The 249,756-nt window shown below is 42.7% G+C and overlaps 9 protein-coding genes across 19 annotated transcripts; 7 read left to right on the top strand and 2 right to left on the bottom strand.

The window, feature by feature from the left end:
* Positions 1 to 3,649: 3,649 nt before the first annotated feature.
* EIF2B5 (eukaryotic translation initiation factor 2B subunit epsilon) lies at positions 3,650 to 23,394 on the bottom strand. Its single transcript, XM_076341222.1, has 16 exons — positions 23,242 to 23,394; positions 21,845 to 21,969; positions 20,933 to 21,118; positions 20,659 to 20,836; positions 19,499 to 19,579; positions 18,667 to 18,744; positions 18,274 to 18,586; positions 17,499 to 17,644; positions 17,053 to 17,191; positions 16,313 to 16,414; positions 15,566 to 15,673; positions 14,591 to 14,681; positions 13,711 to 13,834; positions 8,180 to 8,305; positions 6,540 to 6,650; positions 3,650 to 5,450 (listed from the first exon to the last, which is right to left on the bottom strand). The coding sequence occupies exons 1-16, from the start codon at positions 23,392 to 23,394 to the stop codon at positions 5,385 to 5,387; spliced, it is 2,127 nt and encodes a 708-aa protein (XP_076197337.1). The 3' UTR covers positions 3,650 to 5,384.
* An 18,672-nt stretch (positions 23,395 to 42,066) lies between these two features.
* On the top strand, positions 42,067 to 94,762 carry ABCC5 (ATP binding cassette subfamily C member 5). 5 transcript variants are annotated; one of them, XM_076341218.1, is made up of 31 exons: positions 42,067 to 42,139; positions 43,583 to 43,757; positions 58,711 to 58,868; positions 59,108 to 59,263; positions 60,015 to 60,162; positions 64,826 to 65,059; positions 65,172 to 65,345; positions 66,687 to 66,834; positions 67,343 to 67,491; positions 68,138 to 68,245; positions 70,053 to 70,403; positions 71,927 to 71,998; positions 72,130 to 72,254; positions 72,880 to 72,952; positions 73,524 to 73,727; positions 74,409 to 74,552; positions 76,338 to 76,440; positions 77,137 to 77,321; positions 78,412 to 78,558; positions 78,913 to 79,042; positions 79,597 to 79,750; positions 79,897 to 80,025; positions 81,421 to 81,607; positions 82,942 to 83,031; positions 85,339 to 85,528; positions 86,270 to 86,429; positions 86,861 to 86,939; positions 87,850 to 87,963; positions 89,027 to 89,191; positions 89,922 to 90,005; positions 92,597 to 94,762. In XM_076341218.1, the coding sequence occupies exons 2-31, from the start codon at positions 43,629 to 43,631 to the stop codon at positions 92,654 to 92,656; spliced, it is 4,350 nt and encodes a 1,449-aa protein (XP_076197333.1). In that variant the 5' UTR covers positions 42,067 to 42,139; positions 43,583 to 43,628; the 3' UTR covers positions 92,657 to 94,762. The 5 variants fall into 5 exon arrangements, with proteins under 5 accessions (XP_076197333.1, XP_076197331.1, XP_076197335.1 ...); XM_076341216.1 differs by having other exon boundaries at positions 58,708 to 58,868; XM_076341217.1 differs by lacking the exon at positions 42,067 to 42,139 and adding an exon at positions 42,974 to 43,061 and having other exon boundaries at positions 58,708 to 58,868.
* A 1,293-nt stretch (positions 94,763 to 96,055) lies between these two features.
* On the top strand, positions 96,056 to 117,319 carry RNPEPL1 (arginyl aminopeptidase like 1). The gene is made up of 11 exons (XM_076341221.1): positions 96,056 to 96,769; positions 103,465 to 103,605; positions 104,282 to 104,433; positions 104,877 to 104,993; positions 106,184 to 106,419; positions 108,790 to 108,903; positions 109,962 to 110,074; positions 111,646 to 111,754; positions 113,203 to 113,430; positions 113,736 to 113,878; positions 114,558 to 117,319. Exons 1-11 carry the CDS (start codon positions 96,056 to 96,058, stop codon positions 114,828 to 114,830), a joined length of 2,340 nt encoding a protein of 779 aa, XP_076197336.1. The 3' UTR covers positions 114,831 to 117,319.
* Positions 117,320 to 122,036: 4,717 nt separating this feature from the next.
* Positions 122,037 to 137,336, top strand: CAPN10 (calpain 10). 7 transcript variants are annotated; one of them, XM_076341213.1, is made up of 17 exons: positions 122,068 to 122,124; positions 122,454 to 122,530; positions 122,618 to 122,825; positions 124,173 to 124,304; positions 124,550 to 124,746; positions 126,045 to 126,262; positions 126,824 to 126,965; positions 128,503 to 128,669; positions 129,234 to 129,517; positions 130,013 to 130,215; positions 132,331 to 132,383; positions 132,501 to 132,586; positions 133,671 to 133,870; positions 134,470 to 134,515; positions 136,350 to 136,375; positions 136,595 to 136,649; positions 136,752 to 137,336. In XM_076341213.1, exons 3-17 carry the CDS (start codon positions 122,682 to 122,684, stop codon positions 136,923 to 136,925), a joined length of 2,127 nt encoding a protein of 708 aa, XP_076197328.1. In that variant the 5' UTR covers positions 122,068 to 122,124; positions 122,454 to 122,530; positions 122,618 to 122,681; the 3' UTR covers positions 136,926 to 137,336. The 7 variants fall into 7 exon arrangements, with proteins under 7 accessions (XP_076197326.1, XP_076197328.1, XP_076197327.1 ...); XM_076341211.1 differs by lacking the exon at positions 122,068 to 122,124 and adding an exon at positions 122,037 to 122,057 and having other exon boundaries at positions 122,451 to 122,530; positions 132,331 to 132,586; XM_076341212.1 differs by having other exon boundaries at positions 122,454 to 122,514; positions 132,331 to 132,586.
* A 1,079-nt stretch (positions 137,337 to 138,415) lies between these two features.
* LOC143161846 (cytochrome P450 2J2-like) lies at positions 138,416 to 147,824 on the bottom strand. Its single transcript, XM_076341215.1, has 9 exons — positions 147,654 to 147,824; positions 146,428 to 146,590; positions 145,746 to 145,895; positions 144,144 to 144,304; positions 142,425 to 142,598; positions 142,053 to 142,194; positions 141,210 to 141,397; positions 140,227 to 140,368; positions 138,416 to 138,594 (listed from the first exon to the last, which is right to left on the bottom strand). The coding sequence occupies exons 1-9, from the start codon at positions 147,822 to 147,824 to the stop codon at positions 138,416 to 138,418; spliced, it is 1,470 nt and encodes a 489-aa protein (XP_076197330.1).
* Positions 147,825 to 159,740: 11,916 nt separating this feature from the next.
* Positions 159,741 to 171,355, top strand: LOC143161565 (cytochrome P450 2J6-like). The gene is made up of 10 exons (XM_076340651.1): positions 159,741 to 159,750; positions 160,684 to 160,865; positions 162,259 to 162,421; positions 164,581 to 164,730; positions 165,183 to 165,343; positions 166,062 to 166,238; positions 167,042 to 167,183; positions 168,484 to 168,671; positions 169,831 to 169,972; positions 171,177 to 171,355. The coding sequence occupies exons 1-10, from the start codon at positions 159,741 to 159,743 to the stop codon at positions 171,353 to 171,355; spliced, it is 1,494 nt and encodes a 497-aa protein (XP_076196766.1).
* An 8,267-nt stretch (positions 171,356 to 179,622) lies between these two features.
* LOC143161564 (cytochrome P450 2J2-like) lies at positions 179,623 to 190,178 on the top strand. The gene is made up of 9 exons (XM_076340650.1): positions 179,623 to 179,918; positions 181,556 to 181,718; positions 182,089 to 182,238; positions 183,193 to 183,353; positions 185,553 to 185,729; positions 186,267 to 186,408; positions 187,873 to 188,060; positions 189,158 to 189,299; positions 189,830 to 190,178. Exons 1-9 carry the CDS (start codon positions 179,748 to 179,750, stop codon positions 190,006 to 190,008), a joined length of 1,473 nt encoding a protein of 490 aa, XP_076196765.1. The 5' UTR covers positions 179,623 to 179,747; the 3' UTR covers positions 190,009 to 190,178.
* Positions 190,179 to 195,129: 4,951 nt separating this feature from the next.
* LOC143161563 (cytochrome P450 2J4-like) lies at positions 195,130 to 210,432 on the top strand. Its single transcript, XM_076340648.1, has 9 exons — positions 195,130 to 195,386; positions 196,652 to 196,814; positions 197,939 to 198,088; positions 199,933 to 200,093; positions 202,596 to 202,772; positions 205,519 to 205,660; positions 208,060 to 208,247; positions 208,940 to 209,081; positions 209,771 to 210,432. Exons 1-9 carry the CDS (start codon positions 195,216 to 195,218, stop codon positions 209,947 to 209,949), a joined length of 1,473 nt encoding a protein of 490 aa, XP_076196763.1. The 5' UTR covers positions 195,130 to 195,215; the 3' UTR covers positions 209,950 to 210,432.
* Positions 210,433 to 227,615: 17,183 nt separating this feature from the next.
* LOC143161843 (cytochrome P450 2J6-like) lies at positions 227,616 to 241,401 on the top strand. Its single transcript, XM_076341207.1, has 9 exons — positions 227,616 to 227,851; positions 229,200 to 229,362; positions 230,512 to 230,661; positions 231,790 to 231,950; positions 233,909 to 234,085; positions 235,931 to 236,072; positions 237,801 to 237,988; positions 239,179 to 239,320; positions 240,437 to 241,401. Exons 1-9 carry the CDS (start codon positions 227,681 to 227,683, stop codon positions 240,613 to 240,615), a joined length of 1,473 nt encoding a protein of 490 aa, XP_076197322.1. The 5' UTR covers positions 227,616 to 227,680; the 3' UTR covers positions 240,616 to 241,401.
* The last annotated feature ends 8,355 nt before the right edge of the window (positions 241,402 to 249,756 follow it).

Genomic DNA, 249,756 nt, shown 5'->3' with positions numbered 1-249,756 from the left:
CGCTGCGGACCGAGACCAAGCCCGCGCCCGCGCCCGGACCCCAGCCGGCAGCCCGGGGCGGGCTTGCACCCGGAGCCATTATCCCGGGGTGGACCGGGACCGGGGCTCAACGGGCACCCCGTGACGGGCACGGTCCGGCACATCCTCGACCCAGACCCCTGCCACTATCCAGGCCCGCACCCTGCCCCCAAGCTAGATCACGCACTGATATGAGACCCCCCCCCAGCTGGAACTGACCCCCATCAGCCCCTGAGCCCCACCCGCTCCCATCCAGCCCTCTCCCCAGGGCCATACATCCACCGCTGCTCCTGCTGCACCCCATCTGGGTTCATGGCCCCTGGGGACTGCATCCCTCATCACCTCCCTGGCCATGCACAGCCCCACCGCCTGTGACTGTGTTTGGATTTTTACTTTACATCCACATCCCCTTATATACAGCCTAGTACTCCCCCATGCCCCCACATTCCCAGTGCGAGCTGGCATGCGCCCATATACCCCTCCCAGGCTCCCCACCCCCATTCAGCTTTCATCCCCTCTTACACTCACTGATGCTGCTTCACACACATGGTCATTCCTGTGCCACATGTGCTCCTGCATCCCGCAACCTCCATTGCTTCTCATGTACACACCCCAGGCCTCCCCTTCCATCTCTGCAGCCCTGGTCCTTTTTCACACACCTCCCAGCCTTCCTGATGCTCCTCATACAACTACACGCCCCTCGAGTACAGCTTACAGAAGATGAGGCATATCCTGCTCTACCCTGTCCTCCCATGTCCAGATCCCTTTGAACTCCCCATACTCTGTCTCTGATGGCCACCCCACACAGGGACTCAGCTGCACAAGAGGAGCACAGTACCTCCCACTCCAGTTCCTCTCCAGCTGTGGCTTCCCTCCAAACCCCTTGTCACCATCCAACAACCATCCCTGATACTCAGGCACTGGACACCGCAGCGTCCCTTCAAGTTCCCCAGCCTCATTTCCTCACCACACAGACTCCCTCCTCTGCTCTCCATGAGCACCCTCCTTTCTACATACCGCGGCCTCTTCAACTGTGCACACATCAGCTCCAACAGCCCCTTGGCTCTGTGGTTTCTTCCCCATCCTCTCTCTCCCCGGACCCTATCACTTTCTTACCTACAGTCATCAGCACTGTGACCCCAGCCCCTAGGACTTGCCTCTGTGCCGCAGCAGTCTTGGGCTGGCTGGCTTCCCGTCTGGACACCTCGCCAGCACCCAAGGGGCGCTGAGGAACCATCTCCATCAGCAGTTTCCTGGAGCTGTGGCCAAGAGCAAAGCTGGGGTGGACGGAGCTTGGGGAACACCCACCACCAGGAAGCGCAAGAACCGCCTTGCACCATCCTGGATTAGAAGGAACGAATGCAGAGGAAGAACCACACCGTGGGCCTGCATTGGGCGTGAGACTAGATCACCAGCCCTCAGCGCCAGACTCACCTGCCGTAGGAAAAGGAGCCTAAGAGATGTTATAGGGAACAGAGCCAAGCTCCTCAGGCTGGCAGGCAGGTGTGAGCTAAATAGCCTCCTCATGCATGAAAGAGTCCTGCAGGCATCGCTAGCAATTATCTGGGCAGCACTACTAGACTGGGTGAAGAATCTGACATTAAATTAAAAAAAAAAAAAAAAAATCAAGGGAAGACCTCAGGTAAGCAGAAGTTGTAAGAGACATGAGGCTCTCCCATGTTTCCACATCAGCTCTTGGAAGATTGTCACTTCCTCATGCTCAGAGCTCTGTGGTAAAAGCCAGCATACCTGGAAAGAAGAATCCAGGTCAGGAATGGAAAAGTTTAGTTTAAGCTGCTTCTTACTGTGTCAACCCTGACAGAGCTAATCTTAAAGTCCTTTTGCAACACCTCCCTGCCCCAAAAGCTGGGCCCATGTGAGAGAGTTATAGTCTTCCCCTGACAGGGCCACTCTCTTGCCCACCTCCCAGCACAGCTGCGGATGCACCTTGGAGTCTGTATCGTACGCGTTAGACACCTTTGTTACAAAAGGGGCAATTTTCTGAAGTGCTGAGCTCCCAAGGGAGCGCGTGCAGCCCAGAGGAGGGGTGCCACACACCCCCAGGGTGGTAGGAGATGAAATCTCATTGTTACAGCTGCCTTTTCTTTTAAAACAGGCCAAGTGATTGAATAGACTCAATCGATAGATTGATTTAACTGCTCACAGAGGTCTTGTGAAGTATGACTCACTCTTAACGAATGGAGGTTAAGAACACAGAGCCAAAGAAATTAGCAGTCGGGGATTGTGCTGAGCACTCTAGGTCCACAAGGAAGAGTTTCTGAACAGCCCGTTGGCTTATGTCTACATTTAAAAATTGCAGCATTGATAGCATTGCTTCTCCTTACAGAGTAAACAGGCCCCAGGCATTTTAGTGCATCTCGGAACAGCCCAAAGCAGAGGTGGATGTACTTGAGTTCCATCGCTTACACCTTTGAACAACACAAAAATACTACCTTTTTCTAAAAGGTGCACTATCGCTAACTGAAGATACAGGAACACCAGGTGACGTTCATCCATCCATCCATCCATCCATGTCAGATGGGAAGTCAGACAAGTTGACTACTGTGGCCTTAGAAAAAAGAAAAATACTGCTTACATTGCTCAAAAAGATGGATAGCGACGATTGCGCAATCAAGGTTGCTCTCAAAGGCATTTCTGGTCTTCCAACAAAATATAAATCTTGACTGAAAGCAATAGAAACCATCAAGCCCACCCTATACTTAAGCAACGTGATTAATGCTCCTTTAAAAAGTATACACTTACCTGCCCATAAGGATGCTGCACCATGCCAGAACTCCACCTCGGATAATATCAAGTGTCCTACTTTGTCTCCTTTTTGCTACTCTGTTCTTGGCACCTGTAAAACCACCCCACCACACACACCACCGAGGCCTGAAGGATAAGGATATTTGGCCATAGAGCAACGTTCTCCCCTTGGATCTTAACCCCTGCGTAAGAAGGCAGCTCACACCATGAAGAAGTTGGCTACTATGGAGCAAAGGAGGAAGGAATGTGGAAAAAACAAAAGTGGAATTGTTACTTGGCACAAAGAATCAAGAGCCTCTGGCAAAACCGAGCCATTTACAGAACTACAAGTTAAACCTATTCTTAAAGCCATCTTTACATTGTAAAAGGAAAGATGTCCAAGGAGATTTTAAAATTACCAAGTCTTGCAGCTGGTTTGTAAATGGTTTTACTTAAGAGCTCTGTAGCTGTCCTTCCCCCTCTCCGCCAGTTCTTAGTCCTCAACATCAGGAGGGCACGGATGCAGTACCTAACAGCCAACATTCCCACTAACTCTCTTCATGGCAAAGGATAACAGGTTTCATAGGATTTAAGGTTCATCTTTGCAACATAATCCTGCACAAAACCAAGCCTCACCCATTTCAGGATTCTAAGTTCAGAAGTTTTAGTAAACTGTTCTCTACTTGTAAATAGTGAAGTCATGAGTTATCACTGAACATTTATACCAATTCAATGGTGTGCTGATTTCTTACCTGCCTCTTATGTGCTTAAAATCTCTTGAAGAAAAAGTAGCGATGAGTTACTGAGCTTACCCGTTACGCCCTGCTCAGGCACGTGCCACAATTGGAGGCATACAGTTCAAAGTCAAACAAAGCAAACAAGCTGGTAACACCAGGATAGTTTTTATTTGCTCCCTGAATTAAATATTGGCAGATACAGAAAATTCAGATACCAACTATTTCCCCAACATTTACAAGACTGAGTTTGCAATGTCAGAAAACAAGCACATTTATGCACAATCCTGGCAACTGATAGTGTTGAGTGCACAAGATCGCCCTGCCTCAACATCAGTTTTTAAGAGGCAGTATCCCTGGTCTCCGGCATCCAACGCTGTCCCCTCACTGACAATTGTGGCACCACGGAACGGCCAAGTAAATATCCCGAGTGGGCAGCTCCAGTGCATTTCCCCCCCGCAAAGGATTTATTCCATGCTCCTCCTGAAGGGGCAGAGGCAAGGTCAGCACATCCAACAAATAACCCACCTATGAACACAAGCTGATTCTCACCGTGCCTTTTTTGCTCTGTTCTTTGAGAGCAGGGAAGAACACAGCACAGTGACACTTCCAGGAAAGCTCTTCTTAAAGGCCTTATTGCTGCCACACATTGTCCGTGCTGGCAACAAAGTGCCAGAGGCACACTGGCTCCCTGCTGCATGCCGAGTTGCTCTGCGGCTGCTGAACTTTACAGTGGGTTTGCAGCACTTTTCCTGCTGTCTGAGGGAAGGGAAGTTTTCAAATAAATAAAAGGACATGAAGTAAGCAAGCTTTTATAACTGAAATCATGTGGAAACACAAAGCATGTGCTGTTGAAGGAAATACCATTTGCTCCTTTTCACACTGGAGCAAAACTTAGGAACTTGCATCCTCCTTAAAGCAGCTGGTGCGGCCAGTGCCCCCAGAGCAAAACTCAGGTGTAGTTGGTGCAGCAGGAGAAGCCAGGCACCTCTGCTCCCTCTTCATAAAAAAATAAAGAAACAGACACTTTTCTAAGACATGTCTGCTAAGCTGGGGACGCACAGAAGACAGATCACATCTAAGATGCGGTGATCCATACAGCATTTCACTGGCTAGTGCACATCCACTATTAGCCAACCCCCGCAGGGGGAACTGAACACGTATTATCCCCCGTTCTACAGAAGGGGGAAACACATGGTTTTACCAACTCTACTGTGCAACCTTGTGTTAGATCCTAGCACGGCAGATGGCAAGAGATTTTCCCTTTTGGAAAGATCACAGAAGTGCCTTCTAGGCTGCAAAATGCCTTGGGCATCCTCAGACAACTGCGTCTTCTCCAGGCACAGGAACTCCCGAATCCCAGTCCTGCACTCCAGATCGTAATCCACGTGCTCCTACGCACCAACCTTGCCAGTGTCTCTTCAGCAGGAGTTCTCTTAGCTCCACAAGCAACAATGACTCCAAATAACTTAGCTGTATGACCACTCTTCCACAACCCCGATGGTTAGATTTATAAGGGCGTTGTATGAATTTGCATCTAGTTCCTCCCTTTGTATTAGTAACAAGGACCTCCCAAAAGATAGCTTATAGTATAGTATAGTATATCATATCCAGGCTCCAGAGGGATTCTAGGTATCACCACCTCCTGTTTTTCCCTTATGGTTTTTTACACTGGGCTACAACCATCCAATGTAAGGTGCCACTGGGCAAGTGAGGGAGGGAGGGAAGTGGCAAGGTTGGGAACACACAACTTAATTAATGATGGGATTGTCAGTCACTTCGATGTCAGGCCCCACATCTACACACCATGCACTGGCATTGATCTTGCCCTGCCCACTCGGCCCAGAAAGGCAGTGAGAGTGCCCCTTCTCATGCCGAGCCACCATGTCAGTCTTGGTCGCCGTCAGACGACTCTTCCTCTGCCTCCTCCAGCCACTGGATAAACTTCTGGAGCTGCAGGGAGAATGAAATGTAATTGGGTAACAAGTGACACCAAACAGACGCTGGGAATGCTCAACAACTACACCGTGTCAGTGAGCACCACTATCATGCACAAGAAAGAGAAAGAGTATTTCTAGGAGACACGGAAACAGAGGCAGATTGAGGGAGAGAGAGAGACAAAAGTTTAGACGAAAACCAACTGGGATGCCATGGACAAACCCAGACTGATTAGACTCCTGAGGGAGATTCCTCCAGTTAGACAATCCCCACAACACTCAGCAAAAAGACAGAAGTTCAAGAGTTTTTCAGAGCTTGAGGGAGAAGAGATGACAGCTGCACCTTAGCTGAGACATGTTAGGAAAACTGCTGGGAAAAACCTACTCCCTGAGAAATTGCTATAAAGAAGGCAGCTCATTTTACCTTTTAACTGGGCTCGAATAAGCAGCTGAAAGCACTGCTGACCTATACTAAGAGCTGACTTTGCAAAGGTTTTAAACAAAGTTGGAGTTCTTCAGAGATGGCTTTTTTCCCCTGCTCCTCTTCCAGATCCAGGGAGGAGGACTGGAACGGGGCTCAGCCAAACTGCAGCACAAAGTTCTGCCTGATGGAGGGTGGAAGTTTTTATGCTCCTTGCAACACAAGCCAAATGAAACCACTCAGTACAGCAAACGCTTAGAAATATATGCGAAGGGACTGGTGAGCCAGGAATGAAAGCTTCAAAGGAATTGCATGGGGCCAGCGCACAGGGCATTGGCCTAAAGCCCATTTCAAATGGGTGTTGGCTTAGAGAAGCTGTGCTGCTACTCCAGAAAGTGCTGGCCTCGTGCTACAGAGAGCCCGCTAAAAACAATCTCCCTCTCCTACTACCTCCATTCCTCATCCAAACAGGATGATTATGGCAGAACGCGCAGAAATGTCTGTTCTGGAGAACAAAGTTGTGTTGCTTCGTGTTCAATGCACTGGTGCGTTACTGGCCTACCGTGTAATGGCAGCTGCTCCACAGAAGGCGACAGTAGCACTGAACTCCACTCAAAGTTTCTTTTAGCAGCTGTTGTCTCTCTCTCTCCCCCCGCCCCTCCTTTAAACACCTTTGGGACTTACCCGCTGATTTTTACGAAGCTGCTTTCCCTTGTCAGACGTGTCCCGCAAAGAGAACCAATTGAGAATTACATCTTCTTCCAGAATTTCCAGCTGGTAAAATGTCATCAACACCTGCGTCGATTAGAAAAAGAGGGCTCTCTATAAACTCTTTTGGGGCTAGCTCATGTCCAAGCACAAAGTTTGCACATAATCTGTGTCTCCCAGCTCCATCTTCAACAGAAGGCACTCAGTCTGCTTCATTTTGCTTTTATTGTTAAAAATAACTGAGCTTCTCCTACCAAGCCTTATGTTCCTGACAGTTAGATGCTATGACACATAATGAGTCAAAGTTCAAGCCCCATCAGCTTCAGCTCTGTGGATGCAGGGTATGACTGAGAGCTGTGGGCAACAAAGGGCCACAAAGGATGCAAGTTCAAGTTCTCTTTTTAAAGCAAAGCATCCCAAAACCCATCCCTAAAGCAGATCTAACAAGCAACTCTTATGCAGGCCCACTTACACACAACAGTGACATGTGCAGAGAAGAGCATGAATCTACCCAACTCTGCCCCGGGCTCCCTCCTCCTGCCAGTTCTCTCTTGAAAGTGCCTTATGGCAGGCGTCAAAGCAATTGGTCATTCATCAGCTCAAACTCCTGCCCAGTGCAGCAAGGGTAAGATGCAATCATGCTTTCTCAGGGTGCCTTTGTGCTCAAGCAGAGCAGGCACTTTGCGGTCGGTCTCCTTGCGGCACAGCACTGACAAAGCTGGCTGCCAACTCCAAATATAAAGTGTCACTTCAATTCCCAGCCTCCAGGGAAACCCAGGCCCCTAGAACAATGGACACATGCCAAACAATTGCTGTAATTCAAGGACATTTTGGCTCACCAAACTGAAGTCTTTTGGCTCCAGTCCTAAGTGGTTTGCCATTAGCCAGAAGCACTGATAGCAGAAGTTAGGATTATTCTTTCTTGAGGAACCAAGAGTTAAGCAGGCTCTAGGAGAGCTCTTCCAAGAGAGACAGGGGCTTCCTGAGACACCGCTAAAGGAAAGACTCGCGATCCAAGTCAAATGCTCTCAGTGTGATAGGGCAGAGAGAACGCAGGGACAAAATATTTGTGAAGGAGGGTGAGGAGGAATATACTGAAAACTCTCAGAAGTGGGGAGATAGGTAATAAGCCACAAGTCAGCTCCCCTTTATTCTCAGTTTCGTAACTAGCTCAGCCTGAATAAGAAATCCCACCCTTATTCCCAGCTTTACTTGTTTTGCACTCTAAAATAGGGTAAACCATTTGGCAATTAAATCCCAGGGACCATGGAGAGGCAAATGAAATAAAGCTCTTCCTAAAACAAGCCTCTGGCCTCGCCTCTTCCAGCATCACACAACAAGGGCATCTAGGTTAGAAGCTGCAAAATAATAGCTCCCTTCAGGCTGCATGCTGGTAATTAATACTCACCCTCAGCTGTGCTCCCTCAGAGGCACAGGCAGGCATAGATTTTTTTTTTTTTTTAAAGCAATTGTTACAGACGGATTTTCTATACACCCTCTCCACTGAGGCCCCAAAATTCTCTCCTCTAATGCAGACAAGGCAATGATGCAAATAGGATGCACTTCACCATGAATCTAGCAAAAACAGGTCCTCAGAGTTGGGAGCGGATACTCACTTTAGCTATTGACGTGCAGAGACTGTCATGTTCCAGGAAGAATTCCTCAATGGCAAATAAGGCATTCAAGTGATCTGACGCCCGTTTTATGTAGTTCTTAAACAACGGGGTCCAGTTCTTCAACAGCTGCAGGGGAAAAACACAGAAGAGTTCCTGAGCTATGAGATGGATGTGTGCACTCAGCCCTGTTTCTCAGCTGTGTTGCACTAAGAAACTGACCCAGAGAAGCATTTTAAGAAACCATTCAGCTGACCACTTAATGTATTTGCCCCACTCTGTCCATGAAACAGATGCTATTAAGTCTCACATGTGCAGACAGAACCTGGTTTTACTAAGCAGCTTTGAGGATATCCGTTAGCTTTCTTGGTTTTGCCTCTCTGGATGGAATACTAGATTATCACAATAAACGTGTTTAATGGAGTCTGGTACTCAAAGAAAATCACTTCACAGCAGACCGATAAGGAGAGGTGCATACATGCTACTCAAACCTTCCTCCCCCAGAGCAGCTGACATTTCAGTGGAACTTTCCTTCAAAGCAGCAGAGCAAATAAGAAAAAAGAGAAAAAGATAGTGCTGGGATAATTACCAGCTGAGTAGAAGTGGACAGTGCAAAATAGCCACCCCCAAAACAGGAACGCAGTGGAGCAGCCCCTAAGTGCAAGTCACATATTTGCTGTGTGCCTACAGGCTTGTCTGGATCCTGGAGCCTGCTGCAGGGAATAGGTGGGAAGGATGAAGGGCAAGAAGTTGTTACACTATTAGCTGATCTCAGTTCTCTCCTCCAAGGTTTATTTTTTTATGAAGTCTTTAGTTTAATGATTTTGGTGCTGCCTCTTCAAAGAGTATTTCTGTCCGAGTCCCCCACAGCTCTTTCACTTGTTGTACATATGTGGAAAGCAAGCAGCAGGGAAAGCTCTGTAAAAAAGCACAGACTGACCTGAATCTGGGATAGGAGGTAATAAAGATACTTAGACCCCTGTCCATAACAATTTTAAAAGGTATCAGAACTAGGGTAAGATACAAAAATTCCTCATTGGCCATATCATGACCAGACCATCCTACAAAAACATTGTAGGAAATTTAAATCAGAGTTCCACATCTTTTTAAATGGATTAATTCAACAGCAGGCATTCCTGCAACTACATCCCTGGCATGCCCGTACAGATATACTGTTTTGCTGTGCCTTCAACAGCGTCTCCTTAGAGAACGCATCTGGTCTGTTTTGAAGGGAAATAGGTAATTCACAGGGGCTTGGGGTGTGATGAGGAAGCTCTGAGTCACCATTCAGGGTTAATCAGCATTATTCTGTCCGGGACAGTTGTTAACAGGCAGTAGCCCTGCCAGAGGGAGAGCTCCAGGACACATAGCGGAGCAAGAACCCAGGCCAGCGTGGACTACCAAAGGTAGCCTGTACTAGGAAATAGCGCTCAACTACTCCATAGTACTATACTCCATCACCTCTTCAGACATACTTGCTATGCAACCATGCTGGAATTTGCATGGCTCAAGCAGAAACAAAGAAGGGGATTAGTACAAACAAACTGATCTGTATAGTAGTACATCGACTGGCTCAAGGAACAACAGTAACAGCACAGAATGATCCTAATCATCATGGTATCACAACAAAAAACTGAGGGTTGCATGGCATATTTCCAGAAAGTATTTTAGCCTTTAGCAAAATGCTTAATCCTAAACACTCTTCCCTCCTCTACAACCATCTCCTGCATTTTTATTATCCTTTGGAATTCTTCACCTCAAATGTAGTAAAGCTACTAGCAAGTTCCTTCCGGGCTAAGAAATATTTTGTAATACCTTTCTGTTAATGCCTTTAAATCATAAGCGGGCACAATTCTAACCAGAAGCTGTTGAGTTTCTGAAAGCAAGTTATTTATAAAGAAAGCAGAGCTATAAACACTCACAACCCCAGGACTCAATCCAGTATGCCTATTGCTGGGAAAGGGAAAGAAGAAAAAATATACCATCTCAGGTCGAGAACGTGCACCGTACTGTAACTGGTGCTAATGGTGAAAGTAGGGCTCAGCCCCACAGAGCCCCTAAGCAAAAACATGCCTATAAGCCTGTATGACCAGAGAGGCTGTTTTGGGAGTTTCATGAAAATCTGAAATGGGGAATTAGAAGCTTGCAATTATTTTAGATTGAATAAAAGACTGAAAAATGTGAAAAGGTACCTGACAAAGAGCCCTATAGACAATATCATAACTTTCCAGGCTTTGACTCTACCCGGGTAACTCCTCAAAACAATCTACAGTCTGGAGAAAGCAATCAAATTCCTCTGACAGGTCGATTCCTTTTTCATCAGATCTGGTCAGTGATGCTGTATCAACTTCAACTTCAAAGAGGTTTGTGATCCACTTTTCTTTTGTCAGAAGGACAGTCTTGACACCAGGCCTATTTTACCCCTACCTCCAGCACAGAACACCATCATGAAGGCACAAGGGACAAAGCTATACTTCCGACCTCTTACACCATAACAGCATCTGTGCTGATCACCATAAATTGCTTCAGTGAAAGCAGAGATCCTTTTGGTCCCTGAATAAGCGATCCCATATTGTGTTTGCTTGCATGACATGACAAAAGAGTAAGGCTCCCTGACAGAAACCTGAAGAGGTGCATCACACATACTAGCTGCCAGGCGCCAGTGCAGACACTGGCCAGCTCAGCAAACTGAACTGCTATATTGCCTCCCCCGGCTCCCTTTAGACATCCTCACCTACATAACCTTGTTTGATGCTGCTTCAGTGACAACAGAAGCACAGCCTTCAGTTTATCAGCAGCTTCAGCCACGTTTGCTCAAATCATGTCTACAGTTCTAGGAAAGGTCTGGTTTTCTGTACCATCTCTGCTTTACAACTTGTTCAAGAGCCGAACAAGATGCCTGACATACGTTGATCTGCATAACTCTTTCTCAAACCTCCATGTTCCATCTGAAAAATACCCACGGGCATATCCTTTACCGGATGCTTGTTTCCTAAAATTGCTGCAACACTTAAGAGCTTCATGCTCAGGGGCCAGCACTTCAGAGCACATACTGTGGTTTCAAGTCAAACCATACATCATAACTATGGCATTTCCACAATTTCCCCTCCTGAGCTGTCTGGGACTGCTCTACCATCACTCTTACACAAGCAACCCATCTTCCTTCAGCATCTCTTAGTCAGAGTCGAGCTACAAAGAGAGCGAGAAACATAAAACAGTTGTGTAAAGTTCAGTGGGCTTCTGATATTCACCACTCTCAGAATGCAAGTATCCCCATCTCATACAAAATAACACTTTGCCGTATGTAAACCATCATAAGCAGATCTCAGCCTAATACCGCTATTGACTGAGGCAGTTTTAGCTGCATAGCTACACACTGCAGCTACATGCTTTCGTTATGTACTAACCTATACCGAGCTAGTGCTTGGGATTCTCAGGGTGTAAGTAAGTATTAGTAAATTAATGGAGTGTACTTTTTACTAGCTAGGGAACCACAAGTTGCAGAAAAGCCACTGCTTCAGATGCTGTACAAACATGCATGTTCCGCCCGAAGAACTGGTCTCCTCTCTTCAGAGCACTGCTGGTAAATACACACAAAGCTGCTGCCCAGGAAGACCATCGATGTCTGTTTAATAAGCCTTTGAATATTGGGTTATTGTAACGGTGACTTAACATCATGCGTGCAATTGAACATTAACAGTGTACCTCACCAGGATACTGCCTTCCTGCTGATTTCAGCACAGAAAGCCAGCGCAACAATTCTGCACACAGTAAAGACACCGAGGCACAAAACTGTCCCAGAGAAGGATTCTCTAAGAAACGTCCTGGTTGTTCTTTACAAAGGATCATCTGGAGAAACTGGCTGCCATGATGGTCAACTGGTTTGACACTTGGCTCTCTTTGATAAATCTAAGGATAATTTGTGTTTCATAAATGCACATGCCACACAATTCCCTGTCTAGAGAAATTCCACTTGTCCACGACATAGGGCATGGCCACCCTGAATGTTACATTTAGATTATTATCGCTTCTCACTAAAGGTGAGTTGATTTGCTGTCTCTGCTGTTAAACACGAGCATCAGCTTTCCTATGATGAAATATATATGGACAAAGTTACCCAAAGGTAAGCCCTTCATGTACTTCCATTGTCTTTAGCTTCTAAGGGGTTTGGGGCAATTACGCAAAACATTATGCATTTATATCTCCTTTATCTCAGACTAGAACCTCTTCTGACTGGGTGCTGCAGTGAAGTTCTCCTGTCCTACTCATGCTAGATTAGGAGCCCAATCTGGGAGACAGGAAGAGATGCCATATCCTAGCTGGAAAAAAAACAAACCATCCTACACAGCTACCAACTCCACATAACCTGTTGTCTAGATGTACTGCTTTCCACTTAGAGTCTAACACCTGCTCTAATGTTCTCTTCAGTCCTCCTCCTTCAATTCTCTTTTTCCAGGACAGGACATGCTATTCAAGAAAACAGTCTGGAAAAATGAACAAAAGCAAGCAGAATTTAAACAGAGTGAACAGCAAAATCTCACTAAGCCATCTGATGAACAGATCAGTTCACATGGACATTTCCTACAGAAGGCATCTCCACACGTCCAGGAGATTAATTAAGTGCCACACTTACACCTACATAAAGAAGAATTAGTTTTCCACCCCTCCCCATCAATTGAAAGCACATACTTCCTCAGAGAAAGGATTATGAGGGTGTCTGGTGTTCCTCTTTAGCTCCATCTCCTAAAACAATTAAACTAGTCCTTCCCAAACATGTGTCAGACCCATTCATTCTGAAAGAGCGCCTTCGTAACCTGTGGAGTTTGCAAACTCAAATACATAAATGGGCTATAGCAAAGAGACAAAAATACTACAATGGTTTCAGCTTGGATCAACAAAACCATTAAGATAAGACTGCCTGCTTTTTAAAGCAGATCCTACCCTATTTTGTCTCCCTTAAGTCAGGAAATAGAAATTGCTCTCACCCAATTATACAACCCGTCTCTTTAGAGACATAACAGAACTCTGTATCTTCGCTCAAAGACAACAATATTGTGCCTTTGCATTTGGCTGGAAAAAAATTGGCACCAGTTACAGCATGCAGACAAGTAAGACCTTGGAAAGGATCCCACTGGGAGAGAACCGCTCCCTGGTGCCCCAGGGACAGGGCTTACGATGGATTGGAACCGGGTTCCTGGAATGCAAGCCTGTAAAGACATCTCTAACAGTCCTCTCTTTTCTCTTCTACAAGTGATGCACTTCTACTATCACACACGGGAAACAGAAACAACCATAGGTAGTGAAGTAGAGCTCCCCACACCTACAGTCTCAGCTGAGTTCTGTCAAGCAGGTATAATAGTTTCAGTTCACTTTTTCTTCTATAGAAGACAGAGAGGCTCATGAACTCAAGGAGTTCAAGTGGCTTCAGGCTTAACCAAAAAGACTTCTCAGCCAGGAACTACCTGGGGCATCCAGACAGACTCTTACACACTAGTAGACAAGCCCAAAGAAGAGGCAAATGGAGCAGGACTCACGGGAAGTAACGCTGAGAAATAGTTCTGGGAGTCCAGGTTTGCATCCAGCTGCTGCAGTGGGAACTCCAGGATCACTTTACTGAGCACCTGCATCATCTCCTTCAGGCCAATGTTATATGCATACCTGTGAGGAAAAAGGCAAAAAACCCCAACATTTCACACTATCTGATCTCTGCAGGCTGTGGCTTTTCACAGAGATACAGCAGAAAATTTGATTTTCATCTTCCAGACTTGTTTTTTATTTGTTTGGTTGGTTTTCCAAATATTCAGGCAATAAAACCACCTTGCATTGCATCAGGCCCTGCATAAGGCCACAAGTCCTGAAAATCTGCTATCACAATGGAACAGCACCCTCACATTTACTAGAGTGCTGTAGGCATATTGTTGCACAAAAGAAGGGAAACAGGTTTGTATTTGAGAAATACTAGGTAAAAGGCACTGTGTTATGTGTTCTAGACTTGCTGCTGTAAAACAGAGTGGACAAACCACACCACAGCACAGCCCCAGCTGCAGGCAGCTGGTTGAATGCCGGAATGCAGAGAGCAGCAGCCCCTGCATGAACTTACAGGCAGTCTGCGCCAAGAACTGGCTTGCTCTCTTCAGTCCACAGTTACTTAATAGCAATTCAATCTCTTGTTACAGAACTGGGGCAGGAAAAGCCTAACCACTGAGGATGCTATAGATGCAGCTGGCGCTCTCCATCAACTCCTGTCATCATTCAGTCATGATCTCTAATCTGCATTTCTCATGCTCTATACTGATAAAATTAATGTTTAACAATCAAACATGGGTATCCACATGGTTTCTCCTCTTCTTTCTAAATCTGCTGTCAAACCCAACTGTTCAGCATAAGGGACAGCATCCCTAAGGGAACACTCACTTGAGGGAGTTGATTTCCAGGACCAGGTTGTCACAGGAAATGTTTTCTTCTTCGCCCCTCTGTAACGTACCCAGAACCTCATTCTGGAAAACTAATGAAAGAAAGGACAGGTAGTTAGACATGAGAGGTAAAAGCACGGATTCTTCAAACTGTTCATTACGGAAGAAACTATGCCCTTAACAAAGGAAGCATTCTGACACAGATGTCTGTCTGTTCTCCATAAGCTGGCACAAACCCACATCAACTATACCTATAAATAGTGGAATATAATTCAAATAAAGGAGACGACCTACTAGATATCATTGATCTATCCACGCAAACCAGTACAAAGCTATTTACCTCTGCAACCTTTTAGAGCAGTTTCTATCATACTTTCACAATCTAGCTTTTCCTATTCAGACAAACCTCATCTTCCCCTAACCAAAGATTTGAATTCAAACCTAAAATTTATTGGTTTAATTTCCTTTGGGGAGACATTTTAATGTGAAAAAGGCTTTTTTTTTTTTCTTCAATTTAGCTTGAACACCTTTCAAATCCAGGTAAGCTTAACACAACAAAAGAGAAAACCAAAACATCTGCCAAAAGAGGCAGCTCCTACAAGGACATTTAATTCTCCAGCATGGTTACAGCAGTAAGCTGTCCACATAGGGAAACTCTGCTGGACCTTCACACAATGGCAATGGCACTGCCATTTAAACAGACAACTCAGGGAGGTCACTTTCATGAAGGCCCGGTGATGAGGAGTGAGAAAGATGAAGGATCTTTGTCTAGCTTCTTATCCTTGGCTGCCTTGGGTTAACACAACAGCAATACAAGGGATATTAAAGAACTCTGTAGAAAATACAGGAAGTGAGGTCAGGAAACAAACTTATTAGACATCCACAAATTTTCCAATATACCTAGAGAAAGCAGCACAAATCTCACTCACTGCATCATCTGCAGACTCACCATACTTCTTAACAGCCTCTCTCTCACCTTTGATGTCATCTAGCTGAGGGGATGCTGCCCGACTGTCTGGCTCCTCAGAGCCCATGCTCATGTCGCTGTCTGACTCGCTCTCTTCCTCTGAATGCATAGCTGGGCCTGATGAAGAAGAGAAGATGCAGCATTCAACACTCAAAAGCTGCAGCTGTCATATGCATGAGGAATCAGGTGTCCCAGGGACTTCCCAACGAAGTTAGCAACTATCTGTCCTTGCAAGGAAGCTTCTACTTACAGGTCCAGATGATTAGATTTGCTGCAGAGGGAATGCTACAGCTGGCACTAGGATAATGGGACTTTTTAAGAGTCTGCAGGCAGACAATGAAGGACGGGGACAGAAGCAAATGCATTTTGCGCAGACTGCTGACTCATGAGGGAGCAATGTCAGCAGACACTGTCACTAGCAGGAAAGGAGCCAGCAGTACCCGGAATAGCCAAAGCATATTCCCTCTAAGGGAGGGCCTGGTATCCCATAGTGCGCCATTCGCAGCACAGACAGCTGTGTGTGTTAGCGTAAGTCAAAGATGTAACAAACATCTTCCACAGAGCACAGGAAGACAGAGAATCTGGTCCACCACCTGCCTTCACCTCTCGCCGATACACATATCTTATCTGGAGCCAGTCTGCCTCACAAAGCCCAGGTCTTACTCTAGACACAATTATCAGTGTCCCACTCAGCCAGTTTCCCCGACACAGGTCTGTCTGTCCATCCCCAGGTGACGACACTAAACTTTTCCTCACCCCATAGGCTTTGTCTCTGCTCTTCTTCATCCTCTTCATTCTTGTCATCTGCTTTCCAGAGATAGCCTCTGCCCTCTAAGCCTACATCCTCTTTATTGTAACCTGAAAAAGAAACATCGATTAGGAGGTAGATGTACTGGATCTGCTTACAGGCAAACCTGAAATAGACTGGTATAACTTGTGTATTACTGCCCCTAAATATCCTTCATCGAGTGGGAGCTGGGATTCCTGCAGATGCATATGGATTTCAGCTTTTATCTTCTCACTTGCCTTGACAAGTGACTGACTTACTCCTCCCATTCAGCTGCAGCAACATTCAGCTGACCATGTTTAGATCCCTCAACAAACCCAGACTGGTAGAAACAGTATTTCACAAGGACAAAGTCCTTGGACACAGTCCAGGTACGAGAACATAGGTCTTGCAACCCACCTTGAACTGAACATTTCTTCCAACTTCAGCTTATTGTCTCCTACAAGGCTCCTACTCTAAGAAAAATGGAAAATGGCTGAGTCTCCAAAGACTTTAATACTGGGGTACTGAGGTACACCTCACTGTCCAACTTGAGCCGAATGTCCTTGCTTGCCCTACTGAAAACACACACATTCCAAGCTGAATGCAGCACTAAGCTCCAGCCTGGCACTGCAGAGTCCAGAATGGGGGGAGGGGAAAGCCCCCAAAAGATCATGGAAGGCAAAGCCCTCTGCATAGCCTGAGTGCACGGAGCCAGGGACTTTCATACCTTTCAGTTTCACTTTGCTTTCCTCTTTGTTCACGCCAGAATCATCACTGAACTGGTCATCCTCCTCTTCCTCCTCATCTGGTGGGTGCAGAGAGATCACTGTGCCCTCAGAAAGAGTGATGCCAGGACCTACGACTACCTGCAAATATGTGCAACATATCTTAATGAAGAAATACCCTGATTGCCCCCTTGTACCTCCACCAGCAGGGACAACAGCTGCTCCAGACAAGCTTTATACTAACAAGTATAACTGAAGACATCAGCAGTGCTAGACCACATACCATACTACCCTAGCCAAACAAAAGGAAGAAAAAGGTGGGAGCAGTAGCATACGCCCCACCTCTGCAAAAAGGCTTGGAGCAGCCCTGTATTCTGGTATGGTCTAGTGTAAGTCTAGTAACCTGCCAAGAAAGGCAGAAAGCAGAACAGACACAAATACAGCTCACCTGAGAAGACAGGACACAGTGGGGCTTTAGCTTTACTTTCTCCTTCACTTCAGCTTCATCGCAGATAACAGAATGGCAGATCTCCACGTTATCTGCTATGTGTACTCTGTCCCAGAGAAAAGCTCCGTCCAAAATGACTTTATCACCTGTTATACATCACCAAGCACAAATATGTTGAGCAAGGCAGTTTGCTGCTTTCCCACACTGCTGAGTCCGCTAGAAAGCATCTTACTGAATCCCAATGCCCTTGATGCATGATGGATGTTAGATGAAAGGTAAAAATTGGCCTTAGAGGCCTACGGCCACTTCTTACCCAAAGCTAAAAGACAAGTTTGTTCTCTACAGACTTAACAAGTTGACAGTAACAACTAACGTCTTGGTTTTGCACAGATACAGCCAAATCACAAAAAAATTCCAGCCAAGAGTAGGAAGAAGGAGTACCAGGCAGCTCACAAAAAAACAGGGACAGATGTCCCTCATTTGCAGGATGTTGGTGGGTGATAACTCTAGATCAGTAAAGGTCATGCATTCTCTACTGCGGAAACAACTTATTTGGATGAAGTGCCTTCCACCTTTCAGCATCATTATGGTACCCTGAAAACTTTAATCTATTTCCTCTGCTGGAAAACCAAGCTTTTCTCCTTTCTTCCCATTAGAAGTCAATCAGTACCCACCCATCATCCTCTCTCGGAGCCAAATGCACTCTAAAAACTAAATCCCAACAACCTGTGCCCTTGCCTGGTAAGGCCTGCATGTCCCCCATTCTTATACTCACCTATCCTACAGTTCTGCCCAATAACGCTGTTTGTTATGGAGCAGTTGCTGCCGATGACCGTTCCCTGCCCAATGAGTACATTCTCTTCCAGCACGCTGCCGTGGCCGAGGCTAACATCCACCCCTCGGTAAATGTTGTGTTTAGAATGGCTGTAACTCTGATTCTTGTCATCGGTGAAGTTCATCTCTGGAGTCAAAGGGTAAACCCAGCGCCGGATGATGTCAGAGCACACAGCTTCGTACATTAGCAGGTTGCATATATGGGCACCGTACTCTTCTGTTGTTACATGCATATGGATCTGGTTCCCCAGGACCTGGGAGACAGGCAGGAGCGTGTCAGAAGATTCTCTAATGCAAGGTAATAGGATCTCCCTTGTAACAACCCTCTCCCTACCTCCTCATTCACCAACAGACCACGCACAAAGTCATCCCGTGTCTGGTAGTCAAAATTGTCTGTGAACAGCTCAGCCACCTGCCAGGAATAAAATATAAGGAAATAATATAGTCAGCAGAAAATGTTGCCAGGGAAGCCAGAAAATTAATGGCTGTTCAGTTGTTCTCAGAGTGCCGAGTAATGCAGCATAGGAAAGCGATGCTCTTGCCTTGAATAAAGCTTTGATTCCTTCTGCTAGGAGTGTTGACCTTCCCATCTCCTCCTCCTAACGGAGACTATGAACAGATTCTGGTTTTCAGAAGGGGCAAAACATTGCTTTAGCATTTTCAAGCAATCTGCCCAGCCTCACTTTGTAGTTTCACTCCCAAAGGAAGGCTGTAGACCAGCTTTATCAGATGTGGAAGAGATGCCAGCAAGCCTAGGCTGGAATAACCCTGAATGTTACCCTAACATGGTACCAGCTTGCAAGTACTGACACTTTTCCATAGCATAGCCATCACCTCTGCTCCACAGATGTTACTACACTCAAAGTGAAATCACTTATTTTCCAGAATAGTTTCATCCTGTGCCAAATCAGCCAGTCTACCGATGCATCCACTGTCTAGTTCTGCCTGGGCTCAAGCAGTGGATGCCAGATACAGACTGAGCACCCATACAGTCCGCAGAGCAGCGCCACGTGATTGCTCAGGCTCTCGGCTCAAGTCACTGAGCACAACTGCGAGCTCTGGTTTCCAAACCTAGTATGCTCAGGCCACATGCATCCCCTGCACACCAGCAGGACAAAGGGAGCAATGCACATTGAATTTTGGACCCTCAGAAGGGCAGAGCTCACCTGTGGAGAGCAGATGCTGATATGACAATCCAGCAAGTCATGACGCACTTCAACGTTCTCAATAGAGTTCTGGAACAGATTCTGAAAGAGGAAAAAATTCAGATGATTTGAATGCCTCACGCAGTACCGAACCCCAAAAGCCTTCTAATAAGCCAGGGGCAGTATTGACTGAACTATTAAACTAGCTGAAGTTCTGAAGATCAGAGAAATCTACAATCTGCACTGAGACACAAGCTTAGCAGGCACAGCCTGGTCACACACAGAGCTGCATGTCAGTCAGCAGAGACTGCCCTCGTCCTTACACAGTGCAGCTCTCCAAGAAACAGCTTGTACTTCAAACAATCACTTTTCCTCCAGGAGGCTCCTTACCTTAGTCGTTGGGAGCTACAAATGTACAAAGAACATTAATAAATCAAAATGCAACATTCATAGCTTCCGTACCCCCTAGTGGATTTTTACAGCTGTGGGTTGATTTTTTGATGTTGTTGGTTTTTGTTTGTTTTGGTTTTTCCTTTTTGGCTTCCTACTGTGATTTGTGCTTTCATTTGAGGGTAAAAAATAATCTACTGACGTGGGGATGAAAATGTCATATAATCACAGGCTTAGTTCTGAGTTAAAAAAAGAAAAAGGTCCTTCTATCTCACTGGAGAAAGTGCCTCCACAGACATTTACAGAGCATTTACTACCTTATTAGGTGAACAGTACAGGCAGAGGTAATAAGAGGTACTACTCCTTGCACCTGCTGTTATTCCACCTCCTGTGCCAGGCTCAGTGCCACTTCAAAATGGTTTGTGTACAACAGTGGAATATGCATCCCAATTTGGGAACCCCTGAGACAGCACAAATCATCCACCTCCCCTGTTTCACATGGAGAAAAGGAATCAAACAAATGCAAAAACTGAATTGTGAGAAATATGTCTGCCCCATCTTCAAACTCTGAAATGAGTCCCAAACATGTGTGTCCCAGCACAATTTCACCAAGCCTCAAATAAAGGTTAAAGGAAAAAAAGCCAGTTTACCCAGAGTTACTTCCTATCATCTGCTCCTCCAAAAGAAGCAGCAAGCACAGTTCCCCAGCCCTCAGTCAAGGAGGACCTCCTCCTTGGGGTGGGCTGCTTCACTACTGCAGCCCTTTTCCACCCGTCAGGTTCCAGACGCACCATAGGAAAGCGGAAGCGTTTCAGCCCCTGGGTTCTCTGGTAGTGAAGGACACGGTTTGTGGCACTGTCCATAGCAATAACAATGTCATCCTCTTTGCACCTGGCATGGTGGCCAGGTGAGGACTCCTTGAATATCATTGTCATCACAGAAACATTCTTTTCCATCTTACGACGCAACCTGAAAAAGAAGGGCAGAACTTTAAAATCACTCTTCAGAGAGTTACAGCCCAGCGTCTCAGCACACCAGGCAAGCGTACACTCTTTCAACACCTACTTGTGCTCTTCCAGGGCTTTGGATATATTGAAATTGGACACCACATCTCCAGTGACGAGAATGAAGTCGGAACGAACAAGGGACTTGGCATCAACGTCTCGCAGCACGTCACCAAGGGAGCGATACAGGTCAGAAGTCACAAAGCGCACCATGTTCGGAGAGGTGTGGCGGCACCACTTGGATTTTCTGGAAGGAGAAAAGTATGTCAGGAAGGCATAAAGAGGATATTCCTATAGAGAACACAGTAGGACACAGTGCCCCAGTGCACGCCACATCTGTCAGGGAACGCAAGGAGAATCCTATTACAACGAGCCCACTATCAATAGGCTTAGGTACGCTCATTTGCACACAGCAGATGAACTGAAGAGGGTTAGACTTTGAGACCGTAGCTTATGGAAACTTAGGAAACCCGACTCCACCTTGAGCCAAGTTTTGACAAAGGAGAAGGAAAAGCTACACACAACCCAAACTTTTTTTCCTCGGAAAGCAGTACCTCAAGGCAGGGAAAAGACTGCATGCTTCTCTTTAGCTTGCAAACCTGCAGCATGCAGAGGCAAAGGTGCTGTCTGAGCGAGCTGTTTCCAGATGCTGCACGACATACCGAGACAGGGCATAATGCAAAGGATGGTTTCTAATTTACACGGCTACCCAGGAAACCCCTGCTTTTAGACAAGAAAAGTTAAATGCCAATACAAATGCAGTCCGAAAACACTCAACCCTTTTAATACACTGTACAACCACACTCCTTCACAGGAGGAATGGTCTTTTTTTGAGATGTGTTAGAAGACTTCTCTTGAAAGTGAGTCTCTAGCACGTGGTTTTCATCAGAAGGATCAGTGAGACCTTTGAGGCTTGCTGGAGGATAGAAGAATCCTTTCCATGATAACGCTAAAAAGAAGAAGAGATTCTTACTGTAAATGCTCTTTTATCTCAGCTGACTTCCAACAGCAGAAAACAAAGGTTTCTTCCACTCCAGTTGCTGTTAGGAACTCTAAGGTATAGTCAATCATGGCCACATTTGCCATAGGTAAAAGAGCCTAAAAATAAAAAAAGACACACAGATAGCTGAACAAACACTCTGTACCTCAACATCAGCAACAGTCCCTTCCAGCTTGAGGACGTATCATCAGTGGCGCCAGAAAGATAACACAAATAACTGCTCTACCTCCTTTTATCAAGAATTTCCAAAGTTGATCTAAACAGTAAGAGCTAGTTTTTGATCTTCTATAGGGGCAGATCCTCACTTCATAGAAGAAAGCATGAAAGAAGTGAAATTATCACACAAAAAACTCTTCAAGATGACTCAAATAAGTGAGAGAGACTTAAAAAAAAAGAACATCCCAGAGTGCCGATTCCCTGACTCAGGCTTTAACTGCTACAAGAAAAACCTGACAGACATGAATGATGAAGCCACAGGAATATGAGTGTCCAGAATTAAAGAAGGGGAGGAAAAAAAAAACCAAACCAATCTAAAGTAAAGTGAGCATTCTCTTGAGATTCAAGCCACACTTTTAAACCAAGTTACTGATTCACAACTGAGTGATCTCATACTATTCTTTAATTCATTTTTGGTGATGTTTTGTGTCAGGCCTGAGCTCGCGTGTGTAATTATGACCACCACAAACGCTTAATCAGCAAACAAGGTAAGATAATTGTTCAGACCTAAATTCTCCAGAAGCGCTCTTTCCTTTAACATACAACCTTCTGATCCGGATAATTAAAGTGCTTTCCCCATCCATTTCTCTGGCCATATTCTTTTAGCCATTACTGCTGGCAAGGACAAAGATTTTGCTTCTTTCCTCTATCAGAAATAAGCCTGCCAAACCCGCTGCCGCTCCTGCATCAGCGACAGATGAAAAGCAAGCAGCGCAGTTTGCCTTGCCGTATGGAAAAGCAAACGGCACCAATGCAGCAATTAGATCCTCGCTGCCTCTCCAGCGGGGGATATAAATTCTTACAAGCGAGGACAACCGGTCAGAGGCTTCCACAGCGTGGGGGAAAGCGGGAAAAGCCGCGGCGGCGGGGACTGCCCGAGCCCTGGGCGGACGCTGGGGCCCAGCCGCACCCCAGGACCTGCCGGGAGCGGCTGGGGGGGGGGGGGGGGGGGGCGTCGCCTTCTCCCGACCCAGGCCGGGGCTCCCACGGCGGGCACGCCGCGACCGCCGGCCCGACCGTCGCTGCCGGCGAGCACTCCGCCCTTCGTCGGAGGCCTGCCCGCTCCGGCCCCCCAGGGACGGGGGAGACCGGGACCGGCGGCCCCGCAGGAACCGGCCCGGGGGAGGCGGCAATAGGCAGGGGGGATTTCTCACCCGCGGCCGGTCTTTGGAGATAGGGAAGAAGCGGCGGTTGAAGCTGTCGGCGACCAGCACGGCCTGGAGCGGCGGCGGCGGCTCCTCCTGCGGGTCGGGCCCGCGGGCCGCCCCCGCGCCAGCCCCCCGCCTCGCGGTGCCGCGGGCCGCCATCTCCTCACGCTGCCTCAGCTCCCCCCTTCCGCTTCCGGGTCCGCGCCGGAAGCGGCGACGGGAGCTCGGCGGGGACAGAACAGCGCGGGGCGGCGGCGCGCGTTCGCGGGCTTGGCAGCGACCCCGGTCCCCGCCCCTGCGGCTGCGGCCGGGCGGTTCAGCGGAGCCCCGGAGGGCGGGGCAGGCCCGGCCGGGGCCCCGCTCCCTGTGCGTGCGCCAGCCTAGCAGAACGCCGGGCCCGGGGTGCGCGTAGGCTGTCAGGGCAGCTTCAGGAGGGGTTCGGAAACTCTCCGCCGCCTCCCCAGCCTTTCGCCCCGTCCGCCAGCACCTGCGCGGAGAAGGTCCGCCATTGCCGGGTGGGCCTTCCTCGGGCAAAGCTGCGGGAGCGAGTCGCTGGCACGGGCTGCGGCAGCGCTGCCGGCCCCCACGCCGGGGGGGGGGGCAGGGGAGAGGCGTGTTTATCAGCATCCCCCAAGGAGGGAGAGGGGGGAGGGCAGGGCAGCGCTCCCCGCCGTCGCAGGGCACTGCCGGGACCGCAGCGGAGGCGAGGGGAAGGCCTGAATTTCCCACGCTGTCGTGGTTTAACCTCAGTCGGCGACTGAGCACCACGCAGCCGCTCGCTCGCTCCCCCCCCCCGGTGGGATGGGGGAGAGAATTGGAAGAGCACAAGTGAGAAAAACTCGTGGGTTGAGATAAAAACAGTTTAATAATTGAAATAAAATGATAATAATAATATGATGATAATAATAATAATACACAAAGCAAGTGATGCACAGTACAATTGCTCACCACCCGCCGACCGATGCCCAGCCAGTCCCCGAGCAGCGGCCCCCCCGGCCAGCTTTCCCCAGTTTATGTACTGAGCATGACGTCACATGGTATGGAATGTCCCTTTGGCCAGTTTGGCTGTGCCCCCTCCCAGCTCCTTGTGCACCTCCAGCCTTCTCCGTCGGTAGAGCATGGGAGGCTGAAAAGTCCTTGGCTAGTGTAAGCACTACCTAGCGACAACTAAAACATCGGTGTGTTATCAACTTTGTTCTCACCCTAAATCCAAAGCACAGCACTGCACCAGCTACTAGGAAGAAAATTAACTCTATCCCTGCTGAAACCAGGACACACACACAGACATTTCCCAGGTGACCTCGGGGCACGTGTAGTACTTTGATGCAACCCTGGGGGTTTCCAGTTTAGGGAAGAAGTTTTATTTTCTTGATACGCTTCCTAGCTGTGCTGTGCTTGTGCTGCGTTTCCAGATGGCCAACCGCCGTTCCTGCAAAGGCCAGCCTTGCTGTGAACCATCCCTTCAGCACTCACACCTTCTGTCAAGGAGTGACCCCCAAAACCCACAGTCCCTGAGGGACCTCTCGGAGCCCACCCAGAGACAATTGAGGAGAGGAGAGGAGAGGAGAGGATGTGGTTTCTGGGGGTGGGGGTGGCATTTGTCTTCCCCCCAGCTTGGCGAAGCAGCCCTGGTTTGGGTGCTGCAGGTGATGGTGCCTGGCTGTGCCCTCTGCTCAGACACTGTCAGTTTTGTGGATCCTGGTTCCCCCCCCAGCCACCCCTGCCCCAGCCTGGGCTCTGTCCTCAGGGAGGTCTGGTTGTCCCTCCTAACGTGTTTCAGTATTGGCCTGGCCCTCGGAAGAGGATCGGCCACGTACAGTCCTTGTCACAGAAAGCGTGCCCTCGGCTGAATCCCTCCTCCGCCGCCTCTCTCTGCTGCCAGTCAGTGCTGTGATCCCTCTTGCCTGGCACATCTCACGCAGCACTGCTGCCTGCTCATTTTTCAGTTAGAGAAAGCTGTGTGATAACCCCTGCATTCAAAACCAGGAGAACAGGCTGAGAGACGTCTCCAGGGAGCTCCTAATGGGCTGGCAGCAGGAGGGCTGCGGAGAGCCCCGAGCCTGGTGGCAGGAAGGCCCTTACCAGCGCTGGGTGCTGCAGGACCTAGTGCTCGCTGCTCTGCCCCGTTGTCATGCTTCTGCTCCTCTCCACGTGCGACAGGCGTTCACAGCCCCTGCTCTGTCTCCCCACCAGCCTCTCTTGGGTTCTTGTTGTCCCTCACTCCCCATAAACTGCCCCGCTGTGACACCCTGCTCTGGTCCTCGCTGCTCTCATCTGTTAGCAACTCTGCACCTACCCACTGACTGACCAGCCAGAGACTCAAGGAGCTGATACACAGTTCAGCTGCGATCTGAGAAAGAAACGCAGGGCACTTGCACCTCCGTCTCCGAGACAGGGCCCTTCCCTAGGGTAGAACATGGCATGCGCTTATCAGCCCAAGGCACACAGTATGGCCTTTCCATCCTGGTGACGGGTAATTAAGGGAGGCACCACTCAATCGTAGACCTACAGTACAGTCCTAGTGTCACAGGCAGCCTGTACAGCCCCCGTGGCAGTGCTGAGGGGCCTTTGCTGGGTTGTGAGTGGGAGAAGAGTATAATATGCAACATGCAGCATCCCTTTTCATTGGTTGAATTGCAGGTTCAGGACTGAGTTAGTAGAAGACAATTCTCCTCTGTCTCCCGAAGGACTCTGCAGTAGTCCCTGAAATTTCCCTATCTGTTAAAATGTTCAGGCATCACTTATGTGGTGCCATCTGCGCCCAGTGACTTGTGACTGAGCCCTTGCTGTGCCGCACCTTGTGGCTGAGTTGCTTGACCTTAGCTAGTGGTTTGGAATAAAGCATCAAGGATGGACACAGTGAGAAAATAGAAATGAGCTGCCCTAGGGAAATAAATCATCCTCATCCTTTTCAAAAATAGGTATCCGCATACCCTTGGGAATCCTGTTGCCACGGCAAAGAAGCTAACCCCGGAACAAAAGCTCCCAGATGGTTTCAGCCCAGGGGTTACAGCTTGAGAAATGATCCAAGAGGTGAATTTGTCATTGCCTGAGGGCAGGACAGCATCTTCCTTCCTGCCTACGTAGCACTAAGTGCATAAACAGCACCAGAAATCAGGTCTGATCCAGCCTGCACAGCCACTGCCCGTGTCGAGACTGGGCACACAGAGCTCGACAGAAGAATCAGCAGATTATCTGGCTAATTACATCCTGCTCTCTCCAAATGAGGCGACTTTCCAAGACGTTGCCCTGGTAAATTGGCAAGAGCAGGGGAAGACAAATCAAGGTAGTTGCTAATGAACTGAACTCAAAATCAGCCTGATAAATATTCCTCAGGCTTTGCACACACATTTCCTTTTGGTTTCACTGGGGACTTGCAGGCCGATAGCACCCAGGTCAAACATTTTCTGAAAGCAATATAATTCCAGGGGAGCTTTTAAAATTAAAATTAGCTCATGAAAATTGAAATGAGGCTGGACTGGGTTAGACTGGAGGTCCACCAAACCCCGTATCCCACAGTGGCTGGGCAGGGGGGTGTGAAGACACATAGACTGTGGGGCTTTTTCTTACTCCCCCATCCTTGGGTACCTCTGGACAGAGCCTCATGGGGCAGCATCCACCAGCTCTGGGAATGATGAGCGTGATGGGGATGCTCTGCTTTCTGGGGCATCCTCCCAGTCTCTGTTCCTACATTTTTAACCCTTCTCTCTTTTCCATTTGTTGTCTTCTCTGAGCATTTGGTTGATCTCTGGCTTTTCTCTCTGTGTAGACAATGGCCCATGAGGCATTGCTAAGCCTTGGCAGGCAGCTCCAGATTTGGTCCTATGTTAGATGGCTTTGGGGCTCCACATTCATCAGGGCCGAGTGGGACCTGTGTCAGGGTGTCCCCAGGGTGGTGAGACTTGCAGTGAGGAGGATCACAGGAGGTCTGCATGGAGGAACCATGTACCTAGCACGAGCCTGATTTCCCCTCACATGTCCTGCCTGGTGGCCAGCAGCTCTGATGCCATTGGAGCATCCTTGGGTGCCTCAGCAGAGCTATGGGACATGTGTCATCTTGACTGCAGGTCAAGAATGCAGTTACTGCCTAAACTCAGCTCTTCCTGGCCCATACCATGCTGGCAGGGAGCCCGGTTTGGCTGGGGCTTTCCCCACACAGTGTCAGAGGTGACGTGGGGCAGGCCCCACACCCTGGCACAGGGTGTCTGGGCTCAGGGGGCCGTCCTGAGCTTACCTAGGATGGCTGATGCTCACTTGCCAGGCGTAGAGAGGGGTCTGCCTGCCCCAAGCACCCTTGGAGGAGCTCCTGCCCCTGGGAGAAGGGGTGGGTAACAGCCAGGACGTGCTTACGTTGTCCAGCCCTCCTGCACACCTGAACAGCTCTGTGCCTGACACAAGATTTACCTGAGCACCGAACCAAGTCCTGCAGGTAAAAAGAAAACTGCAGACCACAAGTAAGTCAGCAAATGTGAAAGGCAGACGGACTCTGCATCCCGACCCTTCTGCCTCACTCCTTCCCTCCCACGCCCTGGGCTCTGGCCAAGCTGACAGCAGGGACACTGACTCACAGGTTATTCCTCTGCTCTTTGCTCATTTGGGCCTCTCCTGCACTTCTTAGCAGTGGGTTTCTGCCGGATGAACTGCTGGGCCTCCTCCACTCTCAGCATCCTGCTGCTCCTTGCTTGGCAGCCTTGAGGAGGGGAGCCAAAGACACGAGGCCACCCTGTCTGCATCGCCCTGGGTTTCTACCCGCCCTGGGGTGCTGCTCACAGAATTCCCTGGTGGCCTTTTCCACCAGTGAGATGCTGGGCATGGCATCATTCACCTCCTAAAAGGGAGGATGCATTACTGCTGCCCAAGCTCTGGGCTGCCACAGCTCTCCGTAGCTTGGCTGCCCCGTGTTTCGTGTTGCCCCCGTGCTGGATGGGATGTGCAATGAGATAGGTGGCTGCTGCACCAGCACCTCCCCAGCTGCCAGAATATGCAGACAGGGCTGGGGGGGTCCCGTTGCAAGAAGCAGAGTGTTCGCGGTGAGCAGAGTGCAGCAGTGGGGTGCTGCTGGTAGATACTCATCCCATGTGCTGGGTACCACGCAGGTGTGCTGGGCTGAGCAAGTTCCCTATGGGTGGCACAGGTCTCCTGGGAGGGGCAGGGGACAGCAGAAGTGCCCCAGTGCCTGGAGAAGGGACATCCATGTGACAGCCTGTCTGCCACTGACCAGCCCTGCCTGGAGCTCAGGAACCTGAAATGAGAGGAGAGGTGGGGAAAGCACTGCTGAGTCCCAGAGTAAACTTCTCTCTAATTTACTTCTTCCCTGGGGCTTTTCCTGGTCCCAGGCTCTCCCCTCACAGACACAGACTGGGCTGTACGCTATATTGCCCTGGATATTTTAGCTGATTTTCCGGCCTTTTACGAGCCTTGCTCCAGTTTCTCCCTCTTGCAATGGTTTTGCTCTCTCCCCATGGCCTCAGCAAGCAACAGCTACTTCCAGACTCCTTATGTAGCTCTTGGATGAAGTCTGTGTAATGGGATGCCCTGCCCCATCTTCCAGCACACTGCTTCCATCATCCCTCACCAGCTGCTCTCTCGAGGAGAAGGACGCTTCCCAGAGCAATGGTGCTCACATCCAGCTAACAGACACGGTCTTGCGCGGGTAACCACGGCGTGGGTGCAGGGGCATGGGTGTGCTGCTCTTCTGCTACTGCTGCTCACGCTCTGGCTCCATCCTTTGCTGATTCACCTCTGGTCACTCTTAGAGACTGATGAGGCTTTAGACATGGCAGGCGCAGGCTCCTCAGTCAGCTCAGCGAGGACACCCTGCCCAGGGGTGGGAAATGAGTCAGCGGCCATCTGGGCTTGGCATGTGCTCCAGCCCTGGGGACGGCAACCCCTGGAGGCAGCCACCCTGCATGACCCCAGAAGCCGCTCAAGTCTGAAGAGCGAAACACATTTCCCATCGGGGACAGTGCTGGAGCGGTCACGGGAACCAGCACTCCCGATCACGCAGGGGACTGCCTGAGCGTAAACACCCAGGAGATCACTTTCTCCCTGAGTAAGGCTCATGAGTCTGCAGACTAATACTTCCCCTGCCCCTTCTATGTTCCTTATTCACATACAACTTTCTGCACCAGTGCTACACTGGTAACACCTCCTTCCCTAGGGTCCCTGGCCTTCAAAGCCTAGCTTAGTCCAGGGTTTACCCCAGCTTAGAGGTCCCGTTTGGCTCTGCACTGAGCCATGCAAAATGACGCAGCAGCCCCACGAGCAGGTCTTTTTTCCCAATTCAGTGGTGCACAAGGTGGAAGGTAGCAGAGCTGCCTCCTGTTTTCTCAGCTAACCCTTTTCCAGCTCTGATCTGTGTGGATTCCCGTAGCGGGAGAAGTTGGGAACAGCCCTTCCCAAGCAGGTATGTAAGGGTAGCCCAGAGAGGCTCGCACTTCAGTAATAAACAGTGTCTGGTAGGAAGGGATCCATGGGCTGAGCCAGAAAGTAAAAGACATCTCCTTTGGAAAGACAAAGGGCAGAGCAAGATGTGGGGCTGGGTAACCGCAGCCTTGGGACTGTGGGGATGAGCAGGGAAATGCCGTGCTGCAGAGGGTTACGGGGACGGGACCTGGTGTCACCTGCATCATGAGAAGGGAACGTGTGGGGCCAAGCCAGGGCTGCCAGGGGCAAGGAGGGAATTCCCTGGCTGTTTAGAGCCAGGAGAAGGATGGCTGGCAACCCTCTGACTCAGGGCCTCATTTCAAGAGCTCCCAAGCTGGCTCCAGCGCATCCCTCTGCTCCCTCCCACCCGGGGGCCTTATGCCACTGACACGGAGCAGCCACCAGCAGGAATTGTTGCTCTGTTCCTGCTCCCGTGCTCCGAGATGGGGCTGCTCCCCTTTCCTGTGTGAGGGCAGAAGGCAGGGTTATTCCTCATCCCTCATCTTGTCCACGGGAGGAAAAGGGCTCCTGCAGCATCCCATCTCCCGGAGCAGTTCCAGCCCTGCCTGGAGGAGATGCTGGAGGAGTTGTCCATCCCTTTGCCTTCTCCCTGCTGCCAGCACCAGATGGATCATTTCAGGAAGGAGGCAGCCCTGCTTCCCACCGCCTGATCTGCCAGAAGCAAGGGGGAGCTTTGATCAAGGCACAGCTATCTGTACTCTGATCACCGCCTTTCCTGCAAGGGCCCCGTTCAGAGGAGAGGGCACATTTCCTTTAACCCTTCCTTCCCTGCGAGCCCAGCGCTCCACAGGAAAGGCACATTCATCAGAGCTCTCAGCCCAAGGGGCTTCACATTTCCAGTGAAGGCTGGGAACTGAGTGATATTTTGGTAGCTGTGTGATTTCGAGGATCCATTCAGTTGCTCGTGCACCCGAAGTTTTGTTTTAGAAAAGCTTTGTGTTGGGGCTGCCTTAAGATTAATTAATAGAGAGAGAGAAGGGGAACTTTCTCAGGGGAACTCAGCAGCCCCCTTCCATCACATCAAAGCTGGTGAGAGATCACATTATCTTGACAGATGTACACTACAGATCTGGTTACTGAACTTATGTTTCCCATGGACTCATTCCAACACTTCTTTTAATTTGTCAGGGATATATTTCAAACTGTAATATGCACATGGTTGCAGAAAAGCAGAAGGAAGTAGCTGATTAATGACCTTTTTCCTGGTAGTGTAGGAGTGCTGGTTCAAGCTGTAGTAGATACCAAAGAAAAGGTAATATACTGGAAACCAGAAAAAATGAAGTCTCTTGGATTAGAGGTTCCTCTTCTGTTTCTTCCAAGTCAAAGCAATTAATAATGCTATGATGCAATGTGCTAAGCTGTGTGATGAGGGTCTATACCTGAGACATGCTGAGGAATTCATCACTGCTCCCACCAATTTTCTGTCACATCAGTGGGAGTACTAGGCACAGGCAGTTGAGATACCTTGTCTCTGGGAGCAGGTTCCCAGTCTCCACTTGTCTGCAGCACTCTCCTTCGAGTGCTGGCTTGGGTGCCCTGAATAATACCCAAGTATTATTTCTACTTCTTTTCATCCTTTTGCAATCAACCACAGTCTGAAGCACTGGTGACACCACCGATCACAAGGTTTGATACCTGCCACCTTGTAGTTATCAAACTTGTTTCTTGCTTGATGCAGTCACCTGAGATGAAATGAAATTATTAATTAGCTCCATGAGGCAGGAATACGCCCCCCCTCCTCGGCACTCAGACAGCTCCTGACCCAGCCAGGCTTGATGCACGCTGTCAGAGCTGGGCTGGAGTGCCTCTGGGGCTGTCTGTCACCATCACAGGGCCACTACTTCCAAAGAGGGACTCCAGGCATGGCTGCAGTGCCAATACTATGTACAGGAATAAACACTCTTAGCAGGATTGTAACACTCAGCTTTGATCCTTGGCCCTTAGAGATAACGTGACAGCTCTGATCCCTGCACAGTGCAGATACACAACCTCCCTCTTGGGTAGAGGCATGTGTAAAGACCTGGCTTGGACTTTGCGGGGATGTCTGTGATGACGTGAAGTGCAAAACAGGGCAAAGGTAAGCCCAAAGACACCATGGCTGTAGTAACTCGGCGCTGATGCAAGAAGAGAGTCCAGAGCATGCAGCTCTAAATGCACAGGCAGGGCTCAACTCTCCCCCCCATGGCTGGATGGCGAAGGGAACATCCCTGTGCAGAGACATCACCCAGACCTACTCTTACCTATAGGTGACGCAGGTGTTCAGGTAGAAACTTGATCTAAATTGTATCTCTGCCTGCAATCACAGGATATCAGAGTGTGATCTGATAAGTGCCTGTACTAAAATGTGTTTTAAACCATCTCCGTGCATTCCTCTGTGCAAACCACTGCAAACTCACTGAGGAAATAGAAAAGCGACAAACCAACATTGAAAGTTGGACTTAATTCATACCAGACTGTAGCCATATTAAGCGCACTGCAGAGAGCAGGCCCTGGCTTTTTTAAAGACGGAGGAAGCAGCAATAGGATTCACAAAGGCCGTGCAATGCTTGAGCTCTTTTTTCCCACCCACATGAAGAGCTGCTGTATTTTCAAAGCAGGAGCTTTGAAAAGGTGATTGATGCTACATGTGCCTCACTCTGACAAGGAGCTGGGTCTGAACAGGGCATTTTCCATTAGTTCAAACTGGTTCGATCTTCTGTCTTTAAAAGGAAGCCAGATGCTGCTCACTGATGAGGAGGATCTTTTGCACAGCAGTGGTTTGAGACCTTGCTCTGCTTTTCATACAGCGACTCTCCTTTGCCTCTGTCACATGGTTTCCAGCAGTCATGCATTTTTTAGGAAGAGGAACCGAGCCATGAGTTGGAGATGTGATACAGTTGTGGTCACAGAACAAGCTGGTGACCACCCCAGGAATTGAGCACCATCACCATGCTCCCATCCTGTAGCCGTATGCTGGAGGAGGTGGTCCTGATCCTTCTAGTCTTTACATCCTCCAGCTTCCACGTGCTGCATTCCCAGTCCTGGGGAGAGGGCATGGGGGGTCTGGAGGTTGGGCCATTCTTTGGTTATCAGTATTAAGCATTGTGGGGCTGTGATTTGTGTTAACCAGGCTGCAGGCCCTAGAGCTGCTTGCCATTCCTTGAGCACCGGCCTCATCTCTGCAGCCACAGCTGGGAAGGTTCCTGTCCTCCCACGTCGCGATGGAGAGCAGCACGCACCAGCCGGAGTGCTTTGTTTCCAGTTGACCTAACTAAGCCATGATTACACACGGAGCTTTTCCTATTAGTGGCTCAGAAACAGCTGGGGGACTTCCCCCCGTCTGCAGAGCATGGGACAGGCACGTGACATGGCTCTGTTTGGCAAAGCAAACCTGCTCCAGACGTATGCCTTCCTGTTCGGGGATTTCTGTAGCCTTAACAAACAGCCTCAATGTTTCAGACTGATCAGTATTTCCTTTTGGGAACATCTTCACTGCAAGCTTTGCCTTGGCTAACCCAGGCTGTTGCCTAGGCTTTGTCCCAAACATTTGGTGTCCCACAATGGTGGTTCCCATGGTCCCACAGGTTGATGCAATGAGAGAAGGTATGAGCAAGTGCCGTGGCCACCCAGACTGAGACCCATCCTCCTTGCACAGTGGCTCTAATCCATCACTCGGGGGCCAAGAGTCCCGCAGGACACCTGTGCTCACCCGCCATTAACTGTGCCAGTCCCACCCCTGGGTGGGGTGGAGGGGTAGCAATGCACGGAGGGGAGTGTGGGGCTCCCGAGGGCATGGGCACCTGGGTGTTGTAGTGGCATTACAGCATTGGCTGCTGGTGCTCAGGCAGAGCTTCCCGAGGAAGCAAAAGCAATTAGCTCAGCAAAACAAGATGCACGCAGGGGGGTTGTCTCAGGAGTCCCCAGGAAACCAGTCCTGATCTTCCTGGGGGGAGAAAGCAGGAGACAACTGTCTCTGCTGCTTTCTCCCCCAGCAACAGAGCAGAGCAAGTCTCCCCAAGCCCTGCTAATTACTCACTGCTGCCTTGAGTTCCCATCCCCTTGCTGTCTGGACACAGAGCTGCTTGCCGCTTGCCTTCCCCTGCAACCCCAGGCAGGAGTCTCCAAAAAACAGTTCCTTGCCCCCATCACCCTTGCATGCAGCAGGGCCGGCCCCTGGGACCCAGCCACCTCGGGACCTGGGAGAGCCCCAGCACCAGCTGCAGCGGCAAGGACAGAGCTGTGTTTGACTTGCAGCTTCCCCTTTTTCCCAGTTTTCAGCTGCACAGCAGCAGTCCCAGAGGCCCAACGCTCTCTGACCTTGGCTGTCCTCGTTTACTTCTAAAACTGACTGATCACACTGGCGAGCTCCAAAATTGGCATCCCAGCTGGCCTCTTCTCCGCCACATGGGATTCCAGGCACCACCAGGGGCTCCCAGTGTTTTTAATTATATTTCTCCTTTTTTTGAAGCCTTTTTCATTCATGCTGCTTGTGGTGTTTCCAACGGGACGGAAAGCTCCTCTCCATGCAGGCTGCCTGCTGTGTGCTTGCTGAGGCTGGCTCATCCTTCCCATGCACCTCGAGGGACGCTCGGGAGCACGGGGGCAAACGCAGGCTGGCAGTTCCCTGGTAGCATGCGCTAGGCCGGAGAGCAGAGGATGCACTATGGAAAAGCCCAAGGGCTTGAGAACCTTGGGAAATAGAGACCTTGACTCCAGCAGTAGTGGCAGTCCCTGCAGCGTTGCCTTACTTACGGACCTGCTGCCAGGCACCAGGGAAACATTCCACCTTCCCAGCAGCGCGTCTGGTGCGGATGTGAAGTACGTAATGACCAGCTGAGCTATTGTCAACAAGCATCTCCACAGAGGATGACAGCAGGTGGTGAGAGAGCCAATGGCACCCATGAACCATGTCCTGGGGGAAGAGAGTGCAGCAGAGGAAGGTATTGGATGTCACTGCTACGCAGCATCACCGAGACCTTGGATGGATGCTGATAGGGTCACTTCACAACAGATGTAGGAAACAGGGAGGGTTTGGGGGAATCAGAAGGAAGACACGGCTACTGGTAAGTTCATCATCTGCTGGAAGATCAAAGAGGTGGTGTTTGTCCATGCCTGATGTGCGCGTCATGCACCAGGAGCTGCTCAGAGGAGCTGCAGCGTTGTGGGTGCTGGCAGGGAGAGCAGCAGGAGGGAGCACTTTTGCGCGCTGACCTGTGGCTCCCACAGCTGCATCCACGCATCATTTTTCCACGGTACGTCCTGATGGTGCCCGTCAAGCAGGCTTTACACAGCCACATAAACAGCTGGGTAAGAAAACCACATCTCAATACAGGTCAGCCGAGGGACCTTGTCGCCGAGTCCAGCTCTGCTGTTTCCACACAGCTGGAAGCAGTGACAGCTTCACCTTGGCTAGCCCACAGCTCTGTTTTCGCAGAGGCAGAAGAGGAGTGGACAGAGCGTGCCCTGCCCTGGCAGCAGGCTGTGACCGTGTCCCTGGGAGCCGATGGGGAGGTCATACTGCGTCATGCCTCTGGGTTTTGTAAGGTTTAAACCCATTCCCCCACCACAGCCTGCATCCAGCACGGCGCCATCTCTGACACACCACTCTGACGTGGCCGTTGTCCTCTCCTTATGCTCTAGCTTGGGGACAATCCTGGACTGCTCTCAGAAAGGGGGTAGAGGAGTTTCTCCCCACATGCTTAGTGCTGCAGACTAACCAAAGCCACTACTGCACATCTGCAGACCACGGCTAATAGACAGTTGAAAGAAGGTAACTCCCAAAGCCAGAGTGGTATAGCTGGGATGCATCCCAGCCTGTTAATGTTCATCCAGACACATCTCCTGGTTTTTTTTTTTTATTTTTAGCATTGTTTGGCCTTTCCACTAACTTCATCAAATAACCAGCTGTACAACACAGCCAAGGCTGCTGTGCCTGTGAGAACAGGCAGGCTCCGGCTTGACCCATGCTGCAGATTGCTATCCATTACTCATTAACCATGGGCGTGGTTGAACCACACAACTTGCTACTGTGCCTAAGTCTGCACCAGCTTCTGGTCTCTGGACAGTGCTTTGCCCTTGAATTGATCTTGTCCTCTGAATAATCAGGTTTATAGAAGAAAGATCGAACAATCAGTTTAGAGATGAACTGCCTTGAACTGGTTTTCTGCGCTGGATTACACTTTAAACATTGCAACAGCTTTGAGAGCTTCTGGCTTTTCCCTGTAAGAAAAAAACAGTTTTGAATTAGTTGCTGCTAATCGTGTTGGGAGGGTGTTATTTGTATCCCATTCTCCCAAAGCCCAAAGAAAGTAGCATATGAAATAAGATGGCGCGCTTTCTCCATGCTCTCTCCTCCTGACCTGAATGATGAATTAAAGACCAAATTTAATTTGTGTGATACAGAGCAGTATTGCATCTTTTACTTCTGCGCTCTGACAAGCATAAATGCTGCAGAAATAGGGCAGGATGATCAAAACCTAAAAAAAATAAAATAACACTGAAAGGCATTTGTTGCAAAAGCATGGCTATTTGTAAAAGCTTTTGAGAAAGAGTAAAACACCGTTAGCTTGGCTAGGAAGGTTCATCCTCACACATGAACTGGAGGGAAGGTGATGGGTGGTACTGCTGTATTCTGGACCAGTATCTCTGCCTGGATCAGCTGAGGAGCCTTATCCTCTGAAACACAATCACTGTGAACATCCACACTGCTAACAGTTTTGCACAAACATCAAGCAAGTACAGTTCGTTTCCAGGAAAGCTGAATGCACAGGTGTATTAAGATATTAATGAACTCCTTCTGCCTAAAACAGGTCAGGAGGAAAGGGAAAGATTCATCTTTTCTCTACGTCCAAACGCATCACATCCCTCTTCTGTATTTTCCCAGGGGATGGGTTGGGAAATGATCGCTCCCCGCTGCGCTGTATGAGCTCTCCTCCACTCTCCCCAGTTTCTGATCTGCAACACAGATTGTTCAGCACTGAAGCAACATAAAGCACATGGACTTGAATGTTTGAATGAGTCATTTGCAGAGCTGCAAGCACGAGACTGCAGTAATTAAAAGGTGGGAGCTTGGAGAGGGTCCGTGCTGCAAAGTGAGGGGTCCCTGTGGTGTTGCTTAGGTCTTGAGCATCCCACAAGGTCCTGTGCCCCACATGCCCTGAAAATCAGAGCAGCTGCATGGAGAGTGCTGAGTTCCAGGAAACGGTTGGCTCATGGCACTGGGCCTTTCATGCTCCGACCCTGCTAACCCCTTTCTGTGCAGCTACAACTGGGATGGGGGAGAGAGTTTTGGTACCAGGTCCATATGGGGAGGTTATCTCCATGCTGCGGGTTTGGATGGAGCCAGGTAGGCATGAAGCATGTATGGTGGTGTGTGCATAGTCTTGTGGACAAGCACCTGTGGTCCAGCAGGCAGAGAGACGCCTGGCACGGCATGGACAGGCGTGTCTAACCAGGTATTGCTGCGGGCAGTTTGGAGGGCAGCAGTCACGAGCCTCCCCAGACCCTGCGCACAGCAGTGGGATTTTTAGGAAGACTTGGACACTAGCAGCACTAAATATGTGCAGGGAATATTTGTGATTCTTCTTGTTCTTCAGTGCAAAGCAGGACCAAATCCATTAGATACCGTAACTTCTCTTAAATTAAAGAGAACCATACCCATTTCTTGCTGTAACAAGTAATGACCTATTATGCAATAACATTATTGCTGATTATTAACATCTTTGCAGGAAACTGGATGGTGGTTTTCATGTGACAAACCCAGCCCACTGATGTCCTGAAATAGTTTCCATGCTAGTGAAATTTAAGAGGAGAATAGTTGACCAAGTCACAGCAGTTTCTGACAGCTCTGCTACAAGTACCACATTGGCTCCTGCCCCCCCTCCGTCTTCTCATCGGGATGTTAACGCTGGAGCCTAAGGATGATGGACTAAGAATTACTATTCTCAGTGATCTTCTTGTTAATGCTTTAGCCATAAATATTTTCCTCTTCCTCTTAAACTGTGAAGGTGGATGTAAGATACAAAGGAAAATGAGTAGCGATGTCTCTCCACTCTCCAGTTGTAGGCAGTGCACAGGTATTTCAGCAGCACTAGACCTCTGAGGCTTGTTTCAATCTGCCAAGCTGCCCACATGGGTTGGTGGCTCCTAGGAAAGAGAAATATGGCCCAGCTGAGGCTAAATTACTGCTTTCCAGAAGAGTGACCTGCAGTAGCTGCAGTGCAACGGGAAATCTTTCAGTCTGCTCTGAGAGCTCAGAGTCCTGAACTAAGAGGCTGTGTGTGGGAGGGAGACCTGGAAATGATGGACAATAAAAGATCGGGCACTGCACAGGGATAGAGAATCAGGAACAAGCTGATGAATGCAGTCTCTCCAGACCTCCCCATTTCTAGACTTGTTATGGTTTGCAGTGCTGCAGGCTAAATTTGAGGACATGGGACTTTTCTTTGAGCTGTCCAATTAATTAATTTCTGAGTTCTGCACTTCATGGCTGAGAGCTCTGATCAGAGAGTAAAGAAGCATCAGCAAGCATAACAACTGTCAGCATGCTCATCAGGAGGGGCTGAACCCAGAAAACTCGTGCCGAAAATGCAAGCCTCAGCAGCTGGGACCAAGCATCCCAGCAGGGAAGGGTAAGAAGGTGTCCTCTGTGTATGAGGTACGTAGGAAAGGAGATCTGGGGAGAAAGGGAAGAACAGCTCTCCACAGGGGTGTCCAGATTTGTGTCAAAGGAAGACGCCTCCTCAAGCACCATCCACTCTGACTGAAGCATGTCGCTCTCCCCAGCCAGCCTCGCAGAGCCCACAGGTCTGGAAGGAGGCGCTGGGCGGGTGGCAAGCCTGACGTGACAGCTCTCCACTCCTGTTAGCCCAAGGCATGTCCTGGTATTCCACGTATCTCCATGGACATCAGTCCAATCACATCTTACTGCTGCTTTGGGGGCTATCTTTTCCTTCAGGGCAAAGAGAAAAGCTGGGGTTTTTTTTGCCTCATTGCAATTTTTTGCTAGTAGTAAAACAGTGACTGCACCACCCCATTGCTCCCCCCACCCGACCTGTGCAGCCAGCATCTTCTGGGCTTGCCAGGTGTTTGGATCCCATTGGTGCACAAGTAACTCTCTGCTTTGCAGTCGTGTGTGTAACAGGGTTTTGTGTGGCCGAGATTCTGGTCTTAATTGCAGTGCTGTGAACCCAAACTAGCGCTGCAATGCTCCTCAAGCTCAGAAGATCTCCTGGAAGGACATTTCTGTCCAAGATTCAGCTCAGTTACGATGCCCGGGCAGCACGTGTTCCATATTCCCCAGGAGGCGGAAGCAGGTCCTCAGATCCTCTGGGGAAAGATGTGGTAGTCGAGTTGGATAAATAAAGACCATCACTCCCACAAACTGAGCCTTGGTTTTCCTGGTCAACCCGTTGATGCCCTATTATCAGCTCCAATGGCTCAAGTCAGTTTGTTTCAAGCGTTGCTTTAAATTTGTTGCTGATGTTTGTTTTGGGGTGGGGTGGTGTAGATTCTGTACACCTCTAAGAAAACTAATTGTCAGGTGTTGCTTCCTAGCCCACATGGTCTGCAGGCCTTGGCTTTGAAGCTGCCGCTGCCTCTTCAGTCTGGCTGTGCTTTTCTTGCTGCAGTCAGGGCTGATTATGGCAAATCCCAGATCTTGAATCAGGGCAAATTTTAATACTGCACAGGCCTTATTTATGTAACAGCTGCCATCCCGCAGGGATGAATCCAGGACTTGCAGCACTAAAAGCATTAGCTGCTGCCACTGGAGCTAAAGATGTAACTCCTTTGGTTGGTAGCACCAGTACATTTATATCCTTTAGAACAAACACTGGAGGAGACTCGTGACACACTTAAAAGTGGGTTATGCCTACATAAGCGTTTTCCTCCCACCATCATACTAAGGGAGCACGTACACTTGCAGGACCACAGGTGTGAAAACGCAGTTGATGCTGCCACCGGCCCATCGCTAGTCTGAGTGGAGTGTACACATCATTATTTACCAGCACAGTTTTCTGCTAGCACTCACGCACGCCCTTTAACTCTCAGATCTGCTCCAGCACTGGGGAAATAGAGGACAGAACAAGTGTAGGCAGGGCCCTGGCTCCCTTGGCTTAAACAACACTCTGCTCATCTTTCCCAATACATTTTGCATCACTTTGGCATAATGGAGGTTCATGTTCTTCTTTCCCTCTAGGCACATGATGCAGAGCCTCTGGGCTTCAACATGTCATCAGCTCAAAAACAGCCGGCCACTTCTGAAAAGCAGCTCTGGTTTCCTCCACTGCCCAGGGGCCAAAGACATGCTCACGCTCAGAACGATTTCAGGTCAACACCCTAAAATACAATACAAGTGATTCACCTTGAAGCTTTAACACAGTTTAATTCTCGCCATCATTCATACTTTGTCCTTTCTGTTTATGCTGTTTAATTATATAGCTCAGTAACTGCACAGCTATTTACCCCTACACTCCAGCGTGTTTGATGCAAACAAAGGTCTGTTTAATGGCTGGCTTCTGTCTTAAAATCCACCCTTTGCTGGGACAGAGCATTTATAAAGCATGAAGTGCACCTTGCAGCTTCTTCCCCAATAAAATCTCAGCCAAACCAATCTGAAATTGCGTGAGTTCTGGGGAACAGACTGTGGGAAAATGCAGCAGCCACGTGTGCTCTCAGCTTCTTTGTCATGGGAAGGGCTCTGCCTCTGTGTGTCTGTCAATTCTTCTGTCCCAAAATATTAGGGCACCTGCAATGGAGCCGATTCTCATTTTTGTCAGAAATGGAGTCGGAGCTCCGCAGGACATGTTACCATGTGTCAGGGAGCTCTGAAGGGATCCTCTGGTGCCTTAAGGGTGTCCTTGAATCGTTGCTTTGCATGGTGATGCCTTTTACTCGTACTGCTGGCCTGTGGACTTGGAAGGAATATTCAGGGTCCAGTTTTACTTCCAGATTCCCATCTCTATGCTTTACCTGAGTTTATTTCAGCTTTTCTATCAAATTGACTCTCACAAACATTCCTGACAGGAGAGCAAGGACTGTGGTGCAAACAGGCACTTGTTATATAAACCACTTAAATGAGACATCGGCCAAATTTGGCTAGTGGAAAGAAGATGTCAGATGAGGACAGGATATTTAAACACAGCAGGGGAGAAGCTACAGCTCAGGGTTTGTTAAGGATATTCACAGCCCTTTGTGAAGGGAAATGCATCTGTGTCCATCTCCTCCTTCACCCACTTCCCGGAGGCGGGGGCTGGATACCCTGTGTCACACTTTACTGGGGGAGCAGGGCCGTTGCTGCCCCTCGGCCACCGCCACACATGGATGCGCAGCTGTAGTTTTCCTCCCCCCTGCTCCATCCCTTTCAGTGGGCAAAGCTTGACCTGGGAAAGCCCTGGGACAAGTTCACAGTCCCTTTAGCTGGTCTGAATCCGTTCAGAGGGGCACAGCAGGGGCTTTCCTTGCCTCCCCCATGTCCTGTTCCAAGCCTGGCTTGCTGTAACAGCATCACAGGCCTGCGGCCGTGGCCGAGGGGTGACACAGCTGCTGCACGCACAAGCCAACACTCCAGCCCCAGCTGTGGTAAAGGTTAAGCCCCAGATAAGGACACAGCCGCACTTTCCCCTGCAGAAAGGCTGTAAATAACCGGCACTAAGTGACAGGCTGGCACAAACCACCAACCGGCAGAGCAGGCGGGTGCAACCGCAGCTGAAGCCGGAGACGCCGCTTCTCCTGCTCTGGCCGCCAGCTCCTACCGCTCCGGCCGCCGCCGCTCCGCCTCTGCAAACCAGGCAGCGCCCTGCCGCAGCTCCCGCTGCCGGGAGCCGCGCCGCGGCAGCGCCTGCGACGGGACGGGGCGGGGACCGAGATCACCCTCGTCCTCCCCACAGCTCGGCTGTGGTCCCTCGGCTTTGTGCGCTGCTGCCCGAGCAGAGAGCGGGGTCCTTCTTCCCGCCCCACGTTCGCTCGGGGCAGGCGGCTCGCCCCGTCCTCCCCGCACTGCACGGGGTGCGCGGTACTGCGCTGCGCTGCATTGCACCGCGTTGCACCGCATTAGCATTAGCATTGGCATTGCAGCGCGCTGCATCGCACTGCTGCCGCGCCGCGCGCGCTGCCCCGGGACGCGCGCCCCACCCCGGCGGCTCGCGCCGGCCGGCGGCGAACGTTCCAGACCCCCCACGCTGCGGCATGAGCGGCGGGAAGGAAGTAGGCGGGGCACGGCTGGGAGGGGTGGCCAAACGGAGGTGGCCGGCGCGGGGCCTTCTGGGAAACGTAGTTCTCAGGCCTGCAGCCATTGGGCGGCCGGCGCGGAGGCGAGGACTACATTTCCCGTGGGGCGCCACGAAGGGACGGCCACGGCAGCCCCCGCCCCCCTCCCCGCGCAGGCGCAAGGGGGACGCCGGAACCGCTATAAGGGATGTTGTTTGGCTTCGCGGCCGCTGAGTGGAGAAGCCGCAGCGGGGGTAGTCGCCGGGCGGAGGTGAGCGGGACCGCCCCGCCCGTTACCGGGGGCGGGTGCTGGGGTGGGGGTGGAAAGCGACCCTTTGTGTGGGTGAGGGGGCCGCCGCCCGGCTGAGGAGGCGGCTTTGCCGCCCCCGCCCCCTTTCGTGTGAGGAGGCCGGTCGAGCAGCCTCAGCCCCCCCTCCCCCCCCCCCCCCCCCCGGTGGAGAGGGCTGCGCTGTGCCCTCTCCCGCCGACAGCTCGGGGCCATCGCTGTCCGTCCCACCCCGGCTGGAGTGGGGGGAATCTGTCCCTGAACGGGGAGGGCCCCTCCTGTTTACGCCGGTGCGGCGGAGACGCGGGGGGGCATGGGGGGGGGCTACCCCCCCACCCCCGGGTTGCCTGGGGGGTGGCAGGTCGGGGGAGGCTGGCTCGCATCCTTCTTGCAGGAGGGATGGAGAGCCAGCAGGGTGCAGCAGCCCCGGGACCTGCTGCTCTGCAGCATCCTCGCCCGGCGCTGACACATACGGCCCCGGGGGTGTGGGAGCAGCGCCGAGCTGTGCAGGGTGGGGGGCGGCCGGTGAGCTGGGGCTGGCTGCTGGAGAGCAGCTGGAGGGCTGCGTTGGAGGGGACTTGTCAGCGGATGGGGGAAGGAGGCTGTTTCTGCAGGTGGCGGAGAGGTGGTAGCCCAGTGCACCAAGCCAAACCCGCTGATGCAGATTATGACTAATGTAACTTCATCAGGCTTCTTCCATCGTGTTAGTTTAAGGCAAGTGACAGAACGCAATAAAGCAGACTTATAAAACAAAGTCTTGCAGTGGGAGGTGATTTTCTTTTCGGGACTCTGATTCTCCTTCTGACCTTACAGTGCAATTTGATAGGTTGAGGGGAAAACCTGCAGCACTGAAGATGTGACTCCTTCCTGTGCATGTTCATGCTTAATGATAGCGCAAGCCTATGGAGTAAGTGAATAATGCTATAGAGAATGAATATATTTTTCTCTAGAGTGTGTGTGGAATGACTAATTTTATCATGTGATATCTCTAGAGAGATCAGTTTTACAAAACTTTGTACTGGTAAGTTGTTGGGTATGTGCAACTTTAGACGCTGACAGAAGATTTCAGGGGTTTGATCTTCCAAGTCAAGTTTCTCAAGGTTTCAACTAAATACTGTAGTTATTACTTTAATCTGTCAGATTGCATAATTGTATTTCAGAGTTCTAAGGGAGGAAGTATGACAGTACTCTAGTGCATTGAGAGTCATTGTACTATTTGGTTACCTCAGGGTATGTTTGAACTAGTTCAGGAGAAGTTAGTCTTGTGTGGGTTTCCAAAGTCACATTATTACAGTCCTGTTGTAATAAACCTCTCCTACAATTGCTTTCTGATTTTTATTTCAAAAATAAACTTTAAAACTAGGTGACTAAAAGGAACTGGTATGTTGGGCATAGCATATAATGAAGTGGAATTTAATTATTTTTCAGATATTTGAGGTGAAAATACACGTGTAAACCCTGGCGTTTACAGAAGATGAAAGACATCGACATAGGAAAAGAGTACATTATACCCAGTCCTGGGTATAGAAGTGTGACAGAGCGAGCGAACTCGGTGCAGCATGAAGAGCAGGAAGGGTCAAAATTTCAGCATGCTAAACATAAGGTCAGTTTATTTTTTCATTGTTTGTGTTGCCATCTATGCTTATTAAATTACATGCAGCAGCAGCCTTTTTGCTGTGCCAGCTTTCTGTAGATTCACTGCATTGAAGGTCAATAATGAATATTCCCTTTTGTTTGGAAGAGGTCATTCCAAGGGGTACTGTAGCTATCTTAGTAACAAGTCTGAGCACTTATTAAGCATTTTTCACTTTTAAATGTGGCTTTTTAGTAACATTTGAACAAAACAGACTTTTTCCTAGTATTCAGATCTTGATGTGAATCCAGGAAATGTTTTAAGCTTTTGTACTTACGAGAATCTTTACAACCAAGTAAGAACAGTGAAGAGCTCAGCACAAATCATGCAGCATTCAGTGTTGGCAGCTGAAAAAACTCTTAATCATGCCATGTTTTTCTCAAGGATTAATTTTCTAAAGCAGATGTCTAGCTTGCTCTAGTAGCAAGACTTTTACTTTTTTCCCTCAGATGGAAGTAATCTGTATTGAATACTGTTTCTTGTGCATCTGTATATTTAACATGGTGAGGTGCAGTCATAATTACTTCTAGTTTAATTTGAGAGCTGGGTCTTGAAATAACCACTGGCTTAGAGCTTTGCATGTCATTGTTCTGAGCTTCTTATTTTTAGAGCTTGTTTGCACTGAAATGAGTGCATATACCAAGTGCTATAGGGCAAAAAAAATGCTCAGATATGTGGAAACACCCACGCTGGTGAAATGTATGGTCTGAAACCAATAACCTGTGCAAGCTGAAGATGGTTAAAAATATTAGCTGCTCTGAATGCTAGCACTGAAATATTTTCTTGTATGTCCTGTGCTTAACCTTTTCTAAAATACTAATGTAGAACTTTGTGGAGCCAAACAAATAAAGTTAATACTGCCTATGTCTCATTTTTTTCAATGACAAGGTGCTTGCAAATGTGTTGCTGGGCATTCCATATAGATGCCTGTGACAGCCCTGGTGTGAGAGGGTTGGAAACAGGGGAACTCCCCTTACTTGTATGGAGAAATTGTGGAGGTTTTTTTAAAAGGCTTAAGTTTTACTGCATTATATTAGACACTGAGAGACTATGTACTTCAGATAAGGCTTACCTTGTTTCACTGGGGTTTAAAGGGTTTTGCCGGGTGTTTTTTATGTGGGCTAACAGTGCTGCACTGCTGTTCTTTGAAACTGGAGTGATCTGCTCTGCAGCAGGCTGAGTGCAGCTTGCACTTGCAGGCCCTGCAGCTCCTCGTGTCCCTACAGGCTCTATGACTCAGCAGACTATTGCTGACAGTGTTCAGAGGAAGGTAGAGTGTCTGCTTGCATTAGAACAGGCACTGATGCAGAACTAAGAGCCCTCTGGAGTCACAGTGCAGGTTCTTAATGGCATTTATGTTGATGTCATGGGCTTGCCATCCACTGTACACCATCCAGTAAAAAATCTGCTCTGTCAAATTACTGGTGACAACAGTGATGCCATTGGTGGACAGCTTTGTTTCCTGACCAGTGGCAGTGGAGTTAAGCAGTAATCATAGTATGTTATCTCTGCCTGTTGGTCTGCATCATCTAGTCATGTTGATGCCTGGTTTAACTCCTCAGGAAGAAATCCTAATTTTACCTTAAACTTTTAAATGAATGAAATCAATCAAACCGGTGTGTTTGGTTTTTTCTGAAGGCTGAAAGTAAGCTAAGTCCTGCACATCTGTACAGTGTGGCATTAAAATCTCTAACTTTGAGGCAGCTTCAGGTCAGCTTAACTCTGTTGCTGTAGTCTTGTTTACCCTTCTACCTCTACTACTTGATTTGCTGCCTATGACTGCAGGGTAGTAGATCCAGATAGCTGATTGCAAAACAGGGATTCTGTAAAATTTGTGATTACTGATGCTAGAAAATGCTCACCCTAGTTCTTACCTGGAACTTTATCTGTTTTGGTTTCTTTGAATAGAGGAATGAACTTACTTTTCTTGCTAATAGAATCAGCTAGCTCTGACAGGTTAACTAGCAAGTAAAATGGGTATCTTGTTCAATATGCCAGGGTTGAGTTAACTTTTAGCTCAAACATGGTACCCTTTTTGTTTTGCTAGCCTTATAGCTTGGATATATGCAATCCATAAATGCAAACAGCTCTGAATTTGTTGCTGTGTGTCAGTGAGATTAAATCCTGCTTACTTGCAAAATACTGAGGGTTAAGTAAAAGGAGCTGTATTCATAACACCTTATCTAAGTTACATGTTCATGTGTACCAAGCTTCTTCCTTTCTAGTTGAAACAAGCTCTGGTTTCAGCAGCATTCTTGGCCTTATCACTTGGGATGCTTTATACTTTTGGTAACGGGGATAAGCAAAGACTTCCCTTTCATAAGGCTGAGCTTTGCCTGTTTGGTCAAGCACTTCCTCTCTGCCTGTAACAAAAGGGTAGAAGCTGTAGCTCAGCTGTTAAGAAAATGGTGTTTCAAGGGGAGAGAAGGGGCTGTGATGTTCACTACTTTATCCTTTATGAAACCTGGGATTGGGTCAGATGCCTAAGCTGGCTTATTGGGCACATGTTGGCACAGCTGGTGACAGAACGCAATGGAGGGCTGATGTGATGAGGAAGGGTAGGACCACAGCAGTTCAGATAGAGGGGTCAAGCTGTAATGGAACTGTAATGTCATTTGGACAACAGTCCAGTGTGCCATCAATAGAGACTTTGGGACTCTCAAATTTCTTGTAGAAAACCTAGTTCAGGATTTGAACTGGCTTGACCAGAAAATGACAAACCTGTAAGCATGATCTCAGTATCTCAAGTAACAAGCTGCAAGCAGATTAAGGATGTTATTTCACCACTAACTTCAGATCTTTGTGGAATGCCAGTTTGGGACTGTTTTGCAGCAAACTTATACTGCATGAGGTAGACTTCTTGCTAACATGTTGCATAGGTACCTCATACCTTGTAGAGCAAGGTAGAACTGTGTAGTTCCCTCTGAGGAGGATACAGGAACATGCTGTGTCTCGTAGTTAAGGACCACTGGTTAATAGCCAGTGGTGGTGACCACTTCTGGCAGGGCTACAGGTACATTTGGCTGATCAATAACATGACTCACTGGTTTTCCTGTTGCCTGTATTGCTGTGTTTTTATACATCCTTCTTAACTTGAAGTGGACAAGACTAGTTGATTGCCTGATGAAGATCTTTATAAGTGTAAGACCTTTTTTACTACTGAGCCAAGGTCCCAGAACCTTTTTGTATGTCTCTCTTCTTTGCCTTGCATAAAGGTTGTATTCAACTTTGCTCTTTCTGTCCTGAAACCTCCATACTGGTGTTCAGGTTTCCTGCTGAAAGGATACTGTAATGGGTGTTCATGACAATAATGAAAAAATTTGCAATTCTTTCCTTAGAAGCTTAAACACTGTTTGGTCGCAGCCTGAAAGATCACTTCTTTGAAAGACAGGAGCTTTTCAAATAGGCTTCCTGGAATCATAATTGAAATCATGCTGCAATATAAGTAGGTATAATCCAACATTTCCTGGTGCTTAATGGGAATGTTGCTATAGAAATTTGGACTTCTGAAATAGGCACTCTGGGACTGAAATTCAAGAAACAATTTTTATTCAGCTTGTGAATGCATATATTCACTTCATGAATAAGTTTCTGCAGTGTGTTCTTATAACAATTGATTTTTAAGTCTTTGTTGGAGACTTTAATGTAGCTTACAAAATAGGTTGTTAACTATGTGTTCCCAATGCATAATACCATACTAATTGGGCTTATTGTATGTGGGGGCATGGCTCTTCTGAATGAAGATAACTTCCAGGTGTACTTGCTGCCTAGCACTATAGTCATTCTTCATCTGTAAGAAGCTGTTAAATTACCAGTGAATAAAAATTAAGGGATGTTTTGAAATATTGATTTATACTTACACCTTTAGAACTCTTTGTTCTTGGAATGCTTGTGTGCCCTTCAAGTTGTATCTGAAGTAATTTATTTAGTGTTTCTCATGGAAGCAGTGTGTCCTGAGGAGGAGGGTAGATCCCATTGTGTCCATGAAATATACTGTAAAATGACAGACGAGGAAGAGAAATAATTTGTTCTCAAAGTGGTTTTGGAATAGGCTCTTCTCAAATGTAGACTTCATGTTTATTTGATGGAACAGCAAGTGAGTGAGTATTTTGCTCCCCTACCCCATTATGTTTGCAACAACAGAAGAGGATGTAGAAGCAGCTTGTTCTCATGATACACGATGCTTGTGAACTCAATTCTTGACATTCTAGTCTCTAAGTTAACAATGCTAGGGCACTAATTTACAAATTGTGCTCCAAGCTGTAATTGGTTCTGACTGGAATGTAGTGTTCAGGATTAGGTTCTTGCTGCTGAAGCATAATGACTGCATCTACAGCATCTGTGGTAAGCCTCAAGTGCAAACTGCTGCATTTGAAGACACTGTGCAGTGTGGAACTGTAGAGATTGCTTTAAACATGCAGGAAAAATGTGTTGCTAACTTTAGCTGTCAGAAGCTCTACTAATACTCCTGTCCTCACCTTGATCTCTTATTTTTCAGGTTTGTCTCTGACAGCTTTTGCCAAAGACAGCAGAGAGGGTGATCAGAACTTGCTGGAGTTGATGTAAATCCTTCAAGCACTGATAGCTTTGAAGTGATTTATCACTGACTGTCCAATAGTCAGATCAACTCTGCCTCTCAACTTCTCTGGAGCATCTGAAGTGTCTGAACCAACTGTGCTGCACCACATGTTCAAAAATAGGAATGTGAACATAGCCTGGGTAGTAGTGCCTTGGCACTCCATGCTCAGAGCAGGCCTTCTAGACAGCTACAGCTTTTAGTTGTAGTTGAAGCTACTGGATGTCTCTGCATTTTTCCAGAAGACTTCGTATTTTCATAACTAAGTAAACACAGAACTTCAGGAATCACAGCCTGGGTAGGCTCTTATGGGCTGTAGGTGTTCTGAATCAGTCTACGCAGAAAAATACTGCTATGTGGCTGGCTCAGATTACAGCTAGAAGCTGCAGTAGTTTGAGCTGATGAGAGCTTGCTGCATGAGAAGGTGAAACTGCAGTTGACTACTTGATCAAGATGACTGGCAAAGTGCTAGACTCACTTTAATTGCCACCCAGATGAGCATCTCATTGGTGTTTGGCTGTGCTAGGAGATGTGAGCAAGAATAGAGCAATTCTGGATGTGTGTGTTTATGTATTTCTGAAACTTGTAACTGCTGCCATCATACTCTGTCTATGGCTACACTTAGCAGCTTGAGGATCTCGTCTGTTAATAACAGACTACACACAAGTGCAGTCTTAGATACCACATTTTCTCAGATTATAGCTGCATAGAAGGTGGAGGAGGACTCAGTTTAGATCATGTTGCCATAAAATGTAAAATTGACACAGGTGCAGGTATTATAAAGAATTCAAATTTGTTGTTATATAATTTAAACCTAGAATTAGAATTTCTGCTTTTGCAGTGTAGTAGATTTGTGTACTCTGCTGCAGTCTGCCTGCAAGGAGATACTTATTTCCTGGGGCTGTTATGATAAAATTGGAAACTAATGCTATTAAATTTAATTGTTTGTATTGTCACTTGACTCTTCTACAAAGTAGGAAAGAAAACAGTGTTTGTCCAGTGATCTCTGGAAGCCTTATATAAAAGGCTATGTTAGGTGAGGCATGCTCCCCTATGGATCCTGCTTTGGTGTGTTCTTCCCCTGCTGTGAACAAACTGCTGCAGTGTAAGGCCACTGATGCAGGGAGTAGGTATGATATATTCTAAAATGAACCAATTCCTACTGACTGACAGACAGTGGATCAGATCTGTTACAGTCTTTGTAACATCAGCTCTGAAGGCTAAAAATCTAATGCTGTAGTTGAGCAGCTGAAGTAGCGGGGAATTTAGGTGAGTTGATGACTAGACCAGTTCTGCAGACAGTGCCTATAAGAGGTGCTGCATAACCTTACACTCCTCGTTGATAAAGCTTTAACTGAACACTATATGGTATGTACTGCTGTAAGAACAAAGCATGATGCAGAGTCTACAACTCTGATACAACTTGTGTGGTGTCTGAACACATGCAGTATGGTAGATAGAAACATTGTGCTAATAAACCTCTAAAATTGTGGGGGTGGGGAATTTCTGTTTCAGAGCAATGGTTTTCCTCTACAGTTCATTATTCTAGAACAAGTGTCTGTAGGCTAGGACACTTGGACAAAGAGAAGCTGCTGCTGGTACAGGCCACTGCAGGAGACTTCTGGGGGAAAAAGCAGCCACCATAATGTCTCATGCTGAGAGGATGGAGATGGCAGGAAGGAGAGGGTAAATGGAGCCAAGGTCTTAGATATAAAGGAAAGTTAGAAATTAGGAACACATAAGCTGCCATGCTGAGGGAGGCTAAGGTGAACAGTACATGAAACTGAAGGATAGCATCCCTCAAACCCAGTTTCAGTGACTTAACTGCCCTGATGGTGCCTAGAATATCTGTGAGTGTACCCTTGTTAAAAGCTGTAGAGAATTTTCCTGTTGTAAATTTGATACTTGACCTTTCTAAGCAGTGCACAGGAAGGGAAGGAAGATGGAAACTTTTGCCTTCCTTAGCATTTCTACTTTGGTTTACTATTATGCCATCTACAAGTGTTTAAGGGATGAGCAGACAGTGCAGCTGTATCAGGAGCATGTAAAATGCTTTCAAGTTCAATCTTGAACTATTTTTCTGGTGATTCTTTCAGAGACTTGTCTGAAGATTCTCAGTGTGATCAGCAGAGTGGAAGCTCAGGGATAAGTTCACATAATGAGCTCAAGAAGGCAAATCTAGACAAGTGAAGTGCCTACATACTGAAGGCATGTTTTTCTCTAAATGTTAACTATCTTTACTTTTTCAAGTCAAATGAAAGCAGAACTTAAATCTGTCTTGTCAGTATTTCTGTATCTTTGAAAACTTTGAACACAATTAGACTATGTATAGAAGCAAAGACTCATGTTGCTTTCTAAAGATGCATTAGTTCCATGATATGCCCAAAGAACTGAATGTATCTTGGTTAGAATCACGTTCTGTCAAGTTGTTTTACCATTGAACTTCTGCTGCTAAAGTACTCACTAACTTGACACAAGATCCTTGACTTGGTTGTTGGTGAATGTTTTATGATGGTTCTCTAACCACTCTGAAGAAGTGATATCGCTGCCTTGTCTTCTGTATATATGTACATATTACCAGCTGAGAAAGGCGCATATCCATCAGCCAGTCATGTATCAAAAGTTTACCTGAAACTTGGAGGGAGGTTAACTGTATCTGAGAATACTTACAAAAAGGCAAAATCCTTCACTGGGCAGAGACATTCTCTAGAGGAACATGGTGTTCTGGCTAATTCATGGCTTCCATTTAAAGTCAGCTGTCTTTAGTGCACTAACCATCTTTTTATCATGTGGCTAAGACTTATACAAACCTCAGATCTGGCCACTTGCCAGTATTGTCTTTGACTACTGTTGGTTGCTGTTCCTTTGCCCAAAGCAGATTTGTAAATCAGCCTGCTCATGACCAAAAGTGTGTAAGGAGCAGATAAACTGTCAGTGAAGGAAAGCTTGTAGTATCTTTTCCATTGTAGTGTTCCATATTAGTGCTGGAGACATTTTGCCCTATGGCTGTCTCAGAAACTCAGTGTACAGTTATAAGAGTTGCCAGAAGGATTTAATGGATCTATCCAAACTACTGGAGAACTTAACTTGAAATGAGTCAAAACTCACTTATATGCAGGGAGTTCTGATGTGTTAAGACAGAGATGGTTATTAGTTTTTGAACATTCATATACTAGTGCTAAGGAATAGTCAGTAGTTGAACTGCATACTGTGAACAGGCTGTCCCACAAACAAAATCTGTATTTCAGTCCTTTTTGAGGACTAAGGTTAAAGAATTTAGAACACATGTTTGGAGCCCTGAGGTGTTTACTTTGAGTTTACTAGTTCATTTGCCACTTGAGTGGGGTGCCCCTTGCTTTTCGAAGTATGTTTTGGTACAGGAAGGTGAGCTGAATAAACAGCTGTTGTATTAGGCTTGGTAAATCCTGTGGTGTCAAGGCTTCTGCTGTCATTCACTGGCAGCTCCACTCCACAGAAGTTTGAGTTTAAAGACTCCCTGGATACTCCTGGTGGTGTACTAAATTGACCTGTGTAGCTTCTGTTGTGACCTAGCTTAGGCATGGCCTGAGTAAAGGATATTACTGGAAGAACACCTCCAGCATATGGCAGGCTGTCTGCATGTGGTTCAGGATAGTAGAGCTTACCTCAGCAAGCCAGGAGCCAAATCCTCAGCCTGTGCTGTGCTAGTTTGATCTGCTTAGTGAGGAGTTAGTTTCCCAGCTTTGTGGTCAGAGCACATGTAGGTGCTAATTCTGTAGGGGAACTTACAGTTAAGGCTGATCATTATTTCCAATTCCACAGGAGTCTGCTGTTACTGTACCGTTAGTGTGCATGAACTATGTAGCTCCAGTGCTGGATGATCAGTATATAACCTCAGCTCTGAATGAATCCTATGTCCTTTGATTATAAGATCATGAATACTAGTTTTAATGCAAAACAAAAGATGTGGATTCATGTATACCAGAAGCCTAAGCAGGTGCACAGCTGCTAATCAGATGCATACACAGCAGCTGCTGTTGCAAAACTGTAAAGTGAACACTACATGCCGAACTCTGCATTTCTTGGATTGCAGGAATAAGTGGATTTGCCAGGGAGGAGTTTAGAACATCTCACCTCAATGCTAATACTTGCCAGAATTCAAGGGCAAGGTCACATAAGCAATGTTCCTGGAAGAAACTGATATACTTGTCCTCAGCAAGGACTCTATGTGCATCAAGTAAAAGTGCTCAATATATGTGACTAAAATATTCAAGCTCATCAAACATACATACCCTGATCTTGTTTGGCTACAGAGCCCCAATATTGGTGCCAAGCACTACTGGGAGACTTCTGCTCTAATGTGAGGATGCATAAACTCAGGCTAGCTTTGAAACCAGACTCGATGCTAATTCAACTTCTGCTAATCCTAGCCCAGAAGAGCAACTGCAGAGAGGTCTTGTGTAAAGAAGTCACATGTAACAGTGTGTTAGAGTGAATGGCTGGACTTCAAGCTGTTGAATCTCTGAACTCTTGTGGCAAGTCAGAGCACACTTCTGAACAGCTAATTCTCTTTTCACTTAAGAGGAATATGGCACAGCTGCAGTTATTCCTGCATTTGGATATATGGTTGGTGCTGTAAAGAGCTGTTCTTCCCTGTAGCAGAAGCTGAGAAGGCAGTGGAGACATGAGCTTTCATTTATACTCCACTTTTCAGGAGATGAAAGAAAATGGAGGCCTTAACTTCTTGACTTGGTTCCTTGCAGCAGTCCTGGAAGCTGTAACCATAATTTCTAGACATCTAAAGCTATCTGGTGGTCTCATCGTGGTGCTGTGTGAATTCAGCTGTGCTGTCTGTACTTTGCAATCAATGTATGCAGGTGTCTAAAGGATCAATGCCTCCTTCATCACACCCATTGTGATCTAGCCCAGTGCCTGCTCCTTGCTGCCTCTCCTTCAGGGAGATGGCTGGTATGGGTGGGTGATACACCCAAATTAGTCTTAAATAGGCTCATGTTCTAATGAGGCAGGGTATTATAAAGCATTGTAGCTACAGAGTAGGCTGGGAGTCTAATGCTGCAAATCCCCCTATTAATACTTTTGTAGCTTATGTACTGCATCAAATCCAGTGAAAGAAGAGGAAAATTGCCTTAGTGGAATACAAAGTTCACAGAGCAGTTGCTGCTTCACTAAGCAATGGCAGATTTGGCAATGTTTGGACCTGCAAACCTACTTAATTTTTAGATGCCTCTGGGTTTGGAGACTTCCAGAAGTCTGGACAACAGTGCTTTAGGGGTTGCCTGTGCTATCTGCAAAAGCAGTGTATAAATGCCCTAACTACTTTCAAGTGGGGTTATGCTTGGAAAGACTCAGAGGAATTTCTGGGAAGAAGGATGTAATTACAACTTCAGAGTATCTCTTCCTAGACTCTTGTTTTATTTTGGCTTAGTTACTCTTAAGCTACCTGGAACAGTTGATCCTATTCTTCCCCAGCCCATACAAACTAATAACTAACCTTGTTTTGCAATACCAGTCCTTTAATGAAGTCTCAAATATTTTAAAATTGCTCTTCATCCTGGAGTTGTAATATGGAGAATGCTTTAAGTGCTGAGCAGAACTGGTGATAATATAATTCTCCTTCTCACTATATGCCTGCCTAGTTCTGAGCTCTGTTGTGCTGGTCTGTTAGTTTCCCATTTGCCTCTCCTTACTGCAGACTTGAAGAAAGGAGTGAGGAGGCCTGCTGAGCTCTGCCTTCTAAATGCAAGAGGTGGGAGTTCCTGTTCTGCAGCATTGCCAAGTCAGAGATCTTTACTACTTAAATAAAACAATTTTAACTTTATATAATAGTAAATCAACCACAGTAACTCTTGTATTCTATATCAGCTGCAAGGATTAATAAAAGAAGCCTTTATGTGTCTGCTCTAGTTTCCTGTCAGGTAGCAGTAGGACCAGAAGAGATGCAGCTTCTTCCCTGCAGTGATCTGAGCCCTGGAAGATTTCTGCCTTATGGAAGTGGAGACAATAGTTGTTTGGTGGGTGGGGTTTGGGTCAAATGTCGACTGCATACACCTCAAATTCTTTCTCTGCAAGATGAGTAAGGGAAAGAAAAATCTGTTTTGCTTGGCCTCCAAGCTTGTCTGGTTTTGGTATTATCTGATGTTACAGTTGTCAAACCAATAAATTGCTACCTTCTCTGTTAAATATGAGATTGCCTGTGTGAAAGACTAGGATATCTTTTTTTTTTTTCCCTTCCCATATACAACACAGCTGCCTCCTTTCTCTTCACCTGCTCCCCATCCTCAGAGATAAATGCCCATGTTGACTGCTTAGCAGGCTTTCCGAAGTGTCCTGTTTCACATATTTGAGTTTGCCTTTCTGCATAATGTTCCTGATGCCCCTCTTGCTTTGTACAGAACTTCTGTCTTGCTTACCTCTGACATCATGTATATTTGACAGCTTTGTAGCTTGGCTCCTAAACTTTCTGTATTTTCATGGCCTTCTCAATGGCCTTGGTATGTGGATTGTGAATTTGGTACTGCTGTCTCTAATTTAATGATGAAATCTTTTTCCTTGCCCTTAAACAACTTATTTTCCTCACCTCGCCCAGATTTTCTGTCATGGCATGTCTTTAACCAACCATGTTGTCTTTCTGGCTTTCCCATTACCTTATGTGCTTACCATTGCTATGACCAATTTGTTGGACAAGGAGATAATGATAACAGGTGCTGGTAGGGTTTTGTTGCTCTCAAGTTGCAGAAAGTCAGTGGGGCACGTGTGCTCTGTGGTAGCAGTACCAGCCATGCTTCTCTTTTTCTCTGCCTGTCTGAGCTAGCCATGGAGGTAAAAGAACAAGACAAGATCATACATGTAGTGATACTTCTTCAGTACTCTCCATACTCTCAGGGATTGCCCTCAGGATTAAAAGTTTAACTTTTCTTCATCTGTTAATTTTCCCACTCATCTGTTGAATCATATCAGCCTGCACCCAGGTGTGCCACAGCTTCATGAAATGTGGAGTGCAGAACCATTGCCCTCTCTTAGGAGCTGCCCATGGCTTCAGAAACTTTTTTTGGAATCCACCAGCTGTTAATAAGATGCTGGGTAAATGATTGCTATTGCCCTCTGTCATGCATTTAATAAGCCATGATATGCTTATCCTATGTGAGTTTCATTCTCCCATTTTTAGTCCATTTATGCATTTAAACTTTACAGCATCCTATAACAGAGAATTCTAAATTTAAGTATGCCTTGTGTGAAAAACATTAATTTCACTGAGTGCCCCCTGTTCTTTTGTTGTAAGAACAGTTGGTGATCATTCCCTAGTTCTCCTCTTCATGCCATTCATGACTTTATGGACCTCTCAAATACCTGTACCTTATCTTTATTCCTCTCTTTTATCCAGCTGAAAAGTCTTAAATTCATGCTTGTCCCAACTGTTTTCATTGGTCGCAGAAAATAATTTTAAGTATAATACCCTTTTTGAACTGAAGTGACAGGGGACTGACTGGTGTTCAAAAAGGAGGCGAACCCTACATTTTTTAAGTGGTACGGTAATGTTTCCTACTTTATTCTTTGTGTCTTTTGTAACAATTCTTAATTTTTTTTTTTTTGGCCTTTTTGATGATGCTGAGTAGTGAGCTGCTGTTTTTCAAGAAATGTCTGAATGATTCCCCCCCTCTCTGGTTAGTGATATCTGATTTAGGCTTGTTTTGTTTCTGTGAGCATTTCTTTAGTTATCAACACTGTTGTATCACCTGGTTCATTGCTTGTATTGGTATATTAATAAGTTGCTGAATTAGAAAAGGTGCTGTTTGATTTCTGTTTGATAGTGCAGCCATGATTTATTAGACATTTCTTTCAAGAGCAGTGCTGGAGCATGTTATATGACATTGCTAATGACTTCTTCAAGGGTTTAGTTTCCAAGAAAACTGTACATGAGTGCAGGCAATCAGGATATTGCCAGCTGATGAACACCTGAAAAAAATAATAGGGGTTCAGAAACCTAAATTAACAGTGTTGGGGTTGTTGCTAGTTTTCGTACTTCAGTCTTTTGCTCTAGAAATGCATTGTAGAACTGCTTAGGAGTCTCATTTCTTCTTGATAATCTCTATGCTTTGAAGATTTTCTAATGTGACACAGAACTGTATGGTCTTTCTTAGAATCTTAATTGTACAGTAGTGTGATGCATTTGCTTCTTGATAGTTGTACATGTGGGATTTTGACAACCTTGCCAAGATGGAGATGAGCCATGTTCTCGACTAGGGGTTTGCACTTATACTTGCCTATATGGCAAGATGTTATAAAGGCCTTTCAAAGGCAGTGCCCTAGTCTTTTATCAATGCATCTTCTCCACCTTTGCTGAGAGAATTCTGTTGAGCAGCTCTGGAGAGTTCAATTATTTTTTGCAGTGCGTGTTTGAAGAACATTATCTTTGGACTGCCTAAAAATACAGTATCTTGCAATTGTGCTTTCTTATGAAAAAGCTATTCTTGTTTGTAAGTGGTGAAAAACTTCTTTTATGCTGACAAATACAATATTTTTTTGTTTTGGAAGACTTTTTTTTTTTTAAACTTACAGGCACTTTTTGTGTGCTCTGAAAAACAATGATTCTGCATATAGCCTGTGGCATCACTTACAGACAAGCATGTTATCAGCAGTAGGGTGTTTGGACAGATCTGCCTAGGGCTCTTGCAAAGGGTAACATAGCAAACTAGCTATGAATTTCTCTGCTGTAACCAAAAAAGTAGTGGTGCAGAACTTCACCCCACTACTGAGTCCTTTGAGACATCTTTGGCAGTTCTCTTATTAATGCTGATTTGGGTAGATTTAGTAAGGCGGTAGTGAGTCAGTAATTTAATATAAATTGAGTGAGAAGTCTTTTAATTCAGATTTCAAGTGTTGCATATTTTTGACTCACTGTATGTGTCATAATGTTGTAATGTTCTTTTGTTTTTCTTTTTACTTTGCTGTCTTCTTTTGTCATCATAGCTTTAGGTTTAGTGAATAAGTTTTTTGAGATCAGGACCATGGATTGTTGACAACATGCTTAGGCACTATTTAAGTACTTTGGTTAAATAAGTAGAGGACAGATTTATGCTATTATCAATTTCCTGTTCTTGTCCTTCACATGAGTGGAAGCTAGGTGTGTTAATGTGCTACATGCTTACATGTTAATGTAGTACAGATGAAGTCTCTGATAAATGGTGGCATTTCTGACAAAAATTACGTGAGCAAAGTTAGGAACCAAGTGCCTGCTACTGATATGCATTTAGTGCTTTGCAGATCCTGTGTTTTTAGGAGGCTACAAGGCACTTACAGTTGCTGTTTTCAAAGAAATAAAATAACTTTGCTCTGGGAAGGCAACTAATAAGGGTAAACGTAGTATCTCTGTTTGTGAGACAGCCAGGAAGATTTTTACCTCAGAACTGAGTTTTTTTCCACAAAGTAGCTCCATTTCAAAAAATTAGAATACAAACAGGTAACAAGGCACTGCAATAAACGGTCCGTTAAGTTGGCAGAACTAGTAGTGAGCCCTCTGTGAGTATAGATAGCAAGCTAATCTTCTCAGTTTTACCACATCTAGCTTCTGATCTAAAGGCTTGTTTGAACTCTGCAACATTTTGACTACTCCATATCATTGCTGTTTCCTTTCTCCTCTTAGATTAGCATTTAGGTCTGCCTTTCACTAGGGCTGTGGAAAAAGTCCCCTGAGATAAGGCTTGCCTTTTAAGTGGTTGTTAATAAAGTTGCTGAGCCATTGAGAAGTGTGGCTAGGAGCAGACAAAATTGTCATCTTTGTTCCCTTTAGGGAAAAAGAGAAAAAGCAGGAAACATGATAAAAGAAAGTACAATTCTGCTTAATGCATATTTGTTTTTTGATCTAATCCAAGGTATTTTTGAAGAAGGGACTTTAGTAGTATTCTGAAAATAATTTGAGTTTTCTGTGGATAAAAATATCTAGATTACACTAAGAGGGTGTAAATTCATCAAGAGTGTACGTCTTAATTTCACCGCATAAGCCAGTCATTGATTTCCTGAACTGATGTCAAAGGTACTTGATTTTGTAATTTTTCTCTATCGTATTTCCTGTGGCAGGATGCAAGATTAGTCTGGTCTATCCATTTATCCTTTGAATGCACAGGCACAATACTGGTGTTAATCTGTTTTACAAATGCAGTGATCTAATGCAGATCTAGAATGGCTGCCTTCCATGTCTTTGCTGCCAGGCTGAAGCCTGTCCTATAAGACATTTAAATGATGGTGATTGCTGTTGCACAATAATTTACAGAAGAAAGAGGGGCAAAGTTGCTGGAGTCAGGAGTCATGGACGTTTGAACTCTGACTCTGCTGTCTGTCTCGTAAAAGCAGATTGAATGCCAGGATGCCTTGGAAGCAGCTGCTCGGGCAGAGGGCCTGCCACTGGACACCTCCGTGCATTCCCAGCTGAGAATGCTGGACGAAGAGCATCACAAGGGCAAATACCACCATGGCCTGAATGTGCTGAAACCCATACGGACTACTTCCAAGTAAGTCTTTAGGCTACAAAAGAACTGATACAGCATTTGCTTTTCAAACCAGTCACAAAGCAGGATTGCAGCTGTAGGTCTGCTGACTGAAACTGAAAACATCAGAATTTGTTTAGCAAGTATGACTGGCATGGGCCGTTTGGTACTCTGAGTACTTTCAATGAGACACGGCTTTGTTTTTCTCAGGGATTTACAGTTCTGTTTCCTTTTTCATTTGTTTGTGATTATTCTTCTTTTAGACACCAGCACCCTGTTGATAATGCTGGGCTTTTCTCCTGCATGACCTTCTCCTGGCTCACTCCTTTGGCCCACAGAGCGTACAAGAAAGGGGAATTGTTTATGGATGATGTATGGTCTTTATCAAGGCATGAGTCTTCAGATGTCAATTGTAGAAGGTAGAGACATCTTGTTCCTTATTATTTCCTTGATCCTTTTTTCTTATACCTTAGTTCACAGGCAACGATACAGTATTGCCCTAGAAAAGCAGCACTGATATTTTGCTCTGCCTTTCTCAGAATAGTGGAATTTAGTTTTATCCTTCATAGACCGCTTCCTCCTGCTGCACGGTTTCTATACTCTTGCTGATTTCAGTGAACTTGGAGGATTCTGTCTCCAGGAGTGTTTTGCAATTGTTTTTCTCATTTTGCATGTCTTTAAACTTTTTTTATTAAAACAAAGATCTTTCTCAAGGCTACACTGCAAAAAATCTTGTTCTAAAATAATGAAAAATAATACTGACAGTAGCAAGGTGATTTGAATATGGGTCAAATCTTGCGATCAGGCTAACATTTTATGGCTAATGAGAATTTTTCTCAGGTTTTGACTCTACAACTCTTCTGTCAGATAAGCAAGGAAAGACTGTGACAAGTCAGTATATTAAGATTGCCAAGGAGACTCTGGGCAAAGCAAAAGGCATTGTGTTTTTCGTCCCTCTCTTCTGTTGAAGTAACACAACATAGATATTTCAAGATGCAGATATTCCTCTTTACCTCACAGAATGTACCATGTATTTATTTCTCTTGATATTTATTAATTTTTGTTGCTCTGAGCTAGGAAGTGCTTGGAATTTTCAGAAAGTACCACCTATGAGATTGTACCTTCTCTCATGGTGAAAAATTTATAATGTGAGGCTTCTGTTTTTATTAGACTGGAGAGATTGTGGCAGGAAGAACTTAAAGAAAGTGGGCCAGATGATGCTTCTCTCCGGAGGGTTGTGTGGATTTTCTGCCGCACCAGGCTCATCATTTCCATAGTGTGTCTGATGATCACGCAGCTCGCGGGTTTTAGTGGACCAGTAAGTAATATCCATCCTTTTTTTAACAACCCCAGAGGGCTCCATCTCATGGCCAACTGTAAAATCTTAAGGTTTCATTGAAGAATCACTTAAATGTTTTGACTAGCTAGAAATTTTGGGGCAAAATTCCAGAGTGATTCAATAATCCAAGATAGGTTTCCTACAGCTGGTGGATCAGTTGCTGAATACCGAGGCAAGTTCTTGGAGAAGGGAGGGGAGTTTAGGTATCTTGGAGGAAATGCACACTTGGTTTTTCTCTTTGGTTTTGAGTATAGTTTAAAGTTTTCCTTAACTGGTATGTGGTCTTTTTGCATAAAATTCTTATGTGCAGATCTTTTAATTGTTTTCTTTTTCTTTTTGCAATTCTGTAAATTTATCTTGGAATAAAATTCAGTCTGATAAAACACTGATCTTAGATTATTGGCATTAATAGCACAGTCTTCAAGAAGTGGAACGAAACAATTTTATTAGAGCGCTACTTAAAAACTAATGTGAGCAGGTCTCAAAAGTCTGTGGGTATAGTCTTTACTGATCCTACAGAGAATGGTCAGACAGGTTTCATGTAGAAGTGTTAGAGTACGTTATTGCCTCTAGGAACTGCTGCTGTTTGTTGCTATGGGTCGTAATGAAGATAACAACATATGGGACTTGACATTCACACCATTTTTTGTCACCTGTTTGTTGCACGTGCTGTGCAGATTTACAGTTGAAATTTTGACTAAATTTATTCTCTACACATTTCCCTTGAGGAGTAGGAGCAGTATTACTGCTAGTAGTACACGTTTCAGTGTGCTGGTAAGCTGAAGGTTCATTTCTTGGGTAAGTACTCTTGGGTGCACTGTTAGGTGAAATGTCTTTTTAAAACGTTTTCCTGCTTTTAAATGTCTTATCAAAATGATGTTCTGCTTTTTAAGCCTTTTTAAAGTTTGCCTTGTTTCATGTAATATGAATAACAATAAATGTTTCTGTGGTATTGTTTTCTTGGTAATAATTTATAGTAGCTTGTATTATAAAATATATGAACATACTTTGGTAATTAACAATAAATCATGATTAAGGTTTTAAGAGCACTAGCTTTCCCCAAGAAGAGCTTCTGTCATTGTTTCACTACAGGGCTTTAGTAGCTGCTTTTATCTTTAGAAAAGAACTTGCAGCAGGGTTGCCCCTAATTTCTGTAGTGTAATTTTTCTCAATTTGTCTCAGCCAAACCGCTGAATGAGAGAGCGGGAGGGGAAGGAGAAAAACAAACCAACTTGACTAGCCTGGGGGCTACCGCTGCAATTGATGCTCGATTTGGGTAACTTAAAATTATCTACAGACATTTGCCCATTTACAGGCAACCTTATTCATGTCTCTGAATAAGGAACAATCCCCTTTTGGTTCCATCATTTGGCATGAAAAACAAGTCTTTACCATCCCTCCTCCCTGTTTTTAAAAATGGCATGCCTCATAGATATGCCTATGCTGTCTCCTCAGAAGTATCAGTGCTTTCTTGTGGTGTTACACACTTTCAGTCACCTGAAGGTGAAAAGGGAGACCAGGAAAAGCACTTGACTTGACCTCATGTATTGGTGAAAATTATAAAAATGGAGTTAAACACTATATTAAACTTCAAAAATTTTAATTGAATGTCTGTGACCCTGAAATGCCAGCCAACAGCTGTGGCTTTGCTAATGAGCATTGTGATGGTTATAACTGGAAAGGAGTTGTTGCAGACTTCCTGTGTGGGGTTTTTTTTTATATCAGATAGATCCTTCAAGGGTCTTCCTTTTTTTTAATTTTGATAAATTCTGCATCTGGCACAGTATTCAAACCCGTAACCTGGTGAGACAGCTGCATGTGTCAGACTGCCTTGTAATAACCATCAGAATGTACTAGTATAGGTAAGATACTATTTATCTCCAGTGAATATTTGCTGCCATTTGATCAGCTACCAAAACTTTCAAGTTCAGGTTGAGGAGTAAGGAAGTCTTCTGATTACTAAACACAATCAGTTTAACTCCAGGTCTGAACAATGTACCTGTTTGCAACTGTTCAGAGCTATTCTTCCTGTTTGGGAGATGGGGAAACTTGCTATCTTAGTGGAGTACAGCTTGACAGTTTGGTCAGTTATTGGAGGGGGGAGTGGTAAGCTATTGGAGGTAAGTTTCCCGATTTCCCAGTTGGCTCCAGCTGCAGCCTCTCCGTGCTGTCGCACGCTGGCTGCAGCAGGGACGCCGGCACTGCAGTGGGACCAGTGACAGAAGCTGTTCTTTAGAATTTTCAGGATGGCTGTTTTCTGCGTCAGAATGAGACAGTCCTGCTGGGCAGAGCCAACGCCAAGAGCAAAGGTAAGGTAATGTTTATTCAATGGGAATGCTTAAGACAGCCAAGCAGCTAGTACCAACTACTACGGTAATAGTCACAGGAGTTCCTTTTTCCCTCGTTAGCTTGAGTTTTAGTTTTTGTACTGTAACTTTCTTGTTTTGTAAATAACTTTATGCTGGATTCTTGTCATTAAACTAGTTTGAATTCAAATAGTATGTGTTCAGATGTAAATGTTAATTCTGTATGACTTTTTTCCCCTGCCTTTTCAAAATTCTTTAATCTGCTGTTTCCTCTTTTCTTTCTTCCGGAAAAAAAAAATGGGGGTATAATGTAAGCTGGTCTCTATTTCATCATGGGAGATGCTGAATCTATAAAATAGTGCTGAAAAATTGCACTAAAGTTTTGGGAGGAATGAGACCCCAGGAAACATCTGCTATCTTTATACATCCTCTCTTGGAGACTTTCAGCAATGCTGTGGTGTGCGAGAAAATGCTTGCAGTCTGCGACCATGCTGAGTTACAGCTCATGAGGAAAAAGGGGGATTTTCACCCCAATTGCTCAGGGACTCGGTTGCATATGTTGGATTGAATACTGGAAAAAGAAGTCAGTAATATCCTTAGTAACTGCAAACCAACTGTATGCAGTTGTGGTCCAAACAGTCAATGTAAAACTAAATCCAAGTAAGGAGAAAGTTGGAATGCAATAGATCTGTGAATGTGAGCTCCTCACATTTGTTCAGGGATTGGTATGTAAATTTTCTCAGTGGCCATTCTAGAACCTGATGGACATCTGGCTTTAATTCACACCTGTGAAAAAGAAAGAGCAAAATTATTTACAGCATGTTTCCTTGGTTCTGACATGCAGAATTATTTTCCTCAGAACAGATGAATTTGATCTCCATTTTTTTCTGTTGTTTGGTGCTGGGCTATAGCTATCAATACCTTTGCTGAAGTAGCGAGGTTTTGTTTTTTTGCTCTCTCTTCAAACTATACAGAACTCTTATTTGCAAAACCTGATTTAGCCAAGAGGACTTCAACGGACTATGATGTGAAAGGCTTCTCAAATATTTTCTTTGGTCTCAGATTTTTTTTTTGTTGCTTTTTATTGTGGGCAAAGGTAATTCTCTGCTCTGTACTAGCATATCAAAAGCACCAGTATCTTAAAGCATCATTTGTTGAAAAGTTCTCTAGGAAGTTTTTTGCTGTCTGTGAAGCCTTACTGTAGGATACTTTTTAAACCAGATTGCAGAATTTGTGCAGCCTCAGAAGCCTCCTCTGTTGGCACCTGCAAGTTTGACTTCTTTTGGACTTCATGAACAAACACTGTTCTGTTTTTGTATCTTTATAATTTTGTGTGTAGTTTCAAATCTAGTTTATGTTAGAGGCTAAGACTGACTGTTAGATGTTAGCCCTTTATAATTATCCTGTATGTGCAGATTGTATGTTTATACAATGCTCTACCTGTTGTACAGTGTTTTTGAGATGTTACCATTTAAGATGGCACTTTATTTCAAATAAAAGCCTATTGTTTTGCAGTCAATAGTATTTAATATTGCTGGTGATTGTGAGTTGTATGATGTTATATTGTGCCGTTGGACCACAAAGAGCTGGAGGTGGGAATCGGTGGTTCTGGGGGCTGTCCTCTTTCTGCAGGTGATGTTTGAAATGTGATTCCTGAGGTAAAGTGTTTATGTTTTTGAGGGGAGAGGGTATGGGGAGGGATTGAATGGTTAATTTTTTGTCTTTTTTTTTTTCTCCCCTGTCCCCAATGATTTGTGGTATTGCGTACCTTGTGCTTTCTGCTTGTTTTTTTCTTTACTATTAAACTGCTGATGTTTATTTCCAGGAATGTTTTGCAAATGTCCTTCTCACTCTTCCCCTCTACAACTGTAGGTACATTGTTCCTTTTTATCAAATAAGCACGTTTGAAGCAAACCAAAGATAAAATAAAAAAGGTCTTAATGTCACGTAAAGGAATGTTTCTTAATGTGTGCAGATGTATAAGTAGTGACTATATTTTAAAACTCTTCTATATGATAATGCATTGCTTTCAGCTAACTGACAGATTTATGTTAAGTTAGAAGACACGGAGGATTAGAAGCGTGCTGCGAGGAATATGGTTCCAAATTGAACTCTCTTTACTTACTAAATTTGACTCAGTGCTTGGCTCTCAGCAGGGCTTTGTGTTACAGTACTTCTTGTATTGACACCTTTTACTTCTAGAAAGAAGATGCTTTCTATTTCAAACGGCTCTTTTAAAAGCAAAGTAGCCTACTTATTTCTAACTTAACATAAAGTTGTTGCATGGTCTTCTGGGATGATGGGGTGTTCATGCAAGTTTGCATTTCTTCCTGTAGGCGTTCGTTGTGAAACATCTTTTGGAGTATACCCAACAGAGTGAGTCCAACCTGCAGTACAGCTTGTTTTTAGTTTTTGGCATCTTTATGACGGAAATAGTGCGATCTTGGTCCCTTGCGCTAACCTGGGCTTTGAATTACCGCACGGGGGTTAGACTGCGTGGAGCTATCTTGACAATGGCATTTAAGAAAATTCTTAAGCTGAAGAACATCAAGGAGAAGTCTCTTGGAGAGGTAAGCTGCAGCATCATTTTGGAAATTGCAGTGTGAAAAGGGATATGCAATATATTCCTTTGAGAATGAGCTGTGCCTTAAATCTAAATAATCTGTTATGTGTATTTTTCAGCTCATAAATGTATGTTCCAATGATGGTCAAAGGATGTTTGAAGCTGCAGCAGTTGGCAGTTTGTTGGCTGGGGGCCCTATTGTGGCCATCTTAGGAATGGTTTATAATGTGATTATTCTGGGTCCAACAGGCTTCTTGGGCTCTGCTGTCTTCATCCTTTTCTACCCAGCAATGGTGAGTTGGAAAGAGTTAAGACTTGCTTCACTTTTATTAGGTCAGACATATGTATAGTTCTGAATAGAAGGTGTTGAAATGTGCTAGATTTAGCCCGTTTATGGCGCTGCATGTTATTAAAGGTGTTCCTAAAGGTGGTTTATGAAGCAGAAATTTGGAAACGGGAAGCTCAAAATGATAAAGAAAATTAGAAAATGGAAAGAGGAAAGCAGATAGATTTGACTGAGATAAATATGCATAGCTAAATTAAACTGCTCAGGTGCTTGTGGTTGAGGTTGGAAAGACACAAGGCCTCCAGTTTGTGTACAGGAGCTCAGTGTTGCATGAGCACATCACTCTTGATTTCAACAAAAGGTGTTGAAAAGCACCGCATCTGGGAAGAGGGTGTTTGTGATTAGTTACTCCTGCCTCTACTTCTGCTGAGCTGTGAAATAGGATAGTTCAAGCCAAAATTGTCTTGCCTCCAAAATGCCTTGTAAGGCTGCTGAAGATTTGTGACTGTGTTCATGATACAAATTTTAAAAAACCACGGAGGCTGAATACTGTGAGGTCCACTTTGGTCCAATTTATCGGGCCAACAGTAAAGATTAAAATAATGGGGATTGTATTTTAAAGAGGGGAACGAGGAGTGGAGTTTGATCATCTTTTCTAGTTCTTTTCAGCAGCCCTTCTCTATTCATGGGGACTCCAAAAGAGACTGCAGGAGTATGAAGAAGGGCAAGGAGCTGAAAACTTCCTAAAGTAGTGTGTTGGTTTTGAATTTCAGACCAGGAATGGGATGAATGTAAGAGTAGCAGATTCTTAGAAATATGTGAACAACTAATTATTTTTAGATTGGTTTAGTAAAAATGTTAAAACTGTTTTACCACCTTCATAGCACTGGCATATGGCAGAAATTGATCTGGCTGTGCAAAGTCCAGCTTGCTCTTTTGCCTTATGGGACCAGGTTAAAAGGTTGGCTAAAATGGGTTCGACTGTTCATTTGCCACGAGGGTCAACTTGGTGTGTCTTTAGGTTAATGTGTTTGTAGTCTTTGTGCTTCAGAAACTTTAACAAATCTGGTAGTATTCAATGTTGGTAGAAGCGCACACCTTTATTTTCACAAATTTTATTTTTGTTGAAACTTGCTATGGTGAGTCAAGTGCTTGGTGGAGATGGGGCAGGAGGCTATGAATAGTGTTTCCAGCCTGACTTTTATGTTCGAACAACAGTTGCCTTGTCCCATCCCTGAATCCCTTTTTCAGATTCAAAATTGACTTTCTTTGGTAATTAGGAGGAGTTGAATGTACTTGTTCTTTCTGAGTTGCCATTAATGTTGCATGGTGTTGCCTTCTGTTTCAGATGTTTGTATCGCGCCTCACAGCTTATTTCAGAAGAAAATGTGTATCGACAACAGATGAGCGTGTGCAAAAGATGAATGAAGTTCTTAATTACATTAAGTTCATTAAAATGTATGCCTGGGTCAAACCATTTTCTCAGAATGTTCAAAGTGAGTTCACACAATCTGTAAATGTTTTTCTTTTGTGCAGATGCCCCATTGGTTAGTACCCTGGTGTGTCCTCCTAGCTTAGTACCATAGATGTTGATGTACGTGCAGTGTAATAACACTTTCAGCCTTCAGGCTTCCTATTTGTTATGTGTGATGGGTTGGACAAACAGACCTGCTTCTAAAGTTTCACCTTCTAGCATAATGAAGTTTGTGGCTTGGCACTAATTTTAAATTTTTAAATTTTGTTCCATTTTTTTATCATTTAATAAATGCACTGGCTGCTCCATTTTTAAATAAAGTAAAAAGACCTCTATTCTTACGGAGATTTACAGACCATTATAGTTCCTCTGTAACTGCGGTCTTTATAAGAAGGTATATAATGTGATAAATGCTAAAGCGTAGAGTTAGGCCTCTCTTACTCAATGTTTACAGTGCTATGGTAGTGTCTGTTGTATATGTACCCCCCCGAATCATACTTCAAATGTGGTGCTCCTATTTATATTTCTAGAAATTCGTGAGGAAGAACGTAAAATCTTAGAGCGTGCGGGCTACTTCCAGAGCATCACTGTGGGTGTGGCTCCCATAGTTGTAGTCATTGCCAGCGTGGTGACCTTTTCTGTCCATATGATCCTTGGCTACGATCTTACAGCAGCTCAGGTAACTTACTGCAGCGTTGAAAATCTTTACAATGTTGCTACAGTAGCTTTTCTGCTAAGCCCTTTCTCTTCATCATATTCTTTGCTTTGTGGCTGTGCCTGTGTGGCCAGGCTGTAGCCTTGCTCACAGAAGTGAACATCTGATGGGTGTGACAGCAGCAGATGTAGTCTTACATTTTGCACAAAAAGCTCTCCGTGCTGTTTTAGTCCTGACCTTCCCCAGAACAGGTTTTGAGCTGAATGTAAACGAGCACTCCTGTTTGCTATTCAGATAGGGCACTGGGATTACTGGATGTTTTTGTTTTACAGTGTGCTTGGATGCAAACAGCACAAATGTCTTACAACGGGATTTGAACTTTGGTCTTCACAAGTAATAGGCTAATGCAGAATTTGCTAGCTGCTGCTTTCGGTAGACCTACAAACACTGAAGATGTCTGTCTTGGTCTGTTACAAAGCACTGGAGAAAGAGTTGGGTAGATCTGCTGTTTTCTGCTGTTTGAGAATATGTTGAATATTTAAATGGTTATTCTTGGACTGTGGGCCTTTTCTGTGGCTTTGAATTGCTGCTGTGACATTTCAGCTTTTAGAAGGTTGGAGTTGTTAGTATATTGCATCCAAATGTGATTCTCTTTCTTGTCTCATTTTAGGCATTCACAGTGGTCACTGTCTTTAATTCAATGACTTTTGCTCTGAAAGTAACACCTTTCTCAGTGAAGTCTCTATCTGAGGCATCTGTTTCTGTTGACAGATTTAAGGTAAGCAGTCATTTGGCCTTGCAGTTTTAACTGTAAGCGTGGAGTGTTGTTGTATGTGTATAATAGATGCTAAGGGAACACTGGAAGGTAATGTTGTCTTGATGACTGAGGAGTTCTTTTTCTTTACGCTTAGCACTCCAGATTATTGGATTCTGCAAAAGAGATACAAATCTAGTGAAGGAATATTAGAAGCTTAAGATAATACCAGTGTGGGAAGCAAAATATTCTTATTTAATGATTTTAGGATTTTGATGTTGGCCACTGTAAGAGATAGAATACAGGACTAGATGGCTCACAGTATAATAATTCTTAAACTCCCTTTTAAGACCATCTGCATGAAAAGACAGTGAGACATGTCTGCAATGAAATTTCATGTTTTGCTAATGAAACTCTTTTTGGAAATGTCATGTATTATATAGGCAGCTTTGCAGAAACCAGTAGAGTTTTATCTGTAGTCATGAAAAACTTAGGTTTTGTATTTCCAGACCAGATTAAGTGACTGAAACTCCACTATATGAATAAAATGCAGTTGTGATCTGACAAAACAGAATCTATGGCAGAAAATTAAAACCCTTATAACAATCCTATCTCATCCTTCAATCTCTGTGAAGTGAACACACTGTGTATATTTTAGTATGAACTCAGAGGACAGGCCTTTATTTTGTCTTCTTTCTTGAAGACAATAGTGCATTGCACATTGCAGAAATTTCCAGATAGGATTCCACAGTATATGTATCCACTATATATAATCTCCACAGATACATGGATTCTGTGTAATGCATTCATGAAACAAATCTGGGTGTGAGAAGAATGGGATCTGCAGAATGGTTTTGAGATCCCATTGCTTTTGAGCGTTTTTGTTTCATCTTCTGAGTCACCCTAAATCAGGCTTTCTTAAATCCAAATGCACTGAAGGGAGTTTTGAGGGGGAAAATAAGGAGAGGAGAAATTGTCATATCTCCCAGTTTGTCTGTAAACAGTGTAATCTGTGTAGGGTTTTTAACATAAGGTCGGGAAACTAACATCACAGTAAAAATGTAACTGACTTTTTGGCTCTGTAAATGAGTATGAGCTTTCTTATGAATGTATGATTCGGGCATAGCAATTGCAAGAGTAAATAAGGCTGAGAATTGAGAAGTCTTTAATCGCAAAAGGCTTCTTAGTTCAAAACATAAATAATGTAAGTGGAAAACATTTTATGTTGTAATTAAACTGTGTGAAAAATCTCTTCCTAATCTGTGTTGATTGTAAATACTGATGGATGTGGTGGAAAACATGATACAATGGACTTAATGGCTTACTTCTTATAGTCAAGCAGACCAAGATAGGTCAGCTAAATTTGTGTGAGATGACTTTTTCCCAGCAGAGAAGTTGAAGGGTAAAGGCTGAAGTTAAAAGTCATTCTGTCTCCTTCCATAATGTGTTGGTGTGCAGGACAAGTCAGTCACTTTCCCTCAAAGTGACCTCTCCTCTCCAACCCACGTATTCTACTCATGTGTTTTTAATCTGGAAATTAAAGAGCTGCAGTTGCAAACAGTGTTAAAAGAATAAGTCCCTCTCATATCGCATCCCAGAGTATTGCAGTTCTGTAAAAGTCTTAGTGTATCTAAGTGCTTCCACCACATCCAGGAATGCCCCGGCCACTTAGAAGGCCTGGAGTTAGTTTACACTAATGAGCTAACTTTTGCTCTTCAGCTTCCTCCTACTATATAGCCTGATGTGTTTTGCTGCGTGAGTGTGCCATAGGCTTGTCTCCCAGTCTTGATCAGGTGTCTCATCTTTACACCTCTCTCACAACTCCTATCAGAGTTTATTTCTAATGGAAGAGGTTCATATGATAAAGAAAAAACCAGCCAATCCTCACACCGCGATAGAGGTGAAAAATGCTACCTTGGCTTGGGACTTCTCCCACGCCAGCGTCCAGAGCTCACCAAAGTTGACCCCCAAAGTGAAAAAAGACAAGAAAGTCACCAAGGGCAAGAAAGAGAAAATGAAGCTGCAGAATGAGGGACAGCAAGCTGTGCTGGCAGAGCAGAAGGGCCATCTTCTAGTGGACAATGATGACCATCCTAGCCCCGAAGAGGAGAACAAAATCATCCACCTGGTTAACCTTCGGCTTCAGAGGACTCTCTACAACATTGACTTGGAGATAGAAAAGGTAGGAGAAGAAAGGAGGAAATCTGAGCTTTCAAAAGGCCTCATTTTTACCTGTCTCTTAGAATAGAGAGCTGTGTATTTTTGCATGAAATGGAGCATATTGCTTTTGTGCACTCCTGTAATATCCATGGCAACTGCAGTATCCAGGATGCAGTGTCTGATCTTGATGTAAACAACTGTGCCATTTTAGCAAACTAGATCTTTGCAAACAGCCTATGAAACAACTGCAGGTTGTATAGCTTTCACATCTAACTGATGGTTTTGCTGTTTGTAGCTCTCAGTACAGTATATGAGCCATTAAGCGTAAAGAATCAGCAGGGCAAAAGGGGTATCAGTGCGGTGTTGGTGGGTGGTGTATTCCTGCAGCCGTTGGATAATTTTGCAGGGTTTCAGCTATATTCTGGGTGAACATTTTAGGTGATTAGGTGTTCTAATGGATCATAACAGTGTTTTTCATTGAAGAATGTGCAATTTCCTTCCCTGAGAATTTTTGTGCAGTAGGACACACAAATTTTCAAGAATTTGGAAGCAGTTGGAGTTCTCATTCCAAGATAGGTAAAAACATGTAAAATGTCAAAGAAAAAGCATTGAACTTAGTACATGACATCTGCTACAAATACAAAAGTTTTGCAGTCTGGCAGTTGGAAGTTGTAGTAATGGGATCCATGCATTTATCGAGATATTTATGGTTAAATTGTCTCCTATAGTCATATGAATAGAGGGATAGTTTAAACTCTTTAAAATATAGGTCTTTTTTATAGTTTAGAACTTTTGAGAAGGATGCATATAGTTTAAAAAAACAGCCTTGAAAAAGGAGTACACAGTTACTTGAAAATGTAAAGGCTAGTTTTCTATCAGAAGCTTGTAAACGAGAGGAGGCCAGCAATGTGTTCCACAAGTGGCTATATACCCTTTTTGTCTACTTTACCTTTTTTTTTTTTTTTTTTTTTTTTTTACAAAAGGAACAAAAATGGTTTTGATGAATTCATTGTGTAATGTGGGTATCAACCCACCCATTTTATTGCAGAGAAATGCTTCAAAGTGACTAGATTCTAGCCTTTCTTGGTACATGTTCCTTAGCAAACTGCATCTCATAGGCAAGGAGTTTTACTGGACCCATGTATCCTAAATTCTACTTTTCTTTCAGTCTTTCCTTCTTTATATCTTTCCTTACCACTCTCAAAAGCATCTTGGTGTGTTATGTTCAGGCAGGCCTTGGTGCTTTTGGCTGAGTGCAGCATTCTCTGGGCCTGTATCAGGCCTAGTCAAAGGGAAGCTAATCTTAAAATACATTCATTTTTACCTGTAGAGTTGATTTAGTTTTAGTCCACTGTGAGATAGTATTCACTCTTTATTATTTGAGAGTTAAAATACTGACTGTCTTGCTTTTTTTGTCTGTTATGTCCCTTTTCAGCTGTCATTAATGTCCAACTGTCCCCTCGGAGGTACTAAAGGTAGTCCAAATTCTGAAAGGGATGGAGAATGTAAGAAATGAGTACCATAATTTTTTTTTTTTCTGTCTAGGGAAAACTTGTTGGAATTTGTGGCAGTGTGGGGAGTGGAAAAACTTCACTTATCTCAGCAATTTTAGGACAGGTGAGAAATTCTGTTTTGACTACTTCTGCTCTTCTCTTTCCTATCTCCTATTTCACTTATTTGTACTCTGTAGAAGAAAGTCTATTCTAAACATGGAATAGCATAATTTCACAGTTTATCTTTAATTTCAGATGACCCTGTTGGAGGGTAGCATTGCAGTAAGTGGAACATTTGCATATGTAGCCCAGCAGGCCTGGATTCTCAATGCTACACTTCGGGACAACATTCTTTTTGGCAAGGAATATGATGAAGAAAGGTTTGTCAGAACTGTTTGCTGATTTTCATGAAAGCTTAGTAATTCTTGGCCCAAGTGTGGGAAAATTTAATGCAGAGTACACTGCAGTTAAAGCCTATGTATCCTTTTAGAGTCTGTCTTTAAGACTCCTTTAAGTCTCATTTAAGAGCCTGCCTCTCCTGCACGTTCACTGTGGCTGATGGCTGTCAGTGCGTCTGTCATTGCTCATTTGCAGTGAGGGCTGTACCTCATGCTGGGGTACTGTCTGATCGCTGTTTTTAGCAGCTGCTGTGGAGCAGCAATGAAGTGGCATTTGCTCTTGCTGTCCTGGCCTTGCCCTATTTAAAAACAACAACTGCTGTTCGCAATGTACTGGCACCTTCCATGGCCCTCCCCAGTGGGGGCCTTCCCTGTGGCCTGTGCTAGCTATCCCTGGAAAGAAATTGCCTCCTTACCTTCACTGTACTTCAGAAGAAGGTGATTAATTATTATCCTCAGTTTCCTCCTGAGAATCCAAGGCAGGTCATTTGTTTTAGGCTGCTGGAATGTCTGCTACTAGTGTAGAAAGTGGGATAATGCTGTACTAGCTAGATACTTGGGGGGGGAAAAAAACAGTGTTCTTACTACATATCTAATTGTTCTTTAGATACAACACGGTGTTGAATGGTTGCTGTCTAAGGCCTGACCTAGCCATCCTTCCAAATGGGGACCTGACAGAGGTATAAATTTTGCTTATAGTAGACTAATTATTAGATGGAGAAAAGTAGAGTTTTGGTTTGGTAGACTAGACTGGAGTGAAGGGAACATGAGTCTGGTATGCATATAAGCCAAGCTGTTGAATGCACCTTCTTGAGCTGAGCTTATCGATGCAGGCCCTGGGCTATTGAGAGTTGTGCCATGTTTTTGACTCAGATGTTGACAATTTGGGAGTTTATTGTGTTGTAAATTTAGCTGCCTTAACAGGACCTATTTGAACTTGATTTAAAATAGCTAAGAAAAAAGCATGGCTATGTTAATACAAAAAAAGTAAAATAAGCAAAAAAGTACTGCCACATTTCAAGCACATTAACCTTGAGTTTGAATGTATAACACATTTCGCGAAGAAGTGGACACCTAAGCTAGAATATATATATGTATTAAAACAATATATAATATTATAGTGGGTGTGTGTGTGTATATATATAAAAATAAAAATATTATGGTCTGCTTCATTCCGGTCACCTCTTGAGCTCTGAATAGCTGTGTTGCTTGGTGCTGTAGAAATAAAGTAACGGGTGTGTGTCTGTACAGATTGGTGAACGAGGGGCTAACCTGAGTGGAGGGCAGCGTCAGAGAATCAGTCTGGCTCGAGCACTGTACAGTGACAGGAGCATTTACATCCTTGATGATCCCCTTAGTGCCTTAGATGCTCATGTTGGAAATCACATTTTTAACAGTGCAATAAGGAAGCACCTGAAGTCAAAGACTGTCCTTTTCATCACTCATCAGCTTCAGGTAATACATCTCTCATGCTTTCTTTCTTGGACTTCCTTGAAATACTGTTTAATCAGTTGCCTTCATACTGGAAATTTCTATGCCCTGCCCTGTTACAGCACAACCCTGTCTGTCTATAGGATGCATGATTTATGTTCACAAACTAGGTTTGCAAATACACACCGAGCACAGTCCACAGTCTAATTCTTTGATACCAGTGCTGCTTGGTATCTGATCTGGACTGGTAACACTGGGCTAAAGAAAATTTACCAGAGAAGTAAATACCTTGTTCAAAACCACTTTTGCTAACTTGGTATAAAGCTAGTTCATCGCATCAGGAAAACTTAGATTTGGTGTCAGTAAATAAGAATGGATGTATTCTGAGGGTTTTTTTTTTTTTGCTATCTTCTGTGCATAGAAATGTTAATACTTAGTATATCAGTATTTGCAGTGTTTAAGTATCCTGAATTGTCTTCCATAACAGATTGGTTTTGATAGAACATAAAAACTTTTTATTTGTGTACAGTGAGACTAATCATGGTGCTCTAGTCAATACAGGATCTTTAAAAATCAGATGTCTGTTACTTTGGAAGAGGTGTGTTCTGTGCAAATGTTTATAAATTACTGAAAAAAATTGTGTGGGAGTGTGTCTGATTATCAGACATAATGATAAAGACTTGTTCTTACTGCCATTTTCTCCAGTATCTCGTTGACTGTGATGAAGTGATCTTCATGAAAGAAGGCTGCATTACTGAGCGAGGAAGTCATGAGGAACTGATGAACTTAAATGGGGACTATGCAACTATTTTTAATAACCTGCAGCTGGGAGAAACACCACATATTGAGGTATTTGTTTATTTTAAAGTGCTCTGAATGATGACTGTTCTGATGAGATGAACCAAATGACATAGTCGGAAGACTGGAAAATGGCTTCACATGTTCATGTGTTGTTCTGACCAATAGATTTCCTGTAGAATAATCTGTGCTTCGTTAGTACTTCCTATTTGCAGTTACAGTTGGTATTTAGGGAACATGTAGTAGAGAGAACTCTGCCAATGAGCTCATGAGTTGAACATAAAAGTAATGTATCGTCTCCTCTGGTAATGCTCAGAGCAGGAAGCTTGTTGTCTCCTTTATTGTATACCTCACTTCTTAATTTACCTCCAAATTAGCACAGACCTGGACCAACATTTGTCTGAGAAAATTCTTACTGGTTTGTTACTACTTTTTCACATAGGGTGTGACTGAGGCACAGGAAAAGTGATACAACTTTAGATGTGACAGTTTTTTGGAAATGTAACTGAAAATGCTTTGTTTTGGGCAGTTTTGAGAAAAAGAATTGTTGCTTGACACTGCTTCTGTTATGAAACAATGGCTGTAAATGCAAACTTGGATTTGTGCTCTATTGTTTTAGTCGGTGGAAAAAATGTAAATGTAGAAAATAACAAGAACCGTTCAGTAGGACGTGCATTTAAATTTTCAGCAATTTAATTTTTCCCACCTTTCTCTTGTTTGTTTCCTGAAGTTATTCTTTGGAGTAAGCAACTTTGCTTTTTATTTGATGATGATTTACTTCTCTAAGTGTTGTGTGTGTTTTCTCGTAGTAAGAAGAGATTAAAAAAGCACATCAGCAGTTTATTTTTTAAGAGATGAGAGGCTCCTTATTCACAAGTTGCAGACATTTAAAAAAAAAAAAATTCTGAAAAGGTAGCATTATGACAAATACACAGATATAGAGGTGCTTGGTGAAATTTTCTTCTGGGAGATGTTAGTGAAAGAAGCAAAAGAATATAATGCATTACTCTGCATATCCTTTCTGAGGCATGAAGATTATAGTTCTGCCATTTTAAGATTAATGTAATGACAGTTAACATGACATTCTCCAGTCTGCATGCTTGGCTGACCTTCACTGTCTCTCTGTAAACACTAGCTCATGGAAGGAGCATTAATTTGCATTGCCAATGGCATTAGAAGAAATGAATGGTAAAGTTAGATTCTCTGTGGTTTGACATGTGTGAGATGTCTCTTCTCACTTAAAGTGTGGGAAGAGGACCCCGAAGATGCTGTGTAGGGGGTTTCAATTAATGTAGGCTGTCTCTGAACAGGTAGTAACTTCCATTTGTGGGAAGATGGCTGGGTTTAGAACAGTAGCTGTGTGTGCAGTTTAGTGTTTGGACGTTTGATTTCTTGAAGACCAAGTTAACCTGACTTCATCCTTAGAGGCATTTCATGAGAGCTTTCCTGAGTGAAGTACTAGGGCGTTTTGAGGGAAAAAAAGCCTCTTAATAAAATGGAGTTATTTTTGCAAGGGACAGGGGGATTGTATCTTTTTCTCAGCAGTACGGGTGTTGTTCCTCTACCATGTATGCACATAGTGTCACTGATTCTGGAAATCAATCTTGCACACTACCAGTACAGATTGGTAGCAGTTCAGATTAATAGAGGAGAATTTAATCCACCAGAGTTGGCAGTCATCCATAATAACAGCAAAGTTAATATCCTCCTTGATATGAATGCTAAGCTGTTGAAAGCCTTTGTTCTTAGGAGGCAGCTTATAAAAAGTTTGGGTTCAGATATGAAAATGTCAAAGCAAATTACTCCGGTATGTTTAGTGTCATTGTTTTCCTGCAGATTAATATAAAGAAGAACACAAACAGTTCACTGAAAAGACCCCAGGATAAAAGTACCAAAACAGGGTCTGTGAAGAAGGAGAAAGTTGTAAAGAAGGAAGAGGGTAACTATGTAATCAGATTTCTGGCTGTAATTATCTTAAACACCAACAAGCTCAAAACATTTGCTTTCAAAGTGTATTATGAATATACCTCTCAGGTTTTGAAAGCTGTCTCAAGTCCTGGTCACTCAGTGTGGTTGATAGGACACAGGCAGTGGGCAAAGAACATTCATTAATTCATTAAATATGGATTCTGGCACAGTTCAATCAGGCTGCCACTGGTCAAATGCCATCGGCACAAAGGAACTTGTAGTATCTTTTCTCCCACACCACCTCTCCCTCCTATCCTAAGAGGGCAATGTGTATAGCTTAGTACTTGCAGAGTCCTAGGCAGGACATGGCATTTATGTATGAAGAATTGGAAGATCTGACCTCTGTTTTGTGGTTCGCTCTGTTTAATGTTAACTCTGAACTTCAGCAGGGTTTAAAAAGCAATAGTGAGGCTGATACCAGCCTAGTATTTAAGTCTGTGCTGATTATGCTTTTTCAGACATACCATGATGTGAATGATTCTGCAGAGGAAATGTGACTTTTTGAAAAACTGCTTGAACCATTGAGTTCTGCGTATTAAGCAATGTCTCTGTTTCTGAAAGTATTCTGTACAGTTTGAAAATGACTGTAGTTTCGTGTGTGTTCAAACTTACAGAAGTTTCATGGAACAGCTTTCTCTTCCTCACTCCCTCCTCTTTTGTTTCACAGGCCAGTTGGTCCAGTTGGAAGAGAAAGGCAAAGGCTCTGTCCCCTGGTCTGTTTATGGTATCTACATTCAGGCAGCTGGAGGCCCCTTTGCATTCCTCATCATCATGGCACTGTTTGTGCTGAATGTGGGCAGTACAGCTTTTAGCAACTGGTGGCTGAGTTTCTGGATCAAGCAAGGCAGTGGAGTAAGATAAATAGCTTTTCTACTCTCTTGTGTCTAACGGGCAGGGGGATTGCTCTCCTAGACTAATCCCAAGCAGTCCTATGACTCCTATGAGACCAAATGGTGCTTCCTAATTTAAGCAAGTTGTAAGGCTCCCCAGGAGATGATCTCACTAGAGAGTTCATCTCCAAGAATGAGAGAGCTCCACTAATAAGAAACATATAATAGCTCATCTGGTTTTATACTGCCCTCTTGTTCCTTATCTTGGTTAGTCTAAGAAAAAGAAGTGAAAATGTGAAAGGGGCCAACAAGCTGCAGGAGGACTTACTAATTTTAGTTCTGTTTTTTGTTTGAATGTGACCTTACATCTAACAGGATAATCTTGTTAAAGTATATGGCTTTAAGTCAAATGACTTTTGGGAGTTGCTTTGAAGACTGTGATGACCTAGGATGGTTTGGGACTTTTCCCATGCTAGGGGCTTTGATTGCAAGTCTTATTCCATTTAAAGATTCAAATATAACAGCAAGATTTTTTTTTTGGCTGGGGGAGCAAACTACTAATCTCAGAGAGGAAATAATGAAGTGCAGATGGCCAACAATATTAAAATAAGCAATGAGGTCCTTAAACATACTTAAAGATTTAAAAAAAAAAAAAGAGAGAATGAGAATGTACAACAGTGTGACAGTAAAGAATTTACTGCATACTGACAGAAAATAACAACCATGTTTGATAGGTTGTACATTGTCTTCTTATCCAAGGTGAATAGTGCTGTGTAATAGGAGTGGTGGTATGCAAGTATCTGGCATTGTTCAGAAGAACACAAGAAATGATAAACATGAAATGAGAGATTAGGAATCAAATGAAGTAGGTATTGTGGTAGTATTTTCAAAGATATCGTAGGAAAAAGGCCAAGGGCTACAAATCTGCATGTCAAGTATCTCTGCTAGGGAAAACTTTCTGAAGTATTCAAAGATCATTGAAGTACTTTATTTGAAGAAATATCAAAGATGGTGGGAGGGGACAGAGGACAGTTAAATTCTACCATGTGTAACGTGTACATGCTTAATGCTTGTCTTACTAACGATTCACTGAAACCTTGAATTTTCTGCAGAACACCACTGTGACTTTGGGAAATGATACTGTCATAAGCAACAGTATGAAAGATAACCCTCACATGCATTACTATGCTGGCATCTATGCACTGTCTATGGCAGTTATGTTGATCCTGAAAGCTGTTCGTGGCGTTGTCTTTGTAAAGGTATGTGCCAATCCTGCTGTTTTTCTTATCCCCCCCACCCCCTACTTCTGCATATTGATTGCTGTCACCATGGTTCTTTTGGTCACCTCCCAAGAGAGACTTTTGAACCAGAGGAAGTCTGATCACGGATCGTGACGTTTCCATAAGTCACCTCTTGGGGCTGCACCATGCTTTCTGTTAAACTTCTTCCCAAATTAATAGCTTCCTTCCACTGGTTGGAAGCACAGAATGTAAGAAAAAAACCCTTATGGTTGGAGAGAGAAAATAAGCAGAATGTTTTGGTGCCCAGGCAATGAGCAGTGACAGGAAGGCAAACATCCTTTCATAACGCTGCAACGTTTTCTGCATTGTCAGGGAACTCTCAGAGCATCCTCGAGGCTCCATGATGAACTCTTCCGACGGATTCTTCGTAGCCCCATGAAGTTCTTTGACACTACACCCACTGGGCGGATTCTCAACAGGTTTTCCAAAGACATGGATGAAGGTATCTCTCACTGTATGCGCTGCAGATCCCACATTCAGACCTCTCAGTTAACTCCTTAATACTCTCCAGTCTCTTGCTGTTGGGATGATTGTACCCTATATCCATTGCCAAATGTGTACTTGTAATAGGCAAAGCAAGAATTGGGACGTACCTGGGTTATGATTCTGGAAGGCAGCTGATACCTTGAGTCTGTCCGTTCACTTAGAAAGAAGAAAATGTGCAGCTGCTTTTGTACCTACAAACTGCACATGGACTTTTAGCAGTTAATGCAGGGGGAACCTAGAGTATCAGGGTGAAGCTGATGTGCAGCAAAGGTGGTAATTAGGTCAGAGTTGCATTAGTGCTATTTCTGTAAATGGGAATAATTGGAAAGACTAGTAGCATCTCAAAAGATAAAAGCACCCTTAATGAAAATGTACATTTTTAATTTGAGTAAGCCATGAGAAATCACTGTCCTTGTCAATGATGATGTACAGCTAGACTGAATTGCTTTGTATAGGTTATTTTAGCTTTCTGTGCTCAAGATCTTCCTCTTTTCCTTCCATCTTTTCCAGTTGATGTTCGTTTGCCATTTCAAGCAGAAATGTTCATCCAGAATGTCATCCTTGTGTTCTTCTGTGTGGGAGTGATTTCTGGGGTTTTCCCCTGGTTCCTGGTGGCAGTGGGGCCCCTCATTGTCCTGTTCACCGTTCTGCATGTTGTGTCTAGGTAAGTGCATCAGCTGCTTTGACTAAAAGTAGAGATACTTTGACCGCTTATTAAGGACATAGGGTTCTTCAAGTATATATGCATCAATGTAGTGGTTGGCATATGGTGGTTGTACATGTTGCTTAAAAGTGCTTCTTTCCTTCCAGAGTCTTTATTCGAGAGCTCAAGCGTCTGGACAACATCACACAGTCTCCATTCCTGTCTCACATTACGTCTAGCATACAGGGTCTTTCCACAATCCATGCCTACCACAAGGGACAGGAATTTCTGCACAGGTCAGTCTAGATACCCATCTGAGAGTGGTGGAGCACAAAGCAGGGTGCAACAGGTTTACATTCAGAAGGATTTATTAATGGGATCTATAGCTGATGGCATACATTGGCTCTAAGAGTGAAAGGTACTTTTCGGGGGGAAAAAATGAGGGAGAACAAGAAGGAGAAAGGAAAGGGAAAACTCCCCAGTAGCCAATGGGGAAGAACAGTGATAGAGTCCCAGCTGAATGCCCTCCTCTGGAGTTCTCTGCAGTGCAGCAGGTGGCAATGATAATGGTGAGGGCAACTTTTCGGCCATACTTTTTCCCTAGTAGTATATACTTTTCATCAGGTCCTGATCATACTTTCTATTGGTTGTTTCTCCTTGTGATGGTATTAGCGTTGGTTAGAGCATGCTAACAAAACCTCAGTGTGCATATTGATGAGCTTGTTAGTCTCTGTGCACATGTATAATTGGATAGCATTTATCAAGTATTTAAGTGACTGTTAGCCACCTTGTTGTGCACTATGCTTAGTTTTCTCTAGTATAAACTAAAATCTGCAAAACAAATGTTACTGAGGGAAAGTGAAACATTACTCATGTGAGTGGTAGTTGCTTCCCATGAGAACCTGCCATAACAATATCGGGGTTTTGCAGGTGCAAGGTCATAAGACCAACAGCGTGGGAGCACAGGGAAAATTGCCACAGAAGCTCTGGAAAGACACTGCTACACCAGCTTAGATGAAAAGTTGCAGAGGTGCTAATAGCAGTCCCTTAGCATTGCTGCTGCTAGAGCACTAAGGCACTGTCCACGCTGTGCAACAGCGATTGGTGTAGAACTTGAGTTGCACAATCAGAAAATCTAGTTACTGGCTTTGTGAATCTCTCAAGTGTCTCCCCCCAAATAACTTTCTCAGCTCCGCAGTGTCAGGATTGTAAATTAAATGGTTATAGATGAGTTTTAATTAGTGTCACCAGTCCTGTCAAAACTTAGTGTAGCTTTGCTATTTTATACACAAGTGTAAAAGTATATATTCTGTACATATTCTGAAGCACTGCTGCTGTTACCCATGGAGTAATTTGTAGCCATTGAGCATCCTCTGGGAGGTCTTGCATAGGTGCAGTTGTGGTGAAAGTGTGTGTAATGTCCCTGAATTTTGATTCACTCCCAGTATAATTTGCTGTTGTACACAGAAACTCAGTAATTTGACTTCTGAGAGTTTGAGCTAAGTAGGTATCTGACATTATTCAGGAAAGTTTGTAAACCTTGCTTTCATGGCCTAGTTTGAGACTTCCACAGTGATGGACTAGTCTTCCCACCCTGAATTCTGATACTGGAACAGGGATTTAAGTAGCTCTGCTATTTGTAGAATGTCAGGCTCATGGAGGTCTACTAACCTTTCCTGTATTTGTTTCAGGTATCAGGAGCTCCTAGATGACAATCAGGCACCGTTTTACCTGTTCAGCTGTGCAATGCGCTGGCTAGCTGTACGGCTGGACGTTATCAGCATTGCTCTTATCACAACCACTGGCCTTATGATTGTCTTAATGCATGGTCAGATTCCTCCTGCATATGCTGGGCTGGCTATCTCATATGCTGTGCAAGTGAGTATGTCCACATACTGTAATATTTAATTTCTCATTTAATGCAGTTATTGCTAGTAAGTAAAAGTTACACACCATTGAAAACTTTCCTTAATGCACTACAATGGAAGAAGATACTCTTAGCCTTTTTGCTAATGGAGGGGAAAGCAATTCACAGTCAGGACCTTTTGCTAGCAGCCAGATTGCAAATTAGGAGGAGCTAGGTGCTTAAGGCTATTGTTTTGGGGACCTGCCTCTTTTTAAATTATGAAGTAGAAACTGTTTCAGGCTCTTCATATGCTGCATATTGCAATTTTCCTGGATATTCCAGAAATTGGATTGATGGTACATCAGACATCTGCCAAACTGATGTCTTAATGTATTGCCTGCAGTATGTTTCCACAGCGTACAGCATCCTGTGTTGCAGCTGTGCGGGTTAGATAGACTTCAGGGCTTGGAATACTTGCTATTAGAGCTGTTGTTTGGCCTTTTCTGCCTCCTGGTGGTCGTAAGGTGAAATTACAAAACTTAAATGGCTAATGTTTAAAGCTGTTGCTTGTGGGAAACCTTTCTAACCTTCTGGCTTTTCAAGTGATTAATAAATTATGGTTATTTTAAAATTAACTTAACTAAAATTAACTTGCCTTGGGCACCTTAGCTATGTGATGCCCAATGCCAAGAGTACTTATGTCAAATATCATAGAATCATAGAATCATTTAGGTTGGAAAAGACCTTAAGATCATTGAGTCCAACCGTTAACCTAACGCTGCCAAGTCCTCCACTAAACCATGTCCCTAAGTACCACATCTACATGTCTTTTAAATACCTTCAGGGATGGTGACTCCACCACTTCCCTGGGCAGCCTGGTCCAATGCTTGACAACCCTTTTGGTGAAGAAATGTTTCCTAATATCCAATCTAAACCTCCCCTGGCGCAGCTTGAGGCCATTTCCTCTCGTCCTATCACTTGTTACTTGGGAGAAGAGACCGACACCCACCTCGCTACAACCTCCTTTCAGGTAGTTGTAGAGAGCGATGAGGTCTCCCCTCAGCCTCCTTTTCTCCAGGCTAAACAGTCCCAGTTCCCTCAGCCGCTCCTCATAAGACTTGTGCTCTAGACCCTTCACCAGCTTCATTGCCCTTCTCTGGACGCACTCCAGCACCTCAATGTCTTTCATGTAGTGAGGGGCCCAAAGCTGAACACAGTATTTGAGGTGTGGTCTCACCAGTGCCAAGTACAGGGGGATGATCACTTCCCTAGTCCTGCTGGCCACACTATCCATTAGGTTCATCTCTTAATTCAGTAGTAAATCACAGCTCTCTAAATCTGTCTTCGTTTTCTTCCATCACTCCAGTTAACAGGGTTATTCCAGTTTACAGTCAGACTTGCTTCAGAGACAGAAGCTCGCTTCACCTCAGTGGAGAGGATTGATCACTATATCAAGGTAGGACAATAATATATTCAACTGCCTGTTTTAAAATTTCTTGTTGCTTGCTATGTTGCTGGCATAAGAGAAGAGAAAGTCAGCCATAGTCTGCCTTAGTACAGAATGTATGTTTCCACTCTTGTAAACACATTAATGCATGTACTGTAATACTGCAGAATGAATTTGTGAATCTATGTGTATATATAGGCATTGGCAGGATGAATGGCACGAGCTGGTAGGTAACTAAGCTTACAGGCATCACTTGCCTGGCATCACTGAAAGTTTGCTGACATTCTCAGTAAAGGGTGGAGTGTGTGAAAGGGGTAACTGGGAATTCAATATTTTACAGTAAAAGGATGGTGTTCTGGCATCCTTCGTTCCAAACCTAATAGAACTCCTTCATTTAAACACAGATAACTCTTTGTTATTTTATCTACATGTAATTCTGCTTCATCCTAATAAGTCTACTTCTTTTTCCACAGCTATCTTATATAACATATTTCTATATGCTTAAAAAGTCAAGACATTGCTCTCATTGCAAACATGAGAAATGTGCTAGGCTAAACGTGAGAAATGTGCCAGGCTAAATACTTAGCAAGCTGCTCTGATTATCTGTAACGCTTTCCTCATAACTAGGATTTGTGTATGCAGAACTGCGTGTAGGTCAGTGGGGAAGGTGTAGCCGGGAGAAAGCCTTTTACTGGGTCTGGTCTTTGAGGTGAAAGGCTTTTTTACTTAATACATAATACACATTCCCTCTAACTTCAGGGGGAGATATATATCTATTTGGTAAATCTGGGCTATGTAGTAGTTGATATTTGTAGAACTTTTTTTAGCCTGTGGATTTAATACTGAAGAGAAAAAAAAAAATTTAAAACTGCCCACTCCCCCAGTCCTCTTGTGGCATCTAAGTAGAAAATTTCTGTGTATGGAAGACTTGGTGACCGTACACAAGCTGAGAACTGAGAACTGTGTGCCACATACTGCCTGGTATCTCTCACTGGGCTGAGATGGGTTTATCACTGTTAGGCCTTCAGTGGCAAAACCTATAGTTGTAGGCTGTTGGTTTGTGGGGTTTTTTTGTTGGTTTTTTTTTTTAGTTACTGTCTATCATTTTATATCACTGTTAAGCAATGCTTTATGTGATTTTTCTTATTTGGATCTCTAGACAGCCATTTTATTATGAAACTGTAAACCTAGTTTGAATCTAAAGTGAAGGGGTGGGTGAGCAGTGAAGCACCATGCAGGTTCTGTGCCTTACGAAGTCCCAGGCTTGTCTTCTTTCAGTGTGGGTCTGAGGTTGCTGTTATGAGCACCAAGCTCAAAGAACCAGAGTACTATTGTAGAAGACTGCTGTTTTTCTCAAACCCTTGGGGTACAATTAATCTGCCTCTAACCAGATGTTGCAGATGTCCATAACTGACGTAGTCCCTGTGGGATCTCTCTAGGGTCAATGTAGGAAATGGCTATCTCCGGAAGACAATTTATTATCTATTCTAAGTGTTTGTATTAGATTGAGAAAAATCACACTCCAGAAATGTTATCTTCTTTGTAGTGACTATAAAGGAGTTGATGGGGCCTGGTTCAGTTGGAGATTTTTACTTTGTACGTGTTTAAAGTTACATGAGATGAAGCCCACGACAGGATTTCTGCCATTCTCTGAGGCTGCTTGTGCCAAATATGGAAAAGTGACCTTGGCTTTGTTCTAAATGTGCTATAAAGGCACATGTTTGGTTTTCAGAGGTTCTGCTCTTCTGTTTAATCTGTGAACTGCTTAATGAGGGGGCAGAGTAAAATAGCAAAAGTGAGCAAGCTGGAAGGGGCCCGACTTAGTCATTTAATAGAACAGGGGAGAATGAGGAAGAGAAGGAGGAGGGTAGCATTTGTACAGTGGGTCACGTGGATGTTCTGTGTCAGCATCAACAGAGGTGACTTTGGCATGTCATAGCAAATGAGACACAGAAATACAGATTTTGTATCCAGAAGCATCCAGTCTTTGGAGTGCCACAAAACTCAATAGGATTGTGCTCATAAATAATAGGCCTAAAATACATTTTGAATTCCATTGATGAAAAACATTGTTGTCTAGAAGGACCACTGTCATTATTGAGGCAACAGGAGGGGAATAGCAGTGTGGTCAATGTAATACAGCAAACTTCTGTACCACTGGGCCCGCATCCAGCCACACAGCTCATCATAAAACTGCCATAAACTGATATGGGCCAAGTCTGCAGGGAAGAACTCACGCTGAAAGCTGCAACTGCTATAGTTTTCCTTTCTGGTGTTTTGTTTACTGGAAACTGAACTTCTGGTTTTGTTTTAAAGACACTTTCCCTGGAAGCTCCTGCTCGAATTAAGAATAAAACTCCTCCTCTGGACTGGCCACAGGAAGGTGAAGTTGTTTTTGAAAATGCAGAGATGCGGTACCGAGAGAACCTTCCTCTAGTACTTAAAAAAGTGTCCTTTATTATCAAACCGAAGGAAAAGATTGGCATTGTGGGAAGGACAGGCTCAGGTAAGGAAAAACACTAAGGAGAGTTAAATTACTACTTTTACGGAATGGGAATGGAATAGAGTGGGGCAGTCATATTGATTCTCCTCTGTCTTCTCTGTGTTTGAATAAATTGTTAATTGCACAGGAGTGGTCCAGCAGTCTGTCAGTGGTGGATTCTGTTCATGTGCATACATAAGGAGGATCCCTGTAAAGAATAATGGAAAAACTTTTCACTTAAAGTAGAGGGATATCCTACTATGCCTGAGCCAGTATGCTCATAATGTTTAACACCCCAGGCCACTTACCAGCACAGAATGCTACCTACATATTCCTTGCAGCTTATTTGACTCTCTTGAAAGTTTTCTGTACTGATGCTGCAGCCAGGTTTGGCTCTAAGCTATCTCAGAAGTTTGTAATGTGAAGAATCAAAACCCCTGTTTGTGAGATGACTTAAACCAGCTCCAAGATGTAGTTTCTAAATAAGCAATTAATATTGCTGTATTTGGTTTACGTGGCAAGATTTTGGTAGCAGGGGTGGGGTGCCACTGCAGGGGGTGGCTTCTGTGAGAAGAGATTAGGAGCTGCCCCTACAATTTAGGAGTTTAAATGCTGAACCCCAGCATTTACCAGCATTGTTTGCCGGGACTTCATGGTATTTTAAAACACTTTTCTTACACGTGGACAGCTTTTAAAATGCTTTCTCATCTCAAAGCTGCTATGACTGTAGAAACACTAGTATTGTTTTTCCTGTCTCATTTTTAGGGAAGTCTTCCCTTGGAATGGCACTCTTTCGTCTGGTTGAACTGTCTGGAGGCTGCATTAAAATTGATGGCGTGAAAATAAATGACATTGGTTTGGCAGATCTTCGCAGCAAACTCTCAATAATTCCTCAGGAACCTGTGCTATTCAGTGGCACTGTGAGGTTAGTGAGACCGTAAGAAGGCAAGAAGGAAAAAGAAGGCTACCACCTTATACTTGAACTCAAATAGGTGCCTGGTGAGATGTTAGTTCTCGGGCATCCTAGCTTCTGTTCTCTGTTTTTGAAACAAAAAAAGCACAGCTAAATGATTTTAGCTGGCCCAATGCAGAACTGGATGTGATCATCCTCTATGAAAGTCTTGCTTTCTGTTTAGATTTGCTTGAAGTTTTTGTATCTTTGTCTTCCATCTCTACTCTTTTGTTCTTTGGCTACTCTAACCCGAGTGTGCTGGGAGCATCTGATTTCCTTGGCAAGGAAATTCTGTTAGTGGAAGGCTAGATGGGAATCATCCATCCGGATGAATTAGTACACTGCTGTTTTGCTGTTCATTGCTGAATAAAAATTCTGGTTATGTTTTCTGCTTCCCCTTCCAGATCAAACTTGGATCCTTTCAATCAGTACAGCGAGGAACAAATCTGGGATGCTTTGGAAAGGACTCACATGAAGGAGTGTGTAAGTATTATGTGCCCTATGAGATACGTGTTTATGTTTTGGCTTTCAAACCTACATGTTCTGTTAGTAGCTGCTTCAGAGACCTTTAGATAAAGCTTTTTCTTTGCAAGTTTTTTCCCCTATTGGCTATGCTTTATTTCTAGTAATGAGACTGAATTTTTGGAGAACGTGCCATATTTTGGATGTTTACTTTTTTAGTATATAGCATAGCAGAGTGTTGCTTCATCACAGGGACTCCTAGGGTGTTACAATATTTCACGTGATATTTTTCTATATGTGCCTTAGGTGTGCATTCTACACTTACATTTGTGAGTGTAAATGCCACACATGCACATTTATACTGAACTTAAAATCTGCCCTTTGCGAGGCCCTCTGCAGCAAGTCTCACTGCCATGACATTTCCAATTCTTCTTTTCTTGTGAGTCAGGTGGCATGAGGCTGCATGTGTGGCTATAGTACGTACGCTGCAGGAATTCCTGCAGGGACTAGCTTCACTCTTTTCTCTTGGTGAGAAAGACTGTCAGGAGATCTGTATTCATGGTGATATGATTTTGTACATGGCACACTTTTTTCTAGAAATCAAATATTTTGTACTTAAGTCATTCTAAAGTTGCCTACTGAGAGGATATAGCTCTTCTAGCTTAACAACTAGTGTTCTCAGGAGCTATCACTGAGTCATGGGCATTTCAACCAGACTGAGCAGGTCTGATGTCATATTGTTGTTTTAGCATTAACTGCTTGTTACTAACTTCCCCAACAGAGAGGGAGAGATGGTGAGCAAAGTGTGACAGATATTTTGGAACATGGGCAAAATCAGATTTGCAGGAGGAGCAACTGTTTGTCTTGTGCCATGGAGATACAAAAAGTCTGTGCAATGCTCTAAGATCTTTACCTCTTCTTTCCCACACAGGTTGCCCAGCTGCCTATGAAACTTGACTCAGAAGTGATGGAAAATGGGGAAAACTTTTCAGTTGGAGAGAGACAGTTACTGTGCATAGCTAGAGCTCTACTGCGTCGTTGTAAGGTGAGCACAGTGATATGAGAGAAATAGCTGGAGATAGCAAACTGATAGCATTGAGCAAGCCTTTTTTGTGCCAGATTCATTCTATCTGTCAGAGGAATCACACCAACAGTTATTGCAACCCACAGATGGTGTAGGGTTAGAACAACTATAAAGGCATCTGCAGCCAGCTGCAGAAAGGTATTGCTTGTTAGTGTTAGTAATAGTGTGTCAGATTGGCCTAATCATTTACTCAGAGTGTCCTGTTATTGGTGAGCATCAGATTCTGTCCTTTTTCCACCTTTTTGTAAATGTCAGCCAAGTACTTTCCTTCTACATGGTGTTCCACTAAAATGTCGTCTCTAAGTGGAATTTGGGACCATGCTGTGCCAGTGAAGTTAAGGGTTTTGCAGGAATGGAAGACAAATAGTAATTACAGTGAGAAAGGACATTTGGATTGAGATTGACCAGGGTTCTGATTTTAACTTCCTTTTTCCTTAAACATTGCGCACCATGTTTTAAGGTTCCCTCTGCATCTGTTTTAAAGCCAAGACTACTCATCAGAAGTTACTGCTCTCTGCAGTACCTGCACAAACCAAGTCTAATTTAGCTTTGACAAGACACCACTCCAAATCAGTTTCTGTCTGAGTCTGAGAGGAAGGGTAATTCTTTACAGCATAAGAAAGGTGGTAAGCCTAGTCAGTATTGACTCATTGCAGAAGGAACTGTCACCACCAAAGATGTGTCAGATTAATTTAGCAGTAAAATTTGTATTTGAGAGTTAGCTGCTGAATGTAAAACTGAAAGTAGTGGAAACTTGAGGCCCAGGTCAGAACCCAATCATGTTGTGGCTCTAGGATGTGACCATAAAATGCAAGTGTGATCCATAAGGTAACTTTGTTGAAGGCGATTACATAAAGAAAACTGAAAGGGTGCTTGTAAAAACTACCTTTGTGACCACAGCTCCATAATGATTGCCAGTTGTGACAACTCTTGGTCATGGTAATTCTGCCCGCTCTACATATTTTATGTTCAGGGAGGGAAAGTGTTACTATGGGTAACAGCCAGGATTATGTGCTGCTTTCAGATTTTGATACTGGATGAAGCAACAGCTGCTATGGACACAGAGACAGACTTACTGATTCAGGAGACTATCAGAGAGGCATTTGCAGACTGCACTATGTTAACGATTGCTCATCGCCTGCATACGGTACTGGGCTCTGATCGGATCATGGTGCTAACACAAGGACAGGTAAGCAGAAAGACTTTTGTGGCTGCAGTTCCTATCGCAGTCTGGTGGTGCCATATGTGCAGGCTGAACTGAAGGAACAGCTAGTATTGCAGGGTAGAAAATCCTCTGTGTTCATTCACATCCTTGGTAATAATACTCCAGTAGAATCAGTTATTGCCTGACCGTGACGAGATCAAAGAGGGCAAAATTTCTTTCACACTCCCAGAAAGTACCATAGAGTAACAGGCTGTCTTTTAGAAGTGTTTTTAAAACTCCCTTTGTAGGTTAATTCTGAGATGGGTAATAACAGAAGCATCTCTGCTGGGGCTCAGTGGTAGTTTCCCATTACTTTCATGAAGCCCTGTGCTATCCAACAGGCATATGAGAGATACTTTACCCCCTTTTCAGGCTTCCATGTGGGGAGCCATAAACAGTTAAATCAAATGTAAGAACATTTGGCAAGGTTCTTAAAGGTAGAGAAGGCAAAAACCCATAGTGTCTGCCTCTGTTTGCCAGAGCCACCAGAGGTTGCTTCCTGATGGGTAGGTCTGGTGTTCGTCTGACCTAGTTTGAAGCATCCCAGGTTACAGTATCTATGTATAAAAGCACATACTTTCACCGCCTCTTGTCTCATCTAAAGATTACTGCCTTGTTTTGGCGGCTTTACTACTGTGTCACAAGTCCAAGGGGTGGGAATCCCATTTTCTGCTGGATTTTACTGACATACTTTACCTGCCTTGTTTGCTTTTAGGTAGTGGAATTCGACACGCCGTCTGCCCTTCTGGCCAATGAGAACTCGCGCTTCTATGCTATGTTTGCTGCTGCGGAGAACAAGGTTGCTGTCAAGGGCTAAAATTCAGGGCAAAGTCACTTTAATTTTGGAGAGCTACACTCCCTGCCTGTGGCAGGCCAGCTCTTCTTCCTCCTCCTCCTCCTCCTTCAAGCAGTTTATTGCCTTTTCATCTTTTAATTTTTAGCACAATGTGTCAAGCCAGAGAGATTTTTAAAACCGTGTCAGAAGAATTCATGTTTTTATTATTGTATTTATTCCATAATCATATTACTAATTCTTTGTTATTAAATGCACTCTACAAATGGCTCAGGGAGCCATAGTTATAAATGTATCAGAGGCCTATAATGAAGCTTTATACATGTAGCTATATCTATACATAATTCTGTATATAGCCTATATTTACAGTGGAAATGTAAGCTGTTTATTTTATATTAAAATAAGCACTGTATTAATAACAGTGCATATTCTTTTCTATCATTTTTGTACAGTTTACGGTACCAGAGATCTGGCTTTGTTATTGGACTGTATCAGACACCATTTTGTCTTTTACAGTTGGTCTTTTCCTAGTGCCGGATTTTCTGCGTGTCTGAGTGGAAGTGAAGCTTTGCAATAGTGTCCTTTATTGTCACATCTTTGTTGTCTAGCGCAGGGGAGAAGAGCTCTGTGGTGTAACTCTATTGCATTGTAATTTATCAAAGCTATTTGGAGCATTGCTAATGTTCACCACGGCAGCGGCTGCTGCTTCCCATGATGCTTTCCCAAAGCAGGGTTTCTAGTGATCTCCTGAGTGGAGAACCACTTCTGGGTCACATTAAGGCCTCATATTTTCTCAGTGTCCTGATACAGTATTTCTTACTGTATCAGCAGGGTTTACTTCAATGCAAGCAAGCCCAAGCTGTTCCTGCTTCGCTGATCTAGCACAACCAAAATCTAACTGTTCATGGAATGATCTGTAACAAATTAATCATAAGGTTCAAATCGTACCCTGTACTCTAGCAGGAAAGCCTTTTCAGAGTTGCTTCAGCTGACTGACTCCTTTATATTGAAGCTGCTAACACTCCTCAGAGGTTTAGGTTGGCTTTCATTGGCATGGGTAACACTAACTCTTTGTTCTGCTCACTTATATTAAGGTTAAACAACATCAATATTTCGTGTTTCTTTATTGCACACTTGTTAAGGAAACAGTCCCTCATCCCACCTCTTCTGGAACTTTAAACAGGTTCCTGTTGATCGGGATGTAACACTGGTGTAGGACATATTTTTCTTACTGTAAAAAGACCTACCTCAGGTTACTAGGTCCTGCGTGGTACGTTGCCATGATCACTGTACACCATCCCTGTTTTACGGGACCTGTGGCCCGGGTGGGCGCAGTCGCTCCTATAATAGCTGTGACTTATTGAATGGTCAGCGTTGCATGTCTTTGTCAACTCGGACATTTTGTAGCCTTAGCATGTTTGCAAAATGTCTCATGGAGGCAGAAATCTGAAAAGTAAATAAAACTATTTTGGGTTTTGTAAATTTTATTGGCTTAAGTGGTTTGTTTTGGGCACATAAATCACTTCTCACCTTTTTGAGCCCTGGGGGACAGTTTTTGCAGGCTGTTTTTTTTTTTTCTTGTCTATGTACCATGGCCTGATCTTTCTTCCTTCAGAGTGGAAGTGTTTCTTTAAAAGTGTAGTGGGTAGTTTTTGTGCCCTCCAGCATGGGGGTGGCTTGCAATATAAGTAAGTTTGTGTTGAGTAGCACAGAGTAATAATTTATAGTGCAAGTATTCAAGCCAAGTAGCAAGGGGGGGGAGGTCAGACAGAATACAGAAGATCCTTCTTAGGCTCAGATTTTTCCACTTTCTTTACCTGCAGGTGTTACTGTTTACAGTGTGACATGACTGCAAAGTCACAGCAACAGGCATTTCTACCTACTGATACCACAGGCAAATCATGGCATTAGCAGAGCTTAGGCTGTAGCTTGAAGATAGCAGCACATCATTTGTTGTAGTTCTTTAGTAAGTCTTTTCCCAAGCAAGCATTAACTAGCACAGATCTTGCCCTGCTCACAGGCCTGGACCCAAGCTTACTCTATGTCAGGGACTGGCCACCATTTTGCTCAGTGTTACTCAATTCAAAGAGCAGAGTGACTATGTTGTGGTTAGGAAAGGGAGTAGTAACAGGCCCGTCTCTGAAGAACACCCAGCTAAGTGAGGGGGTTCTTTTTTCATCAGAAACTTGAGGACAAAAAGAAACTGGGGAGAGGCGCGAGGGAGCAGGGGTGATAGGCAAAAGAGGTAATGCCCTGCTTCTTCCCTAAAAGTAGAGCTGGGTAGAAGGTGAAGATGAAGGCTGAACACCTTAAGGGGAGAGGGAGAGACCGTGAAATGTATCTGCCTAATACTGTGGTTAAAACAGTTTGGTCAGTTGTCACGTGCAACTCTGTCAAGGACAGGATTGTCTTGGGCCCTGCAGAACTGAGTTTACCCCACGAACTTCAGTATTTCCCTTGAAGAAAAAGGGCTAATGTACCTAGTTCTCAAGTGCCACTGGGGTCAGAGCGTGGCTTCATTTTGCAGCTAAGGCTGAGCTAATGGCAGTCTGGGCAAAAGGGGAGCCATCCTGATCTTGTCCTCCTTCTTCTTCCAGGCTGGGAGTTCCTTCCACTTTCCCGATGCCAGCACTGGCTCTTGCCTGGTCCAGCAGTGACCCAGTTCAGAAAGCTAACTTGCAGAAAGTTCACGCTCCAAAAGCAGGAATGCTGTACAAAGAAGGAGACAGGAAGGCACACCTGGAAGGGAGGTGAAGTGGGGCTGCTTTTTTCAGTAGGTGCTAACTGTAACACTAGCATAGGTATGAGACGAAACTGCACTCAGGATTCATTGCACCAAACTGCTGCTTTCCAGTTACGCTCTCCTAAAAAGGTGAATACTTTCCTGCTGCTTCAGTGAGCTGAAATAGCTCAACAAGGTGTCAAACAAGGGCCTGCGATGGAGCAGGCAGGCAGTCACCTGCAGACAGCAGGGATTAGCTCAACCGTTTCGTTAAACCTTAGCTCCAGCATTGTTACTTTGGAATTAAGGAGATAGGCTGCCAGAGGGAAATGTTCTTTCCGCTGTAATCACTTATCTGCTTCATTTGGCACTTGTCTCTCAGACAGTACAGAAGCATTGCTTCTCGCATGGGTAGCAGTAATTTTTTTTTTATTGGCTTTTGTCCTGAACCACATGAGCACGCTGAGCCCTGGCCCAGGGCCCTGTCACTGAAGTGGAAGGAAGAAACATCAATATTTACAAATGAGACTGAAATATCTTTATCTTTGAAGCATTCTACAAGAGGTTGATGATGATGATGGGACTTTTCAGGAATTGTATCCTGCATTATGATTTATAGTGCCATATCCCAGAGACGACTTCATCCTGCGAGGAGTAGACTAAGGCTGTGGCATTAGGACAGAGGCTTTCCTTAAAGGCCCAAAAATACCCAAAATAGCATGGAGATAACATATCCTTCTTAGTATATAGCAAAGGCTATGGCCCAAGACCAACAGCTGTGCGACTTGAGAGAGATTTGCCTGGGATAATTTGGTATTACCCTTGGGAATTTCAGTTGCATCGGTTTTACTTACTCTGTCCAAATGCAGTGAGTGCAGCCGATCCCAATTCGTTATCATCAGCCTAGAGATTCTTAGAGAGAATGTGTTCCTGCTCATCTCATCTCATCTATCCGATGAGTGGAAACGTTGCACTCGCTTGGGACTGCAATCAAAATGCAGGTAGGATTCTTCTAAAATTACCCAATGGAGTTAACGTGCAGTTAGATTGGTGTAATTAAGTCCAAAGTCAGGCCCCAAAGTTATGCTAGCTTGAACACCTGAGGAGACTTCACCGTTACCTGTGGTGAAGATCACACAGGGTCAGATCCCGAGGGGCTGGGGCTGCGGGCTGCATATCATCCCTAGATGAAAGCCAGAGGGAGATCAAGCAGTCTTAGTACATCGCTGGGAACAAAGCTTGAGAAAGCACAATTATTTCAAGAGGCAAATGGTGCGAGTGAGAAAAGGTGTCGGAAGGAAAGGATAAATGCAGAAAATTTGATTTATAAAAGGAGGATGCGGAGAGAAAAGGTGGTAGGACAAAAAGTTTCTCTTAGTTAGAAGGGGATTGGGCGAAGACAAAATTGCTTCTTGAAGGTGCTTCAAAAGAACATACTGTGAGAAGATGCAGGGCGGCTGTAACGCCCTCATCAACCAAAGAGCTTTTCTGAATGCTGCCTTGTTATTTTTTACTGCAACTGCAGCGTGTGTTTTACTATATGTAAGCAATCACACAAAGGTTTTCTTTATAGTCCCAGCTTCAGGTCGGTCTAGGATAATACTGTAATTCGTTTTACCCTTGGTTCAGCTGGAGACAGCAGCCAAATTGTGCTGGGGCCACAGCTTCTGCCTCGAGTGTGACGATACAGTGGCAACTCAATTGGGAAACGGTGCAGATGCCGCTGTCGCTAGTGTAAGGCTTGGGAGGCTTTTAGAATGTACCACTCTGGGTTCCTTAAACCCACAACTGTGTAATAAATGTTCCCGTGCCATCCAAGAGACGTGCCTTGGAGACTCATCCATCAGGCGGCTGAGGTAGGCAAAGCGTAACAGTGAGAATAACTTACAGAACAGAAGTGTCACTACGTGGGGCAGAGAGATTTCCCGTACGCTGCTCTCGGGCTCTGTGGAGTTCACATCGCAGTTACTTCCAGCACAGCTCCTTCCTTCCAGCTTACTGTCTCCTACCGCTGCCACGCAGAGAAACAAGCGGCTGTATAAATACGATAATTTTGTGGTTTCTGTCCTTTCCGATTTAGGAAGGCAGCAGTGGATGGTGTGTGATTGATTGCCTCGAGAAGGAGGGTTGGGGAAGAGCAAAGCACGTTACGTCTGAGCTGGGATCCGGGGGCAGTTTGGAGTGAGTGTCGGAGGCAGGCAACTACGGGCAGCCGAGGTGGGAGGGGAGAGATTTAAAAAAGGGGGTGTTACGGGGTGCTGGTAGAGGGAGGCTGTTTAGGGTTGGACTGTGAGGCAGATGTGAGGAGTGTGACCAGGAGCTGGATGGGGGAAGCCAAAATAGGTACCGGTGGGACGAGGGCTGCGTGCATCAGCCCTGCTGGGAGCCGTGGCGTGGAAGGTTTGGGGTTGTTTGTCTTGGAGCTGGGGAGGGGGAGGGTGGAAAGGAACCATTCGCGCTGTGCGGAGGAGGCAGAGCTGGCTGCGAGGCTGCGCGGGGGCAGGAGTGAACTGAGCGGGGCATTGTCGCCGTGCCAGTGGCCGTCCCCAAAGGCAGGAGCAGCGGGGGTCGGCGTGCCCGGGCCCGGACGGCAGGGCTGGGGAGGTGATGGTGCTCTGGGGGGGGTGCGGGGCGTGGTGAGAGGAGGAAGGCTTTGTGCGTGTGCGCGCTCACGTTTTACGCTGCCCTGTCAACCGGGGGGTGCAAGAGGGGCGTGGATGAATGGAGCGGCTGGTGTGCAGGGCTGCACGCGTGGGCCGGGGTGGGCGTGCAGCGTGCATGCCGACACGCGTGAAGGCTGCCCGTGCGCCTGCCTGCGGGCGTGGGTGCGCGCCGCTTGCGTTGGAAGCGGCTTGCGCGTACGTGCGCGTCGGAGCAGCGCGCGATGTGTGCAGGGGGCGCCGCCTGGGTGCACGCGCGTGCGTGCAGAGGTGGGCGCGAGGTGCGCACCAGGCACAAGCCGCGCACATGCACGGGGCGCGCCCGCGCGCGTGAGGCGCGCACCTGCCCGCAGCTGTGCACGCCCCGGAGCTGCCGGCAGCGGCGGGCGCCCCCCCGCTGCGCGCGCAGCCGGCGGCGGGCGGGGCGGGGCTGCCCTCGAGCGCCCCCCGCCGTCCCGCGCGGCGCCGCCTGGCGGCCGTGCCCGCGGCCGGCTGTTCCGGGCCCGGGCCCTGCGCTCCCTCGGCCGGTGCCGCGCGGGGCCTGCGCGGCCCTTTCCCCCCCCCTCCCCGCCCCGGTCGCTCCTGCCGCCGGGGCCTCCCTCCTCCCCGCCCGCCCATGGATTTCACATAGCAGCCGCCGCCTCCGCTGCCGCCTCCTCCTCCTCCGCCGCTCCATGGCGGCTCCGGCTCCGCGGCCGCCCGGCCTGTGCTGCTGCCGCAAGGGGTCCGCGGCCGGGCCGGAGGCGCCGCCGGCCCCGCCGCCGCCTCCCGAGCCGCCGCCGGACGTGGCGTCGGCTTCCAGCTCGCAGCTCTTCAGCCTCCGCCACCTGCACCTGGGGCTGGAGCTGCGGCCCGAGGCGCGGGCGCTGGCGGGCTGCCTGGTGCTGGAGCTCTGCGCCCTGCGGCCGCAGCCCCGCGCCCTGGTGCTGGACGTCCACCCGGCCCTGCACGTCCTCTCGGCCGCCTACCGCCGCGCCGCGGCGGGGGAAGCGCCCTGCTCCTTCGCCTTCTCGCCCGCCGAGGCCGCCGCCGTCGCCGCCCCGGCCCCGCTGCCGCCGCCGCCCTGCCCGCCGCCGTCGCCGCCGCCGCCCTGCGCGCCGCCCTGCGCCGCCAGCCCGCCCTCCACCGCCACCTTCCTCTCGGCGCCCTGCATCGCCGCCGGCCCGCTGCCCTCCGCCGCCCCGCCGGGGGAGCCGCCCGCCGCCACCGAGCCACCGCCGCCTATGCCCCTCTTCGCCCAGCCGCCCTGCGCCGCCTGCCCGCTCGGCTTCAGGGTGGACCCCTTCACCGACTACGGCTCGTCCCTCACCGTCTCCCTGCCCGCCGCTCTCCAGCCGCACCAGCCCTTCCAGATCATCGTCCGCTACACCACGGCCGACGGCCCCGCCGTGAGTACCGCTCTGCGGGGGGCGCCGGGGCCCGGGGAGGGGCGGCAGGGCAGGGATGGGGAGATAAAATAGGAAACCGAGTCCCGGGGCGGCCGGCGGTGCCCTCCCGTGCCACCCGAGCCTTTCTCACATTCTTCTGCCTGCTGTAATGGACCGTCGGGGAAGCGCCCTGGCCCCGCAGCAATGGCAGCGGGAGATATTTCACTGTCAGCCTCTCTTCTTATGTCCCCATCCCTCCACTGCCTCTTCCCTCCTCGCCTGACAGCTGCCTGCCTGCTTGTCAGCAGCATCTGTCCCCTGCCCGCAGGAGTGCTCGGCGGTGCCGGTCCCCTGCCTGCTCCCACCAAGCCCTGCGCGGTCCCACGCCGTGCTCGGCAGCGATGCTCGAACCGACAGAGCCGCCCTCCGTCCTTCCCCCATCACCGTGGCCCCCAAGGCTGTTCAAAATGATTGTCATGATTGGGGATGAAGTCTTTCGTCCTTTAAGGGCGTTGCAGTTGTTGGCGAGGAGCGTGAAAATTTGAAAACTCCTGCTTCGGCTGAATTCTTCAGGACAAGTTACGTAATCCGCAAATAGAGGAGTTTCCCTGTGGGTTTTGCCAGGTGCTTACAAAATCAGGCCTTGCGCACCTAGGTTGACGTTCCATCGAGCCATGGTCAGGAGCTTTGAGAAGAGCAGGGGGAGATTCCACATATTCCTACAAATTATCTGCTGGAAAAAGGATGAGAAATGGCCCTAAACACCCATTTCAGTGTGGCCACGGGAGGTGCTTCCCTGTCTGTGTGGATTAGTCTTTCTTCAGTAGTGAGATGCTTTGTAAATCCTGTCGCTTCTTTTCAACCCCTGGTATTTAGAAGCACTTTGTTCCTGGCCTTTTAGGTGCTATCTGGCAGATCTTGTGTGTTTTAAGAAGTTATGATAGTGAAAATGTAAAGTTACCACTAGAACGTCAGTTCTTTTTTGTTACTGCATAGTCTGTTCAGGTTGGGAATTCAACTAAAATGATTTTTAGCATGTGGTTCATGAATCTGTTTGCAAAAGGAGTGGTTTTTTGAGCGTCTTGCAACTTTGAGGCCTCTGTCTTGCCTAAAGGAATTGACTCTCAGCCTGCTGGTTTGGTATTGCTGTTGCATTGGTCAAAATGAGTAAACGTGGATCTATTTGACTACTACAACTTATTTAACAAGAACAGGAATCGGACGTACTGGTTTCATGCAAAATAACCCAATAGCGAGTATAAGCTAGGCCTTTCCTCATGAAAGGAAAGTGTTTCTGAATAGAATGAGTTTGCTGGATCTTCTTCTGTCTAATTTTAATACTAAATTGAAGCTCACAAAAGTAACTTCATCCTCAGAATGATCTGGACGGTCTTAATACATTGGCTCACTCGGAATAGTGAGTTCCACATGAAGATTTTTGTTGACAGAAGGTTTCTTTTGTTATATGGTGACTTTTTAACATGCTGGTCCTTCCCTGAGAGTGCAAAAATGAAGTGAAATTCTGGCACTTTTAAAATTCAGATCCCCTTGGAAGTGAGGATATTGTTCCCTTTCACCTCTGGAGCTCCTGGTTTTAGTATTTCCTTGTACGATACTCTGCTGTAGTTTTTCTGCACTGAAGGGGTACGTGGGAGATGTCTTTCAGGGCCCACAGTGTGTTCAGAAGATCCTGTTCTTTTTTTTTTTTTTCCTTCAAGATTTTATGAAGAAACCTGTTTCTTTTGTCCACACTAAGCCTTGTTTATGGTGGGAAGGCTTTAAAGCTAGTTTGGCGTTGCTACGTGCTCTATAATCATTCTCAGTCTGGCTGAGCCATACCTCCCAAAGTACACGATAACATACTTTCCTCCTCTTGAACAAATTGTTTTATTTTTAAGCTAGCCTGTGCTTTCTTCTGGGTTTTGCCAGCCTTGTTGCCAAAGGGGCAGGCTGTCCTGCTGTGTCTATGGAGAAGTGATCTCAGATGTAACGGAATACCGATCTGAGACTCAGCTTTAGAAATGATCTGAAAACCACTGGAAGGCACAGGGCACTGATTGATGTGTTGTTCGTTTAGTCTCACCTTGCGTTAACATGTTGCCTCCTTGGCCCTGCGCACAAGCCAGCGTGGATGTTAAGTGTTTGAGGGTGCTGAGAGTAAGGCATTTTTTTCTATTCCCTCTGTTTGTCTTGCTTCCCCTGGCTCAGACGTGAACTAGCTGTTCTTCATCCCATCTTCTGAAGGCTTTATTGTACCTTTAATGGCATGTACTACTTCAGCTGAAATAAAGCTATGAGGACTAGTGTCAAAAGAGTATTGATGGTTACAGTGTCAGGGGCATGCACTGCCCTTTTCAAGTGATACTGAAAAGTAGAAGCAGGCATGCTCACTGACATAAATCATACCACGTTTCCTCACTCACTAATGTAGATTTTGGCTGGCAAAATATTTGTCCTCGAGTAGCACCTGTTCTAGCCCTTCATGTTCAGCACGCTGAACTATTTTTTTTTTTTTTTTTTTTGGATCCAAAGTCATTTCGTGCTATTGTAGTGCTATCTGTCATTGCTGTTTTTCAGCCTAGCATTGCATTTTAATAGGGATGAGTAACCCATACGCGTATAAGGGTGAACTGGTTTATACTCGCATCTAGTACATTTCCTCGCAGTCCCTTTTCTCTGCATAACTGAAGCAACTTTACAGTGTTAGACCTCTCTCTTCTAAAAGTTCTGTTTTCTTTGGCCTTGCTCTGAATATAATCTTTTTAGGTCAGGGTTTATTTTCTATGGGACCCTTAGCATACTTGTGGGACCTATAAAACAGTAAATTCATGTTACAGTGCAGCACGGATGTGTTGGCAGTAAGATCAGCAGCGGAGATGGTAGTCTGTTTAAAATTGGAAACCTATTGCCTTGATATACTTGGTTTGAGCCATCTGGATATGTTATTCGACTGTCCCATTATTTCTTGTGTGGAGGAAGGAGCCAAGATCTTTGGTTGTTTGATGGACATTGAGAGACAGCTGAGAGATTAAATCTGCCTTTCACAGAGCATTCCAGCTCCCTGTGCTGTTAGGAAACCATATGCTCAGTACATCACCAATTCACTTCAGAAGCAAGACTGTCATAAGCGTTGTGTATCTCTCATGGCGTGGGCTGAAGGCACACACTGATCAGGTGTGTCAGTGACAGTAGTCGTGCTCTTCCTCCCCTTCTTTTCCCTCACCCTTTACTTCTTGGTCCTACAAATACTCTTTCATAAGACTTTTTTTTTCCCCCTCCTTCCTCAGGGAGAAAAATCTGCATCTGTCTCTTACCCACTGTGTCACGCCTCTGATTTGGCAGCGCACATGTTAACACCAGTGCTATTTTCTTTCCATGACAACCTTAAATGCAAACCCTGTGTTCTGGTATAAAAAATGATAGCGTTTCCTCATCTTCAGGATTTAGCAAAAAGGACAGCCCTTTTTGCAGTGCTGGGAACTTCCCCGTTGTTCCGTTAGATTTGTCTTGATTCTTCAGTCCTCCTAGAGTGACTTGCCGTCCAGGTGTGCCTTGCTCCTGTCGCATCCTCTGCATCTCAGATGTGGTTTACTTTGTCATCAGATGGAACGGCCTGTTGTTTGTCTAGGACAGAAGCTGTGGCGTTGCAGCTCTTCTCAGGAGCTTCATCAATAATGCAGGTAGAAACGTGGAGAGATTTAAAATTGAAAGAGGTTTAGCTAATTGCCTTTCTTGTTTGCTGGATTTGGGTAAAAGATTATAATCTAAGTCAATAAAAATGATATTCTTGGCAGGTGCCTTCTAAAGTGTGAGCTTCTTTGCAGTATGTGGGCAGGGGGAAACCTAGACGGTCCAAAGCCTCTGTTCAGCAGAGGAACTAAGCAGCAGTTTTTTACTTAAAATACTCCATGAGAACAGCTTTAATATGTAAAACATGAAGAACTCCATAAAAATGATGAGCGTTATGATGAGGTTACGTATATTTCCAAAGGGGAGCACAGGAGGGATTTGGATGTAGAGTAGATGATATGGCCCCAAATACTGCTCTGTCCCCGTGTACTGCTCCACCCCCAACCCCCAGCAGTACCCTGCTCCTTGCACTCCTTTCTGGGATGCTGCTTATACTCGTTTTCCCCAGTCCATAGTCCTGCCTCTGTCCGGCAGCGTAGCCTGGTCTATTTATATTACAGATCTATTTATATTGTTTCAGGATAACTTTCATCATTGTTCCAAGTGCATCTGGAAAGAGAGACGGAGACTTGCCATGTAGCTGCAGACATTAGGAAACAAGGGAAAAAAATACTTCATCCTCTGCAAATGTTTTTTCCCTCTTGGCCTGTGGGGCTGGTGCTTCATTTAACTTCAACCAAATGTCAAATAGAGGGGGACTGGTTGAAAAGAAATTGCCCTTAATTTATGGAGTTTCTTGTAAACAAGAATCAACTTCTCAGTTCCCCCTTGCTTCCTGCTTATGTTTTCTTCCTGCGCTGGTCAGGGAGAACTTCCCCTTGTCTCTGCTCTAAAGACATCGTCTGTCAACCCTTTTTCCTTCCTACTCTAGTGTTGCAACTTAGGTCTGGTGATGTCTTCTCTCCCTGTTTTTTTTTGTTAGCCTTTTCTGTCTCTCAAAAAGCAAAGGAAACAGAACCTTTTGCAGGCGAGTCTCTTCAGCAAGGTCAACAATACAGATTGTAAGTCAGACTTTTTGTGAAACGAGCACAAAGCCACTGATCAGAGGAGTGTTTTTAAGTTGGCATTGGGGCAGATCTTTAAAATCTTAATTTCTGAGCCTCCTTCCTGGATCATTAGAAAACTACTACACTGAATTAAAATACAGCAGTTGCATTTTTATGTGAATGTGTGTTCTGGGGGGAAGCTATTAGTTTCAAACTGTGGGTTTTAATGAGACGTTTATCTCCAGATGCCTTCTGGAATAGTTGTCTCCAGTTCCACAATGACACATTGCAGAGAAGATACTCATTGCCATGAAACGCAGGTACCCGTGGAGTGGAAATCTGTAGCTATGTCGTGCACCTCGGATGTGAGCTGGGGATTTGGCCCGTGATACGCTGAAATGCAGCTTGTGGATTTGAATAGTCGCATAGCCTTAGCCCTCGTGGTGTAAGTGAGGCAAGGTTCATCAGAAGTCATGCTTTAAGCATGGTTCTGGCCCAACAGGCTTGAAACAGAAGAGGGTAATTTTGAAACAAATTTCAAGGTAAGAATGCTGCTCTGAGATTAATTTTATTTCTAGATAAAGCTTTTAAATTTTGTAATGCCTCCCCCCCTAAAAAAAACCCCATTTGCCAGTGGAAGCGTGAACCGCTATATGAATAACTGAAAGCTGCTGACAGTGTGTTTCCTTTCCTTACCTTTCACTGATCCCCAGGGGTGCTGCTGAAGTGGACGATTTGGGAGAGGAGCACACTGGCATCTGAGGAGAAGGGTCTAAAGGCAAGGGAAGAAGATAACAAAGAATAACCTTATAGGACAGAGGGAGAGAGAGAAAACTTTTGACTTCCAGAACACAGAGAGGTTAACTAGCAGACAGAATTGTAATATGTTGTTAAAACCAGAGCAGACATAGCACCCAGGCTTCTCTTCTGTAAGTATTTCATTGCTTTCTCTTGAGGACCAGAACTGAACTAGTGTCTGCACTAACTGCTGTTCCCTGAACTCAGATTTATTGGTTGCTTTGATCTAAGAATTCAGCAGACTCAGAAGTTTTATTCCTTGTGCTTGACTGTTCCCAACACTTCCAGTGGTTCCAACTTTATTGCAAGTTTCACAATATTTGATATTTTCCATAAAAGTTCAGCTCCAGAGTTCTAGGATTACAAGAAAATCCTTATTTAAAATTGTTCCTACACTTCAAAGTTGGAGTCAGGGAGCATGTGAAAGCATAAACATTACATTTGAAACAGAAAAACCAAAAAGGCAAATACTTCACTTTTTCATATTATTCTTAATTTGTTCTAATTACTTGCTGAGGGTCTGACTCATGATTTATTTGCTGTTTGATACTGAAAATTGACATGCTCAGTGGTTTTTGTTGTGGTTTTTTTTTCGTGACCACCCAGAATCTCCTTATCCACTCTGTAAAAAGAGGCCTCCAGTGTCATTGACCAGATGTTTCTTACATATACTGACTTTTTTGCACAGTGTCAAAATGTTTGATGCTTCAGCCAGCAGGGCAGTGTCAGGGTCAGAGATAATGTTGTGTACACTGTTCAGCCTCAGGGTTTTTTGGTTTGTGGGTTTGGGTTGTGGTTTTGTTTTTTTTTTTTTTTTTTTTCCAGCTTGCACTACCTGACCCCTACTGCTCCTGTTCATGTTGAATTAAAAACATGAAGATATTCAGAGTACTCCCTCTGAGAAGAAGGTTGTGTGGATGTTGGTTAGGGACTTGTTATTAACCAAGCAAATTGATAAAACAGAAATAGCGAGTGGCTGGAAGACACTATGTTGTGTGGCACCACTCAGTGTTCAGACAGTGAGAAATTACTCTGAGTAGTCACGGCAAATAAACAGGAGTAGAAAGCTGTATTGTTAGAAATGGAAATGTGCCCTGTGCCAGGTATTCATCCGGGGAGCCAAACAACTGAGGTTTTTCTTCTTCCCCATAATCCACTTGACTTCAGCTTTTGTTTTTTGGCAGTTCATCCTTGTGATGTCGTCCCTTTCCCTCACCGCTTCTTCACATCATGTTTCAACAGATCTGGTGGCTGGATCCAGAACTGACGTATGGCAATGCCAAGCCATTTGTCTTCACGCAGGGCCACTCAGTGTGTAACCGGTCTTTCTTCCCCTGCTTTGACACACCAGCAGTGAAATGTACCTATTCAGCTACTGTCAAGGTAAGTGACCGAATGGCTATAAATGGTACATGGAGCACTTAGCTGCTGTTAACTTGCGAAAGCATAGTTACATTGTGTATGTACGTATGAGGTAAAATATTCATTGTGACATTGAGTGTTATAAAAAATACTGGATCTCTTAGACCGCATTCTGGTTCTTGGGCTAGAATCAGGGTACTGCCACAAAGGCAACTCTGTTGCCTATTACACTTGGGTCTTGCCTTCCTTGTACTCAACGCTGAAAGAGTAACCATGAAATGGATAATATGAAAGAGAGGATTTGGCCGGTCACTTTCAGTCGTGGTTATTGATGATAATACTCAACTGTATTTTATCAATTCTTGAAAGGAAAAAAACAAAGTTTTATGAAAGCAGCATCAAATAATGTTGCATTTTGTGTAGATTAAATAATTTGATATGTGGGCACTTTTGGGGGAGCTGGAATAAGAATCCATGCAATATAGGAGGAGTAATATTTTTGGTTGGTATGTTTTCACAGGCTGGGTAGATTGTGGTGTAAAAACCCCACAGAAATCTTACATTTTGTGTTAGCTAAATGATTGTTTTTAATATACATGCTCTTAGGCATAGATGAAAAAAACCCAGAGAGATCTGTGGTGTAGTCATTCAGCTGTGATCATCTAGTGAGTTGATGTGTATGATGTTCGTCTTCCAGGCTCCAGCAGGCATACAGGTGTTGATGAGTGCCACCCAAAGTACCTACTTAGAAGAGGAAGGTGTCTATCAATTTTACATGGAATATCCAGTTCCTGCCTACCTAGTGGCCCTGGTGGCAGGAGACCTTATACATGCAGACATAGGTCCAAGGTAAGATTTGCAGTGAGTTGATTCTGCTTTTTGTGTCTTTGTGCAGTGCTTCAGGTTATAAGTAGTAAATACTTTTGAGTCATGGATGAGGGAACAGTTGGGGCCATGAGCTGTGAGCGTTCAGAGAGTTTGAGGTTTAGTTGAGTGTAAACAACTGTATGGCACTGCATTGGCAAAGATATTTTCCTCTTTCATAAATGTTGCTTATTGTCCCCTGTAGTCATTACAGCTACTTGCCTCGTTGCCTTAAGGCAATTTAAGGGATCTTTGATTATTTCTTGTCATGTATCCATAGAGTGTTAGCCTAAAGAAGGCCCGAGTCTGATGTGAGACCTCTTAGCACTGTTACCATACATGGAAACGTGGTGAGAAGTCAGGCTATTTTTTCTAAGAGATAATTCAGTTTGCTGAAGTATCACCTGATGTTTTCTGTTTTCTGACAGGAGCAGAGTGTGGGCAGAGCCTTGCCTGCTGCCAACAGCCATCAGCAAGCTTTCTGGCATGGTTGAGCGCTGGTTGACTGCTGCAGAGAGTCTGTATGGCCCATATATATGGGGAAGGTGAGTTTAATAAGTTTCCCAGGAATGTGTAACGGGAACAAAAATAAAACAATCTTGAGAAATTATCATGCTTTCTCCCTACACTAGCAGTAGCAGGACAGATGAGCCTCTCGGTTGGCAACACTGTGGTAGTTGGAAACAAACTCTGGAGTTTTGTCTGTGCAAGTGGCAGAGAGGACCATGGAGGCGTGGTAGTGTTTTGCATGGTGTGGTGGGCAGAACTGGAGGTTTCTAAACAGTGGCTCTTCCCTGAGGAGTGAAGGTTTTTTATACTATGGTGTTTTGTGATGCAAGTCCAACATTGGGCTGGACACCATTTAAAATACATGGCAATTTTATTTATCTATCTTATTTTTATGTATGGTAGTTGACATATGATATATTTATTGTGGTATGCCTGAGGATGCTGAAAACTGGACTTAGTACAGACTCATTGAGAGTCTTAGTCCCTAAAAACAATATTAATAGTTTCTGAAGTTAAGCTTGACTATGTATTAGAAGAGAATGTTTTTGAGAGAATGTTTTCATTCTTTGGATGGGAGAAAATGTTTAGAAAGGCTTCCTATATTTCTTTGCTAAAGGTAAGCAGGAAGAACACGTTGTTGTTAACTTACAAAATGTTGCTTGAAAAGGTCTGAGAACAAGGCCCGGTGTGTCAGTGCTGATCACTGATGGAGAAATTTAGAAAACAGAACAAATAGTATCGTTATGTTCTGAAGCAGACAGACTAGAGTCATTTTGCTGACACTGCGGGTACACCAAATCAATTAATTCATTCAATAGCTTCCCAGCCTCTCTCTTTCCTGGGAGCCTCTGGGGACTTCACACTGCGTATGTGGGTAGTGTATGTAGAGTAAACTTAGTGGTGCTGGCTATCAGATATACAACTTGTGAGTTTGCCTGTGTGAAGGGAGCATGATGCTTCTGGGAAGTGCTGGGTGTGCTGCACATGAAAAGACTGTCTAGTCTTGCATCCAAATGTGAGCAGGTCCTTGGCCAACAGAATAAACTCTGTGATCCCCTGATCAGAAGAATTAGGCACCACTGGTCTAGAAAGTTTGTTCCTGAACTCACAAAAAACCTCTCAGAAGAGCTTTCCCTAAGGAAAAAAAAAAAAAACATTTCTGTGTATGTCTTTTGAAATAGCTGTAATTTACCTATCTCCTTTCTTCCTCCTTCTCTAATTTTAGATATGACATTGTTTTTCTTCCTCCATCCTTCCCTATTGTTGCCATGGAAAACCCATGTCTGACCTTCATCATCTCTTCCATTCTGGAGAGCGATGAGTTTTTGATCATTGACGTCATTCATGAAGTTGCCCACAGCTGGTTTGGAAACGCAGTCACCAATGCTACATGGGAGGAGATGTGGCTGAGCGAGGGGCTAGCTACATATGCACAGCGCCGGATCACCACTGAGACCTATGGTATAGATGCAGAAATGTTTCTCCTTATGATGTGTCTAACCAATAATTGAGAGTTGGCTGCATAGAATATTTGCCTTGGCAGCTCAGAAGTCTGTAGGGAGCTGGTTTTCTTTTTTTATTTCTGGAACACACATGGCCCCAAACTTTGCATTGAACATCTTAGATGCTTAGTGTCTGGTGTTGTCTTGGCTTTGGGTGGAATCAATACCTGATAGGATAACAGGGGCTTTGAGTGAGGTGTGTTAGCACAGCATTGTAAGGACGTTTGTAGGAACTTCGGAACTACTGTCGGGTACCAGGCAGGTGTTCATATGTCAAGGCAAGGTGAGCAGAGGATGCTTCAGAGAAAGATGTAAGAAGTCTTATCATGGTTACATTGTGAAATAACTATCCTCTGAACTACTGTCTTTCTAATCCTGATCAGTTAGTAGCTACCTACTGTTGGAAAGAATGATGGCAATAGCACTTAGAAAGAAAAATGTACACATCTACGTAGCTGTCTACCTGCTTGAGGCTTCCTGTAGAATTGTACAGCCCTGTATATATATATACACATATAAGCCTTTGCTTATATCAGTGAATTTCACAGGTCAATTGTATGGTACTGTCTTTAGAATATATAGGTAGTAAATCATTCCTGTTGCTTTTCAGTTTAATTGGATTTTTATTGAAGTGAATAATGGGAACATACGCTTCTCTAGTTTGTCCTGTTATGTTCTTAAAAGCCTGTACCATGTGCATTCTCACGCGTCCGCTGTAAACAATCTTGGAAAAATTCCTGGAAATCTTGGCAGCGAGAGTGTTTAGAAGGATGCTTTTGTTTTTATTCATGTATATTGTTTTTGGAGATGAGCTGATGATAATGAAGTTTAGGGAAAGAAGTGCTCTGAGCATATATGGAGATGGTACAATGTATATTATATAACTTTGAAAGCTCTTTTATGTTGAGTAATTCTCAGTGGTTAGGACTGTTCTTATAAGTCACGTTATATTATACATGGCAATGATATGAATAGGTCAGAAGATATTGACCTGTTCTCTATCCCATTTTAGTCTGTCACTCTGACATAGGATAAGATCCTTGCTGATTTTGGTCAATTCTCTTGAAATTTAGAACTGGTTGCTTCAAGAAGCAATTGTTCAGGAAACTAAGAAATGCCTTTCCCCATGCCATTCTTTAGTAAGCTCTTTTTGCATTCTATTTTGTTTCTAAGACAAACCTCTGATCTAAATCTTGCCATTTCTGGAGTATCTTCTGCTGTTAATAAAAAGGCATCTTTGTAATGACATTGTTTACAGAAATTGGAGTCCACTGACTACCAGACCTCTTGGATCTTGCTTAATCCTCCTCCCTGTAGCTTGAAGTAATTGCCCTTACCACTGACTATCCTGGTTCTTGCTTTCCCGTGAAGCACATCCAGCCCTTTCTCTGCCAGTACAGGTTCTTCTATCTTCCAAGTATATCCTGGTTCTTAATTCTCATTTTGCTTATATCGGATTCTTGCGTACATACATCGAGACTCTGAGATTGTATCTATGTAACAAGCCCTATGGCTGAAGTTGAAGACTTAGCAAAGAAAGCTAAAGTGTTAATAGTGCTGGATGTTAAGTGTCTTCTGAATCTGAAAATCCGTTTTCCACAGCTTTTTACATCTGCAAGGGCATAGGAAAGATCTCTGGACTTGCCAGTGTAATACAGCTAGTTTGGCTTGAAAGCATGGAACGCTCTACGCTGCAGTTAGATAGAAAAGAAAGAGTAGCCTACCCAGTTGCAGCTGTAAAAGAAGTCCTAATGAGTGGAAGGTGAAAATTGTATGAAACAGTATGGGTAGGGTGCTAGATAAAGCTTAAAAAAGATCCACAGGATCTGTAATATACCAACTAAATCTAATCCTTTTCTATTTTCACCCAAGAGGTGATACTTGCTTAGTAATATCCTTGGCACTGAATATGGAATCGTGTGTCTACTATTCTATCAGTGACATTACTTTTTTGTAGCACTTAATTGCTCCTTGAAAGTTACCTGTACAATACTTACTCCAATGCTGCTCTGCTTATCTTGCAAGAACTGATAAGATGATGTCGCTGATGTAAACTTTAGCATAGTTTTCATGCTGCTTTGTTTTTCGGTTCAGCCTGCTGCATAATCAGAATGAGTAAATGCACTGTTTTAGGTTCTGACTTTAGTTACAAATTGCAAGGATTTTTTTGCACTCAAGTTTCTCTGCCATTACATTACTGTGATTCTGTCTCGCTATTGTTGTGTCTTTTACACCTTCAGTAGTGTTTATTTTGTACCTGTGCTAGTTCTGCACAGGTCAGGTTTTGCTAGTCATTTTCCCACAACTAATAGGTTTCTTTCTGGGGTAGGAGCTGCCTTCACATGTTTGGAGACTGCATTCCGCCTTGATGCTCTCCACAGGCAGATGAAGCTCCTTGGAGAAGACAACCCGGTCAGCAAGCTTCAGGTTAAACTGGAGCCAGGTATTGCTTTTGGCTGAAACTGCTGTACATAAAATTTCTGTATGTTGATGCTGGAATATAGACCAAAAAAGAATAATTTTTACATATCCTTTATAAAAGAAAGAAAAAAGAAATACTGGTTTGTAAACCACTCTAAAAGTAAATAAGGAAACTTGCCTTGAAGTTTTCTTCAAAGTTGGCTAACTCATCTTTATAAATATTGTTCTGTTTAAGAACAGAACAGACTGGGTAGAAAGAGAGTGTGGAAAAACTGCCTTGAAAGCTGTGTGGTTTTGAGCTTCTGAATATGTAAAATAAAGTAATTTATAATGAAAATATTTGGAAAGATCAAATAAAATCCTGTGCTATTAAATGTTCCTCTTTTTATGTGTTCATGTAAGAACTATGTATGTATGCATAAGCATACAGATAAATATATGTACTTGCTCTCCTGTTGAGTGAGCTGTGCAGGGGCTGTTTGGTTATCCCCTGAGCCAGATGCACATCTGCACTCCAGCATCATGTATCTTCTTCACTGATAGTTCCCTAGTTCTGTCCTCGCCATTGGAGGTGTGAAGCAGTCTTCAATCTACATGATATTTAAAACAACCTAAAATGCAAGTGGAGATGATATTGGAACCAAATGGAATAGAAAAGCATGTGTTCGAAGTCTCAGAAAAGGAACAAGTAGTGATTACCTTATATTGATACCTTTACAAATTTGTGGTGATTCCCTGAGTTTGGCACTGGGGGGGGAAAAAAAAAAAAAAGGATTTGTCTTCAAATCCTAGGTGTGTTTTCAGTGACTTTAATTTGAAGTGACTTGTTCTATTAAGAATTAATACTTGGCTTACAGTCATTGATTCCCCCCCCCCCCCCCCCCCCCCCCCAGCCTGTATGTTTGGACTGCTTCTGTTTAATTTACTGCGGTAAATTAAATGCACTGACAACAGGCTTGTTTTGTTTTTAAGTCACTGCATCTCCACTTGGTGATCTCTAAGGGGTCTGTATATTTAGAAGGGTTGGAAATTAGTGTCCTCATTACAGTGTCTTATAACATTGTTGTCTTCTCCTTTCAGGTGTAAATCCTAGTAATTTAATGAACCTCTTCACCTATGAGAAAGGCTACTGCTTCGTTTACTACCTGTCCCAGCTCTGTGGTGACCCAAGACATTTTGACTCCTTCCTAAGAGTGAGTGTGAATAAGCATGTGTTTCTCTTGAGATTTAGAGCTGCTTTTTTTTTTTCAGGTTTTGTCACTGTGGCTAATTGATAGGGGTGAAGTTGAATACAAGTGCGTCTGAGATGGAAGAATGGTGTGGGCCTGTCTGCCATCCTATATGATTCTTTCTGTGTGTGACAGGTTTTTATTGAGATTTCTCTTAAGTGAATGTGCTCATGCTCTTCTTTCATCTGAGATTCTGAGCTTACGAGGTGCCAAATACAGAGTAGTAGTTTTTGTTACCTCTTGTTCTGTGCTCCAAATAATTAGAAAGCTGTTCCAGCAGAGATTATCTATGACTGGAATGATGTGACTTCATTACTAAACAGTAACAGCTTGTGGGTTTTTTAGCCAGGGTGACAAAGGGCATGGTTTCCTACGTTGGGGCAGGTTTATTGTCTTGGAGCACATTTGCAAAACCTATAGAAAATTATGTCAGCTGTTTTTGAAAAGTGACACAACTCATTGCTTTTTCTTTTTGCTGCATGCGTGTTTTTTCATCTCCTCTTCCCATCCATCCCCATTCTGTCTTTCTCTTGTCTATAGTTATGTAAGTATGACTTTAGTCCATAATCTATCAGTGAATAATAGTGACCAGCTGTGTTCTGACTTTTCACTAGTGTCAATGTCCTGGTTTCGGCTGGGATGGAGTTAATTTTCTTCCTAGTAGCTGGTACAGTGCTGTGTTTTGGATTTAGGATGAGAATAATGTGATAAGACACTGATGTTTTAGCTGTTGCTAAGCAGTGTTTACACTAAGTCAAGGTCTTTTCAGCTTCCCATACTCTTCCAGCAAGGAGGTGCAGAAGAAGCTGGGAGGGGGCACAGCCAGGACAGCTGACCCAAACTGGCCAAAGGGATATTCCATACCACAGGACATCATGCTCAGTATAGAAGCTGGGGGGAGCTGGCCAGGGGGCAGCGATTGCTGCTTGGGGACTGACTGTGCGTCGGTCGGCAGGCAGCGAGCAGTTGCATCACCTCTTGGTTTTTTGGTTTGTTTGTGGTTTGTTTTTTTTTTTTTTTCCTTCCTGGATTTTGTTCCACTCCCTCCCCCCCATTGTTTTACTTTCTATTGCAATTTATTATTGTTGTTCTTGTTATTATTATTTTATTATTTCAAGTATTAAACTGTTCTTGTTTCAACCCATGAGTTTTCTTACTTTTGCTCTTCCGATTCTCTCTGCCATCTCACGGGGAGGGGGTAAGGTGAGCAAGCGGCTGTGTGGTGCTCAGTTCCTGACTGGGGTTAAACCAGGACAGTCAAGTACGAGGAAACCTTCCTGCCCTTGATATGTTAATGTATCTGTGATCTGTATCAGGAAAAAAAAAACTACTCGGCTGTCAATGTATTTGCAGCTACCCAATATTTTTTTTTTGGGGGGGGGGAGGGAGAATATTTTTCTTTTTTTCTTTTTTTCAACCTTCTAAATACTTGTTCTCACTCTTCCATGTTTATTTTTTTTATTGCATGCAGTGGTTCTACATTGCAAGGAAGCTGTCTTTCTCCTAACCATAATTTATCCTTTTTACTGTTTCAGGCCTACATTGAGAAGTACAAATTTACCAGCGTTGTGGCTCAAGATCTTCTGGATTCCTTCCTGAATTTTTTTCCAGAGCTGAAAGAGCAATGTGTTGAGAGCAAAGCAGGTAGGAAATTTACTTAGTTAACTGTAAACACTGTAGAAAAACTGCATGATAAATTTTGTGCTTGGCTTGGAGGATGCATAAGAAAATGCTAAGGCAAACAAAACCCTTTGGCAACAGCCAGATGTTCGTGATAGAAATGTTTGTGGTGATTTATTGTTACTGCCTCTACGTTGGGGAATGAGAACATCTTAAATTGCTGACAATTTTGGCATTAATCAGCTGAGTGGCCCTCAGTTAACTTTCTCATTAACTCATCTTTTGCACTGCAGACAGAATGATCAGTGTATGTGAGATTTACACATGCTCGAATGCAAGGAAAAGATGAACATACTTTGAAATTTCATCTATTTTAATTACAGAAAACATGCTTTGAGAACTGTAACTTTTCCCAAGGTCCTATCCATGCATATAAAGTCTCTTCCATGATGTTTCACCCTCCCTTATATCCCCTATTGGTGGATTTATGAAAGGTCTGTAATCTACGAGGTGCTTATTAGCCCACGTGCTTAAAGAAATGAGACTAATGTTATCCTGCTGTGTGTCCTTCCTTGCAAGTAATTATTGAACACATTGGTCAGTTTAAACCAGACCAGCAGGGGACTACAGCTCTTAAGGATACTAGGTTCCCACAGGCTTTGTGGAAACTGCCTGTGGAGAGATGTAGATGAGTGATCCTACTGTGGGAAAAGCTGCAGCATGACCTCAGCAGTTCTATGTTTTATTTGGCCCACTGGTTGGCTGAGTTAACCACAGCACGGGCTGACTTTTGCCTGGCTAATATTCAGGGGATGCAGGAGAGAGGAGTTTTAGGATAGATGGTGTGGAACGGGAAGTATTGCGAAGGGTTAGGGAAGTGCTGAGGTGGTAAAGGGTCAAGGGGAGGAGCTCTGTTGGTAACCAGGCTCTGCTAGCTCTGCCACTTGTGGAGAAACTTTTTTTTTGTTTGAGTTATTGGTTGTATAAATTAATTTAAAATTGCTCGGTTTTGCCGGTGGGTAGGAGGAGTTTAGTCAGCCCTCTCACCTTTTTTTTTTTTTTTTTTTTTATGAAGCGGGTTTTCCCCTTATTCTTTGGTCTTCCTCAAAGTTATGAGAAAGAGCAATGCATGCACAAAAAAATCTTGTATTAGAACATAGTTTGATCATAGATACTTGTTAGTCTGGCTGTCTTAAGAGCGTGGTGTGTTTCTTGTACTTACTCACTGTAACGTTGAGCTCTAGAAAACTCATGGTTAAATTTGGCAGAGGTGTTGCTGGCACTCTTCCAGATGTAGTGTAGGCTAGCCTGATGAGACTGCGAAGACTGTTACGTCGCTGTAACTTACAGGTTGGTCTGATTTGCTATTGTTAGAACCTCTCTTAACTGTGCTAGAAGCAGTGCTGAACCTTGAGACAGCCCAGCCACCTGCAGAGACTCCTGCTCGACATTTTTGGTGCTCCTCATTCCAGGACTGGAGTTTGAACGTTGGCTCAATGCTACAGGACCTCCGTTAGCTGAGCCAGACTTATCTCAGGGATCCAGTCTGACCAGACCAGTGGAGACGCTCTTCAAACTCTGGACCACAGAGCCTCTGGACTCTCTTGCTGCTGCCAGCAGTGTTGACCTCACTAAATGGAGAACGTTCCAAACCGTGCTTTTCTTGGACAGATTGTTGGATGGGTCACCACTGCCACATGGTGAGTACTCTATCAGGATAGCAGAAAAGTATTCCTGGAAGAATGAATTGAATTCTAAAGATCCCCATGCCATACTGACCTTATCATTCACGTAAAGTCAGGTTGGATGGGGCTTTGAGCAGCCTGATCTAGTGAAAGATGTCCCTGCCCATGGCAGGGGGGTTGAACTAGATGATCTTCAGAAGTCTTTTCCAACCCAAACCATTCTATGATTCTGTGATTTTATGATTCGTTATTCTCTGATGACCCTCAAACTTGACAAAATATAGGTCATAGTTCTTTCTCTGTGTATGTGCTCTCTTCAGAGGTGATAAAAAAGCTTTCGGAATGTTACTCCTCTCAGCTGGACTCCATGAATGCAGAAATCCGTATCCGCTGGTTGCAGATTGTAGTCCGAAATGATTATTATCCAGACCTTTACAAAGTCCGTCGCTTCTTGGAAAACCAGGTACTAACTGCTGGATTAAAATCACTGCACCTCTCAGTGCATGAGACATGTGCATGAGACATGCGACGTGAAAGACCTTGGAACTTCTGCTTCCTGGCCAAGTGTAGACCAGGTGTGTTGCGAAGGGGCCGAGCATGGCTCACCTGCTAGCGGGTGGGGAGGAGTGGGCAGATGTAATTTGAAATGCCTGCAGATAATCTCTGCTTTTCTAGTCTAACTCAGTACCCTTGTCCCAGCTCTGCCCGGTGCATTTTTTGTGTTGCTTTGTAGCAGCGCTGGCTTTTCCAGACCAGAAATTTTCACACTACTAAATCACGTGATTGTTTGAATATTTACACTTCAGGCAAGGCTAGGGCTCATCAAATTCCTTTCAGTAGTTTTTGTTGTGCAGGAGCAAAAGGTTAATGCATGTGTTCACTGTGGCCTCTTCTCCTCGGCCTTTTAAAAATAGTTCTGTTATTTGTGGAAATAGCTCAGTCTTACAAAGCAAATGTTTTTTAATTACCATTCATAAAAATCTTTGCATTAAACTCATTTAGAATAGACTCGGCTGTCTTTTGAAGAAATGTGTGCTTGTCTCCAATCTGAAGTCATTCAGGGCTGTTGGAGTGTAGCTGTAGAAGAGCTGAATCTCTTGACTTTTATTGAAGTGGTATTATCCAGTTTTCCTTTTTTGCAGATGTCTCGGATGTACACAATTCCACTTTATGAGGACCTTTGCACTGGCACCCTCAAGTCTTTTGCCTTAGAAATTTTTTACCAGACCCAAAACCAGCTGCACCCCAATTTGCGGAAAACCATCCAACAGATCTTATCACAGGGCTTGAATCCACTTCCTGCCATAGACACTACAGCAGTCACTACAGAAACACCAGCAATGGTGCTTGAGGACAAAGTCTCAGAGGCCACAAATGGTGCCATTTCACTCAGGGATGTTAATGTGTCTGCTTAGATCACCAGCTCATGCCAGCCATGAAGGTTGAAAATGGGGACAGGAACAGAGGAAAGATACCAAGTGTCGCCTCCTTTCCCTCAGCCCTGCAGCTGCAGTGTGTTGTTGTAACTGGATTTCTCTCCCAAAACACAAAGCAAATGTGCCTTCAAGTATCCAGCGTGTGACACTGCCAGGTTTCAGAGATCTCCTTCAGCTGTGGGATGGATATTTTGATTCGGTTTATACTGGGCAGGGACTCCTGGGCAGTTGCTTCTCCATGGAAAGTGGTGGATAGTTCCCTTTCCTGAGGCTCTTCTGGATGGTTTCTCCAAGTTTGTTGGTTGGTGGTTTGGGTTTTTTTTCTTTTTTTCTTTTTTTGTCTGAGGCCACTGAGGCATGTCCTACTTGCTCTGTGTATGTTGCTGGGGAGTGTATATGTGTCAAGCTGCCATTATCCTGATACTTGGGCTGAAGTTCTGCAAAGGAGAGACTCAGGAATTGTCAGTGGCAGCAAACATGTTTTCATGTTATGCTCCTTACTGTGACAGAGGTATTGTGAATTGGGAGGTAGGGGACTAATGCTTAAATAATTAAGAAACTAATTTTAAATAGCTCCTGTTCCGCCCTGCCCCCAGGTGGCTAAATATTAATAATAATAATGCTTTTTTTATATATATATAAAAGTATATATATAAAAGAGCAGGGAAACCTTATGATGGATTTGAAATCCTTCTGTAGTTAACCCTACCCTCTCAGTTTTCCCTTTGCACTCAATGGGACAAGCAATAAAGAAATGTGTAGGCTCGAATTTTCAAAAAAGTTAAATTTAGGTGCCCAAATGCCATCAATTCTGGTACTAGCTGGATGCCTAAATCTTTTTAACTGTTTTGACAAGTCTAGCTGCAACCTTTGTTAGTGTGTTAGGATGTGTAGCACGTGCGTTTGTCAGATGCACTGTGTCTCTTCTATTCTGTCCTTTTGGAAGAATTAACAGGACCTTTAATTTAATTTTTTTTAAAAGATCCCCAGCATACGTTTGGCCTGTAAGTCAACCATGGAGATATCCATGCTAAAATTTTACTGCCTTGAATAACGTTTGCCTGAATAACAGTTGCCCTGTCATATGATAGTCTGAGGGAAGCACCCTCTTTCTTGATGTGAAACTTTTAAACCCCGCTTTACCCATGTCTGTTTTCTGACTTGTGGTGGTGGTGGTAAGATGCCATTTCATTTACACAGCATGCTATTTCTCTTGATCACTGGCCAGGCATGCAAGATGGGGAGACGCCCTCTTCCGTCTGCGCCGCTTGGTCTCGGGAAGCTGAGGGCAAAGCATCGTTGGGTATTACAGAGTACAGGTGATGGTTCTTAGACTCTGTGCCGCATTCTTTTTAATGTGTGGGTACCTGTGTGCCTCTTGGTGAGCTCCCAGGAAGCATCTCTGAGCTGATGTATCACCAGGATAGAGGACTAGTTTGAGTAAAAGGTGAAACATTTGGAAGGGGTTCAGCTAAAGGAGATGTGAGAGAGAATCTGCTATATACTTCGGGGCAAATTTTAGCCCTGCTATGGGGATCTACATAGCACAGGAAGAGGGGAAATTCGGGAGTTTTTTTTTTTTCACCAAAAGAATCTGTTTACACCCATGTGTGGATGGGGACTTAGGTGCTGTTACTGGATCTGCATTTTCTGGCTTTAAATTAATTTGGACTTCACTGTAGCCTTAGCCTGGGCTGAACTGGGATAAAGCAATAATAAACTCAGGCCTTCCTAGTGCTTCATTAGTTTTCAAAATGGGCCATCGGCATTGTTGGGCTTCAGAACTCCAAGCTCTGCTCTTTGCTCCTTGAATGGGATTATCTTTTTCGTTCTGTTTTGTTTTCCCAGAAAGGAAGGAGAATGATGTTTTCTGCACAAATCTCTTTCCTTTTTATTTGTTGTTCTATTGAAAGAGATTTGTGCAAGTTGACTTTCCACTTCCTGACTTGCCGCTGTTGGTGCTGCATCTTCTGGACCCCACTGCCAGCAGCGGCAGCCTGGCCAAGACCAGTAACCACTAGCATCTTTTGGAATCCCAGGCCTCTGTTTTAACACGTTTTATTTTTGTGGGAGAATGTATGTGACCCTGGTGGGAAATTTTAATTTACATGGATGCCTTAATGATTGTCAAATTAAACTAAGCTTTGTGACAAGTGTAGCCTTTTGGGCTGTTTTTCAGCGTTCCTGCTATAGATGTGTGGAAGAGCTAACTTGGTACATTGTCTTTGTTTTGTCCTTTTCTGGAGTGGAGCATAGAGGGAGTTTGGAAGCTATTGAAAAGGTGCACAGCAAGAAGTTGGAGAGGTGGCAAAAGCAAATAATCAAAAGTAAATATTACCTATTGTTACTACAACTGACTGAAATACATCAGATCAGCTGTGTATTTGCATATACATGCATCAGAGCAGGGAAATGCTGGCTGAACCTAACAGACTGTTTCCTGATTAAAGAACATGAGATTTAAGTTAGTGTTTCTGCTCTCATCCCTGTGAGATCCCATCAGATGGCTATTTTCATAAGACTTGTTCTCTGAAACACAGCAACAAAGCAAGATTTTTTGAAAGTATTCCATGCATTCTTCTTCAAACTTTTGCTCCTCCTGTGAGCAAGAAGTGCATTTTTATTTTGAAGAGACAAAAAATTGGCAGCAAGTTTGTGGAGATAAGCCTTCCTTTTGTTGACACAAAATAAATTAATGCTTCAGGCTACTTTCTATCTTGATTTGTAGTAGACTTCACGTTGACAGGCAAATTAGACTGAGATTAAATAGAAACTATTTATTTGCCTTATCTTTGGTACATTCATTACTGATCTGTTAAAGTAAGATTAGTACAGCAAATCAGTTTTATTTAAGCAGATGATAAGAGATAGGGTTATCTTCCTTATTTTGAAAATGAAAGCTACTACTTTATTTCATTGCAGCCTTGAGCAGGGTGACATGGGATCCAGAAACATCACTTGTGGAAAAGCTCTGAAGAGCCAAACCCTTTCATAAAATGCAATATTACTACCATAATTTTTTAGCATTTCATAGCCATGTTGGTTAATGCGTTAAGTGTAATTCTTGTTAGCTACACGCATTACTCTGTTAAGCTTGTATCAGTAATTTTGCTGTCATGATACATTGCAACATCCTAACCATGCACTCCATTAATCAAGAACAATTCTAGCAAGCATCCCAAACATTCTGATTTAACCAAAATTTTCTCATGTTCTTGCACTGCAGTGACCTTGGCCGTTGCCTTTTTTGGATAACGCAGGACCTTCTGTACATCTATACTAAGCACATGTACTGCATAATTCGCTTTGGTCAAGTACACTTCTTCAGTCTGTTTTCCCTGTTTGTGTTTGTCCAAAGATAAAACAACGTAATACAGTCAACACTTAAATCCCGTGACACTTGTTTTCACACTTTTTACTATAGATTGATAAAAGCTTAAAGTCGCTATGACCACAATATCAGCCTCTGCCTATAAAACAAACCACAGTAGAAATCACAGTGTGAGATTTATCAAGCCACTGTCCTCTGAGACACAGAATTATTCTTCTGTTGGGAGGACCCAATTCAAGTGACACTGAATTGGTTGAAGCCCCAGGTAAGTAGTTCTCACTTTTGATTACACACACTTCTAAAACTGCATACCTAATTTCTAGTTTGGATTTGTCTAGTTTCAGCTTCCAGCTCTTGAGGCTACTGGTTTGTTTGCGAAACATAAACTGCTTACCGTTAACTAACCTCTTTCCCATGTAAGTACCTCTTAATTCTTAGAGGAAAACAGATTGAGTTGTTTGGTCTCTTGCTGCAAGGTATGTTTTCCGTACTTCATGTATTGCTTTAGCTCTGGGGTGGAGTGTGATGTTTCAACACCCTTTTAAAGTGCAAATTGCCAGAACTGCACACTATTTCTCAAAAATTACCTCAAATGCTGCTGTGTATTCTGCACCAACTTAAAAAGATTTTTTTATTAATATTGTGGATTTATCCTGTTCTTTCATTAATTATAATAGTAATTTGGGCACCAGTTAGAACATGTCTTACATGGACATGGCAACCTTTTCTTTTATAGATAAAGGGGTGTAGAGAAAAGCTGTTCCATACTCTGGAGGTGACTTTTCCTTTTCACTCTATACAGAGGGAGACTAGCAGGTTGCATTAAATGATTGAGCCTGTGTGAACACCTCCCCTCACTCCTTCTCTATGTGCATGCACCTTCTGCACTGGAAAACTCAAGTCTTATACCTCTGATTTCTTGTCCAGAGAATTAGGATTATATTGAACAGAGTGTGCTCTGTGCCTCACAAGGAAGATGTTCTAATACACTAGAGATAAGTCTCTCTTTAAAATTTAAGAAATGGCATTAATGTATTTTGCACAGCATTTGATCCTTTTCCAAAAGCATACTTACTGAGAGGCAGGGTCTTAAGGAAGAGTGGGAGGTGATAGGAAAGGATGGGAGATGGGGTATTCTTCATGCTCTTATGATTTGGTGGAAAGTGTCACCCGAGTTAAGTCATAATAACTGGTTGACGTTCTGTCTATGACCTAGGGAAGCATCAGCTTTGTGCATTGTTTTAATTTTGGCATCTTGTACAATGTTGTTCTTGTGTGCTGTGGTAGCCAGCATGGAAGTTTGGAGCTGTGCTCTACCTCTGGGAGTGCCTGAGGTAATGAGGGAGATCTTTATCTAGCAATGGGAGTCTTCCTCAGGCCAAGCCACTCGGTCTTTCTGGAAGAAGACTGAGTCTGTCTTCCCAGTAGCTGAAGAGAGCACTGCGATATCAGGCTGCTTCTGGCAACTTCTTCCACACCATGCTTTTCTGAGCATAAACCCCAGATACTCCTTCCAAAATCTCCCTTAAGCAAAATGACATTCTGTGCTACTCCTCTGACACAGCTCCAACCTCTGTCAGCCTAGTGGTATTGCAGGGACTAAGCTTGTGCCTTCCTAAGCCTGGTATCGGGATCCAAAGAATTGGAAGAGCTCCCCTGTGCAATCTGAACAGCTTCTGTGTGTTAAGAGTTTGCAGAAACAAACACACACGTTGGGCCCAACCACCATTGCTCAGATCACTTTTACCTGTCTCCCTGTCCTTGAACCATCTGGGGATGGAGACAAAAGCAAACATGAGGTTGATGAAACCCAAAAACTGGAAAACAATCATGAAAATACCAAATACTGCTCTGTCAAAAGGTAGTCTTCATTCACATGGAAATGAGCTGGCTATTTAACTGGTTGCAAATCCCTTTTAACTGTTTAAATTTCCATAGCAACTGGACTCAGACTCTCGGTGTCTGCTTTCCTCTTTTACAAGGATGTTAATACAAAGCACCTATGTAAAGTGCACTGAAAAACTGACAAAAAGACAAGTGTCATTTTGTCTTAAAATACTCTCTTCAAGACTTACTGTCTAAATAGACATGTGTTTCTGTCTTCAGGAATAGTTTAATCCAGCAGGATTGCCAAGAGGCAGCAGAGAAAATTCTCTGCTGCTTTTGTTCCAAAGAGTTTGGGGTTAATAGAAAAAAACATGGCCAGCTGCATAATGGATAAATTTGCCCATTTCCAACTTTGCAGTGGGGCAAGGAAAGTGTGTCAGATATCTTAGAGACTGAGATAATGTCCATCTCTTTCCTTCTTCTGATAGCATCATAAATAAATACTGTTACGTGTTTAACTAGTTCACTGTTCCAGGTCGGATCTACTATGTTTACAGTTAGAGCTCAACATTCATACTGCTTTCTAGAATCTGCCCTTCAATGGAGTTTTTGCAGTTGTGATCTGTGATCACTGTTTCCTAAAGAAAGCAGCAAGGGTGAAATCACACGGATGAGAGCCTCGCTGTTCCTGAGACAGAGGTCTTTTTTTTTTTTTTTTTTTTTCCCTTTCCCTCCTCCAACAGACCTCTCCTGTGTCAGCTCACTTGCAGCCCATGCAGCTGCAGCTCTCTTGCATGAGCCGTGGACAAGAGGGGTCCTTATTCTTACTGACGGCAATGTTTCCTTTGCTCCCAAAAGGGTCAAAACTGGAACGTGAAAAGTCTTGTGTGTTGATTAAATTTGCTGTATGCAGTGGAAAAGCCTTGTGTCTGTAAAACGGGCATAAGCAAGGCACAGAGAACCTGTTTCTGGATCAGTCAGTGGTTGGACAGCTACTGCAGTTACCTGTGAGTATTTCCATTCTGCTAAGGCGAAGGTTTCAGAGGAGGATTTCTGCATTTATTTCTGATAGAAACGAATCAGACCAGTGTTTTCTGTGGATCTCTCTCGTTAAGACAACCTCTCTACCCAAGGACCAGGTGATACAACCCTTAGACTCAAACCCATCATTATAGGTGAGTGTGAAAAACAGCTTTTTTGGTAAACATCATGTCCTCTCATGCTGGCTCAGCAGCCTGCTTACTTGACCACGCTTGAACTTCTTGAGAAATGCTAATGTAAAAGGCCCAAATACAAAAAAGAAAGCAGCCTGCTTCAGTATGCCTTGACCCGGCCCCCAAACCTCGGAACTAGCAGTGGTTTACTGAAGGATGGCCTGCAAGGGGCCTTGCGTTTCTGCATTTCTTTCCTTTGTCATTGTCGTTCTTTGTTTATAGGAAGTCAGTACTTTTGAATGTATTTTTTCTGTTTCACTAGGCAGTAGTAGCTATTGAAGTACGAGATTTCCTTTGTCAGTTATTTCCTTTGTCAGTTCAGCCCTTGGACTAGTATTTAGTGATAAACTATCTGAAAATGTGATCTTTGCCATTATCTCGGGAAACCACTTTGTGAGGGTCAGCAATTCCTCTGACAGTTTCTCCGTCATAACCTTCATGAAAATGCAGTGTGGTTTCGTTTTCCTCAGCCTCCAAGAGCCGCTCAGGCGGCCGTTAACCTTTCCTCCTCCAGCTCTGCCGAGGAGAACTTCCAGTTTCTTCCAGGTATTCCTGAGTACGGAATATCGCCCGGGCTCGTGAACCCCGGGGTGCCCCGGGACTCGCGGCCCCCGCCGGTGTTGGGGCGGCCGCCGCCGCCCCCGCCAGAGCCAGCTGCGGCCGCGGGCTGAGCCCGTCCGCCGCGAGGCACGCCGGGACCTGTCCCTTCCCTGCTCCGCGTGCCGCGGCGGCGCCCCATTGGTGGTTGCGTGCATCACGTGCCCGTCTGCCGCCTCCTCAGTGGCCGGCGGCCCAATCCGTTACCTCTGGGCTGGAGAAGAGGCTGAGGGGGTGGTGAGAGAGTGTCCGGCGTTGCCGCGGTAACGGCCGCCCCGGGCATGGCGGCGGGGCGTGCCCCGCGGTGAGGAGACGGCTGGCGGGGGGCTTTGTGGTGGCCGGGGTGGGGCGGTGAGGGACGGGCGTGGGGGAGGGACGTCCGTGGAGGTGGCCTGGTTGAGGCCCGTTGTGGCGAAGGGTGTCGGGTGGGGGGAGGTATGTGTGCAGGGGGCCTTGTTGGGGCCGGTTGTGAGGAAGGGGTTGTTGGTGGAGGGGTCCTTCCGGGGAGGGTGTGCGTAGAGGGGCGGGGGAAGGGTCCAAGTGGGCTGCTGGGTGTAGGTCTCCTTTTGGGGCCTGCTGTGCTGAGGGACAGTACCCAGGACCGTCTGACACCCCCTTTCTCTTTTCCAGCAGAGCGGGGACTCTCTAGGGTGGTGTCGGGTGCTGAAAGAAGCCAGCAATGGCGCGGTTCAAGGTGCTCCGTGGAAAGAGTGAGAGGCTTTCCGTTCCTAAATAAATCTGTCTTGCTTCTTTGTTTCTCAGTTACAGTTCCGAAGTAACGCTCGTTTACATTCTAGGCTGGTGCTTGGCAATATAAAGTCGTGGAAATAGCCGGCAAAGCTACTTAGGATTGTGTTGAAAATGCTGGGAGAGAAGAGGCAATTAATCGTGAAAAGAGACCTTTACACAGACCCCACGTTTCCAGCCAGTGATACCTCTATATTTTTTGATTATTGTACCCCACTTGCTCAATTCAGAGGCGAGATATCTTGGTTGAGACCTAAGGTAAGTTTTAAGATATAAAAGCCCATGATTTTAGCAGAACTGGACTTTAAGCTAGTAAATGGTATTTAGCACTGAATGACTGCTTCTGGGTGTTTTTATTGTTTAGAAATATAGAAGTGATAAACCCAATGTATGTCAGTGTTATATGTTATAGTTTTTAAGTCTTGTTTGTAGGTTTGATTTAAATCCTGATGTAGAACTCTTGAATTTCTTGGGACTAGTAGGAATTAAGATATTTAATCATAAATATATTTCATTATGCAAATAATATGCATACCAAGTTAAAAAAATAGCATTATGTTATTCCCAAATTTTTCAACATATTGCATAACTCTTGAAAACAAATAACTGGATTTTAGAGTTTTTCAGAAGCATATTACTTTTTTTTTGCGATTGTTGATGTCTTTGATAACAAGAAAGAAAACTTTTTTAAGGTTATAACTTGTGGTGTGATTTGTATTGCTTTTAAACTTACAGCTGGGTTTCAGAGCAAGCCACATGAGAGCTAAAAAGTTTAGAATGCATTTCTGCAGTATGTTCATTTAAAGTGAAGTATTTATGATACTGGCATTGTGTGGAGGGGGGGAAAAAAAGGCTATAAAAATGTAATGGAGAAAAAAAGTACGTTGTGTTTTAGTGGTATTGTTTTTCTCCCCTGCATCTGGGGATGGCTGTAGAACAGTGATAGAGCTATTGATTATCAGATAGAATTGGCAAACAAATGACTTCGCGGAGCCCAGCGTGCTACTTTCTGCTTTTGTACCTTACACCTTGATTACTACTGAGGGCTGATCAGTTACTTTCCATCTCTTGCAGTGTTGACAGGTGAGAGAAGAACCATTTTAAAACCTCACTTTCAGATCCGATTAAGTGTTCAGGACTTTGCATTTGAAATTACCTCTTTTGCTACCAAGTAATCTATTTTTATTTGCCCTAGGGGAAGGCTTTCCTCTTATGCTAATTTGGAGATTTTTGTAAGTTGGGATGTGCAGTGCAATGTGAATGGCAGCAGTTCTATCACGCTTGATCATATGTCTAGCAAGGAGCTGATGAATTATGTTGTCTTTTACTTATTGGTGCCTCTGCTAAGGTTGCAACTGATGGTGACATTTGTGTGCTAAAATCCGTGTGGGAACTCGATTTGTTTCACATAAAATACCTGCAAAATAGCCACAAGGCAGTAATTGGTTATTGCTGGCTTAGGCTGTGTCTGAAGAGGAAATGTTCTAGAGGTAAAAATTCCCTTATTTTGTGAGAGGTCTCTGGAGCCCTCCCATTCCCTGAAACACAGACTTCCTTAGATTATCATGCAGGATTTGGCTCTAACTCCCCTTCTTTTAATTTTAGGACATTTGTTCTACTCCTCGGTTATTTTCAAACAATCTGCAGGATGTGCAAGTGAAACAAGGAATTTTGGGAGATTGTTGGTTCCTGTGTGCCTGTGTAGCTTTGCAGAAGAGTAAATACCTACTGAATAAGGTATAGAGAAGTTTCTTGTTTCATATCTCAGAAGTTTTCTTCATCTAATTTACATTTGTATATTGCTCTTGAATCCCAGGCCTCAAAACTGAATATCAGTTTTGTTATGCTTAGTTGTGCTGGTTTTGTTGTGGTTTTTTTTCTGTGATTATTACAAACAGTTAATATTCAGCATATTTTAAACTGGTTTTGTTTAAAAAAAAAAAAAAAAAAAAATTGTCTTGATTTTGGCTTTTGTCATCTAGGTAATTCCTCCAGGTCAGCCCAACTGGACAGATGAGTCGTATCAAGGCTGTTTCACTTGTCGAGTCTGGCAGTTTGGACACTGGGTGGAAGTAACCATCGACGATCGTTTGCCCTGCCTTGGTGGTAAACTCTGCTTTTCCCAGTGTCAGACAGAGGATTTGTTTTGGCTTCCACTGTTGGAAAAAGCTTATGCAAAGTATGTGAACACTGTTATTGAAGGAAGTAAAGGGAGGTAACAATAGCTGTATACCTTCTGCTTATTTATTTTATCTGACTGCTTTGGGCATAGACCTGTGTATTATTCAATATGAAGTACAACGGCTGCTAGCTTTCCCATACTGGGTTGTGCAGAAGCCGCTCTTTAAACTGTAGATCTATAAGGTGTGTTTCTAGTTGCGTATCAGGTAAGATAGTCTTACAGAGAGAATTATGATGAAAAGTAAGAGCTGCAATGAATTATCAGCATTCAAATGATGTTCATTAAGTCATTATCCATTGGTTGTCTAATTTATTAAAGGGAAGTATTTTACTAGTGTCACATTTGAGAGCAGCTGAGGGCTCAATGAAAAGCAGAAAGCATGCAAATATTTTCATGGAAGGCAACAACATTACATAAGTTTATGCTAGTTGAGGCTCTGGTTATATGTTTCACTGCTGCTTTTGCTTAATTTGATAGTTTGTTATTTTGAGAAGAAACAACCATATTGTTAATGTGTTTGAAAATGCAGCTATTTTATGTTTTATGACACATCCATCAAAATGCTGTCCAGATGGACAAAACAATTTGGAGACAAAGTGCACTGGTAAGATAGATATCAAATGTCCAAAAGAACTTGGACGAAAGATTGTGTGGTTGCCAGCAGAGGGCAGAAAAAGACTTTCAACTGTAGATATGTTGAGCAGAAGTTGTGAAGTAGCAATGACATGTTAAAGCTTCTCTGTGGGTTTGAAAGGCAATAGTCTGTCTTTGTTTTCTGTAGAGTCTTACCATTCTATCTTGTCTTATCATTCTATTATAGTCTTGATTTCTTTTGCTATCTTTTGCATCCACTGCATCAGGTAGGGTAGTCTCTTGATTTACGTAAATTGTTGAAGGAACTGCTACTTTGTGCAGAGTGAACAAAGGATAATTGAAGAAGAGGAAGAAATTTATTTATACAGAATGCAGTTAGTATATCACGAAAGATGATGTAGTGCACGGATAATAAGGTACAAATGATTAGTACTAGACTACAGTGGTTTCTCTATAGGATGGAATGAATTGTAATAAACTTCCCATCAAGCAGTGGAATGTTTGATGGCTTACATATTCTTTAGATGTTGTATTCCGTATAAATAAAATAGTATGTGCTTTCTCTTGCCTACTTGGCGATATGAGGTAGGGTACAGTCATGATTGTGATAGAGTGTGGGGTTGAAAGTGCATAAGAACCGTGTTTCTTTAATTCTGCTGTTTGTAGAAAGTTTCTTGGGTTTTGTTTTGTTTTTTTAATAGAGTGCATGGATCTTATGAACAGTTGTGGGCAGGACAGGTGGCAGATGCTTTGGTTGATCTGACTGGAGGAATTGCTGAAAGATGGACCTTGAAAGGCCCTGGAAGAAACATGGAGAAAGAGAAGACTGGCATGGTTTTGGAAAAGGCAGTGTTTAGAAGATTAATGAACCTGAAGGAACAGTGTGTAATAAGCTGCTCAGTCCTCGATTCCAGACAAGGTAATAGTAAAGTTCTAGACATTTTTAAAGTAAATGTCTCTATTTAACAGGGTTCAGAGCACAAGGCAGCCAGCAAATGCATAGTGCTGATTCTAGTAGCGTACGAGTTTCATGATGCAATTTTATATAACCTGGGATAAAGATTTAAGGATGTTATTGAGTTCAGGATGGAGGCTGCTTTTGAGGAGTGCTTTTTATATTAGATGCTAATATGGTCAGTTCTCAACAACACACGCACACCCATCACCCCCTGAAAAAGCACCTAAAACCAACCTTAAAAACCCCCATGAATTTCAGCACCGAGAATTTGTAGATGTTTGAGACCAAGTAGTGAGTTAATACGCTTTAAAATTTTCATTTATTTTATTTCTATATAGTCACAACTACAATGAACTGTTTGGGTTTTTTTATGCTGTTTTTATACTGATTTAAAACCAATTTCCTTTTATCTCAAAATTGCCTTCTTTCACAGGATAGTTTAATGTCATTAGTTGTAAAATATGGAGCAGGTTCTTTTGTTTACTTTTCAAATGCTTTTTTTTTTTTTCTTCTTCTATTCAGGTGCAAGTGAACTAGGAGAATTTCATGCCTTTATTGTGATAGACACCTTGAATCTGTCTGAAGTGTCAGGCAAGGAAATCTTCCTACTACGAATACGAAATCCTTGGGGGAGGCGGTGCTGGAGAGGTCCCTGGTGTGAGGGGTGAGTAGGTTTATTTTCATTTGGAAAATCATTTGTGAAAGTTCTGAAGCACAAAGCGTATCTATGTATTGCATAGGCAAATGTTGCTAATAGGCTATTGTGGAGGAGAGAGACTTCAGTTTGTATGCCATCCTTTAGAGAGTTCAGTAGTTCACATAGCTCATTGGTTCTAAGGCTAGTCATTTTGGTCTATTAGTTCTGGTAATCTAAATTTTTTTAATAACAAATTTTTTTTGTTTATCAAAGCATCATATCTTTTCGTAGAGATAAACTTAAGATGTTGGTTTATTTTCTGTCTCTGATTTTTGTGGTGCTTTTTTGTTGTTCTGCAATTGATCTACATATCTTTGTTCATAAGATGTTTGTGACTTCTAAGTAGTCACTCAGCTTTACTGGGCTCTTCTCATTTGATCTCATCTCAGTTGTAGAAGACAAGCAAAGGAGTACGTATAAAACAATATATCAGAAGGAAGGATGCTTATGTTTTCTGCTTGTGTGCTCTTGTTTCTGTAGATTAATATGAGTAGGAGAAGCTGGAATCGAGTAGATATAAAGAAGAGTAGATATGAAGAGGAGATCTGTTTTAAAGGAAATGCAGAAATACGTTTAGCAGTTCATATAGCAAAGTAGCAAGAATGAAAGGGCAGACCCTATTAGCTTATTTTGAAAAGCGTTAGCATATTTAGACTGTACAAAAGAACATGCAATTCTTGACCCAAAGAGCAAGCTTTCAGCATTAAAATATGGTAACAATATGATCATGTTAATAAACATTTTAGAGAAATAGGCTTTTTCCCCTGAGTTAAAAAGATGGCTTAATCACATTAATTGAGACTTAAGTTGATGTTTTTTGCTTTTGGCAGAGTTTTGCTTATACACTTGGTCTCTTGTAGTTTCTTTGCCAAACAGTAAGTTGCCATGTAGTTGCAAGAGGATAGCATTTCATTAGGTGGCCTTAGAGCCCTGTTTTATTCAAGTGCAGAACTAGTCTTTGTTGTTAGTGGAACAATCAAAAATGTTGAAAGTACCAGCTTTTAATGGGCCCTAAATAATGAGGTGTTTAAATTCTTGGTTTATTATGACTTAGCCAGCAGATTCATGGGGATAACCAGCTGCTTCATACAGATAGTGGTTTTTGATGTTCACTGTGCAGCATTAAAATTCTTTCAGAACAGTCACTGTGCAGCTTGTTTTACTTTTTCGTTGCTATTTTTAACAACTGTTAAAATCTTTATTTTGCTCTCACGCTTTGGACTGTACTGTCTGTTGTAAGCGAAGTAGCTATTTCACCTAGAAGTATGCTGCTGTATCCAATCTGGTGTTAGGTTGTTTCTAAGTTTTCTTTGATATGTTGTGATTCATACTTTTTTATCCCTCTCACTGACTAGCATTGTGTATACAGAAATACTTAATGCAAATATTTGACAATAAAATGAAGAAACTTCTTATTGTCCTGCTCCATAGGATATTTGATAGAACGTTGTTATGGAACTTTATTGGGCAAAGAACTAAATGTTAATTTTTGTCTTATGTGCAGTGGTCAAGGATGGAGTCAGCTAGATCCAGTAGTCGCCTCAGAACTGCTCTCTCAGATCCAAGAGGGAGAATTCTGGGTGGATGAAGAGGAATTTTTCAGGGAATTTGATGAGATTACCATGGGCTTTCCAGTCAATGAGGAAGGACAACTTCAGAGCCTCTATACAGGTGTGGTATGAGAAAACATCTTTCTCATACAAATAATGTTATGTCAATGGGAAAGACTGATTTGAATTGCAAATGGATGCAACTAGACCTTAATTTCTCTTTCTCAGTCTTTCCCTCTCCTTTATATCCATAGGCCTTTTCTGTCTCTGCTGGGAAGAATAGAGGGACAAGAGAAAATTGAAGATCTTTAGAGGAGTCTTTGATATTTCTCTGAGATCTAGTTACTTGCTAGTTTGTTGAGAGATTAGTGTTCTCTATCCAGAAGGCTGTTGTTCTGGACAGCCTTGTGATTTTTTTTTTTTTTTTTTTTCCTGATGGGAGATAAACTTCAGATTTCTAGAAACAGTTTCTTGTAAAAATCATGTCATCAATCTGCCATTACCAGTTGTGACATTCATTCTCTTGCCTCTCAGAATGTTGGTCACGAATATCTGCTTGGAGAAAGTGTCAGGGCTACGACAGCATGTTTTCCTGGGCTGGGGGATCTCTGCTATATATCTGTTGTATGAAATTAAGTAGCCTCTGGTGTCTGAAATCTGCACCATGTTTTTCTTATTTTGTTAGAGAAAGTGCTGTATCACTCGCAGAATCTTTTTGGATCCTGGGTGAGAGGCCAGTCTGCAGGTGGCTGCCGTAACAACAGCAGCTTCCCTACCAACCCTAAGTTCTGGCTGAGAGTCTGTGAAAAGAGTGAGGTGTGCATTGCTCTGCTGCAGAAACATAGGAAATACAGTGCTGACTGGGCTGGAAGAATTCAAAATCTGACTCACTTAGCAGAGGAAAATCTATCTTTGACTGAAGGCGTACAGGGGAAGAATTATCAGGCTGTGGGATTGCATGTCTGGAAGGTAATACGGGAGTGACATTTTTCTTTTTGCAAATGGAAGTTTTAAAGCATTACTGAAACATCTGAGTAAAATAATTCATTTCCTGCGGCAGTGATACGATTCAACTGTCCACACATTTTACATCTCTGATTTATGTTAGAATGATCCTGTTTATCTCACAATGCAGCCACTGTCTGTACAAACTATTAGTGGACTAGTACTTTCTTCTTATCATTGAGTGCCAAGTAGCAGAACTTTTGGGACCATTCCAAACTAGTGCATGAATTTTCAGGCTGATGACTTGATGACTATTCCTAAATTTACTCCTCCTGAATATTAACTCTTCCTACTCCTCTTTGATGTTCAGCTTATCTGCTGATACTCTTCTCCTTACTTGTTTCCTTTTGTAAATGTATGCATGTTTAAAAACGTTTTAAACAATATTTGATCATTTTTAGTTTTTAATAAAAACTCATTTTTCCTAAAACACCGCGCATCATTATGCATCTATTCTAGGTGGAGAAGAAACGATTTAACCTTCCAAAGACCCTCTCTGCTCCTCCAGTTGTAGGTACCGTCTGCCATTCCTATGATAGAGAAGTACATGTATGCTGTGACCTTTCGCCTGGGTTTTATCTTGTTGTTCCCAGCACTTTTCTGAAAGATGCAGTAGGGAATTTCTTGCTTCGTGTATTTTCAACGGGAAGGATCTCTCTCAGGTAGGTTTAAAACAACACAGAAGATTTCTTATAGTCATTGACACAAAACAAATATATGAAGTGTAGTACTAAGTGTAAATGTTCAAAATGTTTTTGAAGGGTTGTGCAGAGTACCAGGTAACAGCATTGTTTTGTCTTTGAATTCATGTAAGTAGTGTTCTATCTCCTTGGTTTTTGCATGAAGCTGCTACTACCTCTTGTTAAAATATCAGTCAGAAGTAGTCAGATGAGTAGCATCTTGACTCTAAACTGCAGCCTAATGTTTTGAGAAAGTGCGTAGTTTGTAAAAGAACTGAATAGGTTTCTGCAGAACATTTTTCTCAATATGTGGAAGTTCTTTCTTAATGTATGGAAAAATGAAGATGTACCACAGAAGTTAAAAGCAGCTGTTATTATTGCAATCAGTGACAGAAAAGGAGAGCAGTATATTATCACGTATGCTGGAAAACACATACTAACAAATTGCCTGAAATATAACATTGTTATTAGTGAGCAGTACAGCTTCAAATGCAAATGGAGTGTCAGCAGTGGACTCAGATGACACAATACTCACAGCTCATCTTTTCAGGACAGGTGTGGAAAATAGCACTGACGTTTACGCTGTCGTCTTTAGCTGAACGAAGAATTCTTTGTTGAATTAAAGCATTCAACACTGACAATACAGCTGAACTTGTTTCTTGTGAAGGCCTCAAGAAGTCTACCAGCATTATGATAAAATTCTTGGAAGGATCACTGCATATTGTGTTTTAGCTGATCTTTCCTCATAACTTTTGACACAAAATAGACTTTTATAATGGACTTGGAACAATCTTTTCTTTCTGTAGAAAAACGCTTGCTTATCCAACAGGAAATATCAGCAATGTTAGTCCAGTAGCTTCTGATGACTTAATTTTTTTAACTGTAGCTGACTACCTAGCTATCTCAGCACTTCAAAGTCAATTATTCGTGAGCAATTCTGTGTTGGTGACCATAGCCTTGAAATAAATACTTAAGAAGACACAATGTTGAGTAGTTGTGTGGAGTCAGCAAAGTTGTACCTTCTTCCAATAAACCTGAAAAAATCTGAGGTTGTCTAACAGCTTGTGCCAGGTAAGCTATATACAGAGGTAAAACATACTGTTGGCAACATGTTTAAAAGCTGTTCAAATTTTTTTATATTCTGGTAGTACACTATCAACTCATACCTCCTTGGAGAGAAGCTGGCAAATCACACTACAAAGCCAGAACATGCATTAATCATTCACTCTGCGGAATTTGGAAGCAAGATGGCATCAAGTTTTAGACCAAATAAAGGTCTGCAGGACTATGAGGCTAATTTTGCTGTATGGGTGCAAGTTGTCTACTTCTTACCGGCAATTGCCGGTTTCTGGGCATATTTCATCTGTACAGCATGTTGCACTTTCAACAATGGGATAAAATTTCTAGTATTGGTGTTAAGTATAACATTTCCTCAGACTGAAACAGAGGTGCCAGCCTGCATATGTGTCTAGAATGGACAATCACAGAGTAACGTAACAGCTGTTATATGTTCTCAACTGGAAAACTGGAGATAAGGACAGATGTTATGTTGAAATATTACTTCAAACGCTGCACAGCTGATAATGATACCAAATTGTTCATACGGCTGTGAAAAGCAGTGCTGGGCTAGGATCGAAATATGGGTTAATGTTACAGTGATCAAGTCAGAGGTAAAATAGTAGTTTCCTCTGATTAAAGACATGGTCAATATAAAAAATAATGCAGTGTATGCTTTGGACTTACTGAGGTGCTCATGTGTACTCCAAAAGTAGCTGTCAGTTGTACTGCTTTCAAATAGGACAAATAGCACAAGAGTATTGAGGAAAAATGTGTAAGCTGCATTACTTCATGAATGTACAAAAATCTATCTGGTTTTAGTGCATGGTTTGTATATGCTACGTTGTTGTGGAGTTCTGTGAATTACCTAAGGACTTAAAATTGTACAGTTCTCTTTTTCTTTGTGTTGAAAGTTTGGAGGAATTGTATTTATGTAAGTTTATGTAATAACTAGTTCATTTTTGTGAGCTGGTGTTCTAGAGTTTGTGAAATCATACAGATTTTATACATTTAGTTTCTTTTCTCTCTTACATTTGATAGTGAGCTAAAACCACCGCCCGCAGATGCTGCCCTCTGTGAAGAACTCCCAGCAGGTGAATGGGAGACGGTGCAGCTGCATGGATGCTGGAAAAATGGGCAAAGTGCTGGAGGTAGCAGGAACTTCCCCTCCTTCCATATCAATCCCCGCTTTCCCCTCTCCATTCCTGCAGGACCAGGAAAAAGCAGTGTGAAAGTTACCCTCCGTCAGCACTGCCAAGATAGCAAGTGTCGTCCAATAGGTTTCCATATTTTCCAGGTGAGACTTCTTCTGGTCAGTTTGATTGCTCATTTGCCAAGTGTGAAGGTAAGCCTGTCAGTTCAGTGCTCCTTGCACTTGGCAAGGGACATGCTGCTTCTTGGAGAAACACAGGCTGGTCCATTGAAGTAATGCCCGTGAAAGATACGGAATAGCTACACACTGGGTAGCATAGTAACCAGATAATTGGTTCCAGTGAATCCTTCCAATGTTCTAAATCTGTTTTAGAAATGATGATCTCTTTTGAGGATTTGCAAAGAATTCTCAGTGTCTTAATGATTGAGGACCAGACTTTTTGGTAATTGATCATGAAAACTTACTTTCTTCATCTCTAATAATGATTTACTTGTCCATTGGCAAGTGGTGTTGGATCCGCAGACAAGATTAGAATTCAAAAGGACAGATACGTTGAACAGATGATCTGAAACAAAACAAGATACTATTTGGTATGGACAAATACAGGTTCTACATGTACGTGCTAGCGGTCAGCCGCATAAATGTAGGGTGGGAAGCTTCTGGTTAGGTGGCTATTTTGCAGGGAAAGCTAGCTTTATTTTCAGAAAACGTGCTTCGGAAAAGGTGTTGCTTAAATGGAGAGTCTGGATTTGAGCATTAGGAGCGATCAGATAGCTTAAAATATACAATATGTGAAGAAAGATTGAAAGAATGGCATTTTTCATGCCTATAGGAGACTGAGAAGTGTAATATGAATTTTTAGTACAGGAAAGGCCACTAGAAAGAGGAAGGACATAGTCTGTTCACCATATCTGTGAGGTGAAAAACAAGGGCATTAGGCTGCAGCAAGGAAGAGTGGGGTTAGACAATAGAATAAGCTTTTGAGCTATGTGGGTAGTGGGTTGTATAAACTGTCTACAAACGTGGTAGGAATGATTTATCTGTAGTTGATACTGTCATCTGGGTTTTCTGGAAGCCTTCCCATCCCTCTCGTATAGCTCTGTACAGAAGAGTGAGTATTTGGAGTGGGATAGATATGGAACATACCATACTATGGTATACCAGGAATTTAACATTGTGAGGCCTGAAATATATGAAAAGATAGGCACGTTTTCATTCTTTTTTGCAGGTGCCTAACAGCAGCTGGAAACCACATACTTCCTCTTTTCTACACCTGGAGCCACTGGTTAGCTGTGTACCTCACTGCTACTCACAGGAAGTAAGCCAACTTTGCAGACTTCCTGCAGGAAGTTATGTAATTATACCTTCTACGTACTTGCCCAATACAGAAGGCAATTTTACAGTGGTCATAGCAACCAAAATAGACAGGTAAAAATATGTTGCCTTCTATTTGTATTTCTAATATTTTCAGTGCATGCATTACAGGATGTTTGGAAACAATAACTGTAGTGACATTTTCTCGCTTTTGATAGAAAATAATCTTTTTTCCTTTAAAGTCCTTGTATTGCTGTTATGTTTGCAAGCACTGCTTACCGCTTTGACTATGTTGGAAGAATGAGTGAAAAAAAAAAGTATTTGTAATCTTCTTGCATCAGTTACTGAATAACAGGTGTCTAGCGCTGGAGAAGATGGCACTACAGCAACTGAGTATCAGCTATGTCCAGATATTACGATTTATGCTGAAATTTTACTAAGCTTTTTAATAAACAGGGTTGTTTTTTGAGAAGCTGCAAGCCTTATTGCGGGTAGTTCTTCATGATGGGAATAACAACGGGTCTGAATCAGAATTTGTATATTCCATAAGATTGCATTAAGAGTCCATAAAATTGTGTCAAGATTCCATAAGGATGTGGAACAAAGCCTAGCCTAACAAAATCTTCTCCTTTTGAAGTGGGATAAATGATTGATGTTTACAAGATCCCTCCAATGCTTTGTGCAGAAATAAGTGTGGTTCTGGTTTTCAACAGGAAGCGCATTCACAGCCGGGAGACACTTGGACAAGTATTGCAAGAAGTAAGTGATACATTTTTAATTTCAGTTGTTCTAAAGGTGTCACAGAGGCATCTTCAAGGCTTATGTATGAACTAATATTGAGAGTCATGTACTGGTGGACTGGACTCTGAATGTTCTCATTTACTTGCTGCAAACTGATCATCAGTAAAGCAATTAATCTTTGGGGTTTTGTTTCTCAGCCAGAAAAGTAGCATTTGTTAGCAGCTAACAAAATTTGTCTTTTCACACCACTCAGATACACGGAAGTTTCTGTATGGCTGTTTTATAAAGTCATTATTTACTCCCTCAAGTCATTCTCCAGTACCTACCTCTGCTGTAACGTCTGTGAGAAATTGGACTATTGTGATGAGGAGGTGGTTGTACTTGCTTTTACATTTGCTTTCAAGAGTGTAAACACTCTTTATGCATTTGGATATATTTTGATGTATTCATTCTTGGTGTCACCATAGACCTGCTAGCTTTAATTATATGTTGTATCCTTCCTCCATCTGATTGGCTTTGATGTTAATTTGGGATCCTATGTATTGCAATTTAGAAATTCTAATGATATTATAATGTTGTAAAGACTTAAGAAAACACAGCAAAAAGAGAAGAAAAGCAAACAGGCAATCCAAAGATTAGCTTTCACCACACTAGAGTTTAGGTTTTTTATTTGTTTCTTTACAGCCAGCCCATATAGCATCCTACCATTATAATCCTTGGTGTGCGAGCCGTTCTGATCAAGTTAATGCCACCTATTTAATATTTTGGTATTGTGTTTTGCTTGATTAGATATGCATGTAATATTGAAGGGTTGGATGTGAATGCTGAGTACCTAATACTTACGGTATTTTTACCGGGTGGAGAGGAGAACTTTGAATGTATTATTTTAACAATTGTTTAAAGATACCCGATTTGGTTGGTGGATCAAAGCATGCCCTTGATAATACTCTGCTTACTGGGGGAGAACAAGACCGTCTAGTTACTTGGCTCTTTCCCTTTGAGGTTTTGATAAAAACAAAACAAAAATCTTAGGAAAAACTTTTCACCCAAGATTAGAACTGGTTTACTAATTTTCTTAATCTAGGTCGTGTTGACCAATGATGACATTTTGTCCTTAAAACCACACAAAGAGTATGGATTTTGTGTGCTTCACAAAAATGGGCAAAGACCTGCATGTACTTTCCTCATGGTGCTTGTTATTTTAATATTTAGGACTGAAGTATGTAACGAAGTCCTTTATTGCTGTTGTTTTGGAAACAAAACATTGCAAGGCTGTTATTACAGAAGGAATATATTCAAAGATACATTTCGTATATTATTCCATGAAAACGGTTGGACTTGGGCAAAGGGTGCTCCCTGACATCAAGGGAACAAACAGTTTAGATGCTTCAGGACTTGAAAACTTGAAGAATTTGGAAATGGCAGTTATAGTTTTCTTCTCAGGGGCAGAAATTAATATCTGAAACTAATCTTCAACAGCATAGTCTTTTCTAAAGACTGGACTTTAAATCATTCAGTGCTTTCAGGGGTTTAACCTCTGAAGGATCTGGGCAGTCTGCCTTACTGAGAAGTTGGGGTATCGATTTCTAAGGGGTGCATCACAGCAGAGCTGGATGTCGGTGTATTTTTCTAAAAGTTTGTCTATGTGTTTTCTAATTACTGAAGTGATGGGATTTATGAGTTTTAGGGTTTTTTAAGATGTTTCATAGGAAAAGCTTGCATTTTGGCCTTAATTTCTAAATCTATCTTTTCTCTGATTTACTGTAATTCCTCATGAATTTCTTATCTTTCTTGACAAAAAAGTTAAATCATGAAATAGCTTTTTTTTTCTGCATTGTTCATTTTCTTACAGAATTCATTTACAACTGTGATGAAAAGGTAATCTGGAACTCTCACGCTGTCATTTTGAGAAACATTGGAAAGCCGAGGAATGCCTCACCTCTTGCTGTTTTCAGTTTTAAATGGAATAACAAGAAGATACCCTTAGCCCAGCTGTTTTTTCACTGGTACCAACTGTCAGGCCTACAATGACTTCTTTGTAAAAATACCTCCTTAATCATGTACACTCTGAATATTTGTTCTTCCTGTGTTTTTTAGAACCAGCATTGAACAGCAAATCTTCATTATGTACCTCAGTTCTTCAAAAATACAGGTGAAGAATATGTGCATGTTTTAACCCAAGCTACAGTTTTAGAAGAAAACCAGAAAACATATGTGCATAATTAAATAATTTTTTTTTTTGGGGGGGGGGGAGGATCAAGCTTACAGAATAACTTCAAGAGACCAAAGGGGCAAACATAGAGGAAAGAAACTGGAGTCTTTTTTTCGGGTAGGACATACCTCAAGAATCATCAAAATACACTGGAGTAGAGAAAGTCCAAGCTTATATCCTACACTGCCAGTCACGCTGCTGAGCACTTTATCATGAGCCCTTTGTTGAACCATGCAAATGGTGGGTTGAAAAGAAAGGGTTTTTGGTGAGTTTTTCTTTAATGAACACCACAAAGGAAAAAGATAAGACTTGAAAACTTTTGTTTATGAACTATCACGTCAGACTGCTTTTGTAAATCTCTAAGAATGTATTTTATGCAAGATCTGCCCTCCCTGTAAGAAATACGAAGTTTAAGAGATTTTTCTTAATTTGTGTTTGAAAGTATTTCTTATTCAAGGAGGATTTTTTAGATGTTATATTTTCCTCAATAAAAATGGAGTAACTTTGAAAGTTTTATGATGTCTTTTATTAAAAAGGTGAAAACTGTCAATGATGTCAAGTCTGCATTTGTTCTGCAATAGCAAACTTTACACTGTGTTACAGCCCTGGAGTTTTCAGCAAATGGAAGGGAAAAATTGGAGATATTTGAGAGGAGAATCAAGACTTCCATTAGTTTTATGTCTGAGAAACATGTAATATTCTACTTCTGCTTTTAACTACATCCTAGCATAATTTATGCTTGCTCCTGTTGAACTTTGAAAATTCAAAGCAACTAGGATGCTTGCAGCTGAATTTTAAGCGGTCAAAACTTTCCACATCTGTTGTGGAATGATGAGACAACAAAAGAAAACACCGTGAGTAATAAATCTTTACTGTGCCTGCTGTAACAAATGTTGGCGAGTTTGTTTATTTTCTTCATTTCTTGAAAGGCTGTTCCTTTCCCTTCAAATAGGAAATTACTGGATGATGTAATAGTGTTTCTAAACAGAAGAAGGAAAGGTACATGAAAGCACCTGGATCCGAGAGTTGTGATAAAATAGGAAACGGATACTGAGGAAGTAAAGAAAAAAGGTGTAAGGATTTCTAAATGGACTATGATTGCAAGAGGCCCCATTCTGCAATCATTTATGCATGTGTGAAGTTTATACTACAATATATAATGCTTTATGGGAGCGTGAAAGGAAAAGGAGTCAACACTGAGTGTGTATACTCTGTTACATGCTGTTGCAGAAGGTAAGAAAAGACCACCTGTGAACACAGAGGAGTAACAGCATACTGAAGAAAATTATTTTTTATTCAGGCATCCTTGCTGCATCAGAACAGTTGTGCCATTTTAAGAGTGTGATACCTGACTAAGCACATATGCAGGAAACTCTCTGCTTGATACGGATCACTCCTCTAAAATCCTACATCTAATTCATTCCTACTGTGAGTTGTGAGTGTGAAAATACTTTTTTTTTTTGTAACATTAATGTGTACTTGTATATGCCTAAGATGCGATTATATGAGCTTCGGCAAGTACACTTATTTTAATTCCAAAAAGTTCAACTATGTGAGGTCAGACCTCCTAAATAAAACCACTCTGTATTACTTTGCTATACTGAGCTACCTACATTTGAATACAATTGAGATAGTGATACGCGCTTTTAAAATATCTCCCAATTATTGCCTGGTTGAAGTCCCTCTGCATTATAGTATGTTGCAGTCTAACGTGGAATAGCACAGAGTTTATATGGATGTGGCTGCAGTATTGCACCCAAAATGTACTCCAAATTGATTTCCCTTACTCCTTCAGGGAGCTGGAATGTGAATGCCCGAAGCAGGTTGGTGAAGATGATGAACAGTTCAACACGTGCCATCTGTTCCCCCAAACATACACGGTGCCCTGCAGAAGAAAGGGAGAAAGAGTTAGTGGTATAAAGCTAAGTTCTGAAAAAGAACTTCAAACAAAATTCTACTGAGTTCCATAAATTCTGTTAATGTAAGATAATTATTTTCCCTGGAGCATGTATGAGATCTTCCTTTTCATTGTTGCTTCTTGTTCTGTGAGAACCATGAATTGCTTCTTGGTTAAGAGAAGGCCAGATTTTAAAAGGCGTCATGTATATACTTCAGAGTCTTGTCTTTGGTTGTTGAGGAGGGAGGACTGGAGCATTGTGGGATTCAATTCTGAAGCTAAGTAGAAGGATGTAATCAACCTTTCTTCAATAGAAATTAAGGCGGCTATATTGGGTCCTTGTAGCCCAGTATCCTCTCTCTAACGCTCTCCAGGAGCAGGTGTGTAAGCTAAGGGAATGAAACGTGGGCATGTGCAGTGATTTATAGACTTGGCGTGACTCATTTTGACATACTGTTTTCACAGTGTATTTCAGGATATCTATATATTCCAGACTGAAAAAAAAAAAAGATTCAGGATATATAAATGCTCAGACTATAGAAACAGAAAACAACCAAAGCAAGTTAAAAAAAAAAAAATTTCCCATACCTGGGTTGAAATGGTAGCCTAAATTAGTTGTCGATTCATGTAAGCTAGTGGACGGTTGGTGAGTAAAGGAGTTAAGATGTTAAGTACCTGGTTTGCAAATATGATTTTAGGATTTACAGGCAATTTTGGCAAATGGTTTTAAAATCTGGATTTACTGTTTAATCTGACTGCTTTGTATGTTAGTATACTATTTGCTTTTTATCTACAACAAATGTATAACAGTATAATCTGTCATAGTAACATAAAAAAACCTTAGCTGTTTTCCAGTGGTTTTATTGCTAAATTTTTATATATTAATTTTCAGTAAATAACACGAGCTGCCTGTTTTGTGCTACTTTTCTTCATAATCTGATTACTGGAGAAACTGGTAGTCTAGAGAAGCTCTCCAAGTTATGTTTTGTACTGCTTTTCACTTTTTTTTCTCCCATGTCTTTGTATCACTGCGTTTTGCATTGTAAATTAGGTAAGTTGTACATCATAATATGCTTTTGAAAAGTTAGAATTTTTTTTTGGTTGACTAATAATATTCTACTGAAAAGACTGGATTTTGCTAGTTTTCTGGAGATAAGAGAACCTGTTGCTAGACTATTACTGTAGGATTTGGGAGACTGAGGTTTGGTTTCCTGCTTTATCACAGATTTTCTCTGTATATTTTGATAAATTATATTACTTTTGTCTTTGGGTTCCCTGTTTGTAAGGTGAGAATAAATTGATTTTCTGATTTGAGGGTGTTATCAGGAATTAATACATTAGGGACTAAGGAGCTCGGATACCCTTATAGTAGGAACCTTACATATACCAAGGAGATAGCATTATGTCTCTTAGCCATACTCATCCTCTGTTTGAATGTATAAAAAAAATAAAATGCAAGACAATATTTGTGGCTCTTACAGTAGAACGCCTGACTTTAAATCTTTGTGTCAAATACATTTTTATAAAAGTATGTTTTTAAAATTTTAGAATTTAGAAATGGTGTTTTTAGTCTTGCTACAAGGCAGAGTGAACAGGAATATTCAAACGTCAGGGCATTACCTGCTGAGAAAGGTAAGAATGCCTCTTTGTTCACAAAGTTGCCATCCAAATCAAGAAAATGGTTTGGGTTGAACTTCCAAGGGGTCGCCCAATGCTCAGAGTCATACACCACGGAGTGCAGATTTGGCAATACAAGCGTGCCCTGCAAGAAGCAGCAGAGATTATATTTTCCATGTGCGATTGATTCTCTTTTTTGGACTTCCCTTCTCTCTAATAGGTAATATGCCATCCTGCGTCTGCAGCCCAGTGTTTGGATTCGACTTGGTCTTCTCCTGTGCGCATCCAGGCATGACAAACCCTTGTATCTTCTGTTTGTCATAACGTGTTACGTGTTTGCCTTTGTGTAAGTTATCTTATGTCAGGACTACTGAAGTGTCTTCATGTCTAAGCTAGAGTGGAGCTTGGCTTGTTTTACGTACTTGCCAGACTAATCATAACACCTTCCTTTTTGTTTTTTTGTACTCTTCACTGGATCTTTCAACTCCATCACATCACTTTTATGCTTAATGTATTTGGGACATTTATATCATGCCAATGTGACTGTCAGATCTGTTGCTGTACTGAGCTGCCATCATCTTAAGCATGTGGTTTTTGTGTGTGTGTGTCATCAGGGATGACTATAGATTGCTCCACGCTGCTCCCTTATGGGTGAAAGTTAGCTGGCTTGACAATCATTAAACCTCATTTCTTCATCATGTTCTGCTTTGATGCCCAGACGTCATCCGTATTTGGCTAGTGGGAAGAAAGACTTTGGTTTTCCTTATGTTTGTTTGCTACTTGTGCTGTTAGCCTTTTCCCAGGCTTCCTTCTGCATCTGCTAATGTAGACTTAGCCCTGGTTCAGAACACTCAGCCTTGTTTCATGTCTGTGACATGCTACAGCATGCCCTCTATGCAAAGTTAGGAACTGTAGAAGCTAATGTCATATAAATACTAAATATTAATAGCTCAGAGCTTTAAGAAACATGGAGGTATACTCTGTACCTTTTTAATGTGAAAGCCCAGCAAAGTTGTATTCCTCACACATTGTCGAGGGACCCCAACAGAAGTAACGTTGCTGTACCGCAAAGCCTCATGAATCACAGCATTTGTATATGGCAGTTTTTTACGGTCTTCATAGCTGATGAGATGGGAGGGTTCCAGAACAGCCTCTATCTCTCTTTGAACCTTTTCTGCAGAGAAATGAAAATATTTTAACTTCTTCCCTCTTTTTTTCCAGCAGATTTCTGTACGAGTACGGTCCAGGACTTGGGGGGGGGAAGAAATTATGTTGCTATGAAACGCATTGGCATGTGGTTTGACTGCTGAGTTGGTTTCAGTTGATCGAGAAAGTGCATATCCCCAAAGCACGAGATGATCTCTCATTTAAGACATATCCCACTTGGTGATGAGGATAATACAGTTCTATGTTTCAAAAAAAGGATTAAAATTTGAAATTACAGGTGTAACTTCTGTTACGTTTATAAATACACATCAGACCAGGTATCTTTTTAAAGCTTTTCCACTTTGAAGGTTAGGAAGAGACTAGGTTGCATACGAAATGTCTTTAGCTTGTTACTCTGTCTTTGCCATCGCCTTCTAGCGAGATAAAACCGTGGCTGCTACTAATTTCTGCTAGTGTTGCTTCTTAGTGAACTGGTGGGGAAAGCATGTTTGTTTCATTTATTAAACTTTCATTTTCTAGATCTCAATTGTTGATGTACCACCATTCATATTCATTGTTAAGGGTTATTTTGATGTATTGCAAGTGATTGAGCTAATACTTATACTTTAATGATGTTCATTATGATGTAATGTTGAATGCAGTTCTCTAATGCTTTTGCTCACCTTGTATGTCTGGATATTGTACCATATAGAGCAGTGCCCAGAGAAGGGTGGTACTTGTTGTTTCTGTCCCTCCCAGCAGAAGATCAACCACAGTCTGAACCATATTGTCTTTATTAAACGTGGAAGTAGGGTCATCTTTGGTCTGTAGGGCACATTCACAAGAAGACTATGAATTGGATAATTTCAGACATTTCATCGGTCACATAGAAACTGTCATTGATGAAAACAGTGAGCAGCCCACCAAAACAGAAATCTTCAGTGCTAAACAAATAAAGTATGCATATAAAAATTCCGTAACAGTTACTTGAACAGCAAGTATTTGTAGTAGGCATTGAGGCCAAGGCGGGGATAGTGTGATAAACAGATACTTACTTTTGTTATTTGAGCTAGGTAGAAGTCAATGAGATCCTGTGGATCACCTGCGTTCTGTCTCTCATGAGCCTGGACCTCCTTCATAACTAAATTGTGCATGAAGTCATTGTACGCAAACACTTTCTGATGAGGTCCTGGGAGACGGCGCATAAGCCATGGGAAAGCATCGTACATCTGTTGATTTTAAACAAAAAGGAAGAAACGTGAGCTCCTTTAAATTGAGAACCTGATTCTGATTTCCTGATAACTCTGTGAAGTCGCTGCAACACATGGGCTCCTAATTAGGATGAGAGGCAATAGACACAAGTCAGCGAGAGATTAAATACTGGGAAGAGGTTTTCCAGAGACTCTGTGTGAAATCTCCATCCTTGGAGACTTCAAGACTTGACCAGGCAAGTTCCTATACAACCTAATCTAATTAGGTCTGCTTTGAGCACGGAGTTGGATTAGCTCATGTGCAGAGGTCCCTTCCAATGTAAGTTATTCTACATTTCTAAGGGGGATTATGAAACCTTTATGTTGCCCTCTAAGTGAACTGGCATTGTGGAAAACTTGTTTGATATTTGTTAATGGGCTATTAGTAATGTGCAGCAGTCTAAACTGTTATGATCAAGTTGTCAATATTCAATAACCACACTTTCTAACCTTAATAGATAGGTTGAAGACTGAAAAGGTATAGAAGCTGACTTGATCTCCCAGTCTCAGAAGGCCTTCCTTCAGGAGAAACTGGCACGTGTCTTTGTTGAGGGGAAAAATAATTATTTTCATTTCTTTGTGTTGTGTATGTTTTGTGAATGGCCTTCAGTCTCTAGGACTACTGGCAGAGCCTTTGTTTTATTTATGGCCTGTGATTAGGAATCTATTGGCCAGTGCAGACTTCTCCATCCCCATCAGCTGACTAAAATGTCAACATTGTGTAATAGTGGATATCAGGTCACAGGAGAGCAGGAGAATGATCATATTTTTCTTTTTGGATGCATACCTAATAATGCAACAGGAGCTTCTGAAAATGCGTGAATTGGAGTAATTGAGGGCTGAATCTGGCTCACAAGCAGATTTTCTCAACCTTGATTTTTATTCTGAGTTTGTTTTTTTTTTAAAAGGCATCTCCGTATGGAAGTGTTGGAGAACCTGATAGTGTTATACAATGCAAGTGTGCCAAAATCTGCAATAGCTCGCCTTTCAAGAACTTAAAAATATTCTTCCTGATGTGATGAGATTGTCACCTGTATCTTACAGGAAGTTCAGAATAACTCAGATCTTGGTGGTAATATTAATTATTTGAGAAGCAAGATACCTTCTCAAAAGAATAGGACTTTAAAGGCTTAGTTCTTATTAACTGCACTTCTGTATTCTCAAGACTAAATGAAAATTAAATTTTAAAAGTTGCTTTCATTTTAATATTTAAGAATCTTACGTACACAGTACTCTGCAAATGATTACTCATTTGAAATACGTTATATATTTTGGAAATCTGTGAAAACCAGTGATGATCTAGAATTTAAATTTTAGGACACGTGATTTGCTGACATAAAGAAGGAATAGAAGGCGGGTAATGACATGTACAAAGTATGTATTAATTTATTACTGCACAATGGCTCGCAGAATAATGGTATGGAAATGTTTGGGAATGATAGTTACTGACTTTGAATTTGTTTGTTTTGACTTGTGAAGTGCAATGCACTTTAAGGAATAAGAACAAGAAAATTAGATTCTTACCCTGCCCCAGACAGTAGCTTGAAAGTAGATCACAAAATAAACAGCTTTGATAAGCTTGCTGAAAGATTCATCCTCACTGGGGAAGCGATGACCAAAAACAACAGCACAAATTATATTTGCAATAGCATGGACAATCAAAGTGTGGGGGTCGAAAGGTTTGCCTGTGAATATAGGAGGTACCATGAATATTTCTGAATAGACTACAGTGAGAAGAATGAGGAAGACTTTTTTTTTTTTTAATGGTAAAAATAATAGTAGATTAGACTACTTTGAGATAAATTTCACACAAGTAAACTCTAGTTTAATACAAACTAACTGTATGGATTGTAAGTGCAGGGAATCTTTATTTTCAATCTGCTTTTTACTCTTGTAAAATACAGTGATTATCAGTTTTGAGAAGACAAACATTAGGTCTCGTCCCCTTTTTGACTTGCGGTCTGGGTTGTGTGAAAACATAAGCAATTAATTAGAACATATGCCTTCAAATCTGGAGGCAGATATTTAAGTTTGGCAATTAAAAAACAAAACAAAAAAAATCCCCTCCAGAAAACAGGGGAAAAAAAAATTAAAGTTTTAATTTTTTAGTCATGTTGAAATGACTTGTCTCCTTTTGGTTTTCAAGTACAGCTTAACAATTCAACTATATATATATTTTTTTTTCCCCACAGACTGAAAAGGCAAAACTCGCATATTGGAATGGAAAACAGCTCCCATTAACAAGGGTTAAATCCAGAAAAAATTAAATTAACTACACATTTCAATGGCCAGGGCAACCTTTGAATTATACTACTATGGAAAATGGTGGATTATGCATCTCTGACTTCAGTCCAATGCTTGTAGTCCTTCTTGGAAAGAGTAAATACAGTTATTGAGTTTAAAATTGAGGAAGGTTTGCATGGAAGGTAAAGATTTGGGCTGTACAGGGACTCAGGGTCGATGGTTTGTTCATCTCTTACATTTTAAAGATCTGTGAATGTGTTGCTGTCAGAAGAGAGATGGGCCATTTTGCTGTGTCTAGTGCAAGGGGAGTTGGAGGGAGACCTTAGGCAACTTCCCCGTGTTTGCACATCGGTATGGAACACGATGTGGGTGAGGGATTTGGCCGTTCAGAATATTTATATTTAATTGCTTTATTCTGGCATCTTGCTAAAATTCTATTGGTTTCTATTTCATCCAAACCTTAAAAAGAAGGTTTGTTGGACAACTGAATGATACATTCCTTGTGTTGGGGTTCTTTCTCTGCCAATTCATAAAGGCCTGCTGTCCTAGAACGACTCGCAGCAGGTCACAAATTGTGTATTTTATGGAGAGGAACGTAGGGTTTTTCTATACTCCTCGAATGTAAGAATTGTTACCAGCTGTCCCCAAGACTGTGTTGATAATAAACATTTTTCTACTATCCTTATTTCAAAAAACAATTTCATATTGCCCGCTGTGCAGACAAAACATTTTTTGCGAAGAATGCAATTAAGAAGCCAGTAGAAGTACCACTAATATGAAAAATATCTATATTACTTGTAAAAATGTATTGTAAAACTTTTAATCCCCTAATCTACTACATTTCAGAAAAAGCTCTAAGTGTTCTTCTTCTAGTGAATTTACCTTTTGTGTTTGCAAAGATGTCCACAAGGTGACGGGCCTCTGCTTGAATTTGGTGCTCCAAATTGTTCTTGCCGAGTGCCAGGCTTCTTATAATTGTCATGCCAAAGCGTCTCTGTTGCTTCCAGGTGTGCCCGCTTGTCAGAAAAATACCTGAAGAGCACAGAAGCATTTATTTCATTGCTGGGAAGGGAAATCCTTTCACTGCAGGAGGCAAAATTTGATTTAGGTTAGGTTATATTTCACTAACAAAGAAGATACCGTGATTTCAGATGCTGACTTTTGGTCTCTAAGATAGGTTTTTATGACTCCCAGCTATACAGCTGCTTATAAATGTGACCTTGGAAACTGAGTGGTAGTGGGTTTTTGTAAGGACAGAACAGCTTTGTCTATAGATGTCTTCTACATGAACAGTCTTCTGTTTTAGAAGTGATACTTTGAATCTATTGGGAAGAAAAAAAGTCAGTAGTATGCTCTATAAGAGGAGAAATTTTTGTTTTTTCCTTTTCTTAATATGCTAGCTCTGCATGGAACCTTTCTGCTACGTAAGCCCAGTTACGTACTCGTTTAGCAGTAACTCATGTATGTGTGTATATGTAGGTGTCGTGGTTTAACCAGGACAGTAGGAAAGCATCTGTCGTCTTTACGTCTTGTTCGTATTTCAGTATGGTGTAACATCTTGTACCTTTCTCGCCCATCATATCCCTGTAGAATGGGGTGAGAGGCCTTCCGGAAACTTCCTCTGAATGGGTGACGATGCCATCTTTTACTGCTCTGTATCCGTTTAGTACAACCATAGGTGTCTGTCCCATCCACAGTGTGTAGATATTTCCATAGGTGTTGGTTAACTGAAGAGTTAATAACAGTAAATAATAAATGTAAACCAGGGAATGCATACACTCAAATACTCATTTTAAGAGTTTTCTGTAGTTGTAACTAAACACATTTGCCAACATGGAACTGAATTATGGGTTTCAGAAAAATTTGGCCTTCTGTTGTAACGTGCTTTGGGAACAGAAGATAATCGTACTTTATGGAATAGATAGTAAGGACATCTCTCAGAAGACCACCTCTGAAAATTTCACAGAAAAAGAAACAGAGGTCGTCTCTGTCAGCTCAGAATCAAAGAACAAACGAATACAGGCAAAATCCCAGAGCTTTTTGGTTTATTTTATTAATGAACCAAAATTACCGTATTTTCTTGCCTCTAACTTCTGAAGACAGCAAAGAAATGTCTTTGCATTCTTTCCTATAGCTTCCATGTGATTTTTCTTATTTTTCTCTATTGTCTTTCCTCAGATCATGCCTGTATTTTTCCTTAAAAGTTTGAAGCAAGTTTCTTACTTTTTTTAATAGTTTTGATTGGTTTATAAAGGAATCATGCTGAGAACATAACAGCAGTCAAATTTTCCTACTTTGTTCTAGCAATAATCTGTTTACTGAACACAATAAATCTTTTTGCTGTACAAATAAGAAAAAAAAGTCAGTTTAGAGTATATGTTTGGTCTTCTAATGACGATCAGACCACTTGTGGCCTGGAGATGTTCCAGTGACTTTGGAGTCAGGCAAAGGAAGTTCTACAAAGTGGTTTACCGGGCTGGAGATCAACATAGAAATAAGAGAATGAAACTGTCAATGGACTCTCACGGTATTGACAGTGCTTGTGATAATGTTATGCGTGGATGTTACTGTCTCCAAAAGAGAAAGAAAATAAGGAGTAAAGCAATTATGGTGTTTATTACTCAGAAATATTTTCCATAATGCCAGGGTCCTTGGATTCTTTGAAATTGGCTGATAATCTAGCTTGAGGTTTAAAAAAAGTAACTCCAAGTTTATACTGTTCCTATGCAATGTACAATTTAAGTTAAAATAGATTCAGACTGATTTTCAACCATAGAGATAAATAAATACCTTAGTGAGAGTTTCTCGACGAAGTTTGAAGTCCAGCAGCCACAAATTTCCGATGATGGGGAGGGGAACTGGTCCTGGAGGAAGCTGGGTACGCATCCAGTGCAGCTTTAGGAACTGCAAAATCAGGAGACATACTACTAGAGCTGTAAAAAACTCAGCAATCCCCAACATGTTATCAAAATTGCAGCTTCTCACTGTTTTTTGGGTTTTTTTTTTTTGCATATGACTTCTACTGAAGTCAAACTCTTTCTAAAGAGTATATGTCTGCTTTAGCCATCTCTCTCTCTCTCTCTCTCCCCCCCCCCCCCCGACAATCTAGAGTTTTCCCAAGCTGAAGACCTTAGAAGACTGAAATATGTGATCCTTTGCAGTTAGCCAAGCCACACCTACTCTCTTTTATGATCTGTAATTGTGATCTCTTTTTTCACTTAGAATTTTGTTTCCTTCTTAGTATTGATACTGGGTCAAAATGCTAATTATTGAACAGTTATGCAAGGATATCAAGTGTCTTGCATAACGGTAACACCTCATGCAGTTTCCTGTAGTTAAACATTAAAATACCAAGGATGCATTACTTATTACTCTCCTGAAATACTACAAATATTATGAGGTTTCTTTTATAGAAGAAGAAACATCTACACAATACCTGTCTGTTAGGATATGGTCTCTGAGATGAAAAAGAATTTAATTCATGCAGTATAAAGCTAAATTCATATCTTAAAAAAAAAAAAAAAAGGTGTAATTTAAGTATTAGGAGAATATGTACTTTCCCCTTTTATCATATTCTAGGTTAAGTTATGGTATTACGCGGAACACAATTGAGAGATTATTGTGCTGTCCAGTGGATTGCATGGTGTTTTCTAAATTTTATTTTATTTGGTTTTTTTTATGATAAGGATTAAAATTTCCTGGTGAAATTTTGGAGCTGAAAAAATGCACAGGTTCTATTTTATCTGTGAAAAAGAACAAATAAACTGAAGAAAGAGGCAAAATTGTTTTGCTTTAGTGGATTTCAATAATTTCAGATTCAAACATGAAATATAGGGCAGTTTCAGGGGGCTGCAGACGAGCAGCGACCTTGCAGCATTTGCTTGCTTTCCTTTCTGAGCAGCCACCACTTGGCTCCTCTGTGCAGCATCATGCAGCTCTTCTGCTGTAGTGGGCTGCATGTGCAGATGCTTTCCAGAAAGTGTGGAAGCGGAGGAGCCATCAGAGGGCAAGGAGCGTGCCTGAGTGCTTTTTTTTATCTGTTTGTTTAGTTTTTTGGGCAGAGAAGTGGAAACAGAAAAGGTTAAGGAGCATCATTTTCAGCAGCATGGTTCTATGAATCTTACACTTGAAGAGTTAAACAAAAAACTGAGAGAAGCAATTTGAAATTAAATACCTTTTATGGTTTTATCAGCCAATTCTGATGGTTCCAGGATAATTCTTATGTTTGTCAAAAATTGCAGTGTTACTGAGTTACGCTACTGAGCAGTCATTTATCCACCCAATTTTTCAGGTTTCGATGCTATTTGAGACTTTAAAATGAGTTACCTGATGAAATTATCTAACTAACTTGACTTGCTGCTTGTGTGCATCAGAACTTCATTTCTTTGTATGTTTTTCCCCCCTTTTCCTCCGGCCAGCCCTGTCTGGTTAAAAGGGAAGCGAGCGCTATTCTGTTTCTTATTGTTTGTGCACAGAATCATTTGCCAAGTTTGCAAGTTTTGCAACAATAAAAGACCACTGAAAGCTGTTGATGCACGCATGCCATCAATGAGGGTATGATTTATACACTTCAAAATTACCAGAATTAAGATAAGTTGAGCCTTGAAATTACCTATTAGTAATGGCGATTATGATGAAACTTAAAAAAGGAAAGAAAAAGGAAAAAAAAGAGCCTAGTGTGAAGTATTCAGATTCTAGTGAGCTTCTATGCTGACAGATGTGAAATCACAAAATACTCTCCTTGTCCCTCCAGTCCACTTTTTTAAAAATTTATTTTATTAAACCTTTTTTAAAATCTGAGTGGTCAGGCTTGGTGAGCATGTCATCGATTATTAATTTATGCTCTGTGACCCTGCTGTTTTCCAGCTTAATGTTTTGTGGAACCCATAGGTGGCTGTGCCCTAGAGCAATCAGAAACCCGAAAGCGTTATTATAAAAATAAATACACTAGGACTCTTCTGTATGGCGATGGCTTGGCGCCCACCGTACGGAACGAGCAGCAGCTTTGCTTTGAGGTCCCTAAGTGGTTGCTCCCTGAAGCAGTCCCTGGCAGTTTCTAACGCCTGAGCCTGTGCATTGCGGCACGGTGTGGTGTCTGCCCAGCCTGGTGGCGGTGTTGAAGTCTCCGTTTTCTGTGACGTTTCTTGCCCTTGCAGCCCCTCTGATCAGTGTTGTAGTTAGGTGTTGCCGTCTCGCTTCAGCCATGGGGGAGCTCGGTGGCGGATCTTATCTGTATAGGTCTGGCATTGTACTCCATTTGGATTAAATTATCCAGTCATAAATCTGTGTTCTTGTTACCATGATTAGTTAATTTGACGTAAAGCCTTCTCAAACACATGGGGCTACTCCACTACTAGCAAGGTGCCCTCTCTTTGCTGCATACTTTGCATCGCGGTGTTGCAGCGTATCCCATGCGAGTGGTCTTGCTACTTTTCGCAGTGACCCTATCCTTCTGCCTGTTGTCTGCTCTCCTAGACCTTTCTGCAGGGTGAATCTGGGTCCTGCTGAGTAAGGCTGGGCCCAAAAAGGCTTAGTCTGAGCCCGGCCTTTTGGACGCTGTGGGCAGTGTGTTTTCCTACTCACTGCTAGGTGAGAGCTGTGGGCATGCTGAAGTATGGTGAGGCAAAGTTATTTCAGAAAAGCTTAGGCTGAAGTTTGCAAGGAAGGGAAAAGCAAGGAAGCTGTTCTGGAAGAATTCAATATTCCTTATTTTAGTATTTTCAGTATTTGTGAGCAGTAGCTTTTCACATAAATCTTGCTCACTCTCCTGTGACACAAATACTATTGCAAGAGCTCACCAGTCAAGATGACAGATGTTAAGTTTGGTTGGTTTGAAGACATGAGGAAATCTGCTTTTGTAATGAAGGTTTCAGGCAGTAGGAGTGGGAAGCAAATGCAACAACTGCAGAGGACAGGGAAAGAACAGCAAGTTCAGAGAGGTGTGAAGCAAACAAATGATGAATGTGGTGCTGGGGGTGGAAAGGGTTCCTGGTACGCCTCTGCCCAGGGTGTGTGTCATCTGCTATGCCATAAATATCAGGGCTCGGGTTTTTTTCTGTTGCAGAGACAGACTCAGTGTGTATTAGAAAACACCAACTGGTTCCATGCTGTGCATGTATTGCTTGGCATGGTAGTGTGTGCTTGCTGCCTGGCCTGATGTCAAGTGAAGCAGAGCAGACAATTACTAAGCAGCTTTTTCTTTTTTTTTTTTTTTTTTTTTTTTTTCCCCCCAGTGGAGACACTAATTTGGATTTCTCAGCTTAGCAGTTCCTTTCTCCCCTGCACCCCCCGGTCTTTCAAGAGCTTCATAACAGGAGCTGTTAATTGGTCAGTGGCATCAGAATTTCTCTGTGGGAAGAGAATTACACAGACACAGTACATCTAGGCAAGCACTGAGAGAGGGAGTGTGTTGCTTACGGCAGAGAACTAGAGTGAACACAAGACTGGGACATGTGAGCAAAGAAAGTTCCTATTCTGTGTTTCTGTTCAGTTCAAGAAAAGAGAACTTTGCTTACATGCATTATAAATAAACAAGATAGGTTTTTGCCTCCTATCTGTGTTGTTGGGACCTGAACATTAATGAGCTGTTTAGGTTGCATAGACAAAGTACTGGAATGGGACTTGGGAACTTCAAATTCTGTTCCTAGATTGTTCATAGCTTGTCTGTGGCTCTCGGGAACTTGCTTTTATCTCTCTGGGCCTCATCAACCCTGACGTTCACTTTTCAAAAGAACTTTAAGGTTGACTAATGAAAGCCAAGATGTAGATGGCAGCTATGACTGTTTCTGTTCTCTTCTTTCCCTGTCCCCTGCGTTTGGTTCCCACTCCTGTGGCCTGAAGCCTTCATTAGAAAAGCAGGTTTTCTGAGCTGACTAAACATCTCTGTCATCTCTACCGGCGAGCTCTAGCAATAGCATTTGTCAGATAAGAATGAGCAAGGCTTGCATGGAGAGGTGCTGCTCACATATAATGAAGATATTGGAACAAGGAAAACTGATTTTCACCAAAACAACCTGCTTGCAAAAAGCTTCTCTGTAAACACCTGCCTATACCTGCTTGATCTCACCATTATTTTATTTGTATTTTGGTCCTTAATTCACATTCATTTAAATACTATCGCTTCTGCAATACAATGAATTGTAACATCCATCACTAACTCTTCCTGCTGGTAATAAGGTACCTAGTCATCCCAAAGTAAAACCATGTGTCCTGGTTTCGGCTGGGATAGAGTTAATTTCCTTCCTAGTAGCTGGTACAGTGCTGTGTTTTGGATTTAGGGTGAGAATAATGTTGATAACACACCGATGTTTTAGTTGTTGCTAAGCAGTGCTTACACTAGTCAAGGACTTTCCAGCTTCCCATGCTCTACCGACTGAGAAGGCTGGAGGTGCACGGGGGTCTAGGAGGGGGCACAGCCGGGACAGCTGACCCCAACTGACCAGAGGGATAGTCCACACCATATGACGCCATGCTCAGCATATAAAGGTGGGGGAAGAAGGAGGAAGGGGGGGACATTTGGAGTGATGGCATTTGTCTTCCCAAGTAACCGTTACGCGTGATGGAGCCCTGCTTTCCTGGAGATGGCTGAACACCTGCCTGCCCATGGGAAGCAGTGAATGAATTCCTTGTTTTGCTTTGCTTGCGTGCGCGGCTTTCGCTTTACCTATTAAACCGTCTTTATCTCAACCCATGAGTTTTCTCACTTTTACCCTTCCGATTCTCTCCCCCATCCCACTGGGGGGGGGGGGGTGGGCGAGCGGCTGTGTGGGGCTTAGTTGCCGGCTGGGGTTAAACCACAACAACATGGTATGTGTAATCTTAGAGAGATTTACCAAAGTTTTCTCAACACAGGATTGTAATTAATTTATTAATTTTCAGGCATATTTCTGAGGGTGTAGCAGGCTGAGACAGTGTGCATCACTGACACGCAGTGAGAGCAGGATTAGCAAAAGCTAGAGCCCTAGCTGCTAGGGAGGAAAGTGACTGTTGTAAACATTCCTCATATTTTGTTTTTCCATTGCTTTTTGTTTTGTTTTTTTGTAATGCAGTGCTACTTAAGCATAAGCAATGCAGACCTTTACACAGGTGCTGTGGCACTGTATGTCCTAATGGTGTAGGAGCTACAAAAGTCTTGTGCCCTTTCGGTGTCGCTGTTTTGTGAAGTGCTGTATAGTCTTGGCAGCGCTCTGCAGTCAGCTGCAGAGGAATTGAAGAGAGACAAGCATTTCATAGGCTAAACCATAGCACATCAAGTCAGTTACCCTCTTCTCACTGAGCCGTCAGGAAGAAGTAATTAACGTTGTGCTGACAGTCTTATTTCTGGCATTTCCTAATGTTTGAGTGTTTGCAGCTTCAGCATTCTTTTTGACAGTTTTTCGGAGCAGTATCTAGTAGCCTAGATGTTGCACTTGGAATGTCAGAAGTCATGGACAGAACAGAAAATCTGAGATAAGACTTGCTGAAATAGGTATTAGAGTTCTGTTTCTTCCTGAAAGGGAAACAGCAACCCTGAGTTCTAAAATGCTAGCTGAGAAATGTTCAGCTGTTTGTGCGTTCGAGACTGGAAAGAAGGTAACAATGCTCATCCCAGTCGCATTCTTATTCAGGAAGCAACCTAGGCTGAAACATTGAAGAGTTTCTGATTGCCCAGGATTGGAAAAGATCTAATCCATTTTCAACAGTGTGGCAGTGCCCCGCAGCTGAACAGCAGCTGACACAGGTCTGCATTGTCGGAGGGCATTCAGAGAAGCTAGTAATTGTGTGTATTCCTTTTGATAGAGGGAGCTCATCTAGACGTAATTGAAAGGAAAAGCCAAGTATGGTGTGCGGGCTTTTTTTTTTAATATGTTTTGTGCTTAATGTTATTTTTCTCCCACCTTTCTTTTGTTCTGTTACTGGGTGTAACATGCAGTAAGCTATAGCTGCAGAAAGTCTGAAAAAGGTGCAGAGTAGAAACGTAGTAAACGAAAAGCCTGGAGGAAAATGGGAAATATTTGAATATTGTTCCTCCCTCTGATGTGAAAAGAAAATGAAGAAGTTAAATATTGAAAATTTTAAATTGTTTGAAACAACTATCTTGCAAATATCCTATTTCAAAACTTACAAAAATGAAACCAATTCAAAATCTTAGTGATTTTTTTTTTTCCTCCTTTTATGACCACTTGCATTGCAACCTACCCTCACTGGATCACCTTTGTGCAGATACCTTTTACCATACACAGAGACACCCTGCCAGCAGAATATTTAAAACCATAAAGGAATTATCTATTGGCTAATATAGTAGCTAGCCGTGGTTAATGTGCTCTTGGGCTAGGCATTAATGCTTACCAGTGCTCTTGAGACACTTTATGAGTCTCTGCCCACGAGACAGTCATCAAATGGGGGAATGTCAGCCCCTGACATGCCTTGGATCTAGCTGATTCTCAGTGTTGCTGAGTTGCTCTCTTCCAGTTCTCTGCTTTTTAGGTTTTACTCTTTTCTTGTCAGTTCTTTTTCCCATCAATCCTTGAGCTGCTAGCTATTATAGTCTCAACAATTACATTTATATCTGTTTTTACCTACTTTGCAGGGCTTTAGTTTATGTTCCTTCTTGCACCTAATTTTCTCAGCAAATTTGAAGCTTACTGGTAAGATGAATGTATCAAATGAAGTTTTGCAACCTGGGATCCTGTAATATTGAATAGTTTCATCAATAACTTCTTTGATAGGTGGAAGAGTGTGCTTATATATCTACAGCTGACATGAAAACAAGCACTATGAACTGAAAAAATGACCTGAAAAACTCATCTGCTGTTCAGTAAGGCTAGGGATAATGTAACTGTATACTGTGGATTATTTCTAATTATATAGTGAAGAAAGTAAGTCTAAGCAGAAGCTGTGCAGATCGGGATCTAGGTTTTATAGAAGATCACAAACTTAAACATGAGTCAATATATCAGACTCATGAAAAAATGCAAGCAGTTGTACCTGGATGGGTTAAGTGTTGTTATATTCTCCAGTCAAGTTGCTATCAATAATTTTTTCATTTAGTGACTAGTTCATTCCCTAGAAAAGGATGTAGAACTTTAAAAATGTGGTTTGACTTCTCCTTGGTTTCTCTGAATGTATAGTGAATAAAGGGATGGTGACATTTATCTGTTACAAAAGCCAGAAGCATTTCCAAGTTGAACTTGGAGGAAAAAAAACCCTTAAAGACACTCAAAACTGCAGAGTACTGATAAAAGTGCCTTGTCATTTTTATGGATTTATTTGGATGAGTAACGTGCTGAAGTATGCGTTTCAAAGCAGGTGCCTTCGGTTCCTCTAACTATCGAGGAGAGATTCAGACCCTTTCTTTCACAGGGGAAAGAGATTATTAGCTGCAGACTTTAGTAGCAGGGAGATAGAGAGCATGGGAAAATCTGCAACATGTTCAAACTCGGAGAATCTGTACGTGGCTGTTGAGGCAGTTACTGTTTTGCACGTGTAAATCTGGTGCTTGTGGGGACAGTAGACCAGCTCAGCTTTGTGTATGAATGACCACCTTCAGCTGTTAACAAGAGCATCTACTGGCTTCTGCCATGGATCAGGCCTCTGCGGGTATAGGACTCTGCAGACACTTACTTAAAATTAGGTTTTGCTACAAAGACCATGGTAACTTAAAAAAATGCAGAGAATATGTAGTGAAAAGAGCTCTGGGAGTGGAAGAAAACATGACATGGAAACAACTGGATATGGTAAGCTAAGTAGAAGTTGCAGCACAGTATCGGGTGTGCAGTTTGCACATGGAATATTTCAGTATCTGAGGAAGGCCTGCCTGTCTTCCATCACAATGTTACGCTAGTGACTGTTCCACTTGTTTCCAGACCCAGACAGCTCTAAATGTGGAACTCTTCTTCCCTGTGCTTGCAATTAGTTGTTAAGAAATTTGCTCAGCCAATGTGGCTCCACCTCACAAATTTATCTCCTGAATTACCTGAAGGAAAACTGTTTGTTCTTTAATTGCAGCTGTGATTCTTATTGTCATAGCATGTTGGGAGAGAAAAGCTTGTTGAATAAGCTCCAGTGAGTAATCTTTCCTAGTAGTCTGGAAGGGTAAAAGGAGGTCAAAAGGGAAGGCCATGAGATACCTGTTAATTCTGGATATGACAAGAACTCTTTCAGAATTGAACGCTTCAGAGCAGAATAAAGTAGCTTCAGACGGTACACCCACAGCTCTTGCTGCCCTAGTCAGACCTCTGTTGTAAAGCAGCAGAGATCTGCTCTGTCAGTGAGGCTCTCGTGTTCCTGGTCATGTCTCTCCTGACTGTACAGCTCCTGAAATTGCCGTCGGTGCGTAGATGCTTTCCCCGGGAGCTGACTTCATGTCCTACCCTTGGAAACCTCAGGCAGGTGAGGTTTAATGCAGCCTATGACATTCTCCATGCAATGAGGTGCATGTGAAATTATTACCTTTAGCTGAAATGATCGACTGCTATAACTGGCTAAAAGAATTTTTATGCTGAGTACTGTAGACCTGAGAATCAATTTTTAAGAGACTGTAAAAGCAGGGAGAAATAATGGCATTCTTCCCTCCCTGATGGCATCTCATGAAAACATTACCTGTTAGGAAGAGATAAACCACGTTACAGTAAGCTGAGTTGCTACCCTTTATAACTTCTCTATAGTTATGCCAGTGGTGCTTACCTACGGGTAGGTACTATGGAAATGCGGGCTAACCAAACGGTCCCTGTTGCATTGCTGAATGCATGAGGCAGCGTATGTGTGATGTTGCATCTGAGTTTACCCCCAGGTGGCACCACAGTATAGGCACCTTGTTGCGTGGGGAGATTGAAGCAAAAAACACACTCAACTCTTAAGGATTCTCACTTAACCATACCCAATTATTTAGTAAAAGATAATACTTATAGTTGCTGAATCTGCAATAGCAAAATGTGGCAAGTGGCGAACGAAAAAGCAGCCCTCTTTCCCTACTAACAGGGAGGGCAATCCACTGGAATTTAAGTAGAGGCATAGGTCAGACCTGATGTCTTTGACGCAGAAATTAATTCTGTCAGAATTTTTTTTTGGGGGGGGGGGGCGGGGGGGTGTTTTTTGCGTTTGTTTTTTTTTTTTAAAAGGAAGTTGTGCTTTAGAATATTTTGGAAAACCTGGAAGGAAAAATTTTCATTATACTGGTTGCTTGTCTCGTTTCTTAATTGAACTAAAGACTGAAGGAAGAAGCTGGCAGTGCTAAATGTGTCCATGAATCCTTCAGATAAAAAAAAAAAAAAAAATCAGCTGTCATACCTGGACAGAAATGCAGGATGAGGAAAATAATGCCCTCCATACAAAAGTGTAGGTGTAGGAAACGTCCAGCTGTTAGGCAACTAAAACTTCCATGGACTGAACTACAGGGCCAAAGCATGCAGTCTTAGCTGTGTTTGCAGAAATGGAAACCTGGTCAGAACTGAGAAGTTACTAGAAAGTGGTGAGTGATTTCAGACAAGGTGTTTCTTTTTAAATTCTTCCAGATGTGGCAACGAACATTGTCAAATTACAGTCATTGTGTGTGTCTGGGTATGTAGAACACAGCGGAACACTTTTATGAAGCTGTTGATTGTATGTCCCTTTGCATTATAAATCTTGTATCACGACTGCCTGTGATGCCTGACCAGCAGCAATTCAAGATGAAAGGAAAAAACCAGCATGTTCTTTAGTTGCAGTGCTGCTTGCAAACCAGGAAGGGATTATCAATCTTGTTTACTAATCAAAGAGGAGAAGGAATATTCAAGGAAAAGCAGCTATGCCAATATGGTATGTGGCCTTCTGCTCAGTGCAGTAAATAAAACCTGTGTTTTTTTCTGTGTGTCTCTGTGTGGATGACTTTGCCAGGGAAAGAGGTTAAGAGACAGCCTCGGACCAACTCCTCCTTTTCTTGCAGGACGGTATGGTTATTGCAAATATGTACTGTCCTGACTGATTCCTGAGCACTGGAAGAAACCTCTGGAGTCCAACCCCGGTCAATTCCTGCATGAGGAAGTAAGTTTTTTTTCTCCAGAGAAGTCGTCTTACCCTTCTCAACAGGGGTTGAGACAGGTACCTTGAATGCTACTGAAGAACTCGGATGAGGGAATAAAATGTGAAACCATCTTTCAAAACGTGCCTGATGTCCTTTCTGCCAGCTCATAAGTAACACCAGTGGATTATGCAAGTGGAGTTGCAAGGATGGGTTGAGTTTTGTTTAGACAGCAAATCTTGAGAGAGAATGACAGCCCGCAGGGACATCTCTGCTCTGACGAGTAGCAAGAGCCTCAGAGAAAGTGCAGGGCAAGACAGCAGGGGGGGCGTGGTGGAGGGCAGCAATTAAGATCAATAATTGCCCTTTCAGGTCCTTTCTGCAGGGCTCCGTATATTTTTGGGTGAGCAGTTGGCACTCATGGAGCTCTTCATCTCCTGCAGCCTTTTGCAGGCATTTAGATTCACCCTGCCTGATGGAGTTAAAGAAGCCAACACATAATATCTTTTGGGGAGCACTGTGCAGCCCCATCCCTGTAAGGTCTGTGCTGTTCTTCATGAGGCAGCCTGGTACCGACATCCTGAACAGTCTATTCCACTAGCTTCACTCAAGAAATCATCTAAGAACTGCTCCTGTTTGTCGTTTCTTGTGTTGAGGAGGTCTTTGTATGTGCTCCTTCAGGTGCTGTGAATTAAAAATAAAGCAAAGAATTACAGACTCTGGCATTAATTCTGGCTGAGCAGGAGTCCTGCTACTGAGAGAAGGCGGAAACTCTAATGCATAAAGCCTCATAGTGGACAAGAACTAGGTCCCAACAGGGAGTTTGAAAACCTTGGCTGCTGAAGGAGGCATCCAGCTCTAGACCTGACGTGAAAAGTAGCCAGCGGAGCTGGCAGTCTGTGCTTCCAAACAAGTAACAGAGCTTTTTTTATCTAGGAGTATGGTGATCCCTGAAGAGCGTTGGCCTGTGCTCCCTGTCCTCCAGTACTTTGTGGGAGGAGACAGTCGTCTGCTTTTGGCAGAACAAAAGCAAAGGCCGTTGTGTTTGCAGAGGAGTTCAGTGTGATTACCTTGCCGGGACTCCTGCTGCAGGTGGAGTTATGGGCACAAGGTAAACTGCTGCCCATCGGGTTGTTGAACCCACATCTGTGTTGTTCTGAAGACCTGTATCTCTGGCAATGCTATCCTTCCTCTCCCACCACCAGGATTTTTCCACCTGTAAAATGAGAATGAGAGCACTTGTTCTCCTGAAATTGTTACAGACCCCCTGAGATAGCACACTGCAACCTCTCCTCGGGATTTCTGGTGTTCTCCTAGAATGTCTGAAACTTGCTCCTCCTTATACTTGCCAGTCCCTGAGCAGCCACTGTTGGGAACTGCTGCTCTAAACATATGCAGGTGAGGTGGAGTGTGTTGTGCTGCTGGGCAGCAAGCTGCTGCAAGCTGTGTTAAAAGGCAGCTCCTGCGATCTAACGATGTCCAGGCTAAAAGTCTCTTTCTTGAGCTGTCTGTCCTTTAGGCTGTGGTCTCTAGTAATTACGTGACATAGAGGTATGTTAGAAAAACCTACCCTGAGTTCAGAAGAGGGGCCCCAGCTGAGGAAATAAAATGCCAGGGGCTTCTGGGGTTAAACCAGAGGGAGATTCTTTGACCTATTAGCATTTGCTAGGATGTGGGAATAAGCTGCTGTAGGGAAACCAGCTTGATGTGCCACCTTTGTTCGCCATTATAGGCAGATAAGGAGTTTGCCATGTGAAGTGTCTCAGCTAGTTAGAGGGAATTGGAGGAAATTTAGGAATTAATTTGCATCTCTGAATTATTACAGCTTGACAACAAACTTTGTAAAATCCTGTAATTTTCTTAGCTCCCTTGTTGCACTGGAGTTTAGTCTTAAACCAGTCATGGTAAGGGGCTGGAGGAAAAGAGAAAATGGTGCTTGGGGCACACTGATCCACGGTCCAGCCACGCTGGGTCTGAAGTAGCCCTTCTCAGTCTGCTTCCCTGAGTATCCCCTGCAGTGTAGGGAGCTGGGAGAGGCACTTGGCTGGCTTCTTCCAGGCGCACTGTGCTTGCAGGCCAGCCATGGGTGGTAAGCTCTGGTGTGTAGACCTGAGGAGCTCAGAAAAGTGCGGATCGGGGTGCAGCCAGGCCTTTGGTGGGTGGAAGAAGATTTTGATTCCATCAGAATCTTCAGAATCTTTCCAGAGAAAGTTCAGTGGTGTCTCCTGAGATATGATGAACTTGGTCTTTCTTTGCATATGAGATCTGTTATGCTTTTTGTTACTAGTACTAGCTACGTTTGATTCTTCACTGTGCCATTTGCAGTTCATCTGTATTGTTTACTGTGAAAACTCAGATTACAACACCTCCTTGCTCTTGGTTCCCAAATCTGCATTTGCAACCACTCTTACACAAGGCTACTGACTGCTTCCTTTTGCCCCTGCCCCGAGAATGCTACTTGGTGAGCGCTCCTGTCCTTGTCTGTGTACACAGTGCCTGGATGACAGTCGTATCTGAGCTCTTGGCTTGCAGGTAGTCAGTGCTTTGAGTGACATGTTCCATCAAACTGATTGCTCAAAGGGATGTTTCTGAACGAGGTGCTCGCCTGCTAGCCTCTACTGGATCTTAAAGTGATGGTAGCTATTAGCATATTGCACCATAGTGATGTATTAAATACACTCAAGAATGGGAACGCTCCTCATTTTCTGGGATCAGGAAGAGTGGTAGGAAAGAAGGGAGGAGAAAAATTCAGAAAGCTTAAATGTGACAGGGAAGAGTTAAGAAAAACAATATAGAGTCATTTCAACAGACAGATTCATAGCAGTTTTCTCAGTGATAGAGTAGTTTGGAGGTGTGAAATGATGATAAGTGTAATTCTCATTTCCCTGGTTTTGTTTCTTCTGGGTGCGCAGTTCCTGAAATTGCAATGGAAAAGTCGTGGATTTCCTCCTGGACCAACCCCATTTCCCATCATTGGAAGCATCTGGCGGATAAATTTTAGAGCTGATCATAGGAGCCTGAAAAAGGTAGGCATTTGCAGATGTGAACTAAAGAGCTATTGAGGCAAAAACTGTAAAAACTAGTGATGGCTGTCGATAGGCTAATGTGGTGGCAGGGAGAACTTAATCCTAAGGGAAGGTGAATCATGGAAGTTAAATTAAGTGCCTAAACAAGTTAAGTAAAATCTGCAGAGAGTCTAATTCATGTGAAAGCTAATATGTGTGCAAGTTAAACAGAACTGAAGACAGTAATTTTCCCTCAGAAAAGACTTCTGTTTTTAAGGGAGGCTTTTTGCTTTGAAAGAAAAAAGTGTTTCTGAGATTTCCTACCACAGGCGCATCTTCTAAAACAAGGTGTCTTGAATTCAGAAGATGTGAAAAGCACACCAGTATGTCTTCTGCTATCATGGGATGGAAACAAGATTGTATCCCATACGCAGCCAAAACCTTAGCTCGATTGTTTTTCTGAAGTCCAGTCTGGGAATTGCTCCTTGCAGGTGAGCTAAGGATGTAAATGATGGTGAAAGGAAGGAACTGATGGGAAGAATTAGGTCATGCTAAGCATATTCATACAGGTTCTTTCAGTGCTCAACATCCTCTACTGAGCAAAAATTTCACGAAAGAATCCAATGTGTTGATATATTTTTCAAGTCGCAACCTTTCCTTAGGTGCTAAGTGCAACCTGCGTGTCGGGGGTACCTGGCTGCAGCTGGAGAATGTTAGCTTCGGGAAAAGGGAACTTAAGAGACCTCGATGTTAAATTTTTCTGATGGGTACATGTTCATCCTGTGGGAGGACAGAGCTGTACTGTTTCTTTGCCTAGAGTCAGGGACTTTGTCCTTGCTGAATACCCACAGGGTTGCCTGAGAGCAGTCCCCATCACTGGCCAAGCAGAGGTGGGATCTATGCTCAGATGCCTCAGTTGACAGTACTTCTGTGTAAGAGGGGAAGAGGTCCTGCCACTGAAACTTGAAGTCTGCAGTACCAGAAGGAGAGTTACACCTGGAATATGTAATTTCAAGAAGTTCTAGTTGTTGGCTGGGGAAATGAAATATGGAGTTGAAAAATGTAATCGAGAATGGGCAGGTGAAGTTTCATGTGAAACCTAATACAGATCTGTAAACACTCGGTCAGGGGCATTTTCCTAATCGTTAATATTGCAAAGGCAACCCAGGCCAAGTTTTAGAAAGCGGGAGAGCATCTGTTATTTTATCGTTCACATTGCTGTGAACAGTGGGTTCCCAGGAAGAGCCCAGAACCTTACTGTGGTAAGCACTCTCACTGCAAAACAAAATCACTGTCCCTTTTCACTTCCTGAACCCCTGAGTAATGTCATGCTGGAAGAGAGCAGCCCAACCTGTGTGCATTTTGGTTGATGTTTCTCCCATGGGTATTTTTTTGGCATTGATCTAACCTACAGCTGGCAGAGATCTATGGCAACATCTGTACCCTGTGGCTGGGTCACAAACCCATGGTGGTGCTCTATGGATTCCAAGCCGTGAAGGACGGTCTCACCACCAACTCAGAGGATGTTTCTGGGCGACTACAGACCCATGTCTTCAACAGAATGGCAAATGGAAAGGGTAAGATGTTCATATCTGTAGAAGGACTTCATCCTTGACTGACTTTGTTTCCTCTCATGTTTTCCTTACTGACAAGCCCTTAGTTCCCAATTCACCCGTTCTGTCTGCTCAGGGTGAATGATATAATTCTGCAGCATACCTCTAAGTTGTCTCTAGAGTCCCACTGTCACACAGGTATTTCAGAATCTCATCAGAGCAGCAATATTTGTACCTAGCTAGGTCTTGCTTGTCTATTTGTAGCGTTGTCTAAGTGTGTGTTCTGATTTGAAATAATCTGGAGCTTGCAGCCTCCTCTGCAGGCCAAGCCTTAGTTACTCTTTATGCTCCAGTCGTTTGTTTACAGCAAAGGCTGCTGTAAGGAAAGCAGGTACAGAGCTGTTGAACAAGGTCTAGCCTTTTGGGAAGTCTGAAGGCACAGGAAGGTCACTGGAGCTTTAAATGTATTAGCCAGACTGTAGGTGCAACATATCCTTGTTCAGCGCTTCTTATTGTGCTGTCATTTACATCAGACGCTGCTGAACTACGGTGGATGGAGAATAAAGAGGGTGCTGCATTTAGAACAGAAATGATTGAACTTGTTTCCACCAGCCTCTTATCCAGAGGATATAGAGCAGATGCCTTTATCCTCAGTCAGGCTTTGCTGCATGTGGACTACAACCTGGAAAGCTTTAATTTATAATACAAGCTAATGTAAGGAGAGAAAAACATCTCTAAGGAATAGAGATTATTAAGTCTGGGGCCATTTCATTCCATTTGGAAGGGTCTTTATTGTCACCTTTTATCTGGGTGACATGGAGTAAAGCAGCTGGGCTGTGACAAGCTGCCCCAGCACTAGCAATTTGTAGCAGGGATGGCTTTAACAAACAGCTGCAGCACAGCTGCAAGTTGGCAACTCTCAGCAACACAAATACCTGCCTGTTGGGTTGGCTCCTTTTCTGCTAGCTCAGGCTCCCGGGACAACAGAAGGAATAGGGGAGAGTTATTCCAGACTGTGGTCAAGCAGCTGTCTTGGGGAGCAAGCTGGCTTTCCCAGGGGAAGTGTGGGCTAGACTGGTGGAGGGAAGTGATTCCCCACCACGTGGATTAAATGGTTTATGCTGGGCTGTCTGCTAGAACACAGACTCACGGCACAGGGGCTCGGGATTCCTTCCTGTCCCACAGTGAGACCTCTGGTCCTAGGAAGCTGTTTGTAGATTGGCTAAAGCTTGCTCTTCCTACTCTGGTTCTTGCTAGGTGGTTCTTGCCCTGGCTTCATCGTCTTTCCAGGAGGGACCTGGACCAGGACGAGAGCTCGATATCTGGTATAAACAGCCTGGTAAAAGCAGGATCCCCGAGAAGCCAGAGACTGTGTAGCACAGACAACATGTGCCCAGAACCAGTTATCAACTCTAGCCATTAAAGGGTTTTTCTTTTTGAAGCACTACCAACAGGGAGATGTGATGATCTCCAGAAGGTTTGCATAAGGTTAAGAAGCACAAGCATAGGAAACGCGCAGACCTCCCCAATGAGCTCCGCAGAAATCTCCGTTGGCTATGAGTAGCTTGGTGAGAGACACCATCGTATTTCCAGGCGGTAGAAACCTGAACTTACTGTTTGTTGAGGAAAGCTGTCTTTGCCGCTCCTGTGGCAACGTCTGCAAGAACACAATGTCCATAGGGGGACGCTGGCAAACATAGCTTACGAGTTAGTGTTAATTGTATTAGAAGATTGTACAAGATAATAAATGAGATCTTGAAAGAGATTGCCTGAGCTGGGCTATAAGCCTTTCTATGTGAATAAGGGTTTAGATTCATTTCTGCTCAAAGCACGGGCAAATAGAAGGCAGCACCATCCCTCACTGCCTTTGCAACTTGTAGCCGGCTGCTGGGTGGAGTTTCGAGTAATGACCACTGTTCTTGGGTGCTTCAGAAAGAATAGGACTAGTTTTGGAAGGCAGGTGTGTGAGTCCTGAGATTTGAGTGGGCTTTTTGCAGGGGTGGCAATATATTAACCAAGGTGGTTTCTCTGTCTCTAACAAAATACAATTAAAAGAACCCTGCCCTGACGTGGCTCTCTTCTTCGTGAGTGGCAGCATGATGAGAAGATGACTCTCAGTGTGTATGTCGTTTACTATTATTTGAACATTAACGTGACATAAAATTGATTCTTGATGGCTGAAGGTATCCTGGTCTCAAATGGTCTCATCTGGAAACATCAGAGACATTTCGGAATTGGAGCTCTCCGAAAACTGGGAATGGGCAATAAAGGAATGGAGCGTGGGATACAAACCGAGGCCCGTTATCTGGTCGAGTTCTTCAGGGACAAAGATGGTATGCCATTGACAAGGTGCTTGGGAACGGCATTTGGGCTTTTGACATAGTACATAGTCTGCATGACACTAAGGGTAAAGACTATTTTTGCTCCAGAAAAGAATGGGTTTGGAGCACAGCTTAGGTTTAGAGTGCAGTCAAAACTGTTTGTACAGTCAGACCTCAGCAATGTGTATTTTGGTATCAACACCAAGATGAAGATTTAAAAAAAGAAAAAAGAAGGCAAACAAAAAAACCAAGGCTGGGAGTTAATGACTTGAGGCCTTCCTGTCCTCATTTTTGAATGAGGTTTATCTTTTGTTATGTTCGCCAGTGAATTTTGGGTTTTGGAGCGTAACAGTCTAAATAGCATAGAGGACATCTATTATAAAATGTCATTGTGATCTTGCTTCCAAAATAGCAAAGGAGATAGAGAAAGTGCTTTGGAGATGAATGCTTGTCTCTGTCTGCAGGAAGAGCTGTCGACCCTTCCTTCCCCATTGTTCACGCTGTCTCTAACGTGATCTGTGCTGTGGTTTTTGGACATCGTTTCTCCCTAGAGGATGAAACCTTCCGCCAGCTGATTGAAGCATACAATTGTATAGTGGCTTTTGGGAACAGCTACCTCTACTATGTGAGAAAATGACTTGTTTAATATGCAAATTATTTTATTATTGAGCACGTTATTTATTGCACTATTATGCAATATAATTATATTATTATATATTATTATAGTTATCACATTATTTAATACACATTAAATGCTGATAAAAATTCTCACTATGAATATGAACTGGACCTGCAGTGCTTTGGGTTTGACATAATTAAACTATTATATTAATATTATATTAGTAATCTTTATTAGAATTTCTCAGCAAAGGTGACGTGCTTGGGATGCTGAACTTTTCTGTCATGGAAACACCAGTATTGTTAAGGTGAAAAGGTGATACTCTTTGTATCAGAATAAAAGAGAATTTTTTTTTTTTTTCCTGTGTGCTAAGGTAATATATATAAACGTTTATTAATATTAAATTTATTAATATTAATACATGTTAAATCTAGCTGCAAAAGTGGATTCTTTTGCTGGTGAATTAACAGGGCAAATACAAGTAGAGTTATGCAGTAAGGATAGGAAAAAATCCAGAGTGGAAACTGTGTTGTCTTTAAATTGTGGTTTTAATGCGTGTTCATGTACTCAACATGTACCCAACATTTCTCTTTGATGCTACAGTATTTTTCCTAGAGAAATTAATTCGGCAATTTAGCACCAAAAATGTCCACGCTGTATCTCTGTAATAGCCTTGCTCACGTCATGTAACTTACCGCATCAGTGTCGAATGCTTGCTCCACAGATGTCTGAAGTTTTCCCATGGGCTGCAGAGCGCCTCCCAGGGCCTGCACAGAAAGCATTATTTTCCTGCAATTTTGTTCGTTCTTTCGTAAGGCAGGAAATCAAAAGCCACAGGGAAAGAGGCACAACAGATGAACCACAAGATTTCATTGACTTCTACCTGGATCAGATAGAGAAAGTGAGTAATTTATGCTGTATGTGACACAGATTCTACCATAACAGATTCCCTGCACCTTTCCTACAGTTGTCCGTACATAGAAACATTATTACAGAGCTCTACAGATACAGTTTAAAAACTCTGCTGTCAAATTCAAATATGAACTTTGAATAGTTAGTTTAATAACTTGTTTTAGAAGTATAAATTAATTACATTGGTTTGTTGTTATACAGCGGAATCCTTAGTGCAGGCTGGGCAGTGGGCGGTAGGGAGGACTTTGCCAAGGTGCAGCTATGTGGATGGCTGTCTAATTCTGATTCTTTGTGTCTTATTAATGTTTGCATTTATGATCTTTGTGCTTTGTGCTGAGCTTTTGTGTGCTTAAGTAGTACTGTATGATTATCATAACCATCTTAAAATGATGGCAGTCTCTGCTCTGGAAAAAAGCATGAATCTTTTAAAAGGATAATATATATGTGCAATAGCTGAAACCAGCAAATGTGCAGAGAGTGGCAAGGGTGGGATAAAACTACTTTGAAATGGTTTTTTCCGATGTGGAAGTTAGCAGCAAGGCAACAAGTCACTCTTGAAGGCAGGATAACAGGACCTTAAGACACCTGACACTTTCAACAGCACCTGTAATTTAACAGTGTCAATGTACTTATTTGAGGAAAATCTTTGCATAAATCTTTGTTGTACTCAAGTACCTATATTTTCTCCATCCTCTAGAAATATTGTTTGTTTAGGTATAGTGATCGCTGCCTGTCTCAGTGCTAACTGTTAGGCAGATATACCCATTTTACCTTTCTCATTGACACCTGTAGACTAAAAATATCCCCAATTCTACATTTGATGAGGACAACATGGTGCAGTCTGTTTTTGACCTTTTCCTGGGTGGCTCAGAGACCACCGCCACCACTCTGCGCTGGGCTCTGCTCTACATGGTGGCTTATCCTGACATCCAAGGTGAGTTGTAGGCACGAACATGGGTATGTTTCAAGTAGAACAATTGTCTGTTACACATTTTTTTTTTTTTGGTTAAGATCAAGTTTTTTTGAAGGTCAAGCTTTCTTTTTTTTTTTTTTAAGATCCCATTTTTGAGCTTTGCTTTTAAGAAGCCAGTGAAAATTTTCAGACAGAGATTTTTAAATAATTTCAGGGATATTCAGCTTCTGATACTGTATTTTGTCTTGTTTATTTTTGTCAGGCTGTTTCAGTGCTGTAAGCGTATAATGGAAGATACAGTCTGGCTGAAAACACTCGAGGTGAAATATAAGCTTGGGTTAGGGAAAAGTGACGCTTTTCTGGTATCCAGAATGTGTAATAAGAATATATTATTTGCACTCATTAACTGAGACACCAGTTGTATTTCTGTATAATAAGTATATTTATTGTAACATATGGGAATGTTAAACAGAGAAGGAAGACAATAGTGGGAAGACAAAAAGATGACTGGAAAATTCTAGACAAGGGCATAGTTGCACACTAGTTTCAAAATTTTTGAATGATTTGATACGGGGCTTTCAGAGGTGATGAACTGCTAAGCCAAGTATGTGTTCTCGACTCTCGGGTTTAGAGCTAGAAATCCTTCTTTTCATGCTTTTGGTGCTAGAAAGCTGGAAGAACAGAGCCCTGTGCACACACGTACCTTTCAATTCTAATGAAATAAAAAGGAAACAAAACCTCTTAGATTACTAGGCTAATTTTTAAGCATGAAGTTTGACCCTGAACCCTCTGAGACTGTATAAGCTATGTTACTTACTGAAGCCTAGATGACGGCCAGAAGAGATTAACAGTTGGTGATGGTTTGGTAATATTACCCTGTTCCAGCTCTCAGCATTACATATGTGTATCAGCTTGATACGATGGCTGCCTTGCAACATGCTGATTAGTGTGCTGTGAGTCTGTATTTAGCTAGAGTAAAAATAATAGCTTGAGTAACTGAATTGATCTCCTAATAAGAAGTTCTTGTTTTATTTACAGTTTGCTCCCCTTACTTTAATTATGAAGCTCAATAAATCTGTTGGGCTTGTGGAAAGATGATCTGAACATAGAACCTATAAACTAGGAAATACCAGAGTGTAGTAAAATCATAACTAGATAGTTGTATAAATGTATTTACATTTTAAGATATGGTAAGTATAAATTACTTACTTATTGTATTTTTTCTATCACTACTATAATCCAAAAAGGAAATGAAAGCTCTGTTTCATGCAAAACAGTGTTCTTATATCTATGATGGACTTTTTTTTTTTTTTTTTGGTAGAAAAAGTCCAGAGAGAGCTAGATGCCGTTCTGAGTCCCTCCCATCTAATCTGCTATGAGGATCGGAAAAAACTGCCTTATACAAATGCTGTGATTCATGAGATCATGCGCTTTGGCAGCATTATTTTAATCACAATTCCTAGAGAAGCAGTGAAGGATACAACTGTTTTGGGGTATCAGCTTCCAAAGGTACAGATACCCTTTCTATTCCAATGTGGTCTTTGGCCGTGAGTTAAGTTCCTTGCAGTCATGTTTACCATTAACCCCTTTTCCCTCCAGTTCAGGACAGACGGCTGTTGGTGACAGCACTGGCAGACAGCACTTTTCCCCTCCCCTGCCCTCAGGCCTGTGCCTTTGTCTCACAGACAGCGAGTGAAAATGCTTGCCAAAACCACAGTTTCACACCAATTCAGGTAGCGTTCTGTGAGAGTGCTGCAGAGTCTTACTTTCCAAGAGTCCGTGATTTTGAAATACTTCATAAGCATTTGAGCTCTTACACTTTCAAAAGACCTCAGAGAAGACTTACCAGAAATGTACAGTGGTGTCAGTGGGGAAGGTGCAGCAGAATGTTAACGCTAGGATATTGTCTGCCGTGTGGACGAATGGGAGGTGGAATTTTTTCTTCATTGGTGATGTCTGAGACAATACCAAGCGTCTACTCAACTTCATTCGCTTAGGACTTCTTTTTCTTATTATTACCTCTCTGGCATCATATTTGAAATATAATGAAGATGTTTCCCCACAGCTTCTGAACTGCCACCTAACCTCAAATAAAAAGCTTCTGCCAGCTGCTTCGACTTGTCCAGCCTTTCCAAACTTAACCTCCATGCCAAACCTCCCCAAAGGCACACATGGAGGCATCTTCCTGCACAGCCCTGCTCCGTGGTGTTTGTCATGCACACCTTTCCCACCTCCACCTTGAGAAAGATAATTTGAAATATACTATTTCTTTTCCAGGGTGCTTTGTTCTTCATTTGTCAAAACCTGTCAAAGCTTGTCAGAAGTGGGAAAATCATTTTACTAGATTTAGGACAAGGTGCTAAAGAACCGCAGACCACTCATTCTGTTGCATTTGCTAGCAGAATGGAAAAAAAGGAGACATGAAGGAATACAGCAGGGAAATTCCTGAACCTGAAATACTGAAGTTTCTTTTCTTATTTATTTTATGAAGAAAACCCCCCTCAGGACAGTTTGAGATTAAAATTTTTTTTCCTAATAAAATAATCTTTTGTTTCTGCTGCCTGTCCACGTGACCAGCAGTGTGCTGAATTATAGCTGGAATCTGTTTGTGTCCTTCTCTTCTTGATGTGTGAGAGACAGAACTGAGCCAACAGCGTCTTCCTTTCAGGGCACTATGATTATGGCAAACATAGACTCAGCTCTTTTTGACCCCGAATACTGGGAGACCCCCCACCAGTTCAACCCTGGTCATTTCTTGGACAAGGATGGAAATTTTGTGACCCGAGAGGCCTTCTTGGCCTTCTCAGCAGGTAGGTGCACTGATAACTGAACCCGTTTGTGTGGGTTAGATTGTGAATGTGAAGCTGTATTATTGTCATTGCGGAGAAGGCCAAAGGGAGTGTAATCTCTAACTACAGGAGCACATGGTTTTCACAGCCCAGAAAAATGTTTGATTACAAAAATAAGTTGTTTGGTAATTGTATAAACCTTTGATCTTAGATTTCTGTGAAAATGCAGAGAAGGTAAAAGGAGTAAGGCCCTAGAATTGCCAATAATTTGGGGATTCGAGTCCTTACGCTGTTGTCCTCCGTCATGCTCTGCATATGCCAGGTTATGCTATTATAGTGGCTGTTCTGTGGCAGGCTGCTCTGCTGGAGCCGATTTATTTTGTATAAGTAATTCAATATTCATCGGTGCAGAAATTTTGAAGCTGGATCAAATACATCCCAGATGGCTATGTCTTTCCTGGGGAGCTTCTGGAGTCACTCTTTCACCCAGTGTGTGAGTTTATAGAAGCTTAAACAAACAAAAGCTCTTGAGGATCATGCCAGGATGGAATAGCCTGGTTGTCAGAGCCCTCAGCTGAGATGTGGAAGTGTCAGGCTCAGGTTCCTGGCCTAAATTGGGCAGAAGAGAAATTTGAACATTGGTTTCTCACATCCAGGTTGAATGCCCTAACCCCAGTACATTTCAGGGTCTGTCACTGTCTTCCTCTGACTGGAAATTACATCCTGGACACAGTTAATTGATAAATTGGGAAAAGCTTTTTCTTTAACAAGTTGTTTTCACTGAAAACATGTAGGAAAATGTCTAGTCAGATGTAGAATGTCCTCTATATTCTGATTTTTCACTGCTATTAGTGAAGAAAAGTCAGCCTGTACTGAGTGGAAGCTGTGAGGGAACCTAAAAATGCTTTCTTGTCATTCTCATTTGGAATCAAGAGACTGAAACTCAGTTCATAGAATCGGGGAGTCCTATAGATTAGGAAGTAAAGTATGAAACTACTGAGAAGCATCGCAGGTATCTTCTTCTATAATCTGGGCAGATCCTGCAAAGAAGGGTTGCAGACATCTCAATTGTTCGGTCAGTTCAATCTGAGAGGAAAATGTCAAATTCAGCAAAGCCTTTTGTTCCTTGGTGAGGTTGAGCGATGCTCTTTTGAAAAGCTGGGGAGGAGGTGGTGGTTCCAGACCTCTGTGGGGACTGACTGCTCATTCCCTTCTCCCTCTGCAGGCCACCGTATGTGTCTGGGAGAGGTGCTGGCAAAGATGGAGCTTTTCATCATCTTCTGCAGCCTGTTGCAGACATTCAAGTTCACTCCACCAGAAGGAGTTAAGGAAGTCAACACAGACGTTATCTTTGGGAGCACAATGAAACCCCATCCATACAAGCTCTGTGCAGTTCTTCGCTAGGTTGCAGGGTATTACAGATTTGAGGAATTGCCACAGGTTTGCTGGCACGCTGATCTTTTGTGCAGCTTTTATGTTTTTCATTTCTAGCTCAAATTCAGTGTGAATCTATCCTTGTTGTGTTGCATGTCTAAGAAGCCGGCCCTGAAAAATACTGTGGTTTTCCTGTGTCTGGAAAATCTCTGTACATTTTTTTTCTGCTGTATTACAAATGAAATAAACATAGAAAATTGTTACGGTGTCTGGTCTTACTAGAAACTCAACAGGAATCTTACTGGAGGGAGACGGAACATTAAAGCCGGGTGCTGGGAGGGCTTCCCCTCATTCCCATGCATTCTCAAGTCTAGAGTGGAGTATAGGGATGCTCTTCCCAGAGGTGGTGGCTCTGGGCATTGCCAGAGCCCGTAGGTATGGTTGCATGGGGGAACAGAGTTGTGGAGGGATGCCTCAGCTAGGTGTGAGCCAGCTGGTTTGTCTATTTAGCCGAGAGCCATGGGGAGATGATAGCTTGAATCTGGAAGTAATAGAGCTACAACAATGCAACCCTTCATTTAAGCGTGAGGCTAGTGACTCAGGCTGAAAGTGAAGGCAAACGCCTCATATTCCCTGATGAAGAATTGCAGAGTGGAGCCCCACTGCTGGTGAAACAAAGTGGGTGTAAATGGTAACGGACCAGTGGGTTGGTCTGAAAATGTTTTTTTTTTGCATATATTGTTGTGGTGCATTTGAGAGGCATTTCTATGAAAGAGGAGTCCTCTCACACGGTGGAGTTTGTAATGATAATGGTGTACAGTAGTCTAGGTTGGCCATGTCTCTTTATTGATGTCTGAAAGCACAGTTAAGGGGATTCCTTGCAGACTTGTGAAGCAAAGCTTGGTGCCTGCAAAGGAGGGACAGGGCAGGAGAAATTTATGTAGTGTTTCCCGAGAGCCGTGTGAGAATCAAACTTCTTGAGAGTTTTCTGTGAGCACGGGGGCAGTTGCACCCAGCCTTCCAACAGCTGAGCTGAGGGAGGCTTAGCAGAGCTGCTGAGTTAAGAGTGCCTGTTAGTAAGGCATGCACATCAAGGGGAAGAGCTGTGCAAGATGCAGCTGGCAGAAGCAGGAACAGTGCCCAAGCATGCCTAGAGAAGAGCAAGTGCCAGAAACCACTCACACTGTGAGGCTGGCCTTGTTACCCAGCAAGATTTAAAAATCGAGGTCAGAGTGAGGGCTACTAGTGGATGTAGCAAACGCTCTGTTGCTCTACCAGTTTCCCTCCTTGAGGAAAAAACTTTATAATTGTTATTGCAATTATACTTCAAGGATTAGTTGTCATTGCCTTGTTTATCCACCATGTTAGAGATTTCTTTCTTTAATATAATGCTGTTAGCTAAAAAATTTATTCGTTTTTGTGACGGAGCTCAGTATCTTAAGGTTCAGTACTCTTTTCTCAGGCTTCTGGGTAGGGGCTCAAATGGATGCTTTTATCATGACACCCACAGATTTGAAGCTGGCACTTGCTGCTGCTGCAGCTGGTCAGAGCTTGGCAGAAGAGATGCGTAAGCTTAGTGGGTCAAGCAGATCAAGCTGATGTGACTCTCCTGCTCTCTAATCCGTATCTAGCTCTGTGATGCTGCATTGTGTTGTGTTGATGTAGATTCTGTTGGGAGTGGAGGGTGGATTGTGCACTACTGCAGAACGAGGATTCAGTTTTTCTACTAATATAAAGTGATGTTGCAAAAATGGGTATAATGAGGTGATTGGGTAGCTGGTGTCTGCTGTGTTGACACCCGTCTCGGGCGTCTCTGTGAATATAGGATGTATAAGAGACTGAATAAGAGGTAAGGTTTAGGAACAGGCACACAGGATCCGTATTGCTTTAAAACTTTTTTCACTTACAGTCTTTTAAAAAATAATACCAATGGAGATACAAGTCCTTTTACAAATTTTTACAAAGAACTTGTATCTCCATTGGGAAATTTTTTTAAGATACTATAAGTGAAAAAGGTTTTTATATGTTGCTGAATAGCATTTATGAATCTGCATTTCTTAGTCATCTTTCACCACACCTTAGAGGTTGTCTATGGACCCATTGGGGCCTGGAGGCCACAGGTGAAAGCTGTTGGTCTGGAATGCATTATTTCTGCTGTTGGTAGCTTGATACTGGAATTTCATTTCCCAAATGGGAAGGTAAAAACTGTGGTAGGCAAAAAGAAATGTGGTAGATAAAGCAAGAAACTAGCTAGCACTGGAAGAGTTTTCACTCAGAAGTAATCTGGTCCATTTAACTCTGTGTTTTTAAATAGACCTGCAAGTCTTGAGCTGTTTGAGACTTCTGCTCTCTAGTCTTAGTGTGACAAACTTCAGTAAGGAATATTTTGTGCTCATCTCTTTGATTGCCTGCCACAACATGCTGTGGCGCTCTCTTTCCTAATTTCTGTCCCAAGCAGTACTGAGCTTTCATACCATTGTTACCATGCCCAGTGTTTTAAAAACTGATATTCAGACCTGTGATTCACAAACTGATGTCCATGTAGTTAGTACTGCTCCTAAGTGCAAAGCAACCTGCTCTTTCAGATTGATTGTAATGCTGCAAAATGGTCAAGAAGAAGAGAAAATGTACCTCAAATTTAACAACAAACAAGAAAGTGAAGAGAAATCAGTGTAAGAAAAATAAGAAATCAGTAGAAAGAAATCAGAAAGAAAGTATATTGTTTAATTGGGGTCACCTGGCAATGAGGGATGGTGCAATGGTCCTGCTTCTGCTTTTCATGTCCCAGGAGTTAGCAATGCACTGAACATCATGTGAGATTTTTTTTTTTCCAAACCTGGTCCAGCTCTATCTGGTAAGTTTTTATATTCCTTATTAAAGAACAAGATTAAGGAGTCTAAAAAAAAATAATTACATAAATGGCTATAACATCTGCAGTTCTTTTGTCAGGAGCAGATCAATGCTGCAGTCTGATTCCATTGTGTGAGTGGATAACAGACCTTGCTGCTGCTTCTGCCTTGTCCAGCCTGAGGAACTTCTTGACCAGTGTGCTCTGTTAGAGCTTTTCTGCCAACAGGATGGTCCTGCACCTCCAAAAGGCATAAACTGACAAATCTCTGGCAGCATGATCCTGTCCACAGAAGGGATTTCATCAGTGCAGCAATGTCAGCATGGAGACAAAGATTTTTCACATCTCAAACCAATAGAGCTAAGTCAGCAAAATTTTAAGCACTGGCTTGACCTGTGCAAATCAAACATTTCATTGTGCTAGGAGTTACCACATGTAAACAATCTTAACTTTATTAAAGTACAATGTGAGAAGTACTGAATGACTTTCATAAACATCTAATCCGAGTATTTAAGAAAGTCTTATAATTAACTTTAAGCTGGTCAACAAAGGGATTTAAGTTTTCATGTGCAGTCGACTGATCCACCCTGGTATTTTTGATAACACTATGTTCTTTAATAATGATTAGTTTGTGATTTAAATATTGCCTATATTATTACAATATTAGTATGATATTTATTAATTTACCAATTTAAATGTCTTGATTTTGTTCGTATATGAAGCCAAATGCAGGGCAGATGGACAGTATTTATTGGTACCATTACTGATAAGTTTGCATAAACAGGGATTGTAATTTCAATGTCACAGCTGGATTTTTAGTTTTTTAAAAAAATGGTGAGAGTCTTTGCATGAAAGGGCAACTTTATCAGAAACATGAATTTGAGCATGTTCTCATGCTAATTAGCTAGTGTGCAATGCAATATAGCAAGACCTGTATATAGGTGAAGGCTTAATTCATACTTTTTGGTCTTTTGGCTGCTGGACATCTGCCTCCTCTCCCTCCCACCCCCAGCTGTTTTTTGTTTAACAACAGATACTAGTCTCATTGCCATTTGCTGGGAAATATATTGAGGCTAATGTTGGGGATTTGTGGAGCTAGGTGAAGAGATAAGATCCATTTTTGTTTGCCTCTTGCAGCGCTTTTCCTGCATTTTCTATTCCTTTCAGTTCTTCCTTCTTTTCTCCACATTTTGGGGTTATAAAATTTGTTGGGAGCTGGATAAAACAATTCTTAGAAATATCACTGAGGAGATGATCTAGAAACATAGGAGAAGAAAACTACATTTTAAACAAAGAACACTTACTCTTTGTTGTGAAAGTAAATTCTACCAAGTGTGTTTTAAGGAATAAAACAATTAGATAGAGTCGCTTGTAGAGTTGTTGGGGGAAAAAAAACCCAAAACACCCTTGGAATACTGAAACATCTAAATCTTTTTCTGGGAGGAGAATGAAGATTAACCAATGCAGGAAGGGTTTAAAGATATTTAAATTGATGCTGATCGCCTATTAACTGGAAATGCAGTTAGAAATGTCATTTAAGTTATGTTGCTTTAAATTAACCTACCTTGATGTCAGAGCAGTCTACTTTGAAGAATTCAAGTACTGCAAAACACCTCAGTACTTCAAAACGTGATTCCTTATGCTCTTAAATGGGCATCTGAAATTAGCACATATTTGTGACAGTTTTCACTGTGATTGTTTATACCTCATTTTCTCATCTTTCTTTTTTTGTGTGTGTGCTGTGTTGCAGCCCTATCTGTCTGTTATTTCTGCTCTTCTTAGCAAGGCTGCAGCTCATGGCTGTCTCAGGCACTGGAGCTCCTGACAATGCTTGCCTCCCCTGGGCTGTGAGAGCACCAAAGTCTCCTCCAAAGGAGGACCGATCTGCAGACAGTTCATGGAGGTTGATCTTCTCAAGACTGGCACCAAGACAGGGTGAGTGATCAGTGTAGTATAAAATTAAAGAAGTCTGCACCTAGTCCAGTGAAATATTTTTTGCTCATTTCCCGCCATGGCCAGCCTCAGCATTCCTTGTGTGCCAGGGAGTGTGCATCCAGCCTGGGCAAATGTACTGCTTTTCTGGGCCTAATTTTAGGGGGAGGCACGTGAGGGTCCGGGTGAGGTGAAGACATTGGTCTCAGGTCTGTGGAGGGACTGTGAACGTGGCTGCTCTCGCTGCTTGTTAGAAGTACAACCCAAAGCTCAGCGTCAGGGTTAAGGGGCAGTTGCAGTGATGACCTTCCTCTCTCCCCTCTCTCTCTCTGGCAAGACACGTGCCCTCGCTCAGAAAATGGAGGAGAGCAGAGGAGCACATCCTGCTTCTGTGACTTCCTCTGGCCGTGCATGTCCTACTGCCGGGCACAGAGACCCTGCGTGGCACCAAGTAGGTACTCCAGGTTCGCAGGAAAGGTGCTGGGTGCAGGACCCTTTCTGTCCCCAGTTTGGCGGGCGGCTTGCAGAGAAGGCAGCTCCTACAGAGTGTTTCTTTTTCCTTGTGGAGCCCCCATGCTGTGCCCCCAAGCAGTCAGTGGTGAGCTGATGCAAGAGGAGTGAAAAGGAGGAGGGAGAAGGCTGGTCTGATCCTGGGGAGGGACCTCTGCTCTCACCAAGGACTGCCATGAATCTGGGGTACTGGAGACTGTCTCCCTACAAGTTATGGCAGGTGTTGGCCCTCTTCAAGAGTCAAGTTTTGTTTGCATGCTTCTGCTGCCCTATTTCTCTTTAGCTGTTGATGTTCATCCCTCTCAGATGGTATCTACAAAGATGTGCTTTCCTAGCATCACTCCTCAGGGTAGGGCGGCAGGCAGGTGAGATAAGGAACATGTCCTGAAAACCTGTTATTAGCCTGAGAGGGCGAGGTCCCTCTCTGAATAGCTGCCTCTAGTACTTGCCTGGCAGACACCCTAGCAGCTATATGCTTTGTGGGTGGGAGGTGGAGATTATTTCTGAAACTGAATTTGGGGCATGGAACATAAGTAATGGGGTGCAGACAAGCTGCCATGAGGCTGGTAGGTCACAGGCCGCAGCGTGTTTCAGTTCAAAAGCCTAAGTGGAGGGCAAACGGATCCTTTTCTCTGAGAGCTGAAAGGAAGGGGGAAGAAGAGAATGGGCCAGCAGTTCTCCTGGGGAGAGGGAAAGGAGGAGGATTCACTGGTAAGAGGGATACCTTTCTGTTCTGCTGAGCTGTCAGCCAGCTCTAACCCCTGCCTCCCCAGGCGTTCAATTCTCACTCATGGAAACTGTGGCAAATACATGCATGTTATCAGGCTTCCCTCTTCCCTGTCCTCCAGCACCATCTTGTATGAAGAGGAAAGCAAGCTGTAACCCCTTTAACATCTTCTCCCAAAGACATGGCAAAGCTGTTTGGCAGCTGCCTTTCTAAATGCAAGCAGTTCATGTCTAGGCTGTGAGGTGCAATCACCAGAACATGGCTGATGTGTGGAAAAGTCAGAGTAAGCCTGGAGAGCCAGGGGAGATGCAGAGCGGCTGCCAGCCAGGATTGCTCAGAAGGGACGGAGGGGCCAGATGGGGCTGCAAGTGGGCAAGGCAGGTGAGCCTCAGGGGCCATGAAGACATTCACATTCCTTCTCCCAGCGACATATGTGGAATCTGTTACTTTTTTGTTCACCCTATGAGAGTAACAACACCGGGGAAAAGCATCACTGATAGATCTTGCAGTCCATGTAGCCTAGGTGCCCTGGGCCAGAAACCATATGGAGCCTGGCAGAGACCATGCCATTCAGGACTCATGTGGAGCCTGGGCTGATCCTCTCATAGTCTCCCACTGCCACTATCCAATGCGAAAGGCTTTGCAGGCTGTCCTCAGAGATCTTGAGCATGACTTGTGATGGACTTGGTCCCCGTGGTCGGGCTAACACCTACCCAGGAAGGGTTGGGGGCATGAGAATCTGCAGGACAACAGCTGTGCCCTTGAATTTGGGTTTGGGCTCTCTGGATGGTGAAGTTGTGATACCAGCCTCGATGCTGCCCCTCTGTGTGCAAGAGTTGGGCACCTGCAGCTGGTGTTTTCTCACACCCCCAGGATGAAAATCCCAGTAAGTTAAGCACATCTCCTGGATGCCAAACAGCCAGTCAACCAGGGCCAGAGCAATTGCCATGACAAAAATCCCCAGGAAATCACTCTCCATGTTGTCTTCCTCACCGAAAATATCCAGGAAGGACAGAGTTGTTTTGTTTGGGGTGTCGTCCCAGAACAGCTGCCGCAGTCACAACTGTGACTCTTCCTCCTCTCAAGGAGACTTTGGAAAACACTAAATTCGGAGTTGGGAGTGTTCTGAGACAGAGCAAAGGGCAATGCCACAAGTGAAGGAACTACAAGTCGCACAAGTCATCTCTGAAGTGGATAATTTAGTTTCTCAGTTTGATCCCAGCTCTCAGTTCAATCGCTGGTCAGCAAGACTGTGTAAATGTTAGCTCTCTGCACCACTTCTGGAGTGAACCAACTTGCTTAACACCTTGCAACTTTTATTTTTAGTTGTGCCAGCTCTGTAAGTTTGGCGTGTGAGCAGCTAAGCCATCTAGGTGACTTTCCAGAGTGTCACATGCTCCTGTCTAAGCCAGATGAGCTGAGTCTAAGCTATTGCTGTTCCTGAGCAAGTTCTGAAGAAGCGCCAAAGCTGTATTGTCTGAAATGACCCCCTTTGCAGAGGTATAGGCTCTACCTCCATAAATGGAGTTGCTCAGCTGCATGACAGCACTTGTGAAAGAAGCTCACAAAGACAGTTGTGTGTCATCTTTACTCTTGCTGCAGGCAATACAGTGGGAATTAGCTGAGAGGCAGCTGGAGGGGGTGAAGAAATTTTGCTTTCTACTTGGTCATGAAGACCTTGCAGCCCCACTTATCTGTGCAGCTGAATAGGGAGTGTGTGGACACACAGGTGTTATGCCATTATAACCATCAAACTCTTGTTACCCAATGACAGATTAGTCTTTTTTGTTTTATGTGCTCTAGACAAAATTAAAAGGTCTGGCCATCTCCCAAAGAGCTTACAATTTAAATCATGAAGAAAAATAAAATATTAAAGGAATAGCAGAGAACACCAGGATCAAGCAATAATATGAGGTGAGTGAAGGAGCGGTGCATGCGGTTGATGCATGTGATGGCTACTGACGAGCCTGAACTTTTCAGTAATCCCACTGGCCTTGGGTGTGTAGCCAACCCTCAGGAAATTCTTTTTTTATTTCTCTGTTCTTGCAAGAGGCTTTTTATGAAACCAGCACTGTGGGCGGGGATTTTTGTCACAGCAGCTGTCATGGCACAAGGAGGCGTATAATTAACCTGCATTTTGTATCCCTTGAAGAGCTGATGATTGTCAGATTTGTAGCTGCAATATAATGGAATGATGTCATATATGCTTAAAAATGAGAACACTTCATTCTCTGGGATGGGGAAGTAAAGTGAAGTGATAAAGAGGGAAGGACTGAGAGGCACAGAAGCTTCAACATCTTTTTCTCTTTTTAGGGAGGTACCAGCAAAGCAAGAGAAAGTGGATCTATCCTCTGTCTAAATAGCAGTTTTTGAGAGACAACGTGGCCTTGTAAGTCAGAAGTGAAATGTTAACAGTAAGTGTGGTGCTGGTATTTTTTGTGGTGTCTCTGCTGCTTATGCAGTTTCTGAAATTGCAATGGATGCGAAGACGATTTCCTCCTGGACCAACTCCATACCCCTTCTTTGGAAATCTGCTGCAGATGAACTTCCAAATTCATCATGAGATCCTTAAAAAAGTATGTATTTTCAGGCAACTAATTAATGGACTCATAAGCTGATTGAAAAGTAAATGTGAGTGTTTAACATAGTCTTATTTTGAGTGCTAGGGAGGGATTTATTCTGAATTGTACAAATGTGAAAATAGCTGGCGATCATTAAAATATCTGTTTCTTGGTATGAAAATTTCCAGCTTACTATGAAACATGTCATTAAAACCTTATGTGCAGATGAACAAAACAATACTGATGATAATATTCCTGTCTTACACATAGGAAAAAAGATACATTTTAAAGCAGTGTCTTTAATTCTGTGCAGTCTTTTGCATGTCTGTGTGTTGACTGTTTTTGCACTGGCAGTTTCTAAATATTTCATGAAAGAGCTACTGAGAGCATATGTGTTTCCAGTATGGAAAGGATGAATATTTTTATACTTATTCAACAGATTTTTCAAAAGATTTTAGAATAAATGTTTTTTTTCGACATACAGTTTCATCAGATTTTCACAACAGACTTCAGTCTGCTGAGCCTGACTGAGCTTTTAAGTAGCCAAACTAATTCATCGTGTGCCTATGCTCAAACTCTTTTCTAAGTCCAGTTGTAATGCACAGCACTTCTAGAATTTGTATCCTAATATTTTATATTCCTCATGCATAACTATTTAACATTTAAATATACAAGTAATAGCATCTCACTTTCACTCTTTGTTCTCAACCTTCCTTTTCCCTGGTTCTTCCCTGTCCTGCCAGTTCTCTTCTCCCGAGTTGCATATTTCAAGGCAAAGTAGTGTGACTCCACAACATAAAATTATAGCCAGTGTGTGACTGTTGTTTTCTTCTATTTCTCACCCCTCAAACCTGAAGAGTGGTATTGCTCATCCCAAGATTTCAAAAGCCATGAATTAGTCCTTCCAAAAATGAAATTAAACACAAATGTGCAAGTACATGCGTACAAATTTTTGCTCAACGTGCATATCTGTTCCCTCTTGTTTGCTCCCAGGCAGCAAAAGTTTGTACTCCTCTAGTCCTGCAGTTCTTGGGATGTTTTGGCAACTCCCCACTCTTCCCAGCCTACTCTGCCCCATAGACTTGCTACTTTGATCTATGCACTCTTGCACTTCCCTCAGCCTTTTACTTTTCCAGCTCCCGATTCTCCAGCCAGGGAAAGAACTGTCCGGCCTAATTCTAGTGATGTCTGTGTGCGCGGCATTGTGGAGACAAGGCTATCACAGCTGAGCTAGAAAGGAGAGGGCGATTCTTGCTTTACCCACCTCCTCAGCTGCTTTTGCTACACTTAACACACAAAGGGGAATCTGTAGATGGTTCATGTAAAACTCATGAGCTAATGTTTTTCTTCTTACAAACATGTAAGAATTCATCTGCAATGAGTTTGAACTGTAAGACATGCAATAAATAACATCGCAGACATTGGCAATATAGGCTGTCTGATGTTTCGGGAACATCTTGATCTTCAGTAAATGAGACTTTAGATAGAAACCTGACTTCAGGCTATATTATATGTACGAATAGATTTCATGCTCTCTTCTCAAGGTCAGTCACTCCTGGGGCATCTGCCAAGGGAAAAGATCTGGTTCATCTTGTTTGATTTAAACGTACTGGTTCTCACCCATGGTGTTCTGATGCTGCTTTGTTCTACAGATGGCCAAAATTCATGGTAATGTCTTCACCTTATGGCTTTCAAACATTCCTATAGTTGTCCTGCAAGGGTTTCAGGCAGTGAAGGAAGGTCTGACTGTCCATGCTGAAGACGTTGCTGGAAGGCCAACAAGCAGTATCTTTCACATTTTGACTCATGGAAATGGTAATTATTATTTTCACAAATTCTTTTCGTGTGTTCTAACCCTGGTTTTGGAAACTGATTTAGAGCCTTGAAGTCCTTAATTTACAGTGGAAAAAAGGTTAATATTTTCATGAGTTTTTATGAAACATTTCTTTTTGATTCTGCCGGAACAATAATGGCAGAATAGAGCTATTGTAAGAGCTATTGTAATTTTCTATACAGGAAATAGATGACTAAACTAGAAGAAGAAAGGAGAGGAAAGAGGAATGCTGCCGGACTGCTGGCAAAAATTTGAAAAAATTAGAATGAAAAAGAAGCTTCTTTGACATATTAACTGTATCAATTCATTCATTTATAAAGCATTAACAGCATTGGTTCATTATGATCCTAGGTGTTATGTTCTCTAATGGTCATCTCTGGAAGCAACAGAGGCGTTTTGGACTTGCAACAATGAGGAAAATGGGAGTAGGGAAAAAAGACCAGGAGTATCGACTACAAGAGGAGGCCTGTCACCTGGTGGAATACTTACAGAAAACAAATGGTATGTGACTCAGTATGCAGATCAGTCTGTGCAATGGGTGGTTTTGCTGAAGAATGGGTCATCTGTAGTTTTTGAAACTATTTGATTACAAAAATGGATTTATAGTGTACGTGCAGAGCCGAGTCTCAAAGGTCTGTATCATATGATCTGCATGAGACATTTCCTTGCAGAAGTGCTACATGTGAAACCCCACAGTATGAACTTAGAACTGAGACTCCATGGTCCCTGTCTGTTAGTGTTACTACTTCTTAGTCAGTTTTACATTACTCATGGTCACAGAATCAGGGTAACAGCAAACAGTAACAAAATAAGTGTCACAATGCCCCATATCCCTTTGCAGAAAAGAAAAACAAGGCACGAAATATTAAAAGTTTTAACCGAGGCTGCACAACCCTATGGCTCTGCTCTGGCAAGGGCAGTGGAAAAAGCTCACCTCACACGGCTTGTGGTAGCCTCCTCAGTAAGAGAGGAAGTTTGTTCAGCTTGTGCTGCTGAATAACGGGGTGAATCCATAGGTATGCTCAATTATTCTGTTATTCAGGTGTAAAGGATATGAGCAAAGAATAGAGGGTGGTTCCCGTTTCAATTCAGCTGCTTATTCACACAGTGTCTCAGCTGACCTTTTTTGTACCCTGGTTATTGCCAAACATGAGATCTACTGATGCCAAGGTTCTGTGAAATCTGGGTATTTTTATTACTACTACTACTACTACTACTACTAATTCCATTCCCATCAGCAGTCTTGCCTTTTTTTAACCAACAGTGTTTTTTAGATGTCTGAAGTTACTTTTTACTCATGCTTTTTACCCATGCTTTTTACCAATAAATTGCAATTTGCCATCCAGCAATCTAATTAATGTCAGAAGGTTTTATAAAATGCTACCAGCTCGCCTTTCAGTGGGAAAAGCAGGAACAGTAAGCGTTAATGGTGAATGCTGTTCATTGTGTTTACAGGAAAACCTCTGGACCCCACCATGCCTGTTGTTCATACTGTCTCAAATGTGATTTGTTCTGTGATTTTTGGACATCGCTTCTCTGAAGATGATGAAAATTTTCACCGCTTGATTGAATCCGTTGATACTCTAACAACATTTGGGAACAGCATCTCTTTTTTTGTGAGGAAAATTATTTGTTTTGTTTGTTTGTTTACTGTATATAGATAGACAATGAAAAAGGCAACTTGCTTGTTACTTTTATAACAAAAATAAATACTGGTGCACCTGGAATTGCTGGAGTACACATCAGAACAGTACTTCCAGATGCCTAGTTCAAAACTTGTTTCAATTGCTTATGCTTCATCATAGCACAGAAATTTCCCATGTCTGGTGGACAGGGATGGAAACATACAGGCTTGCTACATGTTTGGGAGATGTACAAAGGACTTTCTTGCAAAAGCGCTACCTGTACAACTGCAGTGTTTGAAACTACAACTGAAACTCAGTAGTAAAATATAGGTAAAAATATCTGAAAAGCTCTGAAATAGGCTTATCTTAAATTCTGTCTAACACAGTGGCTTTCTTCACTATATGAAATCATATGACTGTTAACAAATGTCAAGAGTAATATGGGTCTTTAACTACTTCCTTCGCTACTGTTGGCTAATTTCATAGAAACTTAAGTAGAGCGACTGTTTTGTGCAAAGGTTGAAGTTGCTTAATGGTAGCCTTTTCCTGTAGTTTTTGGCAGCAACACCTGTACCACCGCTGCATGTCCTTATGAGAATTCAGTAATACACACTGGAAGTCACTCTCCGTTAGCTGCTGGATGGTATTTGTCTCCATTCAAGACAGCAGCTCCTAACTTCACATCTGGTCCACTGGACAGAAAAAAATGCTATCTTGCTTCTGTGTGAAGCTGTGGCTGCAGCTGCAAAAACAGTGGAACAGATTGCCTCGAATAAGGGCAGTTTTATCATTAACCATTTATGAATGGGAACCACAATACTATATATAGTGAAGAAGTCAATTTACTAACGTACGAGGCAGCCTGCGTCTGCAGAACTTGCTGGAACTCATCCGGCTTTGCATCTTGCGTGATTTCCACCCTCTCTTACTAAGAGGAAACTGCTGTAATCAAGGTCCTAGAGAATTTGAGGACTAATTTGATACTTTTGGTAAATAAAATAAAATAAAATAAAACTACTTACGATTTTTTCTCACAGAAGATGCAGGTGGAATGATTCCTAAGCTACCTTCTAATCAGGGTAAACACAGGATCCGATATTTCCAAACTGCTCTCAGTAGGTATTTGTATAAGCTGTTCTTAAAAACTCTTAATAGTGTGTCCACAGGTAACAAAAACATTCTAGTCCAATATTTCATTCTGTCCTGCTCTCCACAGTGCTTTCACAGTGATGTACAATCCTTTAATGATGGTCTGTACTAATCTGTTTTCCTGGTAAATGGACAGGTAGTTTTAAGCAAAATTATGCAGTAGGATGAAGATGAAATACAAGTCAGGAATCTGAATAGGTTTGTGGGAAGATAAATCTTTGTAATGCAGCTGCCATGTAAATAGGTGAGCCCAAGAGTTATGACCTAATGCATAATTTAAGCTGCAGTAATTCTGTAAACTGGAAGGACATGGTGCAATCTGTAAAAGGGGAAAAAAGAAAGGGAAATGAAGTAGAGGAATGGAATTAATGTAAAAAGTATTTTGTTTCTTTTCTGCTGAGATGTGGTTTTATAATGGTATAAGTGCAAGAATGTGAATACGTTTAGAACAATGAATGAACAGTAGGGAATCCACACGGCTCAGTATTTCTACTTCAAGTTGTTTTGCATATCACACAGATGTGATGTGTTTGCTTCTTACCTGTGAGAAGGCATAGCTGAGTAAAATCCCCATGCATTCGGTATCCTACAGTACAAAAATAAACCTGGGTTTGGATATTTCTATTTTCAGTTAGCAGATGTGTCAAGGCAGTCAGCCTGGATCTGTTTTTTTAGTGATGAGATAGAAATGATAGGTATGTTGGATAAACTGAGAATAGGGACATGTTTTATATGAGGTCCTTGCTACTGAAGTTCAGCCTAGCAAAGAACTGGGGTACAGAGGAACTTCATTTATTCTTTGTACATCGCAATGGAAAATTTATAGCATAAAACTAAGAGAAATTCTGCTCCAGGGAAAAATGGGATTAAGAAAGGCTTTAATGAATCATGGGATAGGCACTATCCCTTCAATGTAATAGTGAAGCTGCGGTAGTCAGCGCCTTTCATTTGCTTTTTCCACTACCCAAAAGCCTGTTTTAGGATTCAAATATAGTTTGCTAATTTCAGTAATACCACATATCTAAAATATCTCTTTTATAGGTATATGAAATGTTTCCCTGGCTTGCAAGCCATTTCCTAGCACCATTTAAACAGACTGTGTCCAGCATAAATTTTGTGAACACTCTATTAGCAAAGGAACTTGAAAGCCACAAACAAAAAGGAAAACCAGAAGAAAATCAAGATTTTATTGATTACTATTTGGATGAGATAGATAAAGTGAGTATCTGAACTCTTCTTATGCTCCACTAACAACAAGGGATTTTAAGTCGTCCTTTGATTATAATGATGTCTAATATAAATTTAGAAGTATACAATTTCTCCATAGAAAAGCTTATAGGTAGATGAATTAAAAAAGGCTGACACTAAGAGATGGCGGGAGGAGGATGAAGTAATAATGTAAGTAGATTTACAGGTAGATTATCTAGAACCACAATAATAACAGATGTGCATATGGTTAAGGTACAACTAGAAATGACTGTTATGATGGGATTTGCAGCAGGAGTAGAAAGCATGTACAATTAGTAACTTTGTCGTGGCTGAAGAACAAAATGTGTATGTGGATAGGATAAATTGACAAATGTATTGGAGAATATTAGAAAATGTCTTCATATTATTCAGAAAGTTTATTTTCTAGCCCTTTATTTTTTTTTTTTTTTCATTTTGGATAGTATCAGTAAATATTCCTGTGATGCGAGGTGGTTTACTTCTTTTTTTTGTCTGCCATAACTTGATCTTTCCAATTCATATCTGCAGACTAAAGGAGATGCTGATTCTACTTATGATGAAGAAAACTTGATCCAGACTATTTTTGACCTCTTTCTGGCAGGTACAGAAACTACAGCCACCACTTTACGTTGGGCGTTGCTTTATATGGTGGTTTATCCTGATATTCAAGGTAAGCACACCCAAAGCAGAAGTGCAACCTTTTAGAAATTATACGTGTTCAAATAGTAGTAGAACTTGTTCAAAGAATAGTAGAGGAACTAATTATTAGGGTATGAATCAGGTGAACTGCATGTATTTGTTTCTTGCTGTATCCTTTCTGACATACAGGCCAGTCATTTTAGGTTTTGTTTTTAAGAGAACTATACAGAATGCAGGGTGTGATTCATCTGATCAGATGGAGGAGTCTAGTCTCAGATGAGATAAATTGCACCGTTGCCCCTCCACTGACAATAATGATTAGACTTCCACTGAGGACAAGGTGGAGTCCTCAGGTCATCCTTTTCAACCCATGACTGCTAGTCTTCAGTGTGTTCCTGGCTTCTTTGCAGCAGAAACAATTTCAATACAGTGGGAAGTTGCTAATATGTGTGGTTATTCCATGAAGCTTAAAACTTCAAACATAGATATCTACATATAAATAGATATAAAAAAAGATTGCGGTGAGTAGCTTGAAACGGTATGCTTTTAATAATGATATTCACAGAAGAAAGATATAGGTTGGCAGAGTAAAATAAGTGAAAAGGAAGAGTCAGAGTGTACAGGATAGAAAGGATTAAGAGGTATACAAATCACTTCAAAGGCCTCATATTTGAGAGTTTAAGCTGGGTACAAGGCACAGCAGGAGGCTGGCAAGAAGGAAATGGAAGTGGTAAGGAGAAAGGATCTCCCATTGTTGTTACCTCTCTTCAAAAGAGCTAAAATTTGAGCCTGTATTGCACATACTGAATTTTCACAACATGATCTTTCACCCTCTCAGGGTATATTAAAACGGTCTTAAGTTTCCTGATGCATAGGGTCAGTCTAATTGCAATGATAAAGGCTGTAGTATTGATCAGGACATTTCAGCTCAGAAATTAATCAGAAATTACCATTTCAGCTCAGATTGTAAGTAAAGAAAAAAAAAAGTCCTTGAGAAAAATTAATTTGTGTAAGTGCTTCCCAAGGGCAGGTAATTACAGAATAGCAGTTAGGCCATCTGTAGATGACAAGCAAAATCTATGTGGTTCTGAGTGAAGAACAATCCTTGATCAGTTACTAAACTGCTCTCATAATACATGATTAATATTTCATTTTCCAGCTGATTCCCTGCCTGTAAAAATAAATATTAATAAAAGTCTTCTTATAAATTACCTCAGAGCAGTAAACGTTACAGGAACCTAAATATTCTTATAGAGCAACTTTGTCTGCTACCATTCTTTTTAAAGTATTACATGGGTATGCAACCTATAAACAACTTCAGTGTCAAATTTTATTCAGGTCATCTCTATGGGAATTTGAAGGCATTCTTATATTATAAAATATCTTTTTCATGTTGTTGGATGTTATTCTTACTGTAAACAGCAATAGGAAAAATGATGAGTATAGAGTTTATAGATTGTTTATTGTATATCTAAAGCTGAATATTCCTCCTTAGAGAAAGTCCAGAAGGAGCTGGATGCTGTTCTGGGTCGTTCCCATTTAATTTGCTATGAGGACAGAAAAAAGTTGCCCTATACAAATGCTGTAATTCACGAGATCCAGCGATACAGTAATATAATCTTAATTGCACTTCCCAGACAGAGTGTGAAGGACACAGAGCTGCTGGGATATCCTGTTCCAAAGGTAGAAATATGCTGCATATTTGAATATCTGATGTCTGGTACACTTGTAACAGTTTTTAAAACTGATTTAACATAACTTTTTACCAACTGAAGCCACCTCAGCTATTGATTCCCAAAACACCGTCCTTTTTTAGTTTCTTTTGATTTAATTGCTCATTTAGTTGAAAAGGAGCTGTGACTGAGAACTGCTGATATCAGTAGGTCTTTGGTACATTAGATGCATTTAGAAAGGGTTTTGAGGGTTTTCCTGATTGGGGACATGAACTCGTGTCCTATCGGTTCTAGCAGTGCCCCTAAGCTATGACTGTCTCTAAGGTTGGCCTTTTGCAAGCAAATGGGCACTTTGTCCTAACTATTAGTAGGTTCTTAGATCAATATTTCTGTCAACAGAAAACTTGTGAATGGTGTCTGGAAATAAACATATTAATTTCCAGCAATCTCAGGTCTGTCCCCTGTCAAAACGGCTTATCAGCCGGTGAACAGAGGCCATCCAAAACTGGAAAAAAGCTTTTACTGAAAAACATGGATATCTGAAATTATTTTCATATCACAAGCTTTTAAATGTAGTATCTTGCAAATGTTACAATGAAACTAAAGTGTTTTCAAATTTTGTAACTGAAAGATACATTAGGGTTTGTTTCTAAATATTCTCCCATCGCTGCTTTTCATGTAGTTTCATTTTCATTTCTTTTTTCTGGATCTGCTCAAAGCAACTCTAGCGTTGCAGAAATTGTCGAGTAACAAAGGGAAAAATTAAACTGATACTCATGATATTCTGTAACTCAAAAGCTGAATAAATAATAAAAATACTTAGTGACAATAGGAAAAATAAAAGCAATGCATTTTAACAATATGAACATTATAAAATCCTAACCATTTATTTTATTGAACTTATTGGCAGCAAGTAATAAAGGAAAGGAAGTCACAACATTCTCAAAAGTTTAAACTTCTTATGAAATGTTTTAAAGCTTGATCTCATTTTTGAAAAAATGAGACTTTAAATTAGGACTTTAAATTCTTTGCTCCTTTGTCATTATTTACTTATCTGATGAATATGAACTATAAGACAGAACTGAAGCCGCTGCTCCTTTTTTTCAGAACACCATAATTTTATCAAATATTGACTCTGTTCTGTCTGATCCTGGAAAATGGGAGACACCTGATCAGTTCAACCCAGGCCACTTTCTAGATAAAGACGGAAACTTTGTAAACAGAGAAGCATTCTTACCGTTTTCAATAGGTATGTGCACTGAACAGGAAGGTATTTACTCCATGTGATAACAACTTAAGATCCATTCATTCTCCAACATAACTGGGAAGTCATCTACAAATAGGTATATAAACACATTCCACTGTTTTAAAGATCTCCAGGAAGAGAGAAGTCTAATTGTATGTGGAAAAGATTGGAAAAGAAGGAATGACACATAGAAAAGTTTCTCTTGGAAGACAGATCCAGTTTCTCTTGGAGGAGAGATCCAGTTATCAAAATAGTAGCAGCAAAATGCATAGGGCTAGGAAGACTGTAAATGTAAACTATGCAACTCTGGTGATCACTTCTAGAATGCCTTGCTGCCTGCTGTAAATATAGATTAAACCTTTTGGTGGAAATACAAGCAGCCTTTCAGTTCTGAATCATTAAATGACAAAGTCAGTTAAGAGAAAAGGACAAAGTCTGCAGAAAACAAGCAAACAAACAAAAACCCCAAGCAGGTTAGAAAGGGAGGTGTAATAGAAATCCTTTGGCTGATTGCTGTTTCTCTTGTTTCACAGGGCACCGTGTATGTATGGGGGAGCTGTTGGCAAGGATGGAGCTCTTTATTGTCTTTTCCACCCTGTTACAGGCGTTCACGTTCACCCTGCCAGAAGGAGTGAAAGAAGTCAATACAAAGCTTGTTTTTGGGATCACAATGAAGCCACCTCCCTACCAGCTCTGTGCCATTCCTCGGTAGGAAATGGTGCCCTACAGATTCAGGGAAGACTTAGTCTGCAAGATTGTTTCTGCATATAAATTCCTTTTTGCATGTCTTAAGATTTTTGCTTTCCTCTTGATTTGGTTAATCACTACCCTGAAAGGTGCTTTTCAGACAGTTGCATCCTGAGGATTGTACCTACAAAGAGTTAATCTTTCATTCTTGTTTTCTGTTTGGAAAATCTTGGTAAATTTCTCCTGATGCATAACAAATAAAGGCATTAAGGGAAGAATTAGAATTGGGCCTTATTTATTGCTAACTGGAAAGAGGATTTACAGAGAAAGAGCTTGAAGCAATATCTATAAATTAGAAGTCTCATGGTTAAAGATCTGTGCATTCTTTCTCATAAGCCACAGTTGCATTTGTGGAGATAGGCTTAGAGGTCTTTCAGTTTGTCCCAGGATATTAGTGGGTGGAGGACTTAATGGGGAGAAGCTTTCTAGAGAGGCAGGTAATATGATCTGAGATAACATTTCCTTAGACTGATCAGGTTTGTTGTTGTGCAAGCTTGTTGTATACAACTCTATCATTGACACCTGGCAAGACAGTTCAGGATTTCACCCACTGAACTGGGTGGTATTTCAGCCCTTGAGATGAAAATAGAGGAGCGGCTTCATCAGCCAGGTGTAGAGAGCTTTTCATAATACAGGCAAAGGGTAAAGGAGTGGAAGACAAATGACAGCAGGGAGCAGACACAAAGTGTTGATAACTTGTTCTTTTTTATGAGCCCGCTGGTTGACAGCAACATGAGAACATGTATTTTTCATGACAGGTAGTCATCTGGTGGTGTTTGTTCTGGATCCCTCAATAATTTATTCAGCTTCATTTATTCTTTTCAGTTCTTTAATGGATTCTTTATTACAGTTAGCTGACTTCACATCAGTCAGCATAAATTTGCATATCGCGACCAACAGAAGATTTGGCACTATTGAAGACTTCTTGAAGCCCTTTATGAGCATGGTGCTTAAGGACTTGGCAAATGTGGATATTCAACATTTTGCTAGTTTGATTACTGACAGTTGATAAAGGATTTTTTTTTTTTTTTGACAACATTGGGAGTATGTTTTTCCTGTATGACATACAAAATGGGTACTGTATGCCAACATATGAAGGACTATTTTTATACACTGATTAGCTGGTAGTGCTGTCTGCAGGACTGAAGTCATTATCAGCTGCATTTGTTTCAGGTACGTCTGCCTACCTTGTATTTTAAAGCACCCCAGTCTAACAGGCAGAGATGCGTGAAATCAGTAATCTCATACAGGATGAAACCTGGGTCGCCAGTTTCTACCCCTGCAGGATTACCTTTATGGGATGGTTCAACCCTTTTCACTGCTGTGGGCTGGATGGCAGTGTGTCCAGACAGGTAGGTGATTGGTGTGAAGTCCCCTCCGTGCTGGAACTGCAAACAACCCCCTGGCATTAGCTCCACCCTTGTAAGGGGGTGCTTCATTTGTATCCACATGGATAGCAGGAGGATAGGAAATGACAGCAGCAGTTCCTTGCCTGTAGCACCGAAGTTAAAAGTCGCTAATCCTAAAGAATAAAGAATAGCTGGTAGATAGCACTGAAGAAAAGCTGCTGCTGGCTGCATTTAGTAATTATGAAGAAAATGGAGCCTAGGCAACCTCATAAATACATTTTCCATCAAATAGAGTAAGATGAATCCCATGCCTCAGATTTAAACAAGCCCACAGTCATCCTCCTTTTCCAGTGTGAGAGAACCGTATTCCAGGCTAGCTCCAGCTGCACCACTGGTTAAAGTGTCTACTGAGCTCAAAAACAAGTAAGTTTTGAAGCTATCAAGTGTCAACAAATGATTTTTTTTCCCACCTGTGCAACACCCTGGTTCCCTCCAGAACATCTGCTTCCTCTTCTTCCCCATGTTTGTCTCACCTCTCCAAAGTGTTCTGTTACCTTTATAGTCTGTACCATCTTTCCAACCTACCCCATTTTCTCATTTATCCTAAATTTTTGCTCTTCATTTTTGTTCTTCAGTCAAGGCTGTCCCTTGACTGTTCTTCCACCAGAAGATGTTGTTCAGTTTCACAAGTTAGTAGAGCAAATAAGGTCACCTCCACTGTTCTAGAAGGACTGTTACAAGAGGCTAAAAGCCTCTAAAGAAGTTATTAGGGGTCATTTGAGAATTATTGAGATTTTCTTTTCAGATTCTTTTTAATATGCCTTGGACATTTAAGCCTTAAGGATCTGAGTATATTACAAAATATTCCTGTGTAAACTGGAATGTAATCCTGCAGTGTCACCTAATATGAGATAAAAACATATCTGCATACTCTTACGCTGTAGTAATCTGTGGTAAGTGTTTGCTCATACGTTCTAGGGAAAACTACACGTGCCAGATTAAATGCAAACATTTCAGAGCATGAAATTCAGCTTTGAATGCACTTGCTATGCAAGCTGTGTGTAGTGGCTCCAAAGGAAGCTCTGCTCCCCTTTTAGAAAGGAGAGGAGAGGGTGAAATGCCTCCTTAGGGAGGAGTGTGAAATACCACTATTCCAGCTCTCTTCATCCCTTTTGTAGGGCTAAGAGACAAATCCAGGAAAGAAATAATCTGAACGACAATCTTGGTTTTCCTGGAGCACTCCCTTTAAAGCCACTTCTCTCGTCATGCTTTCTGGTGCCTGCTGAAGGAGAGAGCAGCCAACTGAACTTACTACAAAAAGCATGGTGGCTTCGTCTTTCTGCCTTCAGAGGCTGACGCTATTTATAGAAGAGCACAGAGCAGAGAGGGACTAACAGCTCAAGGTGACCACACACTTGTTACCATAAATCGGCAGATAAAGAACTCTCGAAGACTCAGTTTGGAGTTTTAGAAAGCAGGCATTCTTTATTGTAGCACTGGGTGCAAGGTGGAATTTCCACAAATCAAGCACACCTCAGGTTATGGGTAAGTGCCAGCTTCTCCCTTCCTCTCTCTGCTGGGTCATTGCAGATAGCCTCGTCAACAACATTCTTTTTGTTGTGAAAATGTGTTTAGTTTTGGAGAATGTAATCAGCATCAGAGTATCACCATTTCTGCACATGAAACAAAAATTACTCAATCCTTGTTTCTTGGTTTTCTGAATCTCAACCCATGCTCGCAGGATCTTCTGCGTCCCTGGTGTTAGATGAGTCCCTGCAGCTGTTGTTGCTTCATCATTTGGGAAACCTGTTGTGTTGGGAGGGTTTTGGCTGCATGCTGCAATGTCTGGATTCTGCTAAAAGGCTTGAAAAAGTTTACTACTTAAAAATCATCACTGGGGATGAGTTATTGTGTGGTCCAAGGAGCTGTGCCATCCTAGAGAAATATCTGGGAGAAATTAAGTGGACCCCAATGTTTCAGAGTTTCACACTTGAAAATCTGGCGGAAACAAAGATAGTCCTGGGGAAATTGGAGATCTAAGATGGATATTGGAATTTAAATTGAATCTTTGTTGCCTGCCATAGAAATATAATGTAAAACCATATATATTCTATTTAAGTCCTGGATTGTAACCTGGTGGAGAGAAAGATGGGAATTCAGTGTGGTTCCTCAGGAAGAGGGAGGTGGAGCAGATACAGAGAAAGTCCAGCTGAGTCCAGAGAGAAATCTGGTCTTTGACCACTGTAAAGGAGGAAGGCAGAGGGGCTGGATGATGCGAGGCCACTGGCCACTTCATGCTGCAGTAGGGAAGCCATTTTAGGAGCCGGCCAGCTCGGAGGGAAGGCTGTGGCCACCATCTTGAGTGAGCAGCGGGGAGGGCAGCTGAGCCATCACAGGCAAATGTTGCAGAAAGATCTGGGAAAAAAAGCACCTGGACTGGTGCCCAGAGACAACCTGAGGGGAAGGCAGGCTGCTGGCTTGCCGAGGAATGGTTTATGCAAGTGTGTCACGCAGCCCTTCGGAGGGAACCGTGTGCCTCCTTACAGAGCAGCTTCCCGCAATGGTCGCCTCACATGGGGTGGGGGAGGGCTGGGGCTTGGGGTTGCCTCCTCATGCCCACTCCCTTCTCCAGCACGGTGGTGACTGCAAGTGCTGATCTGCTTTATGTTCGTCTCCATTTCCTGCCCTTTTATTTTTTCCTGGCTGCTCCTGCTCCTGTGGTGTGCCCCCATTTTAGACGGGGAAGGAGGATATGACTGCTGCCAGGGCAGGGCCTTGTCATCATGGAGGGAACCAGAAGGCCGAAGTCTGGAACAGACAGGAAATCTTCTTCCTTTCTCAGGAAAACACCACCAGGAAAAAGGTTTTAAAGCCTCCTGAAGTGGCCAGAGCATGAGAGGAGATATGGATCCCCATATCAGAGGAACTTGTTAGCAGAAATGATGGCAAAGGAATAAAGAAGGAAGAGCTTCAGGCTGGTGTTAAGACTATGACAAAGGATGTGGGTGAATCTGACAAGAAGTTGAAGGGACAAATGGTATCTGAATACCTGGATTTGTGAGAAATAACTGATAATGTGAAAACTCAAGGCTGCACGGCTAAAGAAAGAAGTAAAGAGGTCCTGTTGTGAGGCTGCAGCCCTGGAGGCGGTGAAGGCCCCAGGCCTTAACTTCTTCACTTCCCCATGGGAAAGATCACTGGACAAAGATTACTTTTCCTGTTGACAAAAATAATTTAGATGGAAAATCTTTGAATATCTAAAAGGCCAGGGAGGGTACTACATTGATTCCAAATGAAAAATTCTGATAAATTGGTGAATTTTAAGTAGATTTTGTAAAATTACACTGGATACAGAGCAGGTAAAACTTATCAGAATTTCTTTTTAAAGAGGTTTTTTTTCCCTATTGAAGGAGAGAGTTAAATTAGAAATGAGTGCCTTGAAAAATAAGCTTTTTATTGTAAACAAAGCAAGCTTTTGTAGAAACATAGATACATCCCTTTCAAGGTTAATACACATTAAGCTGGAAAATCTTGGCCCTAGTCTTTCTATTAAGACACCGTTCCTACAGATCCTGTGATCCATATTTGGCAAATATAGTCTGAATGAGAAGAGGGGTATGCATCTATTAAATAAGCTGGAGCATGAGAATGTGATGAGCGGGACAAAAAGGGAGTGGTTGGTAACAAAGAGGGAAGGTTAGGGGCGGGGAATAGTTATTATATGAAATTTAAACTCTTGTAAAAAAACTGGTTGAGCAACCAGCCTTAATCGCTTCAGTAGACTATTTTCAATAAAGACAAGCTGGTAAAAGCAGCTGTTAAAATGTTGACAATAAGTCAAGTTCTTACAGCCTTGGCTGTATTTCTTCTAAGTATGCAGTTTTTTAAGTTGCAACAAGTACGGAGACGACTTCCTCCTGGACCAATCCCTCTCCCAATTTTTGGGACCTTGATACAGCTGAACTTTCAGTTTAATCGTGATCTCCTCATGAAGGTATTTATTTTCAGATACTCCTAATTGTTTAAAAGTCTTTGTAATTTCCCATTTCTCATGTTGTTTGCTATGTGAAAACATTCTCTCCCAAAACTACATTGGTAATATACTGTAATTGTTAACTAGCCACTGTGATATTGCACTTGTTTTGGTTTGGAACTGCTCGTTTGGTTGGCAAAATAAGAAAAAGTTATTGCAGCATAAAGTAGTTTGCCAAGCTAAGAAAACTGCTATTGGAAGTTCTGAATGTGTGAAAATCATTCTGATGCTTAAACCCATCACTTTTTAACACTGAATTTGACAAATTCATGTGAAACTTGATATCCTTCCATCATCACTTAACACTAAAGTTGACAAATTAATGTGAAAATTTATATCATTTAGGATTAAACACCTTTAGGGATAATATATCAGATTTGCAGGTAGGGAAAAGAAATACTATTTTAAAAAAATGACTTTCACAGCATGGATTTTTAGCTTTCTGAGCACTGGCACTCTCTAGCTTGAGCAGTAAACAGTAAACAGTGAATAGTAAATAGTAAATATAAAATAAATATACTTAAGATGCACTATGTGTGTATATGCTTGTTTGTATTGTCAGGATCTAAAAAAACCCACAAACCTTTTGTTAGTTGTTTTTTGAGGACTACTTCTGCGCACAAAACCACCTCTATTTCATTCTGTTGGTTCTCGCAGTGCTCTCAGGATTCTCAATAGACAACTCCAGTGGCTTCTGTCACTGCGATTTGGATGAGGCATGCCAGTTATTCTGACCAAACGGCAGGTTCAGACAGGAAGTAAGGACACTGTGAGACAGAACGGTCTTACTCAAGTTCCAGTACCTAAATACGCAAACGGGTGGGGGGAAACAAGAAAGTAACTGGTCCGGTCTCTACAAGCTAGTTATTCCTCTGACAATTCTGTGTTCCCTTTGTGCCACTTTACCAGTACAAATGATAGAAACCCTCTTGAAATAAATTCATGCATAGAAAATACCCTTTATCACATGAATCATTGTGAACTGAGCCTTGGCTTATATATAGTAATAAAAGCTACCTAATGTTTCTTGGCATAGGTCTGTGGCTCTGAAAAGCTGGAATACTCAGTTGTTTCCAACAGTGAATGCTGGAAAAGTCATTCATGCTTTCTCACAGATAATTGTAATCTTGCGGGAAAGATGGAGAACATCGTTGCACCTTAGGGCTGGTCCTGTAATCCTGTGTGGGATTTCATCTGTGCTTTCCTGGCTTCCCTCCTGTCTATAGCTGGCAAAAATTCATGGCAACATATTCACCTTATGGTTTGGATGGGCCCCAGTGATTGTACTGAATGGATTTCAAGCAGTTAAGGATGGTATGACCATGCACCCTGAAGATGTTTCTGGGAGGCTAGTGTCTCCTTTCTTCAGAGCAATGGCCAAAGGAAAAGGTGAGAATTTCTTGCTGTAAATATTGCACAGAAACATCATCTTGACAAACTGCAGCTCTTTTGTAGCTTGTAACCACTTCCAAAGGTACCACAGTAGCAGGGTTTGTCTATGAGGAATGACTGCCAGGTGAACTGCAAAGTAGGGAGGGGTGAAACAGCCTTTGGATAGTAGTAGGAGGAAAAGACCAGCAAAAGAAAAAAGATTCAAAATACCTTGTGTGAAATATTCACTGGAGCAGATTCAAAGGTGATGAGATGAGGCAGTGGTAGGCTGTGCCATAGAGAAGTGGAGGAAGAGCAGGAAACAGCACGCTTCCTTGTCCTGGACTTGCCGCCTCCCACCATTACGTTTTCAATTGAAGAATGAGCTTGATGGTGGGATCTTCTTCCCATTCCATTCCTTTTGTGAATATTTTCTTACTCGCACAGTTCCATCTAGAGGTTCAGTGCACTTCTGTTTCAACCTTGCTTAGGTTCCATACTCCCCAACCATACCGGAAATTCCCAAACTCCTGATTTTCATGAACAACTGCATTATGAAACAACCTGTATTTTATTTGGGACCTCAGCTTTTTTTAAGGAAACCTAGTTCCTTAAGTATTTCTAATTTGCATTTGTTTCAGTCATCGGTGATTCTTATACTACATTAAAGACCCTGTTAGTATATGATGTTTATTTCTTCTGAAGGTATTTGTGACAAAGACCAAGTACTGAACTTTTCTGCCCTGTGGACAGGAACTTTTCTCCATGACTGTGGACAGTCAGAACTCTTTCCCCTTTTCCCTTCATGAGAATCATTACTCTGGTCAGGTGAGCTCCAAGCATAGAAGAGAGTGGGAGGCAAGCACTTCAGAGAATGTCTAGAGAAGCAGCTGTCAAACTTTCTGAGATAACTGGTTGTCTTGGATCAAGCTCAATCCTGCAAGTTATCTTATTACCCAGCTGAGTTTGTCCATTTTAGCCCTGCCCACACGCTTATATGCCACAGCTGTTCCTTTGCGTCTTTGTGTTCATAGGCAATGCAATAGTTTCATTATATTCTGTGGTTTAGTAAATCTTTTAATGTAGTCTTTGTCTATAATAAATATTAGCATGATACAGAGCTCTTCCCTGAATGAATGCAGGGATTATGTTGGCAACTGGTCACACCTGGAAGCAGCAGAGAAGGTTTGCACTGAGGACTCTACGCAACCTTGGTCTGGGGAAAAGAGGTCTGGAGCATCGAGTTCAAGAAGAGACCCACCACCTGGTAGACTTCTTTGCAAGTATGAAAGGTATCTCTGCAATAAATACTGATTCATTTTTGTCATTAGTCTGATGTCTTTAGTGTATGAACTTCTCTGTCCTGCTCTGAAATCAAGGGCAGCTTTTGTTCCACAAGAGAGTGTGCAGGGTCTTACAGTGTCTATGTGGAATGGACTGAAAATACAAAGACCCCAGTTCTGTGTTTTCAAACCCAGTGGGAGACTATTCTTGTTCAAAGTTATTTACAAAACTACTAAAATTGGGAAGCAAAACTGGAGCTTATTTATATCATAGAATGCTTAAAGTGGAAAGGGATCTTTGAAGATGGTCTAGTCTAATCCCTTCTCAAAGAAGGGTCAATCAGAGCAGGTTGCTTAGGGCTGAGTCCAGTTGGGTTTTAAATATCTGCAAGAATGGAGACTTCACCACCTCTCTGGGTAACCTGTTCCAGTGTTCAATCAGCCCTATAGTAAAAAAGTATCTTACGTTTAGGCAGAATTTAATGTATTTCAGTTTTTGCCCATTGCCTCACTTGATACCATTGAGAAAAGTTTAGCTCCATGTTCTTTATTCCCCTCTATCAGGTATTTATACACGTTTAAGATACTTCCCTGATCCTTCTCTTCTCCAGACTAAACAGTCCCAGCTCTCTCAGCCTCTTTCAAATCAGATGCTCCAATCCCTTAATTGTCCTTGTGGCCCTTTGCTCAACTTGTTTAGTATGTTGATGTCTCTCTTGTACTGGAGAGCCCAGAACTGGACACAGCACTCCAGATGGGTCTCACCAGTGCTGATCGGAGGGGAAGGATCACCTCCCTTGACCTGCTGGCAATGCCTTTCCTAATGCAGCCCAGGATAATGTTGGCCGCCTTTGCCTCAAGGGCACATTGCTGGCTCATATATGGTGCTGGTACATAAAGATATGGACACATTATCAATGCTGATGAATTAAGTCTTGTAACACCATTTGCATGAACTCTGTAAAGCAGTGACTAGAATCTTGTCTTCATTACAACATTTTATCCTGATTAACCCAGTTAGGAGCATTTGAGTTGGATTTCCCAATGCTGATCATTATGCAAAGGCACAGTAAATCAGGACATGCTGTGGCTAGCATTGTATCAATTAAAAATAATTAAATCTAGCCCAATCCCATGGTTTAAGAACTAGGAGAGACTGAGATGTGACCACGTGTGCTGGAAAGAAAAGCCCAGAACAATAGGTTGCTAATCAGAATTGTGCATTGGATGTTGGACAGTTGCATCAGTACATACATAAATATAGTTGTTCATAGTCGTTTATTCTGGAGTCAAAAAATAGTTTTTTTGAGATTAGTTTTTCAAGTAATTGCTTTAAAATAAGTTATTATATTGTTGACACAGTTGGTTGAAAGGAGTTTACGACATTTTATCTTACCAGAGGTTGTACATCTCTAGCAAGGTCAGACAAAATATAGTAGCCTTACATGTATTTATCTTCTTGCTGAATAAGGCTGCCTCTCGTCTTACAGTTCTCCCCTCAGATTTCCTTTGACCACAGTGTTTTCAGTCATTCCCATGCTTGAGACCTATTTTGAATTTGTCAGACAGCAAAGTTGCATATAATTTTTTCTTACCTCTAAATTTGCTCTATCATATTACAAAATATTTTACACATTTGGCATTTCTTTAGGGTGCCACCCATTCCTGGGATTATGGGATTGCACCATAGTTGTGAAGAATCAGTTTGATACTACAATTTTGTAAGAAGATTGCTGCTTCTCTGTGAAATGCAATGCTCTCTTGACAGTTCTTTGGGTAACCTATAATATTCTCTCATTTCACTAAAGCAGAATAGAAGACATTAACAATGACATTTATTATTATGGTTGCAGGGAAACCCCTGGATCCTTCTTTCCCTCTCGTTCATTCTGTCTCAAATGTAATTTGTGCTGTTGTTTTTGGACATCGCTTCTCCAGAGGGGATGAAACCTTCCATGAACTGATTAGAGCCACAGAGCATCTATTCAAATTTGGAGGCAGTTTTATTCATCATGTAAGTAAATGATCTGTTGTCTTTTTCTGAATAAGACAGAAAGGGAGAAATGCAGATTCAAGAGGTTAGGCAAAAGTTTTCAAATGGGTGAGTGATGTCCCATGCAGCTTTACTGGGCAGTGCACTATCTCAAAGTGTGATGCTAATGCTCTATATACCAGCCTTGGTCATTTGTGTTCATTGTCCTGTGTTGGAGTACTGTGATAAGGTAGTTTGCTCTTAAATCTTTGCAGCAAGGCACAAGCTGATGGACTGTTCCTGGGTCATGTTTGTTACTTGGTTTCTCAACCCCCATGCACAACAGATTCCTGCCTTGGGCATCATGATTGTTGAATACTAAATGTTAGGTCTAAAAGTGTGATTCATGTGCCAAGTTTAGACACTGTTTTATATACAGTCAACAGAGAGAAGAATGATTCAAATACCGAAGCATTTTGCCTGTGGCTACTTATCTCCATTTCCTCTATAAGAAGTGGAGACTTGAAGACTTCCCAGAGGAATTCTACTCCTTCACCCTGAGTGAGGAGCAGCTCTAGATGCAGGCAGCAGAACATAGGAAATGCTAAGCCAGTAAATATACCTGTAAGCTTGGCAATCAAAACAATCAGCACTCTTCTGAGAGTCAAGGACTCATCTGACACTAGAAGAGGCCTGCTTTGCACAGAAGTGTATTCAAAGTTGCCCAGGAGTTTTGGTTCTGGTTCCACTTCTAAAGTTGTCCCATACATCTTATGCAGTAGCTTCTTAATGTAAAACACATAAGCAATCCCTGTAACACAGAGATTTCCCCCCACATCCCATGGAGCATTCTTCTCACTGAGTTACGATCAGGTTCCCTTTTGCTTAGCCTAGCTTTGGTCCTGTAAGTTGTGTGTAGTGGTGGCAGGCGAGACCTGCTTTTGGGATAGAGAATATACCTCCTTTTCTTCTCTCCTTCCTATCCTAGCTTTGCTTTAGTCCAATGAATAAGATGCTGTTCTGGGAAATAAGAACAGGAGTTCAAACCATTCCAGAGGGAGGGCTGCAATCTTCCCACTTCCTGGATGCAAAGGGTACTCAGCATTTTGTAAAAAGTGGACATTGCTGCATCCACATTCCCATTTCTTAACTGGATTCCATGTTGTCAGACACTGAACGGGAGAATGCTGTGGATTGGGCCCCTCCAGAAATGGAGGAGGAGTTTTGGCAGGACTGGTAGCCAGGAAGGTGGATGGGCTCAGTTCCTGTCTTGAACGTTGACAGCTAAATTCCACTTACAGTTACAGTGCCATAGTAGCCGGAAAGTGCGTGCATTTGAGAGTAGGAATGCATATAATCTGGGCACCCATATATGATTAGTCAGACCACAGTTGTATGTAAGGCTTCTGAACAGATTTTGAAAGAAAAAAAATACCAGAGATGGAACTAAACAAAAAGGATATGAAGTTCTATGTGAATTTACCAGGGGCTGGACTACTACCTTTCTGTGATAAGGCAATGATTAATTGATAATTGGATGTCTGACAATAAGAATTGATTTTCCAAAAAGATGGAAGTATAGTCTATCTAATTCAGCCAGACTCCAGTGAACACCCAATAACGTGCTTTCTGTGGTATAATTAGAAGAGTATGAGAACAGCTCAGCAAAATGAAGACAAAGAAAGACTGAAAATTTATCAACTTCTGCTGATAAATAAATCACGGGATTATGTTTCGAGCATGAAAAGAACTATTAAGAGAAAATACACTGCAGATACAAGAACAATGTATACAAATTACCGAGGCATAAATATAGGCTGAAAATCAGAATGAACTTTCTAGCTTTCAGAGTAGGTAGAAAGCAGCTATTCTTAGGCCAGATTTTCCCAAACAGTAAGAGAGGAGGATAAAATTAATCTGGTTGTGTCAGCTAATCCTTTCTTCTTTTCTAGAGGAGAGCACTCAAAAATGTCAGGTAGCTGTTTCTCAGATTTTCTGCGTTTCAGATGTTTCAAGTTTTATTAAGGACCCTTGAGAGCTCGATTAGTAGACAGTGCTTTGGGGGATTACCGAGTTTGTATACCAGCCGCTGGTAGCTGGCCCTTGCTTTGGGTTGTATCAACTGCTTTTGCACATCCTGGTGAGGACAGTTTGCAACGGCTTTGCTTCTTCCTTCCTGGTATCCTCCACTGGAGGGCAGGATCTCACTTTTTAAATGTCTGAATACAGTTCATTGTAATTGAATACATGAATTGAATAATTGAATAAATTAATACAGTTCATTCTAATTATAATCATTCTAATTTGGCTTGTGGTTGAGCTGAAAGCCTGTGGAACTCTGAATCTTACCATCAACACAGCTAGAAATTATATAGTGTACTGTTTCACAACTTGAAAACATAAGCATAGTCTTTGTCAAAATATTTTACTAATGATGCCAAAAACACATGCTAATATGAATATTACCTTCTCTTTTTAGTAGGCCTAAAATGCATTTTCTAGTGATAGAGACTTTCTGGTACCTCTTGTGTGTCACTCCCGCAGCTGTATGAAATCTTCCCCTGGTTGATGTGCCGTCTCCCTGGTCCTCATAAGAAGGCGTTGTCTTGCTATGATGTCCTGAGCTCTTTTACAAGGAGAGAGATCAGAATGCACATGGAGCGTGGGATACCAGACGAACTGCAGGATTTCATTGACTTTTACCTGGCTCACATTGAAAAAGTAAGTATTTGTTCTGGCTGATCATACATTCATGGGGAATAAGGTGAAATGGACCATTAAATCATCCAGTCTGAGCCCTTCTATCACAATCTCTTACCTTTCATAGACATCCTAATGTGAATCCAGTAACCAGGGACTTGCTAAATCCTTTCTAATTATTGATATGCCACAGCACCTTGCAATCCTTTCATTAAAGGGCAGGTTAATACACTGCATTTTTTCTCATTGGCACAAGTTACAAAGTTATTTAAGGCCTCCAGGAAAGGATACTGAATTTCTAAGTGGACCACAAGACAACTGGGAAGATTTTGGGGAGACAACGTGGGATGTTCCGGATAGGATATTTGGCTGGTAAGGGTTTGTCAGGAGAGGTTGCTGCAAGAGGACAGTTGGATTTTGAGAGCATTTTGTGGGGAAATAATCTAGGAGTCAGCGGAGTTTCAGACAAGGCTGGAGAAGAGGAGAGTGCCAGTGTCAGTGAAGTTTCAAGCAGACAAAGGGAACTGGGACAAATAAGGGCATTTCGGGCAGGCAGGCATAGTAGAGGTAGGTGGGAATCCGTAGGGTTTTGAAAGGCTGTAGGAGGCTTGCATAAGCTGTGAGTGGGGACACACATCTCTCCCTTTTCTAGACCTTACCAGGATCACTTTTTCTTTGTCTGAGTCTCTTGGGAACTGGATCCCCTCCCTAATCCCTGGACTAGCAGCCCTTCCCCTCTGTGACTACTTCTACCTCCACTTAACCACTCTTCCTTTCTCCTCTTCTCCACTGTAGTAGGCCATATTCCTCCTCCTGTTCTGCTTGGTGACAGGAAGAAAAAGGAGAAAGGGGAGGAAGTGACAAGATGAGACTGGTGTTGCTGGGGGGTGACAAGGCAAGAGTGGCTCAGAGAGCCAAATGAGATCCTGGATAGGGGGTATCTAGTCTTGCAGCCCCTGGAGAAGTGAGTAGTGGGTGGCAGTGCTTCCCTGCAGGGACAGCCGGTGCCCCTTCCGCCATGGTCATGTGCTGGCTGCAGGAACAGAGGGCACTGCAACCTTGTCAGGCCGTAAGCACCCATCCTGCATCTCCTGGCACAGCCGAAAGGGGTCTGCCATCCTGGACCGCTGCCTGCCTTGTGTACTCCCTGAGTTGGCTCTGCTGCTGTCCTCAATCACACTAGAGAAACATGCATCCAGGGAAGAATGTCTGTTAGTTACTTCTGTCAGCCAGCTCTTTAGTCTTTTAGCATGTGTCTTATGAATACTTCGTAGTGCTTGATTTTTTTATTATTGTGGGGAACAAAAGCAACTATCTTGTGGAACTCCAAGTATATTGCAACTGTGAAACTGTCATTATTGTCTGTGGGGATTGACGGCACGGACTCTGGCAGGAGGCAACCAAAGACCTTTATTATACATTAAGCTCTCCTCTTACACAAAACTCAAGTGTTCACGCGCTATCAGCAGCTTACTGATAGGGTACAGCCTTTTGATCACGCGCATCTAGACACAAGCACATAGGCTAGTCTTCTATAAACACAGCAGTTTCTTCTTACTTGTTGTTCTCTTCTCACGGACACAAGGCTCGGTTGTCAAGGTCAAACTCTGCAATGCTTGTCGTCGGGCTGCCTATCCCCACAATTGTCCAAGCTGGTAATTCTATTAAAGAATCAGATCAGATCTCCTTGCCAAGATCAGTTTCCTATATCATAATAAATAGCATTAATTTGTATTTCTAGCTGGTAATTCTTTATTAATTGATTCCCATATCAGCTGCTATATTTTTATGTCCAGGGTGGATGTCAGCCTAACTGGCTTCTAGTTCCTTGGATCCTCTTGTTTTAGATTTTTTGATACTGGCACAATATTAACACATCTGGTCTACCAAAGCATTTAACTGCTTCTAAAGCCTTTCACTGCTGCTCTAAGATTTATGAGACTTGAACATCAGTGGACCAGAAATTGTTTCAGCGAGCTCTTCTGGGACTCTGCTGGGTGGAAATCATCCAAGTTTGTTTATTAAAAAAAATGAACTGTCTCTAATAGATACGCAGGGGCAATATAAAAAAGATCAGATGATATTACAACAGGGAAAAACATCCTTCCCACTTTCTAGTTGCTCCACTGGCAAAAGAAAGATTCAAGACCCCTGAGCATAACCTCCCTAAATTTAGACAATTAATTTCCCCAAACCGTAACAATATTTTTTCATGGTTTCAGCATATACATGCATGTCCTCACACTTCTAACTGAAAACTGTAAAACCCCAGAGCAGCTGTACGTGAGTCATTGTGGCCTTGTAGTGGAGAAGAAGCCTGAATACCACAGGTTAAGAACTTTTGACAGCCCAGTGTTCTGACCCAGCCCTGGTCACTGTATTGCTTGGTAGAAAAACTAAGTGATGGAATATGGCTTGAGGCATGAAGAACGACATGCTGGTACACATCTTCAGAGGAACATTTACTTATGAAACATTCTAAATGTACCACTATTTGCACAATTAAGCCAACAATCCTTTTCTGTGGAGAACATGTGATTTAGCTTCATGATTAAGAGTGGAGTAAACATGGCTTGTTCATTTGTGAAACGTTAGCTTTTCATACTGATAATCATCTTTGGTGTCTAATATTCTTTATCAGTCTCTCTGCATTGTACTGTAGGCAGAACACACTACAGCTTGGAACCAGTGATGAAATCACATTTAAAACTATTCTGATTTTTCTAACTTTCATGTATAAACCTCTACTTTATCTTATCATTTGCAGTCCAAAGATGAACCTAGGTCTACATACAATGAAGACAACATGGTTTATTCTATAAATGACCTTTTCTTGGGTGGATCAGAGACAACAAGCACTACTTTGAACTGGGGCCTGCTCTATATGGTGGCAAATCCAGACGTCCAAGGTGAGTGGATAAGCACGTCACAAATATTTCTGATGCAATAGGACAGCCAAGGCATAATGTTTTCATGGATCAGAGACTATTCGTCGATACTGGTATACGGCTAGTGGCACATGGACCTTGTACTGGTGGATCTGCGCTGGGCAGCATTGGTAGATCCACAGTATCTGTATACAGGCTCTTACAGCAGTCACAGGCATAAGGCAGTTCCCAGAAAGAGTTAACAGTTTGGGAAGTATGCATATGTATAGGAGACAGTGGCTGGTTGAGATGGAGGAGTTGAGGTCTTTGGGGAAATGAAGATTGCAGTAGGGTAGTCAATGGAGTAAGAGGGCTGGAGTTGCTGTTTTGGAAGCTGGAGGGTTTGCACGCATAATCCTTGAAGTGGCCACTGCTGCAGCCATTGGTGAGGTGCTGATGGTACTTCAAGAAACTGAGCTGGGTTCTGTTTTAGTTGTAAACACGACTGGTGGCTGAAAATAATTAACCAGAAACTGATGTGTGATAGTAGGGATGTCACTCTTTGGAAACTTACTTCAATTCTGCTTTGTATTAGCTGATGGTCAGTGATGGGGGCTACAGGGAGTCCTGCCCTTCTTTGTGCTCTGTAGGTCACAGAAGTAGTAAAGATAATCACCTAAAGGTCAGTTGGCAACTTTGACTTCACTTTTGTCCATCAGTCCATTTATGATCCCAAGGTATCAGGGTGTCTATTTAATCCGTGATTAAATTAACTCTGTGATGTATCTGAGTTTCTTGCAACAGAAATTATGCCAGTTGGGAGGGGAATTTGATGGCTCATCTGTTATGTCTATGTATATTTAAGAAGTTTATTTTTAAGTCTAGCTTTTAAATAACCATCAATCATTTTCATAGAGCACTAAATGAAAACCAAAGAAAGAATGCTATCTTATGCTGGATAACAGAAATCTCATTGTTAGATAGCAGAATGTGTGCAAATACACAGAGGAGGACAGGATTTTAAATGGTGGAAAAAAATGAAGATAAGAAAAAACTGCTCAACTTGTAGCTGTCAGACAAGAAGATCTACTTAATCTCGTGTTATTGCATGTTTATTATCACCTAATGTAATTAAGGTTATGAAAGCGCTGACTCACCTAAATAATTTTATTTATCTGAATATAATACCTTGCACATACTTGGGAAAGCAGGGTGTGTGCAGAATGATCCTTCCCTGGCTTCTTGAGTCGTATATTGCATCCAGACTCTCATAATGAACTGACACCAGTATATCTGTCCCCATTTAATCGGTGGCTTCCTTTTGAACCCATTCATACTTTTGCCTGTGTTGACACCCAATGACAATGTTATGCAGTTCCATTATGTACCATATGGAAAAGTCTGGCCTTTTGCCTAATCACTGAATTGGGCTCTCCTTGTTCTCTGAAGCACTGGAACAGAGATGCATATTTATACTTATGCAGTGACTGATCACTTCAAACTATACCAGATCCTGAAGTAGTCGTGCTTGATTTTGCAAGCTAGTTCTTCATAGAAGGAAATTTACTTCACTTAAAAATCTTTCTGGATATACATTTTAAATTCTGTAAGGTGATTAAATCTCTGTTGTCAGGGTCTACCTAACATAGTTTTGTGAAAGTCTGCTGGCAGTCACTGAGCAGGCTTGATGTGAATGGGCACAAACTGATCAATGGAGAATTGGCTTCCCTGCATCTTAGTGTTGCTTCAAAGGGTCTGGAAAAAGACCGGATCATTTGTTAAAAATCTAAGGCATTTTTATGATGTATGTACTGCCTCTCTTGATGTTTACAAAACAAATCTTTTACTTTTGTTAATGCTCCCAACACTCCTGTGCAATTAGTAATTTAAATCATGCTATTCTTGATCAAAAGGCAGGTGCCAAGAAGCAGATCCAGTTTTTTTAAAAGGTATTTGGACATTGTTCTAGTTGGCATTGCTTCACTTAACAGACGTCCTACATAAGAACCATTTCCATTTAATAGGAATTAGGCTTTTAAGGCCCAGATTCACCTGGCTTAAATTCCAGAGAGCTGTGAACGTAGTGATTCTAACTGGCTGTAGGTGCCTGAGGCACCTCGCCAAAAGAAAACGCAAAGATAAATATTATCTCTTGTATTTAAGTGTTAGTAAGGCAACTCTTAGAGAGTTTTAAATTTTTAGGCAACAAATGTCTTTTCTTAATCTACAATCAAATATCTTCAGACTCAGAAGTAGAGCTCCCATATGTTTAAGCTGTTGGAACCCCTGCTACTTTTATTTTCTTTATAAAAGTTACTTACATTTTTACATCAATTTTGTTGCTGTCCTTGTAGTTGTAAATAGGAAATGTCTTTGAAAATGGAATTAGTGAAAATACTTGATATAATTTTCCACCTGCAATGGTGAATATTTCTCCGCAGAGAAAGTGCAGAAGGAGCTGGATGCTGTTCTGGGTCCTTCCCAGTTAATCTGTTACGAGGATCGGAGAGAACTGCCCTACACAAATGCTGTGGTTCATGAGGTTCAGCGCTTCAGCAATATTGTCTCAGTTGGCATGCCCAGAGTGTGTGTGAGGAACACTACATTGCTCGGCTTTCCCCTCAAAAAGGTACAGACACAGTTTCTCAGTTGCTACAGACTTTTCCTGCATCAGTAGAGCAAGGTGTGGATTAAAATCTATTTGTGCCAGGGTCTTCTCAACAGCAGTGGGGTTGGAAACCTCTGGGTCATAGCCTGAATGGCAACAAAGACAAGAAACCATCTGCCAGGCTGAGTTGAGTGACGCAGCTCTTGGGAGAGGGTTATCAGTAGTGAAAGGTGCCCCTGGATGGAAGAAGGGATTTTAGCAAGTGTTTCTACAAACCAATGAAGACAAAACCTTAGAGACTGATACTGAAGGATACTGTGGTTGATTTGTGCTAATAAAGCATTGGAAAGATTTCTGACTGAATTTTTGCCTGCAGAAAGCCTGTAAAAGATCCAGGGAAAAGCATGAAGGTTTGCAACTAGCTTTCATCAAGAGATGGTATCACAGAAACTTCTAATGTTGGAAGTGAAAATGAGTTTAGTACAAATAAAGTTGTTAGTTTCTAGTGACATGGCCACTTCCACTGTCAGGCTTGGACTGACATTCTGGAACAAACAGACTTCATGTTCCTCACAGTTCTTACTGGGGAAATGAACCTGCCAGCACACAACACTGAACTCTGAAAGTAAAATAACACTGGTCTCACCTAGCTGGTTCTGACTGCTGGGGGAGGATTGACAGCCAGAACTGAGCTAGGGTTTTTCTCCTTTCAGGGCACCATAGTTCTTCCAAATATTGCTTCGTCTTTGTATGACCCAGAGCAGTGGGAAACACCTCGACGGTTCAACCCTGGTCATTTCTTGGATAAGGATGGAAACTTTGTGAGCCAAGAAGCCTTTTTACCATTCTCAATAGGTAAATGGACTGACAGCACAAACATTAATGGTTTGAACTGGGACTGTTGAATTAAGATGTCTATTAAAAACCTATTGGTCATTTATTTTAAACCTTTTTGTGGAAAACAGTGATAAAATCAACATGATTACTTTCAGTAACATTTCCCAATCCAACTACAAACATTCGTTCTACTGAACAAATTATAACATGGAAAATCAGAGGTGTCCTGACAAATGTATAAATATAACTTGCTCTATTTTTGGAAGGAAATTCTTTGCTAATGATTCTGGTTATTGATTTGGGGCATACATTTCAACACCAGACATACATTTGGAAAATACTTGCAAGCAGCTGTGCTGATTCTTTATGTGTACAAAACTGGAGTACAACATCTCCCAGGAAGAGCAAGTCCTTATTCTTCATTTACATGATTGAATGAATTCCTTTAAAGTTGTCAGTCAAATGAAGACGAGACTTTTGAGGTAATTGAAGCGAAACTCAGAGCAGAAGGGCTACACTGCTATCTATAGCTGGAGACAGGATTCTTTAAAGGAAGAATTACATGAAGTTTTGTGTCATTGATTGCATTAAGTCCTAGAGAAATTCTGGACTCGGCAAAAATACCTTTGCTTTGTGTGAGGACGAATACGATTGCTTTTGAGGTCAGGGTAATTTACGCACTGTCCTTCCCCCTCTTCCTTCTGCAGGGCACCGTGTGTGTTTGGGGGAGCATCTAGCGAGGACCGAGCTCTTTATTTTCTTTGCCAACCTGCTGCGGGCATTCACCTTCCGGCTCCCTGAGGGGGTGACGAAGATCAACGTAGAGCCCATTTTGGGGGGTACGCTGCAGCCCCACCCGTACAGAGTTTGTGCCATTCCACGCTAGGGTGGACATGTGCAGTATGTCACAGACCATCTATTAAGCAATCTTAGTTACTTTTGTGAATGTATGTCTTGAGCCCATATGTTTTTTGTCTTGGATATGAATTTCTGCTCCAAAAGGCACCTTTTGTCTACAGCAGGTAATTTTGTTCAGACCCTGCTACCTGCTCTTGAAGGTGATCTTTTCTTTTTTTTTTTTTTGTAAAAGTTCTTTTGATCTGGAACACACCATCATTCTCAGCCATAAAGGCACCATGCAGTTGCTGTCTGTCCTGGCAGATTTAAATCTGGTATGCTGGTGAGCAAATGACAAAATTGACTGGCAGACTTCAAAAATTAATTCATTATCTCCGAGTTATCCTGTTTTCAAAAGCAATGGAGTTTGGAAAAACATACCTGGCAAATTCTGCCTCTTTATATTACTGTCATCACTCATAACGTTTCAGTCAACTTTTTGTTGATGGTCACTAATAAAAGATATGAAGGAAAAATGAGCAACTGGTTTTATTTATGGATGACTTACAGTTCACTGACAATTTCTAGACTTGATGCAGCAGAATATGTATAAGGCATATTTAAATCTGCCAGAGGATAATTGGTTTGAGTCCAGCAGAGAAAAGGTGCAGGCTGAAACTTGGTGAAGAGTGAAGATACAGAGAGAGGATTTCTTTTAGGGCAGATACTTTTAATATTTTAAAATTCTGCCAAGCTAATTTTTGGAAAGTCCTTTCTAACAGAGCAACTGTTTACTCCTGTGGGTTGATTCCTGTCAGGATCAGCACTGGGTGGTTGCTACAGCAGGTGCAAGGAGCTCCTCCAAGGGGCAGTTTGGGTTGAGGAGCCTGCTGTAATTAGAGCTGATGGTAAATTGAAAAATATACATTGAAAACACCAGAGATACTTTTTAATCACCTCAGAAGTTCAGCAGTATACCTGAAGCTACAAAGGCTTGTCATTTAACAGTTGCACTGATGATCTTAAAGGTCTTTTCCAACCTAAACAATTCTATGATTCTATATACACAAAATACTGGTCAAATTCAATGAAAGAGTCTATAATAGCAGAAAAGGAAAAAAATTGGTTCCTGTGGTGAATATAAATTTATTTATATTGTCTGGAAAAGACTTGTAAAGTGTAAGTGAACTTGTCCTTCATTAATATTCCTATTTCTGTGAGAGAGGGTAGGACAGCTAAACAGACGATCATCTGTTAAATCAGTTATCACTAGATGTCGACCACTGTGTGATTGAGATTAGTTTAGGCAGTTTACCATGAATCACAAATTTAGACCTGTCTCATTATTTCTAATTCAATAGCTGATGGAACACAGCATCAAAATAGTAAGCACTTGATATTTAGCTGTTATTAAATTAAATGACAGAATAGCACTAGTAAAATATGGTAGATCACATCCTGACATTTTATGTGACAGAAAACTGTGTGCCCTGTTAAAAACTGATGTCAAAGTCTCTGTGGATTTGCATGTGTGCACAGATAGATAAGGCAAAGCAGAAAACGCTGTGATTTGGGGACGTTGGAGCTGTCATTGCTTCTTAAAAATGAAGATGGAAACATCAGTAGCATTACAAGCATTAACATCATTGCTATGTGGTGCTGTTGCTCCTGATGCTTCCTCAGATATCCTTCCAAAAGGGAAGCTCATAAATAGGTCTGAGATGGAAGCTTGCCCAGGAAGGCCCATATGCAGCCAGAGCAAGATGAGTTGCCTGAACCCAAAACAATGGACATAACTACCGCTTGACCAGATGCTCAAGAGGAGACATGCAGGGTGCTTCAGAGGAAAACTGTACATCGTATGTGGGTAGGTTATTCGCGCATGGTCGTGCTAACGTCTATCTGTGACAGGAACTGCTTGTTGGTGATTTTTAATCTGTTGTGCACAGTTGCCCGGGAGAGGAGAGCCCAGCACATGAGGTGTGGCAGCAGGACATCAGCAGGAGGCTCACAGCAGGGAGATGGGAGAGGTATGCTTTTCAGAGCCTTTGCATTTCTGTTCTTGCCTGACCTATTTTAAAAGCGATTCACTTTAGCTCATGTTCTAATAAAGCCTGGTCTTCCTCTTAAAGCCTGGCTGATGTTGCCACAGAAGGCCAACAAAGCTGAGAGCAGCTTTGAGAGGAGCCCAGCTGCCACTCCCAGGTTCCATGCCAACTCTATCAGCCTTGGCTGCGTGGTGCCTCCTCCATCAGGCTGCTGAGCCGTGTCGATCCAGGGCTGCTGGTCTTAAGGGGTGTCTTGGAGACCTCCACCATATCCTTCATTCCTCTCTCTTCTCTTGTTTATTGCTTCTACATTATTTCTCATGGCTTGTTCGGGCTCCATTTTTGGGACAGACGAGAGGGATTGACACCCTTTCTGTCCTCTGTATCATGGATGCTAACCAGCCTGCTAGTGTCAGTGCACAGCTCAGTTATTTGCTCCCACATCGTCACCTTTCTCTGTGATGGCTGAGGTTAGTTGCTTTTAGCCTGTAAAGCTGATCATACTTTGGTGCCTGATTTCTTGGCATGGGGGCCCCATTTAAAGGACTGCTGTTCTCCTGGATTATCACATCAGTGTGTAGGTCAGTCTCTGTCTTGCACCTTTTAGATCACCCTTCAAAATTTAAATCCTTGTAGATAGAACATTGAAGAATGATTGGGAGCTGGCCTGGGTGACCAGTCAAGGAGGATAGGCTTGCAGGGAGGGGGACTGACTGACTTGGTTAGGCCACACTATTTTCCTGGAAACAAACTGGAAGTTCAGTTTTGTTTACAAACATGGGAAGACGGTCAGGCTTTAGCATAGTGGTTTTATCAGATATGGAAATCTCTGCTTTGTTCTTCATCACCTCGTCCGCCCCTCATTGCTGAGCTCTTCCCCATGGCTCCCCAAAGCAGCACCATGCAAGTGTTCAACGATACAGTGGAAGATCTGGCTAGAAAGGAAAATATAGAAAATGTAGAGAGGCAAAGTTGAAGATTCTGGGTTCATGTAGCTCTTGGAGAGGCTCAGAGCCTTACAATACCGTGATGCTCATCTGTCTCCCTTTCCACTGAATTCTGCAAGGACACTCTGAACCCAGAGGAGTTATCTGGTGAAGGTGGCTTCACAAGTCTTTGTCTCTGGAATAGCTCATGTCAGCAGGTGTGAGAGGTAATCTCCTTATGTATAAAATTGAGGCCAAAATATAAAAAGAAAAGAGAAAAAAATTAATTATGTCTTTGCTCTAAAGGCATTTGGAGAGAGAAAGCTATAATAATTATATACATAACTACAAATGACAATTAAAATGACACATGTAGGTCAACTTGTTTTTTTCCAAAATCAGGTGGAAATAAAAGGTTTGCTGTGAGAGTTTTAACTTTGTTAAAACATGATTTTCCTGAAATTAACATGTAAAATGTTTTCATGTTCATAGATCTTTACTCAATAGAGGAGGAAGCATTTTCTCAGAGGTAAGAGGTTAAGTAGATCACTGCTTAATGCAGAGATCTTTTAAAATATACCTTGGCTTCGCAGTCCCTTTTTTACCTGGTGATAATAAGAAAGAAGAATTCTAAGGAAAGGAAAAAGGTAAGAAAAACAAAGCAGTTCCAGGAAGAGAGCCTTAGAGTTAGTGAGAATTTAAATTTTTATCAACTACAAAATATGATCATAAATGTCATGATTTGGAGTGTGGGAAGGTGTGACTGCAATGGAACAGGAGGAGCACATAAAATATATCACTTTAGTGGGAGGACAGAGCACAGTGCAAAAAAAAAAAAAATCAAGCATTTATATCAAATGTCCTGTTGAGGAGAAGGCAGAGCGGTTGCAGAGCTGTATTTGGACATTAGGATGTACGTGCAGCACCAAGACTTTTGAACTGGCTGTGAAGGACCTTGTTCAGGGAGCAGAAGCAGGCCAACTCAGCCGTGCAGGGAGCTTGCCCTGGTTTTAGGCAGAGCACTTAGCCCAGGCAGGATTTTGCCTTTCTGCAGTGAGCTTCTTCCTGACATCGAAGTTAACTCTTGCAAAGCCAGTGGATGTTTCTACTCTGCACTGTGCTGCATCTGCAGGAAAAAAGTGGACCTTTCCCACCTGTGAGAAGTATTCCCCTTTAACAGGAAGAGAAATGTGGCTCCTATAAAAGAATAAGAGAATGGCAAAGGCAAGGAATAGAGTAGGGTGGGGTTATTTAATACAAATTCCCACGTTAGGAAGGACACAATTCTTGCCCTTCTTTCTTGAGCCTTAACAAACACATTCCAGTGTCTGCACAGTGTCAGAAGCACACCCTAAAGTGAATGCTTCTGCACTGTCTCATTCTTTGAGGAGTTTGCTAGTGACTATTGACATGAGATGACAATTTCAACATCTAGAACTTCTAGATGTGTTACCTGGCAGATTTGCTCCGTGTATCCTTAAAGTTTATACACAAAGCAAATATAAGTAATAAAGAATAAAAATTCAGTATTTCAGTAGTATAATGAGTACCGAGGAAAGTGCTGGTTTCTTAAAACTGCAGTACATCAGGAATGCTCTCTGGCAGATGGACAATTTAATGCCTTTTTTGGCTTTCGTTGTCAATGAAAATTGCAATGGTGATCCAGAGGCCAATACATTTAACACCACTGATGTTCATGGAAGCTATCTGTCTAGATTAGTAAGAAGAGGTTAGAAAATAACTAGATAAATGTGATGTTTTCACATTGGCTGGACTGATTTGTCCCAGGGCACTTAGGGGACAGTATCAACCTCAGAGCTATTAGCAGTTATCTATGAGAACCTGTGGAGGATGGGAAAAGGTCAAACATTTGCTTGTCTTCAGAATGTAAGAGAAGTTGCAGTGTTATAAATCAGTCAGCCTGATTGCACTTCTTGGAATACCCTGGAAAAATAATCAAATTGCAAGCACTGGGAGGAAAACAGAGTCGGTACTCACCAAATAATGTCAAAGTTACTTAGTTTTGTTTGACGACATAGCTAGAGGTCTGTTTTCAGGAGAGAAGCCGTTAATGTAATTTACTGCTCTTTAATGTGGCATTGACACAATCTCAGAAACTCTAGGGAAATATGGCATATCTGAAGCTTTGCAAAACTTCATGGAAAACTCAGGAAATACATATGAATAGTACCATGTCAAACTAGAAAGATAGGCTGAATGGGATTCTGTCCTGCATCTAATACTATTCAATATTTAATCGAGGACCTTGATAGTTAGTATAAACACCAAGCCTGGGTAAGTTCTAGTTTCTTGATGCTGTCAGATCCCAAACTGATGCCTGCAGCAAGGTGAGAAACAGCTATTCCCAAACTTCTTATGGTTCACAGAAACTTAAAGGCAGGACCATTTTATTTGGAATTATTACCTTTGTGAAAGCATGAAGGCTGTCATAACATGGATACTTCTCCTTATCAGTTTTAATGTCAGATAGCTGGAGAGGTGAGGATGACCCTATTCCAGTATCTCTCGTTCTTCCCTCCTTCCTTTCTTCCTGAGTGACACTTTTCTCTGGGGAGTTTCTCTGGGATTTTTTTCTTGATCATTATAGTTCCCACAGAGCAGTAAGTTGCAGCAGAAAAAATACATTTTAGTTTTGCAGTGACTCAAAATGCCTCTAAAAGCCAGTGTATTCAAATTCAAGTTTGATGTCCTGAGCTAAACTATTTTCTTTATATTTTCTTGAATGAAAGATTTAGTGGTAAAAATAGAAAGTTTTCATTAAGAAATTTCTGAGAGGGTTTATTTGAAACTGTGTTTATCCATTGAGATCATCAGCCTAAAAAAATCCCAATAAACTGGATTAATTTGAAATAGTATTTCAGCTGAGTTTGGCATATCTTTTTTCTTAGTGAAAAGCTTATGAACTTGTCCTAATATCTGTGAAGAAATCTCAGCCTGTGGTATTTTTAGCCAACACTCCAGGAACTATTTATTTGCTGTCCTGCGGTGTGAGATTCTAATGTTAAAGGAATAATGGTAATAAAATTGCAGCCCTTTCCCTGAATAGTTTATGATACAGAGCAGATGAGACAGGGTACGAGCTAATAATACGAGTATATTCTGGGGTCAGCTGGTGATATGATGATATTCTACAAGGAATGTATTTTAAGGAGCATTACAGAGAAAATGAAACATTTTGGACTGGTTTGTGTGATATTCTTTTTGAAATAACTTTTTTGAATACTATAAAAATGTTTATTCCAATGATGCAGTCACATGAGCATAGGTTCTGCCTTGTAAATTCATCTTGGATTGACAACTGTAAGCTATAGTTTGCAATATAAGGCCGGCAGCTTCCCTTAGCCCACTTTTGAGTAGTTTTAGGCAGGGACAAATATCATAGCCACCACCCTCCACTAATACTGAGGGTATCAGTAGCTTCAGCACTCATGGACAGTAATCAACATCATAGAGAAATGCAGACCATTGCTGCAGTTTTAAATTATATTACAAGTTTTAAGACTGCTATTGAATTATGGGACCTGCAGGCAGATGCACAGGATTTCAGGCTTGCTGCTTTCTGACGCTATCGTGGCATTGGCCTGAGTCATGGCAGAAAAGGACACATCTTTCCGGGAGTTCACTGTTTAGATATCTAGTCCCAATGCGTGTATTTGGTCTGACGCTGTAGTTAAGGGAAGCTGTCTCCACGCAGCCTTCAGCCTACTCAAGAACATCAACAGCTGCTAGAGAGAGTGCCGGTTCATTCAGCATAGATCAAGTGTGAATTCCACAGCGCGAAATCATCCAATTTTAATTTCAGCAGTGCATCCTCCGAAGAACCAGGCAGAGGGCAGCAAAGGTCTCTTTGAAAGGGCTGTGCCTGCGTTGCTGTCACTAGCTTATCAAGAGCTAGCTTTAAACGAACCAGTTTCCCCAGGGTACGCTGCAGTTCATTACATGCTCATTTGCCATCAGTATGAGACTGGTTGAGGGTGAGATTCAAATGCTACAATACAATGTCCTTAATAGATTGCTTGGACGCTTTGGTAAAACACAGTATCTGCAGGGTTTCTTGTTTACTAGGTACATGGATATTATTCACTGTGACCATGTTCTTCTGCCCTCTGATCAAGATAAGAGGTCTATAATTTTCTCTGTACTTACAGTCTCTCCCACATAAGGCAATGCAGTGCACTGGGGAAGCTCCCAAATAAATTACTGCGTCTCACATTAACCCTCGTTTTTTCCAGGTGAGATAGTGGCGTTAGACCAGGCCCAGATGTTGGAAAAACAAAGTAATTATACAACTTGAAACGTGGGAATTGCATCCATGAGGCTTAGCAGCAGAACATTTCTTCCATTTACCCTGCCTCCCTCCTTTCCTTGCTGTTAAGTACTTCCAAGAGAAAAGAGAAAACTCTGCTATAATTAAAGAAAATGCCACCAAACACCCAACCTCCCCAAAACAAAACAAAACAGAAAGTATTGAATAGAATAATTCTGACTTTTGTTCATCAGTTTTAGCTTGTTGATGATTTTTGTCCAGCTTTGCAGGTGAGCTTCCGCAGGAGGGGAGTCAGTTAGGACTGAAAATTACTTGCCTCTTATCTTTATGATGTGTTTGACAGGATGGTGAACACAGAGCTGACCAAAATGATTCTCCTTGAACAATGCTGTCACTTGATCAAAGCAAGCCCTGTACTCCTTGAATCTGAACAGTAGAAAGTGTCTCCAGCGGATCAACCCGAAGTGCTTAATGAACAAAGATGAAGGACTTATCTTTCCATCCTTCCCTTTCTGAAAGGCGTGTTGAGCACTGACTCCTTTAGTGGGTTACACGAAGTGCAGATGTTGGAAAGGTGTTTTCCATGTTAAGGACTGGTCGCAAGGAGTGTGATCTATTGTTATTGCTCAAACTTTTCTCATGGCTGGCTGGCTGTAGCAACCTGTGTCACTCCCCATTGACACCTGTTTGATTGCACATTATGTTATGAATACCTGCTTTGTTATGTGCGTGTAGTGGCATTTTCAGGCTTTAGGAAATTCTGCATTTAAGACTATTCATGGTCTTAAGTTAGTCTCTTTGTAGACTTGTATTATGAGGCATGCTAAAATTTCACTGCTGTTTGATCACACACTGTGTTATTCATGGGATCCCCATGGGCAGGACGGACATTGCTAATGGCAAAGGTTGCCCTCAATTTCTCTACATCCTTATCACCCAGTGGGTATATTCAGACTTATCGCATCACCAAAATGTGCACAGAACCAAATACTGCATGACTAATGCATCCATAACATTTCCTGTGGCATCTTCATTGTATTGTCTGAATGCTGCGTAGAAGATAACAACTAAATTTTCACAGCTCCAGGTACCATCACCCTGCTTTTGCTAATGAGGAAACAGTCCTCGTAGCCTCTGTGCCAACACTGACAAACAGCCTTGTGTGCTTCATTGGATAAGCTTAGGGCCTGAGTCTTTCAGTAGCTTTAGCACATGTTCGCATTTGTGCATCGAAATATTAAAATAAGATAAAATTAAATATTTATATTCGAAGCACAGCTCACAGCTTGCAGCCACTGTAGTACATTATGCTTCTCCAGACCTGAGCTTTGTTGTCTGAAGACAGACATCCATTCGGTGAACGTATAATTGGCAATCGGCTACATCTGAAGGGTAGGAACTGTGACTTGCCCAGCAGTACACAGGCATTCAGGGTGAGAAGCCAGCTCTCAAAAGTGGTTTTCTGTTGGCTTGGCCGGAAGATTTTCCTGTTATTCTCTGTCTTTTTGTGACAGTATCAGAATTCAGCATGAGAGATGAAGCCTGAGACAACAGACAAAGCTTTCTGTAATCTGAACTTGTTTACAGAGCAGGGGCTGCCAGGCACAGTGCTATGGATAATACGTGTCACATAATTAAAGACTTTATGCACACTAAGGTCTGAACTGAGCTTTGCCATGGGAAGAACAATCTTTGTTCTTGGACATTGCTGTCCACCTTTCACTGAACTTGAAAAAGAAATTCAAACTGACATGTGGAATCATTCAGTCAGCTTGAAATTAAAATGTGCTGGGATGCTACATCCCTACATGTGCAACTAGTACTGCTTGCTTTAATACAATTATACTGGGATCTACAGTAAAGGGGACATAAAACTTTCTTACAGTGCTCAGCTGACAAATATTTATTTCTTGCTATTTCAGCCTTGTGTGATCTACCATTTCTATGCCCTTGTTCAACCGCCAGCTGAAGTACAGAGTTTTTGAAAGCTTGAGTTAAGAAACAAAAACCAAAACCTGTTTTTGAAAACAAGATAAAAAGCTTTTCAGTTCTTGTTTTTAGACCATTGTTTTGAACAGTTAGATGTTCATTCTGCTGATAAAAGGAGTTTCATTATTTTTTCCAATTGTAGATGAAATTTTCCTGAATATAAGGCAATTTTTTCAAAATCCAGTGTTTGCACTATCCGTTTGTGATTCCAGTTCTCATTTGGTCATGCAGTTCTCTCTTTTGTGTCCATAAACTGAACACCATAAGGATCTCTGGGGGTAAAACGTGAATTCATTGAAAGCAGTTGCAAATGTGTCATACAACCATGACCACGTTGCTTAGAAGATTTTGTCTTAAAACAGATCAGACAGGGCATATTTGAGGAGTAATGTCTCCTGTGCTGGAGAAATTTGCTTGTGACAATTAATGACATTCTCTTCAGCCTGGAACATGTTATTAAAACGGGTGAGGAAAAGGTAAGCGGTAAAAGAAGGTATGTGTGATGTACATACTTAACAGGATTAAATCTCTGTAGGAAGGACTAAGAAAAAAAATGTTTGGCCTTCACATTGCTGCAGGAATTTTTTTTATACAGACAAGTGGAGAAAACCAGATGTGAAATGTGGACAAACACCATTCTCTGGCCTTGCTTTGTGTCTGCTAATTGTACAGTTTCTGGAGTTATAATATGCAAATATGCAAATACAAACTGTCATGCTGTTTTGTCTCCTGGTTTCTGAAAGAACAAAGCAGTCAGTGTGATCTCCTCATGAAGGTGGACAGGAAATACCAAGTGCAATAGCATAAGAAATTATCCTACTGTTTTAATAAATATTTAATAGGAGAGAGAAGGATATATTCCTTAGTAACAAAGCCTGTGAGGCTCATAGGTCAGCAAAGAGATCTCATTCTTCCTATTTATTCATGGATTTTTTTTTTTAACTGGTGTTTTCTGGGAGCTGATCCAGCTCAAACAGGTTGTAAATCTGCAGGATATCTTCACTTTGGAGAGGTCCCAGTGACTGAAGTTTGAGCCAAGGGGAGACACCTGGCTACCAACCCCAAACGAGCTGCCACGTGAGCTGTGCCTATTTCTGGGAAGTCAAAGCAAATGGAAAGGGTGAGATCACCTTGCCGTAGAAACTGCCTGGAAATACTCAGCTGTCCTTTTATGTGGTTGTCCCTGTTGTTTCCAGCACTGCTACAGTCTCGTAGAGCAGCAGAGAGCTACTTCATGTGTGTGGCTGTTCTGGCAGGAACGAGTGGTGTGAAAAGCAAGAAAAATGAAAGTGAGGGCAAATACCTGTGGCAAAAGGACAAGATCTGAGAAATGCATTTGAAGGCTTCATAGTGGTTTTGAGGAGGGGTAACTGATCTTTCAAGTACATATCCTGAGAATCTCTGCAAGCTGAGTGGATTTTCCAGCTGGCGAAATGGTTTATAAGATGTTCTGAAGAAAAATCTTTCCTGAAGCAAATAATCCTGGAAGAAGTTGCTTTCCCTGCTCCCTACTCTTCTCCAGTTGTACAACAGTTCTTCAGCCTCTGAGGGCACTTCTTTTCTCCTCTGTCCCCAGGTCCAGAACTGCAACCTTGTGCTGTCCCGTGCATGTTCGACATCCCCGCTCTGCCATAAATCCTCACTCCAGCTGTTGCACGGAACCGGGGGCTGCAGAGGAGCTGACAGGGACAATATATAAAAGTGGTGGATGTTTAGGATGATACATATTGTTTCCTGTGGTAGAAGATGGCTTTCCTGGTTTAATGAGAAACTCTGAGGCCTCTCTCAGCAGTATTAGTGCAAGCAATAAAACTTCTTGCAGCATAATATCTACAGGAGGAGCAACAGTTTTGACTTCAAGCGGTATTTCTCAATCCCTTTTAACTCAACATCCATGGAACATTTTTTGGGAAAAAGGACCTTCCTGGACAATGCTACTGTAAAGCACAAGCAATAACATAATAATTGGAACAATAAATAAAAATTAGGTCAATTTTTTTCATCTTTTTTTTTGCTTGCTTGCTTAAGTTTGGGGATGTGTCCATGTACTGTAGTTACTTCATGTGCAATCGATTGAGAAACTTGTATCTAAAGGACTGCATTTTCTTTGCCAGTATCAACTGCTAATCTCTTGCATATTAATTTTTTATATAGTATCAATGGCTGCCACCCAACTTACCTTTTGATCCATAAGTAATTGTCAAACACTGAAAGCTGCTGAGTGTGCTTGCCATCTTTCTTGAAAGTCACACTAGCAGAGTTGCTATAGGTGCTGGAAGTTATTTCCTGAAGGCAGGCGCTGAATGGCAAAGCCATAAGCAGCGTTGTCCGAGGGCTTTCTTCCATAGGAGATTTGGATAAACGTGGAGGGGCATTGATTAGCTGTGTCCCTCCTTCCCTTCCTCAGGGAACTGGCAGAAAAGCAACAAAGAACCAGCGCAGAGGCAGATGCTGAGAGAGAGGGCAGATTAACAGGGCTTGTTGGGGCACAGTCCTGGCTGTAAGATCAATTGTGAAGGGAATTTCTTGCCACACACAGTGTGTAACCCTCAATCCCCCTGTTCTCTTCATATTAGCACCTCGCAGTGCAAGTCCCCATCATTCAACTCTCCTTGGAAGCAAGAAGAAAAAGATTCCCTGAACAGGGAAGACAGACATGAGTCAGACTTCTGCCCACTGCACTTTATAGATGGCTAATTGTCACATTGCTGCTTTAGCAAAACAGATGTCCTCTGTTAGCAGCTTAATGCAGTTAGTGCAACCGCAACCTCAAAAGGTTGCTGTCCCTGCCACCATGCTGGAGATGTAGGAGTGTGCGTGTGTCACGGACGGTTATTAAGCTTCTGTGCTACTGCTTGATTTTTTTTTTTTCCTTTAAGATATATAAAATCAAATACAGAAATGTCACCTAAATCTTTCTCCAAAGTATTTTTGGAGGCTTATTTAGGTTGCTAAGTCAACCTCTCAAACCTGAGATGTTATAGAAAATAGCCCTACTTGAGAAAAAGCCTGTGAGGAATGACAGTGAGATTGAAGACTCTGAACTGCCAGTCACAGTTTCAGGTTTGGTCAGAGGATGTGTTATCTTCTCATGGTTACAAGCCATCCCGACCCTCTGTAACACCCATGTGGCTGCTTCTATCTCAGTCTTCCCTTGGTTTCTACATCCTGTTGCTCTACTTCTGTTTGCCACACCCTAATTAAAGACTTTGGGGAGCTGTAAATACCTGACTGCAAAGGATTTACAATGGGAAGTGTAAGGTGGAGGTAGGTAATGGGGGTTGGTACAGCTCCATTTATACTAATCTGGGATAATGCGTTGCTACAAGTTGAGTGCAGTAATTATAATACATTATTGAGAGGTGCTGATTCTGCCTTTCATGTTTTGCATTTAAATTCCTACCATGTAAATTTAGGGGTATTAATACTTGCCTGATTAGCAAGTCTGCTCCGTTACACGTTTTAAATATAAATAATTCTGTAATGCTGTGTAATTTCTTGCCTTCATATGTAGGAAAAGATAGCTTTGCCTTGACAGATCTAAAATGTAGTTAATAATGATAAAGCACCCTGAGATACTTGATGGAATGTGAACTAAAGATGGGAAATCATTGCTTATTTTTAGTATTGTATAAAGTAAATTGGAGTTATAGATCAGTGCTTACATCTTGAGGGTTTTTTGTTTTGGGTTTTGTTTGGTTTGGGTTTTTTAATGCTGGTTTAGAAGAATACACATTGTAAACTCCTGGATGTCCTCGTTTTGAACATATGAACAGTTTAAAGACAGGTTAGGGGTTGTACTGGTCTTGCAATCTTTATTCATTAGCTTGTTGGTTCACTGTTGTACGTTATGGCAACCTTCTCAGCCCTTCTTTGCCTCCAAGTCTTCTCCTATTTTAAAAGCTGCTTCTCATTTTGCAACCACTGGTACATACACCTGCGTCCCTTTAAAACTGTGTTTCTTTTCCATGTGCTTATTCCCTTTGAGCTTTCTCCTGTATATGACTTTTCTGGAAGCTGTGGGTTTTGTATTGCTTTGTTGTTTGGGTCAGAGGGCCACATTCCTGCCTATGTTCTTCTGGGCACATATCTGCCAAGCTTACTCTCTGCAGTCAACCTGGTGAAGAACATGCCAAGAGTGAAACACTCATCTGCAATGTTCCCTGCTGGGTAAGTTGGATCTAACCATCCTAAGTCCGTCAAGATCTATCTCAAATATTATTGTCATTTTCTGTGCTGAAAAGACATAGCTATGTCAAGTCAGTCCCTGGAGCTGGTGCTTTCAGTTGAGAATGACTCTCTCTGCAATATGCCTATTCTGAGCACAAAAACAGATTGATGAAGTCATTTCAGGCTGCTGGGACCTGAGTGGCAGGGGAATACCACCCTCAGAGCCATCCTCTCATTTTTGGGGCTATTTTGAGGTCAATCTCTTTGTCCTGGAGGGTGCCCATTGTTCTGCTTCAGAGTTTGTCTGTCCCTGGTATGTCCGGACATGCTTATGGTCTCTTGGTCAGGCATGCCGAGGTACGTGTCCTCCAAATCCTCTTTTGCTCCTTCACTCAATGAGATTGGCTATGGCACTCATTAGTCCTTGGCCTGTATGTGGCTGAGGCAGGTTTGGTGCCAAGACTTCCGCGCTTCTCGGTGCAGAGCTCCAGGAGGTTGCATCTGACTCTCAGTCTTCCCACCTTCCTCGGGACAAACTACTTTGCGTTTTGTGGCTTTACATCTGGCTGCACTGCAGCTGACCCAACGGTTGCCATCTCCGTCAACGATCTGGCTTCCTGAGTTTCACTGTTCTCTCAATCTTGAGATTTGCAAGCTTTATAAATAGCATTTTTAGATTTTCTTAAATTAATGGTTTAAAGTAATTGAAAAACATCTTAAGTAATGTAACTTCAATACTGTTGCTTTATCAACCAGATTTGTAATATTTTCAAATAAAGGAAACAAGTAACTTTAATCTATTTTATGGTAGAGATTTATTTCTTTAATCTGTGAAATTGTAAGACTGTAGAATGAGTACCTTTCAGTACATAATGCTTTCTTTGGTTGTTCTTAGGGTGAAAAACATGGGCAGTCAGCTACTGTTCTTCCTTTAACTTTGCCTCGTCCAGTTCCTTTATCCCATGTACAGTGATACCCTCGAGGTTTTTAACTTGCCGGTTTTGCTAATTGTTGGGAACTTTTAAGTATCTTTATTTTGGTATCTAAATACAACTTTTTCCTTGTCCTGTTGGTTTTTCCCTACTCCTGTGTCAATAAAAATTATTTTTACCTGTGGTCAGTACAAGCTTTCAACATTTCCCCAGCCATTCACTCTTTAATTGCAACTCTCCTGGATTTTAACTGCGGTGTATTTTTTGTGACAAGCTATTATGACACACGCTTTTGGGTGCTTAATTTCTGTCAGACTTTGTGGGAGTCTCTTGTGGAGCTTGTTTGTTTAGCTCGACTTGAAGTGCTCTGCCATCAGTGTCTTGTCATCATGCTTTTCCTTATTCTTGGCAGTCAGTAGTGCTGTGAAGAAACCACTGATAGATGTTGAGATGATAAACTGCTCCAGCTGATAACATCAGCCTTGCATTTTACAGTTTTTGCCATATTTTTGCTGGTGCTTCTCTTAGACATTTCTGAAAAGATGGTATTTGTGGACTTTGAACTTCTATTTTTTTTCCTGCAGGTCTGTAGGTCCTCACTTACTCACTAGCAGCAACAGCACAGTGCTTATTGTCCTACAAAAAGGATCCTAATGTTAGAATGCTGATTTCAGCCGCTTTTGTAAAAACAGAAATCTGTTTTTCTATCAGGCTTTAGAATTTATCCTCTAACATCTTTTTTTACTCGTCTTTTCCTGTTGATTTTGTTAACCCTTTGGATTTTGTTTGCATCCTCAGGTTTGTTATGCAGAAATTATGGATGTGATCTCAGGTAGTTTGCATTTTCCTGCATCTTGAAAAATTCATCCATCTATTCCTTACATAGAGGAATCATCCAGTTCCCAGTAATTTCACCCAGAGAATGTCAAGTTACTCTTCTCTTTGGCAAACTCGCTGCAAGCAATGTATTGTGTAATTTCCACTTCTAAATATTATGTATTTGAAACCCTACTCAAAACAATTGGCTGGTACTTTGTTCCCAGTCTATGAACAGCTCTTGTGCTTTGGAGATCCTAATCCCTGACATTCCCTCTTACCAAATGTGTTACATTTTAATCTTAGTATTTAAGTACCGATGTCTCAGAGCTGAAATTAAACCTTTCCTTGCTCAAGGATATCAGGACCATGCTTGTTTGATTGGCACATTACCTGCACAGCTTTACTTTTGCAAGGGTTGTACTAATCTTTCTGACACTTACTTCACAGTGTGCTTTTATGTTCACTAAAAATCTTATCAAAACTTTGGCTTCCTGATAGTTTTCATTAAAACTAGCTCTTCTTGCCCTCCGAGCCCACTTCTTTGGACTGCTCTTTACTTGGGTTACTATCTTTTAGGAAAGCTGAGTTTTCTGCCAAAACTATAAACACAGCAAATGTTGCTGATAGCGTGTCCAGAAGAGGAGGCATCAGACAGGAACAGATCCATGCCAACACAAGATCCCTCAGCCTGGTTTTGTTTCCAGTACAGCTTATCCAGTGACATCAGGCACTGGTGTAAGTAACTATTCACGCCTCTGGGTTTCAGACAGTTGGAAAATTCTGAAAACACTGAAAAAGGAAAGGTGATGGTAACATCTGGTAGGATAAACTGCTGGCTGGCTCATTTGGCTTCATCCTGCTTCTGACACTGGTGATTTGATTCCAGTTAAATCTGACCCGTGTTCTGAAAGATGTGAATTCATTTACTGATGTCAAAAAACTACATCAAGTATGAGAGGTCTAAAACTAAGCAATGGAATATTGACCAAACAGATAAGAGAGGAATATGATTGTATTTAGTCTATTCATGAAATTTATGTCATTCAGCATTTCTTCTGACTTCAGCTGTCTGCACAAAATTAATTTTCTTCCATTTTTTTCAAAATTTTAAACTTGGTATTTTGGTTTGAAGAAACATATTTTTCTGATTTTATGCTTTGCTGATTTCAGCCTCATAGTGGACAGTTGTACCTGACTTGCAGTGGTTTTAGCAAAGCCACGGAGCCCACCTCAGCCCGCTTCCCACACATGCTGCCCATAATGTCTGTTAGTTTTGCACAGATAAGGTAATAAAAAACTACTTTTCCATGCTGCCTTCACTGTATAGTGCAGGCATGTAGGTACCTACAACAGCTGCAAAGTTTGGCCAAATGAAGGAGATGGATTGATATCACTGAGTCACATTACTTTCTTAATGTTGCCAGGTTTGCAAAATACTGCATTTATGTATGCGTTGGAGGGCAGGGCAATTTCTTGTTCAGACTTGTACTTCATTTTTAGTGAAGACACTTTCTCTTTGCAATGCAAGATAGGATCCTCTGGTAATTGACACACGGTGCTTTCCCCGCTCTGTGTTTCAAACTAGGTGTGAATCTCTTAGTTATCAGAGGACAGATTTTCAGTGTGTCCTGTAAACTTACTGGTAACTGGTAATAATAGCCAGGATTCTGAAACTGATAAAAAATGTAGAAAATAAACCAAGGCAAATGAAGCCTTCAATTAGGTTACATACTAAAAATGTAGAAAATAATTACAATTGGAATTCTATATTTAATTCATTTTTAAATATAACAAATTTTAATATTCTGATTTTTTATTATTTAATTGTAATGTGAGCTTTTAAGCATTATCTCCATGTCACTAATCCTCACTTGATGAATCTGTTATTTTTTTCCATTTACTGGAAAAACAAGTTTGACTGAACACTTAAGGCCAATTTTTCAGAAATTATGTGTAACAATTTTGTCTTCTAGTTGCATGCTTAGTCTGCACCTACTGTTATTTTTGCCTGTGTGAACTGTGTGTACTGGCAGGCAAATCTGAATTTACAACCACATTTAAAGATGAGTTAAATAATGTTTGTGACTAAAGCACCTGGAACTATTGTCACAATAGTCAATAACCTATTGTGACTGACATGTTACACTCATAATCTGAATGCAGTGATTCGGAGATGGACAACTATGTATGTTTTTAAAGTTCTCAAGGCGGATGAAACGGAGTTTCACTCATCTCATATCCAGTGGTCAACAAAGGGCTCTCATCTGGTGTCATTCCAACCCATACACACCAGCAGTTCCCTAACACAAGCTTCAGGACAAATACCTTGAGTACAAGCGAGTCCGCATTTTCATACTATGGCTTGCTGTAACCAGCTAGGTATGCTTTTGGTCAGGGATCAGCTTGGTGTATCTCAGTATGGGAAGTGTATGGGCTGCAGAAAAAGGGCAGGCAGTGACAAAGAGGGAGGGACAGAGGGAGGGAGAGGAACCGGGACTTTACAAAACTCAGTCTGCAGAGAGAACTGGTGGAACAAGAAGGAAGATCACCTTCTCCAAGCTCCAGTACCTTCTTTTTGATAGAGACGAGCTGATAAATCAGCTCTGAAATGCTGACAATAAGTCAAGCTTTGGTAGTCCTGATCATTTTTTTGTTAATTGTTGAGTTTTTCAACCTGCGAAAGGCATGCAAGCAATTCCCTCCTGGACCAACTCCTCTCCCATTGCTTGGAAACTTGGTGCACCTGAACTTTCAGTTTCATCGGGATCTTCTGATGGAGGTATTTCTTTTAAGATGCTCTTAATTGGTTAATTTTAGTCACAGCTTAAATAAAACTGATATGTTAATAGCAAAGTGAAGTTTTTAAGTCTTAGAAAGTTACAGACAAGGTATGGACATATAAAGATCAACTTGATTCCTACATTCAGGTCACCTTCTTATGTGGAATATATCATCTTTACCAGAAACTTAATGTCCTTAAGAATCAAATAAACTTGGGGACAGGGTTTCTGACTTGTTATTGAAGTTGGAGAATACCAGTGATCGAAAAGATGCTTCTCCATCGCTGATAAGTCCATATGTGTTACTTTTTAAAATTCTGATGCACTGGCATTGTCTAATTTGATCACGAAGTGGGTAATATGGTGCATGTGTATGTATGCTTGTAATACAGAAAGGGCATACACTCCCCATCTTCCAACACCTCCTTTGCCACTTGTTTTTAGAGACAGCTGCTCCTCCCCAGGCCAGCTCAGTCCCTCCCTGTACCCTGGCAGTGACTCTTCTAATGGTTTGCAGACGACCCCTAATTCACATCTATGCTTGAGACAGTACGCACAGATCATTGAGTGCAGTGCAGACTCAGACAGGCAGTGATGCTGTAACAGGGAGAGGAAAGCCAGTATCCAAAGAATTATAAGGAGAAGCGAGTGACTAGTGTGATCAATTGGATGTAATTCTGGTGCCACCTTAGACACCGTCTACCACCTCTTTTGTATTATCGTGGGTGTGTTGGAGCAGAGTCCCACTCTTGGACAAAGCTTTTTCCACAAATGATTGAATTTCCTCTGTCATACACCTGTCCCTGCTTGGATACCTCTGCTGTCTCCAATGGCCAGTGCTCTCCTCAGTACTGTGAGGAAACCCTGGACTCAGCTGCAGCCCACTGGCACTTCATGGCTGTTGACTAGTTTCTGGCCCCACCTCCTCTCCTGGAGCACACAGATGGAGCCGGTTTAATCAGCTGGTTTCCTTTTGCAAAGGAAGGACTAGCTGGAGGCATAGAGCCCCGGGGAGGTGCAGAGTGTGGCTGTTCAATTAACGAGGTACAAATGTTGGGGTTGGATGTGACGCAACATAAAAAATAAAGTTTTCTTTCTTTTGCTGCAGTGTTGCTGCAGCCTGTGCTTTGACAAGAAAATAACTTCCCCCTGGGTAAATAAAATTGGTTGCTGAAAGCCTCGTACTCAGAAAAACAAGTCTCTTTCTGCTTCTAGCTATAATTATATTCATAGGGATGATGTTCTCAGCATACAACTGGCCATTGGGCTGGTGAATAGCAGGTGCCGTGTCAGTTTGAGATGTGTGGCATTTCATCTGTTCTTTTCTGGCACCTTTTCCACTTACAGCTGGCAAAAACTCATGGTAACATATATACTTTGTGGTTCGGGCGGGCGCCGGTGGTCATACTGAATGGATATCAAGCAGTGAAGGATGGCATGACTACGCACCCTGCAGATGTTTCTGGGAGGATGATATCTCCTTTCTTCAGAGCAATGGCCAAAGGAAAAGGTGAGATTTCCCTGCCATAAATAGTGCACAGGAATGTTGACTTGGCAAACTACTCTGCCTTGTTAGACCCTCTACCCTCCCATTCAGAATGCTCTTCCATCGGATACTGCCCAAGTCCTCCATTAGCTCTTGGGAATAACTTACTACTTGCCGTGATGCCTTTTGTCCTGAGCTTTCCCAAGCCTGGGAAACACCCAAATTGGGTTGTTTCTGTGTGACCTTTTTCCTGTGTTCAAGATGTATGTGATCCCAGCTCTGAACTCAGCAGTTTTACCCTCCTCACAGAATAATCCAATTTGCTGCACATGATTTTGCTGTATGTTACATGAATGCAAAGCTTGTTTGTTTGGTAACCATATATATTATGGTTGCCAAATAGCCTCCGTCATGAGTAAGAGACTTATAACACCCTCCTTCAGAAGTCTCATTGCTGTGTTTGCAGTCACTCTTAAATATTTGGTGAATACCCTTTGATCGTGAGAGTGCCTCCGACACACGGAAACCCACTTCTCCTTAGTGTATTTTAGCAGTTTGCAGTCTTTTCTTTCTTCTCCCCTGCACTTGCTATACCAAAGCAAACACAGATTGTTTAAAGCCAGGTAAAGCATCACCATCACAGCAGTTCAGGGCTCTTCAGGTAACCGCTAGTGCAATTTAACAATCAGTGGGTGGTCTCCCTTCCAGAGAAGAAACAGAGCTCGAATGTCGCTTATCCTTCACCTTCATCACCTCAACCTACAAGGATCACATTAATTGATCTATATCTCCATAAACATACCCTGGCCCTGTACACCACTCTGTAGAAATTCATCCAGTTATTCCTGTCTTGAGCATGAACACCTGAGTATGGCTAAAGCAGATCTTCTAAAAAGGCATCTTAAGGTGTTTTTTTTAAGACACCAAGAAATGGAGCAGTCAGCAAATCCTTAGATTGTTCTTTTCAAAGATTAACTACAATCAATATTAAGAACATGTGGTCTAGTTATAGTCTGGGTATGTTTGGCTATGATTTCTGGTTACTGATAATTTCACCTAAAGATACGGGTAACACAGTGTATTCCCTGATTTACTCCATGTATTTTATGATATATTTTTAAATTAATTGTTCATGTCTATGGCAAATATTAATATGCCAGGGAATACCCTCAGGTATTATACTGGCAAATGGTCGCTCCTGGAAGCAGCAGAGACGCTTTAGTATAATGACTCTACGCAGTCTGGGAATGGGGAAAAATGGCCTGGAGTATCGAGTGCAAGAGGAGGCCTCTCACCTCGTGGAGTTCTTTGTGAACCTGAAAGGTATTTATCTGCTAAGAAATCAGACGCTTTTCAGTCCTGGATCCATATCTTCAGTATGCAAACTTACCCACCCCTTTCTAGGATGGGGGTAGGTCCAGAGTGGTGTATCCAAACTTACCAAAGCCTGAAAAGCAGATAGAGCATAGTATCACAACTGGGAATTTCTTTCTTAAAAAGCTGTTCATAAACCTAATGAAATTGGGAACTTCTGAAATTCCACCTCCATGGGCTTATCATTTGTCTATGATATGATTGTCCAATGATATGATGTCACTGACCTGCACAGCCAAGCCATTCTCAGACAGCCTACAATAGGTAACTAAAGAGTATTGCAGAGCTTAGTCATTTCTCTAAATTTCAATGGCATTAGGTGCCATGAGGTAAACTGGTATGTTAGGGTCTGTCCGGCTAAGTAACTATTGGCAAGAGAATCAAAGAAAGTAGGAGGTGGGAGGGGACTTCAGTGGATTATCAGGTTCATCCTAGAGTCCAAGCCAGGATCATTTCTATCGAAATCATTGTTGATGGATGTCTGTCTCATAACTTTAAAAAAATCATCAGAGATATGATGATCTACTGTTCACAGCTGAGACTGTAATAATTTTATTATGTACAATACTTTATAAATTATATTATATATAATACTTTGCAGTTCCTATTTATCTATGCTGCTTCTTAAACCTTCACAAGTTCCTTCAGCCTTTCCTCCTAAGTAGTTTTTTACATTTTTGTAATGTAATGATGTAACGTGTCTGTCGCTGTCTTCTCTTAGTTCATCTCCACTGACGTTTCTTCCTTCTCACATTCTGATTTGTCGTCTTCCAGACAACTGAGAACAGCAGATTTGATATGACATCCTCTAGTGGATCTTAGTTGTACAGCGTTATTTCACAGGAAGGGCTATGAGATTGTTTTAGAGCTATGAGGAAACAGTTTAACAGTGTCCTTTGCTCTGAGACTATGTTTTATTTTAATGAATACACACATTAAAGCTACATCTCTGTCCCCATTCATGACCCAGCTGGATAAAGAGAACTTTTTATGTAGTCTCTAATAACATCTTGTCTTATCTGCATGAGGAACACCTGAAGAAAAATTGAGAGTGAATACCATTTACTGTGTTTGCAGGAAGACCTGTGGATCCTTCTTTCACTCTTTTCCATTCTGTTTCAAATGTAATTTGTGCTCTGGTTTTTGGATATCACTTCTCCGATGAGGACAAAACCTTCCATGAACTGACCAGTGCCACAGAGAATTTATTCAGATTTGTAGGCGGTTTTATTCATCGGGTGAGTAAATAATATGCTATTTTTTTTTTCTGAAATAGGTAGAAAATAAAAGTGTGGATACAAAAATGTGTCTTCACTAAATACAGAGCAACTGGCAAATGCAAACTGGGAGTTAAGAGGTGTCCTTAGGGACCTTATTACTGCCTCCTTGGTTTTGAGGCCATTTTTAAGAAAACTCTTGTTTCTTTGCGAGTTTAGGGGACATCTCTCTGTTGACTCCTGGCTTTAAGCCTTTCAGCATTTCTGAGACTGTTAACAGAAACCTTTAAACTTAATTTGAGACTGGAGGTTGTAATAAATTTGAACTCTGCAGTGCTGCTCCTCCCACCTCTATTTACTTCTCCCCTCCAAAAATGGGTATCATTGAATTCACTGTTCTGCTTTTTACTACTCTGCAAATTGTATGCTGACAATTTTCTTTTTTTTCCCTCCCTCACAAATAATAAAATATTCATTATTAATCTTTCCATTACTTGGTTATAGCTTGCAATTCACACATTACAAAAACAATACCTACATTCTCTGACAGTCTCACAATTCAAGTTCTGTCAGAGATTCTTTGGTAGGTACCTCCCACAACATACCGTAAAGGCCAACTTTGCACTTGAAGTGTCTTGAAGTGCACTTGAAGTTTTCCCCATGAATTAGACTTTGTGGTTTAGACCCTTAAAGAGGGACAAGCTGGGTGTAATGGGGACTGTGGATGGCATAGCAAATTCCACTGACATTTGAGTTTTATAGGAAAAGGCAAACTAAAATGCTGATGTGGTAGTAAACCTTTTCAACAAATCTATCATATGAGGGTAGCACTATACAACTTACCCATAGTAAAAATAGAAAAATAGATTAAATTTGTGGATGATCAAAACCAGGAGACCTTAACAAGACAGACGAGGTTCAGGATATCCTGCTGCAAGAGCCCATAAGCACCATGGATTGGAGTTATAAGAATGGAACAAATAGTAATAGTACAAAAGTAAATTACAAAACATATTAGGAATTAATGAGATTAATATCTGTTATGAGCTTAGAACATTTCAGTGCAAAGGTTAAGAGGAAAAGGACTGGTGTAAACTAGCAGATAACAGGATGAAAAAGGCAGGCAGGATCCTAGAGTGCTTCCAGCACTATTTTCCCTTTACATCCAAAGACGTGTTAAAGTAGGTTCTGGTGTGTAATAAACTGTGGGACCTACTCTAGGGTCTTGGACACCTTATGTCGTGACTCTGAGTGAAACAAATGTAGAGAAGTGTTAATGGGATGACCTACAAACTATCACTAAAAATTAGAGAGACTTTGCTTCTTAGGTCTGAAAGAACAAAGAGAGGAGATAGAAATGCTGTTTGCTTGGCAGGGTGGAATGGCAGATGCTGCAAAGAGAGAACTATCCAAGCTAGAGGACAGTACTTTGAGCTGACAAATGTGTGTATAAATACACTCAGCAGACTGAAGGTGTAATATTTCTAACCATCAGAACAATTATTGTTCCTGTAGCAGTCACGAGCACTCTGACAGGGAAAATTAAATTAGCTCCTAGAGTGATACCCAGTCTATACTTTCCTTCCATGAGCTCCACAAATTCCACCAGTTACTTGAGGCTGCAGACTTGTTAATCTTAGTAGCCACACAATATCCAGAAAGGATGTCCTTACATTTTGAGTGTGTGGGAGCTAGGGTCTCCAACTGTGCAGGGGTATGTCTTCTAGTGATCTGCATTAGTTAAGTAAACTTACTGGCATGAGCAGAGTGTTGTCAGTACTGCCTTGACCGCCAGGAGTGTGTCAAAATTACTAGTAAAGTTTTCCCACATGATGGCAAAAATCTACTCAAAGCAATGCTAATTTGTTTATTCCACTATCAACATTTCCAGACAGGACAATTCAGCCTTCTGGTGTTTCTGAAAGCAGCTTTGTTACTGACAGATAATTCACACTACCTCTTGTGTGTCACTCCTGCAGCTGTATGAAATCTTCCCCTGGCTGATGTGCCGTCTCCCTGGTCCTCATAAGAAGGCGTTGTCTTGCTATGATGTCCTGAGCTCTTTTGCAAGAAAGGAGATCAGAAGACATGTGGAGAGAGGGATACCAGACAAACCGCAGGATTTCATTGACTTTTACCTGGCTGAGATGGAGAAAGTAAGTGTTCGTTCTGCCTGATGACACATTTATGGAGTATAAGGCCAAATAGACCATTAAATCATCCAGTCTGACCCCTTCTATCATAGTTTCTTATATTTCATAGGCTTCTTAATGTGAATACAGTAGCTTAGGACTTACTACCTCATGTGTCCCAGGTAACCAAAACATCCAGTTTTATGTTTTGGTTACATGAATGAATTACCATGAAGTATGTCAAGGTGTGAACTCATGAGCTATCATCTGCTTTCCATAAATATCCATGTGTATACTTCAGTCCTGTAGTAAATATGAGACAGTTTATGCTTGTAGGTTACATGACTTTGGTAGACCACCTCACCTTCTACAGCAGCGTACCTCATGTTTACAACTGGATTAAATACACATGCATAGATAATCACCCTGAAACAGCCGACGTGCTTCTTTGTGTTTCAGTGTGTGTCCTAACACTGGCTGTCCTTGTGCCACACAACTGTGTGGTTCCTCCCTTGGCAGGGAACCATTAATGGAGGATCTTCCTTGTACTGGAAACCCTCTTTAGGTCCTGGTCTGAGGAGATTCTCTACTCTTTAAAGGATTCCCAGGCTATCCTGAAATCCCTTGGTATCATTCCTGCAGCATCAAAAAGAGAGCAGTCCTTCCACCTCCAGCCCAGTCCCTTTCAGCAGTTGCGCCTCAGCAATCCCAGCCTACTTGATCATTTGACCAACCTTGGAACAGGTATTTTATGCATCACACCTGTCAGCTTTCTTGGCAGATGGATGCTGTCATCAGTAGGTCATAAATGGCATGCATTTGGAGGTCCCAAGCCTGTTCTCCCTGTGTTACCTCTAATTTCCCCACAGTTTGGGTCACAGTTGGCTTGGCACCTACATTCAAATTGGAGGGCCTAGTAAACAATGCCATAACAAGCTGTTAATCTTCTTCACTGCCCGGGCTATTATTTTCCATAGCAGGAAGCGACTCATGAGCCAGAGAGGCTCTGCTAAGAGCACCAGAGTTTCTGCTTCAAACTTAGTCATTTTGGGACACTTTCAGGAGCTAAAAGAAGCATCTCTTTCCTAGGGTAGATGAAGTTTATGTAGCTTCTACCTCTAGTCATAAGCTTTCAGCTAGTCAGGCTGCCATGTTCTCACAATGTTGGCTCATGGGCTCTAAAAGCAGCTGATACATCCTCTTGTACATTATATCTGAGTGAGTACGACACGATTTACTAAAATAAGCATTTTAGAGGCAAAGATGCAGCTTTCTCTGGTGTCAGGGGTGCAAGTTATTGCAATCTGTTTATTTTAAAATGTTTTTGCCTGATGTATTTTCTCTAATTGTTTTTATATTTTACTCCCTTATTATAAGAAGAAAATACTTGGGTACCTCTCTCCCACCAGTTCGCATCTATCCTAAACTGAGAGAAGAAATTACTCTCAAGATGTTCTGTTGAGAACCTTTTATTCAGATAGGTTTTCCTTTGGTATTTGTTAGCACCATTTGATAGCATACTGGAGAGACCAGGGCCTAATGAGTGACACATTGTGGGGCACTTGTTTAGAAGTACACTCTAGGCTAACTGCAAACCTTGTAGTGTGCTTTAAAGTTTTCGTGATTAAGTCAACAGGCATAAAATTGCCTGGTTTTAAATGAAAGAGTATTCCACCTCATGAAAAAGAGCAATGCAGGCTTACCATGTCCATTTGGGAAACTATTAATCTCTTAGTACTCATCAAAAACTGTAATTATGAATATTGTTTGTGCACATGCCAGCTGTGGAAATAACGACTCTCACACAGGAGGCATACAGGATGACCTAACTTTTATGCTTTAACTTCAACTTTTTATCATCATCTACAGTCTAAAGATGGGGTCAAGCCCAGGTATGACGAAGACAATTTGGTATATGTTATAAATGATCTTTTCCTCGGTGGATCAGAGACCTCAAGCACAACATTGTACTGGGGACTGCTCTATATGGTAGTGTATCCAGACATCCAAGGTGAGAGGGATTCTTGCTGTGAAATGTTGTGGGTACTACAAATGTTAATGATGGCTGAATATAATGAGTTGCAGGCACAAAAGCCGCTAGTTGAGCCTGGCTCTCACTCTCTGAAAACACAAAGAATGGCAGCAGAGGAAAAAATCAGAGGCACATCCTACGACCTGACCAAACCAGGTGGCTGAAGGCACTTGCAGTGAGACAAAAGTTAGCTCTTTGCAGTGACAAATCAGTGAGGTGCTCTGCGTGGAGTGTTTGCAGGCTGCCTGATGGCAGCAGGAACAGAGATCAGAGCTCTAATATGAGTCCTGTCTGCACCAGACATCGTTTGGGTATGAGGAGTGCTAACACAGCTTTGCTGTGCTTGCCACACAGTCAGCGTACGCTCTCTTCCCCTTCTGGCACAACACTGCTTGCTGAGCAGACCAATACTCCTAACAACCCACTGAATCCCTCACTGGACAAAGCAGCTGGAGAGATCTTGGCAGGTTATAAAGAGCTGCAGGTTGCCCTAAGGAAGGCCTATGGTCCTGGTAGAGACGGCTGCCTCTTCCTGTATCTTTCTTGTCAGGAAACAGGTAGAGAGATGCAAGATAATTTGCACAGTGCAAATCCATATACTTCCTTGAAGAATGCAGTGACTCCTCCCTGTCTTTGCTGAGTGCTTCATGCACAAGTCTAGACAATGGGCATCCATGGAATATGGGTTGTTCAGGGGTGGCCTCAAGGTTTCAGTAGAGCATATTCTGTGTGTAACCAGTCGATGGTGTTAGCATCTAGTCTTTAAAAAAACAGTAATGTTGCAGTTTGTTCACAAAGCAGCACACAAACCTTAGGAGAAAACAAAGCATGAATGTGGAACAACTGCAAGGGATGGAAAGACTGTAGAAACAAAAAAAGAAGTTTAAGGGGAGGATTCTGGATGCCTGATACGTAGAGGTGGTGTTTTCAGGCAAGAACTGCTGGCAGTACACACAAACTGTTCCTGTCTGAGTTAATATTGCAAAAGAGGTTGCTTATCTAATTAACACCAATTCCATGAATGCCAGTGTAGATCAAGGCTGAGTTTCCTCATCCACATCTACGTCAGGAAGAGTTAAGGATATGGCCAGGGTTTAAGGAGGACTCGGGTACTCCTGGGGCTGGTGGCTCTTCCATCTGCTGTGCTGGAGCACTGAAAGCAAGGGAGATACCTGTATTCCCACAGCCTCGGTAGGAGGCTGAAAAGGCTGTGTCATTGAGTGCATATTTGCATCCAAGGTTTTAGGCTGATTCAGGTGTTGTTTGTTCATACGGTATGTTGCCATATTTGGACCAACTCTGCTCAACTCATCCCTGGCACTGGGAGTTAATATCTGAGGCATTTATGTCAATTTTGCAAATGAGATTTAGATTTTGAGATAAAATAAATGAAGCAATCCCTAAATACCTTCAAAATCTGGAGCTGAGTGACTCGCCCTATACCCACCAAGCATTCTGTAAGATAAATGTCAGAGCTGGAATAAGTACAGTATAGTCCTTGCTTATGATTCTGGACCACACTGGGTTTTTTCCTGTTTATTTTTATTTTCATATATTAAACTCAGGCTTTAAATAATATTAAATCGCATGTTATAGACTTTAGGTACTATGTTGAAATAATACATTTTCCTGTTGCTCTAAGAAAAGAGACCAGTTAAAATATTTGATGCATTCTTCCCATCTGAAATGGTGAATATTTCTCCACAGAGAAAGTGCAGAAGGAGCTGGATGCTGTTTTGGGTCCTTCCCAGTTAATCTGCTATGAGGATCGACGAAAACTGCCCTATACATACGCTGTGGTTCATGAAATTCAGCGCTTCAGCAACATTGTCTGTGTTGGCATGCCCAGGGCGTGTGTGAGGGACACTACATTGCTAGGATTCCCCGTCAAAAAGGTACAGACGCATTTTCAGCCTCTGTTCTTTCTTCAGCAGAGAGACATTTAACTTGTATTCCAGTTTTGTAGCCCATGTTCCATCTATAAACTATTCTCCATATAACCCAGGAATGTGGTGCCTGGGAAAGAGTTACCATTTGTGGCTCCAGGAATGAAATAAGTCTCTCACTTAGCATGTTGATGCTCAGACAGCTGTTAAGACCCCTGCCACGGAAGCCTCGAGCTCCTGCCCTGCTGATCAACAGCACAACTGCAGAGACCAGCTCTGCTTGTCTGGGGAAGGACTGAGAGGAGAAACTGGTTTGCCAAAGCACTGGTTAAGACATCCCTGCCCAACTTGGCACTGCCAGCACTCCTGGGATGGAGGAAGACTTGTAAGAGGATGGCTCACAGCTCCACTGACTCCGTGAGCTGAGGGACCTGCCTGAATCTGTAACAGATGAGAGAGAGTCAGCTACAGCTGACTGTGAGGGACTTGCTCCCAAATACTGCCTAAGACAAGTGTTCACAGCCAGTAAGGCATTTTGTAGAATGACATAAGCTATGCTGAGTGCTAATTCCCACTGTAAAATGCTAGCAAGAAACAGGAATTGGTTGCTTTTATTGCAAGAGAGATGGGAGAGGCCAGCACCATCACTGGCATCTGGGACTGGCCCCACTTAATTCATTTTGTGGTGAAGGTTTCACTCTGTTCTGTCTGCTTCTGACAGCCAGGTAGCTAAGCCACATGGACTGGTCTGCTGGGAACAACCAGTAAAGAAAAAACCTGAAGTACTACTGCTAAAAGGGCTCAGAGGTTGTTGTCAATGAAGTGTTGCAGTTGTTTCTGGATGCATTTCTCTCCCTCTTAAGCCTGAAAGGAGGTTTCCAACGCCGGGACCTGAATATCAACGAAAGAGTCCTACTAGAAGTGTTATTAAGATTAGTAGTAAAAGTGGTCACAATGCAGTTGTACCAACATCACTAATGCTGTTAACACCCACTGACATAGCTGCAGGGCTAAGAACTGATAATTTCCAACTAAGAAAATGATCACAAACTCCAATTTTCTAGGAAAATGGTCTTCTAAGCAAATCATATCTGCTTGTTACAAAGAAATGGCAACAAGCAGCAGTTTTATCCGCCAGGCAGAAACTGATGGGTGAGAGGCTAGCAGATAGAACTGAATCAACACTTTCTTCCTTGCAGGGCACCATCATTATGCCAAATATAGCATCTGTTCTGTATGACCCTGAGCAATGGGAGACACCTCGACAGTTCAACCCTGGCCATTTTCTGGATAAAGAAGGAAACTTCATACCTCGAGAAGCCTTCTTACCATTCTCAGCAGGTAAACGCACTGGCAGTTTGATCCAACCCAACAGATTAGATGAAGAATACAGAAGTGTGAGACTATGGTATTTCTTCAGATGACATCTTCTATCTCTGCTGTTTCCTGCTTTTAAAGAACAGTACTGGCTTGTTTCTGCCAAGGGAGATGCTTCTGAGCTGTCAGACCCCAAACTGTTCTTAGGATACTGTAGTGGGAATCCCACTCAAACTCCTGAACCTCCTAGGTTTGTTGCATGCTGCAGTCATCCGCAGGTTTTGTCTGTAGTATTCTTTATATGTACTTTTTATTCCTGAGAAGCAATGTGTCTTGTGTGTACCTGAGTTACTTGCAATCCCTTTTAAAGGAATAAGCTGAAAGAAAAGCAGAATGCATCCTGGTAAACAAAGAATTAAGTTCTTGGTTACAGAACTGAAAAATCCAATTGCAAAAGAAGGAAATAAGATAATGCACAGTTAGAGATCACACTTAGCAGTAAAGTTCCTACTCTGTTGTTTTTGTTTTAGTTTCTCTGTTGATATAGCAGACTAGTCACTTAGATGTCCATCCAGGAGTGGTTTCTTAATGAAAATGGCTTTTTCTTTCCTTTTATTTGTCTGCCAATCTGGAAATGAGAACGTGTTATTCACCTGTTCTGCTCATGCCACTGGCTCCAATGAGGAACCCTTGGAAGTTAACAGGAGGCCTCTTGCTTTGCCTGTAAAGTGACCAAGCCTTTGTTCAATTGCAAATGCCGTTGCTAAGTAATTTTGATCCACTGACTTTAACTCACTAAGAAAGCATGTGCAAACAGCTGGCAGATTCTTTGTGTATGACCCTGAAGCTCAACATCTCCTGTAAAAGGAAAATAATTTTCTGGCAGGTCAAGCAAGGTCAAGAAAGAAATGATGGTGGTACCTCAGGGATTTTTATTGAGATTTTCATCTGGTGTCTCCTAACCTATGACATTGGATGGGATCTTCTGAGAAAGAGTTCACAAAGTTTTAGTTCTGTGGCTTTCATGATCTTGGCCTTGAACAAAAAAACCCCCTCTGCTTATAACAAGAATGAACAAAGTGATTATTAAACTGAAAATTTCCTAGATACTCACTGTCCTTCCCCCTTTTCCTTCTGCAGGGCGCCGTGTGTGTTTGGGGGAGCATCTAGCGAGGACCGAGCTCTTTATTTTCTTTGCCAACCTGCTGCGGGCATTCACCTTCCGGCTCCCTGAGGGGGTGACAAAGATCAACACAGAGCCCATTTTGGGGGGTACGCTGCAGCCCCACCCGTACAGGGTTTGTGCCATTCCACGCTAGGTTGCAGCACGTCACAGACCAGCATGAGACAGCCACCTTTACCTCAGTGAATTTCCTCCCAAATGTATAAACCTTCTTCTACTAGCCAGGATATTGATATTAGTCTATCCCAGGGCTATTCAGAAAGTGGATGCAAGCCAAGATCCAGACTACCAGTACTTTTGGTCTGGTCCTTGTGAAAGTCCCAGATATTCTCGCAAGGATCTTAACCATTTTCTCCTCTTGGAGAGCACTTGAAGCAAGATGCTATGGTTCCCACCTGAAGCCAACACGCTGTGTCTCCTTGTCCTAGCCAAGCAGAATCTTCATGATGCTCACTCCTGAGCAAACCTCAGTAAAATTCAACAGAGGATCTCAGCAAGAGCCGAGTAGGTGTCATTTCTGTGAGTGGTTTGATGACCTCAAGTAATTTGACTCTGGAAAACGCACTTTTAAAGCCCTATTTTGGTTTTACTGTCCTGAACTTAGACACTTTAATTTGTTGACAGGTTGCAAATGAAAAAAACAAAAAACCAACACCCCAAACCCAGGAAACACATTAGAATGTGAGTGCATTAATGTCTGAATTTGATGTATCTCCCACGTAGAAGATAAAGAGAGTCAATCTAAAGTTGAAGAAAGAAACTTAAATTTGATGTTTCTACATGTGAATGTATGACTTGGTGTCGTGGTTTAACCTCAGTCGGCAACTGAGCACCACGCAGCCGCTCGCTCACTCCCCGCCCCCCCCAGTGGGATGGGGGAGAGAATTGGAAGAGCACAAGTGAGAAAAACTTGTGGGTTGAGATAAAAACAGTTTAATAATTGAAATAAAATGATAATAATAATAATAATACACAAAGCAAGTGATGCACAGTGCAATTGCTCACCACCCGCCGACCGATGCCCAGCCAGTCCCCGAGCAGCGGCCCCCCCGGCCAGCTTTCCCCAGTTTATATACTGAGCATGACGTCACACGGTATGGAATGTCCCTTTGGCCAGTTGGGGTCAGCTGTCCTGGCTGTGCCCCCTCCCAGCTCCTTGTGCACCTCCAGCCTTCTCAGTCGGCAGAGCATGGGAAACTGGAAAGTCCTTGGCTAGTGTAAGCACTACCTAGCGACAACTAAAACATCGGTGTGTTATCAACTTTGTTCTCACCCTAAATCCAAAGCACAGCACTGCACCAGCTACTAGGAAGGAAATTAACTCTATCCCTGCCGAAACCAGGACACTTGGCAGCCTGATCATTGTTATAATGTATTGCCAAGTGGTTTGTTTGTTAGTTGTTTTTTGTGTGTTTGTTTTTTTTTTAAATTAGGTTTCTATGATGTAGAATCACACCCATTATCAATCCTGCTTGGATGAGGCATAAATGTGGGATGAGATATTCACTTTGCCAGTGGGTATCACTGCTAACTTTGCAGCAGAGGAATGTAGAGACTTTGGAAGGCAGTGTCTAGGGGCTATCTGAACACTCAGATGTCTCCCATTTTCTCTGGGCCCTTTTCTTCTTTCATTACAACCCATACCATGTTTCCCACTCTCCATTCAATCTCTTTCCAACCGTCCTTCCCCAGTTTCAGTTCCTACTCCCACCTACTCTTTAACCATATAAACTCTATTTCAGGATTCACCTTCCCTTTTGGTTTCCCACCGCTTACATCCTTTTATCATATCAAGCTTCTGTCTCCTTTTACTCTTTTCTGCGCAAATATTAGTAGAGGAATCAGTGCTGAGCTGAAAGCAATGACCAGGGAGTTTTCAGGAGGGAGCTTGGAAGATCTGATTTTTGTTCTTCGAGGCTCCAGACCATGAAAAGAGCAACACCGTAACTATGGAGGGTGCGCTGGAGGTAACTTAGTGTAAGAAAAGACATAAATGACGACGTGATGCAGGAATTCTGAAATATCTATTACTTAATGTAGCTGCTCACTGGCACTGATTCAACTCAAGACCGAGACAGTTTAAGCATACAGCTGGAGATGACAGCCAAGTTCAGCTGTAGCTTTGTTAAAGCAAAGTGCTGTAGTATTCTTGAATGCAAATCACTTTTGGAAAGGATTCAAATGTTGGAGTTGAGTAGAGCTGTCTGTAAACGCTGCTGTAAACTTCGGGTTGAATTTGTATGAGGACCAAAAGTGCTTTTATGTTGGAATATAAACTATTTGTAATTAAATCATTGTGGTACCTCTGAACTTCCTGAATTTAAAATGGAGGAGAACGTTACTAAAAAGAAGTGAGAACTACTGAAAATCGGGCTGAGCTGGACCACATCCTGGCATGCCTTATAGCTCTGGCAGTGGTCTGCTCCAGCACAACCCAGTATCTGCAGGCTTGCTGGGCTGGAAGGGAAATCAGGACAGTTAGGGTTTCACAAAAGCAATAGCTGTCATAAATAATCCAGCCTGTTACTCCACACGGCATACCAAATACTGTTCCAGGGCCTACACACGTCTGCTCAGCCTCCTTTCCAGCTTTATCTGCACTTGTCCTCCACCCTACCCTCCCACACCGGCTCCTCTCCGCTAACCCTGCTAGAGATGGTGTCTCTCTCTGCTTTTGCCCACTCCTCTTGTCATCTTGCCAGTCACTGAAGAAGCTTAATGATAAGATGTGTGTAAAGCTGGTGGTGCTCAAGGGCTGGAACATTATGTCTATTGAGATTGCAGCTGTACTCAGTACTGTTGATAGATAGCTTCCCTGTGACTAGGCGGGACTCAGGAGTGGCACAAGATGGAAAGAACTGGTAATTTACTGCCCATTTCAGCCACTCGGGGACCCTGTCCACCAGGCCCCTACCAGGCAGTACAAAGAAGCACATTTGATTTTGAAGTCTACTAAAATCTGGGCTGAAGGGCAGGAGCCCCCCAGCTCTCCCTTCGGGAGACTGAGTTTCCAGACAGTCTTGCACAACGGTTCCGCTATTCCTGAGCAGTGGAGCCAATGTATGGATGTAGCCTCCTGTATGGATTAGTCCACATGGGTCAAGCAGCCAGACCCTGTTTTCTGGGCTAGTGCCATAGGTCTGGAAACCTACAGTACCAATTTACACCCATGTATTCCCATAAAGATTTGAAGAGAGCTGATGGTGGAAGGCAAACAGAAACTCAGGAAATCTGATAAAATTAACTTTGCTCTTTCTCCACTCCCTTGGGAAGTTTGGGAGTGCTTCTGGGATGGAGAACAACCCTGTTTCCCCTCCCAGAGATCATTCTCCCAGTACTTGTCCAGGGTTACAGACCTCCAGCTCCTGGACTGGCAGACCTCTGGCAGTGGAGAAATTTGCAGGTTATGGGGAAAGAGCTGAAGTGATCCCAGGCCAGGTGCTGGTGAGGGGTGACAGCAGAGTCACCTCTGGTTGGCTCAGCTGAAGTGATCCCAGGCCAGGTGCTGGTGAGGGGTGACAGCAGAGTCACCTCTGGTTGGCTCAGCTGAAGTGATCCCAGGCCAGGTGCTGGTGAGGGGTGACAGCAGAGTCACCTCTGGTTGGCTCAGCTGACTTCCCTAGTCCCCTGCCCACAGCCCTTCCTCTTCCCCTCCCACCCTTCCAAGTGCTCCTTTCTCTCCTGACCATCATCTTGTCATCACTTAGCTGCCCACTGGTTACAGCCCCTAGGCACATGTCTGCATTACGCCATCAAAGAGCTGCCAGATCAAAAGGTGTACGCTCTGGTGCTGATGACTGGAGTGATGTAACATTTCTTTTAAGTGGAGTGACTAACCCTCCGCCCCGTCCTTTTTTTTTTTTTTTTTTTTTTTTTTTTTTATAACCGGTGTCAACCACAGCCTCAGGTCTCTGAGTTGTGGCAGAACTGTCACCCTTAATAATATGGTTTGGAAGGATTTGAAACCAGGTTGCAGGTGTTTCTTCCAGGGAAAGATGCACAACTGGGTGTATTACTTTTTAAAGCATTGCGAATCGTTCGGGGAAAAGTGAGTTCATATCACAGAACTGCAGAGGTGGCTGCTTTGTTTCGTATTTGCAGGCTAGCAGGAGTGCGTAAATCCAGAAAGCCTAACGTATTTAATGTTGGTGAATGTGAGAGGAGAGAGAGCTGCCTAACATTCTATGGTGCTCAGCTCTGCTAAGGTTACAGTTAAGGAAAATATTGCCAAGTTGTCTGATACCAAGATCCTCTGCTAATTTTTTTTCTTGTGCTTTTATTTCTGTTTCATGGTGGGGCCCTCCTGGGTAGCAATATTAGTGTCACAACCATATAGCAGGCTGTGTGCCAAACTCCAGGGAAACTGTTTATCCTGGCAAAAGGGAAAAGCAGAAACTAGAGACAAAGAGAGCCTTGTGCAAAAGTTTGGTAGATTTTGCATCCATCCAAAGATTAAAAGCAAGAGTTAATGTTTTTTCCCTTCTGTTCAAACAAGGTGTTTGGGAAACTAGTTTGTGTCAAAGGCTTGGGCTAAATTGTCCCTGTTGATCTCCTGTGCATGGAACAGTGAATCAACAGCGTGTAGTGGGGGAACCTGACATTTATGGGATTAAATTTTGAAAAATATTGTCCATTGCACCAGCATAGCACATTTGGGGAAACTATTTCTGTACTTTTGAGGAGGTCTAGAGAACCCTGAACAGACAGGAGGCGGCAGAAAAGGAAATGTTCGCTGTCTCTCCAATGGAAGGGCTGGCAGGTGTCAAATGCAACAAAAAGGGAGATCGATTGCTCAAAAGAACCAGAGGGGATTGCACTGCACGTGCCTTGTTGGTAAGCTATGCCTCGTCACAGGATGTTGTACTAAACGTTTATTTCTGTTCAAAAAGCAATTGGATAAATTTTCCACAGGAAAATTTCTTTTGGGTTGTTTAATACCAATACAGTGTTTCTGGTTTGTCCTGTTATTACAAACTTTCCTAAGGCATCTGCTATCATGTGCTGTCAGAAACGGAACATGAGGCTAGCTGAACTTTCATCTGACACAGCATGGCTGTACTTAAGTTTTACGCCATTTACTCAGAATTAAAATAGTTCAATATTTATCTTGCTTCAGTTTGAACATTTATTGTCACAATCTTATATCTTCCATTTGAACAATTTCCTCTTACTTTCAGACAGTGCCCTGACCAAGTGCCTGCTGAGACGTAACTTGGCAGACTAGAAAAAGATGCTCATCCAAGCAACTTGCAATCCTGGAGTATGAGCCAAAACGCATTTAACGTTATTCATTTGCCTTTGATTAAAAGTCTTGCTGCTGGCTCTTTTCAAAGCTTAATTTATTAATTTGCCAGATGTCTTCAGGTGAGAAAAATGCATTGTGAACAGTAAATCGGATTTTCTTCAGTACTAGAATGAAATTTCTGGTTAAAAAAAAAGAGATAATATGCTAATTGAATTGGGGTTACACACACTTCCTCTAATGCATTGTTAAGGAGCCACGTATCATCAGATGTGAGACCTGCATTCAAGTCCATGCTGTCAGGACAGACTTGAACTGGGAATTGTGGGTAACCCAAGTTGAGGAAATCTCTCACCATAAAATCCTTATGCTGTAAATGTCATTATCTGCCCACTTCTTTTTTATCTTCAATATCTCCATTATATTTACCATTGTGCAATACTACATTAATAATGTTTGCAGCTGAATTAGATTGAAAGGAACAACAAACTTCAGTGTCATGAAAGAACAGATTTATGGAGATTTGGAGACAGTTGAGTTTCAACGTGTGAAAAATACAGTTAATGTACCTGCAAAAATCACCCTGTACTCAAATACTCAGTGGAAGAGAGAAAGAAAGAGAGGTCTAGGGCTGCATATGCAGAAACACACTGCAGAATAAAGCAAGGGCATCCTTTGAGCGTAGGACTTTATAAGGGATGTTGCATTTACTTCTGGGTGTCTGTTACAGCTAATGATATGGGCCAGACAGATCAGATGAGCCACACCGCATAGTGATTGGAGGACAAGAGATGGCAAATATGGGGCCTGAAGAACAGCTTTGCCATTTCACTCAAAATATTATGGCTAAGGCAACTTTGTGCGTAAATCAAATGGTGGGAATACGCAGACTATGATTTGAATCAGCAAGTCATTTTGTTAGATTAGATTTGTAGATAAAAATTGTACCTAAGAAAAGAAGTGTCAGCTCTTTAACCTTTTCCAACATGCATAGGTAAGTTTCATTTCATCCTTGTCCCCTAGCCCTTTGAGATGTCTCTCTAGATTGAAATCACACTGTTAGAAACTGTTGTCATTTGTTGAGTTTGAATTACACTACGGTGCCTTTTTGCCTTTTAACAGTAATTCAGCACAGGAGGTCTGGTCTAATCGGCTCTACCAAGAAGGTGCCTTCTCTGAGACCAAATCTTACAAAGCCAACAGTTTTTGCTTGGGTTTTTTTTTAGCTGAAGTGGGTTCGAACCAGTTCACAGTCATGAGTTATAAGGAACTGTAAGGAATGAGTTTATGATTCTGTAGGAGTTCAGAGGGTGTAGCACAGAGCCAATGCACAGGCAACTAGCCAGCTGCAGGAAACTTGTTCAGGGCAACAAACACCAGTCAGGATCTGGAGTACAGCTTTATTTAGGAGTGCCAGTATCCAAAAGCATCACTCGCATTTTTGACTGCATGGTGTACAAAGTTCCTGAGTGACTGTAGACTAATTACAAGATAGCATGCAGGATTCAGTTGCCCCACCAGCAGAGGGAGATGAGTGAGCTTTGTAAGAGGTAAGGTTCATGTAACTCAGTTATCAGTGTAATTATTAACAAACTGCCAATTTTTAATCTTCATTTATCCTTCCAATAGGGGAGCCTTAACTTTCTGATCCCATCTATTAACCCACTTCCACTGTCCAGCAGGGGTGTAACAGAGCTCAAGTTTAAGTGGCCAGTATTAATGTTGTTTAACTGTTAGGGCTGCTATGTTTGGCCAGAGAAGGGAGATGTGGGTAGCTCGTTCTCAAAGAGGCTTTACCACAACCTGAGCAGGGGTTTGTGTTACATAGCACTGATCAGTTTGTGAGCAGTGGATGAGAGAGACAACTGCCAGGCTCCACAGCTTTGAGTGGTCCTTGCAGCGCGTTCACTTCTTACAGCGTGCAGGAGGGCAGTGCCTAAGCAGAATCTGGACAGTCCTGGGGCAAGGGCTGTGACTTTGCTGCCAAGCTAGAAACAGCTGAAGAGCAAAACACTCTTGCTGCTAGTGAAACCTGATGGTGAGCTTGGGCCAGACTGGCAGTGGCTGAACTTTATAAAAGCCTGTGGGTGAAGGATGGGGGAAAAGGTGTCTGACCTGGGACTGAAAATACTGGGGAAAAAGACGGATTCATGAACCTGGGGACAGATGTTGGAGTTCAGGGGACGAGCCTGAGAGACCTTACCAGAGAAAGATGTGTTGGAGGGAGAGAGCAGTATGGCTTGTAAAGAAGGTGGATCGGCGTTTGGGGGAGATGGCAGGTGAGCAAAAAACAGTGGTTGGAGTAAGGGAGGAAGGGAAGAAAACAAGGATACACCAGGGGAAAAGAGAGAGAAGTGGCCATGATTGGTAGAAAGCCAGTACCTCCTCACTGAGGTTTGGCACCTGTTAGAAGAGCCTGTAAGAAGCCTAATTTGGGCTGGCTAACTGTGATGATATGAGATGTGGACTGATTCTAATCACACATTCTACTGTGGCTAAACACCAAAGCTGACAGACCTCTTTCTAGTCCTGAGACATCCCTGGGGAAGGACAGTTACAAGTGCTTGTCTAGAAGGATGTTCTATTCATGGGAATCTGGTGGTTGTATCCTTATATTGCATGCTGGCGAAAACTCCCTTTGCTTTCTGTCTGGTCATCTGAGACAATGGCAATTCCCAGCCTCCCCTGCAACAGCTTCTACCTCAGTTCCCTCCAGAGTCAGGCCTGCGTTCAGTGCTCTGCCCCAGTGCCGCTGGCTGCAGTGATGTTATTTCTTCAGGCCCAAGAAGCAGCCTTGGCAGATCTGCTGCCCAACTTCTCTCCAGTCTGCCAATCCACTGCTCTTAGAAGACAAATTTCTGGCCTTCTGTAAGGTCTGAGGGTGCTTTAGGCTTGAGGCAGCTCGACACGGTGGCTGCAAGTCTCAGGATGATTTTAAGTTTGATTTATATTTTTGATGAGTCTGTTAATTCTTCTAGTCTGTGTCAAACTGAGTTTAAACCTGCACTCCTGAGCACTGTTAATCTTGTCCACCTTTGAGATGCCCCTGTGGTATCCTCCACACAGCAGCCTCCATCCTGAGATTCCTTTGGAGTATACAAAGCCAGGGCTTCAAAGACATAATGCATGTGCCTGAAACCTGCGTTGGTGCTGGTACTCTTGGCAGCAGGTGCTTTCAGAGCACTGTCTGCTACAAATATCCTTCTGGCATCTAGATACACCTACTTTACTGTGTTCAGTGCTATGGCTGGCTTTGTGTTGGCTATTTTGTAATGTTCTGTACATGTATGGAAAGATTAATTTCAATTAGTCTCAGTAAAAACTCACAGGCATGGCTGGATACTTGCTGAATGAGGTAAGGTGTATTTGCAGGGATGGTACAAAGTGATCTAGCACTAGGTTTGACTTGATTTAATGTCCTTGCTGATGATTTAGAAGAGTAGAAGAGTAGGACAAGCTTTGCAATGTAACATTTTTAAGTGATTCTAAACTCCTTGCGGACCTCTGAGAGGAAAAGGGGGTTTATCGGCCTGGCTGAACATAAAAATGAAGACACAAGGTAGAAAATAATACATAGAAATAACCCAGACAAATGTGGGTACAATAAAACACAGGAAAAATACTCCTAAATTATCTGGGTCATTCTCCAGCATGCTCTGAGGAGCCACTATAAATCTGTATGAATGATCTGTTAAGGTGGTTCCACGGTGCTCTGCTGCTCAGGAGCAGCTCATATTAGCTGGAGAAAATCAATGGCTTTATATGCACAAATACATGGAAACATATCTTACAAAAATTAATAAAAAATCGTGGGTTTAACTGCAGATTTCTCCTTGCTCCAGACACATCCACAGGAAATAAAGCAATCAAATTTAAAAAACACAGCAACTGTGAACCCTATTTTTTAGCCCAAATCAAAAGGATTTCAAATTTTTTTCCCCTCCATGTATATGGAATAAAATTTCCATTCAAAATAGCTTTTACAATTCCCCCCTCTGGGGGGAGAGGCAAGTCTCAGTAGGAGCTGAGAGACTA

The sequence above is a fragment of the Aptenodytes patagonicus genome, chromosome 6, assembly GCF_965638725.1.
Source record: "Aptenodytes patagonicus chromosome 6, bAptPat1.pri.cur, whole genome shotgun sequence".
Lineage (NCBI taxonomy): Eukaryota > Metazoa > Chordata > Aves > Sphenisciformes > Spheniscidae > Aptenodytes > Aptenodytes patagonicus.
Note: the sequence above shows the minus strand (reverse complement) of the source record. Positions and strands in the feature narration are given on the sequence as shown.

Bases quoted from the DNA above. Each gene is read 5' to 3' on its own strand.
- EIF2B5 (XM_076341222.1), bottom strand. From the start codon at position 23,394: ATGGCGGCCCGCGGCACCGCGAGGCGGGGGGCTGGCGCGGGGGCGGCC. The intron at 20,837-20,932 runs GTAGGTGTTGAA...CTTCTTTTTCAG, and splicing joins AAAGCCCTGGAAGAGCACAA to GTTGCGTCGTAAGATGGAAA. The intron at 17,192-17,498 runs GTGAGCTGTATT...ACATATTTGCAG, and splicing joins ACTGTGTCCTGTCTTCTCAG to GTAGTCGTAGGTCCTGGCAT.
- ABCC5 (XM_076341216.1), top strand. From the start codon at position 43,629: ATGAAAGACATCGACATAGGAAAAGAGTACATTATACCCAGTCCTGGG. The intron at 72,255-72,879 runs GTTTGTCAGAAC...ATTGTTCTTTAG, and splicing joins AAGGAATATGATGAAGAAAG to ATACAACACGGTGTTGAATG. The intron at 85,529-86,269 runs GTAAGGAAAAAC...TCTCATTTTTAG, and splicing joins TGTGGGAAGGACAGGCTCAG to GGAAGTCTTCCCTTGGAATG.
- RNPEPL1 (XM_076341221.1), top strand. From the start codon at position 96,056: ATGGCGGCTCCGGCTCCGCGGCCGCCCGGCCTGTGCTGCTGCCGCAAG. The intron at 96,770-103,464 runs GTGAGTACCGCT...ATGTTTCAACAG, and splicing joins CCACGGCCGACGGCCCCGCC to ATCTGGTGGCTGGATCCAGA. The intron at 110,075-111,645 runs GTGAGTGTGAAT...TTACTGTTTCAG, and splicing joins ATTTTGACTCCTTCCTAAGA to GCCTACATTGAGAAGTACAA.
- CAPN10 (XM_076341211.1), top strand. From the start codon at position 122,682: ATGCTGGGAGAGAAGAGGCAATTAATCGTGAAAAGAGACCTTTACACA. The intron at 132,587-133,670 runs GTGAGACTTCTT...TCTTTTTTGCAG, and splicing joins TAGGTTTCCATATTTTCCAG to GTGCCTAACAGCAGCTGGAA. The intron at 133,871-134,469 runs GTAAAAATATGT...GGTTTTCAACAG, and splicing joins ATAGCAACCAAAATAGACAG to GAAGCGCATTCACAGCCGGG.
- LOC143161846 (XM_076341215.1), bottom strand. From the start codon at position 147,824: ATGTTGGGGATTGCTGAGTTTTTTACAGCTCTAGTAGTATGTCTCCTG. The intron at 145,896-146,427 runs GTACAAGATGTT...TGTGCTCTTCAG, and splicing joins GGATATGATGGGCGAGAAAG to GTATTTTTCTGACAAGCGGG. The intron at 142,195-142,424 runs GTAAGTATCTGT...TGTGCCCTACAG, and splicing joins ACCTAGCTCAAATAACAAAA to ACCAAAGATGACCCTACTTC.
- LOC143161565 (XM_076340651.1), top strand. The intron at 162,422-164,580 runs GTAAGATGTTCA...TGATGGCTGAAG, and splicing joins CAGAATGGCAAATGGAAAGG to GTATCCTGGTCTCAAATGGT. The intron at 168,672-169,830 runs GTACAGATACCC...TCTTCCTTTCAG, and splicing joins TGGGGTATCAGCTTCCAAAG to GGCACTATGATTATGGCAAA.
- LOC143161564 (XM_076340650.1), top strand. From the start codon at position 179,748: ATGTTAACAGTAAGTGTGGTGCTGGTATTTTTTGTGGTGTCTCTGCTG. The intron at 186,409-187,872 runs GTAAGCACACCC...ATTCCTCCTTAG, and splicing joins GGTTTATCCTGATATTCAAG to AGAAAGTCCAGAAGGAGCTG. The intron at 188,061-189,157 runs GTAGAAATATGC...CCTTTTTTTCAG, and splicing joins TGGGATATCCTGTTCCAAAG to AACACCATAATTTTATCAAA.
- LOC143161563 (XM_076340648.1), top strand. From the start codon at position 195,216: ATGTTGACAATAAGTCAAGTTCTTACAGCCTTGGCTGTATTTCTTCTA. The intron at 200,094-202,595 runs GTAAGTAAATGA...TCACTCCCGCAG, and splicing joins GAGGCAGTTTTATTCATCAT to CTGTATGAAATCTTCCCCTG. The intron at 205,661-208,059 runs GTGAGTGGATAA...ATTTCTCCGCAG, and splicing joins GGCAAATCCAGACGTCCAAG to AGAAAGTGCAGAAGGAGCTG.
- LOC143161843 (XM_076341207.1), top strand. From the start codon at position 227,681: ATGCTGACAATAAGTCAAGCTTTGGTAGTCCTGATCATTTTTTTGTTA. The intron at 227,852-229,199 runs GTATTTCTTTTA...TTCCACTTACAG, and splicing joins ATCGGGATCTTCTGATGGAG to CTGGCAAAAACTCATGGTAA. The intron at 237,989-239,178 runs GTACAGACGCAT...TCTTCCTTGCAG, and splicing joins TAGGATTCCCCGTCAAAAAG to GGCACCATCATTATGCCAAA.